Here is a 281342-nt window from a genome sequence, read left to right as displayed (position 1 = left end):
TTTTGACTTTGTCAAATTATATACAAATTGTAATAGCCCTCGTGAAAATTTCATTTAATAAAAGTAAGAAATAATAACCACGGATGAATGGGACACTTATTCCACACTGAATGTTGGGCAAGACATTCTACGGGGTGTTCATTTGGTTGTTAACAGCTAAGGAAATTGGCAAAGGCAACGGCTAAAGCTTTGGAAAGGCAAAATGGCATTTTTGGCACATTTATTTATGAAAATAATGGAAATTAGGAGAAAAGGGTGGTGAAATCTCACAGGTTGCATGTGAGGAGGAAAACGAAGGAAAATAATGGAAAATGAAGAAAATAGAGGCCTCATTCAAGGCTTTTGAGGAATAGTTGGTAACCTTTTTGTCACTTTAGATTTGGAGCTCTTTCATTATTCTCTCTCTCTCTCTCTCATACTCTTTTACACTTAGAGTTTTCTTGGAGCACTTTGGCATTAGAGAAAGAAAGGCAAAGAAGGCAAGAGGAAGCAAAGATCAAGCAAGGAAAGGCAGGATCAAACAACTACAGTAGGCTTCATTATAGGTATCGACTTACATGTGTATTTTCCTTGCTAGATTTGGCATGCCTGGGATTGCATGTGTTTCTTTTCTACCATGGCATGGATTTTGCTAGGTGTGACAGTATTTTCAGCCCATCCTTGCCATTTCTTGATAGCTTTGATGAGATGGGTTCTCTCATTTGGTTTATGTGGGATGGTCGGATTGGATTCGAAACTGAGTGCGGTGGATCTCTGAATTGACAAACACATGGTGTAGTGGTCCCTGAACCGAACTGAGGATGCACGAAACCACTGGCCTAGTAACCTCTAAACCAGACTATGAGTTGCAGTAAAGCCAAACTATGTGCCTCGATGGGCCTAGGAATCCTTATCGGTGAATGGTGGGATATACGGTAAAGCCAAGAGGTGGATTTCTCTTCGTTGGGCCTAGTGATTCCAGGATGGAATGCACGGTAAATCCTAGAGAGAATGTCTCGGTGTAGGACCTAGTGATCCCTGCATCGTATTGCAAATGCACGATAAATCTTGAGAGACTATGAGGCACTCAAATTCCTCACGGCGTAGGCGGGGAACTCCGGTGGCATCCACATTGATTGACGTTTTTATTATGTTCTATGAGTCCCACATTCATGCTTGGAATATGGCACGGGGGTGATTCGCTGAAGAGAGACTTGGCTCATCGAATCTATGGTTGGGTGGAACGTGGTAGTCCCATCTCCAGTTGGTTCATTGTATTCATTAATGAGAAATCCATTTCCTTGATTTTCATGTGTAAATGTATTGTTGTATATATGGATTTCGATGGCTAATTTGTTTATTGTATTTTTGTTCCTATTATGCTAGTTATATGCACATTTTATGACAACGATTATGTATGACTCTTAGCATATTTTTACTTGTATATGAATGGATAATGTGTTTATGACCTAATAGATGAATATGCAGCAAATGACATGAGGGAACAATGGTTTATAGTGATTCTCAGATAAGTATGAGATCCCTACACTTAATTATGTTGTTTACACTTGTAGGTTACATGTTGATGATATGTTTGACGAAATGCATGTCATGGTTAGTAGGGGTCTGGTTAAGGTCTTGTTGAGCTTAATGCTTTTCCATCGTTGTTTCCTTGTGCTTTTATTGATTTCAAGATTTCATTCCATTCTAGGCAGTGGCCTGGGCTCTAGGCCTGAAAAAAGTGGCTTAAATCCCAGAGTCATTGGCACAGAACTAGCAAATTTGGTCCATAGTCGTTGGCATGCATGCCTATGAGAGTGACTTTAGGTCTTTGGTCACTCCCTTGCCTATAACATAAGAGCAATTATGGCCTTAGAGGTCCATAACAGTGATGGGACTCGGGGACAGACTGTCTGAGTGGTTGATTTGTCTCCTGAGGGTTATGTTGATGATGTTGGATGAGTGTGTGTGGTGTTCGATCGATTCCACTTCCTTAAGGTCACATAGGAGGTCAAATGTGATCATAGTAGCCTCACGTCTCATGTTTACCCCCATTGGCATAGTTACTTGGGTGGATGTGGGAGGAGGGTGTTACACAAATAAGATTAAATTTAAAATTAAACTTAAAAATAAAATAAAAAATCGAAGTAATAATTAAAATAAAATTTGAGCTAAAATAGTCGCTTTAGTGTTGCCAATTTTTTGGCTCCAAGTTTTGATAACCCATGGTTTTTCCCACAGTATCCTTATCTAAGAATATGTGTGTGTGTTCGACCAACCTAGATCCATCTTAATTCTAGATCTACCAAGCGTCGAGGGAGATCAAATCTATTGAAGTACAAACTTTCACTATAAGAAAAGTTTTCACCTCAATAGATTTGATCCCTCTCAGTCCTTGGTAGATCCAAAAATAAGATGGATTTAAGTTGATAATACAGAATACAAAAATTATAAACCGATTTGATCTCTCTGCACTTGATAGATCCAAAATCAAGATGGACCTAAGTTGATAATAAAGAAAACAAAAATTATAAACCCAAATTGTCTTAAACGACAAAATATTGATTTTATAATTGAAATATAAATATATGCAACTTAGGAAACATAAACTAGTCTTTTTTAAATGGCATTATGCAAGAACCTTTACACACTCATACAAAAAATATTATTTTTTAATTTGTTTATGGATGTGTTATTCATTATTTGCATTCATTTTTATTTATACTTTCATACATATAATTTTATCAAGGAAATATCTTTAAATTGTTCTCAATTTTGCATCCTTGAATCATAATTGTTAAGGTGTATGTCACATAAATTATGTTCCGAAGTATTTTTTTTTCTATGTGGTTTACAGACCCTGGAGATTAGTGATCGCTACGTTCACGAAATAATTGTACCAGGCAGATTCACCCAAAGGGATCACTCCCTGTAAGCTCAACCACAAAGCTTGACCCCAAGGGTGTCAAGAAAATTGAACTTGTGACCTCTCAATAGTAAATATGTTTTGACGATAGGGACTCGACCAATTGAGCTAACCCTCAAGGCTACAAATTTTTTTGGTTTAGAAATATTATATGTTCAAATGATGATTTCGAGACCTAGGAAATTTTTGTAAATTCGTTTATTTAATTTTAGATTAACTTATAATTGTATTATGAAATGCACATTTATTTTATTTACATATCTTAATTATATTAATAAATAAACACTAATAAACATTTGAAATGTTTTATTTTAAAAATCTAAAAATATTTAATTTACAATAAAATAAAAGTTTCAAATGTTTTAAATTTAAAAGTATGGACAAACCTTGTGAAACTCTCGAGCAAATAGATTACAATATTAAAAAAAATAATATCAATCACAAAATTATATTAAAGAAATTCAATCAAAGCCTTCACAATTGATTTCGAGTGTTTTCCAACTATAGCTTCTCTCAAACTAAGTGTCATCCTAAAAACAAATTGGAACATGCAAGTGGATGATCAATTGAGAAGTCTTGGTTCAATTAGTGACTTATTTTAATGGAAAAGTTATTCATAACGTAAAGTTCAGTTAGAAGTCCTAAACCTTATTTTTTGGAAAATTAAAATTGCAAAGTTAAAAATTGCTTCCTAGAAATCAGTTTCCAACACATTCACATAGAGCTAAACACAATAGCAGATCTTTTATCGAAAATAGTTATTTTGATGGACGCATGCTTCATCAATTATGAAGAATTGGTTGGCAGCTCAATTCAAAGCACACATTTTGTGCATATATATTAGACATAACTTTGCACGCGAGTGCACGATGTGACGGTCGGGGCGGTTGGTTTGCACACCCCCCGGCCTGTTTCAGTTTCTCAAAGTTGGAGACTCACCCCTCAACACGTTTTTGTTAGTATCCCTCTGATCTCTTCTTAAACAGTTGTATGTTTAGGATAAAATCTGAATTCTCTTGTTCTCATTAGTTTTTTACCTTCTTTTTTTTTGGAGAATGTTGTCATTTTGTTTTCGGACAACCAAATGTATAAAACTCTAATACAAATTTAACTGTATATGCCTGTGCTTTTTTTAATTCGAGAGGAATAACAAAAAAATATTATTTTCATGTTAAAAAAATATATCTAAGTTGTACTTAATTGGTTGTTTGTATATATCCCTTTGATCCCTTCTTAGACATTTTTATGTTCAGGACAAAATCTGAATTCTCTAGTTCTCATCAACCTTTTACCTTTTTTGGAAAATGTTGTCAATTTGTTTTGTGACAGCAAATGTACAAAACTGTACTACAAATTTAATTGTATATGATTGTATATGTCTGTACTTTTTTTTATTCCAAAGGAATAAGCAAAAAGTTTATTTTTTCTGTTAAAAAATATATATCTAAGTTGTACTTAATTGGTTGTTTGTATATTGTATATTTGATTTTGAAAGGCATGGTGTCTACTAATAATAGTAAATAGTTCTACATGTTAATAAGGAACTTAACCAAAGCATTCAATTTTGTTGTTTGGAAAGATGTGTTACTAGAAGTTCAATGTTTTTTTTCTTCTATAAATGGAAATTTAATGTTGTAACAATAATATTAGCGAATATATATGGATAAGTGAATAAATGTGTGAAAATAATAATTGTTGAGTAGTTACTTATCTTTTCTTTATTCTCGAGAATGTTGATTGAAAATGTTGTTCCAATTGGTATTTGGTAGGTTGTGGTCTAGCGAAAAGTTGGGTCATGCAAAGATGACCCAATATCAAAAGTTCATAAGCACACTCCTAGTTGACCAACCACTTTTAAGTGTAGGTCCTAGTGTGACAACACTAGTGTCATTATAGAGCACAGGAACATTTAAAAATAACCCTTCTGTTAATGTAATGTTTTATGTGTATGAACTTGAATTCAAGTCTTAGGTGATTTTGATAAAATATATGCCCCGCGATAACAATGCTTAGCTGATAATAACTCCATTATAAAGACTTGTAGGGATTTTTGCACCCTCGTCATTCAAAACGAGATTCACTGTAGTAAAAACATTATTATTGTAAGCTCCATAAGTTACTCACGAAGCTATAAAACCCTTGGGATTTTGTCACTACATATATTATACAATCACTAAACAAAATCCATGGTCTAAACATGCTATGAATTAGCCCCTTTTCAATTGCTAATAAGAATAAGAAGGGAAACCAGTATGTTTGGCCTAAAATATAGTAAAGTTCACTTTGGAATTAATTAAACCATAGATATCAAATTTTAACAATGTGCAATTTGGTTGCCATATGGATCTTCGAGGGTGTTAAATCTAGTTCTATATTGAAAACAAGTTTCATCAAATCCAAACTTTCAATTTTAGCAAAGACTGCCTCACGAGTGTTTATTTATACTTGCAAGTCAAGTTGTTGTTAGGAAAATTTATAGTTGATAGGAGATGGTCCCAAGTTATGTGAACTCAAATACCTCATGCTTGGCATGGAAGGTCGATTAGCCAGGTTAGAGATAGGTTCTCCACCTAGCTCTCCAATTCCTCCACCATGCAAGGTTCGGGAACAATTTATCAACCTAGATACTTCATTGGCATCCTGATGCTTTAGTTCCTTGCAATCTCATATAAGTTGGCCATTGGGGCTATAGTCATGTTTCTCTTTTAACTCTTAGTTTAATTTAATTTTCAAGTTGGCTCAGACTTTGCAGTTCAATCAGGTTGCTCTTCTTGTATCTTGTTGTCGGTTTTCCGCTGGGTGGGGCAACAATTGTTTTGGGTCCCTGGTAATCTCGAACATTCAATTAATTTTGTTAGTTATTTACTCTTTTATTTATTGTCTCTAATATGGTTTCCAAAGAAGGTAAGCCAAAGACAATAATTATGCAATGCAAATATAGCTTACCAAAACAACAACAACAAAAGTCTCGCGAGATTCCAATGATAGCAAAAGTCAAATTCGTAGAAAATTTAACCTTCCTCCTAAATGAAAATTTGTAAATATATGACGACGAAGCATTGTAAGGTTTTCAAAGGCAATATATTCTTTGGTTATTGTAACTATTTCAAATTCAAGGCAAGTAGTTGATAAGTTGGTTATTGCTTTTATGAAAGTTATATCCTTGCTTACAACAATTTCAATAACTCTCTCTAATAATGGGACTTAAGAAAAGTAAAGCAATATTTTGAGGTCAATCAATTGAACCATCCATTTTATAGTTCAAATGTTAATTCAATCTTTCAAATCATCAACGTATGTTGTCGATCAAAGACCTTACATCATAAGTTCAAAGACAATAGAATCCTTTGGGGTTACTAACTCTTATTGTGAATGGTAATTGAGCCACCCTCTATATGAATATTTCAAAGAAGAGGAGGATACCACAATGTTTTCCTTTAAAAAGCCCATTTCCTCCATATCTTACCATCATATTAGAAGCTAGATGCATGGAGTAATATAAACGTTGTTTTGAGTATAAAATATATAGTGGGCAAATGCAAGGAGTTTATTATAAGCTTTATGCATGTGTTTTACTCTTTGATTGTTTTGTTTGAGGCTTGTGGTATACTCCATTCCTAGGTGTTTCAATGCGAAGAACCCTGATTTGGATCACATAAATAGCCAGGAAGTTGATTACGTTGGTCCTTCCTTAATCTTCAAGTTACATGAGGAGTTATTAGAATTATGGAGAAGTTTTAGGTCAAACAATTTAGATGTGCCAAAAATTTTAAAATATCAGAATCCTAAGTATCAACTACTAAATGGAGCTCACAAAGTGGATAAAGGGTTGAAATCAAGTTGGGCTGTATTGGATGTTAGTGATAGCTCCCATAAAGAGCACTTATCTGGTCAAGCAAGGATGGAGGTGCCAATCCTCGAATGGGGCGCTTGATGGAAGACAGGTGGAGGAGCGCATGTCACCATCCCACGATGCATTCATGGGTAGGATTATGGCAATGCATCCCCCCCCCCCACAAAAAAAAAAGAATTCAATGAACCACATTCACACCTATTGCATGACAAACCATGTCAATTTACGATGATTTGATGGCGATTGCTTCGAGTTTTGGTACAAAGTTAATGGATCATCTCAGTTGGTTATTTGGCATATCTATAGAACAAAATCCTGAAGATTCATGACCACTAGATGCCCTAGTATTAGTTGGCCTTCCCATTATTCTTTGTCATTTCACATGACAGTTGGATCTCAAATGGCGAAGTGGTTTCATTTTGCACAAGGGAAGCTTATATATGCACATTCAAAGCATGTTGTGCAAAGAATTATTGCATTTCATTCCACTAATTAGTGTCATATGACTTGCTCTCCAATAATGTTCTCTTTGGACTTATATTTATTCTTTGTCATTTTCGACTTTTTCCTCCCTAACTCAGTTGATTCCCAAGCGTTGTTTAGGATTTTTATCGTTTTTATTGACCCTCTCTTATTAGAAAATCAAAGATATTATATTAGGGTTTCATTCTCCTTTCCTGGTAATAACTTGTGAGTGTGTTGGCTTCTTTAATTTCTTTATTATCTTATCTTTCATTAAGAAATTACCATAGTATGTGTGTATAAAGATCACAAAATAAGAGACACAAGATATAGGCACATAACAGTGTAGAATTTTCTCTACAAATCAGCTAGCTTACTGATATCATGTAGAAATTTCACCTGCAGATCCAACTGATATATGCAATGTACTAAAGCATAATACTAGATCTACATCTACCATAAACTTAGCGGAAGCTTAATAGAACATGAGCAACATCAAGCATGAACACATATAACTGATAAGAAGGGATCAATCACACATAACACATAAGAATTTATCCGGGAAAAGCACCAGCCTAAAACCCCATCTCTGTATTATCAATCAAGTGGAAATCCTCAACAACGTACAAAAAGAATCAACTCAAAAGCTATCTTGCTCTCTCTGTACTTTGATGATGTAGCTCATGGACTACCTAGGCATATATATATAAGCTCCATAAGTCCTCCAAGCCCCTATTTCCTTGCGCAGTTTTGATTGGGTCCCAATTACATAACATGTGTGAACTGACCAAATCATACCTGCTGTCACCTTAGGTCCCACTACGCAGTACTAGAAAGAATAATATTCCTTCCTCATGCAAGGAATATTCACCAAGAATATCCTAGCAACTGATAGTACATTGTCCCTCATCTGATCTCAACTGGGTCTCTGTCTGAACTGCCATGCATCAGTTATCCATGAGTGAATACTCAGTTATCTGAAAATACCAGTTGTCACATGCATGCAAGCATCAACAAACTGAATCTCATTAATTTAACAACTTGTTAAATTAATCTAACTGGACTTGACTAAGTTAAACTAAGTCAATTGATCCTCTCAATATAGAACTCATCCTTAATTCCTCAATCAATGGAGCAAATCAAGGACACATTCCCCAATCAGTGGAGAAATTATTGCATGTTCTCACAAAGACTTCAAGTTTGATTTTCCTTAACTAATTAACTCAAACTGAATTAATTAATTAATATTCAAACTGTTGGTAAGACCAAATTCGAATTTTACTTCCTATTTTAGACCAGGGACTGCCTAAAAATAGGAATCCACAGTGCATTGCTAAAAATAGAACTTCTACTTTTAGCACTTCCATTTTTAATTCCTTGTTGCCCAATCCAGCACTAATGCCCAAACTGCTATTTTAGCAGTGCTATTTTTAGCACTTCTATTTTTAGCAATTTCTTGTTGCCAATTTTCAACAAACAGGGCAACCCCCCCGAGGGGAAAACCCAAGATAATTATTCCTTTCAATAGTATTCTTTGAGACTCTTTACCCTATACCAAGACCATACTTTCCCTCCACACCATGTCAGCCTCCCAGATCTTCAACCTCTTCCAGCAACTTTGACTAGGTAGCAGTTTTCGACAACAACGAAATCTAAGGAGACTTTGATCTCCCAACCCAAACCTTTAAACAGAGGGAGAGGGGCACCAAAAGCTTGATTTTATTCCTCTTTATAGACTTCCCCAAACTCACACTTCTTTCGACCTCTCGACAATAGACTTCGCACTTCTCCAGCTCTTCTTGAGATATCGAACATGCTTAAGAGTGAATGCTCCAAATGACTTCGACCTCCTTGTATATATAGGCTTCTTGTGGGTTGAATGAGGGTCCTTAGGCCGACATGATGTGGAGGGTATATAATTCATATTTGATTTGATACGAAACCTTTTTACATGATTCAAAAGCCCAAGAAGGGTCTCTTTGAATGTACGATGACTCTATAAACTCATTATTAATCATAGGAGTCTACAATGGGGACTTTGACTAATATAATGATCACCCAAGCATGAAACCCATGCTTTAATAAAAATTCTTTTCTTTATTCTTTTGACAAGTGCATTTCATAATGACTCAAGTACATTATTGAAGACCGAATATAATTACATTTTCTAACACTCCCTCTTAACTAGGGAGGTATTCATAATGTACATACAATGGAAGATCTCAAACTATATGAAAACATGAAGAACTTTTAGGCACCACAATGCCATGGACTAGATTCCTTACCAGGGCAATCTATCCAACTAGTCACTTAATGATTTAGGCACCACAATGCCATCGACTAAATTCCTAACCAGGGAAATCTATCCAAGTGGGACTAAGGTGGACTCAAGCTTTCAACCCCTCTAGGTACCACCAAGCTTACTTGCTAACCACCAACCTAAACATACACGTGTGTATCCAAAACAGAGCTCAATAACCAACACTGCCTTTTCAACTTCGAGATCCAGACATCAACAAAGAGTGTCGCCCTGATGTTTCCCAAGTAATGCTTCACTCGCGAAGCCTCAACAAATGTCTTCCATTTCCTTATCATCAATACAATCACCAATATCTACCAAACCCAGCAGGTTCCTTAGATATCCAAACTTCTTATTCAGAAGAGCCTTTGTTAGTGTGTACGCTACATGTTCATCTATCGGGACATACTATAACTTCACGATCCCATCCTACACCAAGTTCCTAATAAAGTGGAACTTATTATTGATATGTTTCGTCCTCGAATGAAACACAGGATCTCCAAACATCTTGATACAACTTTGATTGTCACAATTAATCACAGTAGAACCCAGAGACTTCTCAAACAACTTTGTCAGAAGCTTCCTTAACCAAACAACCTCTTTTCCTACTTCACATGCAACCACATATTCTGCCTCGACACTACTCAATGCAACAGGATATTGCTTCCTACTCATCCATGAGATCATATAAGCTCCCAGACTAAAGCATCCTGCAGTAGTGCTCCTTCCATCGGTCTCACTGCCACCCCAATCAAAGTTTTTGAAGCCAATTAGCTTGACTTCCTTACTATCATGCTTTAGGAAGTGATGATAGTGCCATGAAGATACCTCAATATATGTTTGGAAACTATCTAGTGATCTTGACAAGCCTCCAACTGAAACTAACTAAGAATGTTCACTGCAAAACATATATTTGGCCTAATATTTACCAGATACATTAGGGAAGCCACCAACTGACGATATGAGGTAGGATCCATGATACTAGAGTTGGAGCTCCTCAAATTCTCGAGGTTGGTGATCACAGGAGTAGTCATCATCTTAGAATCCATCATCCCAAATTTTTGCAATAACTTGATGATGTACTTTCCTTGCCCCAAATATATCTCCCCAAGTCTCTTCCATACTTCTAGACCTAGGTAATAGTGTATCATTCCTAGATCTTTCATTTCAAATTCAACTACCAACATCTTCTTGAATTCTTGAATTCTTCACTCTACACATGTGATGAATAGATCATCCACATATAGTAGAATAATGACAAGCTCATTATTCACAACCTTGATGTATAGATTCAGATCATCAAAACTCTTTACGAACCCAATTCTAAGTAGATATGCATCCATTCTTGCACACCATTCCCTCGGTGATTGCTTCAAACCATATAGGGCCTTCTTGAGTGTTCAAACATGAGAATCCCTGCTACTCACTTCAAATCCTTCGGGTTGTTTGATGTACACTTCCTCATCAATGGTCCCATTTAGAAATGAAGTCTTAACATCCATTTGATGGATATTCCAACCCATTGTAGCAACTAATGAAACCAATGATCCAACGGTAGTGTACGTTATTTTAGGTGCAAAGGTTTATTCATAGTCAATACCTTCTTTTTGAGAGAAACCCCTTGTGACGAACCTTGCTTTGTACTTGTAAATACTTCCATCAACAACATGTTTGATCTTATAGATCCACTTCGATGTGACAACCGATTTGTTACTAGGTTTAGGAATGATCTCCTAAACCCCATTCTTCATGATGGATTGATATTATTCTTGCATAGCTTTCTTCCAAACCTCTTCATGCTCAGCTTCCTTGAATGTAGATGGTTCGACTTCAATTAACTTTGTCATGTATGTAACATAGCTATAATATCTCTTTGGTTTCTTACTTTCCCTGGAGGACTCTTTTGCAGCTTCATGTCCTTCAGCATATTCTAATGTAGCTTTCAAGCAATTTTGCCTCTTCCTTATGGTTGGGACAATCACCGATTGAATAGGCTCACTTGGTCCTTCTTCTTCAACATTTGTAGTAGAGTTCTCATGATGAACTTCTTCTTCTTCAAATACAGAAACTTCTTCATCATCAAAATCAATAAGAATATCCTTCGATTTCTTATCAGCTTGATTTTCATTGAATTTGACATCCCTGCTTACTTCAATGTGTCTTCCTTCATTTATGTAAATTCTCTATGCTTTTGAGGAAAGACTATAACCAATGAATATTCCCTTGATACTTGTCAAGTCCAACTTCTTTCACTTGTCTTTCGAAACATGAATATATGCTGGACTTCCAAAGATTCAAAGATGATCCACACTCAACTTCTTCTCTATGAATACTTCTTCAGGTGTAGTATTATCAAGACTCTTATGAGGACTTCTATTTTGAATGTACACAGTAGTCATCATTTTTTCACCCCATAAGAACTTCAATAGATCTTGATCAAGGATCATTGTTCGAATGCCTTCTTCAATTGACCTATTCTTCCTTTCGACCAATCCATTTTGTTCGAGATCTTAGGGAACATTGAGCTCCCTCTTAATACTAGCATCCTTACAATATGCAATCAACTCTTTAGAAGTGTATTCCTCGCTATTTTCAGACCTTAGAGTCTTTATCTTTATTTTGGTTAGAGTTTCCACTTCAGCCCTGAACTCTTTGAACTTATCGAATACTTCATCTTTAGTTTTGATTAGGTAGAGCCATGTCTTCCTATAATGGTCATTAATGAACGTTACATAGTAAAGATGACCTCCAATTGATTTGTTAGACATGGGCTCACACACATCACAATGGATGAGGTCTAATATTTCTTTAGACCTAGTTTCACTATTATGAAATGGATTTCTAGTATGTTTCCCCAAAGAGCATCCCTTGCACACACCTTCATGATCTAACTTCATATTAGGAATACCATGAACCAGTTGATTGAGAGTAGGGATGACTTGTAATGAAGATGGGCATAGCTCTGATGCCATGGCTCAATGGGACTTATTTCCATATGAACCAGGGCTTGAGGAGATGGTGCAATGACTTGGTAAATACTTCCTTCACGAACTCCAACAACCCTATCTTTATCAATGCTAGAGTCTTTTCCCCAAACCAATACTTTTCCATGAACATAAGCAATCATTTCCCCTTTATCTTCTAAACAAGAAATAGAAAGAAAATTATTTTTCAAACATGGAACATAGAGAATGTCGTTGAGATGCATCTTCGATCCATTATCCAGCTTCAATGATGTTGATCCTAGGTCTCTAACAACATAGCTTTTGTTGTCACCCAATTCCACTACACGAGGGGATTACTCCTTTGATAGTGTGTGAAGTTGCTTGCTTTCACTTGTCATGTGTCTTGATGCTCCACTATCAATGATCCATGCATTGTCATTAGTAAGAGAACTTGTAAGGGCATCCAAGAATCCTTGACTTTTGACATTGTTGAAAAAGTAGAGGATGACCTATTGATCCACCTTCTAGCAGTGTTGTAACCCATTCTTATGTAGTTCACCATAGAGGGAGAATCCATTCCAATAAAGTGATATTCGGCTTCTCTTGACCTTAGATATAATACCATGTTGGAAAATCAAAGATATTATATTAGGGTTTGATTCTCCTTTCATGATAATTACTTATGAGTGTGTTGGCTTCTTTTACTTCTTTATATATTATTTTTCATCAAGCAATTACCATATTATGTGTGTATAAATATCACAAAACAATTGACTCAAGATATAGGCACATGTCAAGGCAAAACCCCCCTCGAGGGGAAAACCCAGTCAAGATAATTCTTCCTTTCAATATTATTCTTTGATACTCTTTACACTAGACCAAGACCATACTTTCCCTCCACACCATGTCAGCCTCCCAGATCTTCAACCTCTTCCAGCAACTTCGATTAGGCAGCAGTTTCCGACAACAATGAAATCTTAGGAGACTTCGATCTCCCAACCCAAACCAAGCGAGAGAGAGAGAGAGAGAGAGAGAGGCACCAAAAGTTTGATTTTATTCTTCTATAGACTTCCCCAAACCCACTCTTCTTTCGGCCTCTCGGCAACAGACTTCGCACTTCTCCAACTCTTCTTGAGATATCGAACTTGATTGAGAGTGATTTCTCCAAAGGACTTCGACCTCCTTGTATATATAGACTTCTTGTGGGTCGAACGAGAGTCCTTAGTCCGACATGATGTGGAGGGTTGTTTAAAGAACATACGTATGAGTTTATATGTGTTACCGTGGGCGAGCCTTCCAAAGAACAAGTTGTTAGCTTGTCGGTTAGCCCACACTATATTAAGGTTTCTGTTGGGGGAGGTCATGAGGTTAAACATGTGGGCCTCCCCACTTGCATTTTGTTGTAATGAACGTCGTTGCATGCTGCGTTGTTAGCCAATAGTCAACTGGTGGCACGTAATATTTGTTTTAACCGTTGGCAACAAGTGGTTACAATTTTGGCATTTGCGTGTGATTTATGTTGATTGGTCGTTGGAGCTTTATGGTATTGGGTATGGTATGGGGCGCCTGGGTGGTGGGCTAGCCAGTTGGTTGGGTGGGTTCAAACCCCATCGACCCCAGTTTAATATGCAGTCATATGTGCCGTTTGGTCGGGCGAGTCCTCCATTGGGTGGCCCACCACCCCTTTATATATATATATAATAAAATGACTTAGTTAAAAAAAAAAAAAAAAAAAAAAAAAGGATCAGATTTTGGGGTTTACTGCCAAAATTAAAGAGGTGACAAATTCGCCCATTCTGGAGGTCAAATTCTGTGCTCAGGTACTTTGCCAAATTGTTTCCTCGTTAGTCACTACCACTTTGCCTAGTTTGACTATAAATTTGACTGCGAATATCTCGAGCATAAGAACTTAGATTTGAGTTTTGTTCATGTCGTTGGAATTAGGATGATGAGCACAATAATCTGGTCCTGGTTTCACTTCAATATGATGACTTTTATTTTTGAGTTATTATTTGCCACTTCTGAATTCTGAGCATTTATGGAGCTACCTGGATCATTCCTCCCCACTAAGGAGCTTTTGGTCCTCCAAAATCATGAACATAATTTGCAGCTGATGTGTTACATTATATGCACGACAAGTGTCCTGACATGTCACACTTCCTTCTCCTTCACCCTTGTTCTTCGAAGCCTAAGTGATGAACTGACACCTGCATCCTCTGCAAACCTATAGTACAATATTTTCAAACCACATGACCAATCATGACCCAAGCATCTCCATACTTGCCAAGAGTTTATAACAAACACTTTGTGGTCAAGTTTACATCATAACAGAAACAAATACCCCAGCTATCAATAAAAGGCAAAAACATCATCGTTGCTTTAATAAGCGATGGAAAACACATCATCACTTTTACAATTATTCGCAATACATGATTTACAAAATGCAACCATGACAAGCTACAAAATCTAGTAAAACCATCTCTTACTCAATAAAGTGAACCAACAAGAATGTCACAAATTCGCTTGTTGAACATCTTCGCCATCAAGTTTATGCACAACTACTTTGTCCTTAAGACGATGCTTTGCTTGAAGCCTTCAACATGTGGCTCTTTGATGTCCACCTCTCTTGAAATGATTGCAAAAAGTATTCTTCCTCGAGACTTACTTAACCTTCTTCCTTCCCTAATGTGGAGAAGGTCTTTCACGCCTCCTCTTTCTTGCTTCCATTCTCTTCCAGCACTCGAAAACCACATGGTTATGCAAACCAAAAAAACTACATGGTTTTTTATGCCATAATTTTTGTTCATCATTAACATGCTTGTAATCAAAATGAACTTTAGAATACTGAGACTTTTTATACCTCTCTTGATTGTATATGGTGCAATTATGGAGATGAGAGATTTCCTTAGCTCTTCCTTTGTTGTGTGCATTGTCATGGGAGGATTGTGATGTGTTAGAATCATCCTCTTTCCCTGATGGCTTCGACAGTTCCTTGGAAGCTTCTGATACACTTACTCTTCTTCAATTTATTTCAAACTTTCAAATCGAGGTCTTTGTACAACCTCTAATGGATGAGTCATTCCTTGGCCATTAACACCAAGTCCTCCTCCTTTATACCCCATCTTGGTAAGGAGTCTCATGCCAGTTCCTAAAATGGGCACCTCCATGTTTTCAACATAAATAACGTCATGTGAAAATGAAACTAAAGAAAGATCAACATTGTTTACCTCAGTTGTCAATTCTGAAACAAGTGATGATGGCTTCGCTAAGCTTTCGTTGCACTTCAACTTTTCCAAGGCCTCTTCTGTGGCTCATACTGAAGCTACAATCTCTGCTTCTCCCTTTTTTCTTCTCGTATAAGTCCCCTCAATTTAGCATTCTCTACTTGAAGGCTATGATTGATCTCCTCATCTGAATGATTAGAAGATGAAGATGAAGAAGAATGTTCACTCGAGGGGGGTAGATGTAGCATCATCCTCTACTCTTTCTTTCTCCCATTCCTCTCTTGCCATCTTATCCTCATAATATGCATACATTAAATCTACCATGCGTTCCATATTGAGGAGGTCCTCGTAGAGATCTATGTTGTTCTCTATTTTCCTTCTTGTCGCACGTTCAATCATTCACTCTCGCAATTCACATCAGCGAGAAGACCACTCTGATACCAAACTTGATATGGATCTCTTCAACTACCAGAATTAACCAATATCTTTTACTTCTGTGATGTTAGCAAAATTGCATGTGAAAGAGTATGAAAAATCACATGTGCATAGTTTAAAGAAGATGAAACATAACGACAACCATCGAATAAAAGGACACACACATTGATAACGGAGTTCACCCAATGTGGGTTATGTCTTCGGGCCCGGTGTTAAAAGTGGGGAGGACGCTTCATTAAATGTTGCAAGATGATGATGATTACATGGTCTATTCTTTATCATTACAAGGATAAACTTCCCTCAACAAGAGTGGCATGTCTCTCCACAAGACGTTTTCCTATAGGAAATCTCACTCATATGGGCCCTGCTTCAGCATGACAAGATAATACATACTTGACCAAGATAATAAATAATAACAACTATTATGCACCAGCAACAACACCAACAACAGTTTTGTAAACACCACTCAATTTGAAGCGACAACACACTACACAGTTGCACCTTAGCTCGTTGTACACAAGATTCATGCTCAATGCAGGCCTCATGACCCTCACTCACGAGTCGATGTCCAGGTCGCAAACTCCCCATGCCAACGGACATTTCTCCTCGCTCCACGCTTGTGGCACCACACAATTTGGCGTATCCTTAATTGTTGACTTTGATTAAACAAGCACAATCCACACTTTGGTCCGTGGCTCACACCATCGATGCTACTCATCCCCACAACATACAATATTGACAATAAATCAACACAAAACATTTCTCACCGCACCATGCTTTCGTTGTATGGAGCATCTCTCATGCTCACCCCACGTTCCATCCTTCTTAACACACGGAGACCACTCTTCATTTCATAGTTCAACTACATGATAGCCACAGGCTTGCAACTCCACACACTCTTTCATCGTTCACACCTAACTTGGTCGTCTTCCCTTCATGTCGAGTTCACTACTAAACATAACATGGGCACCAATCTCAGTATCCTCCACCAGGTTCCAACGCCACAACGCCTCTGAAACTGCGCTCTCCAAGATTACACTCTCCATCGTAGGAGCTGCTCTAGATACACAATGCTCCTCAAGCCTGATGCTATAAGGATTTCTCTCTCACAAACAAAACTCACTATGGATAAAAGAACTCTACCTCACAACTCAACCGCTACGCTAGCAAGCCCTCATGACCCTCTCTCAACACAAACACTCGACTATAGACACTCCTTAGTGTGCTTCTTCTAATGTAGTTCTAGGCAACTCCACAGGCAGATCTAGGCACCTCAACGCTCATTGCACTCAAACACTCAAAGGAGAACACTCAAACACTTAGCACCACAATACTTAGCACCACAATCAACCTCATGCAACTATTTACCACTCGGCCTATCCTCACAGCTCACTTGAGCTCTAATACCATATTAGAAATGAAGACTCCTCACAAGAGCTTGCAAACTTCATTTATTTTCCTAATTGTTAATTATTTTAACAATTTATCTGTTATGACAAATATCAAATAAATCACACTACCACCTTCACAAATAAAATACTGTGGAAATAATAGCGTTGTAATATGAGAAAATACTAGCACACACACACAATAAAAATTACACCGTTATTTTTCGAAACAAATCTCTCTAGAAAAACCCATTGTAGGAAAATTGGTGCAGCAAATGAGGGTTTTATTATTATGCAGTAGTGAAATCTGAATACAATAATTTGGGTGCCAGATTTGGCAATCCTACAGAGAAAAATATTGGCAAAAATTTAGTGAGGAATTTCCCTCACCCCACAGGCAAATCCGACTCTGAAGACTAACCTCTGAAACCCTCCACGAATTGCCTTGTGTCACCCTCTACGTGGGGCACTGCACAAGCTCTAATTCATATGACCTAAATCTCGATCTGAACTGCATCTTCAGCTTGCCACTAACTTGGAAAATGCTTCTCCCAGCCTCTGCAATATTTTCTTGCCACTAGAACACTAGAACGACTTCCTGAATATGCAAATCGAACTACCTCTAGAGGCTACTGCGCAGTCCCTGCATCAACCTCACTATGGCTCTTCTGCTTCTCTGCAAATGCACTAGCTCGATCTGGAAATATTCCTCCAACCTCACTATCTTTGTCCCTCACTCACTAATTAGATCTTTGGCTCTCCAGTAGCTGACTGCTGCTACTCTAGAAATCGATCTGCCACGAAAATCGAACTATTGGTGTTCTCTGGTGTGTTTTCTCCAAGTGCCTATTGACTTCCTCTTATAATCCACTGTTGGAGCACTAATGGCCAAGATTAAATATTAATAAATGGTCAGGATCGTCTTGGAATCGATCCATGTGAGTTTTTAGACGATTCTCACCTTATCTTAATTAATACTAATTAATTAACCATATTCCCCATGTTTAGACTTAGGAAATATTTAAAAGAAATGTTAATAATCTAGTTGCGACACTTCTAGGTGGAATTTCCGGAAATGGTTTTTGGGTTTTGGAGATCTCATGTATTCTATCCTCTCCACCAAATTTATTGACTAGAACACATCCAATGCTACATAAACTAACACTCCCTCTTAGCGAGGATTGTGTTCTCTCTCTAGTGCTGCACATACTGCGACAACACCCTATCTCTGTATCAGCTCCTGTCACACTGCTGATGTTTGGATGTTGTTTCCCACCAACTACTATGCAGATCTGATGATGCATAAGTATTGTTACTCACACTATTGTATTGTTGTCAACTCTGCATCTACACCACAATTCCCTCTCATCTCTTGTTGTTGCAACTGCAACCACTGCAACTAAGAGGCATCCTAAATATTGAATCAATTGTGTTCAGTATGATGCATATGTCTCCTGAGTCACTAATTCCTACTAGCATCTGCACTGTCACTGAAGCACCTGTGCTACTGCCAACTTTTCATTGAGCCACCTGCTCTACTGTCAACACTACACTGCGCTCCTCAACATCTGATTGCTACTAGTTTGCAACTGTCACTCTAGTACTGATTGCATCAACTGCCACTAATCCATCTTGCTACTGAATATGGTAGGCCCCCATAGCCAAGTAATGATACATGACGTGGACTCCTTAAGGACCCTACCCAATCTTTGTAGCTCTTTGGGGCTATAACTCCAAGTCACCCCACCTTACTCATGGAGGTAAGGTTTCCATCATCATGAAGTCTTCCTCCAACTTGAAGGAAAGCATGTTGATCTCAGACGACACAACTTGTTGATCCTGCTTCTCCAACTTCTCCCTCTTCCTAAGAGGACATTGTGTGTTATAGTGACCGAGCTCACCACAAAGCACTTGACCTTCGACAAGTCCTTCTTCTTCTTCTTCTTCTTCCCCCCTTGCCCCTGACTAGGACCCTTTGTTTCAAGGGCCACATTATCCTCCTCTTTCTCACTCTTCATGGCCTTGTTTCTGTTACCATTAACGGTTCTCTTTACTATAGCTCACCTCAACTCCTCATATTGTAGATTGTCCCACATCTTGTTCCAACTAGGTAAAGTTTTTTTGCCCAATATGCTTTGGACAAACACTTGCCAGTCATCTGAGACACTATTTAGTGTCATTCACACAAGCTCTGTGGCTTGGGGCACCTTCCCAATGACTGCTAGTTGATCTCTGACCCCCTGAATCTCAGTGAGGAAGGGATCTATGCCTCCACCCTTCTGCATTTGGATGGTTCTCAACTTCTTCTAGAGAAACATCTTTCGTTGTTCGGAATAACTCTATGATAGCGTAGAAAGAGCTACCCACATTTCTCTGGAGTAATTTTTTTAGAAATATGCGAGACTATGTGATCTTGGACTCCATCCAAAATCATCCTCTTCACCTTTGCCATTTCCTTTCTGTACTCCTTTAGCTGATGTACATCCTGGGGAACTGCTACTACATTGTCCACGTAGGCTTTCAGGCCATATCCATTTGAAGAAAGGACATCTTAGCCTTCCAGATGACATAGTTGGAGGCTCCCTCCAACCTATCCTAATCTCTAAGTCCTACCATCTCTGAAACTGTCAGAAACTCCCTCTTTCCCTCTACTTGGTTGCAACTCTGCTACTCGCACTCCCTCCTGGAATGCATGGATTTGCTAACTGCTACTGCCAATCTACTTTGGAAAATCGAACTTATGAGACTCAAAGTTCCCTAAGAGAAATTTTCCTTCTGTTGTGGTGTTTTTCTCTTCCACCTGGCGTTGGTTCTACTACTGCAAAACACTTTGCGTCCAACCAAGGAATTTTCTTAGTGAAAATCTTAGCTATAGCTGCTCCCTTTGACTGTTGGAATCACCAACCTAGGCAACTCAAATTTTCTACCAACCTGCAACTGAAAATTGAACTGTTACCCCCAACAACTCAACTTATCACTCAAGGATCTGCGTTGCCTTAAGAATTTCGTCCTGCTACTCGCTCTGAGCAACGAAATTCTCTCTCCACTTCTAAGCTTCCTGCCTGATCACATACACTTTGATACCATCTGAAAATTACACTATTGGAATCTTATTACAACAAGTGGAATTTATTTTCCTAATTGTTAATTATTTTAACGATTTATTTGCTACGACAAATATCAAATAAATCACATTGCAACTTTCACAAATAAAATACTGCGGAAATAATAGCACTGGAATCTGAGAAAATACTAGCACACACATAAAATAAAGATGCCACTTTTTTTTTTCAAACAAATGTCTCCGAAAAAACCCAATGCGGGAAAACCGATGCAATAGATGAGGGTTTTATTATTATGCAACAATGAAATCTGAGTACAATAACCTAGATTTTGAATTTGGCAATCCTACAGAGAAAAATACTAGCAAAACGCTAGTGAGGAATTTTCCTCACCCCGCGGGAAAATCTGGCTCTGAAGACTGGCCTCTAAAACCCTCCACAAAATACCCTAAATCACCCTCTGTGTGGGCACTGTGCATGATCTAATTCATACTTTTATTTGAGCTGCTTCTTCAACTTGCCACTGACTTAGAAAATGCTTCTCTTGGGATCTACAAAATTCTTCTACCACCGAAACACTAAAACGACTTCCCAAATTTGCAAATCGAATTGCCTCTAGAGGTCACTGCGCAGTCCATGCGTCAACCACTCTCTGGCTCCTTCCTCTCTGCAAATGCACTTACTAGATCTAGAAATCTTCCTCCAACCTCATTATCTCTACACGTCACTCACTGCTTCGATCTCTGGCTCTCCGACAACTGACTGCTGCTACTTTGGAAATCGATCTGCCAAGAAAATCGAATTAGGTGTTCTCTAGTCATTTTTCTCTAAGTTCCCATCGACTTCCTCTTATAATCCATTATTGGAACACTAGTGACGAAGATTAGATCTTAATCAATGGATAGGATCATCTTGGAATTGATCTGTGTGAGTTTCTAGATAATTCTCACCTTATCTCAATTAATATTGATTAATTAACCATATTCCCTAAGTTTAGACTTAGGAAATCTTAAAAAAACAGTTAATAATCTAATTGAGACACTTCTAGGCAGAATTTCCATAAACGATTTATGGATTTTGGAGATCTTATGTATTATAGCCTCTCCACCAAATTTAGTGACTAGAACATATATGATGCTACAGAAACTAACACCACTATCAACCAACCAACTATCCACGAATCCGGAGGAGATGAACTAGTGAGGGAAGAAATAAGAATATATTTAGATCGATTTGCAACATTACTTTCATACATGGAGAATCTTGACTTCTTTTGGGGACGATGATCTTCTTCATGATCACTTGGAGCATGTCTTCAATTGCGATCATTCCTTCAGTCATCTCTTCTTATTCGATCATCAAATATGTTGTTGCTGCTTCTACAATTGTGGCATGGTCCATTGTTCTTCTCGAGGCAATATTAAGCATAGTGGCCTCTCTTATGACAATTGAAGCATTCAATGTGCAATGATTCCTTCCTTCTACTTGAATTTTGAGGAGGAGGTTTTCTTGAATTTGATGGACCTCCTTTTCCTTTTTTCTTCTTCTTGTCATGAGTGATGAATGCAATGGTATCTCCCTCTTCATGCTTTTGAATCCTTCCTCTTGATATCATCCTTGATTCTTCTTGACTAAGCATTCCGACAATCTAATCAAATGATGAGAAAACATTGTTGTTGCTTATAGTATTAACACACGTTTCCCAAATAGGAGGGAGACATCTAAGATTCACATCACCAATTCCCTGCCAAGCACAAATTCCCCAACTCTTTGCAATTGATCTCTAAGACGAGATATCCTAATGTAGGATTGAATAGACTCCCCTTTGTTCATATTTGTATCTTTGAGTTGATCTTTCAAGAAGAGGATTTCATTCAAATTGTTGACTTCATACATGCCAGCTATCTTATCGTACATGTCCTTAGACTTCCTCAAGTTTCCAACATATGCGAGTTAATTATCTTGTATACCATCAACTATAATTTGTTTTTCTTTTAACTCACCTTTCTTGTGCTTGTTTCTGGCAACAACAGAAGCATTCTCTGGAGGCCCGGGTACTTTTCCTTGAATTTAATCGAAAACATCATTGTTGTCAGCTATGATCTCCAACCTAAATTTCCATGCAACAAAGTTAGATGAGTCACCCAACTTCTCATGTTCCTTGAAGAGAGAGGAATACATATTGACTTGACTAGATAGGCTCCTTCAAACTTCCACAGATGATTTCAATGCTTTTCTCCTTTTCGGCTTGTCCTTCACCTTAGCTCCTGAACCATGTTAATTTTTCAGATTTTCTTATGTTGTTTCAATTACTTTAGCCGTATTCAATTATTCAATTAGCAATCTTTCCAATAACAATGAACCTTTGAAATCATCAATAGTAATTGTAGATAGAAAAATAAATACAATGACAAGGAGACAATCAACACATCAACAAGAGGCACCAGGTTTGGTCAAAGACCAGGGAAAAACAATCCATTTGAAATTATTCTTCTATTAGATTGTCATAAAATGTTCAACTGAGAGTACAAAGAGCCCAATACAATATCATCCAACAAAATTATCCCAACAATATTTAGAAATATGTTTATGACATCAATATAGATCAGACATAACTTTTCCTGTATGCGGTCAACTGCGGTTAGCTTCGGTCAAATGTCAAAATTTAGCCCTACTTTTGAGTTGCAGGGAAGAGGAGGTATGCAAGCGACTGAGAGCTTCCAATCGCTCCCTTGAGCCTGCAAGCTAGTGACTACAACCGAAGATTTTCTTTGTCAAGCTAGCAACTGTAACCCAAAACCCTAGAAACACATGTAAGCTTCGAACCCTGTAATTTCAGACCTTTGTGAACCTCTTTCATCAACCTAACCTCATACATGTACGAACCAATAAATGAAGAATAGAAGAGGAAGATGCTTTATGATTTCAAAATGAGCTTGAGGTTACTTATATTTATAGGCTTCCAAGGGTGACCAATTTCCTATTAGGGCCGACCTATCCAAATGTGCATATGTGGGCTTTTCTTCGTAAGTTCACTTTCCGTTATCTGATTTGAGTGCTTCAGTAGTCAAAATTGGTCCTCTCGAAAAGAGGAATCTAGTCCCATGGTTGGAATTTGTAACTAATCTTCCAAAATTAACATTATATTCATTCCATTTGTCTTGATCTTGATTCATCTTTGAGCATTATGAGCTTGTTGGTGTTGGTCAATAGTTGAAAGATTTGTGTATTAAGCTCCAAGGATTTTGGGCTTTCCAAAATAATTCAACAATAGTTGATGTTCCATTTTACTTGAATTGGATATTTGGATTTCATACTCTTCTGCGTAAATTTTGAAAATTACTTGTTCATATATTTAACCCCTTAGATCTTTTTGGAACTTGTAAAAACTTAGTATGTTTGTAGTAAAACATGAGATCTTGGAAGATGAGAGGCTTACGAGATTTCTACTTCAAATAGTTATGAAAATTAATTACAAAAATGCATAAGAAACAAATTGAAGGAAAAATAAACAAGGACAAATATGTTTTGTTACATGTTGAGGAGTGTTGCCCAACTATACTACGTGACAGTGTTTTGTTGATAAGTTCTCTGTTCCAAGTTTGATTTGAGTGGTTATAAACAATATTAAAGTGGATTGATAGTGCTATATCTAGTAGAAACAACTTCAAAAAAATTCTTAATATGATATGCCAAACCTTTCTAGGTAACAACTTGTATGCTAGTATAGTTTTTGAATTCTCGTCTAGACCAACAATCACTAATTTAATCATAACTTTTTCGTTGAAGGACATATCAATGTAATTCGAATTGGAGATGAAAGTAGATTAAAATATATATCACAAATAGAAACAAATTTTGAATACAAGAACAATTGATGGGTCAAACATGTCATTGAACAATTTGAAAAAGTGACTTTTAAGAGTGTAGATATAGATAGGTAGTTAGTGCTTCGGTCATATGTTTCTCATTTGATATCAAAATAAAGTGATTCAAATTGCATTGGAAACTATATTCATAGGAGAATATACATATGAACATAATTAAAAAATTAATCTATTAGCTCTCCTAAACTCTAACTGTCCCAAATCCGTTCCAAAATTTTATGTTTGACACTTAATAAGTATTTTGGCCATATCTTTTTCGTTTGATATTCAAACTGAAAAATTCAAGATGGGTTAGAAACTATATTTCAAAGGATACTTTATATAGAAATGCTCTTTTTTTTCTTTCTTTAAATTAGCCCATATTGTCCCAAAATATAGTTGTCCCATCTACGTTTTAAATTAGTTTAATGATCCATTTGCTATAAAAATCCACCCAAATTACCATTGAACAATAGTTTTCATACTTGGACTTTTTTCTTTACTATTTTATTCATTCATTTATTCCTCTATACTATTCTACCATATTTGGGAAAAAAAAAACCAATTCTTTGAAGTGTATGAGAACTCCTAATGCATTCATCTATGTAATAGGATCATAAGTAGACTTACATAGAAATTTGATAAATATATCTCAATGAATATTTGGACATGAAAAATCAACTCTTCATATGGATTTGATGCTAAGAAATGTTGAAAAATGGAGTGGTAATATGGTTGATGACTATTTGGCACCAAGTTTTGATTTAGTCATTGTTTCCTTATCTCTCTTTGATTGTCATATCGTAAAGTTCTTCTGAATCTTGTTCATCATGTTCTTGAATGCACAAGAGATTTTGTGATAAACATACAAGAAATTCTTCAATATCTAGCTCTAGTGTTTGCTCTTCGTTGGATTTGATGCTAAGAAATGTTGAAAAATGGAGTGGTAATATGGTTGATGACTATTTGGCACCAAGTTTTGATGTAGTCATTGTTTCCTTATCTCTCTTTGATTGTCATATCATAAAGTTCTTCTGAATCTTGTTCATCACATTCTTGAATGCACAAGAGATTTTGTGTAAACATACAAGAAATTCTTCGATATCTAGCTCTAGTGTTTGCTCTTCGTTGGATGTTCCCCATGACATAATATCCTTTATATATTGACAACGATAACTTGAAGAAACTTCTAGATCCTTCTCTTATGGATTCTCTTCATGGATCCCTTGCTTCTCTTTTATCTTTTGAAATGAAGTTCATCTTGGGAAAGATTTTAAATTGTGGACAAGGATTTGATAAGACCCTTATTGCAAGGCCTTCAGCCGCGGTGAGACGGGCGCCGGGCGAGGTCGTGCACGCGAGCGCGGGCGGGCGCGCGGGCGCGCCGAACGACGGAAGTGCGATGGAGTGCGGACGATAATGCGACATAAAGTGCGACGATAGTATGAAGGCTTATGCGGCTAAGTATGGAACACACCACTTATATGCGATGTAAAGGTTGCATGAAAGCCGACTTGTAAAATGTGGACATGTGGGCATATGTGCCAACTTGTGGGGTCGGCCATGGGGATGCACACCCCTTAAAAACATATGCATGGATTGGTATAAGTAAAGGAGCATGAGGCTCATTTTAACACCAACGAATTCGAACATCACTTCTACGCATAGAGCAGAGGTAAATCTGCGCAAGAGGGGTAAAGGACTGCGCATATCTCATGCGTAGGTTATCTAAGTGCAGATTTGGATTTTCTTATGTCGGTTGAAGTGTAGGCAAGCGTGCCGAGGTTCGGGTTGTATGTGCAAGACTTGGTAGAGAGGATAAGTGGCTCGGGTGAGCGCTTCTCTTTGTGCAAGGGTGCACATGATTGTAAAAGGATGTTCTATGTCTTGGTTGTAAAATATTCTAAGTATAGACTTAGAGTTTTGCCAAGTATACTTGATGATGTATTATTGAAAAGACTGATATAATATATTGTTGGGCAGACTGTTCGAGAGTTGCCCCTCCCCTTTATACTTGTTTGCAATTGTTGTTGTTCTTGGTTAATTGCATGATGATAATGAATGAGTATGGACTTCATTAAGTATAAAGGATAATTACATTTTACTTAGTTGCGAAACACAAGCTAAGTATGTTAATGTGAAAGTAGTCGTAGTCCACGAATGCTAGTATTGGTGAAAAGAACGCGTTCGGTGGTGCCGCACCTTGCTACAAGCGGTTGGAAGACTACCGCAGGTGTAGGGGCATGACAGTTGGTATCAGAGCAGGTCTGAAGACTTGGAGAAGTCTTGCAAGAAGCTGAAGCAAGTGTGCGTACACTTGGAAGTTGGTGATAGGTACTTGCAGGTGAAGGAAACCGTTTCACACGAAGTGGAACAAGGGTCGGTTCAGGTTGCAGGTGACTTGGTAAAGATGTCTATCTGGCAGAGATTGGGTTTTGCAACCTTCGAAGAGTTTGAAGGAAGTCTACTTGAAGAGTCAGAGGAAGTAAGACAAGGATTTGCGGAATATGGCAAGAGGTTGTTTGAAACAAGGAGTGCTCTTCATGCCTTGGCCAAGGAAGGGGTTTCTGACCAGAATGAGGAGGAAGCCTCTCAACTTGCAAAGGAAATGGACTTGCTTGAAGCAGAATTCAAGGAACTAGAGATAAGACATGAATTGAATCAGAAGAAGTGGGATTGCCTAGCCCTTGAGGTAAGGCATCTCAAGGCCTTGAAGAGGAAGGCTGAGTCTGATGGAAAGAACGAAGATGCTTATGTGGGAGTGATGCAGATACTTGGTGCTTCTGCTACTACGAAAGTGGCCTCTGGAAGGGATCCTGAAAGGAACAAGTTGGAGTATGTTCGAATGAAGGTTGGAGGTGCTGATGTGCTTACTATGGTGGATAGTGGGGCTTCTCACAGCTTCATGGGTGAAGATACTGCGAGAAGAATTGGGCTGAAATTTGTACCGGCAAAGGCACAAATGAAGACAGTGAATTCTCCTCCTATTGAGATTCTTGGTATAGCTGAGAGGGTGGACACTACACTTGGTGAATGGATCGGGAAGGTGGATTTCACTATAGTGCGGATTGATGACTATGAAGCTGTATTAGGGATGGAGTTCATGAAACAATTTGATTCTATGATCGTTCCACATTTGAAGAAGCTCTACATTTATGATGGAAGGGAAGATGTACCCATTGGTGTGACTAGGCCTGATTGTAAATTGGGAGTGATGCAAATGGAGGATAAGGAGAAGGTGAACAAGCGGTTGTCTAGCGTTGAGACAAAGCTTGTGGAGCAGTCATTGGTCATTAGATCACTTTCAGATAGCATCTTGGATTTAACAAGAAGGCTAGAGTTGGTGGAGGATGATGATGATGATGAGGAGGTATATGTGAGGCCGGATGTCCAGAAGGAAGACCGAGTTACTTATCTACAAAGGATGGAGATTGAGGATCCTGATAGGTGGATCGAGTTGATTAGTGAGGGAGAGCCTTCAGGCTCTACTCCCTCTACATCTTCTTAGATGGATGAAGAAGATGGGACTCATTGTTAGTTGCTCATGGCAGTGAGTCCTTAAACATGTTTGAGCAGGTATCATTGATGATGCAGGGATGGCTTGGCATCAAGCATCATGACATGTTGCAGATGAGATGGAAGGAGTTTCCATGGACCTGAGCATGGATTATGGAGATGGATTCTTGAGGAGTCAAGGATGTGGCAGATGTTTGAGGAACAACTGATGATGGCATGAGGATGTTCACTCTCATGGATTGAGCGTGATGGTTGGATTAGCTACCCAACTAGTTCACACATGAGGTTCGGAAGTGTGCAGAGATATGTTGGCATCGTGTTGGAGTATCATGGCAAAGGTTCACATGGAGACACATGATGAGGTCGACACGAGATGTTGCAGTGGAGATTGTGGCAGAGGGGTCGATGATCATGGGTCGAGATGATATCTGATGGAGTGCATACCTTGGTGAGCTTGGTGGAAGTTGGTCATTAAGCCGGGACATAGTGGAGAAGAGTCTCTACATATGTTGCAAAGATGTTTGCCTTGCGAAGAGGAGTTCACATCATAGTTGAGTGATGATCTTGGTGGGTGCCTACCGGGATGATATGTTGTCGAGGACGACAACGATTTCAGGTGGAGGAGGATGTAAGGCCTTCGAGCCGCGGTGCGACGGGCGCCGAGCGAGGTCGTGCACGCGGGCGCGGGCGGGCGCGCCGAACGACGGAAGTGCGACGGAGTGCGGACGATAATGCGACATAAAGTGCGACGATAGTATGAAGGCTTATGCGGCTAAGTATGGAATGCACCACTTATATGCGATGTAAAGGTTACATGAAAGCCGACTTGTAAAACATGGACATGTGGGCATATGTGCCAACTTGTGGGGTCGGCCATGGGGCTGCACACCCCTTAAAAACATACGCATGGATTGGTATAAGTAAAGGAGCATGAGGCTCATTTTAACACCAACGAATTCGAACATCACTTCTACGCATAGAGCAGAGGTAAATCTGTGCAAGAGGGGTAAAGGACTGCGCATATCTCATGCGTAGGTTATCTAAGTGCAGATTTGGATTTTCTTATGCCGGTTGAAGTGTAGGCAAGCGTGCCGAGGTTCGGGTTGTATGTGCAGGACTTGGTAGAGAGGATAAGTGGCTCGGGTGAGCACTTCTCTTTGTGCAAGGGTGCACATGATTGTAAAAGGTTGTTCTATGCCTTGGTTGTAAAATATTCTAAGTATAGACTTGGAGTTTTGCCAAGTATACTTGATGATGTATTATTGAAAAGACTGATATAATATATTGTTGGGCAGACTGTTCGGGAGTTGCCCCTCCCCTTTATACTTGTTTGCAATTGTTGTTGTTCTTGGTTAATTGCATGATGATAATGAATGAGTATGGGCTTCATTAAGTATAAAGGATAATTGCATTTTACTTAGTTGCGAAACACAAGCTAAGTATGTTAATGTGAAAGTAGGCGTAGTCCACGAATGCTAGTATTGGTGAAAAGAACGCGTTCGGTGGTGCCGCACCTTGCTACAAGCGGTTGGAAGACTACCGCAGGTGTAGGGGCGTGACACTTATGGTGGCATGCCTTCCTTTAATGAGTAAATTCTTTAATGCCTTCATATTTTTCTTTTCTGTTGGACACTTAATCCTCTATGGGTTGGTGTGGAATGTGAACAAGCACCAAAGTCCAAGATACCACTTGGAATATGAATCCAAAGGGCACACCATGTACTATAAATGTATATCATGTCAATATTATATGCAATATAATGCTTATCATTCACATATGTTGTTTACATTCCATGTGAGTTTAACATGGTATCAGAGTGGGCAAATTCCTGCCCTGCTTAAGTGTGAGCCACTATGTGTGTGGCCTTTCTCTGCGTGTCAGTCTGGCCTCTGCTCATCAAAATCGTTGCCATAAATTCTCTTGTTTTGTGGTCTTGAATGTACCAAGAATTTTATTATTATGCTCGTTACCTTTATGACCTGACCATTTCTTCACAAATTCCTTAAGCGTGGTGTATTTCAAACATAACGCTCTCTGCGCACTTGACGCACCACCCAGTCCTGCCATCCCTATCAAGTAAAAACGTCTAACCCTGAGAAGTTGCATGCAGCCACATTTAACAGCAATATTAGTTGAATTGTATTTGCATAACAAAGCCTTTTACAATTGGTTTGTCAGTTGCTAAACCCTATCCCTGGCTATCGCTATCTGTGTAACACTCCAGTTATTTGTTGTTTATCTGTGCATGTCAGAACTGACATTGTCTGTGGAAACAAGACTGTTCTAAATAGAAATGAACGGTTGTGAGATAGAGGGATATGTAAAATCGGAGGTCATTTGGCACACAACCACCTGAAAATATTTCCTCTGCCCATCGGTTCTGTTGGTGTTACAGCTCTGTCCCCTTACGCCAATCAAGAAATACAAAACGTCTTTGTGACAGTGTATGGTGTATATTGAAGTGAGCAGTCTATGTTGGCATTGCTTATTGGAGCCGATGTATTGGTTTTAAATCAAATGACAAAATGTTGATAATGCCTCGACGTCCCCGACTTGTGTAACTATCAGTGTATGCATTGGAATATGTTGTTCTGTGCGATGTATGGAGAAGTCAGACAACAATTAATTGTGTATGCACTAGTCTTGGAAAACAAACGTTTCATTTATGTGTGTTTTGAAGTCCATCCGTTCATTAGACAACTGGATGATTGTATGTTGACTTCTCTTTGTGTTGGTCGTTCTTGTAATGTTCGTTGAAGACTCTAGTATATGGTGTGGACTGACTATGCACCTTAATGGTGGAAACCGACACCATTAGTGTTCGAGACAGTCACGGGTTCGAATGCACTTAAGAAACCAAGAAATTTGATGTAGATCAACGAAAAACTGTGAAAGATGGGCTCAGATGAGGGCTCGTAGTGAGTTGAAAGTCTGCTCTGTTTGATGAGAGAAAGTCAGCACTTATAAATCGTTTCAACCTGCGGCCTCCTTTCGGCGTCACCCTCGACACTTGCCACCAATCGAAAAGCACCATTCACACGCAGGAGGGAGCACACAATCTGTTGGTATCCTTATATTGGTGCCCGATATTGCGTGAAAGGATTGTGTGTTGCATGGTCCACAGTCCACCACGATCGGCTCCATACCATTGTTGGCTCCATAGTCAATTTGTCCCACACACAGTCAGCCTCACTCACTCACAATCGGCCTCACCACTGTGCAACAAAGTGTTCCCTCGAAGTCCTCCTTCAGAAAGCTGGTGTATAACAGTTTAGACTCTTGCATTTGGTGCATTCCATGCTGCTCTAATTTTAATATTGTGTGTTGAATAGTTTTTTATGACCGTGTAATGGTGAAGAAGGTGTATTAAACAATTCATGACAGAACATTAAAGGTATGTCCCACCTCTAAAGAATGCAACTCGACCATATATGCGAGTTAGTTTTTCGCGTAGGTGTGTTGAATGGTTTATGGTGTTGCGCATTGATTAATCTCCAATTCGTGCCTTATATATGTGTTGGAGTTGTTTCATGTCGGTTATAATGTTGGTCCAACTGTTCACAACCCAATAGCTACCATTAAATTGTGGCTTCTCCTATAACATCCAAATTGGTTTCCAAATTATTGATAATGCCAATAGTTATTGAATTGTAAAACCAATACCTTATTCATCACATAAGGTGATGTAATTACAAGCAAAACAATTATTTGGTTGCAACACGTTGATACTGGTGGTGGTCTCCACAATCGTGATAAGAGGGACGCTCGAACAATTAATGGTATAAATGCAGCTGCTAGATTTTTGGGAAGACTTGTAGAAGCACATATTCGAGCTAGTATATTTGAATTTCTTGTGCATACAACTCTAACAAAGGTTCGACATTATACAATTTAAGGAAGCTCGGATCCAGAAATTTATTTGCGCATAGTGGAAGCACTTCCTCTCATTGTGATTTTGATCTAGAATGAAATTTCTTACTTTCCTTTCTTTGCTTCCATATTAAAATTGTTGTGGAAAGCTTTTGCTCACATAAAAGCCTGATAGTAGTGCATTCTCAGTGGCTTAGAGTACCTTTTATTTACTTGATCTGGAGAAAATGGCCAAAATTATTGAGGTATTAAAGTTCTTAAAAACTTTGATACACTCCATTGATCATGATACAATAAAAATCAACGAAACCACTCTTGTTGATGTACAAATTTGTCTACAAGATGCACATGACAAAATTGAGTTTTTGCAGCTTGAGACAAAGCTGCAGCAAGAAGAATTACAATAGTGGAGTCATCATTTTGAACCTGTTTCTGTTTAGAACATTGAAACAGACTCCCATAAGCAGCAAGTTGATTCATGTCCAGTACCCAATGAAGCAGCATAATTGCATGCAGAAGTAGAAATTCAGCCTGCAACCCAAGCAAATCATCAGACTTTGGGAAGAGCTTGTCCATAACAAGAACATAGCTGGTCTTGGATATGATAAGGAGGTTTCCTTTCACATTCCAGATTACTTAAAGCCCATTCAGTTTCAGAGTGCTGGATTCCTTCATGACAGTTCACCTTCAGTTGTTCCAGATTCTACTCCTCTTTCACAACAACGACAACAGATTGTGAAATGCCAACATTGTGAAAGAGTTGGCCATATGAAAGATCATTGTTTTGATCTTCATCCATGTAAGCATTGTCATAAAACCACTCATTGTTCATGTTAGTGTCAGTCTTTCCAGCCTTCCTCCAGTGATCAAATATGCTCTTACAAAGTGGTCTCAGAGTTTCCAAGTCAAATTTTGTCATTTCAAAGAGTTTTCAAGCAAAATTTGGTCACTAGGCATTAGGTCTAGGGTTTGCTTTCACTCCTTCTAAAGTTGTCCAAATGTCAGTCCATGTCATCATTCAGCTGATTATATCATCATTCATAGGGTTGTCATTATCATCTCAGTGTCTAATGAGTCATTGTACACCTTGTTCATGCTTCAGTTGCACCTAGGTAAGGTCATTTTCCTCTCCTAGGGTTTTGAAGCCAATTTCTCTTGGACGGTCAAATCATCGCCAAAACTTGTTTCCTGATGTTCATACACCTTCCTCTATCCTTAAAGTACCTTATCAAACACTTCCCATCCCTTAGATCCGCCAAATTCCTCATTTTTGCACAAACCCTAGTTTCTAGCTACAACCTGGAAATTTTCTAGGTTTGGCCTGTGTTTTGCCCTTTTGGACCCCTTCCCCTCACTCAATCTCTAAGATTCCACTTTCCCCTGCTTCCTAACATCCCTCCCCACTCCCAAAAATTTCCCCAAGAATTTAGAAGCCTCTTATCCCCTTCATTTCGCTCCATTTCCACAAAATTCCTTGTTTCACACATCGGGACAAGTCGCACTCAAATGATGTTCCAGAGCAATCAAAGATGAATTTTGCAAAACTAAGAGAGGTTTTTGTCCACAACATGCCAAAGAAGAAAAACCTCTTTCACTTTTTTCACAGGTGTCATGGTTTTAGAGAAATGTCAAAATTACAATCGTCGGATCCAAGGAGGTTAGCCAAGGCACTAAAACGACGGAAAAGGCCCGATCCACTCCAAATTTTGGCCAAAGCCTCTTTAACTGAGCATGGTACTTTATTGGGGACTCTCAGCCCAAATTTCAAGAAATTTGGAGAAAATTTTGTCAATTGTGAATTTTTTGTGCAATTTACAGGTTTTCTCCATTAACGGGTCTCACCCCCCGCGCGACCCTCCATCATGGCAACTCCATTTTGCAAAAACTCAGCATTTCCAGATTTTTCATGAAAACTTACATATGCTCATCAATGGACTTGAGATTTTATGAAGTTTTGGGCCTCCAGAAAGTCAAAAAACAAGCAAAAATTGACTTTCTGCCACATTTTTGAGTTGCAGAAAGCAGTCTTGGGAGATTGCAATTTTGGAGGGGCAAATGACCACCAAATTAAGAAATTCTAGTTGGGTTGGAAAGTAGACTCATAGACCTTTCCAACAAGCCTACTCTTGCTCAATTTGGCCACCTGGAAGTGCCCCAAATGTGGTCCCAAAGGTGCGCGACCCATCAAGCAGAGGCGCGCGACCCGTCAGGCAAACTTCTCCAGATTTCAGTGTACAGCTCAGAAAAACGCAGTTTGACCCTGTTTGACTTTTTGGGGTGGATTATTATGCTTTTTGATGTAATTAATGTACTTTTATGACACTTTTACACTTATGTACCTCTTCTAGAAGATTCATTCATGAAAAAGGTGAAAATTAAATGAATGAATTGGTTTCCTAGCTTATAGAGGCAAGTTGTTTTGACTGCCTAGTTTGTAGTGCTTAGTTTAGAAGTGGTTGAAACAACTCATAGGATAGTGAGATCGACCCATGGAGGCAGGGAAAGAGGTTAGATGATCTATATTATGTACTTTCTTGCTCATTTTCATGGTTGGACTCTTGAGGAAAAAGCTATCATTGTATTTTTTTTTTTTCCGAAGAAAGAGAGCGCGTAATTTTCATTAATTCAGAGTTGCAGAAAATTACATGTTGTAGATGCAGTAGCATATGCTGTAGTGTGGGTATACTACTTACAAAAACCAATACTTCAGGGAAGTATGCAGATAGGCCCTCAAACAGGGCAACCAGAAAGAGGGTATGTAAACCCCAACAGGAGTGAACCCCTACCCTTACAAGCTAATAAAAACAGAAAATAAAAACAGTAAATATGATAGCTCCTTCGAATGTCAATACAGGAGTAAACCCCTGCCCAACGAAGCTAAAATAAACAGATATATAATGGCTCGTATGGAGAGCGCAGTAGTTCGAAAAGCCGCCAAGAAGAGGCACGAAATGGAAAGGAGCAGCCAAGGTAGCCACACCCCCCACCCCCTCAACTCTCCATCTGTGACTGAGGAAGGTACCGCCCAAATATCCAAAGAAACCATAAGAAAAAACCCACCAGAAACAACCATTGAAGAGACGGCACGAATCGGTGCAGAGATAGACTCCACACCACAGATCCCTCAACGCAACCAATGACTGCCGAGGTAAGCCAGCAAAAAACCAAAAAAAGAAACCCACACCTCAGCAAGGGAACCCATCAGGGCTCAACCAGAGCAGAGGCGATTCGGGTCTGGGGGCAGAGGCGGCTTGGGCAGCCACCTCGCCCCCACGAGGCCTAACTAAGCCCCCGCCTCCTCACCACGGCTCAGTACAAACTGGGACGGACCACCAAAACAGAGCCGGAGTTGAGCCGAAATCCGCCGGAAACCAGAAGAGGTAGGTCGCACTCCGCTGCCTCCCCAAACAGAGCACAAGGCGGCGAAACTCTGTCTATGAAAAAAGCTGAGCAGGCACGCCAAAACTGGGACGGCAGACGAAGATAATATATCAGAGCCTCGCAGAGGAAAGCACGCCGCAAGGGAAGAGGGCCGCCGGTGAGAAGGGAAACAGAGGCCGAAGACGAAACCGCACCACCGGCTACCGGATCCGATGAACAGCAAACCCCACCCGACGAAGCAACCCCCGGCACAGAATTAGTCGCACGACGGGATGGAGCACCAAGGAAAGGTGGAAGGGTGGTCTGAAAGCCTCACCAGAGGCAGGCCCTGCCACCGCAGGTGTGAAAACAGCAGCTCAGAGCCGAGTAAACCCTAGCAGCAGCCGCCTTCCAAGTCGAAAACTCCCGCCGCTATCATTGTATTATTCACTGTATCTCTGCAATTTTTGGCAAAGGAAGACCAGGGTTTTGCAGTCCTTTTTGGGATTCTTGTGGTTACATGTATTGATGGTGTGTTTCTCTATGCACCTGTAAGTGTGTTATGTGAATCATTTCCTTTCTTTTCCTTCTGCACATTAAACAAACAAAGTGTTAAAGTAAGAATTCATGACTGTCATGCTCTGCTTTTAAGTTTGTTTAATTTCAATGTTTTCTACTGTTTAAGGAGAATTCAAAGTTATTGTTTGCTCTCCTTAGCTCCTCACCTGTCATTCCAGACCATCCACCTCGATCAAAAGCATCAATACTGTCTCCTACCTCGCCCCAAAGAACCCCCTGCAGAAACTGTGTCCAATCCCCGCACCCAAAATTGCCATCCCCTCAATTTGCCACCAAAAACCCTAAAAACCCTAAATCAACCTTTTTGATCAGTTTACTAGCCTAAAATCGTGTTACCCTATTGGTCATCTCAATCATTGAAGATCTCACCGAGATAGACCGGAGAGAGCCCTCTCCAGCCCCGTAGGGCTAGCTACGAGGCTAAGTGGTTTGATGTTGCCTTGAGGTTTACCTTTCTCAGCCTGAGGTGAAATTTCAAGCGCTAAAGAAGAAAAACCTCTTTCACTTTTTGCACAGGTGTCATGGTTTTAGAGAAATGTCAAAATTACAATCGCCGAATCCAAGGAGGTTGGCCAAGGCACTAAAACGACGGAAAAGGCCCGATCCACTCCAAATTTTGGCCAAAGCCTATTTGACTAAGCATGGTACTTTATTGGGGAATCTCAGCCCAAATTTCAAGAAATTTGGAGAAAATTTTGTCAATTGTGAATTTTTTGTGCAATTTACAGGTTTTCTCCATTAACGGGTCTCACCCCCCGCGCGACCCTCCATCATGGCAACTCCATTTTGCAAAAACTCAGCATTTCCAGATTTTTCATGAAAAGTTACATATGCTCATCAATGGAATTGAGATTTTATGAAGTTTTGGGCCTCCACAAAGTCAAAAAACAAGCAAAAATTGACTTTCTGCCACATTTTTGAGTTGCAAAAAGCAGTCTTGGGAGATTGCAATTTTGGAGGGGAAAATGACCACCAAATTCAGAAATTCCAGTTGGGTTGGAAAGTAGTCTCATAGACCTTTCCAACAAGCCTACTCTTGCTCAATTTGGCCACCTGGAAGTGCCCCAAATGTGGTCCCAAAGGCGCGCGACCCGTTAGACAAACTTCTCCAGATTTCAGTGTACAGCTCAGAAAAATGCAGTTTGACCCTGTTTGACTTTTTGGGGTGGATTATTATGCTCTTTGATGTAATTAATGTACTTTTATGACACTTTTACACTTATGTACCTCTTCTAGAAGATTCATTCATGAAAAAGGTGAAAATTAAATGAATGAATTGGTTTCCTAGCTTATAGAGGCAAGTTGTTTTGACTGCCTAGTTTGTAGTGCTTAGTTTAGAAGTGGTTGAAACAACTCCTAGGATAGTGAGCTCGACCCATGGAGGCAGGGAAAGAGGTTAGATGATCTATATTATGTACTTTCTTGCTCATTTTCATGGTTGGACTCTTGAGGGAAAAGCTATCATTGTATTATTCACTGTATCTCTGCAATTTTTGGCAAAGGAAGACCAGGGTTTTGCAGTCCTTTTTGGGATTCTTGTGGTTACATCTATTGATGGTGTGTTTCTCTATGTACCTGTAAGTGTGTTATGTGAATCATTTCCTTTCTTTTCCTTCTGCACATTAAACAAACGAAGTGTTAAAGTAAGAATTCATGACTGTCATGCTCTGCTTTTAAGTTTGTTTAATTTCAATGTTTTCTACTGTTTAAGGAGAATTCAAAGTTATTGTTTGCTCTCCTTAGCTCCTCACCTGTCATTCCGGACCATCCACCTCGATCAAAAGCATCAATACTGTCTCCTACCTCGCCCCGAAGAACCCCCTGCAGAAACTGTGTCCAATCCCCGCACCCAAAATTACCATCCCCTCAATTTGCCACCAAAAACCCTAAAAACCACAAATCAACCTTTTTTTATCAGTTTACTAGCCTAAAATCAGTGTTACCCTATTGGTCATCTCAATCATTGAAGATCTCACCGAGATAGACCGGAGAGAGCCCTCTCCAGCCCCCTAGGGCTAGCTACGAGGCTAAGTGGTTTGATGTTGCCTTGAGGTTTACCTTTCTTAGCCTGAGGTGAAATTTCAAGCGCTAACAGTTCACACAGATGCTTAAAAAACAAGCCTCCTACAAGAACAAAGATTCGTCTTAGATGGATCACTTCTTGGCAATGGGCATCAACAGCCAAGAAGATATTTCAGTCATATGTCAGAACTTGTTCTAGAGTACTGAAAAATCTTGCAGTTGAGTTTTCTCCATCATCTCACCTTGTATCTGATAGGCAGGGAAGTGATGGTCATCTACAAGCTTCAAAGCCACATCAAGTGAGCCTGAGCCACAACATGCCATACCAGATTCAAAGTTGTAGCCAGAGAAAAATATGCCCCTAAGCATTCCTTCGGTTGATGGTTAGCCTTAAACCATCTATGCGGGGTTGAGACATCTCTTCAAAGAATTGGGAACACTTCCTCTAGCAAAAGACTTCAGCTTCTTGCCAGTTTTGGAAGAGTTCTAGGAATTGCATTAAGCATTCCAGAGTTGGTGGTTATCCTTAAACCACTGTAGGTTGTAGACCTCCCATTTTCAGGTTGAAGGTCTCCCTTTCCAAAGCATTAGGGACACTTCCTCTAGTAGAAAAATTGAGCTTCTTTCCATACTTGGAAGAGTTTCGGGAACTGCACAAATCGTTCCAGTGTTGGTGGTCATCCTTAAACTACCTGGTTGAAGGGAAAGTACCCCTAGGGTCCTTTGGGCTAAGACTCTACCAGACTGAAAATTGCTTATTCAAAGAAACACACACACACAGCCATCATTTTACTTTTAAGCAAATGCTAACGTTAAGGGTACGTACCTAAGGTCCTACGTTCGAGAAGACCTTAAGGGTCCAAACCCTTCTTGGAGTTCCCTTCTTCTTTCTTTGACCTGCAAGACAAACAAATCAAAGAACACAACAGTACATGTACAGATACTTATGTATAAATCATCTTTATGCTATAAAGTTAGTTATAAAAAATCTTTAAGTAACCACTTTCATAAGAATTCGACACAAGAATCTCATAAGCATAAAGAAAGATTATTCGGGAACAAAGACGTGTTTCTTTATATATAAAGGCAAATAAAGTACATATATCGGAAAGATATCACCTGAACACCTTCAGCAGGCTCCAAGCAAGCCTCCTCCCGGATTCGTTCCAGCCTCAAGCCTCCAACAAGAGCTCCTTCCAAGTCTTACTCAATGATGATATCAAGGATGAATGATCACCAATACACATGGAAACAAGGGTTTCCTATGCAAAAGGGGGAAAGTGCAGAATGCACCAAGGACTTCAGACCTGGTCTAAGGGAAAAATCTCAGCATAATAATCTTGCTCTCCTTTTTCTCTCTCCCCTTGGCCTTCCCTTTGATGTCTTTTTATACCCTCTCCAAAGTAGTTTTTTAGTTAGGAGTTGGTTGGGAACAGTTGGGCCACGGGCACTAACAGGTGATCCAGCAGGTAAACCCGCGATCTCCGCCCGAAAAAGAGGAAATTATTATTTTTTTAAGTGTTTTAATAGATACACGCGGGTTGGGTATAACAGACCCGCGCGTACACGCGTTTAACACAGGGCAAAGTCGCGTATAGGGAATAAAACACTGTTTTTTAAATTTTTGGACCAGGTCTGGAAGGAGGGGTTGCCCTAGGCCATAAGTGCAGCATCACAAACCATAAGAGTGAGATTTGGAGCTATAACACCACCTGCCTCATACCAACATTTCAGAAAGTACATTTAGCCTAGTGTTGTCATCCCTATTTTTTGCACATTTTGTATTACAACTCTCTTCTTGGACTCATACATACCCCTTCAGATTGGGGGGAGGGGGGATGTTGGATACCTAATCCTCTATGGGTTGGTGTGGAATGTGAACAACCACTAGAGTCCAAGAGACCACTTGGAATATGAATCCAAGGGTCACACCATGTACTATAAATGTATATCATGTTGACAATATATGCAATCTAATGCTTATCATTCACATATGTTGTTTACATTCCATGTGAGTTTAACATTTTTAATCAATAATACTTGCTTCTAAATGGATTAGTGATTGGAGGGTTCTTACAACACCCGTGATTGAATTAGTTGGAGCAGTTGAAACTAATCTTCTATCCTTTTAAGAAACCTGCTCTTACTATCTAATCAATCTATGTAGATAATACAAACACAACAAAGGCTTGTGAAGACTCATTAAAGTTAATGCGCAAGTTATTACCACTTGTCTTGTGGCCTTCACTCCGTATTGTCTTAAATGCAATCATTTAAAACCTAATGCATGAAGTAATATTATACCCTTAATATCTCTCGGGAAATGGCACCAAAATGTTGGTTTATTTTTTTCATAAATTAGGACATTAAATTATCAATTTGGGAGTTCGTAAACTTGTGAATGTGATGCATTGTATGCACACTCTAACAATTTCATATCTTGTAAAATGTTATATATCCTTAATCTGTTGTAATGTAAATCAAAAGGTTTGAATTACAAAAGTAACTTCAAGATAGAAAGGAACTAATCTACTTTGATCTAGACTACCAAAATTACACCGATAGAACAATATGATATGGGTATCTAAGCCTTGGGAAAGGACCCCACAACAATGCACCTTTCACTTATGTAGTTTATTGAGAAAAATAATAAATTATAAGTACGCATGCTTGAAATGAAAAATTAAATCTAAGCGAGAAAAACATAATTGAATCAAGTTTAACTCATTGATTAAGCATGCATTAGCGTCCCTACTAGTAGAAACTCCTGTTGTAGTGCCTTTGCTCACTCCCTCAGGTGGCTCAGGGACTTGCAAGAATACTTCATTAGACTCCTCAATATTTTACTTAATCAAGTAACATTACTCTTGAGTTTTGAAAGCAATAACATTTAGATTTAAAGAAAACTAAGATTGTCCATGAACACTACAACAATTAATATACCATGAAAGAACACTAAAGTTGCAAAAAAACAACGAATATATTAACAAAAAGAAATAATAGTTGCTAGCATATAAACAAGGAAACTAACAATGAATATAAACAATGATCATTTTACAAGTGTAACTCAAAAAATGAAAGAGAAATCACATAGACATTTACTAGCAAAAAATGTTACAACGATCCACAATATGCATAGGGAAAAGAATGGTACAAAAGTCACAAAATGGGGACCCTCCAATGTTCAACTTGTACACTCGAGAACTATATCAATTGAAGGAACTCAAGATTGTTGCATATATTAATGAAAGGGAACCTACTACAAATCTTCAATTCAAAAGTCTTATGAGTTTGAGGAACATAATAAAAATGAAAATGCATTCTTGTTGATTCCCTCAAACTTCACTTGTTTGTGTATTTATACAACACAAAATAACACTAACCAGCTAAATTCCATTTTAATCGTCCATCTAGATGAGATTTGACCTGAGTGGCCAAAATCATGCAAAATCACAAGATCACGAATTCTCGGTAGATTTCCTTACTTAAAAATGTATTTTTATGTTGATTGGTTGAGTTGACTACATGTTGACCAAGCTTGTGCAAGAGCTTTTTCACCAATCCAGTAAATCATGATCCATATAGGGAAAACAAAGAAAAAAACCCCCATGTTTTCATTTTTCTTCTTCTTCTTCTTCTAAGCTCGCTTGAATGACCGTTTTCTTATAAAATATGGTAAAAACAAATTGACAATGCATACAATTGTTGAAATTCAAAAAAATAAAGGAGAATGACAAAACTACCTATTGTCTAGTTATATTAGTCAAAATGGAGACAAAACATGGTAAAAGTAGTGGGTGATAGGTTTATTTTGGTCATAATGAGATTTGTTACGATAACTGTTTTTCACCAACATTAAGGACCAACAAGCGGTATATGAACGTACACATTCTTGAGCTTTCTTAAGAAGTCAAACTCAGGTTTAGTTGTAGGTTTTGCTTGATAAAGTCTCTTAGGGTAACGAGGAATTCATGGTTCCAGGCTAGTTTTATTAGTTCTTAAGACTTTAGGAGATTGAACTAGTTTTGGTTCTCCATTCTAAACTTCCTCATTAAGATCCTCAATTTGTAGAGGAGCTCTTCTAGCAAAAGTATTCCTTGACATGAGGTGAATATCATGATAATCCATGGAAGAGATAGCGTAAGTGGAGTAAGTAGCAATCCCAACAACTTGAGCTGGTTGAGATGCCTTACCATTATTTTGGTTAGAGATTAGCTGTGCGGGAATTTGAGATCGAGGAGGGGTTGATCTGGATGGTTTCATTGGTGGAGAAGGAAGAAGTGGCATAAGTGGTTGAAGTAAGGCCTGTTGAGGGTCTGCAAAGGATGGATTCATCCACCCTTGCTACCAAACCTGGTTTGGTGGGTGAGCCATCCATGGTTAAGTAGGTAAGAAACACAACAATTAATAGTATTGCATTTAAGGGTTAGGCCAACATAAGTTATAATATTGTGATTGATCTAGAACCATACCTTGAGGTTTAGGATGCTGTTGGGCAATTTATTTGCTTAAATTGCTTCATTAAATTATCGACCAGGGAAACTCGTAAGCTTATGATGGTGCCAGCAAAATATATGCAGGAGTAGGCAACTAACTCTATGTCTAACTAACTTATTTACGATTCAATATAATATGCAAGGGAAGAGGCTCCTAATTAAGGAGGTCCTGGTTGTCCTTCCCTACAATATCATAGAGAAATCATTCATTACATAAAACCAGAAACTTGAAATGAAGATAAGAGAATGAACTTTAATTGTTGTTCAGATTCAAAGAGAGAGAAAGACTAACTTAGTCTCTTGATTGTCCCCTCATATACTAATCCAAACTAAACTAAGATTCATTCATAAGCATAAGAAATGAAATACTTGAAACATAAAAGCAAAAAGAATGAGTTTCAATTATCATACAAATCAAATGGAGAGAGAGCCTAACTTAGACCCTTGGTTATCCCCTCATATGATACTTGAAACATAAAAGCAAAAGAATGAATTTCAATTATCATGCAAATCAAATGGAGAGAGAGCCTAACTTAGACCCTTGGTTATCCCCTCATATGCTGATAAGATTTAAAACTCATTCATCAATCACAAACAAATCCTCAAACATCTAAGCAATGAAATGAGACAAGATCTAATATGAAATAAAATGTTTCTCTCATCCTTTTAGAGTGAGCTCAATTCTCTTAAGAACAAAGTGACAAATTATTCCATATACTACATTAAGGCAACTTATATCTAAAACTATAAAATGGAAATTTATGTAAAATAAAGCTTTATTCTATTCCATCATAAATTGGATACATGCTCCAAGAGTCCTCTCCTTGGAATGGAGGAGGTACTCCTATTTATACAATGGGATGAGATAACAAACTCATAATGATGATCCACTAATCTCTCTTTAGTTCCATACATTTCTCAACCATCTAGACACATAACCCTATCCTCCATGATCTCCTCCATGAGGTCCATGATCTTCTCCATGAGATCATGATCTTTTCCATGAGGCTTATCTTATCAAATTCGAATTTGATCATTCAAGGCCACATAAAGATGCCCTGGAAGCTTCCTTTGTACCTACACGTGTCAACAAACTCATTCTAATTGTTAGGTATAAGTATAAGCATATTATTTTCTAAAGTTTAGCCATAAATCCACTTAAAAATGTTAAGAATTAATAAACTTTGGAAAAGCATAGTTATAACCCAATAATGAGGTAAATGTAATGATGTGGAGGTGGAATGGAGGTGACATGAAGGTAAAATGTGAAGGTATTGGTGAATAATGGAGTGAAAATAAGGACTATTTTGAGGCCCAACAGATGCCATGTACATTTATGAGAGACAAAACACAATTACTCTGGTTCCTCAACCTCCTGGTATACAACTTTCAATCTAGGTAGATATGCACATTGCTTGTGGCATGGTCCTCCTTGCATGTTGCACAAGCCTCATTGTGGTCCAACAAGCACCCATTCAATGGATGCTTTCTCCTACACTTTGGACAAAAGGTTGCCAAAGATAATTCTACCCCCTCCTTCTTCTTGTTTATTTTCAAGGTGTCTAATTGAGAACCCAACGAGCTAATAATATTACTTTTAAAGTCTTCGATCATGTTCCCAATTTCTAATTTAGTGACTACATTGCCTACAATCTTGCTAACTTTTTCCAATAGGTCTCTCTATCCTTTTCAAGTCTTTGATGCTTCTTGGGAATACCTTCTATATAAATTAATAATTTCATCATAAGATTGTTGGGAGACATCTCCTCCACCCATCAGATTTAAGAGTTCAATGCAATCATCACGAATTCCATGTAACAACAAGAAACATAGTGTGTCTGTAGTTAAATCTCCTTGTATTTCCCATTATAGATTGTAGTTGAATAATTCCAAATAGTATTCTAGGATTTCATCCTCATTCTGAGTCGTTTAGAATACCTCCTCCCTTCGTTCATTGTCCTTGCAATATTATTGATACTTCTAAAGGAACTTTTCCTTCATTTGTGCCCATGTTCTCATGCCATCTTTGCCAAGGCTCATGAACTAGTGTAATGTAGCTTTATTAAGTGTGGTAGGAAACAATTTTAATTTTAGGGCATCTGATACATAGTCATAACTTCTGCAAAGGAAATTAAACTTGAAGAGGAAGGTGTCTGAATCTTTTGTGGATAAGCCATGAAAGTTGGGCAAGGATGAGTGCAAAATGTTCCTCATTTCAGATTCCTCATCTGACTCTTGAATGGGGAAATCGAAGGTAAATGTCCTTTCGTTAATAAGGATTTCATGTGCATCTTCTCATAAAACGTGTCCTTATCCTTTAAAGGTGCTTGGGAGAATCATGAAAGAATAATTCTTCGAAATGAAGCTACCCTTTTGGCTAGCCTTCTGGCAACAATAGATCTATTGAGGTAAGGGATGAGGTTGTCATGGACTCAAGCTCTAGAGTAGAATATTTGTGCTTCCTTTTGGTAAGAGAGCTGGTTGTAGGAGTCAAGAAATGAGGCTGAGTGAGCCCTTTCTCCTCTTAACATTGCCTTGCATTGTTAGCCTTGTGGCGATTTTTAGTGGAGCTAGCAAATCTACCTTGTTGATCTCTAATCATGTGCATGGGAAATTAAAGAGACATACTGTATAAAAAAAATGGTTTAAAGAAAATTTTGAAAAAAACATTTCACACCAATCTTCTTAATAAAAATATACTATTTGAATAAAATTAAGCAACAAACAACTATTGTATTATTGATAGTTCCCTAGCAACGAGACCTAAAGTGATGGACCTTTCAATTACCTCCAAATTACTTAGTGGATAACTGAGAAGTTGTACATTTAATTATCAATCTTGTGTTTGCATGGTATTTTTGAACTGTCATACACCGTATATGCTAATATAATCTATTAAGTGCTAATGAGGTTGTGGTACTAATTAAATATGACAAAGTTGAGTGTTAATGTCCTTGACCAAGTAACCAAACCACACTTTGTAGGAATTGAAAAGCTCACATTGGTAGTAATTGAAATATCACACTTCGCACTTACATAAATTGAATGACTAACTACAACTCTCTTGCAAAAAGGTAAATCTCTCTTTACCGAAAAGTAAACATACATGCATAAAATAAATCACTCAGCTGCAAAGTAGACACATGGATAGGAAATAAATAACTCTGCTAGAAAGTAAACATATCAGAAGGAAAATAAAGAGGTGACTTGATCAAGCTAATTGATAATTTGTAAACTCTACAAATGAAATGCTCATAAATTGATAAAACACTACAATTCAAGAGACCTACTCAAGAAGATGAACCAAGAATCTGGAAAACTAAATGAAACCTTGCTTAAATTGATCAACACACACAATGTTAGGCAAAAAAGTAAATAGTGTAATGAGTTGTAGTAAATACGTTAATTGGAGAAATAAAGTAAATGTTAGTGACTTGCAACAAAACAAAGCAAATACTCAAATGAGTTGCAATAGCATGAATAATAGGAAACGAGGCAAATAACCGAAATAACTAAACTATAATTGAAATTATAAACTATCCTAGCCAGAATATAAGCAATACCTAACTAAGGAAGGGACCCTACCTCCTTAGGTGAGGCACTAATTAATGTTGCAGTAACATGATTATATTATCAACACATCACACACATAGAACATGAATGAAATAAGAACATCAAACTTTATGTATTAACAACAGTCAAAGTACAATATTATTAGTATCCTCTCTTCCCTTGGCTCGAGTAAAGAAAGGGAGTTTATACAATATCTTGATTTCTTAGTTTAATCAAGGAACCAGGGGACAACCATGAGAATATTAGATTCTCAGGTTGTCCCTTCTTTGGTACAACCATATTGCCAAAAGATGGAACCTCTAACTCACTCAACTAACACAATAGGAGGGAAATTGAGTCGAAAATAGGTACAGTCAATTCTTCCCTATTGGATAGACCAAATTCCTTTGTCCATTCCTTCACTAGGAAGAAAGTGGTTGATTCTTTCACTGGAAACCATGAGTGACATCAGTGTATTCAGTGCTTGACCTGTGTTGAGCTATTACAATTGTTGGCAAAGTTACAATGTCATGGATATGAAGTTGCAATAGTTGCTTCTAACAGTTGTTGCGCCAAGTTAATGCAACATTTCTACTCAGTATGTGTTGCAACATTGGTGTTCTAGCCTTGTTGCAAAATCGATAACAATGTTGCAACATCAATGCTCTAGTCTTCTTACAACATCAGTAATGGTGTTGCAACAACATGAAGGTGTTGTAGCATTGTAAAGGTGTTGCAGCATTGATGTGTTGGAGGTGAATTGATGGTGTAGCAACAATGCAGAGGTAATGCAACAACATAAAAGAGTTGCAACATTAAACTTTTGAATCCTTCACCAACGCCTCCAAGGGTACCTATTATGAGTAGTCAGAAGGATTTATGTCAAATCCCACACCACCAGAATGATCCTTCATCGAATTATCTCTTATTTCTACGGTTTCCTCCTCCAACGATTTACATCTTGAGAGTATATTATGAGAGGAGATTTTCTTATATGCCATAGGCTTTGCCACATGAATGAACTAGATTTATTAGCCTTCAAGTGGGTCCTTCATGAAATCCACTACCTCTTCCTCCATTGAAACTATATATTTGTCCCAAAGGAAACTCACTAACTCTGTAATCAACACAAAATCATTGTCTCGAAACTATTGTACTCATAAAAGTATCATACCAACCAATCATACTAAGTAATGACAATTTTTGTAGCATGGAAACATAAAAGGGTTTTTTCCTTCTTTTTTTTAGTCAATGGCACTTTAGGGTACCCTAAGAATAACCTCTTACATGATAACTTTACTCATCCATTCTGTTCTGGATGCACCCCACTCTTTTTATTACTTTCATTGTCCTCTATAGGGCATGTGGTGCCCCGTGGATGCATATATATGTTTATTTAATACAACCCTAACCTCTGATATGAAAGCAAGGATGTATCTCATTTGTTCAACAAAACACCCAATCTAAGATGCATGCCAAATATTTAACAAAATTCCAAAACGACATTTTCCTTTGTCCAACAAGACAATTGGGGGCCTTATATGCAAACTTTCTTTGTTCATAGGTGCCTACTTGAAGAAGCATAAAATTTGAGGTTGGTTAGAAGTTTTTCGTTTATGTTAAGTAGAAGTAGGCCATAAAACCCAAATGATTTTCTTCATGTGAGAATGTGTAATCTTTAAAATTTTAGGTGTCAGGGACTTCATGGTATACTCCTTGCCATGGTGTTTAAAAGGAGAGAAGCTTCTCCTACCGATTATTGGAATATGCGGCCAAAGAATATAACCATTGAATACCAAGAATCACATCCATTCCTTTAGTGTAGTTGACATAAAAGTACACATGCTATATTTGTATAAGTATCATTAATGTTGCCAACACTATTTCCCAGTCATATTAATTACATGAAATGATGAATTCATGACACAATGTTGGATTTATCAGACACTCATTGCAAAGAAGATTGAAGGAGCATGGAGCTGACATTAAGAATGAAAGATTGCACTCTTCAACTCTTGTTGAACATTCCTCGAAGACTAAGCATCAAGTTTGCTTAGAGAATGTCAGGATTATCGCTAGAGAGGATCACTATTAGAAGAGGAAGATTAGGGAAGCTTTGGAGATTATGAAGAATCCACATAATCTCAACAGAGATAGTGGCATTGAGATCAATGAGAGTTGGTTTCCTCTAATGAGTCAAATTAAGTCTACCACTATGTCTCAGGTATAACCCTTCAGATTTATTTCCTTAACCTTACTCTTTAATTCATTAATTTCCTTAGTTTAAGCTTTAGGATTATTTTTCATTATTAAATTTAACTTTATAAGAATAAATATAAATAGATTATTATTATTATTATTTTATAAAAGAATTATAATTATTATAAATTAATAATTATTATTAATAATAGTTTATTTATAAATAAATTATAAAAAATATTATAAATTAATAATTAAATTATTATTAATAATAATTAATTATTTATAAAAATTATTACTTAATTTACTAATTATTTTGTTAGAATGATATATTTTTTTTTTTTTTTTCAGACAGAAAATCAGGATATATTATATTAAGGAAATATAATGAGCAGGTACATTTAAAGCCAAAAACATTCGGCCAGCTGATACATAGGCCCTGAAAATGAGCTGTTACCTGTTCCATATGAGGAATCCAGAGAAAACAAAACATAACCTTGACAAACATCCAAAAAGGATAAAAAGATCCGGAGGAAGAAGTTCCGCATAATGCGCATAAAACTTATATGAGAAGAAAAGATAGACCCTGATAAATAAAACCATGGAGAGAGGATCCAAAATTATTCAGGCCTGTTGAAGCAGAGCAGATATATCAACCAGAGTAGAGGCGATAGGGGACTTGGAATCCTGGAAGATGCAGGCGTTCCTCCACTTCCAGAGACACCAACACGAGATGATGAACAGAGATCTCCATTCTGGACGCTGGGCACTCCACCACATGAATCCCTCCTGTACAGAAGTGAAAATCTGGAAAGGAAAACCATGAGTAGCGGAAAGATCATACCATATTTGCGCCGATACAGGACAGAGAAAGAACATATGAATATTAGTTTCCGAAGCCTGGCAACACATGGCACATCTGCCTGGACCAGACCACCCTTTTCGTTGAAGAACCTCCCATGTGAGGTTGCGATTGTAAAACATCAGCCACGAAAATAATATTGCCTTTAGCGGGCCGGTGGCTTTCCATAATTTCGTTGGAAAGATAGGAGAGGGACATGGCTGAAGGTTTTCCAAAGCGGCTTCATATAATTCCTTTACCCGTACTGGCTGTGATGAATTCAACGCTGACCAAACCAATTCATCTCTGGACCCTGTCTGTTTTATACCCCTGTCAGTGTAATGCTTGACCGCTGCCTCCCAAATCTGTCGCAGAGGGAGAGGCAAACGAAGTTCCTCTGCATCCTTCCATATTGGCGATGTTGAGGACCATGACCGAATCAGTGAACTCCATGTGAAATGACCCCTTGTTTGCAGAAGAGAGATGAGATCGGGGGTGAGCTTTGTTTCCAAACCACAAACCGTGGCATCGAAGCCAATAAGGATGCTGGAGCCAGAAGAGAAGCGCCATCGAAGAAATTCGAAAAAGAGATCCTGGACCTTCCTAAATCCGCGCCAAATAGATGACCCCCTTTCCAAACCGAGAGATTTCTTCCTGTACCAATATACTATAGGCTTGCCTTTTAAGTATTTCTGATTAATAATTGAGCTCCATTTGCCTTCTCCGCAGATGCCTCTATGGAGAGAATTACAGAGGAGGGCCTTACCGAAATAGCGCATGTGTAAGAGACCCCATCCACCAGATTTCTTCGGCCGAGAGATTGATTCCATTTTAACTAAGTGGATCTTGGAACTGTGAGAACGACCACCCCATAGAAACTTTGCAGATATTGAGGTCATTTTTCTAACAGTGGAAGCAGGCAAAAAATATAGATGAGCCCAGTACACCGCTAGCTGAGAAAGAACAGATTGAACCAGTATAAGTCTGCCTCCCAAGGATAAAAATCGCATCTCCCATCTGGAAATTTTTTTATAGTACCGATCCAGCAGCCAAGACCAATCTTGTCTACGATTCCCTTTAGGCTTGAGGAAAAAGCCCAAGTATTTAAAACCGGCTGTAATTGAAGCCAAATTAATACCGAATAATGCTGCTATCCATAGCGCTAAATCCATATTTGATTCGTTGTGATACAAAAAAGATTTGGCCTTATTGATGACGAGGCCTGTAGCAGATTGGAACTTTTGAAAGATACCATGGAGGCATGACCAGCTTGATTTAGAGAGCATGGCAAATGTCAGAATGTCATCGACAAACAGATTGTGAGAGAGAGAGATATTTTTGCATATCTTGATCGGAGTACATCGATGGTCATCAACTGCTTTGTTGATCTGTGTGCTGAGGGAATTCATGACCAGGATGAATAGAAGTGGGGAGAGAGGACAGCCTTGGCGCAGTCCTCTCTCAGCCTGAAAAAAAGATGAGGGGGATCCATTTATAATGACTGAGTATTGAACGTTCTCGACGCAGGCCATCACCCAATTAATTGCTTGAGACCTCAGACCTATCTTTGCCAGGAGGATACGAAGGAACCCCCAATCCACACAATCATACGCCTTCTCCAAATCGACTTTTAAAATAGCAGCATCAATGTTTTTTGTTAAGACAGTGTATAAGCATTCCTGAGTCGAGGCAACTGCATCTAGAATGTTCCTGTGTTTTAAAAAGGCATGTTGATCCCTGGAGATGAAGGAGTTGAGGACCGGCTTCATTCTTTCTGCTATAATCTTTGAGATGATTTTAAAGAGAATATTACATAGTGCTATTGGCCTGTAATCAGCAAACGACTCAGACCGCTCCTTTTTAGGGATAAGCGCAATGAAAGTAGCTGTAAGGGCGCTGTTTATATTCCCCGACATGCGGGAGGCATCCACCATCCCCAGCAGATCGCTTTTGAATATGTCATAGAAATGTCTGAAGAATTCGATCGGCCAACCATCCGGCCCAGGACTTTTGTCCTTTTGAAACTTTTTTATAACTCCATGAAGCTCCTCGTCCGTGATAGGCTTTAAAAATTCTTCATTGGCGGCTTCATCAAACATAACAGGGACCTGATCTATCATCCCGAAAACATCATTTATGTCATTTGGCCGCCTCTTGTACTGCTTGTGGAAAAACCTTGTAGCCTCCATCGAGATATCCTGTTGTGAATATAAGAAGCCTCCATTTCCATCTTCGATCTTCCAGATCGAGTTCCTGTGCCTCCTTGCATTTGCAAAGTTATGGAAAAACTTCGTGTTGCGATCGCCCTCCTTAAGCCAAGTCGCCCTGCTTTTAAGCCTCCAGGAAAACTCTTCTTTTAGCAGCAAATCTTGTTTCATTTTCTCACAGATTCTGATATGATTTTTCTGTTCGAAAGACATTTGATCAAAGGGAGCCGAAGCAGCTGATATCCTTAATTCTGTTTTAATATCTTCAAGCGCCTGTTTATCCTTCGCCCTCTTTTTAATTATCCAATCCTTGGCCGCTCCCCTGAGCGTTTGAATCTTTTCACGGAAGGTAGAGAAAGAAGTCCTCTCCTCCTGTTTTAATTCCGACCATTTTTTGGTTATCAGATCATTGAAAGACTCATCGGTGAGAAAGATTCTGTTAAATTTGAATGAATAGCCCAATTTGAATTCCGAGTCCCTCCATTCAAGGAAGATGGGGCGATGATCAGATGTATAATCGATACCTGTGCTGGCGACTGGCATACCCCATTGGTCGATAACACTAACCTTAATGATGAACCGGTCAAGACGCTTAGCAATGAACGCCCGACCAACTCTGTTGTTATTCCACGTTGGAACCATCTTAGAAGGAATTACGTCGACGAGATTCCTGTTTAGGAGTTCCAGCCGTAGACTATCAGCAACAGGGTCGGTCTTATATGTTTTTTTTTTTTTAACATTATGGTTCATAATTATTATAAATAAATTATTATTATTTATAATAATTATTTCATTATTTAGTATTATTTATTTATAATAACTATTTCATTATTTAATATTATAGAAAATAATTTATCATTTAATTTAATTTATTAATTTTAATTATTCTAATTTAGGGTTTTAGTGATCACTGACTTTTTAGTTTTATTTTCTATTTATTCACTCTCCACTGGACTCTTCTTTCCTCACTTACTGTCCTGATGATGGATACTCTTTGGGATTCAAAACATTGACACATTTCACATACCACTGTGGGAAATCTGAAATCTTTCTCTACAATGGAACGCTACAGAAGTTTAAAATCTAACAATGTTGGATTTTATAATAACACTCATTAACATGGAATTAAGTACACTTGTGTTGATTTACAATTATGATCGCCTAAAACTGAAACAAATAACAATGTCTAAATAAAGTAACTACTAGTAAATGTGAACCATGTCCATTGATTAACATCAACCAAAAAAATGAAACATCAATTTGCACACTTACCTTTGGAATGATTTTTGGGGATTGATTGTCATAAATATCTTTCCCTTACAGCACAATCGAATTGATTAATGACAACTGTTGGTTCGTAATCGATAATGCCAACAGAAAGAACAAAAAAATTAACAAATAAAATATTTATAGGCATAAAATTCCTCATAGGGACTATAGGACGAGAGAAATTTCCATTGTATAGGATGCTTTCACAGTTAGGCTATGTGAGGACGAACATAGGTAGCTTACAATTATGTTGCCACAAATAAGGCTTACCAACAAACTCTTTATGTGTCCAATTAAAAGATTTTCCAAATAATCCCTACCAATATAGATAATATATAACATTGAAAATCCATTTAAACAAGAGTAACATGTTTGGAAACATTGCTTACCAAATTAAAAGCAATGAATTTTATGGACAAATGCTAACAAAAGGATGACCTTTATCCTCAATGATGTTGCTATAATGGCCTTTATTCTCAATGCTACTAAGCATGTTGGTAGTCCTATTTCTTTTTTAATTTTTTTTCAATGTTGTCTTTGCTCCACCTTCTTGAGCATCAATGTCCACACAACCCTCCACAATCAACAATAAGTGCTTTAATTCCCATTCATCCATCAACTTGTTAACTTTTACACTATTCTTATATTTCAATCTAACAAAGTTACAGGGTGGTTCACCAATGGGTCAAATACAAAAATTATATGCATGAGGTGAAAGTGCTATTGTCAACATGCAATTGGAATTTTCCTTCTTTGTTTCAAGTGCATAAATAAGGTTTGGGAGGGTTCTTTGGAATTTGGTCAAGGTTCCATGCTTCCTTTCCCTCCAATTTATTTGGGAGAGGCTAAAAAACTTAGTGTATTCTAAAATGTTGATTTGTGAAGATGGCTTGATGATTAGCGTGATAAATCCCATTGCAAGTAGCATTGAAGAGCTTTTAGTGATGCTCTATGCAACAAATAATAGTTATAATTAGTTTAAGACATTGTGCTTAAGATTCTCTTTGCCATGGTCAAGCAAAATACTAGAAAACAAGAGGGAGCAACAAACAAAGAGACCAAAAGCCTTAGGACACATTTCCACCGACTTATTGAATGCAACAAAGAGTGTGAAAAAACAAATACATTAATCCATTCAAAAATCACAACAATAGAGAGTGAAATAAATGTTGGGACACTATTATATGTACCAATTAATTGACACAATTCAAGAGAGAGCACAAATAAAATGGAGAGTGTGAAAAAACATGGATGTTTAAGACTTAGAAAATTTGTTGCAAACATAGAGTAAAAAAACATAGATACACAAGTGCATTGACCAACTAACCACTTCAATGTAATAGAGAGCACAATAAAACCATAGATACATGTCAATACATGAAAAAATCAAACAAGATATGATGTAACAAGACTTAATTATGGAACATGGTCATGCTTGCAGTGTGTCACTCCTGTAATATGCCACAACATGTAGTTCTAACTCTAGCCTCTCCCTCATCCTACATGAGAACAACTACTTTCTCCCATTTTACACAATAAGACTCGTTTCTTCCCCACAATTTGCATGTTTTTGATGCACCATTCTCATTCCTCTATTGATACCAATAAAACATAAGGGGGCAACACAAGGGAGACAACTTTGACTCTTCCCTTGCAAAATTGAAAATAATAGCTCAATGAGTGACATGATAAATTGACCTCTACGACGATACACCAAAATCTCCTCAAGTACTCTTAAACCAACAAGGCCTTGAGGTGCAATCTACATGTAGTGATTGGAGCAACGATCTTGATGTCTAATAATGTAAGTAGTTTATCTAATGATGGAGGGGTATTTGATGATGGGCACCCTAGATATTGCCAAGGATTTTCCATGCACTATCTATGGTCACATTCTGTTATGTAATCACTTGATTCTTGTATAATTGAAATCCTCGATTGAAGTCAATCTCACCCTTTGACATCCCATTAAGGACCTATGTTCTTCGAAGTCGATGCTTGGATATGCATGGAAAATGGCATACCTAATCAATACTCACGTTGTTCACCATTTATATCACACATGTGTTACTAATTTCCTTAGTAATGTCTTCTTTTTTTGTTTTACCCAAGGCAAAACTTATTAAGAAATATAAAGGATACTTCCCCTATTCATGGTTAACTTTCTTATAAATTCATTGACATACAATAATACACCTAACTTAGGTGATTAAATTAAAATATTTGAAAACATTTGCTCCACCCTCACACACCTGAGCGAAAGTGAGATGCAACTACAATGTTTCTAACCGTAATGAACATATCAAGATTCATTAACAAGATTAATTATGTCATTTCTAATTTTATCTTGGTAGGTTCAAAGGGTCCTTCAAAATTTCATCTTATTCGATGCGAAAGCATCACTAAAATGAAGGAAGATGGAGGATGGGGTGTTTTAAATATTGAATATTTTGGTTGGGCTCTGTTGATGAAGAGCCTATGGTGTGCTCTAAATGGCACTGGTATTTGGCAAAGTATTATTACTGCAAAATATTTGAAAAAATTGCCTTTGCAGGCATGGATTCAAATTGTGGTTGTGGTTACAAAAAGGCCCTCATACATTTGGTCTAGCATGATGAAAATCAAACACTGGATGATTGGAAATCTTAGGTGGTAGGTTGGGGCTAAAAATAAGGTGGAAATTGGATAGGATCCCATCTGGGGATTTAAGGAGAACCACAATCTATCGGTACAAGTCATTCGACATATTCATAATATGGGAATATATTATTTAAATAATATTTATCTGAATCTTGGTACACATTGTTCATATCCATCATGATGCTCCTTTAGACAACTTGGTCTATTTGGTACGTTGGTTATATAATGGGATTCCTACATACAAAACTTACACATGGCTGGCTTATCTTTAAAAGACAAAGAAAACTCTATGCAATGGGATGGTTGTACTAAAAATGGGAAAATTATTGTATAGGAGGCCTATGATCACACCATATTGGTTCTACACATGAGTGATTCCCCGAGGTTTATTAAAAAATATGGAAATGGAGTTGTCCATTTAAAATTAAATGTTTTGGTCGGACTTTATGGTGGAATATGATTTTGACGTGGGATAATTTATGTAGACATGACTTTTGTGGACTTGGAAGATGTGTCTTGTGTGCCACTGCTAATGAAATGTGGTTCATGTTTTTTTATAATGCCCTCTTGCACAGCCCATCTCGTTGGGTGTACGAGATATTCTAAGGATGCAAGAAACTTGGGATATTGTCTCCATTGAAGTTTGTATGCAAAATTGGTTCATTGAACACAAAGAGTGGTGTTCCCTTCCTTTATTCATTTTTTGGGGAATCTAGTGGTTCTAGAATGCTTGTATTTTCGAGGGATCAAGTTGGGATCTTCGACAATGTTGTTATTCCATTGCAGCTTTCTTCAATGATTATGGACCTATGACAAATCATAAGCATGAGAGTCACATTCAACTCGTCAACATATGGGACAGATTCCCTGTCGACTTTTTTTATGGGGCGTCCAATAGTGGGAGCTATGGGTGTGTTGTATATATTGTCATCCATTCTGAATTTTATTATCATTTTATGTGGAATTTTGGTCAAGATACTAACATTTGTGCAAAGGTCATTTCTTTTGGGGGAGTTCTATTATGTGTAAGATTGCTCTCCATTGACAAATTTGTAACATCCTCCTCACACATCCACCCAAGTAACCATGCAACCCAGGTAAACATGCGACGAGAAGCTACTATGATTGGATTCAACCTCCTATGTGACCTTAAGGAAGTGGAATCAACAGAAACATCACACACAATCACCCAACATCAGCTTCAGAATCCTCAGGAGACATGTCAACCACTTAGACAACTTGTCCCTGGGTCCCATTGATGTTCTTGACATCTTTGGCCTTAGTCGTTCTCATGCTATGGGAAAAGGAGCGACTAGAAACCCAAATTCGCTCTCACAGGCTTGCCTGCCAGCAACCAGAGAATAAAATTGCCAATTTTGTGCCGGTGACCTCGAGATTTAAGCCACTTTTTCAGGCCCAGAGCCTAGGTCACCACCCATAATGGAGTGATAGCTCAAAATCAGTAAAAGTACATGGAAACAATGATGCAGAAGCAATAAGTTGAACAAGACCTTATCCAGACCCCTACTAGCCATTCCAGCCATTTTGTCAAACATATCATCAACATGTAACCTACAAGTGTAAACAACATAATTTAGTGTAGAGATCTCATAGTCATGTGAGAACCACTATGAACCATTGTTACCTCATGTCATTTGTTGCATTATCATCTATTAGGCCATAGAAACGTTATCCATTCATTTACAAGTAAAAACATGCTAAGAGCCATGCATAGTTGCTGTCATAAAACATACATTTAACCAACATAATAGGGACAGAAATATCATAAGCCTATCAACCATGAAATCCACATATACATCAGTACATTTACACATTAAAATCAAGGGAATGAATTTCTCATTAATGAATGCAATAAACCAACTGGAGATGGGACTACCACGTTCCACATTACCATAGAATGGTTGAGTGAAATCTCTCTTTACTCATTCACCCCCATGCCATATTCCAAGCATGAATGTGGGACTCAAACCAAAAGAACCAACCAGGGTATACCGAGGCTAAACTACCTCACCCTCATCAATAGAAACTAGGATTTACCGTAATCCATCCCAGATCACTAGGCCAACACAATGAACACATCATAACAGGATTTACCATGATCTCCACCCGATCACTAGGCCAAACAAGCATGGATGCCACCAAATTTCTCCACCTACACCGTGAGGAATTTTCCTGTCTCCTAGTCTCTCAGGATTTACCGCAATCCAAACCCAGATCACTAGGCCCTAAACCAAGACCCACTCTCCAGGCTTTACCACATGCCCCAAACCCCAGATTACTAGGCCCAACGGAAAGCAAAACACCTCTTGGTTTTACCGCATATCCTGCCATTCACCTGCAAGGATTCCTAGGCCATCCGAGGCAACACAAAATTTCGGCTTTACCGCAACCCATGGTCTAGTTCGGGGGTTATTAGGCCATGTGTTCTATCATTTCGGAGATCCACCTCACTCAACTTCAAATCCATCCGACAATCCAGCTCAACCAAAACACGAGAACCCCATCACACCATGGCTATCCGGAAATGGTAAGGCTAGGCTAAAATTGTTGTTACACCTGGCAAAACCCATGCCACACCAATAAAAGGACCACATGCAATACCATGCATGCCACATCTAGCAAGGAAGACACACATGCAATTCGATACCTGCAATGAAGCTTGTTGTAGCTGCTTGTTCCTGCCTTTCCCTACTTGATCCTTACTTCCTCTTTCCTTCTTTGCCTTTCTTGATCCAATGCCAAAATTGCTCCAAGAAAACTCTAAGTGTCTAAGAGTAAGAGAGAGAGAGAGAATAATGAGAGAGCTCCAAAACTCAACTAACAAAAGGTTACCAACTGATCCTCATAAGCCTTTTTATGAATGAGGCCTCTATTTTCTTTATTTTCCTCCTCACATGTAACATGTGACCTTTCACCTCCATTTTCTCTTAATTTCCATTATTTTCATAAATAAATGTGCCAAAAATGTCATTTTGCCTTTCCAAATCCTTAGCCATTGCCTTTGCCAATTTCCTTAGCCATAAACAACCAAATGAGCACACCTTAGGATGTCTTGCCCAACAATCAACTTGGAATAAGTGTCCCATCAACCATGGTTATTATTTTTGCCTTTATTAACTTTTATTACATGGAATTTTCACCAGGGTTGTTACAAAACCCCCCCCTTGGGGAACACCGTCCTTAGTGTTAGACCACCCCAAGACCTCAACAAAACCGCTGAAAAGCAAACATACTGCCCATGGAGCTTTATATCATAGCTCGATGCAGTATTTACAATGATCACCTTGCTGAAAGCAAACCATCATGACAACATAATAACATGACACCCATACCGCTTATTGGAGCTTTATAACTTAGCTCAATGCAGTATTTACACCCATATACATATGTGCATATAGAAAAATCATCATAACATATACCAAAGCATATACCAAAAGCACCCCAAAACATCAAGCCAAAACTGCTTTGCCTCAACCAGCAAACAAGGAAGGATACATAGCCCACATCTGATCTTCCATCTCCCATGTAACTTCATCAGGCCCAAAGTGCTTCCATTGCACTTTAACTTGCTCGATTGCTCGGTTCTGGAGCATGAGAACCTTTTTTCTGCAGTATACACTGAGGCTTCGGTTGCAATTCTCCATCTGGTTGCACCTGCAATACAGACCAATCAATCACATAGTCAACATCCTTAACATACTTCTTAAGCAAAGATACATGGAAAACATCATGGACTTTCACTGTCACAGGTAATGCAAGCCGATAGGCTACTTGCCCAATCCTCTTAATGATACTGAAGGGTCCATAAAACCGTGGTGCCAACTTGGCACAGGATCCAATCCGCAAGGAGCTCTTCTTCAGTTTGATGCGCAAGTACACCTATTCCCCAACTTGGAACTCCTTGAACAACCTGTCCCTATCTGCATAACTATTCTGCCTATCGTGTGCTGCCTTTAAATTCTTCTTGATCACCTGCATTTCTTGTTCCATGTCTGGCAACATATATGGTCCAATCAATACCCTGCTAACTGGATTACTCCAATTGATGCTAGTGTTACAACTATGCCCATACAATGCCTCAAAAGGACTCATCCTCAATGACTCCTGATAATTGTTGTTGTATGAAAACTCTACCAAAGGGAGATACTCTTCCCACTTCCATTGTTGATGCATCACATATATCCTCAACATGTCCTCCAATATCTTATTGACACTTTCTGCTTGTCCATCTGTCTGTGGATGATAAGTTGTACGGAAGGCCAACTCTGTGCCCAAACCTGCAAACAATTCCTTCAAAAACTTGGAAGTGAACTTCGCATCCCTTTCTGATACAATCTTCTTCGGAACACCATGCAACTTGACCACATCTTTGATGAATACTTGTGCTACATCGCTAGCTGAGAATGTACACTTAACCGGAATGAAGTGTGCAACCTTTGTTAACCTGTGCACAATGACCATGATGGAATCATGATGTCTCATTGTCTTAGGTAACCCGATGATGAAATCCATGGAAATAACTTCCCATTTCCACTCTGGAATCACGATCGACTGTAGCAGTCCACCTGGATGTTTACACTCTGTCTTTACCCGCTGACAATCAAAACATCTAGCCACAAACTCTGCTACATCCCTCTTTAGATTCAACCAGTAATATAATTTCTTCATTGCAGTCAATGTCTTCTAATAACCTGGGTGACCTGAATAAGGATTCGCATGAAACTCCCTCAAGATCACCTTCTTGAGCTCACTGTTATCCGATAAATATATCCTATCTCTGAATATGACTAATCCATCTGCTGCAAGACAATAATCCATGCCGTGTGCACCTGTACTTGTACTTGAAATATCACATGTACTTGTACCTATACCCTCTTGCAACCTATGCACAATCTCCATATACCTAACATCTAGATGAGCTGCCTGCAAGATCCTATCGCTGCCAGGTGATTTACCTATACCCACCCACTAAGAGCATTTTCCACCATGTTCTCTTTACCTTTGATGTACTTGATCTCGAAATCAAACTCGCTAATCATGGCCAACCATCTAGCTTGCCTGGTGTTCAAGTTTGGTTGATCAAACAAATACTTCAACACAATATGATCGCTCATTAGTACTAACATCCTGCCAAGAATATAGTGTCTCCACATCTTCAATGCATGTATGATCGCTGCCAACTCAAGATCACGTGTCAGGTAGTTCTGTTTGTGCTCGTTTAGTTTTCGGGACTCATAGCATACCACTTGTCCATCCTGCATAAGGACTCTACCAAATCCTCTCTTGGAAGCATTTTTACATACTACAAACTCCTTGTCTGGATCTGCAATTTGTAGCACTGGTGCATGTGTCAACAACTACTTAAGATGCTGAAAGCTAGCCTCACACTCCTCTATCCATTCAAACTTCTTTCCTTTATTTTGCAATGATGTGATAGGATAAGCAATATGTTAAAAGTTTTTGATGAATCTCCTATAGTATCCTGGGAACCCCATGAAAGATTTCACCTCATCCACACTCTTAGGAGCTATCCACTCCATGATGGCTCTTATCTTCTCTGGATCTACTGCAATGCCCTCCTTGGAGACAACATACCCCAAGTAGTGTACCTCAGTCTAAAAGAAACTACACTTGTTGATCTTAGGATACAACTGATGCTCTCTCAACAACCTCAACACTGCTACTAAATGTTCGATGTGCTCTTCCTCATTTTTAGAATATACCTATATATCATCAATGAACACATTAACAAACTTATCCAAATATGGACGCAACACATTATTCATCAAGAACATGAATGTAGCTGAAGCATTAGTTAAGTCAAATGGAACAACAACAAACTCATAATGCCCATACCTGGTCCAGAACGTAGTGTTGTAAATGTCCTCCTCTCTGATGCGTACTTGATGGTATCCCGATCTCAAGTCGATCTTGGAGAACACCACTTCTCCCTTCAACTGATCAAACAAATGATCAATCCTCAACAAAGGGTACATGTTCTTGATCGTTACCTTGTTCAATTGCCTGTAGTCAACACACAGTCTAAGAGTACCATCTTTCTTCTTTACGAACAACACTGGTGCGCCCCAAGGCGATACACTAGGTCTAATGTATCAGTTTTCCAACATTTCCTTCAACTATAGTTTTAACTCAACTAACTCAGGTGCGCTCATCCTATAAGGTGCTTTTGATGGTGGAGTTGCCCTTGACACTAACTCAATAGAAAAGTATACCTCCCTATGAAGTGGCAACTCTCTAATGTCCTCAGGAAATACATCCTGAAACTGCTATAAAATTGGGTACCTGCTCAACACATCTGCATCCTCAACCTCCTTACCCTTATCATTAGAAATGTGTACTACAAATAACATACACCCTTTCCTGCGGCTACGCTTTGTTTGCATAATTGTCACCATCCTAACTGACATGGCTTTCTTCTTACCCTGCAAGACTCTTGGTTCTCCATTGTCATCAACACACTCAATAGCTTTGTCATAACAATTTACCTTGGTTCTATGAAGATGCAACCAATCCATGCCCAACAACATACTATATGACCCCAGTGGTAGTACATTTAGATGTGCTGTAGTAGACATACCATTAAAATCAAATGCACAATCTCTTACCCAATGATGCACTCGCTTCTTGGTACCTGTAGCCAACTGCACTAACCAAGACTTTGCATGAAGTTCCTTACTCAAACCACACTTATCCACCAAATCAAGACTAACATAGCTATAATTAGATCCAGGGTCAATCAAAATAGAAATAACTTGATCACAAATCTCACTGTCCATCTCAATGATAGATGCTTGGTGTTTTGTGTGTATGTTGTCCAATGTTGCATAGATACGGGGAATGCTCTGCCCAACATCCCAAACAGTCTGCGCCTCTTGCGCACTGTATATCTGAGGCCTACCACCCTGATTATGTGGAAAATCTCTCTTAAGGTGTTCCTTAAGGTCATCCGTTGCAAATGTTGGTGTTAAGATTGAAGGAAGAGATAATTCTCATATCGTTAGACGTAAATGCCTGTACTAGCCGTAACTTAATGGAATATGTGCTTGTCCAACACTCCAACCGACCAATACCCACACCTCTATGTTGCTACTACGACTCATGTCCCTGTCTAGCTACATTAAACTTCTTTTGTAGTGCCACATTCTCTTTTTCATCAGCACGCTGAGGCCTTGTCCTCTTAGGCTGCCATTTACCTTTATCTTTGTCTTTTCCCTTCCATCCTTGTTGAGATTCATTCTCACGCTTTGATTGTTCATAGCAATGCTTAAATTTCCCAATAAATTCCCCAAGTGACTGAGGCTCTGTTAGGCTAGACAGTAACTCCTCAAAGAAAAATTGATTCGTATATCATATTCCTTCAGGTGGTCTTTATTATATACATGAGGGAGAGACTGTTCACTTCATCTCCCGATGACTGTTCATATTACTTATTATTTATTTACATTATATTCACCCAATCCTGATGATTAGGTGTCAACATTCCCCCTTAATCTGAAGAGATGTTGGTGAGTCCAAGCATCATTCTGAATCATTCAAGCTTTTCTCTTCCAAGTGCTTTGGTGAAGATGTCGACAATTTGCTCATTAGTGGAACAATGACGGAGATGGACTGTTTTGGCCTCAACATGATGTCAAATTAGATGATATTTGGTATTGATGTGCTTTGCTCGATCATGGAACTTTGGGTTCTTGGCCAACTTTATTGTAGAGGTATTGTCAATCATGAATGGAGTTGATTGTACTTGTTTTACCTGCAAATCTTCAAGAATTTTCCTGAGCCACACAATTTCTTTTGTTGCTTCAGCTGCTGCCACGTATTCTGCTTCTGTTGTGGAATCTACTGGAACTGATTGTTTGCGTGATCTCAAGGGGACAGCTCCTGATCCAAGACTCATAACATATCCTGAAGTAGATACCCCAGTTTCTTTGTCTCCATCGAAGTCTGAATCAGAGTATCCAATCAAGCTGAAGTCGTCCACCTGTGTATACTTGATTCCAAAGTCTTGAGTTCCCTTCAAGTACCTTAGAACTCTTTTTTGCAGCAGACCAATGTCCCTCACAAGGCTGTTGCATAAACCTGGAGAGGATTCCAACAGTAAACGAAATGTCTGGTCTAGTAGTAGTTAGGTAGTTGAGACTTCCTACAAGTTGTCTATTCTTTGTTGCATCCTCAAATTATTTTCCTTCAATAGATGTGTGCTTTAAATTTCATTCCATTGGAGTAATAAGAGGATTGCATTCTGTCATGCCAAACCTGTTCAATAGATCTCCAATGTATTTCTTTTGAGAAAGAAATATGGACTTCGGATGTTGGGTTACTTCAATACCAAGATAGTAATGAACATAGCCCAAATCAGTCATTTCAAAACTTTTCCCCAATTCCTTCTTTATGGATGCAATGTAGCTTTCATTGTTCCCTATCATCAAAAGATCATCTACATATACCACAAGATATACAACTGTTTTGCCAACTTTCTTGACAAATAAAGTTGCATCATTAAGATCATAATGTTTGAAATTGAGTTTCAGAAGATGCTCAGTTAGTTTTTCATACCAGGCTCGCGGTGCTTGTTTGAGGCCATACAAGGACTTCACAAGTTTGCATACTTTATGTTCATGTCCTTTCACAACAAATCTTTCAGGCTGGGACATAAAAACATTCTCTTTTAGATCTCCATTCAAGAAAGCAGTTTTTACATCCATTTTATGGATCTTCCAACCGTTCTAAGCTGCTAGGGCAAAGAGTGTCCGGATGGTAGCCCATTTTGCTGTGGGGGCAAAAGTCCCCTCATAATCGACCCCTTCCTTTTGTGCAAAACCTTTTGCCACAAGCCTAGCTTTGTGCTTGTCAAGTGAGCCATCAAATTTATACTTGTTCTTGTAGATCCACTTGCAACCAATTGGTTTGGTTCCTAATGGAAGATCAACCAGCTTCCAAGTGCCATTCTTTATGAGGGCATCATACTCCTTTTGCATCGCTTCTTTCCATTCATCATGAGAAGCATCTTCTTTGAAGGAAGTTGGTTCAAAATCTGTAGACAAGTTCAATTCACAATCATAAGAAACATCCATATCAACCGGTGAACTAGAGTCATCTACATCACCTCCATTTTACTGGTTTGAATTTCTAGTTCCTGTCTTTCCAACCTCATCAGGATTAACACTTTCAAGTGTCTTTGTTAGCCACTTTGGGGGACCTTTCTTAGATGGTCCAGGCTGCTCCACTGATTGAGTTGGGACTGAATCAAGGTTGAGTCTCCCAATTATATCAATCACATCACTTAAAGCATCATCTGTTGTTGGAGTTTCATGTAGGGGAGAGTATTATTCAGAAGAAGATTCCACATGTTGATCTAGTATAGGAATCCCCCCTTCAAGATGTGGAATCTGATTATCAAATTCTTGAAATGATTTTGCATTTGCGAATCTATCCAAGCGATCAAGTTGCCGCTCAACAACATTGTCAGTTTTGGATGATTCAAGAAAAATTACATCTCTAGATACAACAAACTTTTTATTGACTTCATCATAGAGACAGTATGCTTTGGAGGTGTTTGAATACCCCAAGAAGATACATTTACAGCTTCTAGCACCAAGTTTGTTTCTATGTACCTTTGGTATCAAGGCATAATAGGTGGAGCCAAAGACCCTGAGATGCTTTACCGAAGGAACATGTCCATACCACATTTCATATGGAGTCTTGTTTCTATAGCATTAGATGGACATATATTCTTTATATATGCAGCACATAGAACAACATCAACCCAAAACATTATCTTTACATTTTTGAAGAAGAGCATGGATCGTGCCATATTTAAGATTGTCCTATTCATTCTTTCAGCTACACCATTCTGTTGGGGATTATAAGGCACAGTTGTTTGATGTTTGATCCCATGTTGGCGAAGATAGTTTTCAAATTCATTTGATGTGTATTATTTTCCATTATCAGTGCGAATAGACCCAATATGAGATTGTGCATCATTTTCAATCCAATTATGAAAATTCTTGAATGTTTGAAAAGAATCAGATTTGTTCTTCAATAAATATACCCAACACATTCTGGTGTAGTCATCAATAAATGTCATCATATATTTATTTCCATTTGTAGAAGGAACAGGCATTGGACCACATAAATCTGAATAAATGAGTTCAAGTTTTCTATGTGCTCTTGAATGTGAATCATGAAAAGATTGTTTGCTATGCTTTCCTAGAATGCAAGCATCACATTGCTTAAGTTTCCTAGGAATTGTAGGCAAACCAGCAATACCATTTTTCTTCAACAAGCGGAGGTTGTCATAGTTCAAATGTCCAAGTCTAGCATGCCATAATAAACTTGATGGAAGTGTACCTTCTTCATGATGAGAATTGTATGAGAAATGTTGTGCACGAGTAGAGGTTCCTTGCAGCTTGAGAAGCCTTTCTTCTTCTATTCCCCTCATGACAAGTGAGTGGTCAGATGCTTTTCTTACCTCAAGCTTGCCATCAAACATATGAATGGAGTGACCTTGCTGGTAGATGTGGACCAAAGATAGCAAGTTTCTCTTGAGCTGTGGGAGAAATAATTTTTCCAAAGCCGTTTAAATAAAACATTTTAGATAACCCAATTGCCAACCATGAATCACCTCACCTCGTCAATGTGATGTAACATTGGTATTGGTGCCCACAGAATCTGATACCATGGGATTTTTATGGTCACAAATTGCAGATATATTAATAGTGTGGGATGTGGAGACCACAATAGCTTTAGCATTCACAGAAATGTTCTAGAAGCTAACATTAATGTGAGACAGAGAGCTTTGGTTAAGACCTCTAGGATCTAAACCATTAGAGAATCAATTGGAATCCATCATGCTCATATCGGAATCATCAAAGTCATCTTCAAAGGAATTGAAGAAATCAACATCGGAAGGCAGCGTACCAAGTGCAGTGTCATTCAACGCTTCCACCACTTGTTACTTTAGACTGAATCTCAGCGTAAATACCAGCATTATATGCCAAAAAACTTCAACGTAAATGCCAAAAACTTCAACATATATACTAGCGCTTCCGCATCACTCTCTCGTGCAGATAGAGGCTTTGATTCACGCACCATTCACACATCAACAACATTTCACGCACCATTCACGCAGTGAACTTGGTCATGGAGACGATTCACGCACCAACAGCATTTCACTGCTCCTCCGCATAGCTACTCGGACCATTCAACGCAGCAGCACAGCCTCAAGGGCATTCAACTCAGCGATTCAGAAGATTTTTAGGTCTGAGGCATGGCAGAAATGGCGCAGAATTAATTATGGCAGATAGAGCTCAGAATCACTTATGGCAGACAGAGCGCACAGGGGCAGTGGATAGAGAGCTCAGTAGGCAGAAGGGAGTTACAACTAATTTTGGGAGCTGGCTCTGATACCATGTCAGGCCAGGCAGTAACTCCTCAAAGAAAAATTGATTCGTATATCATATTCCTTCAGGTGGTCTTTATTATATACATGAGGGAGAGACTGTTCACTTCATCTCCCAATGACTGTTCATATTACTTATTATTTATTTACATTATATTCACCCAATCCTGATGATTAGGTGTCAATAGGCTCATCATACTGAATCCGATCTCTAAATGCTAATGGCAAACCACTGACAAATCATTGAACTTTAGCCTTCTCATTAGTAAGATATGGTGCATACCTCAGTATCTCCAGAAACTTGGTCATTTACTCTTCATCTATCATCGCTCCCATCTTTAGCTCATATAACTCTTTATCCTTACTGTTGTAGTACCTTTCTAGCAATTACTTCTTCTTGAAAATCCTCTTGAACTCCCGCCAACTCAAATCATTCGTCCTAATGTCTCTGACTTGTTTCACATCTTCCCTCCAAATGTCTGCTTTACCCTTCAAACTGGAGATCGCTACTCTAGCCTTCATGTTTTATGTGTAATCATGCAACTCAAAGAATTTGTTCATCCCAAGTATCCAAGCCTCAACATCTTCTGGATTGATGGATTGTAGATTTCTGTGGTTAGGTTTTTTAGTATTTTCACTCGGATATTCCACAGTTTTCATTTTTGTTTTGTCAACCAAAAGTAGGTGGTTTTGCTTTCATGAATTCATCCTACAAGTATCCCCTATCATTCATCTTGTAAGGATGATAATGATGACGATCGTGATGTCTATCATAACCAAAACTAGAATTGTACATGTATCCATCACCTCTCCTATCTGGAGTATCCATCAACAGACCATCTCTCATCATTTTAGATCTACCCGACCTGTGTCTACTAGGAGACCTATTGCCATATGCCCCCTTAGTTCTATCATCATGTCCATTGCTGATCCGAAGTGCCCCTTATCGCTATAAGTCTGAAAAACTCTGAATGAGTATAACATTAACCTCTGCTTGTTTCTCTTGTGCCTGTATGATCCGATCATTATCTGCCTTACAACTCCTTATCTGTTCCCTTAAGCTTCTTAGTGTATCTACCAATTCAGAAGTGTGCCCCACACCACATTGTTCATCTGATGCATAGGGAGATTCTATGTAGTCTACCACCTTGCTAGCCATTTGATCTCTTTCCTGCAATGCATAATATGTCAGATAAACCAAATCACAATAAATCAACATACCTTAGCATAATTCAGGGAGGATACCTTGTCTGCAAGATCATAAAATCAACATGATACATGTATAACATAATCATAATCACATATAGACATATAACAAGAAAATTAATTAATAAACATCATTCTAGCTAGGGTCCAGTGATCAATGCAAGGCCATATAAATAATGCATGCTATGACCTCATGCATGACAACAACCATTAATCCATTGTACACATTTCCACATACAACCATCAACATGCATACGAAATGACAAATCAACTACACATATGCATAAACACATGTAGTCGAGCATAAGTGATCAATTCTCGTAACCAACCTACAAGACTAATACATGTAATCAAGATATTCAAGAATGCACTTGATATACAAGGATGTAGTCAAGTGACATATAAATTTATGCAACCAGCCATATACTCATGACGATGCATTCCACAAAATCAATCATCAAGTTCCTCATGACAACCTTACTATCATCATGATCAACATCAAGCAAATGCAACAAGCACATGGAATGCAAGTGTAAGAGACACACATGCAACTGACATGCATGCATAACCAACGCACACTGCCCATCTAGTCTAAGGGGTGAACCATGCTCTGATACAACTCTGTAACACCCTCCTCACACATTCACCCAAGTAACCATGTCAACCTGGTAAACATGTGACGAGAGGCTACTATGATTGGATTCAACCTCCTATGTGACCTTAAGGAAGTGGAATCAATGGAAACATCACACACAGTCATCCAACATCAACTTCACAATCCTCAGGAGACATGTCAACCACTCAGACAACCTATCCCTGGGTCCCACTAATGTTTTGGACATCTTAGGCCTTATTCGCTCTCATGTTATGGGCAAGGGAGTGACCAAAAATCCAAAGTCGCTCTCACAGGCTTGCTTGCCAGTGACCAGAGGCTAAAATTGCTAGTTCTATGCCACCTGCCTTGGGATTTAAGATACTTTTTCAGGCCCAGGGCCTAGGTCACTACCAGAATGGAGTGATAGCTCAAAATCAGTAAAAGTACAGGGAAACAATGTTGCATAAGCAATAAGTTGAACAAGACATTATCCAGACCCCTACTAGCCATGCCAGGCATTTTGTCAAACATATCATCAACATGTAACCTACATGTGTAAACAACATAATTTAGTGTAGGGATCTCTTATTTATCTAAGAATCGCTATGAAACAGTGTTTCCTCTTTTCATTCGCTGCATTATCGTCTATTAGGCCATAGACACATTATCTATTCATTTACAAGTAAAAACATATTGAGAGCCATGCATAATGTTTGTCAATTTAATTGTCTTAAATTGTTATATAAATTATCGACCGGAGTTGGTAAACTTGTGAAGTGCAAGTGCACTATATATGCTAGAAGCCTTCAGATTATTAATGTGTATGATTGATTTATTGAAAATTTATTTATAAGCATGTTTTGTGTTCCTATTTGACTCTTTAAAGAAAATAAAATTAACATATTCAATCTCAATTACATTCCTACTCACTCCTTTCTAATGGAATAAAAAATTCTCTTCACACTTGCAAAATGAAACTAAAGCAAACTCGTACTAGCTCCTTAAATTAAGAGAACTTAACGAATCTATTGCAACACAAATTTAATCTCTAAAAGCAGAATTATTCGTCTAATATTCTAGCAATCTTTTGCATAAAAACCAAAATGATTTTGACTTCTAGTTAAAATGAAAACTACACATTTTCTCATTATCAATCACTCATACTTTGAAATGAAAACTATAAAGAAATCACTCATGCTCTGAAATGAAATACTGTAAAGAAATCACTCATGCTCTAAAATGAAACTATAACAAAATCTATGAAAATTGATTACACTATAACTAACATTAGTATAAATCAACTTGAAAAGAATGATTAGTGAAATCTTTCTATTGCTATTTAATCAAAATCAACACTGCAAAACAATTCTAAAACATGTAAATAATTGCAACAAATAAAAAGAAAAGATATGAAAATGCATAACCTTCACTCTTTGCAGGGGTCCTCCACAAACAGGTGGTCACAAAACTTTTAATCGAATAGTCAGCTATGCATCAAAAATTCATTCTTCATTAACAGGTAAAAACAAAGTTTAAAACAATACTGTCACATATATAAAGTAACCTCCTGTTCATGTTTGTTGCAAGGTATTTATAAAAGGTCGTGTCAATAACTATTCGAGGCTTTTACACCTACCCTAGCTAACAAAGTTCTAATTTTAGCTTCTAACAGATATCAAAATATCGTTTGCTCACGATTTTCTATTTGGCAAAGCAAATCATGAAGCGCAAGGATTTCGGACTCTCGCTCGCCTGTTCAACAACATGTCGACTTTTACCCTTTGACCACGCAATCGAACAATCCTTTGATGATCTGGTTCAAATGAATAGGAGGAAATCATTAAAGGGATCAATCTCCACTTGTTCATATCTTTCTCCTCTTAGCTGGCACCTCAGATCTTGATAAACCTTGGAATCGACTACAAAAACATAGATTAGCTGCAGAATTGCATGAATTCGGTAGCTAATACAAACATTAATTCAATAATAAGGAACATTATTAAATATGAAATATAAGACAATTAAATACCTTACCATGCCAAAAACCTTGTAGTTTGATGCCTTTTAAGTTGATGATGATGGTCAAAGAGAGGAAAAATTGGTAAGGGAGAGTGTCAAAATGAAGCATTCATGAGGCTCTACATTCCCCCACACGGAGGCCATTGCATGTCCTCATGCAAAAATTCAAAACTGGAAGTCTTTCTCTGTCACTGCTCTCTCTCAGAAACTTGGGCCAGAACATCCAAGTTTGTCCTTCTTACCTTTTTTCTTGCAACTGTCATTCTGGGTTTCTTCATCAAAATCCTGCATTTTAGACTCATGACCTTCCTTTTTAGAGATTCATTCTTTTTCTTTAACTTCTTATTCTTTTCATACCATAAACCCATATGTAAAAGAATGTAATCATTCTCAGTCCTTTGTATCTCATTCTGCATCTTTAATGTCTCATGTTCTTTCTTCAGATGTCTATTCAATGTCTCCAACTCAAAGACTTCTTGTTTTAGAGTTTTCACGAGTGGAGGTTCTTGTGGACTGTTAGACTGGATTTCTTTTTCATGGATTGTAGAACAAGATTCCTTTTCTGTAGCTCTCTTCTCCAAAGATTCAATGTAGTCATAGATTTCTTGTTGTACTGGATCTATTTCTAGTGTTTTTCGGCCTGGGCTATGAATAGGTGAGATGACAGTAGGTGATGGAACTTTCATTTTCTCTTCTTCCTCCAAATTAACAACATCTGTAGACTGTTGAGATGGTTTTTGATTAAGCCTTATGCTTCTTCTTACATTTGATGGAAGAGGGTTTTTAATTTTAGCTCTTTTCTTCTTTATTTTAGCTTCCTTTGTTTTCTTGGATGTGCTTTCTTCCTTTTTGTTGGATTTCTTTCTTCTAACAAATTGCCTTTTAATGCTTCCTAAAATTTTTACAATAGGAGTCTCATCTTCTGACTGTTCTTGTAGTTGTTTTTGAGGTAAGTTTTTAATAGGATTTTCAGATATTCTCTTCCTTCCTCTTTTTGCTTTGCTGCTGCGAGGTGGCTCTTGATCTTCCTCCTTAAAATGATTTCTAACTAGCAAGCTATACCAATTATCTCCTAATATTTCAAGATGAAATTCAATGAGTATTTTTATAAGGTCGTGGTGATACATGGTGTTTTCTATGAATTGGATCCTTTTTCTGAACATTCCTAGACATTTTCCTTAAGCTATTTAACATAAAATAAGGAAGATTGATTTCATTATCTTCGAGAAAATGCATCATCAAACGAATGTGGTAAAAGAACATACAACCAAATCTTCCTTCACAAGTGACAAATTTCTGAATTACTAGCAACAAATTTCTCCATTTACCCTTAAGTGTTGTACTAGGAATTCCTTTCTTAAAAATAGTGATATCCATACCTGGGTTTTTCAAGAAAGTCTTCCATTCTTCTCCTTCAATGCCCTTGTTCTTAAACCATCTCTCTCTGATTCTTGATAGTCTAGTAGCTTCAACAATAAGAGATTATGTCACTGCAAACTTGATGTCTCCAATTTCAACCTCTACGCCATCAAAAGCTCTGGCAAATGATTTGGTTACTTCCTTGTTAAAACCATCAAACTTTTCCACAAACTCTAGCCACTGTGCTTTCTGCAACATTTCCTTCACCTACGGATATCCTTCCATGAATTTTCTTCCATTTGGTTTTGTTCTCACTATGACACCCATGGTTGAGAAGTTTTACCTCAGAATTCGCTTCTTGATAGGGTATGAGTCAAGGTTTCAGGATAATGGCTTAGGTGATAGTATGAATGAGAGCGAGAGGAAAAACAAGTGAAGTGACCATTAGGGTATGAATGAATGTGGGTTGGGCGATTTCAACAATGAATTCAGAATTTGAGATGAGTGTTGTGTAATGATGAGGGATGAATGGGTGGTTTACAACTTTTTATTTGATATGACAAGATATTTTCATCTCACTTTCGGCAATGATGGTTTTTGAACTGACGGTATATCATCCATATAATTCATATACTAATGTTTTGACCCTTATTATTAAATTAAATATTTGCATACCTTTTGAATTGATGATTCTAACATTTGATTGCTCCTTTTTGCATTATCTTCAGGTGCTTCCAAGGGTGGATTTGATCGTTTCTTCGATTGCTCCAATTAATGGTTCCTGTCAAACAAAGAGTTGCAAAATTTTGTCAAAGCTATAGAATCTCAGTAATTTTGTAGCTAATTATTCTAAAAAGAAGAAGAGGGATGAAAAGAAAATAGGAATGGGAAAGAAAATTTAGGATGCCAAAATTACTTGGTTTTCACCCCGAATGTTGGTTTTCATGTTTATACAAATTTTATTTATTATATATATATTTTAGAAAAGAAAAAGGCTTGCGGGTCAAGTTGGAGGAGAAGGAAAATCCTTCTTAACCAACTGGAAATCAGTGTTGTCTTGCAAATGTTTGATAAACTCTTCCTTTGTCAATGGCTTATGATAGATTCGCAATCGATGACCATTCACAAGAAAGGTGATCCTTTCTTCATCAATAGTTGTGATCCTCATTGCACCATTATCAAAGACTGTTTCAATCTCATAGGGCTGAAGCGAATGAGTTTGAAATTTCCCTTGAAATTTTTTGAATTTTGAATCAAAATGTAATGCCCAATCTCCTGGATGGAACTTTCTTTCTTTGATATATTTGTCATGCCATCTGGATCTTTGTTGTTGAAATAGATTGGTTCTTTGGATTGCATCTTGTCTTATTTCATCAAGTTCATTTAGCTGTTCCATTCTTTGTTTTTGTGCTTCTGAAAGATTAAGGCCCAATTTAACTGCTGCCTTGAAAGGTTTTACACTTGAAACTAAATAGGAAAAAATACTTTCTTCCCATAAACAAGTTCATAGGGAGTATGTCCTGTAGTGTTTCTCCATGTGGTACGATATGCCCATAGAGCTTTTGGAAGCTTTTATGCCCAATCTCTTCTATGCAAATGCTCATTTTTTGTGAGAATTGCTTCAATTACTTTATTGGTGGATTCCACTTGTCCATTTGCTTATGGATGGTATGGAGTGGATTTCCGATGTCTGATTTTGTACTCCTCCATTATCTTATGTACCAACTTGGATGTGAATTGAGAACCTTGATCTGTTACAATTTCCCTTGGGACACCAAAATGAGTAAAATATCCTCGAAAAGAAATGAAACTACAACATTTTCAGTAGAAAAAGGAAGTGCTTTAGCTTCTACCCATTTTGTAACATAATTAGTGCAAACAAGAATGTACCTTTTCTGTCTCGATGGTGGATTGATTGGACCAACAAAATCCAAAGCCCATTTTTCAAAAGGCTCAATAAGTACTTGAGGCTATAGAGGCATTTCATCAGAGGGAACAAGTTTCCCCATCCTTTGACAACTATCACATCTCTTAACATACTCCTTGGCATCCTTAAAAAGGGAAGGCCAATAATATCCTAAGAGAAGGACTTTGTAGGAAGTTCTTTTGTCAATGAAGTGTCCTCCACATGGCTCATAATGACAATCTTTCAATATCTCTGGTACTTCATCTTCTCTAACACACCTTCGAATGATCAGATATGGACTTGTTTTATACAATTCTTCATTTATCCATGAATAAGATGCACTAATTTGAATTACCTTCTTTTTTTCTCGAGGAGATAAATATGATGGTAACTTCCTTGTAACCAAATAATTAGCAATATCTACAAACCAAGGTGATTTAGTAGATACTGCAAAAAGATATTCATTAGGGAAATTGTCTTCTACAGGTACATCATTATTATCATTTTGAATCCTAAACAAAAAGTCAACAACTATATTTTGTTTCCCAGGTCGATCCAAAATAGTGATGTTAAACTCTTGCAACAACAACAACCATCTTGTAATTTTGCCATTAGTGACAGGTTTATTCATTAAGTACCTAATTGCAGAATGATCTGTATGTACAAAAGTTTTGTAGCGAGTAATGTAATGTCTAAATTTATTGATGGCATGGACAACAACTAAAAACTCCTTTTCTATTATAGTGCAATTTAACTATGCATGAGTCAAATTTTTATTGGTGCAAATGGCATAAGGAGTTAAATCTTGTTGTTAAATCTTTTTGTCCTAGTACAATTCCTAAAGTTTTGTCTGAAGCATCAGTTGAAATGTGAAAAGGTAGTTTCCAGTTTGGTCCTCTAAGAATGGGTGCTTCAGATATTTTCTCCTTTAATGTTTCAAAGGTCTTTTGGCAATCAGAATTCCATTTGAATTCACAATGTTTTGTGAGAAGTTTGAAAAGTGGGGATGCATTTTTTGTAAAGTTTTCTATGAATCTTCTATAGTAACCAGTGAAACGAAGAAAACTTCTAACATCTCATTGACAAGTTGGAATTGATAATGTAGAAATAACTTATACTTTAAATATGTCCACTTTAATTCCATTTCCTAAAATATGGTGTCCTAAAAAAATTCCCTTAGTAAACATCATTAAACATTTTTCATGGCTTAATGAGAGATTTGCCTCTTTACATCTAATGCGAACTTTTTCCAAAATTTTAAGAGCTTCTTCAAAAGAATTTCCATAAAATGTAAAATCGTCCATATACACTTCCACACAATCATGAATTAGATTAGAAAAAATGCCTAATACTGCTCTTTGGAATGTTGCAGGTGCATTACATAATCCAAAAGGAAGTACTCGGTAAGCATAAGTTCCCCATGGGTAGGTAAAGATAGTTTTATCTTGGTCTTCTGGGACTACTTGGATTTGATTATACCCGCTAAAACCATCCAAGAATGAAAAATATTTATTTCATGCCAATGTATCTAAAACTTGATCTATAAAAGGAAGTGGAAAATGATAGTTTAAAGTGGCTTTATTCAATTCCCTATAGTCAATGCATACTCTCCATTTTCCATTCTTCTTAGGAACAATTACTAAAGGTGAAACCCACTGACTGTCTGATATTGGATAAATTAAATTTACATTCAACAGTTTTTGTAGTTCCTCTTTAACAATTTCCCTTATATTTGGATTCATTCTCCTTTGAGTTTGTCGAATTGGTCTCACATTTTCTTCAGTGTATATATGATATACAAGTACCAGGATCAATTCCTTCATGCCAGTATATTCCCATGCATAAGTAGAGGAATGTTCTTGTAACATCTTTATTAATTCTTTCTTTTGAAATTATTCCAAATTATGATTGATATTCAAAGTTTTTTCGTGGAAAGATTTCAATTGTGGAATTGCCAAATTTTTCCATAGAATGCAATGATAGTTGATGAGATGATAAATATTCAATATTGTATTGTTCTTGAAAACTCTTACTAGATTCACAATATGATGAAGATTCATTATTTTCCATTAAATTCAAAATTTGATCTTCCTCAACTATTTGTGAAGTAGCAAAGATTGATCTTATATCAATCTTTCAACTTCTATCGTTGTTCTTGCAGGTGGATACAGTGTGAATTTTTTGTTGAATTTCTATCAGAGATAAACATGTCACTAGATCTACAACCTATGAAAGCATTGGCTGTAGCTAGCCATGGTCTTTCTAAAATCAATGGATGTCCTCCTAAGTTATTCTTGGGTATTAAAATCATGAAATCAATAGGATATTTCCAAGAATCTAAGGATACATATATATCTTCTAATACACTATCAGGTTTGATTACAGATCTGTCTTCTAATTGTAACAATGTAGGTGTATATTGAAGATTAGGAAGTTTTAGTTGATTCATAGTTTGTTTACTCATGATGTTTATAACTGCTCCTAGATCAATCAATGCATTTGGGATCTCTACACCATTGATGTGTGTCTTCACAATGGGACTTCCTGGATCAAGATATTTCTAAATTGTTGTTTTACCCGTCATGATATCCGCAATTTTCTCGACTAATTGGATTCTTTTTCTTCTTGGTCTTTTTATGCTCAATTCCGTAATTGTATTCGCAAAAATTGATATTTCCTTAATGGCTTGTAGAAAAGGGTTTTTTATGCAAACATTATTCAGTTAATCTAGCATGTCATAACTAGGCAATAAAATCTGTTTTTCTACCCCTTCATCTATTTTTAATCTCTCAGGAAAAGGTGGTTTTGAAACATATACTGAAGGTTGTTCCATAAGAGGAGTTGAGTTATTTGAATGTGTTTGAGTAACTTGATTTTGAGTTTTTTTGTTTGTTTGTTTGTTTTTTTTTTTTTTCATTAAGAGACTTCTCTTCTTCACAGATCTTTTCTTTTTCACTTTCCCAAATAAAAACTAATGGGGACTTTTTCTCTAATATTCTATCAGATCTAAGTTGAACATTGTTTAGATCCAATGGAGTTATCATGTAAGTTTGGAAATTTTGTCCTTCCATATTGTAAGCAGGTTGTGAATTTTTAGTATTATTTGGATTTGAAAGTGGTTGGGCAGGCAATTGGTTTGGTCTTTGGGGAAATGGTAATGAAAGTTGTGGATTCAAATTGTGAGGTTGAGTTTGTTGAATAGGCTGAGGATAATATTGTGGAGGAAAAGTAGGATATGATTGTTGAAATTGTGGAAATTGAGGATAATGAGGCTACTTTCCATAAGGATTTTGCCATCCTTGTGACCAAGGTTGTGGCCAAGATTTCCAAGTTGTTAGGGCAGTCCAATTACTTTGTGATGATTGTGCAAATCGTTGAGTGTTAAAACCTTGAGTTGTATTTGGTTGTGGATTCTGGCATGGTCTTTTGGCAATAAAACAAAGATGGTCTACCTAATTTGGTACTCCTTCTTCTTGATAGAAAACTTTAAGACCTAGTATTGAGGGTCATTCTTTGGTATCATGATTTTCCGCACATATAACACAAGTTTCTACACTCTTTAAATCAAGAGGACATTCTCTCGACGCGTGTTTGTTTCTGCACTTAGGGCAAAAATTGGACAATGCAACATTTTCAACTTTTGCTTGTTTTGTATTTTAAGGTGTCAATTTGTTCACTAAGACTCCCTAAAATATCCGTTTTAAAACTATCAATAAAATTACCTAATTCTGCTCTACTTTTTTTTTTTTTTCTAAGTAAAGGCTACTGCTATATTAAAGAAAAGAAAAATATGTACAGAGTTTAGATCTCGCGAGGAGGCCGAGGCCAGTCCTCAAACTGAAGAGTCTGGACTATACTATCTGTCTGCTTTAACCGAGTTACAAAACATAATCCATAATTATGGTTTTTGGACATCAAGTAACCTGGACTCAAACTAACAAAGACACCATAACTCAAACTAACAAAGACACCATAGCTACTGGCAGAACAGAGCCATTTTACATCATTGACATTGAAACAAAAAGAGCATGCTGCTGAAGCCTGAGACTTGCAGCAATAGCTATACTGAGACCTTGGACTGAAATAGACACAGGAAAACAGCACGATTTGTATAGACATGACTACAAAAAAGATAAAACAGAGCACTCGATAATAACTAGGCTGTCTGGCTGGTTGAGGCCTTCTGCGTGCCATTGTCCTGGCTGGGCGAGTCGAGCCAGATGACCATCCCATCCTCGTCCCGAATCAACTCTCCCGGACTTGGCTGAGCCTGAGCGCTTGGGACCTCCATTTCCAAATTCAAATTGGGCAGCTGCAGTATCTCTTGCACAGAGACGTCATTACCCGAGACCTCCTGAAACGGAGCTTGCTGGACTAGGACATTTTGGGCTGGAACAGCCTCGAAACGGTGGGATCTGTAAACCAAACCGGTCGTGTCGCTCAGCAAGATGTCGCTGTCGTGGACACTTGCAGGGGAACTAGAATTGTGCATACCCGGTTCCTCCTCAGTAATGAAAACCGTAAAATTAACCACGACTTCTGGCCTGACTAGGCGGCTAGGGAACCTGAAGCGGAATGTCTGGTAGGTGCCTTGTGGAAGAAGGCATTCCTGCTCCGAGTCTTCCATCTCTGAGGATGGTGGCTCCGCGGTTATGGGCGAAATTGGCTGCACGTCTTCCATCTCTGGACCAACCCGGATACCATATCTTCCCCCTCGCCTGGGAATTCCTCTGCTACGCGGCATGGCCCTTAAAACCATAGACTCCAGGCACTTGTCTAGCCCTCGAAGACTGGAAGTAGGGGTAACCTCTCTCCGAATGCGCAGAGCAACAATATACCGGTTCTGTGCGAGAATTGAGATGTGAGTTTCAATATAAAACATGGCGTCCATCCTCCTGTTCTGCCTTGAGCGCTGAGCAGACATGCTCGGTATGAATGCGGCGTCCCGTCTCCACTGCATCGAACTGAAGGCGGCGTCCCGTCTCCACTGCAACAAACTAAATGCACTGACCTTGTGCATTAACTCCTCATGCCTTATGCCCTCCTCCGCGTACCAGAGCTGGAGGTCCGTCCTGCTCCCATGTGGCATGGCGTGTGCCATCTTAATGACTGGTGGAAGCACCCGCATCTGGGTCTAATTCTGCTCTACTTACTGTCCCAACTGCAGATTTATTAATCCTTGATAAAAGAGGATCTCTTGGATTTTTCGAAGTTCTTGCTTTGCCTCTTGAAATGTGTATGCATAACTCACAAATTTATCCAAGTGACAATTGAGAAATGTCTCCCTTACCCATTAGATTGAGAAGATCAATCCACTCATCTCTAATGGATTTCAATAAGAGAGCTTTCAAAGTTTCCTCATCTAGATTATTCATTTTTGCCCTTTTAACATTATAAGCAAATCTTTCAACGAAGTCTTCAAGATTTTCATCTTCTTTCTGTACCATTTTAAAGACTTCATCCTTAATATTATGGGGCATACAATAGTCCTTATATTTCTCTAAGAATGTAGTTTTCATTTGTTCCCATGTTCTTATGGAATTTATTCCTAAACCCATAAACCATTTTAATGTTGCATCTTTAAGGGTTGCAGGGAATAATTTCAACTTTTGAGCATCATGCAGATAATCATATGATCTACACAAGACTTCAAATTCAAAGAGAAATGTTTCAGGATCTTCACTCCTTAGTCCATGAAAGTTTGGAAGGATAGAGGGTGAGATATTTTTCATTGTCACAGTTGTATCTTCATCGAGGATAGGAAATCCAAAGGGTTCTGGATTTATATCTTCTCCTCTCCCTCTTCCTCTTCCTCCACCTCTTCCACCTCCCCTATTTCCTCCTCTTCCTCCTCCAATCCTAGGTTGTTCACCATTCACATTATGTACCTCTCCTTCCCCTTCTCCAGCCATTGTAGATTCTTCAGAACTAATATAGGGTTATGGTTCCAAAATTGGGTTTTTAGCTTCCTCTAGTTCCTCTGGTTCTTCTATCAATGGTTTGTTAAAATAGGTTTCTTCTTCAACATGAACTTCCAGCGCTTGAGCTAGAAGTTGTTCTCCAATTGAAGATAGGAAAATTACTCATGTTGTTGGAGATATGGGATCTTCTTCTTCTATTATGGCTTCTATTGATGAAATTGGTGAATCTCTAGGTTGGATTTCGGATCTTAATACCTTAGGGAGTTTGTGTTTGCCTGCTATGGATGGAATTCAAGTTTGTGTGGGTGGTGTGGCACTATGAGGTTGTGGTGGGGTGAGTGATGTTGTTGGAATTAAACTCTTACCTCTACCTACAAATCTACCTCTAGAGTCTCTTTCCCTATGCATATCATGTTTTGTTTTGTTTGTTTGTTTGCTTGTTTTTGTTTGTTGGTTTGTTTGTTTGTCTGTTGTTGTTGTTGTTTTTTTATCAAGATGAAAAAGATAAAGACTTCTATTTACATTTCCCCGGCAATGACGCCAAAATGTTTGCCAATTTAGTGGTCTTAAATTGCTACATAAATTATCAACCATAGTTGGTAAACTTGTGAAGTGAAAGTGCACTATATGTGCTAGAAGCCTTCAGATTATTAATGTGTATGATTGAGTTATTGAAAAATTATTTCTAAGGATGTTTTGTGTTCCTAATTTACTCTTTAAAGAAAATAAAATTAACATATTCAATCTCAATTACATTCTGCTCATTCCTTTCTAATGAAATAAAAAATGCTCTTCACACTTGCAAAATGAAACTAAAGCAAACTCATACTATCTCCTTAAATTAAGAGAACTTAACCAATCTATTGTAACACAAATTTAATCTCTAACAACAGAATTGTTCATCTAATATTCTAACAATCTTTTGCATAAAAACCAAATTGAATTTGACTTTTAGTTAAAATGAAAACTACATATTTTCTCATTATCAATCACTCATACTTTGAAATGAAAACTGTAAAGAAATCTCACGGTCTAAAATAAGAAATCACTCATGCTCTAAAATGAAACTAACAAAATCTATGAAAAGCGATTACACTGTAATTAACATCATTATAAATCAACTTTAAAATAACGATTAGTGAAATCTTGCTATTGCTATCTAATCGAAATCAACATTGCAAAACGATTCTAAAACATGTAAATAACTGCAACAAATGATAAAGAAAAGATATGAAAATGCAGAACCTTCACTGTTTGTAGGGGCCCTCCACAAACAGGTGGTCACAACACTTTTAGTCGAACAGTCAGCTACGCATCAAAACTTCATTCTTCATTAACAGGTAAAAACAAAGTTTAAAACAATACTGTCACATATATAAATTAACCTCCTCTTCATGTTTGCTGCACGATATTTATAAAGTTTGTGTTAATAACTGTTCGAGGCTTTTACGTCTACCCTAGCTAACAAAGTTCTAATTTTAGCTTCTAACAGATATCAAAATATCGTTTGCTCACGATTTGCTATTTGACAAAGGAAATCGTGAAGTGCAAGGATTTTAGACTCTCGCTTGCCTGCTCGGCAACATGTCGACTTTTACCCTTTGACCACGCAATCGAACAATCCTTTGATGATCTCGTTTGGATGAATAGGAGGAAATCGTTAAAGGGATCAATATCCACCTGTTCATATCTTTCTCCTCTTAGCTGGCACCTCATATCCTGATAATCCTTGGAATCAACTACAAAAACATAGATTAGCTATAAAATTGCATGAATTCGGTAGGTAATACAAACATTAATTCAATAATAAGGAACATTATTAAATATGAAAGATAAGACAATTAAATACCTTACCATGCCAAAAACCATCTAGTTTGATGCCTTTTAAGTTGATGATGATGGTCAATGAGAGGAAAAATTGGTAAGGGAGAATGTCAAAATGAAGCATGCATGAGGCTCTCCACATAGTTGCTGTCATAAAACATACATATAACAAGCATAATAGGGACAAAAATATCATAAGCACATCAGCCATGAAATCCACATATACATCAATACATTTACACATGAAAACCAAGGGAATGAATTTCTCATTAATGAATGCAACAAACCAACCGTACATGGGACTACCATGTTCCACCCGACTATAGAATGGTTGAGCCAAATCTCTCTTCAGCCATTCACCCTCATGCCATATTCCAAGCATGAATGTGGGACTCAAACCAAAAGAACCAACTAGGGCATACTGAGGCTAAACCACCTCACCCTCATCAATAGAAACCAGGCTTTACCGTAATCCATCCCGGACCACTAGGCCAACACAATGAACATACAATAATAGGCTTTACGTGATCTCCACCCGATCACTAGGCCAAACAAGCATGGATTCCGTTGGATTTCTCCACCTACACCTTGAGGAATTTTCCTGTCTCCTAGTCTCTCAGGCTTTACCGCAATCCAAACCTGGATCACTAGGCCCTAAATCGAAACCCACTCTCCAGGCTTTACTGCATATCCCAAACCCGGGATTACTAGGTCCAACGAAGAGCAAACTACCTCTTGGCTTTATCGTATATCTTGTGTTTCACCGATAAGGATTCCTAGGCCATCCGAGGCAACACAAAAATCTGGCTTTATCGCAACCCACAGTCTGGTTTAGGGGTTACTAGGCCATGTGTTCTATCATTTCGGAGATCCACCTCACTCAGCTTCGAATCTGTTTGACAATCCAGTTCAACCAAAATATGAGAACTCGATCACACCACGACTATCCGGAAATGGAAAGGCTAGGCTGAAAACAATGTTACACTTCGCAAAACCCATGCCACAACAACAAAAGAACCAAATGTAATACCATGCATGCTGCATCTAGCAAGGAAGATACACATGCAAGTCGATACCTGCACTGAAGCCTCTTGTAGCTGCTTGATCCCGCCTTTCCCTGCTTGATCTTTGCTTCCTCTTGCCTTCTTTGTCTTTCTTGCTCCAATGACAAAATTGCTCCAAGAAAACTCGAAGTGTCCAAGAGTGTGAGAGAGAGAGAATAATGAGAGAGCTCCAAAACTCAACTGACTAAAAGTTACCAACTGATCCTCATAAGCCTTTTTATGAATGAGGCCTCTATTTTCTTCATTTTCCATTATTTTCCTTCAATTTCCTCCTCACATGCAACCTGTGACCTTTCACCTCCATTTTCTCCTAATTTCCATTATTTTCATAAATAAATGTGCCAAAAATTCCATTTTGTCTTTCCAAAGCCTTAGCGATTGCCTTTGCCAATTTCCTTAGCCATAAACAACCAAATGAACACCCCTTGGGATGTCTTGCCCAACATTGAGCGTGGAATAAGTGTCCTATCAACCGTGGTTATTATTTTTGCTTTTATTAACTTTTATTACATGGAATTTTCACCAAGGTTGTTACAAATTGGTGGTATTCAAAGATTGAAAAGTGGCCATAGATTGGATTTTGGGTTGTACTACTTTCAAAGCCAACAAGCTCATAACTAGATGTAGCGTATCAAAGAGCTTCAGGTGGAATTTCTAGATTTGACTTTTTCCTACATATATAGTGAATATAACACTCTTGCTATCCAAAAAAGGGCTACTCCAACAACAAGGAAGCATATTTTACTCTACTTTTTTCAAGGACAAGAAGAGGGACTTTGGGTATATATACATTATATAATATGTGTCACATGATATCGAAGTATCTATTTGCCCATTTTATCTTCCATGTTATTTTCTTTTTTGTTTTTGTTTTTTCAGTGAATCAAATATAACTGGTAAATATGTGGTACCATGCAAAAATTTAAAATATGTAGCGGGGCTATTGATATTATGATCTACAACTATAAGTAGAGGACTAGTTATATTATGTTATACTTTTCGATTTCTAGTATAGGATGATACACATACATAAACATACTATTCTCAGATTTGAGCTGGACCTTTTCGCTGGATTCCGGTGATGGAGAGCATGGATGTAAACAAAGTCTGTGGAATATGGATGTAAACAAAGTCTCGGCAATATTTTTGATTACATGTAAACTTTTATTTTTTCTATTAAAATTGAAAACAGTTGATTTCTTCTCTCCTCAAAACAACTCGAAGATATCAAGGTGCAAACATATCGCAAGGGGGACAGAGACTAAGGGATATAACGTCTCCTCTTCTCAACAGCCTAACCTAAACCCACCCAATTGACTCATCATGAAAATACAACATTCATATAAATATTAAATGCAGTGTAAAATAAAACAAAAATCTGTTTGAATATGGGGGTTCACATATATCTAAATTTTCTACAGATATTGGACGTCTCCAACATGGGCTCATCACTTTGAGAAATGTGTGGGGTGTTTAACATTATCCAGACAATGCTAAGCTCAGCCTCTGTATTATTATTCACTTCATCGTGCCACTCTGCATCTACACTCACTTGTTCAAATGCATACACGAGAACTCCATTGTTATTGGCTTCTCAGCTATGGGCATCTTCAAGGCTGGAGAACTGGGTGTCTCAGAGGCATTCAAGATCCAGCCATGTCAGACACAGTATGAGTTTCACCCTTTGCTCAACAAGAAAATTGGGTATTAAAGCAGCCATGAGTACTGTTACGCAGGATGACTATAAATCTAACAGAAAGGGTGGAGGAGCAATGGAGATTGAAGGGCAGTTGATAGAGGGAATATCTATTGCAGGGCACGAGACATGTATCATACTGCCAGGCCTCAAGGTGGCCTTCGACATTGGGCGGTGTCCTTCCAGAGTTGTTGCCCAAGACATCCTCTTCATCTCCCATGCTCATATGGATCACATTGTAAGTGTTTTCATTGTTAATTGGTATTTTTTTTAAGGGGTTGTTAAATTTCTGATTGCACAAGCAACTATACCAAAATCTTTCCGAATGTGTAGAAAGCTCCATGGTAATTAAAATTGCAGTTTGAATGCTATTTACTTGAAATATGGTAGCTGGCTGGTCCTAGATATTGACATGTTTACGTGTAGAGCTTGACATATGCCTTTTGAGGTCAGTTCATATTTCTGTTTGTGCTTTGCTTTTAGACAATTTGGCAATTTGTCATAGTGCATATTTCTCCATGGCCTCAATGTTATTATGAGAATATTTCTCTGGATAATCAGTCTAATTTTATGGTAGTCGTTATGTCTTATTAAAACCCTTGGAGCTAGTGCCGGTGATGGCTGCCCTAACAACGCTTGTTTTGGAATGCTGTTTTGTACATATTATGATATAATTGAAGGAAGAAGTTATAGAAAAAGGAAACACAAAGTTGTTTAACGAGGTTTCATTTTCATTGTGGTCTGCTCTACGTATATAGTATGAGTTCTAAAGGGATTAATCAGACTTTTTTCACCAAGTCACTTGCCATAAAGTGACTTTAATACACGTTGGACTCTTAGTACTGGAGTGTTAATACTCCATTGATAGCATTATGATTTGGCTAGGCTATCCCAACGCTATTAAAATTTCCACAATGGCAAGGTGTATCGGGAAAATTAAACCCCTTTTTTTGCCAACATGTCCATAAAAATATATATATTTCAATATGTGTTAAGGTGAAATTGCCAAATATTTGAATTTTCTACTTAATCTATTCACGAAGCCTACAATTGTCAATACTCTTGAGGCATAAGAACTATTCATAGCTTCTATGGTTTACATAGAATCACCATAGCACTATAAACTTCCAATAATGTTTGCAAGTGCTAGTTCCAGGGCTTTATCCAATGCTTGCATTTTTGCTAAAATATTTGAGTTACGACCTGTTACCCACCACTTGTCGGTGATATCCATCGGGGGAAGATTTTTTTCCTAGATGGTCCTTAGCCGACAGCCAGCAGCGCCTTGCAACCCAGATAGTTCGATGTGCCACTATCTCTGTTGTCTAAGCCAACCATATGCTCCTTGCCCATATGTTATGATCGTATGTTTGAAGGTGGGGCTTCCAACCCTGAAGGTATGGCTTTTCATTGTGTAGTTGGGTATTTTTGTTTACTTATCATAAACTCTTTTGGGCATGGATTAGTGGGGGGGTTCAGCGGAAATAGTGGGCTTGGTTTGTACTCTTGTCTCCTCTGTCCAATTTGATGGTTAATCTTGTATCCTAGTCCCGTGGGATCTCCTTTATTGGCTACTAGCTTTAGGGGTGACACTGCATGGGAAACCCCGATTTTGGTTGCGTGATCCCACTTCTCGACACCATATACATCGCTCTCCTCCGCTCATTATAACTCCATTCACCATATTTCCCATGCGGGTCCACAATTGTCCATTGGGCCCTGTTACTACTCAAAATAGCAGGGGACCTAAGGGGAATCCCTAAAGGGCAAATGATAGGCCAAGGGCAACAAATGGAGTCTTAGCCCACTATTACATCAGCTAAGGCTCCTTTTTATTTACGAACTTTCACCGATGGGAGGAAACCTGGTATGAATAAAGTCATTAATGAAGGATAAATCAATGGGTATAAGTGACCCAAATGAATCCCTTTACCAAAAGAGGTGGAAGGATTGGACTTGCTTGCTTTCTAAGCAAGGTACTATGTGTTATAGGGAAAGGAAGAGAGAATTTGGGGGTTAGGTTTATGGAATAAGACTTGTGAAAGAGTTTCCCAATCCGTAAAATCCTTGTTAGAACTGGTAACCCGGATGGTTCTTGAAGCATGGTCTTTCAATAGAGTGGACCACACGAGGCCGTTAGTGTTTGTAGCATCGGATGTGTTTTAGCCACAAAATTTTGTGGAGAGGCTAGAATACATGAGATCTCCAAAACTCATAAATTGTTTCTGGAAATTCCACCTAGAGATGATTTAATTAGATTATTAGTCGTTTTTTAAAATATTTCCTAAGTCTAAATTTAGGGAATATGACTAATTAATCAGAATTAATTAAGTCATGGTGTGAATGTTCTAGAAACTTAAACGGATCGACAAGGAAATAATATGGGCCATTGATTATATTTTAATCTTGGCCATTGGTGTTCCAACAGAAGATTATAAGAAGAAGCCGATGGGTAGATGGAGAACACACCGATGCAGTTACTCAATTGCCCAGGCAGATTGATTTTCTTAGTGGCTGTGATTTAGCTGACGAGATAGAGCCAAAGGGTGAGTAGCAGGTGAGAGAGAGAGGGTAGTAGCAGAAGTCCGGAAGGTAGTTTTCCGAATTCAGGAAGAGGGAGTGTGAGGGAGAGTGTATTCCACGAGAGTACTGCGCAGTCATTGCACAAAGAGTGACGCAGAGGCACTAATGTATGGGCAGAGGGTCCATCTCGGGGTCAGGAAGTTGCTGTGGAGAGTGAGAAATTTCTTATAAAATTTCTCTCAATATTTTTTCTCTGTCTAGATTGCCAGAATTCTTGTACTCAGATTTGCTACTGAAAATTAATAAGAAAACCCTCATCTGCTGCACCGGTTTTCCCACATTGGGTTTTTCTGGGGACAATTGTCCAAAAATAACTGTGTTAATATTTTCTATGTGTGTGCTAGAATTTCTCTATTTCCAACATTTTATTTTCCGCAGTAATTTATTGTGAAAATTGCAGTAGTAAACTTATTCGATATTTGCCGTAGCAAATAAACTACATAATTTATTTGACAGTTAGAAGAATATTTTTTAGTTATTGCAATAGATGAAATTTTCACATGGTATCAGAGCAGATATGATTAACCAGAGAGCTCAGTAGCAGAGAAAGGAAGAGGTTCACTGCTCAGCGTGAGTAGCAATTCAAATCCCCAGAGGGCAACATAGTCTCTTGGCCAGGAAGCCGTAATTCTTGAGGAAAATCAACTTTTCTGAGAGAGCGACAAAAAAACTTGATTTCTCTAGATCAAGAAAGTCCAGAGGCAGAGGGAGCAACCCCACACTTTTTGCAAAGCAAATCTTTAGCCAAACACAATAATTTTTGCAACCGTTTGCTGAGCAGATTAGTGCGAGAGGAAAGAGAAATAACACAAAAAAATATGGACATAATTAACAGTCAAGATGATTTAGATTTATCTTTCAGGTTGGAGGATGAATTTGCTTGCCTATTAGGATCAACTTCACCTGGTGTCTAGTATATAGATAGTGGAGCTTCAGCTCATATGATAGGAGTTAGGGAATATTTCTCTAGCTATCAAGAAGAGCAGATGGACTTCCAGATCACTATGGGCAACATAACTAAATGTACTCCTGTAAGGAGAGGCACCATAGAGTTTCAAAGGGAGTTAGGAGCTAGCACCAACGCTACTATTGTATTGCATGTGCCTGGATTGGATATGAACCTTATTTTAGTGTCCCAGTTGTAGGACAAGGGGTGTGATGTACACTTCGTAGGGAAGAAAGTGTATGTCAAACACTCAAGCTGGAAGAAGGTGAAACAAATTGGAGCTCGAAGCAATAGGCTATACAGGTTGTAACTTGATTCTCCAATGGCACTAATAGGCAGTGACAGTAGCAGTGGAAAGGAGTTGAACGAATTGTGGGGACATTTACACCATGCAACACTCAAAATGCTCAGAGAAACTATAACAGGAGTTCCAGTTCTCAGTATGGAGTACAATGACGTATGCAGAGGATGTGTGCTTGGAAAGTACACGAAGACAACATTCCCGAGAAGTGACAGCAAAGCAAATGGCGTGTTAGGACTGATACAATCAGATAATTGTGGCCCTATGTCCACTAGAGCTCTTAGCAGTGGCGAATACTTTGTCACTTTTGTTGATGACCATTCCTGAAAGATTTGGATCTATTTCTTAAAGACAAAAGATGAGGTCTTTGATCGGTTCAAAGAGTTTAAGGCACTCGTAGAGAACGCGATAGGGAAGAAGATCAAGGTGCTTCGCTCAGATAATGGTGGAGAATACATTGATAAAGATTTCACAGATTTCTGCGCGAAGGAAGGCATCAAAAGAGAATGGACAACTCCATATAACCCTCAGCAAAATGGAGTAGCGGAGCGGAAAAACAGAACAATAATTGGGGCTACAAAGGCTATGTTATATGATCAGGAACTGCCCAAATTTCTATGGGCAGAGGCATGTAACACAATAGTGTACATTCAGAACATAACTCCTCATAGAGCATTGGGGAAGAAAACGCCAGAGGGAGTCTTCACAAGAAAGAAGCTTGAAGTAAGTCACTTGAGGATTTTTGGGAGTGCAACTCACTGCTACGTGCGAGATGAAAAATGCAGTAAGTTGGATCAGACTGCAGAGAAGGGGTTCCTTGTCGGGCATAGTGAGACCTCAAAGGCATATATGATCTACTTTCCTAGCAGTAGGAAGATTGTAGTGAGACGAGATGTAAATTTCATGGAGGACAAAGCTTTTAGGAGATCTCGAAAGATGCCTGTAGGTGACCAGAATCAATCAGTACTAGTAGAAGTTCCGTTAGTCCAGCAGCAGGGACAGCTAGTGGGACCAACAGGAGGACAGTCACAGGGATCAAGTACATTGACTAGTACCAGTATTTCCTCAGGGGTAGGAGATTCGGGGAGTTCTCAGCAAACATAGCAGCAAGAATAGGAGGAGGAAATGGTTGAACCTCCCACCACCAGTGGTAGAGCTAACAGGGAAGTTCGTCAGACATTGAGAGATGCAGAGGAGTTTATTGAAACTTCTAGGACAGACAAGAGACAACGCAGGCAGCTTGATAGATATCAAGCCTTGGTAGCTGAGGTTGCAGAACCCTCTAGCTTTCAGGAAGCCGCACAACATCAGGTGTGGGTGGATGCCATGGTAGAAGAGTATAGTTCTATCATGACAAATGATGTTTGGGAGGTAGTGCCGAGGCCAGAAAACAGATCAATTGTAGGTTCCAGATGGATCTACAAGATCAAGTACGCTGCAGATGGCAGTGTAGAGAAGTACAAGGCTAGGTTCATGGAAAAGGGGTATGCACAGAAAGAAGGAATAGACTACGAGGAGACCTTTGCCCCAGTTGCCAAATATAGCTCTATCAGATTTGTTATATCCCTAGCAGCTTAGATGGGATGGGATATTCACCAGATGGACATCAAGACAACATTCTTGAACGTGGTGATAGAAGAAGAGGTGTATATAGAATAGCCTGAAGGCTTCGAAACTCATGAGAAGCGCACTCATGTGTGCAGGTTGAAGAAAGCCCTATATGGGCTCAAGCAGGCACCCAGGGCGTGGTATGGTCGGATTGACAGTTACTTGCAGCAGTTGGGATTCGTCAAGAGTGATGCAAATCCCAAGGTCTAGTATTTGATGTAGAGGACGAGCCACTCATTCTAGTTTTGTATGTGAATGATCTCTTTTTGACAAGATCATCAGGGCTCATAAAAGACTGAAAGAGGAACCTTGTAGCAGAATTCGACATGAAGGATATGGGGTTGATGCACTATTTTCTAGGATTGGAAGGTGGATAGAAGAATGGGAAGATCTTCCTTGGGCAAGGCAGATATACTACAGATATTCTGAAGAGGTTCATAATGCAAGATTGCCAGCTTATGACTACGCCCATGATCATCAATTGGAAGAAGATAGATGCATCAGGGGACAAGGAAGTTGACCCCACCTTGTATAGATAGCTCATTGGGTCTCTCATGTATTTGGTCAACACTAGACCAAACATTTGTTTTGCTGTCAATACCCTTAGTTAGTTCATGGTTGAACCGAAAAGGGTACATTGGGCAGCAACAGGATACATTTTGAGGTATGTATGCGACACAGTTGGGTATGGGTTGAAATATACTCGAGGAGATGATGTCAGATTATGTGGATTCACAGATGCAGATTGGGTAGGCAGTTCAGTGGACAAGAAAGTACCTTTGGGTACTCCTTCAACATTGGATCAAGGATGGTTTCTTCGTGTAGCAGGACGCAGAAGTCATTAGCACTGAGCTCAACAGAAGTAGAATATATGGCAGCCAACGCAGCTACGTGCGAAGCTATTTGGCTTAGGAAGCTGCTCGTGATACTGTTCACACGGAGGATGGGAGCAACCAGTGTCTACTGTGATAATCAGAGCTGCATAAAACTATCTGAGAATCTAGTGTTTCATGACAGGTCAAAGCAAATAGATATTAGATGTCATTTCATCAGAGACTGTGTATAGCGTGGGGCAGTCCAGCTGCAGTATGTTCCCACAGGAGATCAAGTAGCAGATATACTCATGAAGGCTCTAGGGAGAGCTAAGTTCATCCAGTTCAGGGAACATATGGGTATGGTGGAGAACCCGTTTCAGTAGCAGATACCGGGTATCTCAGATGGTTCTCAGTTGCAGATGTTGCAGTTGTAGCAACAACAGCAAATGAGAGGGAGTTGCAATGCAGATGCAGTGTTGGCAACAATTTAGCAGGGTCAGTAGCAACACAGATGCAGTGTATATCAGAGTTGTGCAGTAGTTGGTGGGCAACAGCAACCAGACATCAGCAGCGTGACAGGAGATGATGCAAAGACAAGGTGGTGCTACAAGGGGCAACAACACTAGAACACATTCCTTGCTAAGAGGGAGTGTTAGTTTTTGTAGCATCGGATGTGTTCTAGCGACAAAATTTTGTGGAGAGGCTAGAATACATGAGATCTCCAAAACCCAAAAATTGTTTTTGGAAATTCCACCTAGAGATGACTTAATAATTAGATTATTAGTCGTTTTTTAAATATTTCTAAGTCTAAACTTAGGGAATATGACTAATTAATTAGAAATAATTAAGTCATGGTGTGAATGTTCTAGAAACACACATGGATTGACAGGGAAATAATATGGGCGATCGATTATGTTTTAATTTTGGTTGTTGGTGCTCCAACAAAAGATTATAAGAAGTCGATGGGTAGATGGAGAACACATTAGTGCAGTTACTCAGTTGCCCAGGCATATCGATTTTTTCAGTGGCTGTGATTCAACTGAGGACATAGAGCCAAAGGGTGAGTAGCAGGTGAGAGAGAGGGTAGTAGCAGGAGTTCGGAAGGCAGATTTCTGAATTCAGGAAGAGGCAGCGTGAGGGAGAGCGTATTCCATGAGAGCACTGCGTAGAGAGTGACACAGAGGCACCAGTGTATGGGCAGAGGGTCCATCTCGGAGTTAAGAAGTTGCTGTGGAGAGAGAAATTTCTTATAAAATTTCTCTCAGTATTTTTTCTCTGTCTAGATTGCCAAAATTCTTGTACTCAGATTTGCTGCTGAAAATTAATAAGAAAACCCTCATCTGCTGCATCGGTTTTCCCACATTGGGTTTTTCTGGGGACAATTGTCCAAAAATAACCGTGTTAATATGTGTGCTAGAATTTTTCTATTTCCAGCATTTTATTTTCCGTAGTAATTTATTGTGAAAATTGCAGTAGTAAACTTATTCGATATTTGCCTAGCAAATAAACTACATAATTTATTTGACAATTAAAAGAATATTTTTCAGTTATTGCGATAGATGAAATTTTCACAGGGGCAAAGTGGACCTAGTCTAGGGTATGAGGAAGGAATGTAGCTTCCAATGATATCCTTACCTCAGACAAGGTGGGGAGAGGATCAAAGAAAATATAATTACTCAAAGATGTTGTTTTGACCCCGGGAAGTGCTAGCCTTGGGGATGGTAGGGAAAGTTTTGGTCCCGGAGCTAGGGCTTGGCTTTTCTTCCAACTCCACCGTCGGAATGTCTTCAAATTTGGAGGAGGGCTAGAGGAAAAGCCACCACAGGAGACCCTAGGAGATCAATTTTTTTTGTGGCTAACTTGTCAGGAAATTGATGCCCTTGGCACCGCAATGTGGCTAGACTTGGGAGAAGGTGAAAGAATAGGAGTTTTGGTGACCACCCTTGGTAGATCAATGCCTTAATCCTTGGGAGAATGGAGTCTATGTTGATTTGTAAGATTTCTTGGGTCCCAATCAAGGAGGCCTCAAAATCACTTCACAAACCCTCTAGGTCAAGTGAAAGAAATCTTGCAGCTTTCATACTTCAGATGCACAAGAGGAATGGCTTATCAAGGTCAAATTTTACCCCTAGGAGATTTCGCTCACACTACATGGCCCATACATGGAGATGATGGTATAATAGAGACAATTCCACAATATTAGGCAATAACTACATGCAACAATTAGCCCTAAAACAACGAAAATCTCAATCTAGCATATATGACAAAAGTAACAAGAATAACATCAAAATTTCATACTTACATGCAGGAGAGTATATCCAACGATTCACAAATGAAAATAGAGAAGCTTGAAGAGAAGATAAACCAATAACCATACATCAAAATTCATCCATGAAAGCTCCAATTCATCTTCCAGAAAAAAGCGCGAAATTCTTTGAAGAGAGAGAGATCCGATCCAAAGTGATGATGAGAAATGATCTTACCTCACTTGTATTTATACACATCTTAGGTGTTCGAATTAGCCTCCTTGGCTAATGTGCTAATAATACAATTTTTGGTGACAAGCCAAACAAACTAGTTCATAAATGAAAAAGTAAGCCTTTCAAGAGGTGGAATAATAAACTATGCATGTCGTAGGGCCCTCTAAGAGGCCTAATGAGGTCCATGGGTGCCATAATGAAGAGAAGGACCCTCAAAAGCAGTGGGCAAGGGGGTGGCCCCTTGTAATAACTTGTGGTGCTCCAAATGACATCTGGGGGCACACAAGTTTCCTCATGGGTCTCCAAACAAATTGAAGATGCCTGTAGACTACCCTAAAAGGCTAGGATGATGGTGTAGGTGATGCCACATCATCGTGGAAGTCCTGGATCATCTGCCCAATGTATGGTGTAGATTTGGGGCCGATTGGGCATGATGGATCAAGTGCATCCTCCTCGTCCAACAAGTGAACCACGAACAATATCTGAATGGCTTTGGGGATCCATGGAATGCAATTTGATTTTGTGGAGGTCCATGGCTCGCAATGCTCACCCTCCATGTGCCAATGTAGCCCTCTTGAGGATTAGGACCCCGTATAGGGAGACCAAACCTCAAATGGAAACCATCTGCAATCCTGCATAAGATCCAATGCGTCCCCTAGCTTTCCATTACAACAAGTCAGTAGAGAAATCGAGAAAATGAGCTTACCTAATCATGGACCACAGGTGGGGACTTCATAATGGCCTGCCCTAAGCTTCAGGATGTGCCAATGTCTCCTAAAATCCAAATGGGTTAACCAAGCACCTTGTTGTCGCACAGATTGTCACGACAACGCTCAGATTAAGGGCTGTCACCCTGATCCCTGATCTCTCTGTTTAAGCCGTCTCCCGAGGCTAAGGGGGGTAGACCCTATGGGATGAAGGAAACCCAATTGTGGACCAGTTGGGTTGGGAGACAAAGCAAGGCAAATTAGCACCTGATTGATTTTGGAAATTAATGGACCATTGCCTTATGGAGTTAATGATTAAATGATTATTTATTAGATGTTGCAGAAATATAAACCATGTAAAACAATCATTTATCATCAAATAACCCAAGCGATACAAGTTATTCAATAAACTCAATGCTTTAATAGAGATTCAACAATTAAACTTCAAGAAAAATTAAATGCTTTAAATGATCATAAAATTTAAACGCTGACCAGTTACCACTTTCACATAGCTAATTTCAATATAAACATTAAGTGCGTTTAACTATAGAGAAATGGAACATAGAGACACCAAATATGAAATTTTCAATTTTTTGTTAAGCTTTTTCAAAATATTTTTTATTTTTTATATATTTTATTATTATTTTTTCTTATATCAAAATAGACCAAAATATCTACATTTAAACTAAATGAAAATGAAATTTAAATATATACAAATGAAATGGAATTTAAAACTAAATAAAATAAAGTCTAAAACTAGAAAAAATATTTTGAAAAAGTTGAACAAAAAATTGAAAATTTCATATTTGGTGTCTCTATGTTCCATTTCTCTATAGTTAAACGTACTTAATGTTTATTTTGAAATTAGCTATGTGAAAGTGGTAACTGGTTAGCGTTTAAATTTTATGATAATTTAAAGCATTTAATTTTTCTTGAAGTTTAATTGCTGAATCTCTATTAAAGCGTTGAGTTTATTGTATAACTTGTATCGCTTGGGTTATTTGATGATAAATGATTGTTTACATGGTTTATATATCTGCGACATCTAATAAATAATCATTTAATCATTAACTCCATAAGGCACTGGTCCATTAACTTCCAAAATCAATCAGGTGCTAATTTACCTTGCTTTGTCTCCCAACCCAACTGGTCCAAGTTGGGTTTCCTTCATCCCATAGGGTCTACCTCCCTTAGCCTCGGGAGACGGCTTAAACGGAGAGATCGGGGATCAAGGTGACAGCCCCCGGTCTGAGCGTTGTCGTGACAATCTGCGCGACAACACACCCTATTAGGTGGTTTCTACCTCTAAAGGGGATAAAATAGTCTAGGTACATCCGTCAAAAGGTGGTGGCGTGTGATAGATAAGTGAATGAAATAGGGGATGAGAAGGGGCAGCCCTGGGTCACATGCTGGGGTACAAGGGTAGCTAATAAGAGGGAAGCCCACACTTTGGGTTTATAATGTGTAGGAGGGAGCAATCGTGGTACATGAGGTGCCCCGACCTTGGTTTTTCCACCCTTCTTTATATGCCTTTTGCCTTTTATGATTTTCTTTGATTAACTGCTCGGGGCTCAAGGGGTTAGAGCATGATGTGTAAGATATAGTAGTGGAATCCCCCTTTTAAGGTGGGGCGGTTCATCGCCCACCAGGGGTTGGGACAATCATGGGTTCCTATATGATGAAGAAGGCTCATAGAACCTATAGGAACCAAGGTGATGGCCATGATAATGGGGTAGAGCTCATGTATTGGCTTTTGCCCATGTGCTAAAATGTTTTTGTCCCGGCCATCTTTTGCATTTTGTGGTACTTTTCCTGTTGAATGTGGCCATATATGCTTTTAACTTTCTTTTCAGCTGCATCAACCTCTACGCTTCATTCTAGGCCATGACCCAAGGTGGGGGTAAGGGGAAGGGGCAAGCTAACCCTCTATGGACCCAGTGGAGGAACGTGGACCCAGGTGGGAAAAATGATGGATGGGGTAATAATGAATGGAAAGAGGGTAACATAAGCGAATAAGGAAGCGGGACCACACGACCAAAATCGGGGTTTCCCGTGAAATACCATCCCTGAAACCAAATGGTCTATAAAAGAGATCCCACGTGACTAGAATCAAAGGTTAATTCCTAAAAGGGGTCTAGGGGACAGAAGCGCAGACATAGCTCATTCTTTCTGCGGAATCTCCCCATTAATCCATGCCCAAAATTGTCCATGATAAGCAAACTGTTGAATTTCCACGACCTTGGGTCTAGGTTAGAGGCTTAAAATCACTACCGCTACCAAACCAAGAATCTCAACCATAAACTACTTTGCACAATGGAAATATAAAGCAGTGAGTCACATATGCACAATATACATAGTTTTAAACAAAATTGTACAATAATGTACAATCACCAATCTTCGTTATATTAAACCAAATTCTGAATAATACAATAGTCTATGGTATACAAGATACAATGACAAACTTCGCTGCAACTTCTATGTCGTATCTCATCTTGCCGGTCCTTCGCTTCCGTACTGCTCACTAGTAGTGCCTTAGTCCATTAAGACCACTACACTTTGAGACTCCAAGAGGGTTGCTTCCTATCACTGCTACAAGTTACGCCTGCTACAGTGAACACAGGCTCATCAAACTGCTCTCTACGCTGGCCAATACCCGAGGTCCAATCTGCCACGTTAGCAACAACTTTCATCCATCAAAGTGTTGCATTTTAGCATCAATCTTCACCCAACCTTCAACTGCTCTTCTTCCTTCAAGATAACTCATCTAGGGCTACTTTGGGTAGCCAACACGCTACTCTCCAATCAGCTCTAAGGCACTCATCAGCTCTCAAGGCACCCAATCAATCATTGATGAATCTGCTCCTAATATGACACTTCACCACCTCAGAATGTCATATACATGGCATCAACAGGCTGCACACAAACTGATCCAATTTGGTCACTCCTTGACCCAATACACCTCCACAAATATTGTTGTTTCACCTTGTTGCACTGCTGCACCATGTTGAAGTTTCTAAGTCTACTTAGTTAGAAACCCTCCATGCACTTTATCTGATTTATTCCTACCTACTTCTTATTTTATTTAACAAGTTATTTACAATGTAAATACTGAAAATAAACACTAGTGCATGCTCAACATATTACAGATCAACAACTAAAGGAAACAAAAACAATCACACCATATGACACCATTATTTTTGGACCAATGTCCCCGAAAAAACACAATGTGGGAAAACCGGTGCAGCTATCTGAGGGTTTTCTTATTAAGCAATATCAGAGTACAATCTGGGTGCCGAAATTGGCCTACCCAACAGAGAATTTCCTTGGCAGTAATACCTCTCAGTTTGAGACAAATCTCCTGGCTGAAACCCTAGATAATCCTTCCAGCAGCTCCTTAGCTCCAATCTGCCCCAGAAACCCCAGCGTCAGCCTCTCTCTGGACCGTGTCAGCCCCTCTTTGCCTAGCGTTGGCCCTGCGTCACCCTGGATGGGTTTGCGTCAGCCCCTCTTTGCCTAGCGTTGGCCCTGCGTCACCCCGGATGGGTTTGCGACAGCCTTAGGAGGCCTTGCGTTAGCCCTCTGGCCCTCTACGTCAGCAACGCTGGCCTCTCTGAGGCTCTGTGTAGCTCCCGACTGCCTCTGTGTGGCCCTGTGTGAGCCCTGGCTAGCTCTGTGTCACTCTCCCCGGCTACTGCACTGATCTCCTGGCACTATCTCTGCCTCTCTGTCTCTCTGTACTCAATGCCCCTTAGCTGCAACTCCCAATCGCTAATTCTATCTCTCTTGGCAAACCTCGCTCTAGAGAATAGAATGACTGATCACTTTGGTGTGTTCTCCAAGTGACCCTCAAGCCTCCTCTTATACTTTTCTCGTTGACATATCAACGACCGAGATTAAGTCCCTAATCAACAACTAAGATTAGATCTGTCTTGATCCATGTCTTTTGGACCATTCTAACACAGTTTTATATTAGTCCACATTAATATTTTAATTTCCCTAAGTTTAGACTTAGGGACTCCATTAAAAATATTAATTATTTTAATATCTTCCTAACTGTTTAGAATCTGCCCAAACCCTTTTTGGGTATTGGAGATCTCATGTGCCCTAACCTCTCCACCAAATTTCGTGGTTAGAGCACATCCGATGCTACCCCAAATCAACACACCACTGGATAGGGCATCATCTACAACCCTTCTCCTCCATGCAGTCAACAACGTAGCCCTCTAAAGACTGTGGTTCTCCAAGGGAATAACCATCCACACCTACGCTGCTCCTTTTGGCCTTGTTTAACCCCAAACATAGCACCAAGAAGTAGCCTTGCTTCTGGCTATGGCCTGCGGCCTAGCACAATAGCTGCTGTAGCCTTCGACCCCCTCCAAAGCTCCACCAAACAACCTTCAAATAGCTCCGTTTTGTCCTCCAAATATGCGGCCTTCTCTGCCCTGCAAACGACACCCAAGACAACCCTTAGACAACCCTCAAACAACCCTTAGACTTCCACGCTGTCACCTACAACAAATTGAAACCCTTATGCTGTCCTTGGCTCCTCCACGTTGTCCCTTCTAGCTCCTTTGCTGCGGCTAAGCCTCACGAAAATTTCAGAGCTCCTCTTGGTGATGTATTGTCACACTTGGATGCTCTAAAACACTCCAATACACCTTGTATTTATACACATACAAGGGCTCAATGAATTGATGAGGAGACCCATCTATTGGACTGCTTTTACACCAAGCCTACATGACTTGATAACCAATAATTACCTTGTCAAATTCAAAAATTCATTTCTCTCTAACAACAACTCGGATTTGGACGATTCTCAATGCGTTGGAATCGTATCGTTGAGCACTATCATCCTCATCTATCACATGTCGTACCTCTATCATGGTTTTGGCCCAAATCACGATGGGTGCAAAACCCCACACTTGGGTTCCATGCTCGCAAGCTGCCCTTGTGGTGCTTTGCTCTCCAAACCCTGAACCCTAGGGCTTGGAGTACCTCCTCGATCATCGAGACGAAAATCACACTATATAGGAGTCTTGGTATGAACAATACATCTCGGACCCTCATCACACGTCCTGTCTCCATCCTGAATGGCACAACACTTGATCCTCGGATCTCCCATTGACTCTTGTTGCCCAACACCATATGCAACTTCGATTCCCATCTAGCTAGAGCCTGAAAAAGCTCTTGTGACCCTGTCATATGCTTCATCGCACCACTTTCCACGTACTATCCATGCTCAGTGATAGTACTCTGTGAGAAATGAGAAATCTTCGCAAAGTCCTCCTCTTCCAATCTGTACTGAAGTGGCAACACCGACGGCCTGCTTTCCTTTCTTCTTCTCATCATTTCCCTTCTTCTTCATCGAACATCTCGACGAAAAATGACCCATCTTGCCATAGTTGAAACACTTGACTTTACTCAAGTCCTTCTTTTGCTTACCCTTCATTCATGATGCAAGTGCAATGTCATCGTCTGAAGCCTTCTGCTTTGGATGAAGATCCTCGTCTTGCAATTCTTCCTGAATGAAGTCATTCCACAACCTATCCCAGTCTGGCAACTTCTCCCTGGCAACGATCCTTTGATGAAGGGCTTCCATTCCTTGGTGAACCTTTTCAAGGCAATCCTTACCATATCTCCATCTGAGGTAGACACACCGATGGTAACAAGCTCATCTTTGACCTGAGACAATCTCGTCAGATACGAGGTCACGCTTTCACCCTTTATCATCTTGGTGAATTTCAACTTATCCTCCAATACCAATACCTGGTTCTCGTTCTTATTCTAGAACAATTATGAAGAGCCATCCACATCTCATGTGCATTGTTCTTCCCGGACAAATGAGGTATTAGGGCATCCCTCACACCATCTAGAATGATCAATCTTGTCCTCGCATCCAAATCTTCATATATTTCCAGCTCCTTAGGGTTGGTTGGCTTCTTGATCTCTTTCTTGGCGAACTCCCAGAGCCTGTTGACCTGTAAGACCAACTTGATCCTTTGCTTCCAAGGACTATAGTTGGACAACCCCTCCAACCTATCCTCATACTAGAGACCTGCTTGCAACTTCGACATTGTAGTGAACCCTTCACTCACAATGTGACCAACTCCCTTTCACGCTATACTTCGCTGCGCACAACTCTGATTTACTTACTTCCAAAGTAGCTCAGACACGCTCTCATACCATGTTGAATTTCCACGACCTTGGGTCTAGCTTAGAGTTTTAAAATCACTGATGCTACCAAACCAAGTATCTCAACCATAAACTACTTTGCACAGTGGAAATATAAAGCAATAAATCACATATGCACAATATACACAGTGTTAAACAAAATTGTACAATAATGTACAATCACCAATCTTCGTTATATTAAACCAAATTCTGAATAATACAACAGCCTATGGTATACATGATACAATGACAAACTTCGCTACAACTTCTATGTCGTATCTTGTCCTGCCGGTCCTTCGCTTCTGTATTGCTCACTAGTAGTGCCTTAGTCCATCAAGGCCACTACACTTCGAGACTCCAAGAGGGCTGCCTCCTATCATTGCTGCAAGTCACGTCTGCTACAATGAACACGGGCTCATCAAACTGCTCTCTAGGCTGGCCAATATCCAAGCTCCAATCTGCCATGCTAGCAACAACTTTTGTCCATCAAAGTGCTGCACTTCAGCACCGATCTTCACCCAACTTTCAACTGCTCTTCTTCCTTCAAGATAGCTCGTCTAAGGCTAATTTGGGTAGCTAACTCGTTGCCCTCCAATCAACTCTAAGGCACCCAATCAATCATTGATGAATCTGCTCCTAATATGACACTTCACCACCTCGGAATGTCATATACATGGCATCAACAGGGTGCACACAAACTGATCCAATTGGTCGCTCCTTGACCCAATGCACCTCCACAAATATTGTTGTTTCACCTTGCTGCACTGCTGCACCACTAGTTAGGGCATCACCTACAACCCTTCTCCTCCACGCAGTCAACAACACAACCCTCTAAAGATTGTGGTTCTCCAAGGGAATAACCCTCCACACCTATGCTGCTCCTTTTGGCCTTGTTTAACCCCAAACCCAGTGCCAAGTAGCCTTGCTGCTGGCTATAGCTCGCGGCCTAGCACAACAACTACTATAGCCTTCGACCCCCTTTAAATCTCCACCAAACAATCTCCAAACAACCTCCAAACAACTCTGTTTTGTCCTCCAAATATGTGGCCTTCTCTGCCTTGGAAACAACACCCAAGACAACCCTTAAACAACCCTTATATTTCCATGCTGTCACCTACAACAAACTGAAACCCTTACCCTGTCCTTGGCTCCTCCATGTTGTCCCTTCTAGCTCCTTTGCTGCGGCTAAGGCTCATGAAAATTTTAGAGCTCCTCTTGTGATGTATTGTCACACTTGGATGCACTAAAAAACTCCAATACACCTTGTATTTATACACATACAAGGGCTCAATGAATTGATGAGGAGACCCATCTATTGAACTGCTTTTCCACCAAGCCTACATGACTTGGTAACCAATAATTACCTTGTCAACTTAAAAATTCATTTCTCTCTAACGACAACTCAGATTTGGATGGTTCTTGACGTGTTGGAATCGTATCGTTGAGCACTATCATCCTCATCCATCACATGTCATACCTCTATCACAGTTTTGGCCCAAATCATGATGGGTACAAAACCCCACACTTGGGTTCCAAGCCCACCACAAGCTGCCCTTTTGGTGTTTTGCTCTGCAAACCTTGAACTCTAGGGCTTGGAGTACCTCCCAACCTACGCAATCAACACAAACTACAATACTCAATTTCAAAATGACAAGGCATACCTTTAGATTCAGGAGGCCCACCTTCAAACATTGTTGAAGAGGTAGGAAAAAGAAGGGAGAACTTGAAAAGATGGTTTCAAGAAGATCTTGCTGAAAAGCAAGAAGAACTTGATGCAACGCTTAATGAGATCAAGAAGCTCAAAGAAAAAGGCCATTTACAAGTTATGGACAGGACAAATAAAGAATTGGCAAAAAGAACAGGTAAGGCTCCAATTGATGAAGGTACAAGCTCCACATCTTCACATAGTGAGATTGAGAAGAAGACTGAACCAAAGAAGAACATTGTAACTCTGAAGAATGATGCCAAAGAAGTTAATGACAAAGGTCAAAAGACTACACCTCTGAAGAGGAATAGCTCATCCAGGTACCTTGGTTCATTTAATGGTTATTGTTTTTCGTGTGCTAATTTTGGAAATATGGCTAGGGATTGTAAAATTGTTGACAGGTACAATTATCAAGGACCACTGCCTCCGAATGAATTATCCAGGTACGCACATTTATTTAATGGTTATTGCTTTTTATGCACTAATTATGGACATATGGCTAGGGATTGTGAAGATTTTGGCAGGTACAATTATCAGTTGCAAAATCCTAGAAGCAAATTTGCAGGATCAGGAGACAGGTTCCGCAATGGTTTTGTGAGTAGAGAATATGTACTAGATGGGCCAAACATTGAACGTTTCAAATGCCATAATTATGGACATATAGTTCGCAATTGCAGATATCCATCTAATCTCCTATGGACAACATTGAATGCTTCAAATGTCATAATTACAAACACATAGCTCGAGAGTGCACGTACAATCCTGATAAGGAATGTTATAAAATGTCATAACTATGGACACATAGCTCGTCACTGCAGGTATGAGATGGAATCAACCATGAATGAAAAGTTTGACGACAAGAATAAGTTTTGGAAAAGAAAACAGGTACAAGATGAGCAAGAAGAGTAAGAAGGAAAGAAGGTCTAAATAGTTATGCTTTCAAGGTTCGTAAAAGGTTGTGAGGAATTAGCAGTTGCTTCAGACAATGACTCGAGTCAAGATGGTCTGTTGGGTGACTCACTATTTTGAACGATTTGGCTTGTCGTCTCCTTGAATTTTGAAGAGGGGGAATCTATGCAGCAGTTTATGGCACATGTCTACAATTGACAGTGAGGTAGCATGAACAAAATAATAACTTCAAGTCAGATACGTCAGATCCATAACAGGTTCAAGGGGAGATGAACAGTTATAAGATACAGGTCCGTAGTGATCGATCATCAGAATATCAACATTAATAACGGGTTATCATACAACACCAAAGGCAATCCATATGATGCACAACATGATAGGGGGAGCTCATGTAGGTTACAGGTTTGCATGGATCGTCATTGACAGATTATTATAAGAAGGCTTCTTGTTAGGGGAAGTCACCCTTTGCCATTGATGTCAAAGGGGGAGAGAAAAACCTGAGAAGGAGATTGAAATCTCAATGAGATGAAACATGATGTCAGGGGGAGTTGTACTCACATAAGGAGTGTGTGTGTTGCCATCAATGAGAAAGGGGGAGATTGTTGGATGGTGTTTTCATTGATGTCAACCTATGGAGTTGACTGGGTTTGACTTTGACTAAAAGCACCAGTCATTGATGTCAAACGGTTAATGAACGGTTCCTAGTAATTGTCGGATTACATCAAGTTGGCAGCTCCACTTTGGATGGTTGAAAACCCAAGTCCTATGTTTGGGTTCCCTGGACTGAGGATGTACCTTGACTTTGTCATGGGTTTTTGAAGGGTCAAATCTTTGAGTTTGAGTTGGAGATCCATGTTATTGGATTCTCCTTTGTTGAAGTTTCTAAGTTTACTTAGTTAGAAACCCTCCATGCACTTTATCTGATTTATTCCTACCTACTTGTTATTTTACTTAACAAGTTATTTACAATGTAAATACTGAAAATAAACACTAGTGCATGCTCAACATATTACAAATCAACAACTAAAGGAAACATAAACAATCACACCATATGACACCATTATTTTTTGACCAATGTCCCCGGAAAAACCCAATGTGGGAAAATCGGTGCAGCTATCTGAGGGTTTTCTTATTAAGCAATATCAGAGTACAATCTGGGTGCCGAAACTGGCCTACCCAATAGAGAATTTCCTTGGTAGTAATACCTCTCAGTTTGAGACAAATCTCTTGGTTGAAACCTCGGATAATCCTTCCAGTAGCTCCTCAACACCAATCTGCCTCAGAAAACCCAGTGTCAGCCTCTCTCTGCCCAGCACTGGCCCTGCGTCACCCCGAATGGGTCTGCATCAGCCTTAGGAGGCCCTGCGTCAGCCCTCTGGCCCTCTGCGTTGCAACACTGGTCTCTTCGAGGCTCTGTGTAGCTCCCGACTACCTCTGTGTGGCCCTGCGTGAGCCCTGGCTGGCTTTGCGTCACTCTCCCCGGCTACTGCGCTGCTCTCCCGACACTATCTCTGCCTCTCTGTTTCTCTGTACTCAATGCCGCTCAGCTGCAACTCCCAATCACTAATTCTATCTCTCTTAGCAAACCCCGCTCTAGAGAATAGAATGACTGATCACTCTGGTGTTTTCTCCAAGTGACCCTCAAGCCTCCTCTTATACTTTTTTTGTTGACATATCAACGGCCGAGATTAAGTTCCTAATCAATGGCTAAGATTAGATCTGGCTTGATCCATGTCTTTTGGACCATTCTAACACAGTTTCATATTAATACACATTAATATTTTATTTTCCTTAAGTTTAGACTTAGGGACTCCATTAAAACCATTAATTATTTTAATATCTCTTGAACTGTTTAGAATCTGCCCAAACCCTTTTTGGGTATTGGAGATGTTATGTGCCCCAACCTCTCCACCAAATTTCATGGCTAGAGCACATCCAATGCTACCCCAAATCAACACTCCCTCTTAGCGAGGACTGTGCTCTAGCACTACTCCTCATTGAGTATTACTCTGATCATTGGCATCAGTACCTGTGCTAATGCTAGGTTTGCTGCTCACCATCCTCTGCATTGTTGTATCCTGTACTGCTGCCCGTGGTTTTGCCACTGCCACTGCTGCATCTGCACGACAGCTTCCTTTGCATTCGTGCTACTGCTGGTCCTTTCTCCCAGCACTGCATCCGCACTGCACCTCCTCTCATCATGTTGCATCGTGCTGCCCACTTGTTAATTTTAGGTGTGTTCTATGCTAGACAAGAGGACACAGGATGTGGTGCTAGCCAGGGACAAACCCCACAATGTGGGGAAACCCTTGATCAATTCTTCTTTTATGTTCTTCAAAGTTCAGCAGAGAGAGAGAGATAGTACATTTACAATAGAAGTCAACATTTTGACTTATCTAGATCTGAGCATAGATCATCTCCTATAACGATGAGATCAGTTGAAGACATTTTGCTTCAACTGATTCTCCAAGGTGACGACTTCACCTATTGTAGTGTTGCATTTCGTCCATTTGCTGCACATTACCGTGTAGCACCATGCTATACCATCACAGTGTTGGACCATGATGACTGAGCTACTCTCTGCTCTCATCATCATGCTGCATCTTCCATCATCATGCAGCCCTATGACTGAGCTGCTCTCATCTGCTCTTATCATCATGCAAACCTTTACTGACATGCCCTACATTCATCATTATGCTGTCTTATTCATCATTTTGCTGCCCATGCCCATCATGATCTGAGACTGATCATCCTTATCATTCTCATTATGTTGAGACTGTAACCATCATTACTGCTAATGATCCTTGTCATTGTGACTGCATATTTAATACTTCACGTCATTGCTATCCAAGGTGTATATAACGAGATCTTCTTCATCCAATTGTTATGATCATACATCAAGACAACTGCAAGTATACCTAGGGTTTATCATATCATGTAGACTTACTTAGCATACATAGGTATGCGGAGCTTCATGTATGATCTACAGCTACAACAATTATGACTGTGGCTTCTTCCAATACTTGACTGTGTTTTTCATGCCTTAGTCCAATGCATGACTGCGGCTTCATGCCTTGACTATGGTTCCTCTTTATTCCTGTGGCTTCTTCCAATACTTGACTGCGTTTTTCATGCCTTAGTCCAATGCATGACTGCGGCTTCATGAACAGTGACTTCATGCCTTGACTATGGTTCCTCTTTATACCTGCGGCTTCTTCCAATACTTGACTGCGTTTTTCATGCCTTCATGACTGCGTGAATGGTGACCGCGTATAGGCTGTTATATCATGACAACGTATTCATTGCTGTGCGTATAGATGATAGCATATCTCTTCATTGTTGTGCGTATAGTGGTTGCGTATATGCATGACAACGTATAGAGTTCATTGCTGTGCGTATAGTTGCTCCATTGCCGACGGATTAGCATTGCTGTGCGTATAGATGACAACGTATTTATATTTTGCGTATATGACTGTGTGGCCATGCTGTGCATGATAGCGTATTATATTGCTGCGTATATACTAGTATTTCCATCCATGCTGTGTTCCTTCCCTTATATCGTATGAATGTTTGTCGTATATTGCTAGGGCATCATCCACGTATAAGCTAGGGCATCATCTAATGTATATTCTTGTGTATCTCTCCTTCACCAAAAACCCAAGACGTGGTGAGGAGGAGATCACATGAAGAGTGTGTCTTTAAATGACTTCAAGTCCACACTTATTTATACTAAAAACATAGATGATGAATAGACACGTCTATTGGGCTTCTGAGCCTACGTAAGATGCTGGCCGACTTAACAATTTGTCCATAACATAAATAAATTCATAACTTCATAAATACTTATCGGAATCGAATGATTTTTAGATCAATCCTACACCTCTCGATGAGAGGGATCCAATAAAAATATCAGCTGCCATAAAGAAGATGACCCACATGGAGTTTGGCCCTAGTTGCCAATTTAACACCACTGCTGCATTGCAACTCAGTTATTGAGAAGTAAGTAACTGAACTCCCAATCTGACCTCTCTGTTGGGCTAGAGACACCCATTGATGTTGAAGCTCCCTCTGCCGCTGACAAGTGCTTGCCCTCTGACCTCTGCGTTGCTGCAACAACTCCCTGCATCTCGCACTGTTGCACACCTCTTTGTGCCATCCTCCACTGGTGCAACACTCCTGTGCCTCTCGCACTGCTGCATCTTGCTAGCCTCGCACTGTCTTGGGACTCCTGCACTGTAGCTCTCTTTGTCGCTCCATCCACATCCATCTCTACTCGACTCAGCCAATCCTGCTACTCCTCTTCGGGGCTCCCGTAGCAAGGTCTAATCCAAGAGCCTGGGTACCTCAAGGATCCTGCCCTTCATTGCCTGTAGTCCGCCTATAGCTCAATGTCTACGTGGTGCGTGTGCACTCATGGCACAGTCATCGTCTATCCTTCCTTCTCTGCCCGTGCTGGCGCTGCCTTAGTCTCTCCCTTACTCTTCTTCCTCGGACACTGGGTCGCATAATGACCCAGCTCCCCATAGTGGAAGCACTTGATCTTGGAGAGATCTTTCTTCTTCCGCTTTTCCTGCTTTCCCTCAGATGCAAGGGCAACATCTTCTTCCTCTTGCTTGACTTTGATCCCCTTGCTGTTGCTACCCGTCTTTGACTGCCGTCTGATCTCTTCCTAGCAAAGAGCTGTCCACATCTTGTCCCAAGGTGGGAGAGTCCCTTTGCCTAGTATACTCTGGACAAATACCTCCCAGTCTTCTGAGATGGCATTCAGGGTTTTCCTCACCATCAACTCCTGATCTGGTGTCGCTTCTATAGCAGTCAACTGATCTTAGATCTCATTCAGTCCTCTGAGGAAGGTGTCAATCGACTCTTCCTTCTTCATTTGATACGATCTCAACTGATTCTCAAGTAGCATTCTTCTCTGCACAGAAGTATGCTGGTACAATTTCTTGAGAGCCTCCCACATCTCAAATGCCGTTTCCTTCTCGGCTATGTGTGGTACTACATGATCCTTGACCTCGTCAAGGATGATGCTCTTGGCCCTCGCCATTGCCTCCTCGTACTTGTCGTTATCATTGGGGTCGACTGGGATAGCTATTACCTTTAAGGTGAAGTTCTTGACACGATTTCTGTCAAGCAAGGATAAGATTCTGGCCTTTCAGATTGCGAAGTTCGATGCTCCGTCCAGTCTATCCTGGTCTCTTACTCCGTGTAGTGCCATAATGCTCCTGTACTTCCCTCTTGGAATTTCTCTGTTCGACTCCTCCGAGTCTCTATTTCCTGTCTGGAAGTTTTCTTTTGGACTCCCTCTGAGTCTTGATTTCCCTCTTGGAAATCCTTCTGCTGCTATCGAGATGCCCCCTACTCTGATCGTCTTGTGAAACTGCACCACTGATCCGGGTTCCTCGGCTAGAAACCCTCGGTAGCAACTCCTCTTGGCCTTGCTCTGTCAGGTACTGTTCTGACTACAGTACCTCACCAGCTCCACTCTGCAATATTCCCGCAGCCTTCTAAACCCTAGCAACCTGAAGGTGAGAGCTCCTAGGCTCTGCACAATCCTGGCACCAGCAATCCGACCTCCTCAGCCAACTGCGTCAGCCCTCCCAGCTACTGCGTGGCTCTGCGTGAGGCTCCTTTTGCCTTCCTTAGCCTCTGCGCCGCCTCTTCTCGGCTCACCCTTGATGGCGCAGGCACTACGTCACCCTTCCTTGTTGCTGCTATGCTAGAAACAACTTCTGTCACCTCGGAACAACGGTTTTCTGCTGCTATTGCTCCGCTCGGCTGATGTCTATAGTCCTCCTGTGATCTGCAATCACGCTCTGTTACCATGTTGAAGTTTCTAAGTTTACTCGGTTAGAAACCCTCCATGCACTTTATCTGATTTATTCCTACCTACTTGTTATTTTACTTAACAAGTTATTTACAATGTAGACACTGAAAATAAACACTAGTGCATGCTCAACATATTACAGATCAACAACTAAAGGAAACAAAAACAATCACACCATATGACACCATTATTTTTGGACCAATGTCCCCGGGAAAACCCAATATGGGAAAAGTGGTGCAGCTATCTGAGGGTTTGCTTATTAAGCAATATCAGAGTACAATTTGGGTGCCAAAACTAGCCTACCCAACAGAGAATTTCCTTGGCAGTAATACCTCTCAGTTTGAGACAAATCTCCTGGCTGAAACCCCGGATAATCCTTTCGGCAGCTCCTCAGCACCAATCTGCCCCAAAAACCCCAGCGTCAGCCTCTCTCTGGATTGCGTCAGCCCCTCTCTACCCAACGCTGGCCCTGCGTCACCCCGAATGGGTCTGCATCAGCCTTAGGAGGCCCTACGTCAGCAACACTGGCCTCTTTGAGGCTTCGCGCAGCTCTCGGCTGCCTTTGCATGAGCCCTGGCTGGCTCTGCGTTACTCTCCCAGGCTACTACGCTGCTCTCTCGGCACTATATTTGCCTCTTTGTCTCTTTGTACTCAATGCCCCTCAGCTGCAACTCCCGATCACTAATTCTCTCTCTCTTAGCAAACCCGCTCTAGAGAATAGAATGACTGATCACTCTGGTGTGTTCTCAAAGTGACCTTCAAGCCTCCTCTTATACTTTTCCTATTGACATATCAACGGCCGAGATTAAGTCCCTAATCAACGGCTAAGATTAGATTTGGCTTGATCCATGTCTTTTGGACCATTCTAACACAGTTTCATATTAATACACATTAATATTTTATTTTCCTTAAGTTTAGACTTAGGGACTCCATTAAAAATATTAATTATTTTAATATCTCCTGAACTGTTTAGAATTTGCCCAAACCCTTTCTGGGTATTGGAGATCCCATGTGCCCCAACCTCTCCACCAAATTTCGTGGCTAGAGCACATTCGATGCTACCCCAAATCAACATCCTCGTTGAGATCTTTCCGGTGGTATGTGGTACGCCACATAAGTCCTCCTGGTTTGGGAGAAAATTGAGTTTGAAGTTGGAGAACCTCGTTTCTGGGCTAAAACCCCAAGGGGCAATGACATGACACCTTATCACTAATTCACCTACGGTTGTCAATATATGACAGTAATTCTCGCCGCAATCTTATTGTGTATAATTTGAATAACTTCAAGAACCAAAGGCAATAACCCGATCATTGTCTTCACAATCTTGGTAGGACCATATGCACTGAGCCAATCATTGATTTCAAATTCTAGTGGTACTGAAAATATTTCTAGGCAAGTAAGCTTTTCTTAGGGCATAAACAAACAAATTTTCAATACTTATAAAATAAATTAACCATATCTTAAGGGATTAAGACTACTCCAACATCTATTTACATGAAGCCCCTCTCAAGCCTAACATTTGCCTATAAAAGACATCTATTGCACTTTCAAAACCATAACAATTCAACAAATGATTTAGTGAGATGAACTCTGAAATTTTCGTCTAACTAAGAGAAGGAATTTTCGGCCTCCTGAAATAAGACAACGAAGGATCTCCTTAAGGCAGCTAGGGCAGCGGATTACTTGTTGATTGGCTCAAAATTTTTCTTCCTCCACTCGGCCTTCAAGGTCAGTATTTGTGTTGATTGCTTGCTGATTTGTTGGGCAGTTCGGACTACAAATTAGAGGAGTTCTGAAACAGTTATAGCATGATTTTGGTGGCTTGATATCATTTTTTTTTGTGCAAAAACTTGTGAACAGTGCGGCCTTACTATTTGCGTTCATGAACATTCTTTGGAGGCCTTCTATCTGAAACATTTTTGGCATTATAACAAATTCACAAAATCCTGAAATTGATCCATGAAATTTCGACCTAGGGAAACATCTACAATAGTGAGGGTTTGTTTATTAAGACTTTGTGAACACCCAAATACTTCTAGGTTTGTCGTACTTTTTGAAGCCCAAAGTTCTGAGCGTAAGAATCTTATTATTTCATTCACTTCTGCGATTTGAGTGGCCTCAATGATCACCGAAGAAGGAAAGTTGTTGTGGACTATGGGTTGTTGAAGTTCAAGGTATATTTCTCCAAGGCAAGCAAGGGTGAACCGAATCAATTGAAGTACAAACAGTGCCATCTCTTGGCTGCAGACTAAGGCTCATCATCAACATAGTTTTACATACAAGGGATCAGTCATATACAAAGGAACAGTCACATTCCTGTACAGAAGTTTAGGTGAAGTATATGCCACAATTATTTGTGATGAAAAAGTAACATAATGACACATTCCTTTGTCCTTTAGACTTCACAAGTGTTGATCATTCATATATTGACCCCTGGTTAGTAGCAACATTAGTGCAAGGATCTCCTAGACTGTAACAACCAGACAAAGTTGTTGACAAATAATGAAACCTAGACATTTGATAAGCGACCATGCTAAGGAAAACAAGTGACAACTAGAGTGTACAGTGATTTGAATGTTGACTGAAATAGTGTGTGAAACAACAACACCTTTGGACTATGATGTAGTACAGGATATTGAGCTATGCAAATATGAATTGATAAACCTAACATTGATGCCTTACTGTGACAAGTACTATGATGAGTTGCTTGCTTTGACTGAACCTTGAAAGTAACAACAATATGTAATGGACAACAAAGTAGTTGTGAACAGTTCTTATGACTGTCTAAACAATGAGATCTCATGATGATGCAACACTTGTCTTAATATAACCTTCAGATGCTAGAGTTTGTATTCTCTATTCCTTTTGATGACAGTAATGAGATTGTAATCTCCTATACAGTGAGAAGGTGTCTACAACAAGTGACACATTGACATTGATACAATATCTTGACTTTGGCTTAAAGCAATTACATGACCTTGACATTTGCTTGATACATTAACATGAAGTGAAACATTGATTGACTTAGTGAGCATTATATGATGTTTGACTTTGACTTTATTGTGACATGATAGTAATACCTAGACATGACTTTGACTTGACACCTTAATCTTGACATAATTCTTTTGAATAAGACTTAACTATGACACATGGCTTGGAACAATGAGTTAACATGACAGTTGACAAATGTCTTGACTTTGACTTTACTTGACCATGACTTGACCTATAGATTGAGGTGATAACCTAAGAATCTGTACTAGTGATGATCTAGGGTCTTGTAGTGATGACCTAGAGTGTGTACAATGACACAACTGTAACCTTGCAGGGCAACACGATTTTGAGGGAAAGATCACCTTGTTGTACAACTTGTTGATGTAAGGATGGATAGCAGGGTTTGACCAATTGAGCAACAATGTTTACATGTATGCTAGTAGCTCTTCGAGGGCAGAGTTTGATAGCATTGGTAATAGGTCATAGGGATGACTTGAGGCACCTTTGTTTGTGCCATGATTTGATAGCAATGCCAGATGGTTGCAACATGAGCAGTTTGGTACAGTGCGACAGTATGATATGTTGAGTGTCTCATGAGCATATGATGATTAGCCTTACATGAGCAGTGCGGTATAGTGACCATTGCAGGTTGATTTGTTTGGTACATCTTGGATAGTGATAAGTTGGATAGCATTGTGCAGTGATCAAATTAAGCAAGGTTGTGCAATTTGAGCATTGTGATCAGTGTTGTGCATTATCAACAGTGCAACTATCGGGAGCTATCGGAGCAAAATATGTCAAAGAATGCACTATCAGGAGCAATGGAACCCAAAGAAGGACTATCAGAAGAATTATAGGAGGCGGAAGAGTTAAAAGAGGCGGAAATCATGTATATAGGCTATATACACTATCGGAGGCCAAAACATATATATATATATAGGTCATATACACTATCGAAGGCAAAAACATGTACATATAGAGGAATACACTATCGGAGCGGAGAAATATGTATAGATCGGTGATATTGTAATCGGCGGGTTCGGTTATATGCCATCACCCCAAAACCCTCGATAGTGATATATATGTGCGGACCCAACGAAACATATATGTTTGGGTGTATATTATATCGCATCCGCCCTATCGGTACTCGCATATCACAATACCCAAAGGGCTGTCCTCTTGCAAGCGCCGAATGCGACGAATGTTGCGGACCCGATGCAACATTGCAGTTTGGTCTATTGTTATGTTGCATCCGACATATCACAAGTGCTGAAGGCCTTGCTGCCTTGAAAGCGCCGATTGCGATTTACACTACGGACCCGATGGAGGTATAGATGCGGGTGTAATAAATTTGAAGTCCGCCCTTTAACATTTCGGCCAGTTGTTTTCATATATTCCCGTGTATTTGAATATTTGTATTGTGCGGGGTTTGAAGGCCAAAAAGCATAAGAAACGCTCTCGATAGTTTAGGAGCCCTGAACGAAAACCGATTGCGATTGTGATGGTGCCGTGGCAGGCAGGGGCCATCCTGATTGGTACAGTCTCTCCGTTAAACAATAAAGTCCTGTGTATGCCATTTTCATTGAAAAGGGGCTCTGTTACAGTTTTAATATGTAACAGTTTTTCTGTGTATTTGGTCCTCGCCGTTGAATCAACGTGTCCCAGGAGTGTTGGTGAGCACGAAGAGACAGAGGAAGCCATAGCGACCAAGGAGGGAAGCTGAAGAATCAAGCGAGGCAGAGGAAACCACAGAGACCGAGGAGGAAGCCAAAGAGCCAGTGGAAAGAGGAAACCAACAGTCAGAGGGCATCAAGAATGTATAAAACAGGAAAAACATAGAACAAGTAGGGTTGAACGCTGTTGTAAAAGTTGGAGGAAACAGAGGCAGCTAGTAGGGTCCAACAGAACAAAAAAAGGGCCGAAGGACCAATAGGACAGGAGGCATTCGAAGGGTGAGCTTCTCAGCTAATCGTGTTACCCTGTGAAAGAATTAATTAGGTACACAATGCAGTCTGAAGAATAATTCTGTGATGTAATGAATAAAGTTTTATCTAACACTGTTTGAAGGGAGAAGTAGCTAGCAGAGAAGCAGTCATGCTGAAGCATTTACTGTGACACTAAGAACAGATGCTTGAACAGAAAGTTGGTTCTTATGCAGAGCTTAGTGCAGCTAATAGTAGACTCACTAAAGCTGTGTGGAGACATTATTAGAGGTCATCTATTGGAGACTCTGTGTGGACAGTATGAAGAGTTGTAAAGACTCCTTCATAAGAAGATTGGTTGTCATTGATGCTGTAGCATGGAGACTACAGTGAAGCTGTAAACAGACAGAACACAGTAAAGAAGAGTTCTGAGAGCAGAACATTACTATCAAACATGCCTTGACAAGATTGGGTCGGAACCCTTGGGGTTGGTGCCTCAGAAGTAAGAAGGATTGGAGTCCTTGGGGTTGATGCCTCAGAAGTAAGAAGGATTGGAGTCCTTGGGATTGGTGCCTCAGAAGTAGGAAGGATAGGAGTCCTTGGGACTGGTGTCTCAGGAACTGGAAGGATTGAAGTCCTTGGGAGTTGGTGCTCCTAAGTCCAAGATTGTTACCTTGGCGAAACAGAGTTGGAGCTCTGGAGGTTGGAGCCTCACAAAAGTCCAAGTTGGTGCTTGGCAACTGATTGCAACCACTTATATATTGTATCTATTTTATTGCAAATATTATATTAATAAAAGCATTGATACTTGTTGTTCATCTTGTGTTCTGAATATAAATGTTTTAACTTGTAAAATAATAGTTGAAAATGAAATACTGATTCACCCCCCCTCAGTATTTCCAACATCAACTACAGGGCTTGAAAGGATATTCATCTTGAGCAGAGCAACATTCTCTTATCGACTATCTTCTTATATTGATTCAAAGCACAAGGAGATCCTATCTGAGAATTGTAAAACGTGGTCCGCCAACTCTTCTGGGTGGTAGGGTGGTGCAAGGCAGGTGATTGGAGTCACCTTCAGGTTGTGGCCTAAGAACACATCAAGGCGACTGGGTGATGCAAGGGCAGTTCATAGCCTACACGGCATTGGGGCATCCTTTCATTTGGGGCTGATAAACTATAGGGCGACGAAGTATCCTTTCCAACAATAGCTGGTAAACAAAGTGTTGGGGCACTCATTAGGTTGTGGACCTGTTACCTAACATTTTGTGGGTAATATCCCTAGGAGAATTTTTTTCTCCAAGATGGTCCTCAGCTGGCAACCAACAACCCGTTGTAGCCATCAGCTAGCTCATTGTGTCATTTCTTCGCCACTTGAGGCAGCCATGTGGTCCCTCGCCCATCTGCCATGATCGTATGTTTGAAGGTGGGCCTCCCGAATCTAAAGGTATGCCTTGTCATTTTGAAATTGAGTATTGTAGTTTGTGTTGATTTTTGTGTAGCTTGGGAGGTAATCCAAGCCCTAGTGTTCGAGGGTTGGAGGTCAAAGCGCCACAAGTAGGCTTGTGGGCTTAGAACCCAAGCCTAGGGTTTTGCACCCAATCGTGTTTGGGGCAATTCCGGAAGCACATTTCTACATTTGATGGCATGAGACGATAGGGGGCGAAAGGAGAATCCAACGCTTCGAGAATCGTCGAATTCCGAGTTGTAGAAGTGGAGAAATGAATTTTTGAAGTTGACAAGTAATTATTGGTTTTCAAGTCATGTAGGCTTGAAGTAAAATTTGGCCAATAGATGTGTCTCTTCACTAATTCGTGGAGCCCTTTCTATTATGCATAAATATAAGGTGGAGGAGAGTCATTTAAAACATCCAAGAAGCATCTTTCATAGTCTACATATAAAAAAGCCAGCTCAAGTGCAGGAACGTGAGTGCTAGAACACATGAGTGCAGGAACGCGAGTGCAAGAACGCACGAGTGCAGGAACGCAAGTGCAGGAACACATGAGTACAAGAACGCACGAGTGCAGGAATGCGTGAGTGCAGGAATGCGCGAAGTGCATGAACACACGAGTGCAGGAATGCGAGTACAGGAATTTGAGTGTAGGAATGTGAGTGCAGGAATGCGTAAGTGCAGGAATGCGTAAGTACAAGAACACATGAGTGTAGGAACGCGAGTACAGGAACGCACAAGTGTAGGAACGTGAGTACAGGAACGCGCAAGTGCAGGAACGAGCTAAGTATGTATTGTATTGATGTGTTAAGGTTGAATTGATGCTAGTGGATGATGTCCTAGGAGAGGACAATTTGGAAGTCTGTTAGCAGCCATGTGGAAGGGTTTCCTAGGTGTTGGATGCCCTAACTAGGAGCAAATGCTACAGCAAGGATTGGTCACTCGTGGACTGTTGGAGGGCAACATGAGAGTGGACCAAGTGTGGACGTGATTGGGCACTTATGGTTTGCTGGAGGACAACGAGATAGTGTCCAAGTTGGAGCCCGGTGAGCAACACCTTGATGGACAAAGGTGGTTGCAAGAGAGGTAGTTGATGAGCTCAAGGGTTTGATCAACCAAGAGCAGTTTGTGGAGCCCGAGACTTGTGTGTGGAGGACTTCTACAACAGATGATGGGTAGTCCTCCTAGCCTGTGTTCATTGTGGGAGATGGACATCTTGCAGTGATAGGTGGCAGCCCTCCATGCCCTATTTTGATCTTCATCGGAGCAACGCAGGAAGACATAGTGGGCTGAAGTCCTTGAGTAGCTGAGGAGCAACAATGGGCAGATTGAGAGTTGTTCACAAACGGAGTTGTGAACAAATCGACAGGAGTCTCGATGTGTTGTGGCCTTGATGGACTAAGGCACAACAAGTGAGCAGATTGGATAGTCGAGATTCAGTGGCTAGATGGACTTGGAGCATTAATAGAGGTAGGAGCTGTAGATTGGGACCCAAAGTACCGGGCAGTTACAGGGTACAATTGAGAGGAGCTGAGAGAGCATGCGACAGCGAGATGGTCAGAGTATCTTGTTGAGGGCAGATTGGTCGTCGATGTACTGACACCAAGCCCCAGTTTTGTATCTTGTACTAGTGGATGTATGAGGGCCATTATCCTAGTACGAGAGCCCTAGACTATTGTATTATATGTTGTTTAATATAATGAAGTTGGGTTGAAAATTGTAAAAAGTTGTCCATATTCTGTGCATGTGTGATTTACTACTATTTATATTCTACTATGCAAAGTAGAATTGTTGAGATTTTTGGTTTGGTAGCGTCAGAGATTTTAAGATTCTGTCCTAGACCCAAGATCTTGGAAATTCAACAGTTTGCTTATCATGGACACTTCTAGGCATGGATTGATGGTGGGATTTGGCAAAAAGAATGGGCTAGGTCTGTGTTCTTGTCCCCTAGACCCCTTTTAGGTATTAACCTTGGATTCTAGTCTCGTGGGATCTCTTTTACTGACCATTTGGCTCTATGGATGGTATATCATGGGAAACCCCAATTTTGGTTGCGTGGTCCTGCTCCCTTATCCGCTTATATTACCCCCTTTCCATTCATTATTACCCTTTTCATCATTTTTCTCACCTGGGTCCACATTTCTCCATCGAGTCCACATGGGGTCAGCTCACCCCTTCCCCTTGCCCACGCCTTGGGTCATGGCTTGGAATGAAGCCTAGAGGTTGATGCAGCTAAAAAGAAAGTCAAAAGCATACATGGCCACATTCAACAGGAAAAGTACCACAAAATGCAAAAGATGGTTGGGACAAAAACATTTAGCATGTGGGCAAAAGCCATACATGAAGCTCTACTCTATCATCATGGTCATCACCCTAGTTCCAACAACTTCTATGAACATTCCTCATCATATAGGAACCCATGATTGTCCCAATCCCTTGTGGGCAATGAACCGCCCCACCTTAAAGGGGGAAATTCACTGCTATATCTTATACATCATGCTCTAACCCCTTGAGCCTTGAGAAAATAATCAAAGAAAATCATAAAAAGGCGAAAGGCATATAAAGAAGGGTGGAAAAACCAAGGTTGGGGCACCTCATGAACCATGATTGCTCTCTCCTACACCTTATAAACCCAAGTGTGGGCTTCCCTCTTATTAGCTACCCTTGTGCCCCAACATGTGACCCAAGGCTGCCACCTCTCATTCCCTACCTCATTCACATATCTGCCACATGCTACCACCTTTGATAGATGTACCTTGACTACATTATCCCCTTTTGAAGCAGAAACCACCTAATAGGGCACTTGGTTAACCCCATTGGGAGTTTAGGAGACATTAGCACATCTTGAAGCCCATTATGAAGTCCCCACCTGTGGTCCATGACTAGGTAAGCTCTTTTGCTCGATTTCTCTAATGACTTGTTGCACTGGAAGCCTAGGGACGCATTGGATCTTATGCAGGATTGCAGATGGTTTCCATTTGGGGTTTGGTCTCTCTATACGAGGTCCTAATCCTCCAGAGGGCTACATTGGCACATATAGGGTGAGCGTTGAGAGCCATTGGAGCCCACAACAGATTGCACTTCATGGATCCCCACAACGATTCAGAGATTGTTCGTGGTTCACTCATTGGACGAGGAGGATGCACTTGATCCATCATGCTCAGCTGGCCCTAGATCTACACCATACACTTGTCAAATGATCTAGGACTTCTACGATGATGTGGCATCTCCTACATTATCATCCTAGCCCTTGAGGGCAACTTACAGGCATCTTCGATTTGTTTGGAGACCCATGAGGACACTTGTGTGCCCCCACAGTCATTTGGAGCACCACAGGTTATTACAAGGGGCAAACCCCTTGTCCACTGCTTTTCAGGGTCCTATTCTTCATTGTGGCACCCATGGACCTCATTAGGCCTCTTAAAGGGCCCTATGACATGCATAGATTATTATTTGTCCTCTTGAGAGGCTTACCTTTTCATTTGTGAGCTAGTTTGGTGGGCTTGTCACCAAAGTTAGGTCATTTGCACATTATTTTATTTTAGGGGCTAATGTAGGCTCATTAGCTAAATCGAACTCCTAATTAGTGTATAAATAGGAGTTAGTTGGATTCATTTGTATCATCACTTGACTTGGGATCTCTCTATCTTTAGAGAACTTCACACTTTTTCCTTGGAGGATTATTTTGGATGATGGATGAATTTTGATGTATGGATTTGGGCTATTTCTATCTTGGAGCTTCTTATTTGCAAATGTGATGCTGGTTGGATATACTCTCTAACATTGTAAGTGCAAATTTAACGCTATTTTTCTTGTTGTTGCATACATTTGAATTTCGCTATGATTAGGGCTAATTGCTGCATGTACGAAATGTGGAATTATGTGTCTATTTAGCTTATTCTTTGTATGGGCCATTGTTAGATGAATGAAATGTCCTAGAGATCATGTTATCTTGATAAGCTTGCACCATTTGTATGAAGTATAAATGCTTGAAAGTCACTTTTCTTCTCTTTCCTCTAACATTGGATGAAGTTGACTTTTGGAGCCTCCTTGAACAAGAAACTAAATCCTTCTTCATTATTATCCTTGACTCCATATCCCCAAGTGAATTAGGCACTGGTCCCTCAAAAAGGGTGATCATTTTAACCCTCTTTTTCCCCTTTTCCCTTTTTTTCTAGGTCTAGCCCCATTAGGTCACCTAGGGCATCAATTTCCTAGGAAACTAGCCACAAGAAAACTTCGATCTCCTAGATACAATTGCGCTGGTGGGTCCCCTCGCTCTCCTCCAAATTTGAAGCAATTCTGACGGTGGAATCTCCGAATACCCCAAGCCCTAGCTCTAGGATCAAGTTTTGCCTAGGTGTTCCCAAGGCTAGAACCTAGTAGGATCAATTTGACATCTTTGGGAGAAAATTCTTGTTTGATCCTTTCCCCTCACCTTGGCCAGGTTAAGAGCATCATTGGTTGCCAAAATCCATCCCCTAACCTGGGCTAGGTCCACTTGGCCTCGTGTGGTCCCATTCTTCACCAAAGCCTATTTATCAAGGACTACTCGAGAAATCAAGTTCTCAAAAAGGATTTTAGGGATTGAGAACATCTTTTATAGGTCTTATCCTTCTCCCTCAACCCTCCAATCCTCATCCCCTCTCCCTAGAAGATCAAGTCCCTTGCTTAAAGAGCAAGCAAGCCCTATCCTTCAAACTCTTTTGGAAAGGGAATCATTTGGGTCACTCCACCTCTTTATTGATCTACACTTTATAAGTGACTTCCTAACTATCGGGTATCCTCCCATCGGTGAAAGTCTGTAAAGAGTAGGGAGTCTTAGCTTTGGTGACAATGGGCTAAGTCTCCATAGTTCCCCTTGACCTAGCAGTTTCCCTCATAGAAAACCCTTTTAGCTCCCTTGTTTTGGGCAAGTTTAGTGTTTCTTCAAATGCCTAACCCTCTAGACCTAGTAGCTAGTCTAGAAACAACAGACAAAGTAATTCGTCGCTTTTCCTATAGTTAACAGATAAGAGAAAAAAGAAACAAAGGTACCAACCTGTAACTTTCGCTCGATCCCTCTCTCCTTTGACCAATTTCGCCACTCCTTTCCGTACTTAACTCGCTTGGAAAGTACCTGCACACAAGCTGAGACAGAAACCCATCAAAGCATACAATAATGATGATCTGTTAACTAAACATATCATAGAATCAAGAATACGATATACATCATATAAACACATGAATGGAAAAAGCTTAGAATTCTTTATTAATAGAAGGAAAGATTACAACCCATGTAGATGCATGCTCGATTCAGTGTCATCCTTCCAGCTTCAAACCCTTCTCTCCTCATGAAGCAACATTTCAACATCATTACAATACTCTTACTAATCTCATTCAAACAGCATCTCTTTAGCTCAAGAAAGTCCAACCTAGACTAGCCTTTGAATGCTTGGTCAATTTATAGCTGAATGGAGGAGGTTAAGCCATTAATGGCCCTCATGAATGCTTTGCCAAAATTGGGAAGTGGTTCCATGGAGGAAGGGATAATGGATTAAGGTTCATTCATCCTCTTCCTCATCCAAATGCGAGCTCCATCCATCTAGAAACTTCCAGAAGCATCCATTGGATGAGGAATCCAATGGATTCATTTCAAAAATTCGATGAATCTCGCTCAGCGCAGGTGAAACAAAGGCTAGGTGCGATGCATAGCACCCAGACAGTGTAGTTCCTGCAATGCATTGCAGCCTGATAGAAGGTTCCCTGCGCTGATCTCCTTAGGGACACTTTTTGGATGAATGGTGACATGAAACTCTTGGGAGGCAAGCATGATGTAGGTTAACTTCATTAGGGAACGAAAACAACTTGATGGACCCTAATAGTATGGATCTGGAAGTTGGGGTTGATGTGCCCAAATTGACCTGTAACACCCCTGTTAGTTTGAGCGGTAACAGGCCCGACTTACAAGGCGTTGGGGCGTCCTTTCGGTTGCAGCAGGATTTTAGGGTTTAGTAGCATCCTACAGGTTGTTGCCTCCTTCAGTTGTGGTTGGAAACTTAATATAATTACTTTTCTTTTAAAGTGGATGAGAAGATAATTACTAACAAGCGTTCAGTGGTTTTTGACTCAGATGGGGTTTTCCACCTAAAAATCTTGTGTCTACTGTCTTTATCATTCTACATTGTTGTATGGTGTGTTCTACTGTTGATTGAAAAAGAACAATAATAATAACTAACATTCTGAAAAAGATTAATAAAGTGCTAATTACTAAGAAACACTGGTTCACCCCCCCTCTTAGTATTTCCAACAAATTGCTGCTCACCCTTTCCTTATGGGCTCCACCAATTGATGCCCCCTTTCTCATCCCCTTTTCCTTGTGGTTCAATTTTCCTAAGGGAGTTCGATTTCCCTTATTGAGTGGTCCCCACAACCCATTACCACTTTAATTTTTCTTTTTTCCTAAATTTAGCCTTCCCTTTTTCTCCAAAAATTAAATTGAGCCTCCACAACCCACTTTCCTGATTTTATTCGCCAGAATTATTTATTAATCGCCAAAATTGCAAAATTGAGAATTTCCTTAGCAAAATTTTTAATTAGGGACGTGACAGAGCGGATGCCTGTGGATGAAATTCCAAGGTTTGCCTCAAAAAACCTTTTAAATGCAAAAATAGCATTGATTGTGGTGAAACCTCTTTAAGTAGGGCTGATGTCATCCTTTCCAAACTCCTTTGTGCCATTAAAACGCTAATCCCTAGCCAAGCTTCAACTTGAAGCCTATTTGAGGGTTTCCCTATTACTTTGTTGTTTTTTAATAATTAATGAAACCATTCTTTGACTTATACATGTCTAGATTCTCCTTATCATTGCATATCAATAAACCCTAACTTGCAGTAGTCCTTAGTCTATGGTTAAAATACTTGTTCCTTTATAAGGAAGATTTGTGCTTATTTCAGCTTTAAGGTATCTGTCCCTAGACCAATCATATCACTTAGAGCCTTCTGATTAGAATACCCTTGTAAGTGAATATATGGAAGCCTCTCTTGTGATGAAATTCCACTAAACAGCAAGAGGAAGATTTCCGAGGTGATAGTGGCAAGCCTTCCTCATTGTTGCCATAGGGTTTGGCCTCGCCTCGTGAGTCCTCTTACAAGCCGTGCTTGATTTTGCTGCAAGAGGGCTTAGTCACAAATGATGCTATATGTCTGGATGACGGGTTTCAACCAAATGATCTCATGAAGCTGCCTAGAATTACAAACCTGGCAGATGAGCCACAACTGAGAGCAAGGAGTCCTTGCAAAGCATCTTGACAAGATATAGAGGATCCAGAATGTGAACAATACTCGATGGCTTTACTGATTAGTGACCAGTCACTAATGATTATCTCTTGTGAGTAAATTCTAGTGAGCATGCTTTTCAGTTACTTATGACTTTAAAATCATGACTAGAGTCTTGAAGTTGCATCATTATATTTTAAAATTTTGAAAATAAAATCATGAATGTGAAACTGGAATCATGATTATGGCATGGTCATTATCATATTTGATGTTATTTTACATCTTAATATTAAAATTTACATCTCTAAGTTCTTGGTTCTAAATTTTATTACTTTCCAAAATACTATTTTATTACTTTCTAAAGTTTACCCCATCCCCCCACGTACACCCTGCAGCCATATTTCAATTTTCAAGAAATGCTCACAGGCACCTGAAATTGCACCCTCACTTGCAGTGGATGCATGCACCTGGAATTGCACCCTTACTCGTACTGCACCCATGCACTCTGGCTATGTAAATAATATCGTTCTAAACAACTCCATTTACCACTTTCATCTATGTAGATGATGCAATTTTTCTCTTTATTTCTTTCTTAGTCCCAATCAAAAGTTTTAAAACTCAGTACTTTATGGAAGTATTCTGAAGAATGTTATGCTCCACTTCATTTACTTTTAGCTCAATATCTCTAATGTTTGAAAGGGCCTGCAAGGACTAATATAAACTAGGTATCAAAGTATCCGACAGAATCATAAAAAAATGTTTTAAGGTGAAATCCCATTTTAATTACCATTAATGCATTCTAATGCGGATGGTTTGCAAACTATTGGCTAGGCACTGAACTTCTGATATACTTCGGGAGTAAAGTTTCAGATTCCAAGCTTGCAATCTGTCCTTGTGTCCTCTTCAAATTACTAAATTTGACATGCCATTTCAATGATCATTTCAATCTGGGAAGTTTCTTTAAAGTACTCAATACAACATGGCATTTCTGTGATCATTTTAATGGGTAAAGGATTGAGTTTGACCCAGAGTTCATTTTAACTGGGTTTTGTTATTTATGTTATCTAAGGGAGGACTTCCAATGTATGTAGCAACGCGAAATCTCTACAGCATGAAGCCTCCAACAATTGTTGTGCCTGTGGCCATTAAAGAAGATGTACAGAAGTTATTTGCAGTTCACAGGGCGATGGATCACTCCGAGCTAAAACATAATCTAATTGCGTTGAACTTGGGTATGCTCTATGGGCTATATTTTTATTCCATGCTTGGTGATTCAGAAAATGGTCTGCATTTACAGTAGATATTCCCTAAAGCAGCAAGTTTGCCTCCAGGAGAGGAATATGAAATAAGGAAGGACTTGGTAGTGAGACCATTTAAGACTTATCATGTAATACCAAGCCAGGTAAGATATCGGAATTCAAAATGTTCAATTTTCTTTGCTGGGTTAGTTGTTTGATATTTCTTACCATTTTCCTCTTCTAATGATGAACTTATAAATGAATTTCCTAAGTTTTTCCCTGCATGAATATAGGGTTATATAATCTATTCTGTAAGACAAAAGCTTAAGAAAGAATATCTTCATCTATGTGGAAGTGAGATTAAGAACTTGAAATTCTCAGGTGTGCAGGTATGTCTTTAATCTGGCTTTTGAATAGATCTATTGAGGTGGAACTTGAAACTCAGAATTGATGTTCCCATCAACTTCAGAAATAACATGGAATGTTGGTGATTTTTTGTTATTTCTCTCTTGGCATTGTAATCACCTCTCAGCATTTAATGGCAGATCACAGACACCATAATGTCTCCAGAGGTTGCATTCACAGGAGATACAATGTCTGATTTTATAGTGGATCCAAGCAATATAGATGCACTCAAAGCAAAGATTCTTATCATGGAGGTGTGCATTTTCTTTTTATATTTTATATTTGCTTCTGTTATAGCTTTAATATATATGTGCTCAGAGGCAGAGAAAGGATTCCATTGAAGTTTCTCTGGAGGTTGTTCATAAAAGCTAATTTTACCTGATCCAGCCAAAGAGAGGATTGAAGCTAAGACATTTTCATTCAATTTTAGAGCTTGGACACTAATCTGTAAGACATACAAGAAACTATTTAAGCAATAGAATGGGTGAAAGCTGAATGTTGCATGCAAGCAGACATTGACACTGGAATAGAAAGGAAATCTTAAGCTAAAGGTTGATTCATCACCTACCTGTTAGGTGGGGTCAAGCCGATTTTAACAAGTTAGACAGCAAGTTGTTGATAAACAAATGGGTGCTTTTAACTAGTTACTGCTTAGCTGACCATGGAACATACTTGAGGTGGGAAAGTCCTGTTCGGAAAAATAAAAATGATTAATTTCCAACTCTACATGTGATCCAAAATGATAAATGAATCAGAGCTTGTCAATGAAATGGAAAACTATATCATGCCAGTTTGGTCAATTAGGAAAGGGTCACAAAAGCACGAGATACAAAAAAAAGGCATATAGTACAACCTTGTGGTAGAAAATGTATTCCAACTTTGTTCAAGCAGATGGATCATGTACTCTTCATTTGAGCAAACTGGATCATGTACATGGGATTTTCATGCACTCTTCGTTCAAGCACATGGATCATGTGCTGTATGGTGAGCAAATGCCCCTGAGTTGGAGCCATTAGAAGAAAAAATTTCTCCCATTCTAATCAACTTGCCAGGCAGCGGCCCTATGATGATCGACAGATAGCTAGCCTCAAAGGCCCTCTAGCCACGCTCCGGCCAATACTTAAGACATCTATCTTACTTATCAAAGGAAGGTGGGTCATCCATTGTAAGGTATATTAACCATTTTTTAATCAAGTGATTTCATTTATTGTTTAAAAGCATTCTAATGTGGATCATGGGTTGAATTGGATGATAGACTACTTTTGGTTGTAATCTTGTTCCCATGGTTCACCTTGGTGGTTATCCCTTGCACCTAGTCTAGTGTGACCCTCCTTGAAGCCTTTCTTTCCACTATCTAGTAGGGGCACAAATAAAAGGCACTGTTGATGTTGTGTGTCAATGGTAATCTATACTATCACCTTCCATCTATCCCCTTGTATCCACATCCCATCTTCGGGTTGATTGCTTTCTGTCACCAGTATTGGTTCCTTCTTTTCCTCATTCTTGAGTAGGACCTATTCAGTGTTGACCACTACGTGTCAACGAACCATAGCAGTACACCCCATTTTTCGCAAAAGGGATAGCACCTGATTGATGTGTCTGCGTCGTCCACCTATTATCATCAGCCTGATTGTCATGTTATAATGTAAATCCATTTTGCATGTATATGATGTAAATAATCTTAGCAGATTAGTGTCATGTAATTGCCTAGGTAAACCTATTCTTCTGGTAACGATCTACATTCCGAGAGGTTTTTTGTCTCACTGATCCATTCTTGGATGGTCGACAGAGTTTTCCTTCAACCTTACCCCAAAGCCGGAATGAAATTTGTCACTAGGGTCTTAGGTGAGTCCTAGTGTTATAGATCGAGTCTGTGTAAAAGTGATCTGGGAATAACCTTAACTATTTGGTTAGGTTATTTTATTACAAATTGCTTGATTTGCTAGATTATATTTTGGTGTCGCAGAACTGGGTAGTCTATGAGGGTCTTTTGCAAATGGGTTTTCCCCTTGAGATGTAAAAAATGTAAAAATCATGATGTAAAGTGTTTTGAGGGTTAGAAAAATAATTTATCCCCTCATAGGTTAATTAATTAAATTTTCTGGCCAAAATTAATTAAAATCTTAAGCCAGAAATTTAATTAATTATAGGTCCTAGGTAAATTTAAATTTTCCAAAGGCAAAATTCGTGGGTCCTTTAAAAATTAAATTTTAAGAGGTCCAGGGACTAAGGTTAATTGATTATTTTGCTAAATTTTAAGCCTTTGGTCCCTGGGGTTAAGTCAAAGTCAAAATTTTGAGGAAATTAATTCAAAAATTTAATTTTTGAATTAATTAAAATGCATTTAATTGAAAAATTCAAAATTTCTTCAATATTAAAATTTTGACGGATGAGATTAAAAGAAATTTTGATCCTCATCAACGGTTGAGATTACTTTGACAAAGATCATTCGAACTAGCTGTTGGAAGATTTATCTTTAAATAGGAGATCAGTTGTCAGTTGAGATAATCCGATCTCTGGATTGTGTACTAAGCTGTCAAGCTCTCTTGTATACTTTTTTGAATTAATGCAAAAGTCTTTGGGGTTCGAACGTGTTGTAGTGTTCCTCTTCATGAATTTATGGTAACATTGTTTTAATTTTTGCTTAATATTATGTGAAAACTATCAATCAATAGCTCTCTTAGAATAATCTGAATACAGGTATCTTATTCAGTTTGTTGGATCTAGGGTAACATTTTTAATTTTGATTGAAGTAGGAGGTATCTATAATTTTTTCAGAATTTTATTGTTGTTCTATTTCTCTACTTGATTTGATGGTTGATCTAGTGTTTGTAGAGGATCTCTCAGGTTCTCATTGAGCGTTTGGGGATAGTCTTCGGTTGGACCAACCAACTCTCAACATATATTTTCTGAAGAGCCTACTTCATATAAGCCTCAGGATTTATCTAGCGATAATTTTTTATTTTTTGTTTATTTATTTCTATTTATTTTTTGTTTTTTTTTTTTTTCTTCTGCAAGGTGTTTTTGGGCTAGTACCTCTCTAAAATTTTAAATCTTTTAAATATTTTGTGGAAATTTTGATAGATCTGGCTATTAAGAGCCTTAGATTATCAGATCTGGGAGCGGAGTTGGACTCATACTCCTCAGATCTGATAGATCTGTAAATTATTTGTATAGATCTGTTATTTACTTGTGTAGATCTGAAATTTTGTAACATAATTTTGAATTTTAACACTTGGGTTTTTGGGATTTTCTCTATTTTTGTACATATTGGGTATTGAGTTTTTCTCTTTTCACTTGTGCAGAAATAGATCTGAGAAATCAGCCAAGAAAATTTTCAGATCTGAGCTAGATCTAGACCCTGGAGGGCAAAATCTGGGCTCAAAGATTGTTTGCAAGAATAGATCTGAGAAATCAGCCAAGTAAATCTTCAGATCTAAGCTAGATCTAGACCCTGGAGGGCAAGATCTGGGCTCAAAGATTGTTTGGAGGAATAGATCTGAGAAATCAGCGAAGAAAATCTTCAGATCTGAGTTAGATATAGACCCTATAGGGCAAGATCTGGGCTCAAAGATTGTGTGCAGGAATAGATCTGAGAAATCAACCAAGAAAATCTTCAGATCTAAGCTAGATCTAGACCCTGGAGGGCAAGATCTGGGCTCAAAGATTGTTTGCAAGAATAGATCTGGGAAATCAACCAAGTAAATCTTCAGATTTGAGATTTTTTCAAGCAGATCTGGGGGTTTTGAGACAGATCTAGGCCCTGGAGGGCAATATCTTGTCCCAAATTTGTTTGCAGGGCTAGCCATTAAAGATTTTGCAATAAATCTGAAGATCTGAAGCAAAATATTTTTTATTTTATTTTATATTTATATTTTATTTTATTATTTTTATTTATTTATTATTTTTATTTTTTTTTTTTTAATTTTTTTTTTTTTTTTGATTTTTTTGTTTTTTGTTATTTTTTTTTTTTTTTCAGAACAAGAGTTTCAAGTTTTGGGGCTCCTAAGCTCAGATCTACCTTCTCCTAGCCCAACGCTAGTTCTATTGGGCCTAGTGCTAGCTTTCATTGGCCTTAGATTCCCTTGCTCCATTTTTGATTTGAATATTTGATTTTTTGAAGCTAATCATTGGTGGTTTTTGTAGAAAATTTGGTAAAAATTTGTGTTTTAGATATTGATTTTTTTTTGGCAACTTGGGCAAGTGATCTTCAAGGCCTAGGGCTTAAGAGTTTGATTTTTAAACCATCTTTTTCCTCACTGTTTGCTACAACAGTCATATACCTTTCTAATAGTGGTGAAAAACACATCTAAGTGGTTTGAAATTAACTAAAAAATTGTTAAATACATTAATAAGTCATTTATGTTTGATGTGTATCAAGAATTTGGCCTAGATCTACATTTTGGGTCACTGTTATTTCTGAATAATTCTGTTTTTGAAGTTTGAAATATAAGAGTGGAAAAATTTCATGTGGGTTAGCCTAAAATCAATTCTTAAGTTGTCTAATACATTAAGGAATTAATTTCTTGAGTTGGGCATTAATCATTAGGCTTATTTCATGTTTTAGTTGCTAGCTGTAATAAGTATATTAGATCTGATATAATTCTGGAAATCACATCACAACACGCTGAAATTTTTTGATAATTCATGTGGGCAAGTTTGGAAAAATTTCGGTAAATTTTTGACATAAAGATATCATTGATAGCTTATTGTTTTCATTGTCATATTGCTGCTGTCATAAAGTTTTTCTTACTATTGTCCTAAAAATTAATTTCTGAAAATTAAGTATTTTGTCATGGAATTGTGATAAAATGCATATCCTTTGTTTCATAAACTAAGTATTTTTTTTGAGCATCTGTTGACATTGATATCGAATTGCAAAGTTGTTTTTGTTCTCTTTGAGCTAAATTGTATCAAGAAGATTTGAAATAAGCTGGTGTTTTAACTATAGTATCTTCAAGAGTTTATTTTCTAAGTCTTCATCTAAAAAAATGTGAGCATTTCATTTGGGTAATTGAGGGCTTTTGCGGCATAAGTGTTTTCCCATTCTCAAGTCTAACTTCATCTCATCTTCCGGTGCATTTGCATATAATTTAACTTTGCATAGATAAAATTTATTTTCAAGCATAAGCTTGGTCAATAGATAGATAGATCTCCATCCGTCTTTTTTTGAGAAGCCCGTTTTAATAGTACTTAAAACGGTGACCTTGCAGTCGTCAGAGCCACAGTTCTCTGCAGCGCAGGAGGCATCGGGTTTGTTAGAATTTCAGGAGAGGTATCGTTAATCACACCTTAGTGTGCTTCTCTTGATCTTCTCTCTGCCAATTACTGCGAAATCAGACTCAACACAGAAAGGATTGAAGGGTTCACATTTAAATAGGCATTTAAACTAAAATTAACCAAGATTTTTGCTTCTCACATTAGTTTTAGGATCTGCGTTTCATATAAGATAGTCATTCATCTAAACAGCAGTTGCTAATCGATTACTTGGTCTTAATTTCCCTAGCAAGATTGTTGACTCCATAAGGCATTGGTATCAATCGTTTAAAATCTAATCAGATCCTATAAGTCTTGCTAAATCTTAATCAAGTACTTGATCGCTTCACTGTGTCTCCCGAACTGGTTGGTTCCTAACTAGTTCTTATTCATTCCACTTTTCCATAGGGTCTACCCCCTTAGCCTGCTGTAGGGAGATAGCTTAAACGGAGAGATAGGGGATCAGGGTGACAGCCTTTGATCTGAGCCCTTGTCGCGGTGCCTAGACATTCTGTGCGACAACAGGGCCCAAAAGCATTGCCCTAAGTGGTTGATGCAATGGAAGAAAAGAAAGAGCATGATTCATTATGATAAAATCCAAAAAATTGGCTGGGATATAATAAAGTACGTGGACAAAAACCTAGCCTAAGCTCTACCCCTCTCATTAGTCCTCACTCAATACCTGGCTAATGCATGAACAAATAAAAATGAAAGGAACTTTGAATATCACAATCTCAATGAATGACAAATTGCTTCATCTTTAAAAGGGTAAAAGATGCATAAATGAAATCTTGATGCAATCTATGCAAGAAAAAGAAGATCATTAAAGAAAAGACGCACAAGAGGGCTGGAAAACATAGACCGAGGAAAGGCGTAACTCAGGTCGCACGATTGCTCCCTCTTCACATTATAACAATCAAGAATGATGGTTGTTCTCGCCCAAATTGTATACTTTAAATGCGGATACGACTCAGAGCGGGGGTTGTCACTCTGATCCCCGCTAACTCTGTTTTAGCTACCTCCTAGGCAAGCTAAGGGGGTTAGTCCCTGTTGTTGCTCAAATTGTACAGGCACTGTGACAACCGCTCAGGGCGGGGCTATCACTCTGATCCCTGCCCACTCCGTTCTAGCTGTCTACCAACAACAGGCTATGGGGGCAGTATGTGAAAATTTGGAAGCCCCAAATTTCTATTGTAGCAACTGATTAAGTTCCTTCTATTTGTTAATAACTGAACAAATTATTTACTGCTTCCTACAACAAATATCAAAACTAATACACTATAGCCTTCACCAATTAAAATTATATGCGGAGACAAGTAACTGAGCAAGAAAGAAAGACACAACACATTACACAATTATTTTTGGACAAATGTCCCTGGAAAAACCCAATGTGCGAAAACCGATGCAACAACTGAGGGTTTGTATTATTAAGCAGTAGTTTTATGAATACAATCTCTTAATGCCTTGCTGGCTATCCAATACAGAGAATATGATTGATAGAAGATTAGTGAGAAATACCTCACACTATCACTGGTGATCCCGACTAATCCAGCCACATAATGGCTTGCCCCTCACTGCCTCTGCGCAGTCACTGCGTAGGCCCAACATCACAGCGTCTATGGACAACGTCACCCCTTCTGTTGATCGATTTGCCTCTGAGACTTTGATTCTGTCCTCCCGGTTTCATTCCTCGGCTTCCGGCTTCATAAATCGACCTCTCCAGCAAAAATACGGATATTCTCAAGGCTCTGCGCTGCTTCTGCATCAGCCTATGCTGCCCAGCGTAGCCTCTGCATTGCCTATTCGTCAGCCTACGTTGCCCAACGCAGCCTCTGCGCTACCTCTCATGGATCTCTCTCTGCCTCCTCTACTGAGGATTCTCGGATCCGGAAAAATATCCAACCGGAACTATCCCTGCCCCTCACTGCAAGAAATCACTTTGAATCTCTCTCTGGCAACTGCTGTGCTACTCTCTTCAGAAATTCTATCTCTAATCTCTTACTCGATGTGTTTTCCAAATGCCCATCAAGCGTCCTCTTATAATCCCTCTATTGAGAACCAACGACCCATATTAGATTCTAATCAATGGCTCAAATCATTTTCGCTTGATCCTCGTCTTCTTCTAGAAGTTTCACCCACAATTAGATTAATACCCTTTAATTATTTTAATTTCCTAAGTTTAGACTTAGGCATCCATTAAAAATAATTAATTATTTTAATAAAACTGAATCCATGTGGAATTTCCCAAAACGATTTCTGGGTATTGTGGAATACATGTGTCCAAGTCTCCTTGCAAATTTTGAGGATTAGAGCACATCTGATGCTACCATAAATCAACACTCCCTCTTAGCGAGGAATGTGCTCTAGTAATGCAAACTGTTGAAGCACCACCCTGAATCTGTAACATCTCCCTCTGCGCTGCTGATGTCTGATCTCTCTGCCCATCAACTATTGCGCAAATGCTGCATCTGTACTGTTGTTGACCCTGCCACTACGAACACTGCATCTGTATTGCAACTCCCTCTCAAATTCTGCATCTGTGCTGCTGCTGGCACTGCCACTGCCAACACTGCATCTGCATTGCAACCTTCTCCAACTGTTGCTGCTACTGCATCAACAACGGAAAAGCATCCAAAATTACTACACAGGTGTTCAATATGATGCATCTATTGCTGAAGTTCTGACCGTTGCTAGTTTTTGCGCTGACCCTTTGAAGCCTTTGCGCTGCTGCTGACTTTGCTCTATGCCAACTGCATTGCTACCAGCTCTAGCTCTGCGCTGCTTAGTCTCTGGTGCTCCTAGCTACTGCTACTGTCACTTCGGCACTCCTCTGCACCAACTGACACTGGTCCATCCTGCTACTTCTGATCTGGGCTCCTGTAGCAAGGTATTAATCCAAGAGGTGGACTCCTCTAGGATCTCGCCCAATTGCTAATCTTTCAAACTACAGTTCGAGATCACCCCACCTCTGGGCAATCATGACAAACTCCTCCTCCTCGATCTGTGCAGATGTAGCCTTCGGATCATGCTTCTCATCCTTGTCGTTCTTGAGAGGACACTGTGTAGCGTAGTGACCAAGTTCGCCACACCGGAAGCACTTGATCTTTGAAACATCTTTCTTCTTCTTCCGCTGCTCCTTCTGCCCTTTAGATGTGAGGGTTGCATTCTCATCCTTCTCCTTTGGCTTTGTCCCACTGCTGCTACTGCTACTATCAATTTTGCACTTGACTAAGTCTCTCCTCATCTCTTCTTGTTGAAGAGTGGCCTACATCCCTTCCCAATCTGGCAATCTCTCTTTGCCCAGGAGACTCTGGACAAACACTTGCCATTCTTCTGAGACTGAGTTCAAGGCCAGCGTCACCATCTCGGTAGGCTGAGGTGTTGACCCCACAGCTGCCAACGAGTCTCAGATCTCCTGAAGCTTCGTAAGGAACGGATCAATGCGTTCCCCCTTCTACATCTGCGTGGATCTCATCTTCTGCTCCAAGTACATCTTCTGCTGCTTGGAAGATCCTTCGTATAGCGTGGCCAAAGCTTTCCACACCTGGCTAGCAGTATCCTTGCCAGTGTTGATTTGGGGTAGCATCGGATGCGCTCTAAGCCTTAAATTTCGTAGGGAGGCTTGGTCACATGCATTCCAAAGAACCCAGAAATTGTTTTGGGAAATTCCACCTAGAGACAATTATATTAAAATAATTAATATTTTTAATGGAGTTCTTAAGTTTAAACTTAGGAAAATTAAAATATTAATGGGTGTTAATTTAATTGTGGGTGAATCTTCTAGATAAAGACACAGATTGTTGATTTGGGGAGCATCAGATGTGCTCTAGCCTCCAAAATTGGTGGAGAGGCTAAAGCACATGAGATCTCCAATACCCAGAAATGGTTTGGGCAGATTCTAAACAGTTTGGGAGATATTAAAATAATTAATATTTTAATGGAGTCCCTAAGTCTAAACTTAGAGAAAATAAAATATTAATGTGAATTAATATAAAACTGAGTTAGAATGGTCCAAAAGTTATGGATCAATTCAGATCTAATCTTAGCCGTTGATTACGGATTTAATCTCGACCGTTGAATTGTCAACGTGAAAAGTATAAGAGGAGGCTTGAGGTCACTTGGAGAACACATCGAGTTGATCAAGAATTCGATTTTCTGGGGCAAGGCTTGCTGAGGAAATCGAAGGAGTGATCAGACTTGCAGCTGAGAGGCAGTGAACACAGAAGAAGAGAGGCAGAGAGGGTACTGGGAGCATCAGCGCAGAAGCCGGGAGAGAGGGACGTAGAGCCAGCTAGAGGCCACGGAGAGCCAGTCAGGGCCCACGCAGAGGCAGCCAGGAGCTGCGCAGTGCCAGAGAGATTCATTGCGGGTGGTGTAGAGGTTCTAGAGGTTGACGCAATGCCTCCAGAGGCTGATGTAGGGCGAGTTGGGGTGACGCTGGGCCAGAGAGGCTGACGCAGTCCCTAGAGGTAGACGCTGGAGATTTCCTGGGGTAGATTGGAGCTGAGAGCTGTGGGATTATTCATTTGGGGTTTTAGCTGGAATATTTGTCTTCGACTCAGAGGTACTACTGCCAAGATCATTCTCTATTTGAGCCGGTTTGGCACCCATATTGTATTATGAAACTGCTTAATAATAAAACCCTCAGATAGCTGCACCGGTTTTCCCGCATTGGGTTTTTCCGGGGACATTGGTCCAAAAACAACAGTGTCACTTGTGTTCTTATTTTTTTCTTCAGTTGATGATGTGTAATGTGTTGAGCATGTACTTGTATTTATTTTCAATATTTATATCGTAAATAACTTGTTAATTAAACAGAACAAATAGCCAGAAATAAATCAGAAAGTACATGAAAGGTTTCTAACATTTAGACTTAGAAATTCCAACATGGTATCAGAGCGTGGTTGCAGATCACAGGAGAACTGAGGGCATCAACCGAGCAGAGCAGCAGCAACAAAAACAGCAGTCTCGAGTGACAAAAGCTGTTCCTAGCGAAGAACTAGCAAGGAAGGGGTGATTGCAGTGCTTGCGTCATCAAGGTTGAGCCGAGAGGAGGATCAGCGCAATGGCAGAAGGGAGCAGACCTAACCTATGCAGTGCTCAGTCATCTTTCTCAGTCAGGAAAGATTGACGCTCGTGGCCAGGAGGTGTAGATTTTGCTAGTGCCGGGATTGCACAGAGCCCAGAAGCTCTAACCTTCAGTTCGCTGAGGCATAGGATGCTGTGGGTAAGTTGCGGAGTGAAGCTGGAGGGGTACTGTGGTCAGAACAGTACGTAATAGGGCAAGACCAAGGAGGAGGGAGTTGCTGCCGAGGATTTCTATCCAAGAAATCCGGATCAGTGGTGCAGCTGCACTAACAATCGGAGTGGGGACATCTCGACATTGGCAGAGGGGTTTCCAGGAGGGAAAACGAGGCTTAGAGGGAGTCACACTGAGAACTTCCAGAAGGGAAGTAGAGGAGCAACAAAATGACAGTGAACAGGGTAAGAGACCAGGACAGACTGGACTGAGCCTCAAACTTCGTAGTTTGGAAGGCCAGAATCTTGTCTGTTCTAGACAGGAATTGTCTCAAGCACTTTGCCTTGAAGACGATAGCGATCCTAGTTGACCTGGTTGAGAACGACAAGTACGAGGAGGCAATGGTGAGGGCCAAGAGAATTATCCTTGACGGGGCCATGTAGTACCACATATTGCCGAAAAGGAAACGACAAATGCGATGTGGGAGGCCCTGACGAAATTGTATCAGCATACTTCCGTGCAGAGGAAGATGCTACTAGAAAATCAGCTGTGGTCATACCAGATGCAGAAGGGAGAACAGATCGAGACCTTTCTCAGGTGATTGAAGGAGATCCGGGATCAGCTGACTTCCATAGGGGCCACGCTGGATCAAGAATTGATGGTGAGGACAGCCCTGAACACAGTCTCAGAAGACTGGGAGGTGTTTGTCCAGAGCATACTGGGCAGGTCGACCCTTCCAGATTGGGAGGAACTGTGGGCGGCTCTTCGCCAAGAAGAGATCAGAACGCTGACCAAGGCAGGAAGCAGCGGCAAGGGGGTCAGAATCAAGAAGGAGGAAGAGGAGGATGCTACCCTAGCATCTGAGGGAAAGCAGGAGAAACGGAAGAAGAAGGACCTCTCCAAGGTCAAATGCTTCCACTGTGGGGAATTGGGTCACTATGCGAGCCAGTGTTCGAGGAAGAAAAGCAAGGGAGAGGCTTCCGAGACCAAGGTTGCACCAACAAGGGTGGAGAAGGAAGTGGAGACAGATGATCACTGTGCCATGAGTGCTCACACGCCACTTGAGAGGAAGTGGGGAGACATCAAGCTGTAGTCAGACGGACTACAGGCAATGAGGGGCAGGATCCTCAAGGTACCCAGCGTCTTGGATTATACCTTGCTACGGGAGCCCCAAAGAGGAGTAGCAGTACTAGAGGATGTCAGTAGAGACGGATGCAGATGGAGCGACAGGGGGAGCTACAGTGCAGGATTCCCAGGACAATGTGAGGCAGCAGTGCGAGATGCATGGAGTTGTTGTAGCAGAGAAGGGGCACTTGTCAGCGACAAAGGGAATTTCAGCATCATGGGTGTCTCTAGCCCGACAGAGATGTCAGAGTTGGGAGATGAGTTACTTACTTCTCAGTAATTGAGTTGCAGTGCAACAGTTAATAATGGGAGTGCTTTGGGCAGCGTGATGCAGCATGAAGAGAGGGGCTGTCGTATGGATCAAGCAGTGGCAGTGACAGGGCCATGGGCAGCAGGCCTAGCATTAGCACAAGGACTGATGCCGGATGATCAGGATGATGCTTAGTGAGGAGTATTACTAGAGCATAGTGCTCGCCAAGAGGGAGTGTTGATTTGGAGTAGCATCGAATGTGTACTAGCCTCGAAAATTGGTGGAGAGGCTAAAGCACATGAGATATCCAATACCCAAAAATGGTTTGGGCAGATTCTAAACAGTTGGGAGATATTAAAATAATTAATATTTTTAATGGAGTCCCTAAGTCTAAACTTAGGGAAAATAAAATATTAATGTGAATTAATATAAAACTGAGTTAGAATGGTCCAAAAGTCATGGATCAAGTCAGATCTAATCTTAGTCGTTGATTAGGGACTTAATCTCGACTGTTGAATTGTCAACGAGAAAAGTATAAGAGGAGGCTTGAGGGTCACTTGGAGAACACACCGAGTTGATCAAGAATTCGATTTTCTGGGGCAGGGCTTGCTGAGGAAATCGAAGGAGTGATCAGAGTTGCAGCTGAGGGGCAGTGAATACAGAAGTAGAGAGGTAGAGAGGGTACTGGGAGCATCAACGCAGAAGCCGGGAGAGAGGGACGCAAAGCCAGCTAGAGGCCATACAGAGGCAGCCAGGAGCTGCGTAGTGCCAGAGAGAGCCAGCGTGGGTGACATAGAGGCTCTAGAGGCTGACGTAGCGCGAGTTGGGGTGACGTTGGGCCAGAGAGGATGACGCAGTCCCTAGAGGCAGACGTTGGAGATTTCATGGGGCAGATTGGAGCTGAAAGCTGTGGGATTATTCATCCGGGGTTTTAGGCGGAATATTTGTCTCTGACTGAGAGGTACTACGGCCGAGATCATTCTCTATTGGGTGAGCCGGTTTGGCACCCAGATTGTATTCTAAAACTGCTTAATAATAAAACCCTCAGATCGCTGCACCCGTTTTCCCGCATTGGGTTTTTCCTAGGACATTGGTCCAAAAACAACGGTGTCACTTGTGTTCTTGTTTTTTTCTTCAGTTGATGATCTGTAATGTGTTGAGCATGTACTTGTATTTATTTTCAGTATTTACATGGTAAATAACTTGTTAATTAAATAGAACAAGTAGGCAGAAATAATCATAAAGTACATGAAGGATTTCTAATAGTTAGACAGAGAAATTCCAACATGGTATCAAAGCATGGTTGCAAATCACAGGAGAACTGAGGGCATCAGCCGAGCATAGCAGTGACAACAGAAACAACTGTCCCGAGTGACAAAAGCTGTTACTAGTGGAGAAGCAGCAAGGAAGGGGTGACGCAGTGCCTACATCATTAAGGTTGAGTCGGGAGGAGGATCAGCGCAGTGGCAGAAGGGAGTAGACGTAACCTACGCAGTGCCTGGTCATCTTTCTCAATCAGGAAGGATTGATGCTTGTGGTCAGGAGGTGCGGATTTTGCTAGTGTCGGGATTGCGCAGAGCCTAGAAGCTCTAACCTTCAGTTTGCTGAGGCATAAGAGGCTGTGGGTAAGTTGCGGAGTGAAGCTGGTGGGGTACTGTGGTCAGAACAATACCTAACAGGGCAAGACCAAGGAGGAGGGAGTTGCTACCGAGGATTTCTAGCCAAGAAATCCGGATCAGTGGTGCAGCTGCACTAACGATCGGAGTGGGGGCATCTCGACATTGGCAGAGGGGTTTCCAGGAGGGAAATCGAGGCTCAGAGGGAGTCACACCGAGAACTTCCAGAAGGGAAGTAGAGGAGCAACGAAATGGCAGTGAATGGGGTAAGAGACCAGGACAGACTAGATGGAGCCTCAAACTTCGTAGTCTGGAAGGCTAGAATCTTGTCTGTTCTAGATAGGAATCGTCTCAAGCACTTTGCCTTGAAGACGATAGCGATCCCAGTTGACCTAGTTGAGAACGACAAGTATGAGGAGGCAATGGCGAGGGCCAAGAGCATCATCCTTGACGGGGTCAAGGACCATGTAGTACCACATATTGCTGAAAAGGAAACGACAAATGCGATGTGGGAGACCTTGATGGAATTGTATCAGCATACTTCCGTGCAAAGGAAGATGCTACTAGAAAATCAGCTGCGGTCATACCAGATGCAGAAGGGAGAACAGATCGAGACCTTCCTCGGGCGATTAAACGAGATTTGGGATCAATTGACTTCCATAGGGGCCACGCCGAATCAAGAATTGATGGTGAGGACAGCCCTGAATGCAGTCTCGGAAGACTGGGAGGTGTTTGTCCACAACATACTGGGTAGGTCGACCCTTCCAGATTGAGGGGAACTGTGGGCGGCTCTTCGCCAAGAAGAGATCAGAAGGCTGACCAAGGCGTGAAGCAGCGGCAAGGGGGTCAAAATCAAGGAGGAGGAAGAGGAGGATGCTACCCTAGCATCTGAGGGAAAGCAGGAGAAACGGAAGAAGAAGGACCTCTCCAAGGTCAAATGCTTCCACTGTGGGGAACTAGGTCACTATGCGAGCCAATGTCCAAGGAAGAAAAGCAAGGGAGAGTCTTCCGAGACCAACACTGCGCCAGCAAGGGCGGAGAAGGAAGTGGAGACAGATGATGACTGTGCCATGAGTGCTCACACGACACTTGAGAGGAAGTGGGGAGACATCGAGCTGTAGTCAGACAGACTACAAGCAATGAGGGGTAGGATCCTTGAGGTACCCAGCCTCTTGGATTATACCTTGCTACGGGAGCCTCGAAGAGGAGTAGCAGTACTGGCGGATGTCAGTAGAGACAGATGCGGATGGAGCGATAGAGGGAGCTACAATGCAGGATTCCCAGGACAACGTGAGGCAGCAGTGCAAGATGCATGGAGTTGTTGTAGCAGTGCAGAGGTCAGAGAAGGGGCACTTGTCAACGACAAAGGGAGTTTCAGCATCATGGGTGTCTCTAGCCTGACAGAGATGTCAGAGTTGGGAGATCAGTTACTTACTTCTCAGTCACTGAGTTGCAGTGCAACAGTTAGCAGTGGCAGTGCTACGGGCAGCATGATGCAACATGAAGAGAGGGGTTGCCGTACGGATGCAGCAGTGGCAGTGGCAGGGCCATGGGCAACAGTACATGCAGGAGTGCAGAGGATGTTGGGCAGTAGGTCTAGCATCAGCACAAGGACAGATGTCGGATGATCAGGGCGATGCTTAGTGAGGAGTATTACTAGAGCAAAGTCCTCGCTAAGAGAGAGTGTTGATTTGGGTTAGCATCGAATGTGCTCTAGCCTCGAAAATTGGTGGAGAGGCTAAAGCACACGAGATCTCCAATACCCTGAAATGGTTTGGGCAGATTCTAAGCAGTGTGGGGGATATTAGAATAATTAATATTTTTAATGGAGTCCCTAAGTCTAAACTTAAGGAAAATAAAATATTACTGTGAATTAATATAAAACCGAGTTAGAATGGTCCAAAAGTCATGGATCAAGTCTTAGCCGTTGATTAGGGACTTAATCTTGACCGCTGAATTGTCAATGAGAAAAATATAAGAGGAGGCTTGAGGGTCACTTGGAGAACACACCGAGTTGATCAAGAATTCGATTTTCTGGGGCAGGGCTTGCTGAGGAAATCGAAGGAGTGATCAGAGTTGCATCTGAGGGGTAGTGAATACAGAAGCAGAGAGGTAGAGAGGGTACCGGGAGCATCAGCGCAGAAGCTGGGAGAGAGGGACGTAGAGCCAGCTAGAGGCCACGCAGAGCCAGTCAGGGCCCACGTAGAGGCAGTCAGGAGTTGCGCAGTGCCAGAGAGAGACATCGTGGGTGACGTAGAGGCTCTAGAGACTGACACAAGGCGAGTTGGGGTGACGTTGGGCTGACGTTGGGCCAGAGAGGCTGACGCAGTCCCTATAGGCAGACGCTGGAGATTTCATGGGGCAGATTGGAGTTGAGAGCTGTGGGATTATTCATCCGTGGTTTTAGCCAGAATATCTGTCTCCGACTGAGAGGTACTACTGCCAGGATCATTCTCTGTTGGGTGAGCCGGTTTGGCACCTAGATCGTATTCTGAAACTGCTTAATAATAAAACCCTCTGATAGCTGCACCAGTTTTCCGCATTGGGTTTTTCCAGGGACATTGGTCCAAAAACAATGGTGTCACTTGTGTTCTTGTTTTTTTTCTTCAGTTGATGGTCTATAATGTGTTGAGCATGTACTTGTATTTAGTTTCAATATTTACATCATGTAAATAACTTGTTAATTAAACAAAACAAGTAGGCAAAAATAAATCAGAAAGGACATGAAGGATTTCTAACAGTTAGACTTAGAAATTCCAACAAAGATCAAGTCAAAATGATCTGAGCCTTTGATTAGGAGTTAATCTACGTTGTTGGTTGTCCAACAGAAAGATATAAGAAGGGGCTTGAGGTTCATTTGGAAAATACACTAAGAGATCAAGAGAACGAATTTTTGAAGTGAGAAATTCTCAGGAGGAAATTTTGATCGAAGAGATCTTTTGCATTAGAGGGGCAGGGACAATGATCTGGAGGAAGATTTCCAGATCCGGAGAGGTAGTAGCAAGAGGTTGAGTTATTCCCAGTGCAGGAACTCGCGAGTGCAGGAACGCGGGTGCAAGAACGCGTGAATGCAGGAACGCGAGTGCAGGAACTCGCAAGTGCAAGAACGTGTGAGTGCTGGAATGCGTGAGTGCAAGAACGCATGAGTGCATGAACGCGAGCGCAAGAACGCGCGAGTGTAGGAACGTGCAAATGCAGGAACGCACAAGTGCAAGAACGCGAGTGCAGGCAACACAAGTGTTGGGGTTGCTTAGGGAATATCTATGCCAAATTTTCTTGTTGTTTGGATTGCTAGTTGGGCATCCATAGATGTACTCAGATTTCATTGTTGCTTAATAATACTAAACCCTCAGAACTACTGCACCAGTTTTCCCTATTGGGTTTTTCCAAGGACATTTGTCTAAAAATAATGGTGTCCTATGTGTTTGTATTTCCTTGCTCAGTTTCTATGTTTCAGAATCATATTTAATTTGGTATAGGTTGCTTCAGTAATTTACTTCAATGTTTCAAGAAGAAATCTGAAATAAATTTGTAATGTAATTTACGATCTAGGTGAAGTAGATTTAATTGGTTGCAGTAGGATTCCCGAGGTTGTTAGATCTCGGAATTTTCACCGCTGGCAATGTGACATACTACATGATCCCTCACTCCGTCGAGGATCAACCTCTTTTCGGCCTTGTACTTCTTGAGCGAATATGGATCCGCGGTTACAACTACCACACTGTCGACGTAGGTTTGGAGATCATGCTCATCCAGAAGGCATGAGATCCTTGCCTTCCAGATAACATAGTTGGATGCACCCCCCAACCGATCCTGATCTCGTAACCATTAGCTGCCATCTCTACCAATGAAATGTCGAACTGCCTCCTCTCTCCTTTGCGCTACTGTTAGGCTAGCCTATGCACTCCTTGCTGGAGTTAGTAGATTTGCTGCTCCCTATTGTTGCTCAGCGAATGAGAATTCAGACTTCTTGGCTGGAAGTCCTTTAAGGAAGAATTCCCTCAACAGTGTCTCTCTTCTTCCTTCTTACGTTTTTCTACCCTAACAACTGTTGCAGAAAACTGCGTCACACTAGAAACCTCCTCTTCGCTGAAGCTTTTGTGCTGCTCCCTCTGGCACTGGCAAACTTCGATCTAGAAGTCTTACCTCTCAGTCGACTCAATCAGAGAGAACCTTCCTAAAAAATTTTGCCCTCTTGGCCTGGATTGCGCAATCCCTCTAGGGATTCGATTTGTTGCCTACACAACACTTCAACCCTCCTTCTCTTCAGCGTTGGGTTCTTCCGGCTCTGCTCTCTTGCTTCACCTGTAATTCTGATACCATGTGAAAATTTGGAAGGCCCAAAGTTCTATTGCAACAACTGATTCGGTTCCTTCTATTGTTAATTACTGAACAAATTATTTACTGCTTCCTACAACAAATATCAAAACTAATACACTGCAGCCTTCACCAATTAAAATTATATGCGGAAACAAGTAACTGAGCAAGAAAGAAATACACAACACATTACACAATTATTTTTGGACAAATGTCCCTAGAAAAAGCCAATGCGGAAAAACTGGTGCAGCAGCTGAGGGTTTGTATTATTAAGTAGTAGTTTTCTAAATACAATCTTTGGATGCCTTGCAGGCTATCCAGTACAGAGAATATGACTGACATAAGATTAGTGAGAAATACCTCACACTATCACTAGCGATTCCGGGTGATCCAACCACAAAATGGCTTGTCCCTTCTGCCTCTACGCAGTCGCTGCGTAGGCCCAGCGTCACCCCTTCTGCTGATCGATTTGCCTCTAAGACTTCGATTCTATCCTCCCGGTCTCACACCCTGGCTTCCAGCTTCAGAAATCGACCTCTCCAGCAAAAATACAGATCTCCTCAAGGATCTGCGCTGCCTCTGTGTTAGCCTATGCTGCCCAGCGTAGCCTTTGCAATGCCTCTCCCGGATCTCTCTCTGCCTCCTCTACTGAGTATTCCCGAATCAGGAAAAATATCCAACCAGAACTATCCTTGCCTCTCACTGCAAGAAATCACTTCGAATCTCTCTCTGGCAACTGTTGCGTTGCTCTCTTCAGAAATACAATCTCTGATCTCTTACTCTATGTGTTTTCCAAATGCCCATTAAACCTCCTTTTATAATCCTTCTGTTGAGAACTGACAACCCAAATTAGATTCTAATCAATGGCTCAGATCATTTTGGCTTGATCCTCGTCTTCTTCTAGAAGTTTCATTCACAGTTAGATTAATACCCTTTAAATATTCTAATTTTCTAAGTTTAGACTTAGGCCTCCATTAAAAATAATTAATTATTTTAATAAAACTGAATCAGGGTGGAATTTCCCAAAACGATTTCTGGGTATTGTGGAATACATGTGTCCAACTCTCCCTGCAAATTTTAAGGCTTAGAGCACATCCAATGCTACCAGAGATCAACAGGGTAGTCCCTATGGAATGAGGTGAAGGAAAACAAGTTGGGAACCAACTTGTTTGGGAGACATAAATGAGTGGCCTAGCTACTTGGTTAAATTTAGTAAGTTTAATGATTAGATTAGATTTTAAATATGAGACCAGTGCCTTATGGAGTCACGATTCTTTCTTAATGTAAATTAATGCCAAGTAACCGGATGGACACCTACTGCTTAGGTGGTTTGCTAACCTATATGATGTGCAAGCCCTAGGATCTATGTGTGATGCAATGATCTTGGTTGTTTTTAATTATGTGCCTAGTCTAAGTATGCTATTCCCTTAACTATTTTGAAGTTGGGCTCCAAGGTAGGTTGTGGGAAGATTGTTTATGTTATTCAAGTACTTAGTGTGAATTATCTTATAGCAAGAGAACTTAACAATGATAAGATAATAATCTTAAACAAGATGAGTGATTAAAGATACAAGTGCAAGCTTCAAAACTATTCCACAAGGTGTTTAACCAATAAGATGCCAATCACAATTACCAAAGATGTTTCCATACAAGATTATATGTGATCTTATTACTCAATGCCAATTCTTAAGAGATTCAACCGGATTCACAAGGTACCAATATGCTCGAGAGACTTATCACCAAGATGATTTATGATTTAAGTACTTTAGGTGAGTGAGCCTATTTAGATGTGAAATATGAATAAACTGACTAGAAGAACACAATGTTAGCCACTTCCACAATGTAAATGTTAGGAACAAGTAACAACAAAATATAGAACTATGAAAACACTTATGTATTTTATGTTCCAATGATCCTTTTATGAGCAATAAGTGACTATTATGACAGCAGTAAGATACTTATGACAACAAGAAGTAAATATCAATTCCAAAGTGCCTATGCTTTCCCAATGACGCAAGAAGTAACCCGACTACCAAATAAACTTAGCCAATTCAAGAAGCAGATGTGTTAGCCCTCTTAAGATGTATTATTCAGAAAAATTTCAGATTTGATCTATTTATTGCAACAATAAATAAACTAACGGATCAACAAGCTAATAATGCTACAATCAATGCCCAATATGCTCAAAAATAGGGAAAATTCGCTGAAACTGAAAAATCAAAATTTTGACCCTCTTTAAGTGTGTGATATAGAAATTGTAGATATGATATTTTCAGTTATGCAGTAAATTCCAGCAAACAACAAATTAGATCTAGGTTAGATCTAAGATGCCAAAGTGGCCAAAATTTAGGAAAATCAAAATTTTGCAATTGTGAACAATTTCGACCGATTTGTATGTGATTTTAGGGCCTAATTATCATTGCTTTGACTGTTGTAATAAAACATAAGTAAAATAAGGGTTTAAAGATCAAACCTTAGGCACAAGGCCTTGTAGATGCACTTGCCCAAGTTGCCCAAGAATTTGGGATGAAAAAATCACCTAAAAATCAAACTTTTGGAGCCAAAAACCCTGCAAAACCACTAAGGAATCAAGCTTGAAAAATTTTGGAGGAGGGACTAGTGCGAAGAGGCCAAGGATGGCCAACACTAGGCTTAATATAAGTAGCTTTGAGGCTCAAGGAGGCTAAGAGGGCAGATTTGGGATCAAAGAGGCAAGAGGAGGCCCAAAAGGTGCAACGTTTGGGGAGAAAACCCCTTGAAGGCTGGACGTTGGCCAAAAAAGAGGGAATGGCTAGGGTTTTGGGGCTGAAAAAGCCCATGGCCTACGCTAAGGCAACCATTTAGGGTCTCAAAGGGAGGTAGAGGCTTCTCAAGCCCATGACCAGGTCACTTAAGGCCTTAAACCCTCTGCGTAGGGGCTAGGAGGGGAGGCCGAGGCCTCTAAGGCTTATGGCCTGCCCTAAAAGGGTCAATAGGGATGACGTAGGGGCCAAAAGGGTCAAAAGGGATGACACAGGGGCCAAAAGGGGTGACGCTGGCCAAGAGAAGGTTGACGCAGGGATAGTGGAGGCCGGATCCGGGCCCGAGAAGCCTGAAAAATGAAAACCCTTGTCTCGAATTTTTTTTTCTCTTCCGGATTTGAATTTTGTTGCAAATCTTTAGAGGGTAGCCCTAAATTTTTTTCTAGAGACTAGATATTACCTCGAAGGGCCTAGATCTAGCTCTACTTCAACTTGATCTTTTGATTCAACCTGCAAAAAAAGAAAATAAAACACCCAAACCCCAAATATATACAAAATACTTAAAACCCCAAAACCCAAGTTAGCAAAAATAATTTACAAATTAGATTTACAAAATTATTTACAAGATTTACAAATATACAAGGGTTTTGAAAATTTAAAATTTTGAGAAAATATTTTATGGAGTTTTTTCCTTGATGAATGACTAAAAATACTTTAGAAACCTTAATGTACATTAAAGCCTTAGCAAAGATTTAATACACCATACAAATATTTGGGATCCAAGCAACAATGATTCATGCCCATGTTTGTGAACTTGGAGGCCAAGGATTAAAGTACCTGCAAACACTATGTATTTATCTCCAAAATAATCTGTTAATCACATGGGGAATCAAACCACCTAAGATTAGCCCAAAACTATCAATAGTATGATTTTATCTCCATCTAATGAAAAAACAGATCTTACCAATATTCAACACAACATAGGAATGTCGATAGTCAGTACATACCACAAATCAATAAGCATGAACACTTTGAATTTGCACCCCAAAGTCTTTATTATGATAGAAAAAATAGTTCCCAACGGGACAATAGTGTTACAAAGATGCTTCAACAACAATTTTCTAGCTAGAGATCATCATGCTAGAGACTCAAATGACTCTCTAATTTATAGCTAAATCCTCCAAGTGGAAAAATAATGGCTAGTTTCTTTGATCCTCGTCAAAATACACTCGGCCGCCGAAAGATATTTGATCATCTTTTAATCTCAGCCATTGAATTTTTATTCATTAGGAATTTTCAAATTTCTCATTTAACTCCATTTTTATTAGCTCAAAATTAATTATTTTGAGTTAATTTCCTTAAAAATTTGACTTCGACTTAACGACCAAGGTCCAACAGTCTAAATTGCCTTGAAATATACAATATGCCCTTGGTGGAAGACCTTTAAAAATTGATTTTTTTAGGACCCACGACTTTTTCCACTTGGAAAATTAATTTTCCTAAGACAACTTAATTTGACTTTAATTAATTAATTTCTGGCTTAGGATTTAATTTTATTTGGCCAAAAAAATTAACTAATTTACACATGAGGGGATTTCATATTTTTCCACCCTCTAATACATAATACTTTTACATTTACAACCCTCAAAGGGGGAATACACATTTGGCTTAGACCCTTAAGACACATACTCAATTCTGCGACACAACATGATCTAGTAGACCAAGTGATCTGCAGTAAATAATTTAGCCAAGTAGCTTAAATTATTTCCAAATCATTTTTACATCAAACTCGACTAGAACACTAGGACTCACCTAAGACTTTGACGAAGAATTCCACTCTAACTTTGGGGTGAGGTTGGAGGGAAAAACTCCGTTGACCATCTGTGTTTAGAAACACACGAGTTAGTGAGACGAAAAACCTCCTAGGATGAAACCTTCCGCCAAAATAATAGGTTTACCTAGGTTGTTACATACATTCACGGTTTTACTAGCATCATTTACATTACAAAACTTGCAAAATGGGTTTACAATGACACATGTAACTGCTGAAAGATGATCCGATCCTATGGAAAAAATTGTACTTCTGCTTCTTTGGAACCTTGACAAACACTGTGCAACATCTAGCTTCATATGGGGACACGTTGCTTTCATGAAGTAACGTGAGAGCCCTAGAATCCTGCATCCAAGAAAACAAAAGTCCATCAAATAGATATCCATTCAAAATCAAAATCATCACATACATATAATAAATATCGTTGGAATGGAGAAATCTACTCAAACAAACTTAAATGTGAAAGCATAATATCAATGCATGAAATAAAACTACCCAATGACAAGAAAAAAAAGGGAGTATTAGAGATACTATACAAAACGATGCCCTATGGCATTAGATGTCATCGACGAGGCACAATATCGGGCGTCTGTCTGCTCACTGGTAGATCATTGGGCTGCTTTTCAGATGTCCCTTATTGAAACTTCATCCTCTTTGGCCGGTGTAACTACTCATCACTGTGCTGTATATCTATGTCAAACTGAACTCTGTTTCTCTTTTTGCTCGGAGGAGGGGATGGGCGGTGGAATGAAAAGTGACACACTGGCTAAACAATTTTTGACTCAAAATACGAAGGATGACCTTGTGGCACAACCTCTTCACCATTTTCCAACTTCTTTGGAACTTCCTCGTGATACCTTCTTTCTACTTCTCTGTATAATCTGACCATTCCACCCGCTGTTGTGGGAATAGTGGCGTAAGATAGATCCATCTGAATGTACCCACCTAAATCTGTTGCAAACTTCCTGGAAAGAAGCATTCCCCATACATCTGGCGCATCAATGACTGTTATATCCATGGTAATGATTCTGTACGGATAATCAGCTAAGGAAACCTGTAAATCTTTAACCACACCAAGGACTTCAACCTTTCTAGAGTCCATTGAACAAATGTTATGGTATGGTCTAGAAATCCTTAAGTTTAATTGCTCCATGACGTTCTTGGTCATAACATTCGTAGATGCACCGGAATCTAGCATACAATTGTGAAGTAATTGGTCATTTATGTCCAAAGGAAGAAAGAATGGCTGAGGGTCTTCATTAGTCATGTAGCAGTTAATATCTTTTAACTTAATTTCTTCATCCTTATGATTATTTCTGTCCTTGTTTTGCTGAAGCATACCCAAAGCCCCGAAGAAAGATGCCCTTTGAGAAGGAATTTTTAACAATTAAAGCACTAGAACAAACATCTTGATGTTATTTATCCATGCTTCCCAATCCACCTTAAAAGCAGATTTATACCTTTCAGAAGGAACTTGCTCATTTTGACTCTGATCCTTACCTTTTCTTTGATAAGTGTAACCCTTACTTTTGGCAAGTTCTAAAATTTGCTCCTGCGATGGTTTCTCACCATATGCTTGAGTGATGGGGTCTTTTTTGTCATTGAAAGTATTGATGGCGAAAGCTAAAGAAATCATGTCGGTACATCGACTTTCATTGGAAGTATCTTGACTTGTATTATTACTCTATTGATTTCTACTTTCTTCCAAAATTCTTTTAGCTAAGGCGCATGTGCTCTCTTCATGAAAACTATCACAAGGTCTGCAGAAAGGAATGGGTTCATCAATCATATTAATAGACTCAAGTGGTGTAGGAGGCCTTTGGTCATTTGGAGGATTTCTTCTTAGCCATGGATTATGATTGTTACCCATGTTATTATTATTACTATTCCTAGGTGGAATACTCTACATTTGCGTTCTTTCCATCTGGATTAATTGATTTTGCATATCACTTATTTCCCTGGCATGCTCAATTTTTATTTCTCTAACCAATTGGGTTAATTCCTTTAATGTTTCTGACTCTTATTCTTTAACTTCCTTCCCCTTAGACTTGACTTGAACTCTCTCAAAACCTGGAATTTTTGACTTACCTGAGGTTTTCTTGTCCTTTTCCATTTCCTCAGTTGTGCTTTGGGCAACAATTAGAGAAATAGGATGAGCACGTCTTATTTCATATTGAACCTCTACATGGTAAGCCTCAAGATATTGTTCCAAGACTGTCTTATCAGGAGGCTTGTAATCCTAAGTCATATCCCTTAGAAGTTTGTTGAATCTTTGGTTAAACTTTTCCACTGTTTCATTCTTTCTTTTCTTAATAGTATTAAACTCTTCAACCAAATATTTTCCCTCTCTTTTGTCCCCATATTTATCTTTTGAAAGCATCAAGGAGGGCTATGAGAGAATTAAAGGCGTTATCGGCTTTATCCTGAAACCAATCGAGATCATCATCTTCTAAAGAAAGGACAAACAACTTCATTCTAACATCTTCATGATTGTAATCTGTAGTATGAGCAAATCTTTGGATGAAGTAGTTGAATTTCTTTATATGTGCTTCAACGTTGATGGCATTATTCCCTTGGAAGAGTGGCAACTTGCTCGTGGTGGATTCATTAGGTAAGTCATGTGGATACCCCTAGATGTTGGTGAAGTTGCAAGGCTTGTAAAAGCCACCCATGATGTCTTGATTTGGAGGATTAACAAAAAACAAATGGAGATCAAAGAGAGCTTCCTGTCTGAGAAAGTTTAAACGATCTCTAGAATGTAACTTGTTTAATGGGGCTCTTGGAACTTTTTCAGGATCAGGAGTGGGGTTAACTAGGATACCAAGATTCTTTCTAGAGTACGTTCTTTTGAATGGATGAATAAGTGGAGTTGCCACCCAAACATGAAACCAACCTAAATGTCCAGGTGTTAATGGTGTGAATGAACAAGATGAGGAGATTAGTGAGAGAAGAAAGGATAAGGTGATGAGAAGATGAAGAATGATGAGAGATGGAAGGTGATTAGAAGATTATGAGAAATTGTCGTAAAGCCAAGGTCCAACAAATTGGTCCCTGACAACGGTGCCAAAAAATGTTGTCGCTCAAATTGTACAGGCACCGCGACAACTGCTCAGAGTGGAGGTTGTCACTTTGATCCCCACTCACTCCATTCTAGTTGTCTCCCAACAACAGGCTATGGGGGGTAGTCCCTATGGAATGAGGTGAATGAAAACAAGTTGGGAACAACTTGTTTGGGAGACACGGATGAGTGGCCTAGCTACTTGGTTAAATTTAACAAGTTTAATGATTAGATTAGATTTTAAATATGAGACTAGTGCCTTATGGAGTCACGATTCTTGCTGAATGTAAATTAATGCCAAGTAACCGGATGGACACCCACTACTTAGATGATTTACTAACCTATATGATGTGCAAGCCCTAGGAACTATGTGTGATGCAATGATCCTGGTTGTTTTTAATTATATGCCTAGTCTAAGTATGACCTTCCCTTAACTATTTTGAAGTTGGGCTCCAAGGTAGGATTTGGGAAGGAGGCCAATAAAAAGCAGGTTAGGGCCCGATTAATGATACCTTTTGTTAGGCTCCTATCATTTGGTGCCTCCCGCGCTGCAGAGATTGTGGCTCTGATGTTTGCAAGGTCACCATGTTAACCACCGAAGAGTTGTCGAGACCCCTCAAGCTAGGTGAGAAGGGTTGCTCTAAATCTCTATCAACCTAGCTTACACTAGGAGGTAAGTTTTAATGCAAGCTAGATCCTATAATGCTTGTGCAATGATGATGAGTGAAATTGTCTTGAGTTAAGATTGTTTATGTTATTCAAGGACTTAGTGTGAATTATTATATAGCAAGAGTACTTAACAATGATGATATAATAATCGTAAAAAAGATGGGTGCTTAAAGATACAAGTGCAAGTTTCAAAAATATTCCACAAGGTGTTTAACCAATTAGATCAACTTATCCACTTATCAATTAGCCACAAAGTTATAAGATGCCAATCACAATTACCAAAGATTTTTCCTGACAAGATTATGTGTAATCTTATTACTCAATGTCAATTCTTAAGAGAAATTCAACTAGATTCACAAGATACCAATATACCCAAGAGACTTATCACCAAGATGATTTATGATTTAATTGCTTTAGGTGAGTGATCCTATTTAGATGTGAAATAGAATAAACTGACAAGAAGAACACAATGTTAGCCACTTCCACAATGTAAATGTTAGGAACAAGTAACAACAAAATATAGAACTATGAAAACACTTATGTACTTTATGTTCCAATGATCTTTTTATGAGCAATAAGTGACTATTACGACAATAGTAAGATACTTATGACAACAAGAAGTAAATATCAATTCCAAAGTGTCTATGATTGCCCAATGCCACAACAAGTAACCCAACTACCAAATAAACTTAGCCAATCCAAGAATCAGATGTGTTAGCCCTCTTAAGATGTATTATTCAGAAAAAATTCAGATTTTATCTATTTATTACGACAGTAAATAAACTAATAGATCAACGAGCTAATGATGCTACATTCAATGCACAATATGCTCAAAAATAGGAAAAATTCACTGAAATTGAAAAAATCAAAATTTTAACCCTCTTTAAGTGTGATTCAGAAATTGCAGATATGATATTTTCAGTTATGCAGTAAATTCTAGTGAGCAGAAAATTAGATCTAGGCTAGATCTAAGATGTCCAAGTGGCCGAAATTTAGGAATATCAAAATTTTGCAATTGTGAGCAATTTTGACCAATTTGTATGTGATTTTAGGGCCTAATTATCAATGTTTTGACTGCTGTAATAAAACAGAGGTAAAATAAGGGTTTAGAGATTAAACTTTAGGCCCAAGGCCTTGTAGATGCAATTGCCTAAGTTACCCAAAAATTTAGGATGAAGAAATCACGTGAAAATCAAACTTTTGGAGCCCAAAAACCTGCAAAACCACCAAGGAATTAGTCTTGAAATTTTTTAGAGGAGGGACTAGGGCAAAGAGGCCAAGGATGGTCAAAGCTTAAGCCTAATAGGGCTGGCGTTGAGGCGTAAGGAGGCTAAGAGGGAAGATATGGGGTGAAAGAGGCAAGGGGAGGCCCAAAAGGTGCAACGCTGGGGGAGAAAAGCCCTTGAAGGCTGAACAATGGCCAAAAAAGAGGGAAAAAAATAGGGTTTAGGGGCTGAAAAAGCCCACGACCTGCCCTAAGGCAATTGTATAGGGTCTCTGAGGGAGGCCAAATGACTTAAACCCTTTGCGTAGTGTCTAGGAAGGGAGGCCAAGGCCTCTAAAGCTTACGACCTGCCCTAAAAGGGCCAACAGGCATGACACATGGGCTAAAAGGGGTGACGCTGGCTAAGAGAAGGTCGACGTAGGGCTAGAGGAGGCCGGATCTAGGTCTGGGAAGCCTGAAAAATGAAATCCCTTGTCTCAATTTGTTTCTCTTCCGGATCTGAATTTTGCTGCAAATCTTCAATGGGTAGCCTTGCAAAATTTTCTAGAGACTAGATCTTACCCTCAAGGGCCCAAATCTAGCTCTACTTCAACTTGATCTCCTGATCCAACCTGCAAAAAAAATAAAATAAAAAATAAAACATCCAAACCCCAAATATATATACAAAATACTTAAAAACCCAGAACTCAAGTTAGCAAAAATAATTTGCAAGATCTACAAATATACAAGGGTTTTGAAAATTTAAAATTTTGAGAAAATATTTTATGTATTTTTTTCCTTGATGAATGGCGAAAAATACTTTAAAAACCCCAATGTACACTATAGGCTTAAGGAAGATATAATCCACCATTCAAATATTTGGGATCCAAACAACAATGATTCGTGCCCATGTTTGTGAACTTGGAGGCCATGGACTGAAGTACCTGCAAACACTATGTATTTATCTAAAAAATAATCCGTTAATCACATGGGAAATCAAACCACCTAAGATTAGCCCAAAACTATCAATAGTATGATTTTATCTCCATCTAATGAAAGAACAAATCTTACCAATACTCAGCACAACATAGGAATGCTCGTAGTCAATACATACCACATATCAATAAGCATGAACACCTTGAATTTTCACCCTAAAGTCTTTATTATGATAGAAAAAAATGTTCCCAGCGGAACAATAGTGTTACAAAGATGCATCAGCAGCAATTTTCTAGCGAAAGATCATCATACTAGAGACTCAAATGACTCTCTAATTTAGAGCTAAATCCTTTAAGTGGAAAAGTAACGGTAGTTTTTTTGATCCTTGTCAAAATAATCTCGGTTGTGGAAAAATACTTGATCATCTTTTAATCTTAGCTATTGAATTTTTATTTTTGAGGAATTTTCGAATTTCTCATTTAACTCCATTTTTTATTAATCTTGAGCTAATTTTCTCAAAATTTTGATTTTGACTTAACCACCAAGGTCCAAAGATCCAAATTTTCTTGAAATATACAATATTCCCTTGGTGAAGGACCTTTAAAAATTGATTCTTGTAGGACCCACGAATTTTTCTACTTGGAGAATTAATTTTCCTAAGAAAACTTAATTTGACTATAGTTAATAATTTTTTGGCTTAGGATTTAATTTAATTTTGCTAGAAAAATTAATTAATTTACACATGAGGGGATTTAATATTTTTCCACGCTCTAATACATAATTTTTTTACATTTGCAATCCTCAAAGGGGGAATACACATTTGGCTTAGACCCTCAAGACACATACCCAATTCTGTGACACAACCAGATTTTGTAGACCAAGTGATTTGTAATAAAATAATTTAGTCAACTAGCTTAAATTATTCCCAAAACACTTTTACATCAGACTTGACTAGAACACTAGGATTTACCTAAGACTTTGATGAAGAATTCCACCCTAGCTTTGGGGTGAGGTTGAAGGGAAAAACTCTGCCAACCATTCGTGTTTAGAAACACACGAGTCAGTGAGACGAAAAACCTCCTAGGATGAAACCTTCCGCCAAAATAATAGGCTTACCTAGGTTGTTACATACATTCATGGTCTTAATAGCATCATTTACATTACAAAACTTGCAGAATGGGTTTACAATGACACGACAGAGGTTAGCCCTAGCAATTTAACCAAACCTGATAGGATGCAAGATCCGTCCACTGTCCATAACACCGCTGAACTTCAATCCACTATTAGGCTCTGCGTTAAAATGCTTCAGGTCTGACAGTTTTGACAGTGAACAAATGTGTCACAGTGAAGGGACTCTTTAGGTCTCCTAGGGTACTGTATCAAATGCAGTAAGAGGATATACCACAAGCAAATTTCGTGAGCCCTCCAAGGATCCACACTACCTGCAATAGAAGCAGTAGCCTTGAAATCATATACAAAAGAGTTAGAAAATTGTAATTCTTCAATAAAAGAATTTAATAATGTCCCCTTCAAAATAGGCCTGCAGAACCAAACCACTGTCAAACCCTCAAAATTTGCCTACAACAAAATCACATTAGTGTGGAAATGGAATGCAGAAACTGAGAAATCTGTAACCCTAACAAAGGCCTGCGGCTAGGGTATTCCTGCCCTCTTAGGTCAGTGGCTGAATAAGATGGCCCCTTAGGCCTTGCATTATGGCTAATTTGGCAGAATAGGGCCTGCAGCCAAAGCTTTACCAGCCTTTGGAATCCTTGCGGTTGCCCTAAACAAGGCTAGAAACCAATTTAAAACTTTCTTTGCCAACAACTAATTTTCTCCTTCCATTAAAAGATTTTTTTTTTTTTTTCTCAGTAAAAACTAATTCTATTAAGAGAACGTATGGTACAATGCGAGGTTACAAACAAAAGAAGCAAGAGCAAAGGCAGCCGGAAAGGATTGGTAGTCCACCTCGGCTCCTAAGAGAGAAAGAGTAGAGCTCATTGCTGAGCAAGAAGAAACAAGATGAACAAAAGAGCAGGATCTGAACAGAGGATTCTACCCAACATGTGCAGAGTCCACTATTCTGCATTTTTTCCCTTTCTTTTTACCAACTTTGACCCACTCAGGAGGACTTTGTTGAGCTGGCATGATTTGCAAACTGAGATGAGCCGACGGAGAGGTCTCCTTGTCTGAGTCCGAGGAGGAGGATTCATGGATCCTTTTCTATGAGGCTGGTATGACGGACGAATCCACTGGACCTGCCGGGGACGGATCCGGTTCCGACGCTGCTGCCACACCTTCCTTATTCTCTTCCTCTTCATCGGAGCTGAAGTCAAAATCGTCCATGGGAGGAGGATCATGAGGCTTCCAGCTTTTGGATTTCTGCTTAGTATTGGCTTTCTTCTTTTGGGCTGGCATCGTGGGACAAGAGCTCTGAAGGTGACCTGTATGATGGCAGTTGCGGCAACGAAAGGCTGTATTCTCGTAATCCAAAGTTTGGGTCCAATGAAAATCTCCAATTTTGAGATTGATCTGGTCCGGGAGACCTTTGCTTATGTCTATTTCTGCACAAATCCTGGCAAAAGTGTATAAGCCCTTTTCCCCTCTAGAGATGTCTGTGTCTAAAAGGCGGCCTAGAGAGTTGCCAATCCCTTGGAATACCGCAAAGTGCCATAGATTCGCTGGGAGGTTTGGAAGTCTGACCCAGATGGGGAGTTTGGTGATAACTGCTGTAGAGGGATCGAAATCTGGGAACCAAGGAGTGAGGAATAAACTAGCTGCTCCCCAGAACCATGGGCCACCAGTTAAGGCTTTTTGATAGTCCTCATCGAAGACAAATACTATGATGAAAAATCCCTTTGAGCATAGCAGAACCTTGCAGTTGTTGGTCCAGTTAGATTGGATCCATTGGTAGAGGTCTGCTGTGCGTGGCCATAGCCCATTAAACCTGCAGATAATGCCATGTTCCGCAAAATGCTAGGTTTGCTCATCCAGCGAAGGATGCATTATTTCTATGGAGGGGGTTTCCTCTAGTTTATCCACCAGAAAAGGCTTGGGAGCTTGAGCAGGTGGAGCTGATCTCTTAGGCAGCTTCGCATGGACAGCGTCCTTGTAAGAAAACGCCTCAGCTGAGGATGACTGTCCTGCAGCGCCCCCTCTTAGACGAAGGGTAAGAGCAATGGAGGTATTTCTCTTAATGCTGTAAAAAGACAGGGGGTAAAGATCCTCGAGTTGTTTACCTTCGTGGAGAAGTCGCTGTGCTGCAGAGGGAATCCCCAGCTTGATTTCCAGAGCCTGCTTGAGGTCTTGCACTTGATCCGACGCTCTCACCCATTGTAGCAGGGTTTTACCAGATATAAGCTTGATCAGGATCTGGAATGAGGCAGAGAGACCCTGCTTGCCTCTGCAGATCTGAGACAACAGGCGGCTAGAGCTTTGCAGGGCCTTCTTTTCCTGCGTTTGCCGCAAGGGATAGAGAGGAGAGGAGGCGGGAGTCCTAGGGACGCCAGATCTGACTTTGCGTTCCGCCCACAAGAGCGTCCAGACGCAGTTTGGGGGGGATAAAGAAGAAGTAAACAAAAGAGAGCAGCCTTCCAGGGTGAAGAAATTATTTCCAAGAGCTACCGCTTGGAGAAAACTGAATGTGTGTTCTGCAGGTTCGCGCTTGATGAGGGCGTCTCCAATCCGATGGGGGTAGCTGTGGCCGGATGCAGTGATAGATCGCTGAGAGCCGGCGTCCCCAAAGTCCTGAGCGGAGAGGCACAGGGGGCAGGGAGCTATCGAAAGAACCTTGAAGACAGTCGGAGCCGCGGAGAGGTTGTAGATCTGCAATTTTTGCCTGAAACTCGCTACGCCATCATCGATGGGGCCGAGCCGTGTCCAGACGGCGGCCAGAGGAGAGGAGGGAGCGTCTGAACATCTAGGGTTCATTTTCGTTCTGCCGCAGAGCCTCCCTCTAGACAACCACTACTTCCATTAAAAGATTATTATTTAACTTGTCTCTAGCTTTTTATTGCCTTGCTGATTTGGTCAAGCATTCCACTTGATTTAGGTACTATTTACTTAATAATCACCTGTCATAAACCCTGTTGGCTCCAAAATTCCATTGTGTTCAAAAATGTAACAAGGTTCGGTCTTCATAAAATGTATTTGTCAAAATAATTTATATTATTGTTACAGTGACTTATTAAAGCATCGGTTTCATGCTCGTGTCATCATTTTATTAGTCAAAGTCCCCATTGTGGACTCCTAGGATTAATAAAGAGTTATCAGAGTCATTGTATATTTTATGAGACCTTTCTTAGGCTTCTGAACGGTGTAAAAAGAATTATTTTTGAGTCAAAAATGAATTATGTAACCTCCACACCAAGTCGGCCTCAAGGAAGGCAATTTGACCTCATTGGAAGGCCATATATACAAGGTAGTTCGACTTCATTTGTAGCATCTTACTCTCACAAGTGTAGTTCGATATTGGAAGTTGGAAGTTGGAAGCTGGGAAGAAGTGCGAAGTTGAAGGAAGCAGCTAAAAGGAGTGTGAGTTTGGTCAAGGAGGAAGGTAAGAAGAAAATCAAAATTTTGGTATCTCTTGTTGGAATCTCTAAGCCTATCCGTTGGAAATTCTTCCTATACTATCTGATTTATTTCTTCCTACTTGTTTAGTTACTTAATAAATTATTTAACATGTAAATACTGAAAATAAATACAAGTACAATATCAACACATTACAGATCATCAACTGAAGAAAAAAAAAACAAGAACACAAGTGACATCGTTGTTTTTGGACCAATGTCCTCGGAAAAACCCAATGCGGGAAAACCAGTGTAGCTATCTGAGGGTTTTATTATTAAGTAGTTTCAGAGTACAATCTGGGTACCAGAAATGGCTCACCCAACAGAGAATGCCCTTGGCAGTAGTACCTCTCAGTCGGAGATAGATATTCCAGCTAAATCACTGGAGGAACGATGCCACAACACTGTAGCACTTCTGTTGCTCTCTGTCACCCTGATAGGGACTGTGTCACCCTATCCAGATCTCTAGCTCCAATCTGTCCCACGAAATCTCCCTGCGTCAGCCTCTAGGGTCTGCGTTAGCCTCTCTGGCCCAGTGTCAGCCTATTTGGCCCAGCATCAGCCTCTCGGGGCTCTGCGTAAGCCTCTAGAGCTTTTGCGTCTCCCACGCTGGTCCTCCTCAGGCTCTGCACAGCTCGTGGCTGCCTCTGCGTGATCTCTGGCGGCCTCAGCGTGGCCTCTAACTGGCTCTGTGTCAACCCTCTCCTGGCTTCTGTGCTGATGCTCCCGGTACTATCTCTGCCTCTCTGCTACTGTATTCACTACCTCTCAATTGCAACTCTGATCACTCCAATTTCCTCAGCAAGCCCTGCCCCAAAAAATCGAATTCTTGATCAACTCGGTGTGTTCTCCAATTAATCCTTAAGCCTCTTCTTATACTTTTCTCGTTGACAATTCAACGACCGAGATTAAGTCCCTAATCAATCGCTAAGATTAGATCTGGCTTGATCCATGACTTTTGGACCATTCTAACTCAGTTTTACATTAATTCACATTAATTCACATTAATATTTTATTTTTCCTAAGTTTAGACTTAGGAACTCCATTAAAAATATTAATTATTTTAATATCTCCCAAATTGGTTAGACTCTACCCAACCCATTTCTGGGTCTTGGAGATCTCATGTGTTTTGGCCTCTCCACCAATTTTCGTGGCTAGAGCACATCCGATGCTACCCCAAATCAACACTCCCTCTTAGCGAGGATTGTGCTCTAGCAATACTCCTTATTGAGTATCACCCTAATCATCCAACAGTAGTCCCTGTGCTGATGCTAGGCCTCCCCGCCCAACATCCTCTGGATTGCTGCATCATGTACTGCTACCCATGGCCCTGCCACTGCCACTACTGCATCTGTACGACAACTCCGTCTGCATCCGTGCTACTGCCTATGGCGCTGCCACTGCCACTGCTGCATCTGCACTGCATCCCCTCTCATCATACTGCATCGCGCTGCCCATAGCACTGCCACTGCTAACTACTACACTGCAACTCAGTTACTGAGAAGTAAGTAACTGATCCTCCCAATTCTGACATCTCTATTAGGCTAGAAACACTCCCGATGCTGAAGCTCCCTCTGTCGCTGACAAGTGCTCCCTCTACTGACCTCTGTGCTGCTGCAACAACTCCATGCATCTCGCACTGCTGCCTCACGCTGTCCCGGGACTCCTGCACTGTAGCACCCTCTGTTGCTCCATCCGCATCCGTCTCTACCAACATCTGCCAGTCCTGCTACTCCTCTTCGGGGCTCCCGTAGCAAGGTATAATCCAAGAGGTTGGGTACCTCGAGGATCCTGCCCCTCATTGCCTGTAGTCTGTCTGACTACAACTCGATGTCTCCCCACCTCTTCTCTCGAGGTGCATGAGCACTCATGGCACAGTCGTCATCAGTCTCCACTTCCTTCTCCGCCTTAGCCGGCGCAACCTTGGTCTCAGAAGCCTCTCCCTTGCTCTTCTTCCTAGGACATTGGTTCGCATAGTGACCTAGTTCTTTCTTCTTTCTTTTCTCTTGCTTTCCCACAGATGCGAGAGCCGCATCTTCTTCTTCCTCCTTTTTGATTCTGACCCCTTTTCCGCTACTCCCCGCCTTGGACACTCGTCTGATCTCTTCTTGACGAAGAGCCGCCCACAGTTCCTCCCAATCTGGAAGGCTCGTCCTACCCAGTATGCTCTGGACAAATACCTCCCAATCCTCTGAGACTGCGTTCAATGCGGTCCTCACCATCAGTTCTTGATCCTGTGTGGCCCCTATGGAAGTTAGCTGATCACAGATCTCCTTCAATCCATTGAGGAAGACATCTATTTGCTCTCCCTTCTGCATTTGATATGACCACAATTGGTTTTCAAGTAACATCCTCCTCTGCACAGAAGTATGCTGGTACAATTTCTTCAGGGCCTCCCACATCTCATTTGCCGTCTCCTTCTCGGCAATGTGTGGCACCACATGATCCTTGACACCATCAAGGATGATGCACTTTGCCCTGGCCATTGCCTCCTCGTACTTGTCATTTTCAGTTGGGTCAACTAGGATCACTATCGTTTTCAACGCGAAGTGTTTGATGCGATACCTGTCTAGACTGGACAAGATCCTGGCCTTCCAGACTACGAAGTTTGAAGTTCTGTTCAGTCTATCCTGATCACTTAGCCCATTCACTGCCATTTCGTTGCTCCTCTTTCGACTCTTTCAAGTCTCTCTACTTCCCGTCTGGAAGTTCTCGGTTTGACTCCCTCTGAGCCTCAATTTCCCTTTTGGAAATCCCTCTACCAATCCTTGGCAACAACTCCCTTCTCCTTGGTATTGCCTCGTTAGGTACTGTTCTAACCACAGTACCCCACCAGCTTCGCTCCGCAACTTACCCACAACCTCCTATGCCCCAACAGTCTGAAGGTTAGAGCCTCTAGGCTCTGCGCAATCCCGACACCAGCACAATCTGCACCTCCTGGCCACAACATCGATCCTTCCTAGCTAAGAAAGATGATCGGGCACTGCATAGGTCAGGTCTGCTCCTCTTTGCCTCAGCGCTGATCCTCCTCTTGGCTCGATGACGCAGGCTCTCTGCGTCACCCCTTTCTTGTTTCTTTCTGCTAGGAACAACTTCTGTCCCTCGGGATCGCTGTTTCCGTTGGTGCTGCTCTGCTCGGCTGATGCTTTCAATTATCCTGTGATCCGCAACCATGCTCTGATACTAGATTTGGCTTGATCCATGACTTTTGGACCATTTTAACTCAGTTTTATATTAATTCACATTAATATTTTATTTTTCCTAAGTTTAGACTTAGGAACTCCATTAAAAATATTAATTATTTTAATATCTCCCAAACTGGTTAGATTCTGCCCAAACCATTTTTGGGTCTTAGAGATCTCATGTGCTTTAGTCTCTCCACCAATTTTTGTGGCTAGAGCACATCCGATGCTACCCCAAATCAACATCTCTCTTTCTCTCTTTGTCGTGTGGGTTAGTTTAGGAGATCGAAGTATCTCAGTCAAGGTCGAAGCTGCTGTTGATGCTGGAAGCTGCGAAGTCGAAGTTGCTAGGGTAAAGTGTTGCTGCTGCTAGGTCGAAGGTTGGATCGAAGAAGAATTGGCTGGCTTTAGGGAAAATTTTAAGAACCTCCTCTAAATTTACATGTATAATAAATGGGCGAATCTCCATGGTATATAGGAAAAATGGAAGGCGATTATATCAATAATATGATATGTATATATAATTTTTTGGCGAATCTCTCACCAAGCATGACGAATATTTTACTCAATTATAAAATCTTGTGTTTATTGAATACACAAATGAAATCATTGCATTTCTTTAAAATATCTTTTGAAATCAAAATTACCGAAATTACATATCGATAACCTAGTGGGTGTAGGATAAAATTCACCCGTGCCATTCACAGAAAGCATGAGAAAAAACCTAATACTATATATAAAACCAAGAAAAATTCAAATTCATCACTTCTAGGGACCTCGTAACCACCCTGCCAATACACAAGTATGTTCCTGTTTGTAATTAGAAAAATTACCCAAATTACAATCTCTTTACTCCAGCGTATGTTGGAAAGTTATAGAAGGATGACTAGTGAAATCAATCCATTCCTTTTAGCCCTGGATTTGTTTCCATTTAAAATAGAAGTATACAAATATACTTGTCCACTGTCTATGCTTTAGCCTTTAACCATTCACCTTAAGATGTTTTTACAATATAATTTCCTAAGTATATTTAATATCTTCATTATCATAAAAACCAACCTATATCCATCTTAACTCCACATCTACCACTCTTAGGGGGATGAAATCTATTTATCCCTCTGAGCACTTGGTAGACCCAGAATTAAGATGGATGATAGAATTTCCCCTTTAAATAGTCTATGCTCACATGAATACCATGGTATTACCACGGGTCAATACCATGGGTTATCATAAACCTGGAGCTTAAACATTACTATTAGTAATTTATAAAAATTAATAAAATTAATAGTTGATTTTTATTTTAACCAAGCTAAAATGTTTAACATACATTAAATTACAACATCCATTTTTACTCTTGATCGGATCAAATATTTTTTCACTCTATGCTAGTTTGCATATCACGATATTTGATACCTCTCGGGGGTTAGTAGATCTATAGTAAAGATGGATCTATGCCGGTTTAATTCCCCCATTTAAATAGGCTACATTCCAGGTGAATACCATGGGTCAATACCATGTGCTATTTTGGTGAATACTATGGGTCAATACCATGTGCCATTTTTATTTTTATTAATACTAATATTAGGGTTAATAATGTTTTTTGCATGGTATTAATAACAATCTAGTCCATGGTATTTGTCCCATAGTATTTTGCCCATAGGTTTCACCTAAATATAATGCATTTTTTGAGTGTTTGTAAATATAAGGTGACTTATGGAGTGAATATAAAAAAATGTTTTATTTGTTTACCATACCTCTCGTTTATTTATATTTTTATTAATTTACCATACCTCTTTTACAAATATGGTATTTGGCCCATAGGATTCACTTAAATAAAACTTCTTTCTTGAGCCTTCATAAATAGAACGAGGGTTATGGACTGAATATAAAAAGAGGTTTTATTTATTTACCATGCATCTAGTTTATTTATATTTTTATTTATTTACCATACCTCTCATTAGTTATATTTTTATTAATTTACCATACTTCTTTTATAAATGAGGGTTATGGACTAAATATAAAAAGAGGTTTTATTTATTTACCATGCATCTAGTTTATTTATAGTTTTATTTATTTACCATACCTCTCATTTATTTATATTTTTATTAATTTACCGTACTTCTTTTATAAATATGGTATTTGAGCCTTTGGCCCATAGGATTCACTTAAATAAAACCTATTCTTGAAAATAAGCGAATGGATTCACTTAAATAAAACTTATTCTTGAAAATGGGCGAATGGAAGGTTGTAACTCCTAATTTCAAGGGCTAAATTTACCTTTTTTACCCTCTCCCTTAAAATAAGGTGGGCTATTTGAGGTGATCTGTAAAAATGTACTATGATACAAAATATTCGCCCACTAAAAATTTAAAACCCCTTAATTTCGCCAAAGGGCGAACATTCGCCCCTAAAATTTTCTATGGCTGGCTTGGTGTGGAGGAGGTCTTTGTCTAGGTTGAAGAGTCTCAACTTTCAAGGGAAACTATTGAAGGAAGGGATTTTGACTGGGTTTTCCCCTAGATAGGGGTTTTGCCCTGGTAGAGTGCCTACATCTTGTGTCTTGTGTGTTTGTGATCTTCATGCACATATAATCTGGTAATTGCTTCATGAAAGATAATATAACAAATAAGTAAAAGAAACCAACATAATTCACAAGTAATTATCATGAAAGAGAAATCTAACTCTAATCCTACTAGCATTGATTTCTCAACATGGTATTAGAGCTAAGGTCAAAGAAAATTGAAGATCACTTTGTTGGCTTGAAGGAAAATGGTTACTCCTTGTATGATTTGATTCAATACTATAGGAAGCTGTATCAAGAAGATCGTCTACTACTTATTCAACAAAGTCAAAAGTCAAGGGTTCTTGGCTGCACTTACATGTTCACTTAATGATGATAATGCATGGATTATTGACAGTGAAGCATCTAGGCATATAATAGGGAAGAGTAAGCAACTTCACACTCTATCAAAGGAATCATCTTCCCATACAGTGGAATGGGGAGACAACAAAAGTTGTGTTGTTAGAGGCCTGGGATCAACATCATTGAAGTTGGAGAATGGAGCTAAGATGGAGGAAAAATAAAATTTAAGAATCTATTGAAAGGAATGTAAGGAACCTCTAGAAGTTGATTGAAGGATCATATAAAGAGACCTTATAAGAAAAGAATCTTACTATCTTGAAGGAAAATGTATAAACACAATAAAGGGAGAGAACAAATTAGAAGGAGCATCCAATTACAATGCTTGGAAGAAGAGGATAGATCTTATCCTCAAAAAGAATAAAGTCTTGGATTTGGTAAAAGGAAAATGTGAAGAAGTCTACAAAATCAAGAAGTCTAAAGGACGTATTTGCTAGGAACTCTATCCCTTGCATGACCTTCGACTCTAAGTATCCCTCAAGCTTGGAGGGAGCCCTTATCAAACTTCCAAAAGATAAGTATCTTATTACCTTTTCATTTTTAGTTTTCCTTACTTATCTAAGTTTGTTTGCATTAAATACTAATCATATTTATATTCATATTTTCCTTGTTTAGGAAAGACTTGTTGAATACTCAAGGAACATGAAAGAAGGTTTCACAAGACAAAGCATTGGAATTACAAGGTTTGTTAAGAAACAAAGGTATGTCTTAAACTATAAGTTTTTGCTCTCTTCATGATATTCATTCTTGATAAACTATTACTAACATCATTGTGTCTAGCTCTCCTGAATCATAAAGATTCTTGATTGGGTGATTCATCATTAGATAAATCTACCCTCCTCATATCTTTTATTACTCTCGTGGAACCCTAGAAAGGTTCGTTGTGAAAACCCTAACTTAAAGGTACGTTGATGATTATGTGTGGAACCCGAACCTGTAATATCCCAAACGGGATATTTTGCAGATTTTGCAGAAAACTAATTCAACCAAAATTTCTCCATAAAATTACCATTCAATTTACAGAAGATTGCCATGTAAAATAGAACAAGAGAATGCATGCAATTCAATCATACAATGAGCAGAAATAATCTCAACTTTTATTATAATATATAACTGGGGTTTTACATGCTGAAATAACAAAATAGTTGATATAGCTGAGATAGAACTGGCCTCAAGGATCTGCTCCAATGCTGCACGGGCCCTCCACCAAAACTGAACTGAACTGCCACTGCTAAGCTCTCCTGTGAATTCTGGATGAATTCACCAAGGGGAGATGGGTACTTGCCCAATCTCACTAAATCACCCGAGGGTTTCCGTCTTGGGGCTACCAAGGAAGTAGAGAACCAGGTTCCCAACCTCTCATACAAGAAGAAATATCAAATCCAAGTTGTACTCTAATGGTCTCCTCCTCCTCTTTTTATAGATCTGATGGACCCCTCTAGAAGCTCCTATTTTATTATTATTTTAATCATTGAGCACATTTCCCTTAATTAAAATATTCTTTTTAATGTGGGAAAATGGTAAATTGGCCACCATGCCTCCTCAGGCCACTGAAATCACTTCTAACTATCTCATCCTGTAGATCTTCTAGTTCCGGTTCCAATGAGCTATTGCACAAAGGTGTTTCGCCAAGTATTCCTCCCGAAATGCCACCTTAAGCCTAACTAATTAAGTCAGGTCCATTAATAACTCTGTTTTTTGAAAGTTGTCGGAATGCAACGGAACGAAAGAAAAACCATGCGGAGGGTGGAATATGCCACGCAAATGCCATCATACCTCATAAAAACTCCTCAAAACCCCTCCAAAGGCCCCTGGGCCCACTGATGACACCAACCTGCACCCGTGACCTGTCTGCCCCCAACTCTGAAAGTCCATCCTAACCATGCCATAACGAACACCAGAAAAAGGAACATCACAAATCCTCCGCCCCAAGATTGCTTTCCCTCAAGCAATCCATATCTGTCAACAAATTTGGCAGTCCTGTGCAACTGAGAATCAATACCTGGATCCCATACAAATCACTTGGTGATGCCATACTTCTGTGCCACCTGTTGTCGCCCAAAGTGTACACCTAAGACGCAACGCTCAGAGTAGGGGCTGTCACCTTGATCCCTACTCACTCGATTTAGACTCTCTCCTAGCTAAGTCAAGGGGGGTAGTCCCTAAAGGTAATAATGAAGGGAAAACTTGTTGGAACAACAAGTTCTAGGAGATCTGAGGCAAGGCAATTACTTCTTTAGGTAGCTTGAATTAAGATTAAAGGGTAAGTTATTAAATTGAGCAATGTGAGACAGATAACTTCAGTTAGGATAATATGACACTTAAGATGAAACCATAAAATACCAGTGCCTAGATACAATGCTCAAATAAATTAGAGAACTTTTTCAATGATGCAATATACCTCAAGCCACAAGATAAGTAATGTTGCAAGGAAATGATAGTGATGTAAGACTGATATATGAGCAAGAGATGACTCGCGAGAATGATAAAGCAATGTACTTCCACAATATAGCAATATCATATGATAAAAATGAGTGGCAAGTACAAAAGAAATGTAACTTTGCAAGTTAAGGGTGCTCATGCATCAATGATATGCTAATGAGATGCCAAGACTGCAAGATTCCAATAGTAAATAATGAAGCACTGAAAATAATGACAGTAATATCAAATGCCTCTAAAAATATGTTGAGGAATGCTTCAATGTAAGAATTGTTAAATCATTTGCAACCAAGCTTATAAAATATGACATGAAACACAATACTTCTTACAATGATATGCCGATGAAGCATGACAATACCATATACCTTTTACTTGTTTAGGGTGTTCTTTACTTAAAGGAATGGCAATTAGGAACACATGAAATAATCACAATTAACCATAGGTATATGAGATTGCTAACAGAGAAATCTAACTATTGTATCAATGCAGTCCTATCTAACAGAAAAAGTAATCAGGAGAGAAAGAAGGAGAGGCTCCTCTTAACACCTTGGGAGATCACAAAGAAGACAAGCAATTCTGTCATTGGCTACTCATCAAGCTTACCAATTTACAGAGGCAATAGCAAATAAATAATCAAATGAATGATTGCACCAGCTGTTATGAGGAGCCCACTGCCTAGCAAGATCAGTCAACCAATACCCATGTCCAGGAAGAATGGAGGCTAGAAATTTTATTTAAAATGTTATGAACTTTATATAAACAATTTCAAGCCTTTAATTATTTAAATAGTAGTGTGATAACCTTCCAGGTATTACTTTTCAGATCTGAGTTAATTTTTAAGGGAGCTTTTATGATATTTCAGGGCTTGAAGCCTTACAGATGTAAATTCAATTAAGTGTGGGTAATTTCAATTACTTGCAAGAGTTTAATCTTCTTCCAAAGAGGCTTGCTTGGAATTTTTTTAGGAAATAAGACTTCAGCATTAAGTTTGGAGGCTGTAAGATTTGCTCTCGGTCTTCAGGAAAAGAGGCCTTGAAAGGTTTTGATTTGATGCCCAATTTCTTCCTGATCCAAACCAAAAAATTTAGTGATAAAGAAATCTTTCAAACACCTACAAAGCCAATGTCATATGAGGCACAAATAAAATAAAATTTAAAACCCCTGCAACTTACTAAACTTCTATGGCAAGCATAATGATAGAACCTTCTTCAAAAATTTCAGTATCACTGCCAAATTTTGAAAACCCTTAAAAATAATGCTTCAGATCTGAAGGTTTTCAGCCTTTCAAGAAGGCTGACAGCTAAGAGGAAGGAGACCTCCCAGGGCTGCAGTTTCCTTTCAGACAAGTGATATGTCAAAACAAATGTTCAAAGGGAAGAGCTCTATTGCCAGATTGATGAAATAACCCTTCAAAATGATGGAATATAATTCCTGCAAAATAAAGAGTTAGTCCTTTAAACAAAGAGCAGTCCCTTATGTGTTGAAGAATCTGGGGCAAATAAGTGTAGTGTGATTCTTCGTTACTCGATAACAATTTTTGGAGTCTTTTTACTTTTTCTTGTTAGCTTAATCTTCTTCTTCTTCTTATTAATGCATGTGTGTGTACTTCATCAAACTGCTACCAAAACATACGAACAAAAACACAGGATGTTGGCTCTTTGCCAGGGCCAAAACCTCTCTTCTCTTGAGAGGAAAACCATTTAGTAAGTTTCTCTTATTGAAGCTTCTTATTGATCAATGCCAAACCCTAGACCCCTGACTTGAATATCCTCCAAGCACAAGTCAAGTCCTTCTGACACTTTGTTTCCTCGGCACTTCCTCCTTCCGGCACTTCGACCTCCTTCTTCCGGCACTTCGTTCTTCTCTCAATTGTTGATAGACCTTGTTGCACTTGCTCTAGAAGAGACACCTTTTGATAAGTCCCTTTTCTTGTGATGATCCCTTCCTTCTACTTGACCAAATGAGCTCTTTCTTCAAGGTGTAGGTGCAGACTTGATATGACTGTCCTGCAGCCCTAGATTTCCGCATGTGTGGTGACTTCCTTTATATGGTAAGCTCTTTTCTTCCTTCGCTTGATTGGGAGACCTTATAGGTCTAGTTTCCTAGTCCAATTAGATATATATATATATATATATATATATATATACCAACAATGAGTTTCTGCTGCTATGCCCATAGGCAGACCCTTCCCCTTTCGCACGTGTGGCTGTGTTCACCCTAGAGACAATCCTTAATCTTTGGCTTCTTTCTCTCTTCCTTCGCTGCCCTAGAAGACCTCCTTTTCGTCCTTTTTCTTAGCCTCTTCTTCCCTCGGATTTCAGAGCTCTTGATTGCGTTGTAATGGAGTGGACAACCTCTATTTATAGAGGACTGTCCCTCCTATTAGGCCGACTAGAAGGCCGACATGTTTAACTGTTTGTAGGCTGACTTGTTGAGCAAACTTTGGATGGTTTCTATGGTGGTGTAACATGCTTGAAGGAACTTCTTTAATGGTGCCTTTGCATAGGAGGAGACTTGACTTTGCTTGGAGGTATTCTCTTGACTTTAATACATAATCATACATGGTGTAACATGCCCTTAAGGCCCTCAACATTTCCTTTTGACTATTTGATTCACCTATAGCACTTAAAATGTGCTAGACCCATTTCAATGAGCGAGAAACTCATTGTCATATATTATAAAAATAATATCTCTTTTCTTGAATAAGCACAAATATCAAAAGTACATTTATGAAGACCGAACCTAGTTACATTTCCTTCAACATTATGCAACAGATGAAACAACCCTCTTTAGGGCAGACCTCTGCACAGGTACCCAGAAATAATTCACAGATTTATATGCAATAAGTATGAGGCTCTTATATCTCCGCGGCTAGGACTAATAGGCCTAAACAGGCCTGCAAAACAATCCAAGAGTGGTAGGAGTTTTTGGCAGCTAACCCAAAATGAGCCTTGCACTTCAATCCTGCAATGGAAACAAGTCAAAATTGATGTCCAAAACAAAAATGATTTATAATCACAGAAATTTTTTTTTCTGAGAGATAAACCCTTGGCAATAAGACGAGTTTGCAGTAAAACTAGCCCTCTAGGGCTTGCGGCCTTCAGAAATAATTGAGTGTTGGAAGAATGAGGCTTGATAATGATAGATCTAAGCTTAAAAAGGATAGATCTAGGGCTTGCACCCTTGCGACCTTCTCAATATGAATATAAGCCCAGAAAATTAATTTATGCAGTGAAAACAATGGCCTCAAACCCTTGCTAAGCCCAAAAAATAAGCCTTTTAGCTCTGCGGCCTTGCAAGGGAAAGCTTAATGAGCTGTTAGGTAGTGAAATCCGAGTCAAAGCACCGAATAAAATTTAAAATATGAACCCTTGGTAAGAGGCTAGAGTAGCCCTGTGATGCCTGCGGCTCTCAAAGGAGAAGAGTGGTGCCCAAACGACTCTCAAAGATGCCAAAACCAGCCTCAAATCCTGGTTGTGAATCTTCAGGAGAGCTGAGCCTTATTTCTATATTCGGCTTCTTCAGATTTCCATTAGAAACACCTGCAAACAATATGACTTTAAAACCCTTCATGCCTCTGGTGTAAACCTGCGGTGATCATACAAAATGGCCACACAAATATATAAAGAGAGAATGATCCAAAAATAAAAATAAAAAATATGATGAACATTAGTCACACACTTTAAAACAATTCATTAATATATTTACAAAATAAAAGTATTTCAAATAAAATATTTACAAATATAAAAAATGAAATGTTTACAAGTTTAAAATAAAATAAAAATAAAATGAAAAAAATCCAAGAAAATAAAATGAAAAAACCCAAGAAATTATATATATACAAAAAGGAATGGGTTAGTATGTATAGATACAAATTACAATTTTTTTTTTTAAGTTTTGAATGTCGGACCAAAAAAAAAGGAACTTCAAAAATTTAAAGTTAAAGTTAATTAAAAGAAATTTAAACTATAAAGTCAAAACTTAAATAATTTTGAAATCCTAAAGTTATTTACAAAATAAATAAATAAAAAAATATTTACGAACTATTAGATCATTACAAAGGATAGTGAAAATTAACTACATACAAATAAACTACAATATTCACAATGGAATAGATCAGGGGGAATATGAGTCCAACTCCGTTCTCTTAATCTAGTGTTTAATAGCTCTAATTAGCAGATCTATCATATAAGCACAATGATTAAAAAATTTTAAATTTTGAAAGGAGGTGCTAGCTTGAAACCCCCATGCATCACAAAAGGAAAATCTTATGATAAGCCCGAAGCTTATTTAGCTGGGTTTTTCAAAAAACATAGATTGGGAGTTGGCTGGTCCAACTGAAAACTTCCCCTAACGCTTGATGATTTAACTCAAGGTTTCCTTGCAAAATTCGATCCAACCATTAAAAATAGAACGAGAAAATAATAATAAAACTTAGACAAATAAAGATCCTGCTATTAAGTTCAAAATTTAAATTATTATTCAAACCCCAGCAACTGATCAAGATACCTGTACTCAAATCACTCTTCAGAAGCTATCATCAATGGCCTTAGAAAAAATTATGCATGAAATAAAAAACATCTTACAACATTCCCATGAAGAGTAACACCAACATAAATTAAACCCAAAGTCTTTCTTTATTATCCAAAAAAAGATTACACCAGAGCTTTTCGCTAAGCAAACAACTCAAAGGTCGGATGGATCGACTGACAAATGACTTTCTATTTAAAGTTAAATCCTCTAACGGCTAGTTCGAGTGATCCTTGTCAAAGTAATCTTGACCGTTGATGAAGATCAAAATTTCTTTTAATCTCATTTGTCGAAATATTTAATTTTTGAGAAAATTCGAATTTTCTTTAAAATGTATTTTTATTAACTCAAAAATAGAAATTATGAGTTAATTTCCCCAAAAAATTGACTTTGACTTAACCCCCAGGGATCAAAGGTTTAAAATTTATCAAAATAATTAATTTACCTTAGTCCCGGGACCTTTTAAAATTTAATTTTTTAGGACCAACGAATTTTGCCTTTGGAGAATTTAAATTTACTTAGGACTTAGAATTAATTAAATTTCTGGCGTAAGATTTTAATTAATTTTGGGCCACAAAATTTAATAAATTAACCTATGAGGAGATAAATTTTTTTTTCCAACCCTCAAAACACTCTACATCATGATTTACATATTCTTTAGGAAAACCCATTTGTAATAGACCCTCATAGACTACCCATTTATGCGACAAAAGTATAATCTAGTAGACCAAATAATTTGTAATAAAATAATCTAACCAAATAGTTAGGATTATTTCCAAATTACTTTTATATAGACTCGATCTAGAACACTAGGACTCACCTAAGATCCTAGCGACAAAAACCATTCCAGCGTTGGGGTAAGACTGGAGGGAAAAACTTTGCTGATCATCCAAAAATGAATCGGTAAGACAAAAAACCTCATAGAATGGAGATCGTTACTAGAAAGGTAGGTTTACCTAGGTTGATACAAACATGATATGGGTTTGTTGAAATTATTTACATTATACACATGCAGAATGGGTTTACATAACATCTTGGAAGTCAGGCTGATGATGATAGCTTGGACGACACGGACACATCGATCAGGCGCTATCCCTTTTGCGAAAAAAAGAGGGTGTAATGCTTGTTGAAGAATCTAGGGCATGTAGTAGTTAATGAGATTCTTCTTTGCATGATAGCTATTTGTGAGGCATTTTATCTTTAGATTATTAGCACAATCTTTTCTTGATATCATTAGTGTGTGTATTTCTTATTTCATCAAATAGCTATCAAAACGAAGAGACAAGAACTCAAGAAATTGGCGTTCTGCCAGGGCCAAAACCTCTCCCTCTTGGAGAGGAAAACCCGCACAAAATTCTTCTTATAGAGATTCTTATTGACGAACACCAAGACCACTACCCTTGACTTACTATGTCACTCCAAGACCAAGACACTAATCCTCTGCTTTGTCACTGTAGAGATCATTATTGTTGCTATACTACTGTTCCTTCAATAAGATCTTCATAATGTCAACTAGTTCACTGTTGCTGCTCCATTGCCGAGATTCTCCTTATCTTCTTCAAAATCATGAAAATCATAATTGTAACTGCGACATAGATTTATTATAACAGCGTTCAATGTGATTGTGTTCAGTGTATTACATAGCAACACTGAGACTTGTGACTGAGATGTCATGTGACTACGTTCAGTACAAGACTGCATTTTGTATGCCAAGGATATACCTCACACGACTATGTTTGTATTCACAAGACCGTGTTTTGTATGTTATACCAGTGTTGATAATATCGCCGATATTTCGGCGATATTCGTAAATATCGCGCGATTTTGGTGAAAACGAAATTTCGGCAGGAAAATAGCGCGATATTTTCATGTTTTTAAATTCTCGCGAGATTTCCGAAATTTCGGCGATATTTCCATAAATATCGCGCTACGACTGCAAATATCGCGGGTTAGGTTTAAATCTTCAAAATGATGCAGTTCGATTTACATGAATGATAAGGGTTTGATGATTTACATGAATCTTGGGCACCTATGATAAGGGTTTGATGATTTACATGAATGATTTAACTTTCAGTCTTGTTTCATTCATTTTGGAAACGTTCTGGCATATTTAACATCTGAAATTACCTGTCTAACCAAATCGATGTAAGAAATAGTACAACAACCTAGTTGATGGTGCTAATGTCACACTGTTTTGAGGTTTCTAATAATAGTTTACTGCAGAGTTTACTGTCTCTTCCCAAATCTGAATGGAAAACGTTCTGAAACTCATGAACTAGGCACTTAAATGGTTAAACATTCCTCTGCTTATGCAAAGTCACAGAGTGTATATATCATGGTCATTGCTGCTTCCTGCCAACACTTGTGGTACCATTTTCACTGCTTAGAATAATATTCATGGCGGTTTTTATCTCTGGACTTTAAATGATGGTTGATTTGCTTTGAGCACTGTGGGTATTTACTATCTACTTGGCATAACCTTATTTGCTTGTCACCTTTGAATGCTAAATTTAAATGATGATAAATCTGCTCTAAGAAGCCCGGGGTATCATGTGGATCGTTGTCCCTTTGATTATAATATGCTTTCAGTATATGATGGCAATCGTATCTCGAATGGTGGCCTTTTTCATGGTATTTCTGGATATTGTTGACAGCTGAATTTCACACTTTAAACATTCATTCTCATGGTTAAGATAACACACTAGTAATCTCTTTTAAATGACATAATTTGGCTCACATTGGATGATAATACTGTGCTGATGTCTTCTATAATGTTGATACCTGGGAGTTGAGCAACACTAAGTGGCATAATTTCATCATTGTTTGGGTGCCTCTTACACCGTCTTTCATTTTAGAAAACACATGGTAAAATGCTCTGAAAATTGTTAAAGGATCACTGTTCCGATGGTTATAATCCGATCTAAACATACAGTGGCATATTCACTATTTTTCTTTCTTACATTTGGAATGGTCACTGTTTACATTATGCAATCTCACACCCTAAGCACACAACCGATCTCTTTACTCATGTTTAATAATACACATTGAAGATCACTGTTGAATGGTATAAATTGGGCTTACATTGAATAGGTATCACTGTTCAATCATATGCTTTGGATGTTCACTGTCCTCAGTAGTTATATTCTACTCTTGAATAATGTGGTAAAGGCTGCCTAAATGCTAGTGTCTCTTACGTTTTCCGAGTATTGTTGACATCTAAATCAAATCTGGGCCCACGCAGAGCTAGAAGGGTCAGCACAGACTTTTAAATCTTCAAATGATGCAGTTCGATTTGAGTCCTTGATTGGACAATTATCAATTTATCACTATCAGGGATCAGCAGGATTTGGTATCGCCTTTGAAGTTTGATGTATCATTTCTATTTGACATCATATATATCAGTGTTTTCTTCATATTTATGTGCCAATGTGTTTAGTTCATGTTGTTATTACTTTGTATGTTTAGAAATCTGAAACAAAATGAATATATTATGCATTTTTTATGCTTGCCGATATTTGCCGATATTTTGCCGATATTTTCGCCGATATTTCCGATAAGATATTTTCCGGACCCTCGCCGATATTTTCCCGATACCGATATTATCAACACTGTGTTATACAACTACCCGAGACTATATTACGTGATCCTTCTTCGTCATAGGTGTGTCGAGAGTATGGTACTTAGATTGTTACCATCGAGACAGAGTATCCATCGAAACAGAGCATCCACCGAGATAGTGATAGCATTGAGACAAGAGTGCCGAGGTATCTTTTGCGTGGAGATCGTATAGGGATGCTGAGACAGGAGTGTCCTCCACTGTCACCCAAATAGAGTACCCTCTGAGATCATATACCAAAATTCTGTCACTGTTTTGTATCATTGAGATCATATGTTGAGTATGTCACTGTTTTGTATCACCAAGATACTATCCCGAAGTTTCAGAGTGATCCAAGGTTCTGTGTCTTCGTTGATCACTCTTAGCTGCGTATATATATAGTTATTTGACCATGTATGCAAGCTGACATGAGCCAGTGAACTGTTGCGTCCTTTTGTTGAGCTGACATGTCATCTATATATACTTTGAAGTCGACTTGACTGTCTTTCTCATTGTTTTCGCTGGCAGACTTCTTCTTTGGAGGATGGTGCTTGTCTTGGAGGGCTGCTTGACACTAGGTTGACCCATGTACATTACATAAATGCTCAAGAAGAGCTCTTTAACATGATTTTGACTCTTTGACTTTCCTAGACCTATGGAATGAGCAAGAAACTCATTCATATAATTTACAAAGATAATATTTCTTTTTCTTGACAAGTACAAAGATCAAAATTACATTTTACAAATACTGAACCTAGTTACACTTTTCTCAACACTCCCTCTTAACTAGGGAGGTATTTACAATGGTACTTGGTTATTCTCAATTTGAAGAATTTCTCATAAGAAGAATCGGATTGATAATCCCATCTGTATAGCATCATATCAACCAACATTGTCACAATGCAAGGCCTTGACTAACAACTCCATCTCTCCACGAGACCATGAGCTACAATGCTGGCAAGACCAATGATTTATAGACACCTTCATCATTGTCTCTCAAGGTATATACCCACTCGGGTGTTCACTGAGTATGACTTTCTAGGACTATTTTTATCTTGGGTTTCCAGCGCTCAAAGAATATCGGTCCTCTTGCCTACTCTTATCTTGGATGCCCTACACATCCTCAAAGAGTATCGAATGCCAGATGATTACCCAACCTTCCATTCTTTCTTCCCAGATGAAGACAATAATGTTGTGTCTATCATGTGTCTACATTTCCATTCATGGCCTTCACCTAGACTTACAGCTGTTAGTCATGGTCTAGTGCGTGACACATGAAATAGAAAAACGCAACTGTCACTCCTTTTTAATCAGGGGTGATTTAATCCATGCTCCCTCTTGATTAGAGACCTGTCAGAGCCCCTTCTTAGCTAGGGACTTTTCTATACATTATCAACTTCTTCTTCGTGGGTCCTTTAGTTGCTTGATCAACTTCTCTTCTTGATGTCATGAAAGTTAGTTGAGCTTCTTTCTTATAGGGCAACAATCATCGACTTTCCTCCTTAGTTCGTCATGACATTCCTTTCTTCATGGAAAGTGGCCTTCTTCATATCTAGAACCTTCGTCATATGACTACTTCTTTCTCATCATGCTTCTTTCATTCATCACATGAATGCTAGTTGTACTTGTAAGTAGCCCTGCATGAACTTATCCAGATATTATTCAAGAAATCAAATATATCATTAAATCAAATCGTACCTTACTAGGTGGCTCTTCATCATGACATCTTTCTGTAGGTATCAACATCCTGCATTCATGTTGACACATCTCCCAAAGATATCCATTGTCAAGGGTCTACATCTTTTCCATCAGAGTCTTCATATCTTTTCCGGGAGATTTTCTAGTCAAGTCTTTTTGATCTTCATCATGGTTGCATAGCTCACGATCTCTTCCTTCCTCACTCATTCCATTCTCAGGGGTTACTAATCAGAGTTCTTGTAATCATAGTCAACCACCTCATACTTTATATGAGAACATATTATGTTGATTTCATCTAGAGTGACTTATGCTTTTCTGCATCTTTTTAGAGGAGGAGATCCTTTTTCTGTTGGTCATGCTTTTTAAGATAGAAGTTGTGATCCATGTTACCTGCAACCATACAACATTATAAAATACAAGCATATATACCTCATTTTAGCTTTAGGTCATATAGGCTTCTTCTAGCAACTTCCTTGATCTCATGTTGATTATGTCAACTTCTTTTACTAGCTTCTTTACCAATATGATGTACCTGTGCCACTTAGACAACAAGTACAAACCAATTCTGTAGAAGCACGAATTGGTCATAACAAAAACTTTATAGTAGTGAAAGCATTTATAATTTTCATAATCAGCAAGAGATTACACTCTTAATTACTTCATCTAGACCAGGTTTGATACAAACCCTAAGTCATATCAGTAATTCAATCATGATTAGATAACTTGAGAGACCATATGATAGACTGTTTATTAGAGTTTTTTGGTAAACCCTAAATTTTATCAACATTAATTACTTCTACTAGGGTTTGATGTAAACCCTAGATTTTCAATTAATTATTAGCAAATAAGGAGTTTCTTACTAGGGTTTGAGGTAAACCCTAGATTTTCCATCTATAAATTCTCAACACACAATTTATAGGTTCAGATGAATACACATACTAGAGAATTTAATCATTACTAGGATCTAGTTACAAATCCCAGATTTCACTCATCGTCCTGGAACTTTCAAACTTTGACTAGGGCTTGACTATCGAAGCCTAGATCCCATAATCTTTAGAAAATTTGATCAACACATATTTCTAGGAGATAGCCATCATGTATAGACACACTATATAGTTAGACAATACTTTGACCAAGACTAAGCTAGGAAAAGAAACATGTTCCTAGGGTTTCATTCCTAGGACTTTTCATGGCACGGATCTTGCTTGTGGATCTAACCAAAACTTAGGGTTTTGATTCATTGTCAAAGCAAATCCTTATTCCATCAGAACTTCATTGGTTCAAGATTTCAACCTTAATAGGTTAGAGCTTCCACGATCATATCAAAAACTCGAATATGACATTATCAATAAATCAACCAATATAGGAATTTCTTTATTGATATCCCTAATTAGATTTAGGGTTTCACACATCATCAAGTTATGTCAATCAGTGTAGCAATTTTTATCATTAATATTCTTAAGAAGGTTTAGGGATTGACATCCTATCAATATGTCCTTAGGTTAGGGTTTCCAAAGAACCTTTCAAGGTTCTTTTCATTCAAACAATTTAGAGATGAATAGGGTGGTAGATTCATTGAATGATGAATTACCTCAAACAAGAATCTTTTATGATTCAAGAGATCTAAACAAGATGAGCGTTAGTAGTGTAGATAGGATTTGACAAAGAGAATAAAAACTTTATAATAGACATACCTGTGACTTTTGACAAACTTTTGTGATGCCTTCCTTCATACTCCTTGATCTTTTAGCAAGTCCTTAATAGTGGCCTGCAATATATGCTTTCAAGCAAAACTGTGGTACCAAGAATATGCCTTCATTTTTCAAGTTAGATTTCTTCTAGAATATATAGGATCAATTTAATTTATTTCATATCTAAACTTTTTAAGAATCACATGGACTATCTAAAGGTTATAAATTAAACTAGCTAATCTTAGAGATTCATATGTACCTTTGACTTGTTTACTTTAATACTTGGTTACTTCAGATCTTTAGAGGATCATTTCATCTAACTGTGATGACATTGAATCAATGAGACCTTTCTTACTATGGTAGGTTAGGCAGAGACTGTAGCATCACCATAGGTTGAGACTGGAGCATTATCAAAATTGTGGTATATTAGAGAAGGAGAGTTCTAAGATTGCTGTCGTGTTATGACTTAAGTCAAGGTGATGTCTTTGAAGTGAAATCTTTCTCATTTCTGAATTTTGCAGTGGCATTCTTTTATTGACACCACATCCTCATGACTGCCTTGAGACTGGACTAGCATTGTGTTTCTTTAATGTAGATCTTGATGTCCTTAAGATTGCTTTGATGCCCTGCTATAAACTTGATCCTTGAATGTCTCTTTTCCGCCCTTCCTTCGACTGTAACCATAGCTCTGATACCATGTTGAAGAATCTAGGGCATGGAGTAGTTAATGAGATTCTTCTTGCATGATAACTATTTGTGAGTCATTTTATCTTTAGATTCTTAGCACAATCTTTTCTTGGTATCATTAGTGTGTGTATTTGTTATTTCATCAAATAGCTATCAGAATGAAGAGACAAGAACTCAAGAAATTGGTGTTTTGCCAGGGCCAAAACCTGCCCCTCTTGGAGAGGAAAGCCTGCACAAAATTCTTCTTATAGAGATTCTTATTGACGAACACCAAGACCACTACCCTTGACTTACCATGTCACTCCAAGACCAAGACACCAATCCTCTGCTTTGTCACTGTAGAGATCATCACTGCTGCTATACTGCTATTCCTTCAATGAGATCTTCATAATGTCAACTAGTTCACTGTTGCTGCTCCATTGCCGAGATTCTCCTTATCTTCTTCAGAATCATGAAAATCATAATTGTAACTACGATAGAGATTTATTATAATTGTGTTCAATGTGATTGCCTTCAATATATTACACAACAACACTGAGACTTGTGACTGAGATGTCACGTGACTGCGTTTTGTATGCCAAGGATATATCTCACATGACTGTGTTTGTATTCACAAGACTGTGTTTTGTATGTTATACAACTACTCGAGACTATATTATGTGATCCTTCTTCGTCATAGGTGTGCCGAGAGTATGGTACTTAGATTGTTACCATCGAGACAGAGTATCCACCGAAACAAAGCATCCATCGAGATAGTGATAGCATTGGGAGTGCTGAGGTAGTTTTTGCGTGGAGATCGTATAGGGATGCCGAGACAGAGTGTCCTTCTCTGTCACCGAAACAGAGTACCCTCCGAGATCATATACCGAAATTCTGTCACTGTTTTGTATCACCGAGATCATATGTCGAGTATGTCACTGTTTTTTATCACCGAGATACTATCTCGAAGTTTCAGAGTGATCCAAGGTTCTGTGTCTTCGTTGATCACTCTTAGCTGCGTATATATATATATATATATATATATATATATATATAGTTATTTGACCATGTATGCAAGCCGACATGAGCCAATGAACTGTTGCGTCCTTTTGTTGAGCCGACATGTCATCTATATATACTTTGAAGCTGACTTGACTGTCTTTCTCATTGTTTTTGCTGGCAGACTTCTTCTTTGGAGGATGGTGCTTGTCTTGGAGGGCTGCTTGACGCTAGGTTGACCCATGTACATTACATAAATGCTCAAGAAGAGCTCTTTAACATTATTTTGACTCTTTGAATTTCCTAGACCTATGGAATGAGCAAGAAACTCATTCGTGTAATTTACAAAGATAATATTTCCTTTTCTTGACAAGTACAAAGATCAAAATTACATTTTACAAATACTGAACCTAGTTACACTTTTCTTCGACACTGCTATGGGTCGTTGACATGTAGTGGTCAACATCTGGATGTACATGGGGACAAATTACTGCATCGGAGGAACGTGAGAATCCAGAATCTGCATCCACGCAACACACAATATAACATAATAGCATCCATCCAAAAATCATCATACAACATTAAGCATAGGAAGGATATAAGCTCTTCATTTATTAACTATCCTAATAACATGAAAAACACAAATATAACTACAAAATGAAACACTGAAATAACAGGGTATAAGGTTAGAAATACAATACAAAGATGCCCCATGGCATTAGATGGTTCAATATAGTGCATACTAAGCATTTGCCTACTTTTAGGCAAATCTGTTGGTTGTTTCTGGGATGTGGCATGTCCAATCCTGCACACGGTAGGACTTTTTCCTATCTGAAAATCAAGCTGCTCGCGACCATCAGATGGATCAAACCTCTTTCTCATTCTCTTTCTCTTGCACTTTTTCTTTGTGGCAGGCTGTATCACTGATGATGTGGACCATTCTGCTTGAAAACTCTTAGATGAAGTATGTAAGATATGCATGACATGTCTTTCTTCATTCTGCATCTGCTCTGTCAAGAATGATGGATCAGTCTCATAGGTGTTATGAGTTATAACTTGATCCTTTTCAATTTCTTTTCTGATCATGTCATCCTCAGCTAAATCTTTGTTAATGGGGTCAACCACTTTCTTAGGATATTCACAACAAGATGGGACCTGCTTTAATGGATCGAGAGTTATGATCTGTTGAAAGCTCCTTGATTTTCTGACATCTATCATCTGGATTAGATTGAAACTTCTGTACCTGTGATTTCCTTTCTTCCAACCTCTTATGTATGGAACTCATTTCTCTGGCATGCCTTACTATTAATTTCGCTTGATTGAGCTCAATTTTCACGAATTTGTCTTGCAGAGTGATATGATTGGCCTCCATAGTTTTCATTTCCCGAGTGTGCTTTGCTTCCATTGCAATCATATGATTCTGAATAATGGACATCTGATTAGAATGATTAACTTCCATTATCTTTAATATGTTCTAAAGAGATATTTGACTAACTTCCATGTCCTTTATAATTTTATCATTCTTCGCTTTCATGCCCATGAAGCAATTTTGCATATAGTTTATCTCTTTCTCATGATGATTCTGCATATCGGTCCTCATAGCCTCCATCTTCTGAACACACTTTTCTACCACGGTGGCTATGTGATCAGATTGATTAATTTCCATGATCTTCATTTCCTTAATGTGTTTTTCTTCTATAGCCAACAACTTATTTTGCATAGAACTCATTTCCTTGGCGTGATCTTCTATTAATCTAGCTTGGTTAAGTTCCATGTTCTTAATGAGTTGAGCTTGGTTGTCTTCCATATTCTTGATTACCTGCGCTTGATTTAGTTGCATATCCTTCCCATGGTCAAATTTATTTGTACTATTGGAAGATGTAAAAGGTCTAATTTCTTGACTATGCTCTTTAATTTCTGCCCAATTTTCCTAAGACAAATGATATTCTTTACCAACAACATTGACTTGATTTCTTGTCCCTGCAATTCTACTATCTATGATTCTTTTGACGACATGGCAAGTAGCCTCTTCATGAAAAGCATCGAATGCCCTGCAATAAGGCGGAGCCTGATTCACTCGATTTGCAGATTCAAGTGGATTGGGAAGCCTCTTCTCATTAGATTGGCCTCTTGTCTGCCAAGTATTATTGCTTTGATTATTATTGTTAATCCTAGGTTGAAATTTTGTGCTTGAGCTTTTCCATTTGGATCAACCTAGACTGCAAAGTACTTATTTCCTTAGCATGGTTAGATATTAGTTTCGCTTGGTTAAGCTCCATGCTTTCAAGTTTTTGCAGTAGTTTTTGGATAGGGTCGTGATTCTTTAACCTCTTTTCTTTAGGTTCTTTCAATTTGGTCGAATTCCTATCAAAACCTGGGATTTTAGACTTCCCAGATGCCTTCTTATATTTTTCATGCTCTATGGCTAAAGTTTGAGCAACTTTATAATCACGATTCTTAGCTCGTCTCAATTCATAAGATGTATTAGGATTAAAAGCATCGATATAAAAATCTAGAATAGATTTATTAGGAGGCTTATAATCTGTAGATATTTCTTTAATAGTACCATTAAATCTCTTGTTGAACTCTTCAACCGTCTCGTTTTCTCTCTTTTTTATGACAATGATAGCTTTTACGAGATGTCTCTCTTCTCTCTTATCTCCATGCTTTTCCTTAAAGACATCAATAATCGATTGCAAAGAATCAAATGAATTATCAGGCTTTTCCATAAACCAATCCAAAGCATCCTTCTCCAAGGTAATAACAAAGAGGCTCATTTTAACATCTTAATGATTAGAATCAACAACCCTTGCATACTTACCTACCCAAGAACCAAAAGCTTTCAGATGAGCATCAACACTAATTGCATTATTGCCTTGAAAAGAAGGCAACTTATCAATCCCATTCTCTGGAAGATCATTAGGATAACCTTGATTATTAGCAAAGTTACAAGGGGCGAACACATCCATGATGACATGTCAAAAGGGAAAAGGAGGTGCCAAATGGATGCTAGAGAGAGATCCTTGCTCAAGAAAAATAAGAGATCCACAAGAAGCGAGCTTCTAGCAAAAATTCTTGTAAGAAATGATAGAAGTGGCGTCGCCACTTGAACATGAATCTATCTCCAAGATCCAAAAAACCGAAAGGTGAGTCAAGAGAAGCAGATGGATATCAGGGAGGGTTTCTTGTCTGGGAGTAAATGGATGAATAAGTGGAGTCGCCACCCAAACAGGGAATCAACCGAAATGTCCAGGTGCTAAAGGTGCAGATGAGAGGATTAGTGAGATGACGAAAGATGAAGAGATGAAATGGCGCTAGAAAATGTGGCATTGATGGGACAAAAATGATAAGGATTGAAAAAAAATGAATGTCGTAAAGCCAAGGTCCAATAAATTGGTCCCCGACAACGACGCCAAAAATGTTGTCACCCAAGATGTAGACTTTTGGCGACAACACCACTCAACCAAGAACAGATCCCTCAATGCCTGGATCCCAGACTAAACTCTGACTTGACCTGCCATCAACAGATCCTCCTGAGCCCCAATGCCCCCATGGCCACTCATTAGCACCCCTATGCGATGACTCTAGTTTTGTTATGACTTATAACTTGATCCTTTTCAATTTCTTTCCTGATCATGTCATCCTCAGCTAAATCTTCGTTAATGGGGTCAGCCACTTTCTTATGATATTCACAACAAGGTGGGACCTGCTTTAATGGATCTGGAGACTTATGATCTGTTGAAAGCTCCTTGATTTTCTGACATATATCATCTGGATCAGACTGAAACTTCTATACTTGTGATTTCCTTTCTTCCAACCTCTTATGTATGGAACTCATTTCTTTGGCATGCCTTACTATTAATTTCATTTGATTGAGCTCAATTTTCACGAATTTGTCTTGCAGAGTGATATGATTGGCCTCCATAGTTTTCGTTTCCCGAGTGTGCTTTGCTTCCATTGCAATCATATGATTCTAAATAATGGATATCTGATTAGAATGATTAACTTCCATCATATTTAATCTGCTTTGAAGAGATATTTGACTAACTTCCACGTCCTTTATAATTTTATCATTCTTCGCTTTCATGCCCATGAAGCAATTTTGCATATAGTTTATCTCTTTCTCACGATGATTTTGCATATCGCTCTGCATAGCCTCCATCTTCTGAACACACTTTTCTACCATGGTGGCTATGTGATTGGATTGATTAATTTCTATGATCCTCATTTCCTTAATGTGTTTTTTTTCTATAGCCAACAATTTATTTTGCATAGAGGTCATTTCCTTGGCGTGATCTTCTATTAATCTAGCTTGGTTAAGTTCCATGTTCTTAATGAGTTGAGCTTGGTTGTCTTCCATATTCTTGATTACCTGCGCTTGATTTAGTTGCATATCCTTCTCATGGTCAAAATTATTGATACTATAGGAAGATGTAAAAGGTCTAATTTCTTGACTATGCTCTTTAATTTCTGCCCAATTTTCCTAAGACAAATGATATTCTTTACTGACAACATTGACTTGATTTCTTGTCCCTTCCATTCTACTATCTATGATTCTTTTGACAACATGGAAAGTAGCCTCTTCATGAAAAGCATCGCATGCCCTGCAATAAGGCGGAGCCTGATTCACTCGATTTGCAGATTCAAGCGGATTGGGAGGCCTCTGCTCACTAGATTGGCCTCTTGTTTGCCAAGTATTATTGCTTTGATTATTATTGTTAATCCTAGGTTGAAAATTCTGTGCTTGAGCTCTTTCCATTTGGATCAACCTAGACTGCAAAGTACTTATTTCCTTAGATTGGTTAGAGATTAATTTCGCTTGGTTAAGCTCCATGCTTTCAAGTTTTTGTAGTAATTTTTGCATAGGGTTGTCATCCGATTCTTTAACCTCTTTTTCTTTAGGTTCTTTCAATTTGATTGAATTCCTACCATAAGAACCAAAAGCTTTCAGATGAGCATCAACACTAATTGCATTATTGCCTTGAAAAGAAGGCAATTTATCAATCCCATTCTCTGGAAGATCATTAGGATAACCTTGAATATTAGCCAAGTTACAAGGGGAAAACACATCCATGATGACTTGTCCAAAGGGAAAAGGAGGGGCCAAATGGATGCTAGAGAGAGAGATCCTTGCTCAAGAAAAACAAGAGACCCACAAGAAGCGAGCTTCTAGTAGATATTCTTGTAAGAAATGAAAGAAGTGGAGTCGCCACTTGAACATGAATCTATCTCCAAGATCCAAAAAGCCGAAAGGTTAGTCAAGAGAAGCAGATGGATATCAGGGAGGGTTTGTTGTCTATGAATAAATGGATGAATAAGTGGAGTCGCCACCCAAACAGGAAATTAGCCGAAATGTCTAGGTGCTAAAGGGTGAGATGACGAAAGAAATGATGATGAAAAGATGAAATGGCACCAGAAAATGTGGCGTTGATGGGACAAAAATGATAAGAGATTGAAAAAATTGAATGGGATTGTTGATTTGGGGTAGCATTCGATGTGCTCTAGCCGTGCAAATTGGTGGAGAGGTTAAAGCACATGAGGTCTCCAAGACCCAGAAATGGTTTGGGCAGATTCTAACTGGTTTGGGAGATATTAAAATAATTAATATTTTTAATGGAGTTCCTAAGTCTAAACTTAGGAAAAATAAAATATTAGTGGGTATTAATATAAAATTGGGTTAGAAGGTTCCAAAAGTCATGGATCAAGCCAAGTCTAATCTTAGCCTTTGATTAGAGATTTAATCCTGGCCGTTGAAGGACCAACAGGAAAATTATAAGAGGACGCTTGAGGGTCAGTTGGAAGACACATCAGAGTGATCAGTCATTCGATTTATTAGAGTGGGGTTGCTAAGCCAAGTCGAGTCAGTGATCAACAGCGAGGGGCAGTGAGTACTGGACAAAGAGGCAGAGATAGTGCTGAGAGACCAGCGCAGAGGCAGAGAGCGAGAGAAGAAACCAGAGCAAGCCACACAAAGCCTAACAGAGACAACGCAGAGGCTAGAGGGCTTGCATCATCCCTACAGAGGGTAACAAGAGTGATGCAGAGGGTCCCATAGGCTGCGCAGTGCCTCAAAGGGCTGACGAAGAGGGGTTTGGGGCTAATGCAGAGGCCAGAAGGGCCAACACAGTGCTTCAGAGTTGCTGGAGAGGGTTTCGTGGGACATGTTTTCTAAATACCTATTTCCGAATAGCTGCACCGGTTTTTTCGCATTGGGTTTTTCCAGGGACATTTGTCCAAAAATAACGTTGTCACTTGTGTGTTTGTTTTCTTTTAGTTGATGATCTGTAGATGTTGAGACTGTATTGTGTTTATTTCGTTATTTATATGTTTTAAATAACTTGTTCGAATTTAACAAGTAGAAGAAATAAACCAGAAGAATACAGATTAAATTTCTAACAGATAGACTTAGAAATTTCAACATGGTATCAGAGGGTGGTTGCAGATCACAGGAGAGTTGAAGGCATTAGCTAAGCAGAGCATTTGCAGCATAATCAATTGTCCCGAGTGACAGAAGCTAATCCTTGCAGAAGTGACAAAAGAAGGGTTGACGCAGAGGGACTGCGTCATCAGTCCGAGCTAGAGAGAGGCCAGCGCAGAGGTTGAGGAGGGCAGAAAGAGGCTCACGTAGAACCATGCAGAGACTAGGAGGGTTGACGCAGTTGGCTGAGGGAGCTGTTTTTCCAGTGCTGGGATTGCGCGGAACCCAGAGGCTCATTCCTTTAGTTGTTGGGGCACAGGAAGTTGTGGAAAGTTTACGGGAGTGAAGCTGGTGGGGTACTGTGGGCAGTACAGTACCTAACAGGGCAAAACCAAGGTAGAGGGAGTTGCTATTGAGGTGGATTTCTAGCCAAGGAATCCGGATAAGTGTTGCGGGTACACAAAAGATTGGAGAGGTGCAACTTGACGATTGGCAAGAGGGATTCCAGAAGGGAAATGGGGACTCAGAGGGAGTCTAGTGGAGAACTTCCAGGTGGGAAGTAGAGAGACTCAAGGTGAGTCGAAAGGAGAACTTCCAGAGGGAAGTAGAGAGACTCGAAGGAGTTGACAGAAGAGCAGAGAGATGGCCGTGAATGGACTGAGGGATCAGGATAGGCTAGACAAGGCATCCAACTTTGTGGTTTGGAAGGCTAGGATCTTGTCCATTCTAGATAGACATCGCATCAAGGGCTTCACCTTGAGAACAATGGCTATCCCAGTTGACCCGACAGCTAATGGGAAGTCGAGGAGGATGACGATTGTGCCATGAGTGCTCATGTACCTCTAGAGAAGAGGTGGGGAGACATTGAGCTATAGTCAGGAGGATTACAGGCGATGAGGGACAGGATCCTTGAGGTACCCAACCTCTTGGATTATACCTTGCTACGGGAGCCCCGAAGAAAGAGTAGCAGGACAAGCTGATGTCGGTAGAGACAGATGTAGATGAAGTGGAAGAGAGTGCTATAGTGCAGGAGTCCTCGTGCAGCGCGAGGCTAGTAGGCTGCAACAATGCGAGAGGTACAAGAGTGTTGCAACGGTGCAAGATGGCATAGAGAGGTGTGCAACGGTGCGAAATGCAGGGAGTTGTTGCAACAACGCAAAGGCCATAGAGGGAACACTTGTTAGCGACAAAGGGAGCTTCAACATCAGGAGTGTTTCTAGCCTGACATGGATGTCGGAAGTTGGGTGATCAGTTAATTACTTCTCAGTAACTGAGTTGCAGTGTAGTAGCAGTTAGCAGTAGCACGATGCAGCGTGATGAGAGGGCATTGCAGTGCAGATGCAGTGTTGGGAGAAAGGACCAACAACAACATGGATGCAGAGGGAGTTGTTGTACGGATGCACCTGTGGCAGTGGCAGGGCCATGTGTAGCAGTACAGGATGCAATAATGTAGAGGATGTTGGGCGGGGAGGCCTAGCATCAGCGCAGGTACCGGTGCCGTATAATCAAAGTGATGCTCAGTGTGGAGTATTACTAGAGCACAGTCCTCGCTAAGAGGGAGTGCTGATTTGGAGTAGCATCAGATGCAATGTTGCAGGAAGCACCCCCCCGGTTTCAAGCCCGAAAGCGCGTCCCGTGTGGATGCGTCTAGGAAGTTTCCCTGGAAGTGCGCTTCCGCCTGATTTTGCCGCTCCCTGGAATTTTTCGAAGAGTGGCTCTAAAGCGCGATTCCGGACCTCCGAAGCGCACTTCGTATGGCGCTTCGGGCGTACGAAGCATGGCACTTCGGAGGGAGAAGCGAACGCTTCCTGTACGCTTCCAGAAAAGCGTCGCGCGGATGATGAAATTCGATTTTTTTTTTTTAATTTTTTTTAATTTTCGTTGACTTGGCATAAAGGAGGTGGGTTAGGGTGAAGTTAGGGTGAGGAATGAAGGGAATAAAGCCCCCATTCAGTCCTCATTTGCTTACTTTGAGTTTATGAGAGTTGGAGAAGAGAAGAGAGGAGAGGAGAAGAGAAGAGAGGAAAGGAGAAGAGAAGAGAGGAGAGCTTGGAGGAGTGAAGGAGGAGGAGCTTGGAGAAGGAGGAGGAGCTTGGAGCAAGAGCTTGGAGGACTTCATCTACAAGAGCTAAAGAGGTAAGTTCAAACCCCAAACTCCCTTATTTTTTTGACATTTTTTTGTATTTTTCCCCTCCCTCTCCTACTCTTTCCCATTGTTTCTACTTGCTCCTTTACTTGCAGGTTGTCCACCACCTATATCCATATTCCAAGATGGTGTTCTTTTGGCTTCTATGTATCATTCCACCCTTGGTTTTAATGGTGGCAAGGGGGAGTAGGAATAGAAGGGAAGAAACACAAGAGGACAGTGGTCCCAATATGAGTGACCCAATGTATGATGAGGAGGAAGGGTTTGAAGAGGAAGGGGATGAACCTGAAGGGGAAACTGAAACACTAGATGGGAAAGCTGCATTAACACCCTTGTGGAACTATGTGACCAAACTTGATGGGGGAAAGGGTGGTGGAACTTACAAATTTGTGTGCCCTCATGGTTGTCATGGAGGAAAACCATATTGTGGTTCATATACCTGTGTGAGGAGGCATCTTTGTGGGGTGCTAGACAATGATGAAAAAAAGGGTCTTGTGGGGGTACAAATTTGCCCAAACATTTCATCTAAAGAAAGAAGAAAATACATCCAAATAGATGAGGCTACACAACAAAAAAACAAGAAACAAAAAACTCATTCTGAATCAAGTGCAACCTCTAAATTTGGTAGCTCATCTCCTCATGGTACTTTTGCAAGCTCTGGAGGTAGAAGAACAATAGGGGATTTCCTTAATGTTGCTGGGAGGGATGATGTGGATGGAAAGATAGTCTGTTTTCTTTGTGCTTGCGGTGTACCATTCAATGTGCTTTGCTCTCCCTATTGGCATGAAATGGTAAAGGCCATCAATGAAGCCCCAAAAGGATACAAGGCCCCCAACTATGAGAAACCTAGAACAATGTTATTAGAAAGAGAAAAAGCTAAGGTTCAAAGAGCTTTGACACGTTTTACAAATGAGTGGGTAGATTTTGGGGTATCCATTGTATCAGATGGGTGGACAAATATTAGAAACCAACATTTGATAAATGTTCTTGGTGTTTCTTCTAGTGGTGCAGTGTTTATTACATGTCATGACTCCTCCTCCATCAGCGCATTTGCACAAAACATTGCAGATCTCCTATTGAAATCAATCAAAGATGTTGGACCGAATAATGTGGTTCAAGTGATCACAGATAATGCAGCAAATTGTAAGGCAACAGGAAAAATTATTGAGCGTACTTATCCACACATCTTTTGGTCTGGGTACCTGGTTCACACATTAAACCTTTTGATGCATGATATTGTGAAGCACAAAGAATGTGGGTGGATTACTGAGCTTTACAGGAGAGGGAAGCAACTCATTAAATTCATCACAGGGCATACAAGGGTAAACTACGTCTATGGCACTTACTCCAAGTTGCAGTTGCTTAAACTTGCAAAGACAAGATTTGCTAGTTATTACCTCACCTTTAGGCGGCTAGTGAAGGTGAGACAAGCTTTAACTAATCTGGTGTGTGCTGAATCATGGGATGAAATTAACACTGACATAGATGGTGCTAATGTAGTCAAGGACATTGTTCTTGACAGTTACTTTTGGTCACAAGTTAAATATGTTTTGCAATTCACCAAACCAATTTATTACATGGTCAAGTTTGGAGATTCAGATCGACCAGTAATTGGGGAGGTGTATGAGCAAATGGATAGCATGTTGGGGCAGATTAAAGACATTGTTGAGCCTAGAGATACCACCTTGTACAATTATATTCGTGCAGAGGTGGAAAACCGATGGGAAATGCTAAATGTTCCATTGCATGCATTAGCATATGTTTTGACACCTAAATACTATCATCCATCATGGCTTTCAACACCAGCACCTGGGGGGGGGGAAGCAGGAGAAAACCACACCAAGATCAAGAGGTTCAAAAAAAATATATGGTTGCACTGAGTAAATTAATCCCTGATGAGGAGGGGGCTGCATTGGTACGGAGACAGTTGAGCAACTATACGCTTAACACTGGTCCATTTGGGAGCATGCATGCAATTAGAGATCGAGAGACTTTTTCTTCTCTTGAGTGGTGGAACATGCATGGAGGGGGTACTCCACTTCTACAGACTTTGGCATTGCGGGTGCTATCACAGGTGGTAAACACTTCTTCTGCAGAGAGGTGTTGGAGCTCTTATTCCTTCATCCACAGTGTTAAAAGGAACAAGTTGAGTTTAGACCGGGCAGAGAGCTTGGTTTATGTTCATTACAACTTGCGATTGTTGTCCCATTACTATGAAGATGCAAAGTCTAATAAAGACCTGTTGATTTGGGACAAGAATCCAGAGGAGCCCAATTTGGAGGATGGAGTTTTGCGATTAGAGCAATTAGAGGATGTTCTTATCCAGGTATGTCCATTGTGGTATGAATTTTCCAATTTTTCCTTCTAAAGCATTTCTTTAATTCATGTTTTTATTTTTTTTGTTAACTAGTGCTTTTTTTTGCATGAATTTTTTGAGCGATTCCAGGATGATGATGATCGTGTTGATATGCCACCCCCACTCCCATCTGGTCCCTTGGTTCCTAGGTTCCATGGTTCAACACCAACAACAGGGGGTTCTTCTTCATTAGTTTCAGTGCCACTGCCACAACTTCCACAGGCACCATCTTCTTCATTGCCACCATGTGGAGGCCCGCCACCACGTGGAGGCCCGCCGCCACGTTCTCTTCATGGTGGAAGGAGGAGAGATTAGTAGATATATTCACAATCTTCTACTTTTGTCATAGATTACTCATTAGACTTGTAGGCTTGTGAATTTGAATTTTGAACCTTTTTTGTCTTGGCGGTGACCAAGTGACATATTTTGTTAACATTATTATTTGAATTTTGGATATGACAAATGTTGACAGTTGCTCACTTGCTAGATAAATCATAATATTCTCTATGTTTTATGTTTTATAATATGCTTAAATGTTTTTTGTTTTATAATATGCTTAAAAATTTGATGTATGTTTGTAATCGCTAGAATATAGATGGTTGTTGTACATACTGGTAACTACAATGGAATCATGGATGCCATATCTATCTTGATTTATGCAAAAATATGCATGTTTTCATGTCTTCTACAATTAATTTGGTATTTGGGATGTTTGTTTTGAGTATAAATGCAATATATATATATATATATATATATAGCAGATGCTTCCGCAGACGCTTCGCTTCCTAGATTTTTGGAAAATGACGCTTCCACGTCCCCGCTTCGTCCCTGCTTCGTGCAACATTGATCGGATGTACTCTAGCCATGAAAATTGGCGAAGAGGCTAAAGCACATGAGATCTCCAAGACCCATAAATGGTTTGGGCAGATTCTAACCGGTTTGGGAGATATTAAAATAATTAATATTTTTAATGAAGTTCCTAAGTCTAAACATAGGAAAAATAAAATATTAATGGGTATTAATATAAAACTGGGTTAAAAGGTTCCAAAAGTCATGTATCAAGCCAAACCTAATCTTAACCGTTGATTAGAGATTTAATCTCGGCCGTTGAAGGACCAACAGGAAAAGTATAAGAGGAGGCTTGAGGGTCAGTTGGAAGACACACCAGAGTGATAAGTCATTCGATTTTCTAGAGCGGGGCTGCTAAGCAAAGTCAAATCAGTTATCAGTAGCGAGGGGCAGTGAATACTGGACAGAGAGGCTGAGATAGTGCCGAGAGACCAGCACAGAGGCAGAGATCGAGAGCAGTAGCCAGAGCAGGCTACACAGAGCCCAACAGAGATAGCGCAGAGGCCAGAGGGCTTGCGTCATCCATGCACAGGGCAGCAGGAGTGACGCAGAGGGTCCCAGAGGCTGTGCAGTGCCTCAGAGGGCTGACACAGAGGCCAGAAGGGCTAGCGCAGTGCTTCAGAGTTGTTGGAGAGGGTTTCGTGGGACCAGTTTTCTGAATACCTGTTTCCGAATAGAGAGGTATTACTGCTAGTTGTTTTTCTTTGTCGGGTGAGCCAGTTTGGCACCTAGTTATACTCAAGGCAATACTGCATAATAATGAACCCTTAGAATAGCTGCACCAGTTTTCCCGCATTGGGTTTTTCTGGGGACATTTGTCCAAAAATAACGATGTCACTTGTGTGTTTGTTTTCTTTTAGGTGATGAACTGTAGATGTTGAGACCATATTGTGTTTATTTTGTTATTTATATGTTTTAAATAACTTGTTCGAATTTAACAAGTAGAAGAAATAAACTAGAAGAATACAGATTAAATTTCTAACGGGTAGGCTTAGAAATTTCAACAAAGATGAATGTCGTAAAGCCAAGGTCCAATAAATTGGTCCCCGACAACGGCGCCAAAAATGTTGTCGCCCAAGGTGTACACTTTGGGCGACAACACCACGCAACCAAGAATAGATCCCTCAATTCCTAGATCCTAGACTAAACTCTGACTTGACCTGCCATCAATAGATCCTCCCGAATTCCAATGCCCCCATGGCCACTCATTAGCACCCCTATCCCATGGCTCTAGTTGTGTTATGAGTTATAACTTGATCCTTCTCAATTTCTTTTTTGATCATGTCATCCTCAGCGAAATCTTCGTTAATGGGGTCAGCCACTTTCTCCGGATATTAACAACAAGACGGGACCTGCTTTAATGGATCGAGAGAGTTATGATCTGTTGAAAGCTCCTTCGTTTTCTAACATCTATCACCTGGATCAGACTAAAACTTCTGTACCTGTGATTTCCTTTCTTCCAACCTCTTATGTATGGAACTCATTTCTCTGGCATGCCTTACTATTAATTTTGCTTGGTTGAGCTCAATTTTCACGAATCTGCTTCCATTGCAATCATATGATTCTGAATAATGGATATCTGATTAGAATGATTAACTTCCATTATCTTTAATATGTTCTGAAGAGATATTTGACTAACTTCCATGTCCTTTATAATTTTATCATTCTTCGCTTTCATGCCCATGAAACAATTTTGCATATAGTTTATCTCTTTCTCATGATGATTCTGCATATCGGATTGCATAGCCTCCATCTTCTGAACACATTTTTCTACCACGGTGGCTATGTGATCGGATTGATTAATTTCCATGATCTTCATTTCCTTAATGTGTTTTTCTTCTATAGCCAACAATTTATTTTGCATAGAGCTCATTTCCTTGGCATGATCTTCTATTAATCTAGCTTGATTAAGTTCCATGTTCTTATTGAGTTGAGCTTGGTTGTCTTCCATATTCTTGATTACCTGCCCTTGATTTAGTTGCATATCCTTCTCATGGTCAAAGTTATTGATACTATAGGAAGATGTAAAAGGTCTAATTTCTTGACTATGCTCTTTAATTTCTGCCCAATTTTCTTGAGAGATGATATTCTTTACCAACATCATTGACTTGATTTCTTGCTTCTGCCATTCTACTATCTATGATTCTTTTGAAGACATGGCATGTAGCCTCTTCATGAAAAGCATCGCATGCCTTGCAATAAGGCAGAGCCTCATTCATTCGATTTGTAGATTCAAGCGGATTGGGAGGCCTCTGCTCATGAGATTGGCCTCTTGTTTGCCAAGTATTATTGCTTTGATTATTATTGTTAATCCTAAGTTGAAATTCTGTGCTTGAGCTCTTTCCATTTGGATCAACCTAGACTGCAAAGTGTTTATTTCCTTAGCATGGTTAGAGATTAATTTTGCTTGGTTAAGCTCCATGCTTTCAAGTTTTTGTAGTAATTTTTGCATAGGGTTGTCATCCGATTCTTTAACCTCTTTTTCTTTAGGTTCTTTCAATTTGATTGAATTCCTACCAAAACCTGGGATTTCAGACTTCCCAGATGCCTTCTTATCTTTTTCAAGCTCTATGGCTAAAGTTTGAGCAACTTTATAATCACGATTCTTAGCTCGTCTCAATTCATAAGATGTATCAGGATTAAAGGCATCGATATAAAAACCTAGAAGAGATTTATTAGGAGGCTTATAATCTGTAGATATTTCTTTATTAATACCATTAAATCTCTTGTTGAACTCTTCAATCGTCTCGTTTTCTCTCTTTTTTATGACACTGATAGCTTTGACGAGATGTCTCTCTTCTCTCTTATCTCCATACTTTTCCTTAAAGGCATTACTAATCGATTGCAAAGAATCAAATGAATTGTCAGGCTTTTCCATAAACCAATCCAAAGCATCCTTCTCCAAGGTAAGAACAAAGAGGCTCATTTTAACATCTTCATGATTATAATAAAAAACCCTCGCATACTTACCTACCAAAGAACCAAAAGCTTTCAAATGAGCATCAACACTAATTGCTTTATTGCCCTGAAAAGAAGGCAATTTATCAATCCCATTCTCTGGAAGATCATTAGGATAACCTTGAATATTAGTAAAGTTACGAAGGGCAAACATATCCATGATGACTTGTCCAAAGGGAAAAGGAGGGGCCAAATTGATGCTAGAGAGAGAGATCCTTGCTCAAGAAAAACAAGAGATCCACAAGAAGCGAGCTTCTAGCAGAAATTCTTGTAAGAAATGAAAGAAGTGGATTACCACTTGAACATGAATCTATCTCCAAGATCCAAAAAACCGAAATTGATATATTTGGGGTTTGGGGTTTATTTTTGAATTTTGTATATATGGGGGTTTTGGGAAATTTTATTTTATTTGTGCAGGCGAGCTTCAAAGGGATCAAGAAATTTTTGTTGGGGTTTGGAACTAGATCTAGGCCCTTGAGGGTAAGATCTAGTCTCCATTTAATTTGATGGGCCAACATCCAAGAATTTTGTAGTGAATTTGGGCATCTTGAGCAAGTTGTAGGCTTTAGAATTTTTTTGTGGCTCTTTGGCCTAGCCGTCTCCCCTCCTAGAGCCTTCTACTCCCCTCGGCCTCCCTCCAAATTGATGGCCTTTCTAGGGCCTCGACCCTCTTCTTTGACCTAGCTGCAGGCCTCTAAGGGCCTCGACCACCCTTGTTAAAATTGGCAACCAGGGCAAAACTTCATGTGGGTCATCTTATTCATGGCTAATAATATTTTTATTAGATTCCTCTCGTCGAGAGGTGTAGGATTGATATAAAGATCATCCAATTCCGATAAGTATTCATGGAGATATGAATTTATTTTGATTATGGAATTATTATCAAGCCGACCTACAACTCATGTAGGCTCAGAAGCCTAACAGTCGCATCTATTCACCCACCAACGTTGTGTATAAATATAAGAGGACTTTTTTTCATTTAGACTCACTCATTTCATCACATCTCTCTCTCTCTACTGCGCAGATATGAGTCTCTTCTCTACTGCACTGAAATGGGTCTCTCTCTCTCGCACATGTGAAGCCGGACTGTTGAATCTGAAGCTGCAACTGCAGAAGTAAAGATTGACTTGCGTGGCCTAGAAGATCTCCTCTTTGGAACTGCGCTGTAGGTTCATCTGAACTTCCTTTGAAAGCCGCAACTTTTGGTGGTGGAATGAAGTCAATCTGACGAACGGTTTGCAAGATATCGACTGCCCTAGTTTGAAGCCGGAAACTGCTGAAACTGAAGCTGCAATTGCAGAAGTAAAGATTGACTTGCGTGGCCTAGAAGATCTCCTCATCTGAACTGCGTTGTAGGTTCATTTGAACCTCCTTTGGAAGCCGAAACTTTTGGTGGTGGAATGAAGTCAATCCGACTGTCGGTTTGTGAGATATGGTCTGCCCTAGTTTGATAATGAAGCCGCTAATGCTGATGCTACTGATCTAGGGTTTGCTACTGCTGATATGAATCAGATTTATTGTACTATTTCTCTCTGTTGAATTATTGAAGATAAAAGAAGATTTGATCAAAGGGTTTCCCCACACATTGTGGGGTTTGTCCCTGGCTAACCGCCACATCTTGTGTCTCTTGTCTTGGCTTGTTTTCTGTCGATCGTTTAATGTTCTATCTGCACTTTACTTTATGTACATGTGATTGCTAATCGGTGGAATATAATAAGAAAAAGAAGTAAACTATTACAAGCATAGAACATACCATAACTTAACTTGGTATCAGAGCTGAGGTGAAGACAAAGCCCGAGCAAGAGCAAGAGCAATCATTGAAGAGAAGATTGGCAAGGCTATCCTAAAAGAACTATGGGGTCCTCAACACTCTTTCCTGCCGAAGACAAGCTCCGTGAGAAAGCTGACTATCACGGATGAAAGATGTCTATCGATCTAACCCTTGAAGATCAAGGAGTGTAGGACCATGTAAGAGGCAATATTGTTGAGCCTTCATCAAATGCATCTGCTGCTGCCTGGAACAAATGGAAAAATGGAGAAGTCAAAACAAAGAAGATCATCCAGGACTCTATCGACAAGCTCTTGGTGACCTACATCTCTGATCTAGACACCTCCAAGGAAATCTACGACAAACTGGTGAGTTTATTTAAAGTTAATGATGCAAATCAAGTTTTGTTTCTTAGAAATAAGCTGAGGGAAATCAAGAAGGGTAAAGATGAAAGTATGCAAGCATACTTCTTAAGAATCACCGAGATCAAGAACGATCTCCTATCTATTGGGGAAACTATTACTGACAGAGAAATGGCACTCACAACTCTTGAAGGATTACCATCTGAATGGTATGTGTTCAGGACTACTCTTCTGAACTATAATGTAATTCATGGTTTTGAGGAATTAATGGCTAGATGCATTCAAGAAGAAACAAGGGAAGAAGTGTAAGAAATGCCCATGCCTAAAGGTCCTCCTGCTGCCTTTTCTTTTCATGCAAAGAAAATAAATAATTCCGTGACTAAATCAAAAGGAAAGGCTGGACCTAAGACTAGAAGAAAATGACGATATTACATTTGCGATAAAGCAAGTCACTATGTATGAGATCATGAGCATCATGATGAATGAGATCATGGACATAAAGGGCAACATGAGATCATGGACATATAGGATAGCATGATGATGATGCACACTAGTTTGAGCAGCATTATGATGGATAAAATCATGGACATGGGCAGCATGATGATAATCATGATTAGAGAAGCATGGTACAGTATGCACCGGTGCAACTCGAAATCGCTCTGATGGCAATCAAAGGAATGACAAATTCAACAGCGAAGGTAAGAGGAGAGCTGGGAATCAAGGAAGAGGACAAGCATTCAAGAAGGCTAGAAATTCTAGGATGTATTAAATGCACCTGACCTCAAAAGGAACCTAGTGTCCATCTTGGCAATGGAAGACAGAGGCTACAAGGTAACCTTCAGCAATGGCAAGGTATGTATATGGAAAAATAATGTTAAAGATGCCTTTACTCTTGGGTTTAGTGTTGATTCATTATATCAGGTCGATGGAAGTCTGCTAGGTGTCATGTCTTGTGACACAACTCTTTAGTCCGAACTTTGGCATCGGAGGTTTGCCCACCTTCATTACAAAGCTCTACCTGATGTAAGACAGATGGTAACAGGGATGCCCGAATTCCAAGTAGAGAAAGAAGGTGTATGTCCAGGATGTGCCAAAGGAAAGCTCAAAAGGGGACCGTTCCCCTCAAGCCAAAGCAAGACCTCCGATATATTACAATTGGTTCACTCAGGCATACCTGAGGTTGGCATTAAGAGGGAGACTACTACATCACATACTCCTGAGCAGAATGGTGTGGTGGGAAGGAAGAACCGCACGATGATGGAAGCTGTCTGGGCCATGCTACATGATCAAAGACTTCTGAAGTTTCTATGGGCTGAAACTACAATCACCAAAATCGATGCCCTCATCAAGCATTGGGTTCCAAGACTTCTGAAGAAAAGTTCACTGGTAAGAAACCTAATGTTTCTCATTTCAAAATTTTTGGAAGCCCTGTATATTTTCATGTGCCGAAAGAGAAATAAAAATAAATTGGGTGCATCTGGAAAGAAGGGAATTTTCGTGGGCTATGGTAAAAATACTAAAGGCTATAGAATCTATGTAGCCGGTCAAAGGGAAGTCGTAATTACTCATGATGTCACCTTTGACGAAGATATGGCTCTCAGCAAGGTGGACAATCTGCTGACTTTGAGTAGCTCTCAAGAAGCCGACACCAGGGAACCGAAAGAAAAGGATGATGAATCAATGCCTGGTGTAGAAGAACCCATGGATCCGATTGATCCTCATCCACATGAGCCTTCCTCTTCTAGGAAGAGGCCTTCATGGCTTAGGGGGATACTTGATGATGCTGAAGGACATGCTGCACCCTGAGGAACCTTCCATCAAAGTAAGAAACTTAACAGGTATCAGGGATACCTGACCATCATGAGCTCGATCATACAAAAAGAACTTTCATCATTCTCAAATGTCATCAAGCATTAACTGTGGAAGGATGCTATGACCATAGAATATGAGTCTATTATGGAGAATGATGTCTGGGAAGTAGTTCCCAGACCCTGGACAAGACAATTGTTACTTCAAAATGGCTTTACAAGATAAAGCATGCAGCAAATGGAAGTATGGAAAAGTATAAGGTTTATTTTGTTGCTCGTGGTTTATCCCAGAAGGGAGGTATAGACTATGATATTTGCACCTGTTGCCAGATATACGACCATCCGCTCGATCATAGCCCTTGCCGCTTCACAAGGATGGAACCTACATTAGATGGATGTCAAGATTGCGTTCTTGCATGGCTCAATCAAAGAAGAGGTCTACGTGGAGCAACCCGAAGGATTTGAGATTTATGATCGAAAATCTCATGTATGCAGGTTGAAGAAAGCTCTCTATGGGCTGAAGCAAGCACCCCGAGCATGGTATGAGAGGATCGATAGCTACTTGATGAAGCTGGGATTCACTAGGAGTGAAGCAGATCCTAACCTTTACTTTAAGGTTGAAGATGACAAGCCTCTCATACTGGTATTGTATGTGGATGACCTCTTTCTAACAGGTGCAAACCCTCTCATTCACAAATGTAAGAGGGAGTTGGCCTCTGAATTTGAAATGAAAGACATAGGATTGATGCACTACTTCCTAGGACTTGAAGTATGGCAGAAGCCAAGGGAAATTTTCCTATCTCAAGGGAAATATGTGGTAAAGATATTGGAAAGATTTGGTATGATGGACTGCAAGCCTGTGACTACCTCGAGGATCTTAACTTTTAGAAGTTATATGGTAGTGATGTCAGACTAGATTTGGGAAATGCCTCTGAGTTTCATAAACTCATTCGCATTGATGTTCTTGGTGAACCTCCGTCCGAACATATTTTTTGCAGTTAGCATTGTGAGCTCATATTTGGTTGAGCCTCACTGGATTGATGCCAGGAATCTTCTGAGATGTCTTCAGGACACAATCTCTCATGGATTAAGATACACTGCCGGAGATGTGAGACTACTTGGATATACTGATGTTGATTGGGCAGGCAGTGTGGTGGACCGTAAGAGCACTTCCGGGTGCTGTTTCACCTTGGGATCTGCTTCGATATCCTGGATGAGCAGGAAGCAAAAGTCGGTGGCTTTGAGCATCGCCGAAGCAGGATATATTGTTGCTAGCATAACCTCGTGTGAGGTAGTCTGGTTGCGAAAGCTCTTCAGTGAGTTGTTTGGATTTACATTGGATACCATTGTGATTCTCTATAACAACTAGAGGTGGGATTCGATTATTGAGGAATCCCGTATTCGTCGATTGCTCTAGCAGATAGACATCATCTTGGATATGGTAAGTTGATGAGCAAGGAGGCTCCATCGCATTAAGATGATGTACAGGTTGATACACCTTGTCAAAGCCCCGAGGAAAGATCTAATCTGTGATTTTCCCAAACGACTTGGAGTCGGTAAGAAACCCTTGTACAAGGGTCCTGCATGTTGCATACATTGAGCTCTGGGAGCTCTGAGGGCTTGCGGTTATTACTGGAGCAACATATGACCACAGGGTGACTCACTCTCCCCTGGTGGTGCACACTGGAACAAGATGATTCGCTCTCTTGTGGGACAAGATGATTCACTCTCTTGTGGAACAGGATGATTCGCTCTCCTGTGTAGCAGGATGATTAGTTCTCCTGTGAGGCCTGGATTGATGTGTTCTCCATGGCGATTGTAGCAGGATTGATGTGTTCTCCATGGCGATTGTAGCAGGATTGATGTGTTCTCCTGTGAGGCCTGGATTGATGTGTTCTCCATGGCAATTGTAGCAGGATTGATGTGTTCTCCTGTGAGGCCTGGATTGATGTGTTCTCCGTGGCAATTGTAGCAGGATTGATGTGTTCTCCTGTGAGGACAGGATTGATTAGTTCTCCTGTCGAGGCATCCTACCCATGCAGTCTGGGACTCATGGGAAGTACCTCTCATCTGATCAATGAGCAGGGAAATGAAGTTAGGGACCATAGTAGTACCGATGGACGCATCGTTGTAACTACCGTACTCCCTACGCTAGGATGACCTCCATTGATCTGGGATCAATGATACTGGTCTGGGACCAGTGGTAGGAGTTGTACCATACTATGACGCCGACTTCGGGTTGGTTGAGACTGGTCTGGGATCAGTGGTACATACTCTGAGACTGACTTTGAGTTAGTGGAGGATGATATTGGTCTGGGACCATTTTAGTTGTACTCACTATGACACTGACTTTGGGTTGGTTGAGACTGGTCTGGGACCAGTGGTACATACTCTGAGACTGACTTTGAGTCAGTATGATACATCCTCGATCATTTCTTCTTCTTCATAATTCGGACAAAAGCAGAGTAGAACAGAACAATGCAAGAGCAGAGCAGAACAGAACAAAACAGTACAGATCAGTGCAGGGCAGAACAAGACAAAGCAGAATAGGCAAAATAGAGCAGAGCAGGGCAAGGGTCAGGCTGTACAAGGCAGTGCATTTGATGGATGAATAGTAACGACTGATAGACAGATTGCAGATGAAGTTCTCCATGGTTGAGAGGGAGTGTTAAAATTGGCAACCAGGACAAAACTTCATGTGGGTCATCTTATTCATGGCTAATAATATTGTTATTAGATTCCTCTCGTTGAGAAGTGTAGGATTGATATAAAGATCATCCAATTCCGATAAGTATTCATGGAGATATGAATTTATTTTGATTATGGAATTATTATCAAGCCGACCTACAACTCATGTAGGCTCAGAAGCCCAACAGTCGCATCTATTCACCCACCAACGTTGTGTATAAATATAAGAGGACTTTTTCTCATTTAGACTCACTCATCTCATCACATCTCTCTCTCTCTACTGCGCAGATATGAGTCTCTTCTCTACTGCGTTGAAATGGGTCTCTCTCTCACACATGTGAAGCCGGAAACTGTTGAATCTGAAGCTGCAACTGCAGAAGTAAAGATTGACTTGCGTGGCCTAGAAGATCTCCTCTTTGGAACTGCGTTGTAAGTTCATCTGAACCTCCTTTGAAAACTGCAACTTTTGGTGGTGGAATGAAGTCAATCCGACGAACGGTTTGCAAGATATCGACTGCCCTAGTTTGAAGCCGGAAACTGCTGAAACTGAAGCTGCAACTGCAGAAGTAAAGATTGACTTGCGTGGCCTAGAAGATCTCCTCATCTGAACTGCGCTGTAGGTTCATCTGAACCTCCTCTGGAAGCCGAAACTTTTGGTGGTGGAATGAAGTCAATCCGACTGTCGGTTTGTGAGATATGGTCTGCCCTAGTTTGATAATGAAGCCGCTAATGCTAATGCTATTGATCTAGGGTTTGCTACTGCTAATATGAATCAGATTTATTGTACTATTTCTCTCTGCTGAATTATTGAAGATAAAAGAAGATTTGATCAAAGGGTTTTCCCACACATTGTGGGGTTTGTCCCTGGCTAGCCGCCACATCTTATGTCTCTTGTCTTGGCTTGTTTTCTGTCGATCGTTTAATGTTCTATCTGCACTTTACTTTATGTACATGTGATTGCTAATCGGTGGAATATAATAAGAAAAAGAAGTAAACTGTTACAAGCATAGAACATACCATAACTTAACAACCCTCTATCCCCTTGTCATGGGTTTAGGGAGCCCATTTGGGCGTTTGACCCCATTCTAACCCTTGCCGCAGGCTTCCTTAAGGCCTTGGGCTTCTTCCGCAAGCCCTTTAGGGTTGTCTCTCCCATGCCATAGGCCTAATTCAACCTTCCTCCTCCTCTACTCCCCTTTCTTCCTCCTCTGTTAGCCTCCTCCTCCCATGTCGTGGCTCCTTTTCCTTTCGGTAGCCTCCTTTCCTTAATGGCAGGCCTACTAGGCCAACTCCCCTAGCTGTTGCCTTCTCTTAGCCTTGCATTGGCCTCTTACCTTCATTTCAACCCTCTTCTAGCCCTTGGCCTAGCCCTCTTGGCCTTGTTTCAGTATTTGCTGGGTTATCATTGATTTTTTTTTACGCTAACACATTGTTGTTTCTTGTGAGTTTCATACTCTTCAAAGTTACAATTTCGCACTTAATAAGCTCACTCACAAAACACCTAATCCTAAGATTTAATATCTCTTTGAATTGTTTTTTTTTTGTAAATAAGATAGTATATTACTTGATGAACTGACAGATTACAAAAAAGGGTTGTGTGGGAAGGAACCCGACATAGGACCCTGCCAAAAAGCTAATGCTGTCCATAGCACAGGCTGTTTTTCTAGTGCAGACCAGACAAAGGAGGGAACATAGTACAAAAAAGGAGCCGAGAGGTGCTCTCATTACTACATTGCAAAATTGAGAAATTAGATGTTGAGAAGGGAGAGGAGTGCCTTGTCCGCGACAGACAGAAGGAGTGAACCTCCCTTACAGACCGACAGATAGACAACAAACATGAAGAAAATCTGGAAGAAAACCGACTGCATCACTCCTGGTTGGTGGTGACACGGTCCTCATCCAGGCGAATGGGAGTCTCCTGTGAGCTTCCCTCCTGCTACGTGGTGATGGCCCGATGACTCGTGGAGGCCCCTGGGTCCTCTTTCTTTATGCTCGGGGTGCCATCAGCGGTTGAGTGAGCCTTCACAGTAGACTTCTTCTTAATGACAGTGTAATTTGGAGCATCCCGAGTGATAAATATGTAGTGATGGATAACTTCAACATACACTACAAATTTTTCTGTAAGCTTGTCAATCTTGGTTTCCAGAATCTTGGAACGCTCCTCTTGTTCCTGCATAGCAAGCCCCATGATGGTCTTCATTTGCCACCAAGTTTCTATGGTGCGCGCGTAAAGGTTTTCCCGCACCCGGGTGAGAGCAGGGTCAGGAATCCAAGCAAATTCTACATCAACCTCCTCCGTGGTAACCTCTCTATGGAGAGTATTGGCTTGGTCTTCTAAAGATGATATTCACTGCCTAGTTTCTGGATTAACCACCACCGAGTAGCCCAGGGCAGTGTGCCTAGCAGCGGTCCCCGCATGAGTTGTGGGGGTAGGTCCCAGGGACTCCCAGCGAGAGGCAATGCGGCCGCGTGCACCTCCCCTACTAGGACCAGAGGTAGAGCCAATCCTCAGAGCCATGAGAAAAACAGAGGGGCTGGAATGCAGGGGAAACCAGAGAATGAGGGGCAAACAGAGGGGGAGAAAAGCCGTGAGGAGAATGAGGGGGAGAAGGGAGGAGGGTGAATTTATAGAAGTCGGGAGGAGGAGAGAGACTTGGATTGGGGAAGGGGAGGCGGGTAGGGGATGCATGTAGAGAACTGAGGAGGGGTGGGAGAGTAGTGGCAGAGCAAGGAGGATGAGACTGGTAGACGACGGTTGCACAAGGGGAAGGGGAGTTGACGTTGCAGGCTCTGGAGACAGGCGAGGCAAGGAAGGGGTCGTACCCAGACGCCCGCTATCTGTCCTTCTCATTGAGCAGAGAATCCATCTTATAATGATGAAAAGTACTCGAACAATTATTGTTCGTTAAATTTGTTGTCTTCTTCATTGATAGAAGCGCATTGCTGACGAAGTTCCCCGTCCTCCAAATCCTGCCATGCTTGGGACTTCAGGCGTAGGGTACCAGCCGTACCCTCATTTGCCAGTCTATCTGCAAGTTTATTTCCTTTCCTTCTGATTGCTTGAAAGTGAAGGCCTGCCATGCTGTCAATTCCCTACTTGATGCGTTGTATGATTTTGTTTAGGTGCCAATTTTCCGAGATCTTATCCACCTCGATGCCTTGTTGGAGTTTTTTACCAATTTGAGTAGCCAACGTGGAATCTCCTTCAACAATCAGAGGATTGAGGTTGAGGTAGTGCGCAATGGCTATGCCATGTTCCAAGGCATGAAGTTCCGCAGCGTTGGTAGCTGAGCCGATATTTCCCTCATAAATCCAAATTATCTCACCTTTTGAGTTTATGAAAACCCCTCCAAAACCTGCTAGGCCTGGATTTCCTTTAGCTGCGCCATCGTAGTTGAGCTTGAAGGTCCCCTGCTCTGGTGGCTGCCACGTGTTTTCATTATTAACATGCCTGGGGAGGGGAGTGACTGCACGAACCTTGATATGAAGGAGATCCAACATTGAGAGGATTCTCACTTCACGAAGAGTAGGAGGGGTTTTGACAGTTTGAGTAGGTAGAGATGTTATTGTTTCGTGGAGCGCGTTTTTGATCTTTGCGATGATGAGTTCCTCCTAGATGTAGAGGTCGCGAAAGATTCTCGCGTTGCGCTCCTTCTAGAGAGCCCAACATATCAAACCAGGAATTAAATTCCAAGTGCGGTTAACTAGAGGATTGGGGGAAAAGACCGATCTCCAGTTCGTGATTGTAGCTTGAATGGAGGAGGGGTCTCGATCAGAGCTTTGAAAGACCAAGGAAAGCCAATTCCAAACATTGAATGCGAAAGGGCAGACATTTAATAGATGATTGGGGGTTTCTTCATCTTGCTGGCAGAGGGGGCATCTCGAGGGGCCGGTAAAGCCTTTTCTTCTTAGATTGTCCCATGTTAGGACTTTTTTGTGCATGACTAACCAAAGGAAGATGGATATTTTTGGCCAGTGCTTTCTGTCCCATATTGCATTCCATTTCGGATCTGGATGGAGTTGGTCATGCTTAGCTATGTATCTGTAGGCTTCGCTTAAGATGAAGTGTCCTGCTGAGTTTTTCCCCCATCTGAGCTTATCCTCAGCAAGGTCATGGAGGATTTTTCTATTTTGTAACTCTGAGGAGAGGTCCGACCAGGTTTGGAGGTTCATTTGGGGAGTCCAATCCTCTTGATTGATCCAATTTCTCCATCTGTCATTTTCTTCACTTTTCCTCCAGTACTGGTTGACTTTGATCTTGCCTCTGTTTTGCATATCAACCTTGATATATTGGAAGTGATCTTGGTCTAGTTCCTGCCTTTGTTGCCGACATCCTCCCAGAAAAGAGCCTTGTTGCTGCTGCCAATTTCCCAGAAGCTATGTTTTTGGATGATGTCCCTGTTTTCCCAGGCTTGATTCCAGATAACAGAACCTTTGATGTTGCCATTAAGCCTGATGATTTTCTCTTGCGTTAAGGAGGGAGTATACTTTGCTTTCCAGAGGGCACCCCAAGGGGAGTTGGGGTTAGCAATCCATCTCCAAAGGTTTTTGGCTCCCAGGGCCTTTCCCAGGAGGTCTATATCTCTGAGACTGAGGCCACCATCTTTTTTAGGTTTACAGATTTTATCCCATGCTACAAGAGCCCATTTCTGTTTGTCTTCAGCCCCTCTCCAAAGGAAGTTTCTCTGAAGGTTCCTGATTTTATTTGAAATCAATTTTGGGGCTGCCAGAGCCGTATACATGTAAAGCGGGATAGCCTGTAGCACCGATTTGACCAGGATAAGACAACCAACCAAATTAAGAGATCTGAAGGTCCAATTGGCCAATATTTTCTCCAATTTGTTTAGCAGGTTCTCCCAAGTGGCCCGGGAGAGAGGCCTATCCGTAAGGGGAACACCAAGGTAGGTGGAGGGGAGAGAGCTAATAGGGATGGCCAGGAATTTGGCGATATTCCTGCAGATAGGCAACAGAGTGTTAAAGAAAAACAACTTGGATTTGAGGGGGTTGATGGAGGTGCCCGAAGCAGCAGAGAAGTCCGATAGGATGGATAGGAAAGAAGCAGCCTCTTTGATGGAGGGGAGGCCCATGAGAAGAGTGTCGTCCACAAATTGCTGGTGAGTTGTAGAGGGGCGGAGACATGGGGTTGGAGACTAGCGAGCTTATTTTCATGCAGGGCAGCAGTGATGGAGCGGCTTAAACCTTCTGCCATTATAACAACGAGGAAGGAGGATATAGGATCCCCTTGCCTGATACCCCTTGAAGGATGGAAGGGTTGTGAAGGTGAGCCATTCACAAGGATGGAGAAGAAAGCTCCTGACACCATAGCCATGATCCACTTGATACTTTCCTTGTGGAAACCGAATGCATCCAAGATTTGTCTCATATAATTCTAGCTTATTTTGTCAAAAGCCTTGGACATATCTAGCTGAATCATCATCCCGGGTTTCTTTTGGGATTTGAGAGAATGAATAAGCTCATGAGAGAGGATGATGCTATCCATGATTTGTCTTCCTTCCACATAACCAGATTGTTGGTGGGAGATGAGGAGGGAGGAGGACTTTAATGCGATTGGCCAGAATTTTGGAGATGATTTTGTATATGACATTGCAAAGGGCTATGGGTCTAAATTTATCTGGGGAATCCGCAGAGATTCCTTTGGGTATCAGAGTCAGAAAGGTGGAGTTAAGGGCTTGAAGGACAAACTTCTGGATACGAGATTCCTCCAACAGGTTATGGACATCCAACTTTATGATAGACCAGCAGGCTTTGTGGAAATCAATGGTAAACCCATCAGGCCCTGGAGCTTTTCCATTGGGCATTCCCATGACAACATCCTCCACTTCCTGGAGGGAGACTTTCCTTAGGAGCAATTTATTGTGTTCCTCCGTGAGGATTTTGGGAATGTTCTTGGTAATCTTTTTGATGTCCTGATCCTGATCATTCCTTCTTTTTAGCTTTTCAAATGCTTCTGACTTTTGCTTCAACAAATAAACCCAAGTCATTCTACTGAAATCATCAATGAATAGTAAGAAATATTTGCAACCACCGAATGAAGTTTGTAGTTGTCTACAAACTTCATTGTAAACTAGTTGTAGCAGCCTATTTGCGCGCCATGAACTTGTTGGAAAACTTTCTCGACTTTGTTTTCCATAAATGCAAGCTTCACAATTTGCATTTTCCTTTTTGAAAGTTGGAAGTCCCTTAACCATCCCTTGTTTTTGCAATTGAGAAAGACTATCAAAATTTAAATGTCCATATCTTACATGCCATAATCTTATAGGTGAAATTCCTGTAGTCATTTCCCTTGCAAAGTCAGAATGCCTTGGAATAACTATCCCTTTCATCCTTAACAATTTTCTAGCTTCATACCCTGTCATCACAGTTTGCAAGCTCTGTTTGACTGCATTAATCTTAACTAAGCCATCTTCCATAATTAGCTGATGTCCTTGTCAAATCGTGACTAAAGATAACAAATTTTTCTTAAAGGTTGGTACATACCATACATTTGAAATCATTTTTTCTCCAATGCCAAGGAGAGAAACTTTAACTGCACCTTTTCCATAAGGAGTATGTTTTGTATCATTTGCAAGAAGGAATTAAGTTGGCAATCTTGAAAATTCCAAAAGAAGTCACGTTGACAAGTCATGTGCTGAGTTGCCCCTGAATCCAAGATCCAAGCATCTTCATAGTCACTTTTAAGATGGGAGGAAAGTTGTAATGCTGATGAAGAAGTAAAGACATATTCTAAACTATCATCATCTTGATCATTTGCAAATTGCACTGAGTGCTGATGAAACTTGGGGATTTTGTCAATAGAAGTTCAACAATCTTCAGCATAATGTCCAACTTTGTTACATCTTCGACACACAATTTGACTTAAGTCTCTTCCTCTTCCTGGAGACTGTCCTCTGCCTCTGCTTTGACTTCTGTTTTGAGGTTGTCCTCTACCTTGATTATTATTTCCTCTTCCTTGAAAATAGCCTCTTCCTTGAAAAAAACCTCTTCCTTGACTGTTTCCTCTGCCTTGAAAATTACTCCTGCCTGAACTGTTGCCACTATTAAAGTTGTTTCCTCTGCTTTGGCTTCAACCACGACTTTGTACATTATGTGCTGCTTGATTCTGATTGAAATTCCCTCTACCTCTACTTCTAGAACTGTCAGTTGATGACTTACTAGTGCTGGCCTCTGTGAAAAAAACATCTTCACCAACTTTCTTCTTCTTCCCAAAGGTTTTATCATGTTGGGTCAACATTTCGCAGAGCTCATCAAACTTTAGCTTCTCTAACTTTTCAATTAATTGTAGAGTTTCCAAAAAATGCGTGTAGGAAGAAGGAAGTCCAACAATTAAAATTGTGACCATAAAACTATCATCTATTGCTTGAAAACCAACATTAATGATTTCTTGCTTAATATTCTTAAGTCTGGAGATGTATTCAAGGACATCACCTCCTTTTGTCAATTTTTGTTGCAACAATTTTAATTGTAGATCAACTTTCTTTGATTCAAGCTGAGTATCAAAGAAGTCTTTAAAAATTCACAAAGCAGACCATGCATCCGTAGCATTTGCTATATGGACATACATTTAATCATTAACAAAAGATTTAATGAGAGCTAATGCTTTGGCATTCTTAACTTCCCATTTTGCTAGTGCAGCTGCATCTATGGGTTTATTTGGCTTAATATCACCATCACATATATCATGCCAAAGTTCATTATAAATGAGAGTGCTTTCGATGAGGCGTTGCCATGTTTTGTAAGATTTTGTGCCTTCAAGTTTGTCGGAATCAGAAAACAAATTAATCAACTTTGACATTGTAGTGTTGAAGCTTCACACCAAGAATCAGGGTCAGAAAAAAATATCAAGATGGGCAACACAACATGCAACACGCTACGCAAAAACGATCTATCGAGGCTTGGCCTTGACCCTCGTATAGTCGTTGAAACAGGAGAAAAATGACTGAGCTTTGCACTTGGCTCTAATCAATTTCTCAAGTAACTTTCGAAATTTGACTTTTACAATGCTCTTGCAAATCTTGGTAAAAAAAAATGTCATCCCCCCTCAAAGTAAAATTACTTTGAGTTACAATGTGATGAACCCAAATTTACAGATTTTAAATAAAAAATCCCAACTCACCTTATTTCTCCATTACAAAAAAAAAACTTTACTTTACCAACTTTTTAAGTAAAAACATTTTACTTTCCCAACGTTGTAAACATGAGGTTGTATGCAAGAAGGCCGTTGGTGGCGAGGTAGCGGTTCGAATCCTAGACCTCTTCTACTTTGTATAGGGCCTTTGGTCCTTATTCTTCACGCACTCTCTCCCGAGATGAAGCCGCCAGTTTTGGAAGATTCGAACTCCAAATCCCCAAATTATTTTCAGTATATTTGTGTTGCATTTGATTGCAATTGGTATCTGTAGGAGCAGGGGGCAGCGACCATGGCAACTGTTGGAGGATTATGCGATGTGAAAGATTTTCAGAACTCAATAGAGACGCTCGAGCTTGCGTGCTTTGCTGGCTTCACGCTGGCTACTTGCTGGCTGGCTCACGTTGCTTCATGGCCATCCTTCTCAGATCTTCTGTGCCAAATTTGTTGTCAAATCCATGCTTCTACGACATGTTTCCTAGATCTTTTAGCAGACAGAAGGCCGGAAAGCAGTGGAGCTTGCTGGTGTCGCAGACCTCTGAGGGAAAGGGACGATGAGAATCGAAACGCAGACCTCTGGCGAGGGAGATCCAGCAGATTCGCAGAGGCGTTGTCGAGGCGGGGATGCACGAAGAATGGTTAAGGTGAGAGAGATATTCACTAGTCTGCCAGGAAGGGGCTTGCAGGGACGGCAAATAAATTTGCGATAACCAAACGGAGGTTTGGATTTGGATGGTTAATTGATTATATAGAACATTGGATCGGTCTCCTATGTGTATGGCAATACTCCATTCCCTTCATCGTTAATTTGTCGGCTTCAGTTGGGTTTTTTTTCATGTTGGGGGACACCCCAATCTCCCTTGCAGTGCCTATCACCAATGCGATTACTTTTGCAGCAACAACAATTGTGGGCTCAGTTCTGTTGGGTGAGGATATTCTTATCATGGCCAAAAAGCGTGTTAAAGCGGAGCAGATAACATAAATTCAAGACACAGGAGCAAATTTGGATAATAATAAAAAATTGATTTTCAGATTTAAAAATCTAAAATCAATAAAATAATAATTTCTTTTCCTTTTGAACAAAAACTGGACAATTATCATACCAATCATTTGCTGGTCAATTCAATGGAGTTTTCCAAAAACTTGTAGAGATGGAATCTCCTCCTCACATCAGTTGCATTATTGGAGCTTTGATACCACAATAATGGTAGAAGTGTCCTCAAACACACAATTTTATTAATCAAAAAAGAAATTACATAATAATTTTGCAAGAGTTTACACCCGAACAACCAAACACTCTTGCAATGAGCTATTTATAAGCTCAATGTCCTAAATACCTCTAATTATGGATCACTTATAAAATAACAAGTGTCCATTTACAATAAAAGCTATTCAAACAATTTACTAACAATTCTCCTAAATTAGAGCCTAAGATACGACACATTTGTAGAGTCATATCTTTTACAACAATATTCTAATTCTAAATGTCTACATTTAATAATTATTAATTTAATACCTTAAATTATTAATTATTTTATTCTAACTTTATAACCTATGATAATATTTTATTTTGGATCATCTAACAATTTACTGTATTCTATGGTAAATTTCGAAGCAAATACATCTGCAACCTTCACTTAATTTACATATATGCGGAAACAAAATACTGAGCAAGAAAGAAAAATACAACACATAGGACACAATTATTTTTGGACAAATAGTCCTCGGAAAAACCCAATGCGGGAAAATCGATGCAACAACTCTGAGGTTTTATTATTATGCAGGAGAAATTCTGAGTACAATTCTAGGATGCTCAACTAGCAATCCGATATAGAGAGAATACTGAACAAAAGATTGGTGAAATGATCTCACCCTGTCACTCGGGAATGAGTGACTGATCCTGTTGCTCTGGAGGCTCTACATCACTCTTTGCATGACCTCTGCGCAAAACTGCGTCACCCTAGGTAGTTTCTGCGTCACCCCTCCTGGGTATTACGCTGCCTTTCCTCTGGATCCTCTACTGGTTGAGAAATCGACCTTCTGCCTCCCAAACTCACACCTTGGCTTCCGGCAACTGAGTTTCGATTTCCCTCGATTTCCCTCAGCAGGAACTTGACTTACCCTCAATGACTGCGCTGCCTCTACGTCAGCACCGCGTAGGCCATCATCAACCTTCCTTTGGACGTCTTTTTGTCCTCTCTCAGCCTCGTACTCTCTGGAAATTCCTCTCCCGGATTCTCACTGCCCCTCTGCTGCAAAATCTCCTCAATCGATTTTCCTCCTGAGAACTTCTCACGTTAGAAAATCAATTTTCTCAATCTCTCACTGTGTGTTTTCCAAATGACCCTCAAGTCCCTTCTTATATCTTCCTGTTGGACAACCAATGGCCTAGATTACATCTTAATCAAAGGCTCAGATCGTTTTGACTTGATCCATGGCTTTTTCTTGAAGTTTCACCCCTGATTAGATTAATACCCATTAATATTTTAATTTTCCTAAGTTTAGACTTAGAAACCCCATTAAAAATATTAATTATTTTAATAAAATCACTTCTGGTTGGAATTTCCCAAAACACTTTCTGGGTTCTTTGGAATACCTATTCCCAAACCTCCCTGCAAAATTCGAGGCTTAGAGCACATCCGATGCTACCCCAAATCAACACCCTGGGCTGAAAGAGCACCTTGTTTCCCTTAGTGCAAATATGTACCACATAACCAACACTGAAAATGCTTCCATTTTGTTGATTTAACAGAAAATAATATAACCAACAAACAAGACAACAATAAACCTGAAAGTAAACAGTGAAATTAAGAACGATCGGAAGATTATAGATTGAAAAAACTATCTTCAAACAATACATAAGACAAGAGGGGGATTTCTTGAGAACGAGTAGACATTAATATCACGCTTGAAATTCTCCAAGAGTGGCATGTATATCTCCAATTAAATCATGGATTACAGGGATTTGTTCGGTATCCAAGTTGCTTTAGGACAAGAGAGGGCTAATTTAGCAAGTGGGCATAACCAATAAGAAAAAAAAAGGCTTGTGGACAGTTTGTTTTTCATTATAATTATTTATCTTTATTGATGCTTAGTCAGGAGGAATATTGAAGCTCTTACATGCTTGCTAGTTATCCGTTTTTGTGTTGTTGTAGGTGATTATATCCTATAATGGCCTGCTTACTGCATGATATCTTGTTTGTAGACAACCTTCGTGGATGATTCAGTAGGCATTGAACATGCCCGTGAATATGGCCACATCCATCTATCTGAGGTGAGTTTCTATTTCCATTCTTTGTATCATGAGAGGACAGGGTGTTTAGTTCTTCTGACATCATAAAGAGGGGTGTGTGGCAATTAACTGGAAATGACCTGTGGTTCAACTTGTGCGTTTAGTTTCCTGTTAAAATATACGACATGTAAATTTCCTTTGCATCCTGCATGGCCTACTTGTTCTCTATCTGTTTGTTTTCTTGCACATCCCTTTCTGGTAAAAAGGTTAGGAGAGAGATAAGAGGGGAGATAGGAAAGCATAGAAAACAAGAATTGTCCTCTGCTTCCTTTGTAGCTTCAGTAAGGCTATAGGAACATTGTCTCCAAGCAGATTATTCGGCAGGTTTTGATCCACGTTTTGGTTAAAAATTTTCATGAAAATGAGTGGCTGACTACTACATTTGTGCACGTAGGTTGCTTCTTTTGCAAACCGTTTTGAGAACAAAGCCATTCTCCTTATTCACTTTTCAGCTCGTTACAAAGTTGAGGTGAACTGGTTTCCTTCTTTCTTTTACCTCTTTCATGTTTTTGCTGTATATCCCCTGGATTGTGTTTCAACTTTCAACCCAATTTGGGATATTGCAGGAAATTCAAGGAGCAGTGTCAAGCTTACCGAGGCCTTTAGCTGACAAGGTTTTCACACTCACAGAGGGATTTAGATCTGATCATCTGTAAAATACCTTTCCATGTGATTTTATGTTATAATTTTCAATATGGGTTCTTTACGTACCTCCAGAAGATCCACAGAGTTGGGTACTTGATGTCTGTACTTTTCTGAATATTTTTCGCCTTTTACTTTCTTGCTTTGTTAGAGATATTCGATATCATGGATCTTTGGACAAGACCTTTGATTGGAGCACACGTGTATTCATAGAACAAATATTCTGCTTTTTCTATTTCTTAGAATTAATCTCTTTGTTACTTTTTTTTCTTATTTGGTTATACTTGAGAAACTTTAAATCGTACACATTGCCCGGAATCTGATGCTATTATAGGAAATGAATTTACAAGTAGTTGTCTGGCTGTTGAAGCCTTAGACAAGAGATTCCACATAAGCCTTCATTAAAGTTATTGGAAGTTTTTTTGGATAGCGAGCATGGAGTTATTTTTTTCCCAGGAAACAAACGTAATTTTCATTAAATAAATTAAGAAAATTACATGTTGAATCTCCAGCATGTATGAGATGCATTCACTAAACTTAACAGAACATCCCATGTTCATATACACTATTTACAGATATCAGCCTGATAATACAAAAAACTTAAACTGTAAAAACCATATAGACCATTAAGAGTCCAGATCATAAACTAAAAACTGCAAAAAGCAAAAAAGAATGATCCTCAAGATCATTCTGAGAGGTTTTCCTCCCCATCAATGAAAGGGCGATGAAAGAAACTGGAAGAAAGCCCCATCCCTGAATTCCTGAATCAACCAATGACCTCTGTTCAACTGTGCGGCCTCTTTGGATAGAAAATCAGCGACTTCATTCCTCTCCCTGTATGGCGAGCATGGAGTTGTGTTTGAGCATGGAAATCTATTATTTAGTATAAACCAAAAACGAGTTTCCCAACAAATAAACAAAAGACGTTTGTCATAAAGCTACATGGTCATCCAAAATCAGAGTTGAACTTAGAGGCTGTGCAAGAGGATGTAGCCTAGATGCACAAGTACACCCTTGTTGGAAAGTTTAATAATCCTGAGGGCTGACCTAATACTATCAAAGCCTGGGTTAAAAAAAAATTGGAATCGAAGTTGGGACTCTTGAAGTATCTTGTTGTAGCAGGGGTTTTATTACTTTCCTTTCTAATAGTTTAGGAAGGCAAAAAAATGCTTGAAGAAGCCAGGGCTATGGGGAATGATCGATCCTTTTTGTAAATAGAGTTTTGGTCTTTAAATTGTGAATCAACATAAGATATTTGTCGAATTTTCAGTTTGCGTTAAATTGCCCTTACCCTTTTGTAAATGTGGAATGGAAGAACCCTAAAGAAAATATGGGAAATGTTAGGATCAATTTTAATGATTTGTGTAATGTCCCATCTCAATAAATTTTGCTAAGGAAGAATTACAATATTGCGATTTTGAAGCCAGCCCAATTTTTGAACACCAACTTAGGAAAATTGGGTCAAGCATTTCAGTTGGTGGAATGTGGGGGTCACCCCCACATGAAATACGCACCCCTTGAAGGAAAAAGTCGATTTGGCTAAGGGAGGTCGAAATATTTGGTGGAGGGGCCCACAAAGGGAAGGAAGGCAACAAATATAAATAGGAGGGGGGCAGCTATTGGGACCTTTTGATAATTTGATATTTCCATTGTTGCTCACGCTGTTCAGCTGAGTCATAAGTGTTGTTAGCACCAGAGTTTTCCAAGGTGAAAACTCACCCTTTCTTCTGTGGACCTTGAGTGTCACCCTAGGAAGGTATTACCAAATTCAGTGGAGGGAGAATTGTGGGAGATTGCAGTGCCATTTCAGCCATTTTCCTCAACCAAAGCAATTTTGCAGGGGTATTTTGACTGGAGAATTTTGGAGGAATTTCTCTAGGGGTGGACCAACACTTGTGGATATTTTTAGAGCTAGAGGTTGCTGCTCTTGAGAGGGCCGAATTTGTCATTTCTGAGCCTGCATAGAGGGGGTCACTGGGCAGAAATTCGTGGAGCTGGGGTCAACCCTCTTGAGCGGGATTTGGGTTAGAGACTTTCTCACTCTTCCGGGAGAAATTTCTGGAGCATTCCTATAGCAGATTGAGGAGGGATAAGGGCCACTCACAACATTTGATGATTTGGGGGATGCAGTTTCTGGCCAGGAGGGCATAGCACAAAAATTGGGTAATTCCGGGAGTTCGGAATTAGCCCAATTCCTTTCTGGGTTTTGCTGAAATAGCCTCAAGGAGCACACACCTAATTTGGCAAAATTTTTGGAGGTGTTTTGAGCCCTCAAACTCCAGTTTGCCTACAACAACAGTGCGTAAAATTCTTGGTGCAGCGTATAGCTTATTGGAGCCAATTGCGTGGGAATTTTTAGCGATCATCCACTTGGGTATTTGCTTGCTTTCATAGCAAGCCCAGGTGCACACTTTCCACCACCTATTGTAATCAAATTCCAGCACATTATCAATAAAATGGCTCAGAATTCTTGTTGCTGCCTTATGGGTTTTAACTTGTGGATGCTTGTCATAATTTCCAGAAATTTGTACTTGTTTATATGTTGTAGCTAGTGCATGTCTTTGGTATTCTGCTGAATATTTCCATTAAGAATATTACAGTGGTATAAGAGCATGTTCCTAACCAGAGGGGTTGTGGAAGAGGAAGAGGTAGAGGTCGTGGTACAGGAAGAGGTAGAGGTCGTGGTAGAGAGGGAGCACGAGACCCACTTTCAGATACCGAGCTAGAGAACTTCAAAGAAGGCATGGAGAACCAAGAGAACTTAGAGGGAAATGAACAACCTAGACAGGGCAGACAAAGCCAAGTTATGGAGGAGCTACTGAGGACGAACCAACAAATGTTCAGGCTGGGCCAGTTGATGATGGACATGATGTAGTAGATGACGGGCTTGTAGATGAATGGGAGGCCAGAGGCAGAACCCCAAGGTGATGGAGGTTCCAGAGTAAGGGAGGAATTCGTACATATCAACCCATTCACACTACTCTACGTGGCCAAATAGACGTCCTACTATACCCCATTTCGTGGATGAGCCTGTTAAGGTTAGGTATGTTCTATGCTAGAGCAATTTATTTTAAATTTTCACAGTTAGCAATCACATCAGCATTACGATAAACTGCAGATAGAACATAAATATAAAACGCAGAAGACAAGCCAAGACAAGAGGACACAAGATGTGGCGCGAGCCAGTGACAAACCCCACAATGTGTGGGGAAACCCTTTGATCAAATCTTCTTTTATCTTTAAAGTTCAGCAGAGAGAGAGAGAGAGAGAGAGAGAGAGAGAGAGAGAGTACAATTACAACAGAAGTCAACACTTTGACTTGCCTAGATCTAAGCATAGATCATCTTCTATAACAATGAGATCAGTTGAAGACATTCTGCTTCAACTGATTCTCTAAGGTGACTCCTTCACCTATCATCGTGCTGCATCTCGTCCGTTTGCTGCACCTGACCGTGTAGCACCATCATGTTGTATCATCGAGCTGCTCATGATCATTGTGTTGCCCACACATCATGTTGTCCATGACCTCATACATCATGCTACCCATGTGTTGTGCTGCTTCTTGATGCTGCCTATTCATTATGTAGTGCTGCATCCAAGTATCACTGAGTTGTCCTCAACATCAAGCTGTCCATGATTATGCTGCCCATGCTCATGATCCTATCCATCATCATGCTGCTATAAATATATATGATTAACATGATCCTTGTCACTGTTCTTTGAAACATGATGAGATTGCCATATGCCAAGGATCTCTGACTGTCATTGAAATCTATTTCATTATCAGAGTTATGCCACTTCTAACATAGTCTTCATTGAGCTGAGAGAATAGATCTATCATGCTGTTCATTGTGCTGCCACATGTGTGCCACCTTGTGTAACAGTGACACCTTCATATTGCGTAAGATATTCCTTTTGGCAGCTACAGGCCTCCCTTCTAACTGCGGCCAGATCTCTGACTTGCTGCGTATTTACCCTCATATATAAGGGCAATCTTAAACATGGACTACATTATGCGTATAAGCGTCCCTCATACCAGCATATTGGAGTTTCTATGACCAGCGTATAATAGGTATCCTTGCATGAACTAGACTGCGTGTATCTCTAGCATGAAGTGGACTACAAGTATATATGAACGAGTTCTTGTATGACTGGGTATACATGTATGAATTCCAGTGAATGCGATGACATGATAGCATATGACTGTATTGTCATTTTCCGCGTTCAGATGATATCTCTATGACGGCGTATGACTGTATTGCTGTTTGCCGCATTTAGATGCTATGCGTATGACTATATTGTCGTTGGCTTCATATACATATTCATTTCCAACGTATATATGAACTCTTACAAAGCATATTGAACAACGTACATATAATGCCCAACGTATATGCAATCATGACTACGTTTACCTTGACAACGTATAACTCTCCAGCGTGTGAATGATTTCATGAACAGCGTGCTACTGTTTCCTTAATCTGCGTGAATGAATATTGACTGCGTTGACAACGTTCCATTTAATAGCATCATGACTGCGTTCCATTATATATATCTTTATTTCCATATTTCGTATCGTTCCATACCCATACATATGACAGTGTTCTATTTCTGGACAATGTATATATATGTGTGTTTCCCATATTGCGTATCAGCGTGTATATGTATATGTGTCCACGTATCTCAAGCTGCCAGATCTAGGGTATGACAGTGTTTCATACAACCACGCTGCCAGATCTAGGAACATCACTGCAGAGACGGCTCCCTTAACTGCGGCCCTTTTCATACTTGTGACTGCGGCTAGGTTTCCATGAACAGCGTATTACTCCATGACCAGCGTATTACTGTTTCCATAATCTGCGTGTGAATACCTGACTGCCCAACGTATGACTGTCCAACGTATAACCAAGACTGCGTTGCCTCTTCATCACTGTGGCTCAGCTTTATGGACTTGTGGTGTGTATTACCGGCGTATTATATCATTGCCTGCGTCCTGATCATGAACAGCGTGTAGATTTTACCACTGCATATATTATTGCCTTCTCTTGGTGTCTCACTCTTTCTCCAAAAACCCAAGACGTGGAGGGGAGGAGATCGCTCAAGGGTTGTGTTTTCAAATGACTTCAAATCCTCCTTTATTTATACTAAAAATGTAGAGGTTGAATAGACACGTCGGCTGGGCTTCTAGAGCCTACATAAGAGCTGGTCGGCTTGATAATAATTACATAAACAAAATAAATTCATATCTCCATAAATACTTATCAGAATCAGATGATCTTTGGATCAATCCTACACCTCTCGACGAGAGGGATCCAATAAAAATATCAGCTGCCATAAATAAACTGACCCACATGGAGTTTGTCCCTAGTTGCCAATTTAACACTCCCTCTCAACTAGGGGGAACTCCATCTGTTGATCCATATGTCCTACTGTACTATCTCTGCCATCAGTGCCCTGCACTGCTCTGCCCATCTTTGCTCAACTCTGTTGGCTCAGCTCAGCTCTGCTAGCTCTACTCTGCTGGCTCTGCTCAGCTCAATTCTGCTAGCTCTGCTCTGCTCAACTCAGCTCTGCTAGCTCTTCTCTGCTCTACTCAGCTCAGCTCAACTCTGCTCTGTTGGCTCTGCTGAACTATGAAGAAGAAGAATTGATCGAGAATGTCTCATACCATTGTCCACTGACCCGAAGTCAGATTCAGAGTGCATACCACTAGTCCAAGACTAGTCTCAACCAACTCGAAGTCAGCGTCATAGTATGTACGACTCTCATTGGTCCCAGACCAGTACTGCACTAACACGAAGTTAGTCTCGGAGTATGTACCACTGGTCCCAGACCAGTCTCAGCCGACCCGAAGTCAGCGTCATAGTATGTACAACTCCTACCATTGGTCCCAGACCAGTATCATTGATCCCAGATCAATGGAGTACATCCTAGCGTAGGGAGTACGGTAGATACAACGATGCATCCATCGGTACTACTATGGTCCCTAACTTCATTTCCCTGCTTATTGATCAGATGAGAGGTACTTCCCATGAGTCCCAGACTGCATGGGTAGGATGCCTCGACAGGAGAACTTAATCAATCCTGTCCTCACAGGAGAACACATCAATCCTGCTACAATCGCCATGGAGAACACATCAATCCAGGCTGCCATGGAGAACACATCAATCCAGGCCTCACAGGAGAACACATCAATCTTGCTACAATCGCCATGGAGAACACATCAATCCAGGCCTCACAGGAGAACACATCAATCCTGCTACAATCGCCATGGAGAACACATCAATCCAGGCCTCACAGGAGAACTAATCATCCTGCTACACAAGAGAGCGAATCATCTTGTCCCACAAGAGAGCGAATCATCTTGTTCCAGCGCGCACCACCAGGGGAGGGTGAGTCACCTTGTGGTCGTATGTTGCTCCAATAGAACTGCAAGCCCCCCAAAGCTCCCAGAGCTCAATGTATGCAGGACCCTTTTACAAAGGTCTCTCGATGACTCCAAGTCATTCGGGAAAATCACAAATTTGGTCTTTCCACGGGGCTCTAACCTGTACATCATCTTAATGCGATGGAGCCTCCTTGATCATCGACTTACCATATCCCAGATAAGGCAGTATTTGATGTCTATCTGCTGGAGCAATTGTCAAATACGGGATTCCTCAATAATCGAATCCCATCTCTGGTTGTCACAGAGAATCACAATGGTATTCATCATGTGTACAAACAGCTCACTGAAGAGCTTCAGCAACCAGACCGCCTCACAGAAGGCCATACTATCAGCAATGAATTCTGCCTTGGTGGTGCTCAGAGTCACCGACTTCTACTTCTTGCTCATCCAAGATATCGAGGCAGATTCCACAGAGAAACAGCACTGAGAAGTGCTCTAGTGATCCTCCACACTGCCTGCCCACTCATCATAATCATGAGGTTTCATATTTCCGGCAGTGTATCTCAATCCATGACAGATTGTGCCCTGAAGGTATCTCAGAAGATTCTTGGCACCAATCCAGTGAGGCTCAACCAAATATGAGCTCACCATGCTAACTGCAACACATATGTCCAAACGAAGGTTCTCCAAGAACATCAACGCGATTGAGTTTATGAAACTCAAAGGCATTTCCCAAATCAAGTCCGACATCACTACCATATAACTTCTTGAAAGTTAAAATCCTCGAGGTAGTCACAGGCTTGCAGCTTATCTTCCCACATTCAGAATCCAACTCCCTCTGTCTCCTATAAATGAGAGGGTTTGCACCTGTTAGACATAGGTGCCGGTAGGAGAGGTTTATCATCCACAACCTTTGAGTAATGGTTTGGATCGATGTCACTCCTAGTGAATCTCAGCTGCATTAGATAGCTATCAATCCTCTCATATTACGCTCGAGGTGTTTTGCTTCAAGCCATAGAGGGCTTTCTTCCACCTGTATATATGAGATTCCCTGATCATGATTCTCAAACTCCTCGGGTTGTTCCAAACCTGTGGACCTGCAGCATGAGGGGAATGGTCCCCTTATAATATTTTCCTTCGGTACATTTCAGACATGTACCTTCATGCTTCCTTTTGAATTCAGGCATCCTAGTCACGATTTGACTCATAGACCTCCGGAGCTGAGTCAATGGACATGGTCCCTAGTGGACTTCCTGCAACTTGATACAACCCTGAACTCAAAAACATCTTTAAAAGATCTATTTTCAAACACGTACCTTTCCATCGATAAGTGCCACCCTGTAACCTTTGAATTCCATTTCCGAGATGGACATCAGGTTCGATCAGGTACATAAAAGAGATTTTGGGGTTCCTTGCTTTCGTGGAAGAGTCGACCATTTCCTTGATGACCTGCATTACCAGTCATTCCTTTGATCATTGAAGATGTCCCAAGAATGATTGTTATCTTCATCAAGATATGTACCTCTGCCATTTGGATGCTCCTTTGCATAACGACCGAACTTATTTCAATAAGGCATCCACCTTTCCTTCCACCCTTAGATCCGAACTTCCCAATGAAGTGATCTTTAGATGGGCCGTCAGAAACTTCCGCTGTGCCATTCTGATAACATTCTGTGCTTCGACTTCACCCTAGGTGAATTATGAGGAGCTCATTGATCCTTCTGTCTTGTCCCAACTGTCTTCGGTGATTGCTCTTTCACTCTTGCTTGGGCATTTTCTTCACCTCAGCTCCGATACCATGTTAAGATTAGGTATGTTCTATGCTAGAGCAATTTATTTTAAATTTTCACAGTTAGCAATCACATCAGCATTACGATAAACTGCAGATAGAACATAAATATAAAACGCAGAAGACAAGCCAAGACAAGAGGACACAAGATGTGGCGCGAGCCAGGGACAAACCCCACAATGTGTGGGGAAACCCTTTGATCAAATCTTCTTTTATCTTCAAAGTTCAGCAGAGAAAGAGAGAGAGAGAGAGAGAGAGTACAATTACAACAGAAGTCAACACTTTGACTTGCCTAGATCTAAGCATAGATCATCTTCTATAACAATGAGATCAGTTGAAGACATTTTGCTTCAACTGATTCTCTAAGGTGACTCCTTCACCTATCATCGTGCTGCATCTCATCCGTTTGCTGCACCTGACCGTGTAGCACCATCATGTTGTATCATCAAGCTGCTCATGATCATTGTGCTGCCCACACATCATGTTGTCCATGACCTCATACATCATGCTACCCATGTGTTGTGCTGCTTCTTGATGCTACCTATTCATTATGTAGTGCTGCATCCAAGTATCACTGAGTTGTCCTCAACATCAAGCTGTCCATGATTATGTTGCCCATGCTCATGATCCTATCCATCATCATGCTGCTATACATATATATGATTAACATGATCCTTGTCACTATTCTTTGAAACATGATGAGATTTCCATATGCCAAGGATCTCTGACTGTCATTGAAATCTATTTCATTATCAGAGTTATGCCACTTCTAACATAGTCTTCATTGAGCTGAGAGAATAGATCTATCATGCTGTTCATTGTGCTGCCACATGTGTGCCACCTTGTGTAACAGTGACACCTTCATATTGCGTAAGATATTCCTTTTGGCAGCTACAGGCCTCCCTTCTAACTGCGGCCAGATCTCTGACTTGCTGCGTATTTACCCTCATATATAAGGGCAATCTTAAACATGGACTACATTATGCGTATAAGCGTCCCTCATACCAGCGTATTGGAGTTTCTATGACCAGCGTATAATAGGTATCCTTGCATGAACTAGACTGCGTGTTTCTCTAGCATGAAGTGGACTACAAGTATATATGAACGAGTTCTTGTATGACTGGGTATACATGTATGAGTTCCAGTGAATGCGATGACATGATAGCATATGACTGTATTGTCATTTTCCGCGTTCAGATGATATCTCTATGACAGCGTATGACTGTATTGTTGTTTGCCGCATTCAGATGCTATGCGTATGACTATATTGTTGTTGGCTTCATATACATATTCATTTCCAACGTATATATGAACTCTTACAAAGCATATTGAACAGCGTACATATAATGCCCAACGTATATGCAATCATGACTACGTTTAACTTAACAACGTATAACTCTCCAGCGTGTGAATGATTTCATGAACATCGTGCTACTGTTTCCTTAATCTGCGTGAATGAATATTGACTGCGTTGACAGCGTTCCATTTAATAGCATCATAACTGCGTTCCATTATATATATCTTTATTTCCATATTTCGTATCGTTCCATACCCATACATATGACAGTGTTCTATTTCTGGACAGTGTATATATATGTGTGTTTCCCATATTGCATATCAGCGTGTATATGTATATGTGTGCATGTATCTCACGCTGCCAGATGTAGGGTATGACAGCGTTTCATACAACCACGTTGCCAGATCTAGGAACATCACTGCAGAGACGGCTCCCTTAACTGCGGCCCTTTTCATACTTGTGACTGCAGCTAGGTTTCCATGAACAACGTATTACTCCATGACCAGCGTATCACTGTTTCCATAATCTGCGTGTGAATACCTGACTGCTCAACGTATGACTGTCCAACGTATAACCAAGACTGCGTTGCCTCTTCATCACTGCGGCTCAGCTTTATGGACTTGCGGTGTGTATTACCGGCATATTATATCATTGCCTGCGTCCTGATCATGAACAGCGTGTAGATATTACCACTGCATATATTATTGCCTTCTCTTGGTGTCTCACTCTTTCTCCAAAAACCCAAGACGTGGAGAGGAGGAGATCACTCAAGGGTTGTGTTGCCAAATGACTTCAAATCCTCCTTTATTTATACTAAAAACGTAGAGGTTGAATAGACACGTCGGCTGGGCTTCTAGAGCCTACATAAGAGCTGGTCGGCTTGATAATAATTACATAAACAAAATAAATTCATATCTCCATAAATACTTATCAGAATCGGATGATATTTGGATCAATCCTACACCTCTCGACGAGAGGGATCCAATAAAAATATCAGCTGCCATAAATAAACTGACCCACATGGAGTTTGGCCCTAGTTGCCAATTTAACACTCCCTCTCAACTAGGGGGAACTCCATCTATTGATCCATATGTCCGACTGTACTATCTCTGCCATCAGTGCCCTGCACTGCTCTGCCCATCTTTGCTTAGCTCTGCTGGCTCTGCTCTACTCTGCTCAGCCCAGCTCTGCTAGCTCTACTCTTTTGGCTCTGCTCAGCTCAGTTCTGCTAGCTCTGCTCTGCTCAACTCAGCTTTGCTAGCTCTGGTCTGCTCTGCTCAGCTCAGCTCAGCTCTGCTCTGTTGGCTCTGCTGAACTGTGAAGAAGAAGAATTGATCGAGAATGTCTCATACCATTCTCCACTGACCCGAAGTCAGATTCAGAGTGCATACCACTAGTCCAAGACTAGTCTCAACCAACCCGAAGTCAACGTCATAGTATGTACGACTCTCACTGGTCCTAGACCAGTACTGCACTGACACGAAGTCAGTCTCGGAGTATGTACCACTGGTCCCAGACCAGTCTCAGCCGACCCGAAGTCAGCGTCATAGTATGTACAACTCCTACCATTGGTCCCAGACCAGTATCATTGATCCCAGACCAATGGAGTACATCCTAGCGTAGGGAGTACGGTAGATACAACGATGCATCCATCGGTACTACTATGGTCCCTAACTTCATTTCCCTGCTCATTGATCAGATGAGAGGTACTTCCCATGAGTCCCAGACTGCATGGGTAGGATGCCTCGACAGGAGAACTTAATCAATCCTGTCCTCACAGGAGAACACATCAATCCTGCTATAATCGCCATGGAGAACACATCAATCCAGGCTGCCATGGAGAACACATCAATCCAGGCCTCACAGGAGAACACATCAATCCTGCTACAATCGCCATGGAGAACACATCAATCCAGGCCTCACAGGAGAACACATCAATCCTGCTACAATCGCCATGGAGAACACATCAATCCAGGCCTCACAGGAGAACTAATCATCCTGCTACACAAGAGAGTGAATCATCTTGTCCCACAAGAGAGCGAATCATCTTGTTCCAGCGCACACCACCAGGGGAGGGTGAGTCACCCTGTGGTCGTATGTTGCTCCAATAGAACTGCAAGCCCCCCAAAGCTCCTAGAGCTCAATGTATGCAGGACCCTTTTACAAAGGTCTCTCGACGACTCCAAGTCATTCGGGAAAATCACAAATTTGGTCTTTCCACGGGGCTCTAACCTGTACATCATCTTAATGCGATGGAGCCTCCTTGATCATCGACTTACCATATCCCAGATAAGGCAGTATTTGATGTCTATCTGCTGGAGCAATTGTCAAATACGGGATTCCTCAATAATCGAATCCCATCTCTGGTTGTCACAGAGAATCACAGTGGTATTCATCATGTGTACAAACAACTCACTGAAGAGCTTCAACAACCAGACCGCCTCACAGAAGGCCATACTATCAGCAATGAATTCTGCCTTGGTGGTGCTCAGAGTCACCGACTTCTACTTCCTGCTCATCCAGGATATCGAGGCAGATTCCAAAGAGAAACAACACTGAGAAGTGCTCTAGTGATCCTCCACACTGCCTGCCCACTCATCATAATCATGTGGTTTCATATTTCCGGCAGTGTATCTCAATCCATGACAGATTGTGCCCTGAAGATATCTCAGAAGATTCTTGGCACCAATCCAGTGAGGCTCAACCAAATATGAGCTCACCATGCTAACTGCAACACATATGTCCAGACGGAGGTTCTCCAAGAACATCAACGCGATTGAGTTTATGAAACTCAGAGGCATTTCCCAAATCAAGTCCGACATCACTACCATATAACTTCTTGAAAGTTAAAATCCTCGAGGTAGTCACAGGCTTGCAGCTTATCTTCCCACATTCAGAATCCAACTCCCTCTGTCTCCTATAAATGAGAGGGTTTGCACCTGTTAGACATAGGTGCCGGTAAGAGAGGTTTATCATCCACAACCTTTGAGTAATGGTTTGGATCGGTGTCACTCCTAGTGAATCTCAGCTGCATTAGATAGCTATCAATCCTCTCATATTACGCTCGAGGTGTTTTGCTTCAAGCCATAGAGGGCTTTCTTCCACCTGTATATATGAGATTCCCTGATCATGATTCTCAAACTCCTCGGGTTGTTCCAAACCTGTGGACCTGCAGCATGAGGGGAATGGTCCCCTTATAATATTTTCCTTCGGTACATTTCAGACATGTACCTTCATGCTTCCTTTTGAATTCAGGCATCCTAGTCACCATCTGACTCACAGACCTTCGGAGCTGAGTCAATGGACATGGTCCCTAGTGGACTTCCTGCAACTTGATACAACCCTGAACTCAAAAACATCTTTAAAAGATCTATTTTCAAACACGTACCTTTCCATTGATAAGTGCCACCCTGTAACCTTTGACTTCCATTTCCGAGATGGACATCAGGTTCGATCAGGTACATAAAAGAGATTTTGGGGTTCCTTGCTTTTGTGGAAGAGTCGACCATTTCCTTGATGACCTGCATTGCCAGTCATTCCTTTGATCATTGAAGATGTCCCAAGAATGATTGTTATCTTCATCAAGATATGTGCCTCTGCCATTTGGATGCTCCTTTGCATAACGACCGAACTTATTTCAATAAGGCATCCACCTTTCCTTCCACCCTTAGATCCAAACTTCCCAATGAAGTGATCTTTAGATGGGCCATCAAAAACTTCCGCTGTGCCATTTTGATAACATTCTCTGCTTCGACTTCACCCTAGGTGAATTATGAGGAGCTCATTGATCCTTCTGTCTTGTCCCAACTGTCTTCGGTGATTTCTCTTTCACTCTTGCTTGGGCATTGTCTTGACCTCAGCTCCGACACCATGTTAAGATTAGGTATGTTCTATGCTAGAGCAATTTATTTAAATTTTCACAGTTAGCAATCACATCAGCATTACGATAAACTGCAGATAGAACATAAATATAAAACGCAGAAGACAAGCCAAGACAAGAGGACACAAGATGTGGCGCGAGCCAGGGACAAACCCCACAATGTGTGGGGAAACCCTTTGATCAAATCTTCTTTTATCTTCAAAGTTCAGCAGAGAAAGAGAGAGAGAGAGAGAGAGTACAATTACAACAGAAGTCAACACTTTGACTTGTCTAGATCTAAGCATAGATCATCTTCTATAACAATGAGATCAGTTGAAGACATTCTGCTTCAACTGATTCTCTAAGGTGACTCCTTCACCTATCATCGTGCTGCATCTCGTCCGTTTGCTGCACCTGACCGTGTAGCACCATCATGTTGTATCATCGAGCTGCTCATGATCATTGTGCTGCCCACACATCATGTTGTCCATGACCTCATACATCATGCTACCCATGTGTTGTGCTGCTTCTTGATGCTGCCTATTCATTATGTAGTGCTGCATCCAAGTATCACTGAGTTGTCCTCAACATCAAGCTGTCCATGATTATGCTGCCCATGCTCATGATCCTATCCATCATCATGCTGCTATACATATATATGATTAACATGATCCTTGTCACTGTTCTTTGAAACATGATGAGATTGCCATATGCCAAGGATCTCTGACTGTCATTGAAATCTATTTCATTATCAGAGTTATGCCACTTCTAACATAGTCTTCATTGAGCTGAGAGAATAGATCTATCATGCTGTTCATTGTGCTGCCACATGTGTGCCACCTTGTGTAACAGTGACACCTTCATATTGCGTAAGATATTCCTTTTGGCAGCTACAGGCCTCCCTTCTAACTGCGGCCAGATCTCTGACTTGCTGCGTATTTACCCTCATATATAAGGGCAATCTTAAACATGGACTACATTATGCGTATAAGCGTCCCTCATACCAGCGTATTGGAGTTTCTATGACCAGCGTATAATAGGTATCCTTGCATGAACTAGACTGCGTGTATCTCTAGCATGAACTGGACTACAAGTATATATGAACGAGTTCTTGTATGACTGCGTATACATGTATGAGTTCCAGTGAATGCGATGACATGATAGCATATGACTGATATCTCTATGACAACGTATGACTGTATTGCTGTTTGCCGCATTGTTGTTGGCTTCATATTTCCAACGTATATATGAACTCTTACAAAGCATATTGAACAACGTACAAATAATGCCCAACGTATATGCAATCATGACTACGCTTACCTTAACAACGTGTAACTCTCCAGCGTGTGAATGATTTCATGAACAACGTGCTACTGTTTCCTTAATCTGCGTGAATGAATATTGACTGCGTTGACAGCGTTCCATTTAATAGCATCATGAAAGCGTTCCATTATATATATCTTTATTTCCATATTTCGTATCGTTCCATACCCATACCCATATTGCGTATCAGCGTGTATATGTATATGTGTCCACGTATCTCACGCTGCCAGATCTAGGGTATGACAGCGTTTCATACAACCACGCTGCCAGATCTAGGAACATCACTGCAGAGACGGCTCCCTTAACTGCGGCTCTTTTCATACTTGTGACTGCGGCTAGGTTTCCATGAACAACGTATTACTCCATGACCAGCGTATTACTGTTTCCATAATCTGCGTGTGAATACCTGACTGCCCAACGTATGACTGTCCAACGTATAACCAAGACTGCGTTGCCTCTTCATCACTGCGGCTCAGCTTTATGGACTTGCGGTGTGTATTACCAGCGTATTATATCATTGCCTGCGTCCTGATCATGAACAACGTGTAGATATTACCACTGCATATATTATTGCCTTCTCTTGGTGTCTCACTCTTTCTCCAAAAACCCAAGACGTGGAGAGGAGGAGATCACTCAAGGGTTGTGTTTTCAAATGACTTCAAATCCTCCTTTATTTATACTAAAAACGTAGAGGTTGAATAGACACGTCGGCTGGGCTTCTAAGCCTACATAAGAGCTGGTCGGCTTGATAATAATTACATAAACAAAATAAATTCATATCTCGATAAATACTTATCAGAATCGGATGATCTTTGGATCAATCCTATACCTCTCGACGAGAGGGATCCAATAAAAATATCAGCTGCCATAAATAAACTGACCCACATGGAGTTTGGCCCTAGTTGCCAATTTAACAGAGCCAGAACTAGAGAGAGAACCTGACCGAGTTGCAGATTTGGTTAACTCGTTTGCATCGCCCATTGATGAGTATGAGGGGTTAGACCCTAGGATTAGAAGAGTTATGCCCTTTGGGGAATACATCCACCTCAAAGAAAGACACACTACTGGAGCTAGAACGCACTATAGAGGGGGACCGTCGAACCAGGAGGTGCAAAATATAGCGGGGAAGGTCACACTCCCTAACTTTGATGGGTCGACCAAGAGTTCGACTAGTGCATGGGTTCAAAAGTTAGACACCTACTTCACCTGAACCCCATGTGGCAGACTGATGCCATTTGGTTTGCTACGCTACATCTAGAGGGGGATGCATTGGAGTGGTGTTACCAAGAGCTGATTACATTGGGGCACATTCACATCACCTCTTACACCGATTTCACTCGGAGACTGATTGACAAGTTCAAGAGGAAGGACCTTGAGTTACATTTCAGGGAGTTGGCCCACATGAGACAGACAACTAGCGCAGAGGTCTACATTTTAGAGTTTCAGAGGTTGGCCATGATGGTGTCTGATGTTTCGAAGGCCAGGATGATTATGTTTTTTGTGGAGGGGCTTGTTGAGCCACTGTGTGGATGGGTGAGGGCCTATAAGCCCACGTCCTTATTAAACGCTATTTCTAGGACTCGAGACATGATTGACGCAATGCCCAAGACTAGGGCCTTTGTACCCACCAAGACCATTACTCCTTAGGGAGGCCAAGACACTCGCCCACCTTAGAGAGAGACACAACTAGTTGAATGATGAGACTAGGAGGGACCTCAGGAGGAGGAAGTTGTGCTTCACGTGCCAGGATCCTTGGGCACCAGAGCACAAGTGTACCAAGGGTAAGGCCCATTACATTGAGGTATACTTAGATAGCGAGTCGGAGGAGGAGACTGAGTTAGGGGCAATGCACGAGGATGGAGGGCCACATACTGCAGGAGGAGCACGAGCACCATCTGGGGGTGTACTAGCGCTTCACTTTAGGGAGTTTTGAAGTACTTGACCCTCTAGATTGGAGGCACAATGCAGGGGCAGTGTGTCTCAGTGTTGGTGGACAATGAGGCTACCCACAATTTTATTAATGCTCAGATGGTAGAGTGGAGGGGCATACATACAGAGACATTTGAGGGGTTTTCAGTGTTGGTGCCTAGAGACCGGACGATGCAGTGCACAAAGTATGTTCCCAACTTGACTGTGACTATGGGAAACTTTTGCGTTACTGACCATTTCTTTGTAGTAGATGTTTCAGACACCAATGTGATGATGGGTGTCCAATGGTTGTACTCATTGGGGCGGGTCACCACTGAATAGAAAAAGCTTGAGATGGAGTTTATGGTCCTAGATGGGAAGTTGGTAATGCTAAGGGGTATGCACTCCTACCCCCCCCAGATCGTACCTGCTCACAAGATGGAGGCAAAGTTACGACATGGGGACATAGAGTGGGCAATGGAGTTCAGGATTTCAGAGACAGGGACTCAGACACAACCTAAAAGGCATAACCACCCATTCGAAAAGGCCCTCCTTAGATTTGAAGGCAGTGTTCCACACATCGGAGGGTTCGATTGGTACCTGGTGATATATAGACTTAAAGTCAATCTTGCTGAAATATTTTGCTCCCTTGAGTTGGTCCAAAAAGTCATCAATCTGTGGGATCGGGTACCTATTCCGGATAGTGATCTTGTTCAACGCCCGATAGTCAATACAAAGTCTCCAAGTCTCATCCTTCTTCTGCACCAACACGATCGGGCTCCCACAGGGCGATGAACTCGGCCGTATATGACCTTGTTGCAGTAGCTCCTAAATCTGCCTCTTGATTTCGTTGTTCTCCAGAATGGAGCCTCGATAGATTAGTCCATTGGGCAACGACGCACCTAGGGTCAGATCGATGGAGTGCTTGACCTGACGGTGTAGAGGCACCCCTATGGGGGAGGTGAAGATGTCCTCGTACTCCTCCACGACCTTTTCCATCTGTAATTGTCGTGCAGAGGGGCCCTGTTTGGATGTCGTGGCAACCATCTTCTTCTTTCCCTGAGGGCGTATCATCAGGAAAAAATTTCCAGTTTTGGAAATGAGCATACTGCATTGTTTCGCAGTAACCAAAGAGATGGCGGTAGGCGGTGCTACCTTTGGTATCCTGTACAACTTATTTTCCAAGGTAACAATAATAGCTTGAGGCCTTGACTCATACATAGCATGTCGCTTCCACAAGTATGGTTGGCCTAATAATACATCACAAACATCAAGGGGAGCAATGTCACATAATACCTCTATCCGTGAAGGGCTTGACGCTGTATGGAAGGCGACACTGCTGGCTCACACGAAGATCCCGTCTTTGGTGAAGCCACCTAATGGTGTACAGTTGTGGGTGTGCTATGGTCGGTAAGCCCAACCGCTTCACGACCTTTGCTGAAATGAGGTTTTTTTGGCTCCCGCTATTGACAATGAACTATAGCGGGGAACCCTTTACCCACATTTGGGAGTGGAAGAGGTGCTCCTCCTCCTTTGGATATTCGGGTTCCTCCTTCTGGATCTTTGTGGTGGTAACGATGGTGTTGGGCTCTGCATCGATAATTTGCTTCCCTTTGTCATTCCCCTTGTCGGGTTTTGACTTAGAGTCGGAACATGCATCTAATTCCGAAGCCTTCAACTCGGCCACCAGTGACTACTTGGCCCGACACTCAGTTGTGTTGTGAGTGGAGCTCTTATGGAACTCACACCACTTTCTCGTGTCCTTCTTCGGCTTCGTGGTGTTGTTCTCTGCTTATGACTTTGGCGGGTTGTCCTGGGTCGCCCGCCTTGGCTTTGTCCTTTGTTCTGCGGTTTGGGGGCACCCTTCCCTTGCTTCGGATTCACAAATCCAAAGTCTCGCTTCTTCTGTTTAAACTTCTGCTCGATCTTGATGGCGAATTGTTACGTTGTGCCGAGAGAGGAGATGTTCAGGAACTCCATCTTGTCCTGGATGTTCCTGTGTAGGCAATCGCGGTACTTGAGTACCAAATGTTTCTCAGAATCCTTGATACCCAACTTCATACGAAAGGGTATGGAAAACATTGGTAAACTTCGACACATCTTGGTCCCTTCCCTGTCACAGTGTGGTCCACTTTATGTATTTATCCTCATAGCTCTTGATAAGGTAGTACTGCTCCTTGATGGCATCCTGATACGAATTCCAAGTGGGTGTGACTGAAAACAATGAGGTTGTACTTTCATCCTTCTGCTCACAGTAGGTTTCCTACCAGTCCTTGACATGGGGGGCAACTTTAAGAAGAGAAAAAGTGATGTTTTCCCAGTTGGAAAAATCATGAACAGAAAAATATCCTTCTAACAAATTTAACCATTTATCTACGGCGTCTACATCTATTTGACCTTCAAATATGGGAATGTCAAAGTTTACTTGTACCTTAAAAGGAGTGGAGCCTCCAGAGTGGTTGCTAGATGTGGATGCGTCGTCGATGGGCAACTGTTGAAGGATCTGGTCAAAGTTATCCATCATCGCATTCCTTTGTTTCTCGAGGGCCTCCACGAGCAATATTTTGATAGGATCTCTTGCCCCCTCGTCTTTCTTTTCTTCCCCCATGGGCGGGTGTCGGGTTTTGCGAGGCTGATCTGGCAAAGGTTCAACCAGATCGAGCCTTAACTCCTTATACCCCGACATCGTTGGGGACATGCAAAGAAAAATAGAGAAAGAGCGGACCACTCTGATATCACTGATCCAGATTTAAACATGAATGCAACAAATTACAGAGATAACCATAAATACAAATATGCAGCAGAAATAACACTTCATTTCATTAATATAAAACACTGAAATATGGTTAGAAACATAATGGAAATAAGACTAGTTCGGACGATGGTAGCTTATCTCTGAGAAGAGATGTGGCAGCTACATGCCTCTGAGCTGTGTTACAATGAGGCTCAAAGGCCTATTTATTATTGAGAAACAATGGAAAACCCTAAACATCCAAAAACCTAACCCTAGGAGATGAAGCGCCAAACTATGGGCCCTGTTTGGGTAAATTGGTAAATCAACTTCTTGGGGTAGTAACTTTGAAATACGATCTCTGTTTGACCCGCATAATGCCTCGTTAGAAAGATCTATCCGAGGACTACAACTTTTTAATGGCCAACTTGGTCTAAAACCTACATTGGCCCCGGTTTTCCCAAAAAACATTTTGTAGGGCCTCAAAATTGCTTCGGAAGTTCAGGACCCGAAAAACTGCCAAAAATAGTAAATTGTGCTACAAATAAGGAAACTGAAAAACTGAAAGAAACAATGGTGGGGGTCCAAGTGGAATAGGCAGGTGGCCACCAATATCCACCTGAATCATTCATCCCCCCTTAGGAAGCAATGGTCCCCATTGCATTGAGTTCCTTCATGAGATGAGGAAACTTCTGCTGAACTTGGTCCCTGGTGAGCCATTTGCCCTGGTGAAGGAGTTGGCCTGCTTTGACAACTCAATATAGTTGGATCCTTTGCTGTCGGGTGTTCTTGATCTACGTGTCCATGATCCGATCAGTTGTGGCTTGTTCCATGTAGTTTGGATTTAATTATGTAGGTGTGATTTGTTATGCAATGTCTGATGTGTCGAATAATGGTGGGAAGTATGGTTGAAGGTGGTCCACATTGAACACTGGGTGCAAGCCTAGGAATGGGGGAATGCTGAGCTCAAATGCATTGTCTCCCATAGAGTTGGTAATGGTGTAAGGACCATATCAGAGTGGTCTGAGTTTTCGATAGGCTCCAGTAAGGCATTCCTTCTGTAAATGCAACCAGACTTTTTCGCCCACCTGAAACTTGTGTGGCACCCGGTCTTGATCAGGACGCTGCTTATACTTGGCGTTTGATTTCTATAGAATGTCGTGGACCAGTTGGCGGGTGTGTTGGATATGCTCAACGAAGTTGTTTGCCTTATCAGCGTCAGACTAGACATGAACCAAATCTGTCTGAGTAGCTGCAAATGGTATGGTCACATCAATGGGACATAGTGGTTGGAATCCCAAGCCCACCTGAAAAGGATTGTGGCCAGTCGAGCTGTGGAGAGCCCAATTATAGCTATGTTGGACAGACGGGAGGCTCTCATCCCATGTGCGTGGATTCTTTGAGTTGTACATGTGCAAAATTCGTACGATCATCTTGTTGACAACCTTTGTCTGGCCATCAGTTTGGGGATGGAAAGTTGTGGAGTTAGTGAGCTTGGTGTCCAACATTGACCAGAGACTGGACCAAAATGTATTGAGGAACATGTCCCGATCTGAGATGATAGACTGTGGGATCCCAAAGTGTACCCACACTCATTCAAAGAAGAGTTTAGTGGTGGCTTCTGTTATGATATTCTTCTTGCAGGCCGCCATAATGGCCATCTTCGAGAATCTGTCGACGACCACAAAAACACAGTCGTCGCCATGCTTAGTAGAAGGAAGGCCCGACATGTAATCCATGGAGATTGATTCCCAAGTTTGACTAGTTGTAGGTAGCGGAGTATAGAGGCCTTGCTTCTTGATGGTCGGTTTGGTAATGGTGTAGGTAGTGCAATATCTGATGTACTTCCTGACATCCTGTTGAAGATTCGGCCAATATAAATACTTTTGCAGTACTGCCATAGTTTTCTCAACCCCGAAATGCCCAATAGCCCGACTGTAGTGCGCTTCCCAAATCCTCTTGGCACCCTTGCTTGAAGGAATACAAAGGTGTCCAAGGTGGCATAACAGTGCATCCTGGAAGTGAAAATATGGAACTTGTTGACCCTCCAAGAGCGTCTGTTATGTGTGGCCGAATTCTGGGTCGCTTTTGTAGAGAAGTGGCCAATCAAAAGTCTCGTGCACACAAGAGTTGAGCATGGTAGCAAATCCAAGGAGGGCATTTTCAAATGGTTGGTTATGCCTTTTGGGTTGACAAATGCTCTTGCAACCTTCATGAGGCTGATGGATGACATCTTGTGACCATTCACCAACTCATTTGTAGTGGTATACTTGGATGACATCCTGATCTTCAGCCAGAGTTGGGAAGAGCACCTCCACCGCATCAGACAGGTTCTCCAAACAGTTCAACAACACAAGTTGTGTGCCAATTTGGAGAAATGCACTTTTGGCATGACTCAGGTTTAGTATCTGGGATACATTATTGATGAACGAGGGGCGCATGTGGATCCAACCAAGATCCAAGTCATTCGGGATTGGCCAGCCCTAACCACTCTGATAGAGCTCCACAACTTTTTGGGTCTTGCCAATTTCTACTGCAGGTTTGTGTTGGGGTTCTCTCATATCACTTGGCTCTTGAGTCAAGTCACCAAGGGAGGAGCGAAAGAAAAATTATTTAGGTTTGAATCTCAAGAGAAGACATTCACAGAGTTGAAACATCGCCTCTGCTCTGCTCCAGTGCTCACATTACCAGACTTGCAACAACCATTTGAGATCGAGATAGATGCCTCTGACTATGTTATTGGGACAATACTTACTCAACAAGGGCATCCAATGGCATACCACAATGAGACACTTTCAAACATAGTCCGGAAGTATCACACTTATGACAAAGAGGTGTATTCCATTGTGCAGGCCTGCCGACAATGGAAGCATTACATTTTGGGGAAGGAAACGATGATCCACACAGACCACTGACCCCTGCAGTTCATACAAATGCAAGGAAAATTGCAGAATGATCGCTATCAAAAGTGGTCCACATACCTGCAACAGTTCCATTTGAATATCAAGTACAAGAAGGGCAGCACCAATAATGTTGCAGACTGCCTCGGTCGACCATTGATTATGGCATTAACCACCGTGCTCAACTCTTGTGGGCACGAGACTTCTGATTGGCCACTTCTCTACAAAAGCGACCTAGAATTCAACCACACATACCAGAGGCTCTTGGAGGGTCAACAAGTTCCATATTTTCACCTCCAAGATGCCCTGTTATGCCATTTGGGACACCTTTGTGTTCCTTCAAGCGAGCGTGCCAAGATGATTTGGGAAGCACACTACAGTCGGGCCGCTAGGCATTTCGGGGTCGAAAAAACGGTGGGAGTACTGCAGAAGTATTTATATTAGTCGAATCTTATGTTGGAAATACTGAGAGGGGGTGAATCAATATTTCTTTTCAATTGTTATTTTACCAATTAGATTCTTCACAATTTGAATCAAATCAAAGTATAATAATTGTATTATTAATCAAGAAGGAATTGTATACGATATAAATATGTTCCCAAGCTCCAACTTGGTTTTGATGAGGCTTCGATCTCTAGGGCTTCGACCCTATCTATCCAAGGCACCAACCTTGAGTTTAGGAGCACCAATCCTATGAGGTCTTTGTATTAGCGAATATGTAATGAGAATCTTCACGTATCATTTCACTTCATTAGTTTGTCTAGTCTATCACTATTGCCAACTCAACCACCTTGTATCATCCTTATAAGTTGTCCAGTGATAGAGATGCCATGTCTTCAACCTTCGTCCCACAGGAAAACTCAAATACTTGCTGGTCACACAAGTCTCCTTTTAGATTAGTCTTGTATCTTAGTTACACCACTGTCCTGAACAATTGCTGCTCATAATCCTCAAAGTAAATTGATCTGAACTGTCCATAGTTTTCTACAAAAGAAATAACCCTGTAATTGTTAATGAATTCTGAAGAGGACACCTAGTCACTGTCTAATTTAAGCCAAGAGAGCATTATCCGCAGTAGCACTATCAGTAGTTTTAGAGGACTATCATCAGACTAGCTCACAATGTTGTTGTTGTAGTAGCCTCCAAACAACATCGTGGTAGCCACAATAGATGTCCTTATTGCAACAGAGGGAAATGTCCTTATAACCCAAAGCACAGACCTTATGTCAGTCCCTAATCCGCAGTTATATCAGTCCAAACACAGACCTTAATCTGCAGTCACAACGATCTGCAACCCTGAACCATAGTCCTCAATTCAGAGCAAGGTCTTATACCCCAACCACAGACCTTACTCTGCCCTAATCCGTAGTTAAAAAAAATAGTCCGCAATTCTGGGTAATAGTCCACAGTTCTGAGCAAGGTTATAACCCTAAAAAGAGACCTTACTCCGCCTTAATCCACAGTCAAGGTAATCCACAATTCTGGGCTTGTGTAGTTCACAAGATGTGAACTTGCAGCATCCTTTTCTTGATGAATCTGAGTTGTCTATCCTCCAAAAGTGTGGAGTTCCCTATATATATATACTCTTTTGTGCAAAAACAAAGGGACGTGTCTCCTAGCTAAGCCAACATGAGTTTGACAAGTTCAGGTCGACTTATTGACCACAATTATATCCTTATCTTTAAAAATTCATATCTCTTAAAATATTTAGAGTTTCGGGGCATGTGATAGCTCATTAGAAAGCTAAAAATATGCTCTAAAATATGATATGGGTCTCATGATGATATTCTTCCTCTAAGATGGAGAAAAATATTATTTAATGTGACTGATCATCATTAGTGCAGAAATGGAGGTAGAGCAAAGTGTCTTTGAGTGTTGGGCTTCTTCATTGTTTGGTTTCTTCATTGATTGCCATCATGTCCCTGCCTTCTTCAATATATTGACATCAATGACAACTAGATTAACAATCTCCCCCTTTGTCATTGGATGGAAATATTTTTCTTCTCTCCCCCTTTGACATCAATGGCAAAGGAGTGCACAAGGACTCCCCCTGTTGAATTGCTCACCCTGTCATGTGGCATCTTAAGAATCAACTTAGTGTGATGCTAGAGCAATAACCCCCATCTTTTGGCGAAGATGTTCAAATGCTTCTCGAGGAAGGGGTTTGGTGAAAATATCTGCATGGGTGATATCCAAAGGTTTTTATGTTGAGAACTCCTTAGTCTTGTGGCTAGTTCTAGTTTGCTTGCCATGTTGACATGGGCCACACACAACTTGAGTTGGTTTGAACATCTTTGGAATGTCCCTTACTGCATTAATTTTGCTAATATTTATCAAGTTATCAAAACTTGTATGCCGCAGTCGCTTGTGCCACAACCAACTTTCATCTGTTTGACTTAGATAACATTTATCTTCTTGAATTTTGTTCAGAATGTAGATTTTATCTGATGTTCTAACTCCTTTCACTACAAGTTCTCCTGAGGAAGGGTTCCTTATTTCACAATTTTTAGTGCTAAAGACAACACTATGTCCTTGACCACAGATTTGGCTAACACTCAAGAGATTGTGTTTGACCTCGTCTACCAGCAAAGCATTTTGAGCCATTCCTTTTCCATTAATAAGGGTAACGATTCATTTTCCAACAATTTTGGCAGATCCACTTCCAAAGGATACATTTCCTTCTTTTTTGTTCAATGAGACAAAATTCCTTTTGTCACCTGTCATATGTTTGGAGCACCCACTATCCACAAACCAATGATTTTCATCACTGTGAGCACATAGAGCTAGGCCACATTTATCCGTATTGGGATTTTCATCTTTTGCTTCTCTTCTTTTGAGGGGGCAATTTTGTTCATTATGTCCATTATCATTACATAATGAACAAATTGGATCAAATTTGGCCAAAGGATCAAAAGAGTTGTAGGTCTTGATTTGTCCTTGCCCTTTGAGACCACATGGTTTGTTTGTTTGATCCTTCAATCTTGGTGCTTCATTCTTACGAGCCATGCAATGTTTAGCTTGATGACCAAAATTTTTACAATAATAACAATGCCCAAAAAAGATAGTTTGGTACCTATTGTAATAGCCATGATTTGAATCAACATTCTTCCTTGGAGTTACTCTTTCTTCATTTTTTGGATTTGAGATGGGCCTTTGATGAGATGATTTTTCTTCTTTTGGATTGTTGGAAAGTATGTTGGCATAGCTTCTTGCATTATCCTTAGTACTTGATGATTCTCCTTTAAAACCAATCCTAGATTTGTCATTTTGAGGTTTTTGAGCATTAAGGATATTTTCATGTGTTTGAGAGCTTTCCCTACTCTTTTTGACTTGCTCCAATTCCTTCCTCAGAGATACTATTTCAGCTTCACGATTTTCACGGATTTTTCTTTTTATTTTAGCTTATTTTTCAAGAGGTCTTCCCTTCTTTTTGCTTCCTTGTTTTCTACCTTGAGAGAAATGATTTTATTTCGTAGTTTCTCATTTTCTTCAATGACACTTATTAACAATTCATCTACATTTTCTTCTAGTCCTAAATCATCATCATTTGTAAATTCCATAAATAATACTTCTTGGCTTCTAGCATAGTCATTTTCTTCATCTAATTCATCATTTCCTCTTTTGCGACGAGGGAAATGATTAATTGACTTCTTTTTGATGACTAAAAATTCATCTTCATCAGACTCATCTTGCTTACTTAGAGAAGAAATTCTTCTTATTAAACCCTTTCTTTTTGTATACCATCCTTTTAGGATCCTCCTCATCATCACTACCATACTTATGAGGACATTTTGTAGCATAATGATCTATTCTTTCACATTTGAAACAAATAAGAGGGTACTTACCTTTTAGCTTGGATCCTTTCTTTAGTCTTTGTATAAATTGCGCCAATTCGGATTCAACATCAGAGCCATCACTACTAGTATTCCATCCTTTCTTTTTTGATTTTGAGACCTTGAATGCTACATCTTTGGAACTTGGGATTCCTTTTCTCATCTCATAGGCAATGAGGATTCCATGAAGTTCATCCATCTTGAGAGTATCTATGTCCTCCATTTCTTCTATAGCACTTACTTTGGAGTCAAATCTGTCTAGGAGAGATCTTAATACCTTTTCAACAACAATGCTTTCTTCAATCTTTTCTTCCAATCCTTTAAGAGAGTTGAATACTTCAGCTACTCGAAGGAAGTATGATGCAATATCTTCTTCATCATCCATTTTCAGACTTTCGAATTGCCTTCTATGAGTTTGAAGCTTTTCCTTCTTCACTTTGGAGTCCCCATCGTATAAGCTAACCAACTTATCCCATACTTCTTTGGCCGAGTCACAATTCATGACTTTTGTGAATTCAGATGATTCCACTAGTGATGGAATTTAAGGCTTTGGCATTTGCAATGTAAGCTTTCCTTTCATCTTGGTCAGTTGGAAGAGTGGAAGGAGCAGTGTACCCATTCAAAACTGAATGCTAAACTTCAGGTCCAAGGGACATTAAGTAGTAGGACATTCTTTTTTTCCAAAAACCAAAATTTGTGCCATCGAACAAAGGAACCCTTCCTAATACTTCTTGATTTTTCATTGTGACTAAGAATCCTTCTTCCAACTGTTAGGCTGATTATGAAGACGTTGGCTTTGATACCAATTGTTGGAAATACTGAGAGGTGAATCGATATTTCTTTTCAATTGTTATTTTACCAGTTAGATTCTTCACAATTTAAATCAAATCAAAGTATAATAATTGTATTATTAATCAAAAAGGAATTGTATACAATATAAATATGTTCCCAAGCTCCAACTTGGTTTTGATGAGGCTTCGACCTCTAGGGCTTCAACCCTATCTATCCAAGGCACCAACCTTGAGTTTAGGAGCACCAACTCCAAGGACACCAATCCTATGAATGCTTTGTATTAGCGAATATGTAATGAGAATCTTCACGTATCACTTCACTTCATTAGTTTGTCAAGTCTATCACTGTTGCCAACTCAACCACCTTGTATCATCCTTATAAGTTGTCCAGTCATAGAGATGCCATGTCTTCAACCTCTGTCCCACAGGAAAACTCAAATACTTGTTGGTCCACACAAGTCTCTTTTTAGATTAGTCCTGTATCTCAGTTACACCACTGTCCTGAACAATTGCTGCTCATAATCCTCAAAGTAAATTGATCTGAACTGTCCACAATTTTCTACAAAAGAAATAACCCTGCAATTGTTAATGAATACTAAAGAGCACACCTAGTCATTGTCCAATTTAAGCCAAGAGAGCACTATCCACAATAGCACTATCAACAATTTTAGAGGATGACTGTCATCAAACTAGCTCGCAATGTTGTTGCTATAGTAGCCTTCAAACATCATTGTGGTAGCCACAATAGATGTCCTTATTGCAGCAGAGGGAAGGTTTTTTATAACCCAAAGGAAAAACCTTATTTCAGTCCCTAGTCCGCAATTATACCAGTCCAAACACAAAACTTAATCCGCAGTCACAACAATCTGCAATACTGAACCATAGTCCACAGTTCAGAGCAAGGTCTTATACCCCAACCACAGACCTTACTCTTCCCTAATCCATAGTAAAAAAAAATAGTCCGCAATTCTGGGTAATAGTTCGCAACTCTGAGCAATGTTATAACCCTAAACATAGACCATACTCTGCCTTAATCCACAGTCAAGGTAATCTGCAATTCTAGGCTTGTGTAGTTCATGAGATGTGAACTTGCAACGTCCTTCTTTTCTTGATGAATCCGAGATGTATGTCCTCCAAAAGTACGATTTCCCTCTCTATATATACTCTTTTGCGCAAAAACAAAGGGATGTGTCTCCTAGCTAAGCCGACATGAGTTTGACAAGTTCAAGTCTGCTTACTGACCATAATTATACCCTTATCTTTAAAAATTCATATCTCTTGAAATATTTGGAGTTTTGGGGCTCGTGATAGCTCATTAGAAAGCTAAAAATATGCTCTAAAATATGGTCTGGGTCTCATGATGATATTCTTCCTCTAAGATGGAGAAAAATATTATTTAATGTGACTGATCATCATTAGTGCAGAAATGGAGGCAAGGCAGAGTGTCTTTGAGTGTTGGGCTTCTTCATCGTTTGGTTCCTTCATTGATTGCCATCATGTCCCTGCCTTCTTCAATATATTGACATCAATGAAAACTCGATTAACATCTTCGACAAGATGTCGGGAAGTACATCAAATCCTGCACTACCTGCATCATTGCCAAACTGACCATTAAGAAGCAAGGCCTCTATACTCTGTTACCTACCCCTAGTCGACCTTGGGAATCCATCTCCATGGATTACATGTCGGGCCTTCCTTCTACTAAGCATGGCAACGACTGTGTTTTTGTGGTCATCGACATATTCTTGAAGATGGCCATTATGCCAGTGTGCAAGAAGAATATCACAACAGAAGCCACTGCTAAACTCTTCTTTGAACGAGTGTGGGTACACTTTGGGATCCCACAATTTATCATCTTAGATCGAGACAACAGGTTCCTCAGTACATTTTGGTCCAGTCTCTGGTCGATGCTGGACACCAAGCTCACTAACTCCATAGCTTTCCATCCCCAAACTGATGGCCAGACAGAGGTCGTCAACAGGATGATTGTACACATTCTGCGCATGTACAACTCAAAGCATCCACGCACATGGGATGAGAGCCTCCCCTATGTCCAACACAGCTATAACCGGGCTTTCCATAGCTTGACTGGCGACAGTCCTTTTCAGGTGGGCTTGGGATTCTAGCCACTATGCCCCATTGATGTGGCCATACCATTTGCAGCTACTCAGGCAGATTCGACTCATGTCCAGTCTGAAGCTGATAAGGCAAACAACTTCATTGAGCACATCCAACACATCTTCTAGTAGGTCCACGACATTCTGGAGAAATCAAATTCCAAGTACAAGCAGTGACATGATCAACATTGGGTGCCACACAAGTTTCATGTGGGCGACAAAGTCTGGTTGCATTTGTAGAAGGAACGCCTTACTGCAGCCTATCAGAAACTCATACCACTGTGATGTGGTCCTTACACCATTACCAAGGTTGTGGGAGACAGTGCATTTGAGCTCAACACTCCCCCTTTCTTAGGCCTGCACCCAGTGTTCAATGTGGACCGCCTTCGACCATACTTCCCACCATTGTTGGACACATTAGACATTGCAGAACAACTCACACCTACAAAGTTAAATCCAGACTGCATGGAACAAGCCAAAACTGATCGGCTCATGGACAAGCAGATCAAGAACACCCGACAACAAAGGATGCAACTATATCGAGTTGTTAAAGCAGGCAACTCCTTCACTAGGGCAAGTGGCTCACCAGGGACTAAGTTCAGCAAAAGTTTCCTCATCTCATGGAAGAACTCAACGCAATGGGGACCATTGCTTCCTAAGGGGGGGGGGGAATGATTCAGGTGGATATTGGTGGCCACCCGCCTATTCCACTTGGACCTCCACCATTGTTTCTTTCAATTTTTCAGTTTTCTTATTTGTAGCACAATTTACTATTTTTGGCAGTTTTTCGGGTTCTGAACTTCCGAAGCCGTTTTGAGGTCCTAAACAAAGTTTTTTTTGGGAAAAAGGCCATATTGGCCATTCAAAAGTTGTAGTCCTCGGATAGATCTTTTTAATGAGGTATTGTGCGCGTCAAACGGAGATCGTATGCTAAAGTTATGACCCGGGGAAGTTGATGTACCAATTTACCCAAACGGGGCCCATAGTTTGGCGCTTCATCTCTTAGGGTTAGTGATCCAGGTCTGGGTGTGACAAATGACCCTTCCAAGACCTTTTACTTTCGTGATGTGTTAAATTGCATTTTTAAAAGAACATGAATGAATACATTTGCATGTTGTAAAGAAGAGGAACATGACAATCATCAGCAACATAAAACTCAAGACGTTGATAACGGAGTTCGTCCAGGAGGGACTACGTCTTCGGGCCCCAATGTCAAGATGGTGTAGGTCGCTGCATTAAGTGCTGTCAATAGTGATGATGTACATAAGAGGTGACGTCGCTATCATACAAGGAAAATGCCCTCACGCAAGAGTGGCTCCAAGAGATGTTCCACTACAAGAACTCTCAGTAAAAAATGACTCCTATCAGTATGACACAAACTCATGCATGATGATAATGAACATCTCGCCAACATGGCATAAAAGGGATTTCAATGCAATCATACATGGCGACACATGAGTATCCCATCAACATGATGACAAAGGGATCTCAAATAAAACATGATGAATCATGACAACAAGTACATCACACAGATGATTCCACATCACATCAAGCAGGAATCATGAGACAAGTAAGAGACAAGATCTCACATCAAACATCAAACAGGGATCTGTGCAGCACAATGCATGGCAAAAGAAGTACATGAACACATTGCATATACGTTACATCCAGGGGCCATCTAAGGAAAAGGATGTCAAGCTGTTGAGGCTGTTCGTTCCATCGATCTCACGACGTCGAATCGCATGGAAATGACTGCTCGCACATGAATGCTAACACTTGCACTCCACTTAGAAAAGTGGCCAAAAAATGGAATGAGAAAATGGAGAATCTGAACACACCATCAGATTTGTGGTGTCGAATAGTGCAAAATCGACTGTCAAATTTCTGAATTCTGAGAAAATGAAAATATGGAGCTCAAGGAATCTTTTAGATTCCCCCTAAATTCCTCAAAGATTCCCTCCTCCGGGTCCTCTGCAAATCTGCTGCTCAGATCAAGAAACTATCTGTGCCATCGAGTTCGTGTCGCTGAGAGGTGTAAGATCGACATAAGGTTTGTCCAATATGGACACTACAAAAATTTCACCCTCCTAGAAATTTCACTCAATCATGGTTCCACCTGCAATTAATTAAAAAAAATGTCATCTCGATTTCCATGCCTGCTCCTCGTTCCTCCATGCTGCCTGAGCGCACTGGTGAAATGAAAGTTTATATAAGTTTGGAGGGCAGATAAACCAAAGAAGCTGTTTGGCACATTGGTTAAGATTTCTGAATTTGGTGGAGGAGGTTGGGTGGTCAAACCCCGCCGCCTCCATGTTTTAACAAACCACAACATTAATTTTGGAGGGGGGGTCGGGTCTGCATTAGGCGGTCGGCCCCATAACTCCTGTACTCCATGAATGGGCATTGTTTGTTTTGGTTGGGCGCATTTATTTGGGGGTGCATTGGTTATGTTTGGAGGAGCATTGGTGTGTGTGAGGGTGCCCGGGAAGCGGGGCAGGTTCGAGCCCCGCCACCCTCGGCTTATGGTTGTGTATTGGTGGTGTTTTGGAGGGATGTGGGCCGGTTCCATAGGAGGTGGCCCGCGCCCACCCCAAATTAATATTAATATGATTACTGCGTGGTTGGAGTTTGGAGGGTCGGCGGGGGTCATGGCCCGTCGAACCACTTATTTTTTTAATTAATTTGTTATATGTTGGTTGGGCGGGGTGGTGGGTTGGTGGCCCGTCACCCAAAAATATATATATTTTTATGATTTTTAAAACATAGGGGTGATTTTCAAAGTTTTAGAAAATAAGGCATATTGGGCAAATTATCGAGGCCACAATTTCGACCGCTTTTGGGAGCTAGGTTTCATGCCCCAGGGTCGGTCAAATTGTAGGACACTTAAACCTAGCCCACAGCCCAACTTTGACCAGAACTTTCACTGGCTTGTTCTCCCTCATACGAGCTTGGATTAACGAACCGTTCGCATTGCCGCGATTAGGACAACAAGATCTATGCTCTAGTCTTGGTTCGAAAGCCTTCTGACCACTTTGATTTTCGAGCTTCCATAAGCCCTCTGTCTTGTGTGTGTCTCTAGAGCCACCTGGATCAGTTAGGTTTTTGGATGTTTAGGGTTTTCCATTGTTTCTCAATAATGAATAGGCCTTTGAGCCTCATTGTAACACAATTCAGAGATAGGTAGTCACCACATCTCTTCTCAGAGATAAGCTACCATTGCCCGAGCTACTCTTATTTCCATTATGTTTGTAAGCATATTTCAGTATTTGATATTAATGAAATGAAATGTTATTTCTGTTGAATCTCTGTATTAATGGTTATATTTGTAATTTGTTGCAATCCTATTTAAATACAGATCAGTGGTATCAGAGTGGTCTGCTCTCTCTCTGTTTTTCTTTGCATGTCCCCAACGAGGTCGGGGTATAAGGAGTTAGGGCTCGATCTGGTTGAACCTTTGCAAGATCAACCTCACAAACCCCAAAAGGCATAACCAACCATTTGAAAATACCCTCGGATTTGAAGACAATCTTCCACACATTGGAGGGTTCGATCGGTACCTGGTGATATCCAGACTTCAAGTTGATCTTGCTGAAATATTTTGCCCCCTTGAGTTGGTCTAGAAGGTTATCCATCCGTGGGATTGGGTACCTATTCTGGATAGTGATCTTGTTCAGCGCCCGATAGTCAATACAGAGTCTCCAAGTCCCATCCTGCTTTTGCACCAACACAAACGGGCTCCCACAAGGTGATAAACTCGGTCGAATGTGACCTTTTTGCAATAGCTTCTGAATCTGCCTCTTGATTTCGTCGTTTTTCAAAACGGAGCGCCAATACACTAGTCCATTTGGCAACGACGCCCCTGGGGTTAGATCGATGGAGTGCTTGACCTGACGGTGTAGAGGCACCCCTATGTGGGAGGTGAAGATGTCCTCGTACTCCTCCACGACCTTGTCCATCTGTAATTGTCGTGCAGAGGGGCCCTGTTTGGATGTCGTGGCCACCATCTTCTTCTTTTGCTGAGGGCTTATCATTAGGAAAAGAAAATTTCTGGTTTTGGAAATGAGCTTACTGCATTATTTTGCAGTAACCAAAGAGATAGCGGTAGGCGGTACTACCTCTGGTATCTTGTACAACTTATTTTCCAAGGTAACAGTAACAGTGTGAGGCCTTGACTCATACACAACATGTCGCTTCCACAAGTATGGTTGGCCTACTAATACATCGCAAACATCAAGGGCAACGTCAGATAATAACTCATCCATAAAGGGCTTGATGCTGTATGGAAGGCGGCACTGCTGGCTCACACGAAGATCACATCCTTGGTGAAGCCACCCGATGGTGTACTATTGTGGGTGTGTTGTGGTCGGTAAGCCTAGCCGCTTCACGACCTCTGTTGAAATGAGGTTCTTTTGGCTCCCGCTGTCAACAATGAACTGTAGCGGGAAACCCTTTACCCACATTTGGGAGTGGAAGAGGTGCTCCTCCTCCTCTGGATCTTCAGGTTCCTCCTTCTAGATCTTTGTGGTGGCAACGGTGGCGTTGGGCTCTGCATCAATAATCTGCTTCTCTTTGTCATTCCCCTAGTCGGGTTCTGACTCAAAGTTGGAACATGCATCTGATTCTGAAGCCTTCAGCGCAATCACCAGTGACTGCTTGGCCCGACACTTAGTTGTGTTGTGAGTGGAGCTCTTATGGAACTCACACCACTTTCTCGTGTCCTTCTTCGGCTTTGCAGTGTTGTTCTTTGCTTATGGATTTGGTGGGTTGTCCTAGGTCGTCCCGTCTGTGGCATGATTCATTTATAACCCAGTCTGGCCCTTCATTCATATCCTTCATCGAGACTTTTTCAATCCTCATAAACCTTCATGGTGCTTTATGCCCACACATATAACCAAACCCCACTCTTTACTATGGGTGTATATGCACTCAACTCTCAAAACCTTCTATCACGTCCTTATTTCTATATCAATGCTTTGATAATAGAAATACTATACAAATATGCATAACTTACCCTTTTCGCACTTCCTCGGTCTTTACACATCTCTCGATCCATGCCTCCATCGCATATCACTTTTTGCATTGGTAAAGGCTAAAGGTCCGTCTCCCATGAATAGCCGCGATGCGATCATTTCTCCAATCGCATCACATCTCGCAATCGGCGCTCTCAACCAGTGTATAGGTCAAGTTTCAAACATTTCGCGATATGGCGGACCCACCGGGATTATTAACCGCAACATATATATTTTTGGGTTCGGCCTATCGCATATCGCAAGCGGCGGAACCCAAGGTTTGTACATAAGGCGCTCTGCGACATTGGCGGACCCGCCGGGGTTATTAAACATAACACATATTTTTTGGGTCCGCTTCCCCAATCACAAATCGCAATCAGCAGACTTTAGGCCCATAAATAACGTGTGGTGCGATATGGCGGACCCCCCGGGATTATTAACCGCAACATATATATATTTCGGGTCCAGCCTATCGCAAATCGCAATCGACGGAGCCCAAGGCTTATACATAAGGCACGGTGCGATGAGTGGACCCGGCGATAACTATAGACCTGGGTGCATAGTATTTGAAGTCCGGCCTTATGGTTCGGCTGCGGGTTTTCCCGTGTATTCTCATGTGTCCAGATATAGTGTTGTGGTTCGAGTTTTTTAAAGGAAAATTTGATAAAATGAATGGTCCCAGTTCAGCAGCTTAGTAATTACGGTTGCTCTGCATTGTGAGATTAAATGGAAACTGTGACTGAAGGCAAAGTTTGTTTGTGAGCTTGTCTGTCATATTTCTCATAATCATAGTTAATATGAACTATTTCAACAGGTGAGGACCAAGAGAAGAAAGGCGAGTTCAAGTGGACTCGATAACGGATAAATGCGATTTATACCGAGACGACACCTTTGCACCACCAATGCCGATATTGCAAAGACATACTCTACAAGAAAGAGATATGAACCACCATAGTGCATAATGGAGGCACGCTCTATGTTCAATGGAAGCACTCATGACAACGCTGATCCATCAAGATCTTATTACCTCCAGAAACACCTTAAATCATGTCAGATGTGGGATGATGAGCGCAGTGTCTTCACTTTTCTTCAGGGAATAATAGGAATAACGTCCGCTCCATACAGATGCAAAGAGATGACACGTAGTCACGCTCTTTTAATCGACATCCTTTCATTTCCCCAGAAAATAAAAATGCCCTAGCAAATGTAGCCTCAATGTGTCGGCAGTTTGACGGACCGTTCTACATTCGTATATTTTAATTTGTATATTGAATAAGCCAGGAAGATGGAGGGTCAAGGGGATATAGAGGGTCAGTTTCTTCCTGCATAAGTATTACCCCCGGAGATGGAGGGGGGACTTTTTTTGGGCAGAACAACTTTTGATTTATTGTGCTAATAAAGAACACTGTTTGGGTCAAGAAGCAGCCTTTTTCAGATTTATTTTCCTCTTCTTTCATGTGTTTGGAATCAGGGTGTTGTTGCTGGCATAAATGTAAATATGTTTTGTTTTTATGCATATTGATAACAGACAGTTCATGACTAGTCTTGGTTATTCAAATATAATTTGTTACCATGGTTAATTCATGAAAGGTTGTTGATTCGAAACCTGTTAAACATTAGTTGCAAGTTTTATTTGTATTGAAAGGAACGTGAATTCTTGTATGAGTAATTAGATTGCAATTAAGATTTAATACAACCTCGTTCATCTGTGAACCAGTAATTGATTCATTTGGACTTGAAATCTATATATGATGTTTAACCTCTTTTGTTATGCTCCTGCAGGATAGATTAGAATAGTTAGGACTAGCATAAGTAGTTAGAATTAGTGTAGATAAGATTTGATACATATAGGTTAGTTGTTTCTTTTGTTGATTTAATTGAAGTCTTCCTCCAAGAAGCAATCTTTCAACACCTATAACAGTTTACGGGATCCTTTAAAACCCATTGGAACTAGCCGCTCCAAATGAGAGCGGATCTAATTGGGATTTGCAATCGGATTGGTTCCCTTTGTTGGTACAATGAACATTTGCCATGTCAACAAATTGGCGCTATAAGGAGGGCCTGAACCGTCATCCATAGCTTTTTATGATTTCATCTATAAATGTCACGCATGGATTCGAAAAGATTAATGCATGGATCGTAAAGGTCAAAAAGATCCTTCTTCCCATTTGGAAAAGCCTCATTTCGAAGAAACAGAGATCCCTCTAAGTCCCGTGTTTGGGTCTCCCAAGGAAGAGAGATTGTGGGAGTACCCTGTTACTCAGGAACAACCAGTCAGAGTACTTACTCATGCTTACGCTCGTTCCCTATCACAACTCCCCATCTTTCAGTCTTTACCTCCGACAGCTAAAAGAAAGCCAAGGATCTATCACATAAACGAAGAGACATCTGCAGCCCCTTCTCTTGAAGATATTGTGCTAGAGTCTTTGCAAAGTATCGACACTCCTTGGGAAGAAATTCCTGAGGATCCCCCTTCTAAAGGTAATCCCTGGCCTGATTTGGAAAATCCTAACGAAGAACACCTGGGGGAAACCTTCAACCAGAACCTCCATATCCATAATATGGCTAACATTCCCCCTCCAGGTGGGAATCCACCTCTACCGCCTCCTCTGGGTGGGAATCAACCTCCACCTCCTCCGGGAGCACTCCCTCCCTGGCTTGCATAGGATGCCGTAGCGGTACCTGGGCAGCAACATGCCTTACCCAAGAACGCAGAAAGAGTATTGCCTAAATTCGACCCTGAGCGGGGAGACACTGCTGATAACCATATTCACTCTTTCTTCCTAGTCGTGCACATGTTGGGGGTAGCCGATGAGGATGTGGTATGTCGCTTGTTCCCTTTTACTCTGATTGGTACGACTTCCACATGGTACTTTAGCTTGAGAATAAGATCGATCACCTCATGGGGTGCCTTTCAGCAGGCCTTCTTAGACAATTTTGGCAATGACAAAACACCCGCGACCTTAATTTTAGAACTATCGCGTTTAAAAATGAAAGCCAAAGAAAAGGTCAAGGATTTTAACATCCAGTTCAACACTTTGTTCAATAGAATCTCGGCTAACGCTAGACCTACTGATGAGGTGCTCATGGAATTCTACATCACTGCTCTCCTTGTCCCTACTGCGATGTGGGTCAAGAGAAGTAATGCACAAACCTTACAAGGTGCTATCGATGAAGCAATAAAAGTCGAGAATGAAATGATCAGTCTCACAACATGTCATCATATGACCGAAGGAAAGAAAGCCTCTCAGTCATCCAAGAAGAATAATGGGAGTGATAACAAAGTGGCTGAGGTCAAAGAAAGGGACACCATAGATGTGGAAGGTTTGCATCGGATCATTAAGAAATTGACAAACACAGTCATCAATATGAAAAGGAATTCTGGAGAGAGTACAAATGGGAATGGAGGAGATTATAACAACAGAAAATCCTTCAAACCTTTCTATCGTAAGAAGACAGAAGGTGGTCATGGTCAACTTGCGTTGCCTGCTCCACCCAATGAAGGGAATTTAAATATGGAAGAGCTGGCTCTTATCGGATCGCTCCTTAACAAAGAAGAACCTATAGTGGAGCTAGAGCCAGAATAAGAAAATGAGGAAGAATACCAAGTAGAAGAGCCCTTGGACGAAGAATCTCAAATCAATGTATTGTGGGATTTCTATACAAATGAGAACGATGACGACGAAGGAGATAGTACGACAGAAATCCACACTAATGAAATCCACACACAAAGTAAAGGGCCACTTGCGGGCGTGATGAAGCCTGTAGACCAGACAAAGAAAGATGTTCGCCCTTTGAAGGCATCCGCTCCTAAAGCTCCTGTTGAGAAGGGTAGACCTAGTGGTGATTCCAAGAGTACTCTAGTTGTGAACTATCCAGAGAAAGATAATACATCTCCGACTGCAATGAAGGCGACTCAAAATGGTAAACTCCCACCTAAGAGCGGCAAAACCGGTATGTTTACTCTACCCTACCTTGTTTATAACATTGATTACAACATTGTGGATGATCTTAAGAAATCTCGAGCTAATATCACATACTTCGATTTGCTAAAATTAACGCAACAAAGAGATTTGCTCTTGAAAGCTATGAATGAACGGAATTGCAAATCTCCCACCATTCCGAGTAGCCAAACCAAGAAGTCGGCGTCCAAACCTATTAGTACCCCCAATACAGCCCAAACACCATCAGCTATGGAAGCCACTTTGTCAAAAATGAATCGAACCCCCCAAGATGTCAGTGCGGCCATGATAGGAAGGAAATCAAAATCCATGACTCCACCTTTCCTTATCACATTTGAAATCTTCAACATGAACGTACACAATTGCTTGGTAGATTCTGGTGCCTCGTCCACTGTTATGCCTTATGCTGTTGCTAAAAGACTTCATGCGATACCTGAGAAAACTGGAACTCGAATTATGCAATTGGATAGAACGAATGTGAAAGTAATTGGGGAATTGAAAGATGTGTTGGTTCGGATGGCTACCAAACCACAATACACACAAGTCATTCACATAGTGGTAGTCGATATACTCGAGGCTTATGGAATGCTGCTTAGTAGGGATTGGTCAGCAAAACTGAATGGATATTTCTCAACTGATTGGTCCCATCTCTTGCTGCCTCAGAAGGGAAAAGGTGATATGTTGAGAGTTGATCGAGAAAGATACATGAAGTATGTGGTGACGGAATTAAACGGCCCCAATGAACCTGTAATGTTTACCAACTCTATTCTCGGGAATTATAGTTTCGATGTTTGTGCCACAGAAACCTGTTTTGGAGAATTCCATGCAGAGACAATTGAAGAAATTGCAATAAACACATAGTTGGAAGCTCTCCCCTGCAATCCAACTGGTGAATTATCCTGTATTGTAGTAGATGATAGGACTAATTTCGTAGAAAGCAGTTCAATTGATGTAACATTAGATTCTATATTTTGGACACTCTATTTTGATGGCTTTAACTGCCTTGAAGGTGCAGGTGCTAGGAGCATTCTCATTGACCTGCAAGGGAACCAACATCTGATGGCCAGCCGGTTGGAGTTCGCGTGCACCAACAACACGGCAGAATACGAAGGCTTGTTGCAGGGCCTGAAAAAGGCCATTGATATGAAAGTAAAAAATCTTAAAGTTTTTGGTGACTCACAGACAATTGTGGACCAGGTAAGGAAAAGGATACTCTGCAATTTGCCACACCTGGTAAGATACCAATATGAGGTATGGAGCTTAATTGACAATTTTGATTCTTTTAATATCACGTACATAGCTCGAGGGAAAAACCAAGATGCCAATCTGATGGCTAGTATGGGTTCAAAACTTTTGCTTGACCTTAGATTAAACAAGAATAAATATTATGTTGAATTAATTTTTAGACCATCCGTACCTGATAACATCTCAAATTGGCAGGTATTCGAAGGTGACGAGCAAATCCTTGAGTTCCTGCATTGCGAGAAGACATTCAAAAATGCACTCATTGATGAAAAAGAGCATGACAGGCTTATGAATGAGAGTGAAGATGAGGAAAAAGATCAGTCCAATATAATTCCCAAGTCAGTTGTCAAGATGGAGCACTTGTATGACCTGCATGATAAATTTAAGAAGCCGACTAATTGCAAAACGCATAGCTCATCCATGAAGTATGAATCGGTCAACCTTGGAACCAAAGAAGACCCAAAAATTGTTAATTCGGGCTTGGGATGCTCTCCACGACAAAAGGTTGCATTTGTTAAGCGGTTTAAAGAGTACAAGGACGTCTTTGCATGGACATATGGTGACTTAAAAACCTTCGATACCAGCGTTATGCAACATGTGATTCCGTTGGAGAAGGATGTTAGGCCATATCAACAAAAGCTTCGCAAGATGCATCCAAGCCTAGAACCGTTGGTGAAGAAAGAATTAAACAAAATGCTGGACGCCAAAATCATTTTTCCTGTCAAGCACACCCGCTGGGTAGCCAATCTCGTGCTAGTAAGAAAGAAAAATGGAGACATCAGGTTATGTATCGATTTCAGAAACCTGAACAAAGCATCGCAGAAAGACAACTATCCTGTCCCTTCTATGGAACACATTCTTCAGTGCGTTTCTGGGTCTGAAATGTTGTCCCTATTGGATGGTTTTTCGAGATATAATCAAGTGTTGGTATCGAATGAAGATTAGCTTAAGACAACCTTCAACACTAAATGGGGCACTTATGCATACCGTAAAATGCTGTTTGGACTTATTAATGTAGGCGCCACATTTTAGAGAGCTATGGACATAGCTTTCCGAGGATTGATTAACAGATCAATAGTAGTGTACATGGATGACATTACTGTGTATTCGTATCGCAAAAGGGATCATATTTATCACCTGCAACAGATTTTCGAAAGATGCCGAAGATACGGAATATCGTTGAATCCCAAGAAGAGCGTCTTTGCAGTTACAGAAGGGAAACTACTGGGTCATATCCTCTCTAAAGAAGGGATTGTTATTGATCCTGAAAGAATAGAGACCATCATGAGAATACAACCCCCTGCAAATAAAAAGGCAATGCAATCTTTCTTCGGGAAAATTAATTTCGTTAGGAAATTCGTTTCAGGTTTCACAGAAATAGTGCATCCCATGCAACTAATGATGAAGAAAGACGTTGTGTATAGGTGGAGCGATGAAGCTAAGAAATCGTTTCAACGAATTAAGAAGGCCATCGTAGAAGCTCTTGTGTTGGTCAGCGCGATTTCGACAAGGGATTCCTCTTGTACACTTTTGCTTCTGATGTTTCATATGCCGCAATCCTCACCCAAAAAAATGATGATGGCAACGAAGTCCCTATTTCTTATATGAGCTCTAATCTCCAGGGAGCAGAACTGAACTACCCAGATGTGGAGAAACAAGGTTTTGCGGTTTTTAAAGCCGTAAAACATTTCTACCCTTATTTATTAAAGGCCAGGACTAAAGTAATCGTTCCCCACCCTGCTGTAAGAGCCCTCTTCGTGCAGAAAGAAATGGGTGAACGAAGAGGGAATTGGATAACCGCCCTTCAAGAATACGACCTCGAGATTAAGCCGGCGAAGATAGTTCGAGGGCAGGGATTGTGTGAGCTTGCGGCAGAAGCCTTGGCGGATAAAGAAGGGGCGTCCGAAGAACCAGAAGCGCAGAGCATACAGAAATGCACAAGTAGAATTCAGGGAGGAGCCCCTATGGATTAATGAGACGCTGATGTGTGAGTGCGAAATGTCGGAAGTCCCTTTGGACCCTGAGTCATGGTATTACGACATACGCTTTTATTTAACACGGGGATCATGTCTTGAGCACATGGATGCATCACGAAGGAGAGCGCTCAGATTGAAATCTAATCAGTATCACTTGGCCAATGACACATTATATAGAAAAAATTATGATGGAGTCTGGCTGAGGTGTTTGGAAAAGGATGATGCCGATCATGTCTTGAAAGAAATGCACGACGGCCCAGTAGGTGGTCACTATGGAGGAGAGACCACTGCTCACAAAATATTAAGAGCTGGATATTATTGGCCCACAGTGTTCAGAGACTCGCATGCCTACGCTCGGAAATGCAAGGTATGTCAAACTGCCGTAGGACGAGAAAGAAAGCTAGTCGTTCCCCTCAGGCCTGTTATGATTTATCGCCCGTTCCAACAATGGGGCCTCGATGTCATAGGTGAGATCACTTCGAACTCTTCACAGCAGCATAAGTATATACTCACGACAACCGACTACTTCACTAGATGGACCAAAGCCATCCCGCTTCAGAAGGTTAATGAAGGTAACATCTTTTATTGAGAAATTTATTATCAACAGGTTTGGCATCCCTGACACTCTCATATTTGATAATGATTCTTACTTTTCATCACTAAAATTGACTGAATTTGTTATCGATAATCAATTCGCATATGGTATGCATCAAATTATAACCCCCAGGGAAATGGAGTGGCAGAGTCCTCAAATAAAAACCTCATCCGCATAATCCATAAATTTGTCGCCGACAACTAGAGGAATTGGCACAACGGTCTAACAAATGCCCTTTGGGCCGATATGGTCACCCCAAAAGTAGCATTAGAAAACTCCCCATAGTTCCTCGTCTACGGACAGGAAGCCATTTTGTCTCCTAACGTTACCCTTCCCTCTTTATAGCTCTCCCAAGCTTCGAGAGGAACCCCTTCAGCCTTACTTCAAAAAAGGATCAACCAACTGGTGAGGTTGGAGGAATTGAGAGATAAACTAGAAATAAATTTAGAAATCACCAAATGATTATGAAGAGATGGTTCGATTGTCATCTGGCAGGAGATGAAGATTACCAAGTAGGAGAGCTAGTCTTGAATGGGACAAGTTGAGTGGGCCAAAAGGTAAGCACACGAAATTCCAACACTTATGGCTGGGCCCGTTCCAAGTTGAGGAAAAAATTGGTCAGGGAACTTACAGATTGAAAACTTTACAGGGAAGAAACTAAAAAACTTCTTGTTAATGGCCAATATCTTAAGAGATACTTCTAGTAGCCACCACATGGTGGTTACCACCTGAGTAGGTTAGGATTCATTTTATTTTTGCTGTTAGCTTAAGTTATATTTTGTCTCGTTCGTTCTCTTTTCTTTTTCGCAAAGTTTATTTTCCTTCTATTTTGAATTTCAGTCCTTTTCAGCCAATTGATTTCGGTCCTTCAGTCTCGCTTTACCTTTATAACTCTCTTCAGATTGCCCTCATTCCCTACCTTCAGCTTTTTGCCTCCCTTAGTAACCTGTTGATGAGTCTGCCAATCCTAAATTCATCGTTACCTTGCAAATCAAGCAAACTTTCAATGAGCCTATGAGAACTGGAAAATCAGCGGTGAAATTCAAATCAGAGCCACTCATTGGCATTTGTTGGGAACTAGGTAGGATCTATTGATAACCTGGATACCTGAAGCATGTAGGGGCATCTTTGTAAAACGAAAAATGTGTAACCACAGTTGGACTGGCATGGCGGAACGCTGCATTTTTAAAATCCCATCCAGACCTAGCCTATACTTGTCTACAAGGTTTACAGTCATTCTCCATTGGTTCCATCCACCACACTAAAATTTCCAATATCTGTCATCTACAAGTAAACCTCCTTTCATGGGCTAAGCTCACTGTCACTTATCCTGTGGCAAATCCAATTGTGCTCGAGTCCTTGTGCCAATCTGGAAGGACAGGCTGTTTGGGAAGCCAGTTGGAGTAGGGACTGTTGCTAGGCTCAAAGTACCGGTTGACACAACAAGTCCAACCTTGCTTAAGCGATTTAAAAATATGGCATGATCCATGACTGTGCCCCATTCGGTCATATGAAAGTATAGCACTAAAAAAAAAAAAATCTTACATAAAGTGCAAATAAACATATCTACATCAAGTTTGATGAGCGATAAAGCATTGAAGTACACACCTAAACAAGTATTGATAGACTGGTGATGGCCCCGAAAGGATTTTGAAAGTAGAAAACATGTAAAGGAAGGTCAATAAATCCCATAATACTACCATTGGAGAATCCCTGTCAAAACCCTATCAGCAAGTAGAAGCTATTTGTCTTTATCCCGCCTCCAGTGATTAATGCTGAAGTGGAACCCATGCCTGTTCGTCTATACAGTTTGCATTTCAAGTTTATCTTAACACCTTGATGTTCTATTGATCCAAGGTTTATTTAGTAACAGAGATAACTAGTTCGCCTAGCGGTTCGCCATTTGTTGTGGCCACAACCATCACCCTATTAAAACTTGCTCTGGTAGCAAAGTTGAATGGGTCCCCTAGAAGTTTGATCTTTCATTTCTTCGAATGATAACTCTCTGAATGATCTGTTTTTATCCCAGGGATTTTAACTCTTTGTCGAGTCAAATCTTCAATTCTTAATGGTTAAGACCCCCTAAATAAATCTCTGCGCATGATTCATTTATAACCCAGTCTAGCCCTTCATTCATATCCTTCATTAGGACTTTTTCAATCCTCATAAATCTTCATGGTGCTCTATGCCCACACATATAACCAACCCCCACTGTTTACTATGGGTGTATATGGACTCAACCCTCAAAACCTTCTATCTTGTCCTTATTTCTATATCAATGCTTTGATAATAGAAATACTATACAAATATGCATAACTTACCTTTTTCGCACTTCCTCGGTCTTTACACATCTCTTGATCCATGCCTCCATCGCATATCGCTTTTCGCATTGGCAAAGGCTAAAGGTCCATCTCCCATGAATAACTGCGATGTGATCATGTCACCGATTGCATCACATCTCGCAATCGGTGCTCTCAACTAGTATATAAGCCCAAGCTTCAAACGTTTCGCGATATGGTGGACCCGCCGAGATCATTAACCGCAACATATATATTTTCGGGTCCAGCCTATCACATATCGCAATCGGTGGAACCCAAGGTTTGTACATAAGGCGCTCTGCCACATTGGCGGACTCGCCGGGTTTAATAAACATAACACATATTTTTCGGGTTCGCTTCCCCAATCGCAAATCGCAATCGGTAGAGTTCAGGCCCATACATAAGGCGCGGTGCGATATGGCGGATCTGCCAGCATTATTAACCGCAGCATATATATATTTCGGGTCCAGCCTATTGCAAATCGCAATTGGCAGATCCCAAGGCTTATACATAAGGCGCGATGCGATGAGCGGACCCGACGATAACTATAGACCTAGGTGCATAGTATTTGAAGTTCGGCCTTATGGTTCGGCTGCGGGTTTTCCCGTGTATTCCCATGTGTCCCGATATAGTGTTGTGGTCCGGGTTAAAGGAAATCTGATAAAATGAATGGTCCGGGTTCAACAACTTAGTAATTACGGTTGCTCTGCATTGTGAGATTAAATGGAAACTATGACTGAAGCAAAGTTTGTTCTGCAGGTGAGGACCAAGAGAAGAAAGGCGAGTTCGAGTGGACCCGATAATGGATAAATACGATCTATATCAAGACGAAACCTCTACACCACAGATGTCGATATTGCAAAGACATACTCTGCAAGAAAGAGATACGAACCGCCATAGTGCATAATGGAGGCACGCTCTATGTTCAATGGAAGCACTCATGACAGCGCTAATCCATCAAGATGTTATTACCTCCAGAAACACCTTAAATCATGTCATATGTGGGATGATGAGCACAGTGCCTTTAGTTTCCTTTCGGAAATAATAGGGAATAACGTTCGCTCCGTACAGGTGCAAAGAGATGAAACGCAGTCACGCTCTTTTAATCGACATCCTTTCATTTCCCCAGAAAATAAAAATGCCCCAGCAAATAGAGCCTCATTGTGTCGGCAGTTTGACGGATCGTTCTACATCGGTATATTTTAATTTGTATATTGAATAAGCCAGGGAGATGGAGGGTCAGGGGGATATAGAGGGTTAGTTTCTTCCTACATATGTATTACCCCCGGAGATGGAGGGGGGACTTTTTTTTGGGCACAACAACTTTTGATTTATTGTGCTAATAAAGAACACTGTTTGGGTCAAGAAGGAGCATTTTTCAGATTTATTTTCCTCTTCTTTCATGTGTTTGGAATCAGGGTGTTGTTGCTGGCATAAATATAAATATGTTTTGTTTTTATGCATATTGATAACAGACAATTCGTGACTAGTCTTGGTTATTCAAATATAATTTGTTACCATGGTTAATTCATGAAAGGTTGTTGATTCGAAACCTGTTAAACATCATTTGCAAATTTTATTTGTATGGAAAGGAATGTGAATTCATGTATGAGTAATTAGATTGCAATTAAGATTTAATACAGCCTCGTTCATCTGTGAACCAGTGATTGATTCATTTGGACTTGAAATCTATATATGATGATTAACCTCTTTTGTTATGCTCCTGCAGGATAGATCAGAATAGTTAGGACTAGAATAAGTAGTTAGAATTAGTGTAGATAAGATTTGATACATATAGGTTAGCTGTTTCTTTTGTTGATTTAATTGAAGTCTTCCTCCCAGAAGCAATCTTTCAACACTTATAACAATTTACGGGATCCTTTAAAACCCGTTGGAACTAGCCACTCCAAAAGAGAGCGGATCTAATTGGGGTCTGCGATCGGGTTGGTTCCCTTTGTTGGCACAACGAACATTCGCCATGTCAACAGGTAGCAGATGCACTTTCCCGGGGGCCAACAACTTTATCATTGATGGGTATCACCTAGGACTGGAAGGCTCAACTCTTGGTTCAATATTCCAAGGATAGGCATGCTTGTGAGATATTAGATGGTACACTTGGGGATGACAGGTTTAGGTTGATGGATGACGTGATATATTACAAGGATAAGATCTACCTGGTACCAGGGTCTTAGCTCGAAGAGAAGATTTTACAGGCAGTCCATGACTCACCTTTAGTAGGACACCTCAAATTCCTCAAGGCGTACATTGCCATCAGGGAGCGTTTTTCATGGAGGGGTCTCAAGGGAGACGTATTGAGGCATGTGCAGGAGTGTGTAGTCTGTCAGAGGAATAAGGGGGAGCTATCACACCCAGCAGGGCTACTTTAGTCACTCCCTATCCTAGAGAGGAAATGGGAGAGTGTGTCCATGGACTTTATCACGGGGCTTCCAGTTGCACAGGGATGGGATTGCATTTATGTTGTGGTGGACAGATTGACCAAGTTTGCCCATTTCTTCACCATCCCCTCGAGGTCTTCTACCTCTCAGGTAGCAGAGTTGTTCTTTAGAGAGGTATTCCGGCTACATGGTCTTCCAAAGACCATAGTCAGTGATCGAGACAACAGGTTTATGGGGGATTTTTGGCAAGAGTTGTTCAGATTGGTGGGGACAAAGCTTACTCCCAACACTAGTTATCACCCTCAGACAGACGACTAGACTGAGATTGTGAACAAGTTGCTAGAAGGGTACCTGCATAACTATGTGACTCGGCAGCAAAGAGCGTGGGTGAAGTGGCTTCACTTGGGAGAATTTTGCTACAACACCACCTACCATATGTCAATTGGTATGTTTCCTTTTCGAGCTCTTTATGGATATGATGCACTTTCTTTCTCTGACATGAGTTTTGGAGATAACATGTTCCCAGGGGCGAAGGAACGGGTCCAAGAGAGCCAAGAGATCGGCAGGGATCTCAAGGACAATTTACAGGTAGCATAGAACCAACAGAAAATATATGCTGACAAGCGCAGAATGGAGAGGCAGTTTGAGGTGGGGGGCATGGTTTACTTGGTCAGATGGAAGGACTTGCCAGTTCAGGATGCCATGTGGGAGAGTGAATAGATCTTACAACATCTCGCATTGCAGTTGCTTGAGGACAAGCAACATTTGGGAGGGGAGGACTGTGATATCCCTTCTCAATAAATTTTGCTAAGGAAGAATTACAATTTTGTAATTTTGAAGCCAACCCAATTTTTGAACACCAACTTAGGAAAAGTGGGTCAAGCATTTGAATTGGTGGAATGTGGGGACCACCCCCACATGAAATACACACCCCTTGAAGGAAAAAGTCGATTTGGCTAAGGTAGGTCGAAATATTTGGTGGAGGTGCCCATAAAGGGAAGGAAGGCAACAAATATAAATAGAAGGGGGGAAACTATTGCGACTTTTTGATAATTTGATATATCCATTGTTGCTCAAGTTGTTCAGTTGAGTCACACGTGTTGTTTAGCACCAGAGTTTTCCAAGGAGAAAACTCATCCTTTCTTCGGTGGACCTTGAGTGCCACCCTAGGGAGATATTACCAAATTCAGTGGAGGGAGAATTGTGGGAGATTGCAGTACCATTTCAACGATTTTCCTCAACTGGTTCGTACTCCAGGGAGGACGCATGAGCCAAGTCGTACCACTCAACAGAGTGAGTTTCAAAGGGTATTTTGGCCGGAGAATCTTAGAGGAATTTCTCTAGGGGTGGACCAACACTTGTGGAGATTTTTAGAGCTGGAGGTTGCTGCTCTTGAGAGTGTTGAATTTTTCATTTTTGGGCCTGCACAGAGGGGGTCACTGGGTAAAAATTCATGGAGCTGGGGTCAACCCTCTTGAGCAGGATATGGGGTAGAAACTTTCTCACTCTTCTGGGTGAAATTTCTGGAACATTCCTACAGCAGATTGAGGAGGGATAACGTCCACTCATATAAGTTGATGATTTGGGGGATGCAGTTTTTGGCCAGGAGGGCGTAGCACAAAATTTGGGTAATTCTAGGAGGTTGGAATAGCCCAATTACCTTTTGGGTTTTGTTGAAATAGCCTCAAGGAGCACACACCTAATTTGGCACAATGTTTGGAGGTGTTTTGAGCCCTCATACTCCAGTTTTCCTACAACATCATTGCAGAAAATTTTGGGTGCAACGTACAGCGTGTTGGAGCCAATTGCATGGGAATTTTCAGTGATCATCCACCTGAGTATTTGCTTGCTTTCATAGCAAGGCCAGGTGCACACTTTCCACCACCTATTGTAATCAAATTCCCGCACATTATCAATAAAATGGCTCATAATTCTTGTTGCTACCTTATAGGTTTTGTGCATGCTTGTGGTAATATCCATAATTTTGTACTTGTTTATATGTTGTAGATAGTGTGTGTCTTTGGTATTTTGCTGAATATTTCCATTAGGAATATTACAATTTGGGGGACGAAAAAGAGGGAACAATCAAGAACCTATGTAAAGATATAAGTCAGGATAAACATGGAAAATGGATTATCGAAGACATTAACCTAAATGTTTTGGAATGGAAAGTGACCCAACAATTGAATTATGGACAAGTTCCAGTAATGGGCATTTATTCTAATGGATATGGTCATTTTGCAGGGTATCAACAAAATTTGAAGCAATCTAACAAGGAAAAGAAGGTGATGAAGAAAAAAAAGAGAAAGTGGAAGATAAATCCATTAATTAACAACATTAGGGAAATAATTTTTAAAGTTTTGACAAAAAAGGATATAAAGCCTTTATTGAAAAGGATGTCCAATTCCTATTCAGTTAGAAACAATGATTATTAATGAAAGGAAAGCGAAAAACCTAACTAAGGATGGCCAATTTCCATTCAACTAGAAACCATGGCTATTGGTCAGAGGGAAGGGAAAAACCTAACTTTTAGAATTCTTCACCCCATACTAAGATAAAGAATCACATTGGAAATAAAGACGATGTGAAATCAAGCATAAGTCATTCCAAGTGGGAGGATTATAGGCTATCCTTAGGGGTAGAGAAGAAAGGGATTGAGAAATAATGATGATAGTGATTTGAAAGTGTTACCCCTTGAAAAGTGTTAAAAATGGCAACTAGAGCCAAACTCCACACGGGTCATATTATTTATGACCACTGATATTTTTCTTGGATTTCTCTCTTCGAGAGGTGTACGATTGATCTAAAGATCATCCGCTTATGACATGTACAAATAAAGTTATGAATTATTTTTTTTATTGTAGTCAAATTGTCAAGGTTGGCGAACAAACTTATGTAGGCTCAGAAGCCCAACAGTGACATCTATTCATCCTCAATGTTGCATATAAATAGAAGGTGACTTAGGCTCATTTGGACACACTCATCTTCACACTTCTCTCTCTCTCTACTCATTGATTGGGTAGGGATTTCTAGGCCTCTCTCTCTCCACATGTCTAAAATTTCAGGAGAGCGAAATTTCAGAAGGCCGAAATTTCAAGAGACCGAATTTCTGAACAGTTTGACCAAATGTTTGACTAGCATGAATTGACCTCCTTTGACTGCTTTTTTGTAAGGGCTATCTCTGTTTGGGCAAGCCACATTTCTGGGCATAAAAATCGAGGCTAAACGTTGACTTTTGACCAACGTTGACTATAGCTAGGGCTGACCGCAAGTGGGTTGTTTGACCAGATTTTGACTGCGTTGAATTTGACTATTTTGAGGGTTGTTTTATCTTGTTGTTTGGAGGTTGAAATTGACCGATTTGTTGAGGGTCAAATCTTCCCTGTTGACCAGCGTTGACTTTTCTAGTTAGGGCTCTTTCGCTGCTATTATAAATGATTAGATTTGTAAATTGTACTATCTCTCTTTGCTAAACTATTGAAGACTAAAAGAAGATTTGATCAACGGTTTCCCCACATTAGGGTTTGTCCCTGGCTGGTGACACATCTTGTGTCCTCTTGTCTTGGCTTGTCTTCTAGTGTTTATGTTTATGTTCTATCTACATTTTACTATCATGTTTATGTGATTTATAATTTGAATATTGATACTGGGCTAATAAAGAAATTGAAGTAAAATTGCTCTAAAGCATAGAACATACCATTGTTGCCTAAAATTAACATGGTATCAGAGTTGAGGTGAAGACAAAGCCCAAGCAAGAGTGAAAGAGCAGTTACCAAAGACAGTTGGACAAGGACAAAAGGTCCAATGGGTTCCTCATTATACTTCCTAGCTGAAGACAAGATCCATGATAAATCTGACTATCATGGATGGAAGATGTCTCTTGATTTGACCTTGGAAGAAAAATAAGTGATGGACTATGTGCAGGGTAAAATCCCTGAACCTTCTTCAAATGCATCGGTTGTTGCGAAGACCAAGTACAATAGGGCTGAAGTCAAAGAAAAGAAGATTATCATGGATTCCATTGACAAGCATATGGTGGCCTACATCTCCGAATTGAATACCTCCAAGGAGATCTATGACAGGTTGGTCGGCATGTTCAAGGTTAGTAATGCTAATCAAATTCTATTTCTCAAGAATAAGTTGAAGGATATTAAGAAGGGCAAGGAAGAGTATATTCAATCCTATTTCTTGAGGATTACTAAGATCAAGAATGATCTACTCTCAATTGGAGAAGTCATTCCTGACAGGGAACTTACTATCACCACCCTTAGAGGAATCCCACCTGAGTGGTATGTATTTAGAACCACCGTCCTCAGCAATGATAAAATTCCAAGGTTTGAAGAATTGATGTCGAGTTGCATTCAAGAAGAAACAAGAATGGTGGAGCAAGAAATTCCTTCTAATAGAATCAACCCCACTGCATTCTCCGCTCATGACAAAAGGAGAAATAATGTAGGATCTAAAGGTCATTTCCATGAAAATCCTAGATCTAAGGGAGGAAGGAAGGGCAGGTGCTTTGTTTGCAATAAGTTTGGCCACTATGCAAGGGAGTGTCCAAATAGAAGGGACACATCGCATGATGATGATCACAATCATTCTAGGGGCAACTTCAACAACAACGATTAAAGGAATGGCATGTCCAATGGCAAAGGAAAAAGGAATGCAGGACATCAAGGAAATGGTCGACCCTCCGAGAAATCAAGGAAATCCAGGTATGAAGAATCAAATTTTGTTAACAATAAGCAAAAATAGCTATCTTATATTAGCCCTCTCCCCTGCCTCTCCTCTGGACACTTTGGGAAATTGGCTGATTGATAGTGGTGCCTCAAGGCACTTCACCGGATACAAGGAAGTCCTCTCTAATCTGATAGAAACGAAGACAAACTTGGAGATCATCCTTGGAGACGATGCCACCTATCCCGTGAAGGGAGTAGGGAATGTTACACTTCAATTGAATCAAGGTAACGCTATTCATTTGCAAGATATACTATATGTACCTGATATCAAGAAGAACCTGGTGTCCATTTCAGCCATGGAGGACAAAGGATTCAAGGTGGCGTTCATCGATGGAAAGGTACGTGTTTGGAAAAGAAATTTTAAGATGCTTTTACTCTTGGGTTCATGGTTGACACTTTGTATCAAGTTGGAGGAGGTACATTAGGAGCCATGTCTTGTGACAGATCTTTACAATCTGAACTATGGCCCCAGAGGTTTTCCCATCTTCATTATAAGGCCCTACCCGATGTGAGATAGATGGTGACAGGTATGCCCGAGTTCAAAGTAGAGCATGAAGGTGTATGTCTGGGATGTGCCGAAGGAAAACTTAGAAGGGGACCACTCCCCTCAAGTAATAGCAAGACCACAGATATATTGCAATTGATCCACTCCGACATATCTGGTATGATGCCCGTAAACTCTTTGGGAGGATACTTATATTATCTAATCTTTACGGATGATTATTATCGTAAGACCCGGATCTACTTCTTGAAGAAGAAGGATGAAGTTTTCACCTGGTTTCGACACTTCAAAGCCTTGATTAAAAACCAATCCGAGAAGAAAATCAAGATATTGAGGATTGATAATGGGACCGAGTACGAATCCAATGAATTCCAAGATTATTGCAGAGAAGTTGGCATTAAGAGGGAGACTACAACACCATACACTCTTGAGCATAATGGTGTGGCTAAAAGGAAGAATCGCTCTATTGTAGAAGCAGTTCGTGCCATGCTTCATGATTTCGAAGTTCCTATGGGCTGAAGCTGCAAACACTGTCGTGTATGTTCAAAACTGATGCCCTCATCAAGCATTGGACTCCAAGACTCCTGAAGAAATGTTCACTGGTAATAAACCTGATGTCACCCATTTTAGAATTTTTGGAAGTCCCATATATTTTCATGTGCCGAAAGAGAAAAGAAGCAAATTAGGTACCTCTCGGAACAAAGGAATATTTGTGGGCTATAGTGAAAAATTTTAAGGGATATAGAATTTATATGGCTGGTCAAAAGGAAGTTGAGATAAGTCATGATGTCACCTTCGACGAAGATATGGCCCTCAAAAAGATCGACAACCTTCCTATCCTAAGGAAGGACAAAGACGCTGACACCATAAATCAAGGTGCAAAAGAATATGAAATGATGCTTGATGTTAATGAACCTATGGATCTTATTGATCCTCCTCCTCATGAGCCCTCCTCCTCCAAAAGGAGACCCTCATGGCTTAGGGAGACTCTCGAAGATGCCGAGAGACACATTGCACCAAGGGGGACTTTTCGTGAAAGCAAGAAGCCGAACAGGTATCAAAGATATTTGACTTCCATGAGCACTATCATTCAAAATGAGTCTTCATCATTTGAAGAATCCGTGAAGCATCAAGTATGGAAGGATGCTATGAATGAAGAATACAAGTCAGTTATGATGAATGATGTCTAGGATGTGGTCCCTAGACCCCAGGAAAAATCGGTTGTCACCTCTAAGTGGCTCTACAAAATCAAGCATGGAGTTAATGGAAGTGCAGAAAAGTTCAAGGCTCGCTTTGTTGCTCGAGGCTTCTCTCAAAAGGAAGGTGTAGATTACGATGAAATATTTGTACCTGTTGCCTGATACACCACCATCTGCTTGGTCATAATCCTTGCTGCCTCGCAAGGATGGAACCTACATCAGATGGATGTCAAGACCGCTTTCTTGCATGGTTCAATCGAAGAAGAAGTCTATGTGGAACATCCCCAGGGGTTTGAGGTTCATGATTGCGAATCTCATGTATGCAGGTTGAAGAAATCTCTCTATGGATTGAAGCAAGCACCTCGGGCTTGGTATGAGAGGATTGATAACTATCTGATGCAGCTGGGATTCACTAGAAGTGAAGTCGATCCGAACCTTTACTTTAAGGTTGAAAATGATAAACCTCTCATTTTGTTACTTTATGTGTACGACCTCTTTCTAACAGGTGTGGACCCTCATTCACAAATGTAAGAGGGAGTTGGCTTCTAAATTTGAGATGAAGGACCTAGGCCCGATGCACTATTTCCTAGGGTTGGAGGTCTGACAAAAGCCAGGTGAAATTTTCCTCTCTCAAGGAAAATATGTTGTGAAGATATTGGAAAGATTTGGGATGGTAGACTGCAAGCCTGTGACTACTCTGATGGAACTTACCTTTAAGAAGTTATGTGGTAGTGTTGTTGGCCCTGAATTGGGAAATGATTTTGACTATCGTCAACTCATAGGAGCATTGATGTTCTTGGTGAACTCCTGTCCGGACATATGTTTTTCAGTTAACACATTGAGCCAATAAATGGTTGAGTCTCATCATATACATTGGATTGGTGCCAAGAATCTTCTGAGATTTCAGGGCACAATCACTCATGGACTGAGATACATTGCCGGAGATGTGAGGCTACATGATTGTTCTGATGTTGATTGGGCTAGCAGTGTGGTGGATCGCAAGAGCACTTATGAATGTCGTTTTTCTTTGGGTTCTGCTTCGATATCCTAGATGAGCAGGAAGCAGAAATTGGTTGCCTTTGGCATCGCTGAGGTCGAATACATAGCTGCTAGTATGGCCTCCTGTGAAATTGTTTGGTTGAGGAAGCTCTTCAGTGAGTTGTTTGGACATGTGCTGGATACCACTGTGATCCTCTGCGACAACCAAAGTGGGATCCGATTATCAGAGAATCCCATGTTTCATGATCACTCCAAACATATAGATATCAGGTACCACTTTATCCGGGATATGGTACAATGAGGAGCAATAAGGCTCCATCACATTGGGACTAATGAGCAGGTCGTCGATATTCTGACAAAGCCCCTGGGGAAGGTCAAGTTATTGGCCTTCCGAGAACGACTTGGAGTCATGGAGAGACCCTCTTATGAGGGTCCTGTACGAGATGGACATTGAGCTCTAGGGGGCTTGGGGTACTTCTTGGAGTGATGAGCAACCATAGGGTGAGTGGTTTAACCTTCCCCTTGTGGTTTGCTATGTATAGGGTGAGTGGTTTAGCCTTCCCCTGCGATACCCCTTGGCGATATGTAGGCAGGATGAGTAGTTCATCCTTCTCTTGCTGAGACATCCTACCCATGCAGTCTAGGACTCATGGGAAGTACCTCTCATCTAGCCATTGAGTAGGGAAATGAGGATAGGGACTTAGTACTATTGATGGATGCATCATGTACTACCGTACTCCCTATGCTAGGATGATCGATATTGATCTGGGATCAATTCGAACTGACATCGGATCAGTGAGAATGGTATGAGACACTCCCTTTTGATTGGAACTGACTTTGGGGTCAGGAAGAGTGGTATGAGACACTCTCTTTTGATTGGAATTGACTTCGGGTCAGTAAGAGTGGTATGATACATTCTCGATCACTTCTTCTTCTTCATAGTTCAGCAGAGCAGAGTAGTGCATTGATGGCAGAGATAGTACAGATTGGCAGATGGATTAACAGATGGAGTTCTCCCTAGTTGAGAGGGAGTGTTAAAATTGGAAACTAGGGAAAGACTCCACCTGGGACATCTTGTTTATGACAACTGATATTTTTCTTGGATTCCTCTCTCCTAGAGGTGTAGGATTGATCTAAAGATCATCCAACTTTGACATGTACAAATGAAGTTATGAATTTATTTTGATTATGGTCAAATAGTAAAGGTCGACCAACAAACTTATGTAGGCTCAAAAGCTCAATAGTCACGTCTATTCATCCTAAACGTTGCATATAAATAGAAGGTGACATAGCCTCATTGGACACACTCATCTTCACACTTCTCTCTCTCTCTCCTCATTGATTGGGTATGAATTTCGGGGCCTCTCTCTCTCCACACGTCTGAAATTTTAGGAGAACGAAATTTCAGGAGACTGAATTTCTGGACAGTTTGACCAAGCGTTGACCAGCATGTGTTGACCTCCTTTGACTACGTTTTTGTGAGGGCTATCTCTGTTTGGGTAGGCCACATTTCTGGGCACATAAATCGAGGCTAAATATTGATTGTTGACCAGCGTTGACTGCAGCTAGGGCTAACCGCAGGTGGGTTGTTTGACCAGACTTTGACTGGGTTGAATTTAACTGTTTAGAGGGCTATTTTATCTTGATGTTTGGAGGCTGAAGTTGACCGATTTGCTGAGGGTAAATCTGCCATGTTGACCAACGTTGACTTTTCTGGTTAGGGCTCTTTTGCTGCTGTTATAAATTATCAGATTTGTAAAAATTGTACTATCTCTCTTTGTTGAACTATTGAAGACTAAAAGAAGATTTGATCAAGGGTTTCCTCACATTGGGGTTTGTCCCTGGTTGATGTCACATCTTGTGTCCTCTTGTCTTGGTTTGTCTTCCACTGTTTATGTTTATGTTCTATCTACATTTGACTATCATGTTGATGTGATTGCTAATATGAATATTGATATTGGGCTAATAAAGAAATTGAAGTAAAATTGCTCTAAAGCACAGAACATACCATTTTATGCCTAAAATTAACAAAAAGGCATGGTTCATTTCACATTTTCATGAACTTAATTTTATTTCTGGTAGTAGAGAATCCTTGGAATGTATTGGTAGTCACAAGTTGCAGGAGAGAGATTTGAAGGTCATGCACCTAGTTCTAGCTTGCTTGAGCATTTCTCTTTATTTAGTGGAAGGAAAAAGGTGTGGAAGATTATTGTTGGATTAATGAAGGCTTTCCTAGAGGCACATCTCATCATGATGTTTCATTTAGGCACACTATATGGGAGGCCCTGAGCATGACATGTGGCAAGAAAAGGGGATAATGAACATAAAAGGATGAACACCCTTCTTAGAAAGGTGCTAGATGGTACTAACTTGCACTTGATCTTGGCTAAAGGCCCACCTAAGGTTGAACACGCTGTCTAAGGATATGGTTATGGCATGTTGGAGTGATTTGGGTTGTACAACGAATAAAGTGAAGGCAGGAAAGGAAATGAAATACATATAGAGAAATATAATAGAAAGCACAATAGTATGGTGAAAACCCAACTTCTATTAATAAATGAAATAGCAAAATATTGTGGAACACAAACTGGCTAGAATGGTGGTAGCTATCTCTAAAGAGAGGGGTGGCGACAACATGTATTTGTAAAAGCTATTACCAGAGGCAGAAATAATTGTTTTTTAATATAAAGAAAGAGATCTAAAACCCTAATCCTAGGAGATGAAGCACCGAGAGGTTTGCAGACCCTAAGGTGGGTAGTTGGTACATCAACTTCTCGAGGGCACAACTTCTGCATACAATATCTATTTAGAGCATGCAATAGCTCATTGGAAAGAACTATCCAAGGACTACAACTTTCAATAGGGGCTAGAGAATGCCATTTGAGCCCTTGGCCTCTTGAATTACCAAAATCCATCATTTAGGGCCTCAAAATGGCACCGGAAGTTTGGGACCCAAAATATCATAGAAAAACTACCAAGAAGATATAAAACCATTAAGTTAGTGCAAGAGATGGGTGGCCACTGATATCCAACTAGATCATGGAGAGAGAAAGAAGTGAGAAATAACCCTAATGGAGGAGCTTCCACATATTTGGAGACATTTTCCCCCTTTGACAAGTACTTTTGTAGGTAAGGGAACACTATTTAATCCATTTCCAAATATTTGGTGGCATATTTCATATTTTTTAGATAATTGGGGGTAAAGACACATTGTTCAAGTCCTTTTCTACATATTTGGAGATGTGTTTCACCTTTGAAGAGGGCTCTGGGTTGAGAACACCTTGTTTGAAGCATTTTCAACATATTTGAAGGAAATATTTTTCCTAGAGAGATGTCATGTAGCATTGTTGACATTGGTCAAACCCTCAAATGAATAATAATTTCATGTTTTAAAAGGATCACATGAAACAGAAAGATGAAAAGTGACAATATGGACCTATTTTATTCACTTAAAAAACAAATTCAAGAGGATTCTAAGGTCTTTTAAAAGGTAAAACTATTTTCTGAATTAGGGTTTGATTTGAATCATATCAATAGAAGAGAAGTTTCTTTTGCTAAAGGCATGGTTGGAAGTGTTAGAATTCCCCTCTGAACTTAGTTGAAAATCTTTTGAGTGTGAAATTTTCACTCTATTGCAACAACTATAAATTAATTTTTTAACTAAATATTATTATGTGTAGTTTATTTGCTACAAAAAATAACGAATAAAATCACTACTACTATTTTCACCAAAAATAAAATACACCGTGGAAGCAAAATTGGAACTGAGAAAAATAAAGAACACACACAATAAAATTGACACCATTATTTTTGGACAAAAGTCCCCGGAAAAACCTAATGTGGGAAAATTGGTGCAATAGATGGGGGTTATTATTATGTTTAGTACAATAATATGGATGCCAAACTAGCAATCTTCTCCTGAGAAATCATTGGCAAAATATTTGAGATATTTTTCTCTCTCTTCACAAGCAATCTAGTCTCAACCTGGCCTCAGAATCTGGCCCTTGGAATACCCCTGCGCGGGCTCTACATGATTCTTGCACAGTCTCTCACATGCACTCTTTGGATCTGCCTCTGAATTAGATGTCCTATTTGTTGTTGCCTCTGGAAGTGATTCACTTGGCCTCCTGGAAATTTTCCCAACCTTTAGCACCTGAATCACGTTGCTCCTTAGTTGAATCGAACTACCTCCTCGAGGCTCTACGTAAGCCCCTACGCAACCTCTTGTGGAATAGCTTGACCTCTCTCAACTAACTCTTTTGACAATGAATTTTTTTTTTGGAATCACTCTGTTGTTGCTCCTCAATCTTTGCTACTCGATCTCTAGCTCAAATTCTTCCCTAGCTGAATCTTTGCTTGATGGGAAATTCGATCTGCCTAATCTCCCTCTCACTCGATGTAACTTCTCCATCCCCATTGACCTGCTCTTATAATCTCTCGTTGGTGAACCAATGACCATGATTATATCTCCATCAATAGCTAAGATCATCTCAAACTCAATCTGTGAGGGTTTTAAGAGCATTCTCGATCTTTCTCAATTAATTTATGTTAATTAATCAATTTTCCTAAGTTAAACTTAGGCAATTTTAATTATTGATCAATTAACTTAATTGAGTTGTCTCTAGGTGTTTTCTCTTGAAACCTTTTCTAGGTTTTGAAGATCTCGTGTTTTTTAGCCTCTTTGACACAAATCGAGACTAGAACACTTGTTTGATGCTACAAAAACTAACATTGAGAAGAAGTTTAGAGGCATCTCAATATGAGTTTTTTCATCTCTCTTTTGGTTACTTGGGTCAATTTGATGGCTAGAAATTATGAGTACAAATATGCTAGATTGATCTTTGTATAAGGGCATTTTTTCTTTGGTAAGAGGACTATATGGTTGATGTGAAACTTTCCTTTCATCTTGTTATAATCATTGTGTTTATTGAAGGATGTTTGTTACTATAATACTTTTGTTAAGGTTGTTCACTCTATATTGAGGGTTGCCCTAGTTAGGGTTGAATGTTCAGTGTGGCACATTCAAGGCGCTTTTGATCTTTGGGTGAAATAAAAAAGAATGATGTATTGTTCGTTGTTCATTTTATAAACAAGGCTTCCTACTCTTATCTACTCCATTTTTGGTTTCATATGTGTGGTTGTCCTTTAATTATTCATGGTTGCACACTATTGCTTTGTTGATTTTGTAACAGTTGTGGGGAGCATCTTTGGAAGAACCTTCCTTTAATTATTTGTATATTGAAGTAGATCCATGTGGTTAGTTAGAACATGTTTATAATGACCTAACTACACCTCCTTCATACTATCCGAACCTTATTGGTTGTTGATTGTTGATATTGGCTTCATTGCCCAATTAGATAGGCATTGATCTTAGCAATCCACCGTCTCATAAATTCTAAAAAATATCATAAAAACTATTTTTTCAATGGTTTCTCCTTTTGTGCAAGAGGAGAAAGAATCTAAAGTGAGAGGCAAAGTCGTTGTGGTGACAATGGGAAGCCTTTACAAGTGCCGCTAGGGTTGCACTTGGTTTTGATACTTTTAATGTCTTTGAGTGTATGTATGGGAGGTAACATGAAGCATTGTCAATGGACTTCATTTGAACTTTAGATTAAGTGTAGAGTTTCGTCCAAAAATAGAGAGGTTGGAAATATAATATGGAGTTAGAAAACAAAGGTAGAAGTCCTTAAGAAGGAAAGGCACTTTATAAATTTCCTATATAAATGAAAGGGAAATAATAAGAATAAAAATCCTCTCTTGAAATTTAAAGGGACTAGGTTTGTCCCTAAAATGAAGAGCTTGAAATGAAGAATTAAAGAATTAGAATTGTATTTAATCCTAGCACAAGAGTCAAAGTTATCATGACATGGAGGGGGAAGAGGCAGAGAAGATTTTGTAGTTGTAGAAGCAATCTCAAGATAATGGGTGTATTCCATTATTGTTTTCCATAAAAACGCATATATACAATATGTTCCATAAAGGAGGAGAAGGACTAGTAGGAAAGCACACTTGGAAACTAATCAACTTGATCTAACATAATTAATATTAATAATTTGATCTAATTTGAAATTAATGAAAAATCAATTAGTAATACACAATAAATTTAGTTAATTTATAAACATTAATAAATATTAAGTTTTAATCATTACTTATTATTATCAATCAAACATCATCTCAAATACTTTGAAATTAATAAGAAAAATAAAAATTAATTAGTAATGCTTATAAGATTAGGTTAGTGTAAGATCATTATTTAATGTCATGTTATCAATTAATTTTATTTAATTTTTAAAAATACAAAATAAATTAATTAATTGTGCAAAAAAGAATTAGTTAATCATTAATAATATCAAATCAATATTGTGTTTGATTTAGATAGTGTAAAGTTGAAAATTGGAGGTTTTTTGGAGCTCTGCAATCCTAATGGTCATGCGGCCATGAGGTAGGCGGTGCGGAAAACCACGATTGTAGTAAGAAAACGGCACTAAAACCAAGTGATTACAACAATGATAGAGGAAGATAAGAGGGGAGAGATCCCCTCCTATAGAGATGCAACGACAGGAGAAGGACCGAGCAACAGCAAATCAGACGAGGAAACGAAGACATAGGGACCTGTCCTCAGAGCAAGATGGCAGGCAGGAAGTAGAGGCAAGTGCTTATCGTGTGTAGTGGAAAAACTGAGATTCATTATTCCCATGAATAAACTGGAGCGTTATAGAAGCTACATGAAGGACCATGCATTAATATGCAAGTTTATTGGTGTATGGCCGTTAGAGAAGGACCTCACCAGATGGATCCAGCAAAAATGGCAACCCCGAGGCCACATAGAGCTAAAGCTGGGAGCAAGAGGCTTCTTTACGGTAATTTTCTCAAACCTGCAAGACAAAGAAAGAGTGTTTGAAAATGGTCCATATTTTCATAATAATGCAGGATTGTTCATGAGGTACTGGGAGGAATGTTATAACCCTGATAAAGAAAAATTCCTAGCAGCCCTAGTTTGGGTAAGACTGTTCAGATTACCAATGGACTTCTGGGATCCAGAGATCCTGGAGGGAATAGGGAATACCATAGGAAGCTTTGTTAAAATAGTTGAATCAACAAAGAAAGGAAGATACACTTCATATGCAAGAATCTGTGTCTATATGAACATAGCTGACCCGATCCCGGGGTCAGTTGAGCTAGAATACCATGAGGAGGTATGGCAACAAGAGCTGGATTACGAGCATATCCCTTTCAGATGCAGAAGGTGTCATGAATATGGACATCTTTTCAAGGAATGCCCTCTCAACATAGAAGAGGAAAAATGGAGCAACAAGCAACAGAGGAAATATCAAGAAGATAAAGAAGGGTTTCAGGAGATAAAAAACAAAAAAAGACCTACAAAGGAAAACCCCAAGGAAGGCAAAAAGGAACAACAATCCAAAACAAATAAGTCAAACAGATTTGAAGTTATACAGGTAGAAGAAGAAGATAAGAAAATTCGAATAATGGACTATCAGGAGGAGAAAGAACAGGAGGGCAGCACAAGCCAAGGCACAAAAAATACTAAGAGAAAAACCCAAAGTGAAACAACGGAAAAGGAAGGAAAGGAAAAGGGAGAGAATTGGGAAAGTGAAGTAATGGAAATCGAAATCAGTAGAGAGGAAGATCCAATTTCAGAAGAAGAAATTTTGAGGAAACTTCTAGACGAATGGAGACACTTGGACGAAGGTTCATCCCAGAAGAGGAAAAAAAATATACAGGGAAACCTTTCAAAAATACAAGGAAAAAAATATCAAGGAAAGACAGAAATGGTTGAACAACTAGGCATCCAACCAGAAAATAATCAAGATCAACAAAGTAAAGCGAAAGGAGGGAAAAAAAGAGGCAGGAGGAGTATTCAGGAATCACTATAGATCATGGGGGAAATGTTAGTAAACACTAGAAGAGTAGTTTTTCTTTCAACGATATTCCACTAAAAAAACCCAACCAACCAATGATAATTACATCCTAGAATATACGGGGACTTAACAACAAAGGTAAACAGAGATACCTAGCAGAAAGGATAAAAAGAGAAAGACCCCAAATAATGTTGTTACATGAAATAAAAATAACAGGGGGGAAATGGAGGAGATCTTAACCAAAATCAAACCTACATATGAATGCATGACAATTGATGCAAAAGGTAGTGCGGAGGAAATTGCAATTTTATGGAACCCCGCGGAAGTCACAGTAGATTATTGGATAGGAATGAAAAGGATTCTCATCGGGAGGTTTCGACTTATAGGCCACAGAGAATGGTTCTTGGTCTCGGCAGTTTATGGACCTCATATATCAGTGGAAAGAGGAAGTTTCCTCCTCCAACTGCAACAGTTAGGAAACTTGCACAAAGAAAAGTTGTGGCTGATAACCAACGACTTTAATATGACAACCTCAAAAGGTGAAAAGAAAGGCAGATTGCAAGGAGAAGAACTAGACATGGAAAGATTCAGGGACATACAATCAAAACTGAAAATGATAGACATCCATACCATTAATGACAAATACATTTGGAACAACCGTGGAGGAGGAAGCAAAAAAATAGCTTCCATACTTGATAGGTTCCTTGCAACAAAACATTTCATAGGGAAGGACATTTTCTATGAAGCAACAATCCTACCCTGCCAAGGGTCTGACCACTGGCCCATAAAATTAGAAATCGCCATGAACCAACAAAATCAGAATAGACCTTTTAGGTTCGAGGCATTCTGGTTGAGAGATCCAACCTTCATAGAAAAAATGGAACAATGGTGGAAGGAGAATGAGACTGGAATAAATGGAAGAAACAAAATGCACACTCTACAGCTAAGATTAAAGGATCTCAAAGGTAAAATAAAGAAGTGGAATAGAGAGGAATTTGGACATATTCAAAAATACCAAGAAAAGCTTCAGACAGAAATGAAAAGAATACAACAGAAAATTATAGAAGATGAGAGAACATAGGAATTAGCAGAGGAAGAAGGAATGGTACTAAATAGGCTGGAGGAAAGAAGAAAACGAGAGGAAATCTTATGGAGACAAAAATTGTTAATACAATGGCTGAAAGAGGGGGAGAGAAACACGAAATTCTTCCACAAGGCTATGCAACAGCACAAACAACAAAACAGAATATTCTCTCTAAAAGATAACCAAGGCAACAGATTAACTCAGAAAGAGGGGATGGAGAATCTGTTGGTACAACACTTCAAAGGAATCTTAACCAAGACGTAAAGCGATAGAGAGGAAGATATAGCAAAAATAAGCCAATATATACCCAAAAGGGTGAATAGAGAATAGAACATGGCACTCCTAAGGGTTATAATAGAGAAAGAAGTAGAAGAGACAGTGAAGACGATGGCAAAGAATAAAGCATTAGGATCGAATGGATACACCTCGGAATTCTTCCAAGCCACATGGAGCTTCATGGAGCTTCATGAGTCAAGACATAGTAAATGCAGTGGAAGAATCTAGATGCACGAAAAGAATGCACCGGGCTTTGAATGCTACCTTCCTTGCCCTGATTCCAAAGACAGAAAAAGCTGAGGAACCATAAGGATTTAGACCGATAGCACTATGTAATGTAATTTACAAAATCCTAGCCACTATAATAGTGAATAGAATAAAATCTATACTCCCAGAGCTGATTTCATAGGAACAGACGAGGTTCATTAAAGGGAGACAAATAGTGGACGACATCATAGTTGCTCAAGAAGCAATCCATTCACTGAAGAATTCAAAACACAAGGGGATGATGATCAAACTAGACTTAGCTAAAGCATATGACAGGCTAAGCTGGGAATATCTCCAGAAAATCCTCAAAGCTTATGGTTTTGATGACAGATGGATAGATTGGGTAATTTCTATGATAACTACGCCAGTTATGTCCATACTGCTAAACGGGACACCTAAAAAATCCTTTAACCCATCCAGAGGGCTCAGGCAGGGGGATCCACTATCTCTGTTTCTATTCATCCTAGCTGTTGATGGTCCAGGAAGAATGATAAAAGCAAGAGTGAATAGCGGATAGCTAAAAAGACTCAGACTGTGGGGAGAAGAACTACCCCTAACACATCAACAATTTGTGGATGACATCATGTTGTATGGACAAGCCAACCTCAAGGAACCAAAGCAATTAATGGAAATCCTCGACGAATTTACAAAAGCAACAGGTATTGAGATAAACAAAGACAAATCAGAAATCTACTTCTTCAACACTCAAATGACTTCCTAATCATTTATGGCAAGAACCATGGGTTTTCGAGCAGGGAAATTCCCCACTAAATATCTAGGCATTTAACTAAGTGACGAGCAAAATATAATTGTTCATTGGGGAGGTCTAATGGAAAAGATACAAAAACGAATGGATAACTAGACTTTCAGGGCTCTAAACACCCCGAGCCGTATCATCCTTCTCAAATCAGTCCTCCAATCAATTCCAATTTATCAAATGACTAGCCAAGCTATACCAAAAACAATATGTCAAAAAATGGTGGAAATCTTCAAAAAATTCCTATGGCAAGGGACAAACAAAGCTAAAAAGTGGGTATTACTATCATGGAAATGGCTAAGTAAAACATTAATAGAAGGAGGACTAGGGCTCTGCGATCCATATATCCTAAACCAAGTAATGGGGGCAAAAATTGTGGTGGAGATGGATACAAGGAGGAGAAGAATTGTGGAAAAAGCTGTGGGAGAAAAAATATGAGATGGCAAGATCCTCAGAAGGAAAACTGAGAAGCTAATCGAAAAAGAAAGGATCCGCAATATGGAACCTGGCAAGATCAAATAGGGACCTGATAAGAGAACATAGCTTCTGGGAAATAAGAGAGGGAGACAAAGCGAATTTCTGGAATGAGGCATGGCAACAAAGAGAAAAAAATTGTTAGCAACCTCAACTCCAGGAAATTCACCAGTTCACCACCCAAATGGAGGAAGACATAGTCTGGAACTACTGGCTCCCTGAAAGGGACAGATATTGGAGAAAATGGAAAAAAAAGAAGACTGGCAAGAAGCACCAGAAACAGAACAATGGGCAAACTACGAAAAGGAGATGGAGACAAGGAAAATAGCGGTCAAAGAAGGGACAAACATCATAAGATGGGGAAAAAGAATTAAAGGGATGTTTACGACAACAGAAGGATACTACATAAACGCTGGTAGCACTAGCAACCCTAAAACAAAAAAATGGGACAGAATTTGGAAAATGAAAACCTAGCTAAAGATAGCGTTGTTTACCTGGATTATGACCCACGGGCGAGCGTTAACCTGGGACTAGTTGCGAAGAAAGGGGATGCAAGGCCCATCGCACTGCGTACTATGCCAGGAACAAAAAAAACGATGGAACATCTAAATAACACCTACCGAGTCAGCAACATCCTATGGCGACACCACCATCAACTTTTCGAAATCAGCGATAGAGACACAAACAATATGAAATTAACAGTAGAAAACTGGAGGAGTAAACCATACCAAAATGCAATCCTGAATAGAGCTTGGAATCTCTCCATAGGGTTCATCCTATGGAACATATGGAAAGAAAGGAACTGGTTGATTTTTAAGGACGATGATAGAGTAACAAATGATATATGGAACCAAACAGTCTAGAACATAAGAGAAACCATAATCATAGAGAACTGGAACGACGAAGACTGGAAAACAGACCAAACAGAGACACGAATTCTGAATTGTCTGCAACTAAAAATAAGCATAACAAACATGGTTGAAAGGAAATATCAGGCCAAAGATGTAGAGGACAACGAATACTACAGGAATCCGCAGCAGGGATTCACAAAGTTGAATTTTGACAGAGCTGCAAAAGGAAACCCAGGGGAGGCAGGCATTGGAGGAATATTCAGGGATGATAGAGGAAGGACGCTAAGGGTATATGCGATGGACTGTGGAAATGCATCAAACAATGAAACAAAATTCCATGTGATGAAAAGGGGGATATAAATAGCCATACGAGAGGGGTATCAGAAACTCCTGGTAGAAGGAGATTTGAAGATAGCTATAGACATACTCAAACGATTACAGCATGGAACACCAACAGAAAAGCTGCGTCGCAGCTGGCGGACCACACGGATAGTCAAGGAGATAAGTAAACCACTAAGAAAGATAGCATACATACTACCATCCCATGTGAGACGAAGAGGTAATGAACCAACATATAGCCTAGCGAATTGGGGATGCAGGAAGGGAGACCAGCAGCTGGATGCAAGCGGGACAGAGCTAAACCAAAAGGAGGAAATGGCACAACTGATACAACTCATAGAAAAAGATAAGAATACGAGTGAACATCTAGAGAAATCGAAGAGAGAAGACCAGAGCGGAGAGGGAAAATGACAGACATAGGAAAGGACAGGGGTAGACAAGTGATCGGTAGGATGACGGAGCAGGACAGAGGAGAAACAACCCCCGAGATTACGGGGGATGACTTGGAAAGGAATGTCAGAGGAGAGGGCAGGGTAGAGAAAACAAAGGTGGGCAGAGGAATAAAGACAAGTGGCAGAGTAGAGTCAGAAATACTACGGCAAGAGCAGCCGGGAGAGGAAAGAAATTAATGCAAGACAACGACAGATAGGACAGGAGGGCAGCATCCCAAGACAGGAAGGAAGGGATCCGTGCCGGGAATAAAACAGGACAGTTGGCGGTAAAGACAAGAGCTGGGAACGAAAAAGAGATAAATCTCAAGGAAAATAGGAAAGAGGCATTATGCATGCAGACGAGGACGAGGAAAGGTGACGAGAAAGGAAGAGGAGGAAGCGAGAAGATGCAGAAGGCGGAAGAAAGGCGAAGTTTGGTAAGCGGATATGTAATACCTCTGGCTCTAACTCCTGAAAGCTTTAATTGTTTGAGAAATAGGTCTCTAGGAAATTGGTATTGTAATCAAATATGGCTTCGTCCTATCAATTTCTATAGAAACTTCAGTGGAATGGGGGAAAACAGGGCCGAAGAGATCTCGTCTACTCTAGAAAGAGAGAGCAAGAGGAGAGGCATAGAAACCTATGAGAATGAGGGCCACCCTGAGCAAAAATTCAACTGTTCCCCCCTTAGAATATGGGTCATAGCAAGACTCATTGGAGTGAAAGGCAGAATGCCTGTAGCTCTGAGAGAAGGAAGATTGGAAAGGAAAACCTCGATATCCAGTGTGACGGCACTGCAACCTAGGGGGAGGGGAGGGAGCGAAGCCAACAGAAACCTTGTTAAAAATCCTGAGAAAACCGGGCCTAGGGGATACCTCTTCCTCCTAATATTATCCAAGGGCGAGGCCCCGGGAGGGAGGAGGCAAAAAAGGTAGGAGTTGAACTCTTGCGTAGGATGGGAGAAGAAACGAACCCATCTACACCCCATGACCCTGAGAATTAAAAGAGATGGAGCCAAACCCAGATTGGTGGGAAACTAGCAGATAGAAAGCTCAACAAGGAGGAAGGAGGAAAAAACCAGGGAAAATGTTTTAAACCAAAATAATATGACTGACATATGCTTTGATTCTGTGATAGGTTCAATAACAGAACAGGGAAGGCACGTAGAATAGTTCAGAGAGCTCAAGATTACAGGCAACAACCGCTAAGCTGCAAGTAGAATGGCTCCCAGAAGAGGAAAGAGGGCATCTAAGAAGGATGAAGGAACAAGTGGCTAGGCAAAGAAAAGAGGTAGGAAGCAAGATGGAGACCAAATGAAGACAATTATTGACTCCTACATGGAAGGAAATCCGAAGGAAGTAAGGGACCAGATAGCAAGCTGGGAGCGAGACCTAAGAGATAATCTTAGATACAGAGATATACCTATGGATGAATGGGAAATAATGGTGCAAGACCCAAGGAATACTAATGGAAGACAATCCCTGTTCAAAAAAACCCTGCACCAGTACTAGGTTATGAAAAACGTGGTGGCATGGGCCATGACCCTCCACCGCGAGCACATGGTAGGGGAAGAATTCGGAAAACAAGAAGACAAAAAGGAGAAGGACCTAGTCCGAGCTGAACTTCTAAGGGAAATAGCGACCATACAGATTCAGACTTACTGGAACAATCTTGCATTAGGAAGGATTGAGCAGACCCTGAAAGAGATAAAGTGGAAAATGGAACAGAGAAGCGAGATGCCAGGATCCAGCACAAAGGCACCAGCTCCGGTAATATCCTCAGATGAGGAATGATCAAGCGAACCAGAAAGCTTTGATTTTTGAATATGATGAAGAAAACAAACATGTTTATGTTGATTGTAGAGATAGTAGTAGAGACAGTGAAAATAGAAATAGTGGATGGATTTTTATGAACTTATTTAAATTTTGGACAGGATTTAAAGTTGACCGGTGGTCTCCTGGTTTCCTTTGGGCAAGTGACTACCCAGAATATATGGATGTAAATGTTTTTGAAAAATAAATGATAAATAGAGATCTGCCAAGTTTACAAAAAAAAAAAAAAATATCAAATCAATATTTAGTTTTAATCATTCAACAAAAACTATAAATATAATTGTCAAAATAATTTAAATATTTTAAGACATCATTAACTAATATAAATCATATTAGTAGTAAACCTGTCGGCGTCTTTCACTCACTTTCCAAACCTCCCTATATTTATTGATCCCTTGAGGTTCTGACTTATTCACTCATCTGATCCTGATGATAAACTACAATGGTTGGTTTGAAATGTCGATTCCAAGAAAACATGAATGCGATGGCTCTAGAAGATATCACCATACAAAATGTTGATCGCAGAAGCCTCAAATCTATAACTAATCAACTGTTATGTTAGTAGGAAATACCTCTTCTTTGTGGCTGGCCTCATTGGCATGATGATAATGATATGTTAGGATAAGGAGGAATAGAGATGAAGAGAATCAAATAAGAAATCTATAGAGGTTACATTGTGAAGATAATTTGGAACAACACATCATATTAGATGCATAGCCACCTTATTGAATGGCTCTTTAGATTCTATAAGAAGACTCGATAAAGCTTCTTAAAATGAAGCTTGGGCACTAATAGTCTTTAAATAGGTCGAAGCTTCCATATACTCTATATTAGGTGTGTAGCACCTGACTTTACTTAATGACCCCTTTGTGGGAGCGTGCCAACTAATCCTTTGAGGAATCAATTTTTGCTGTGAACTATAATACCACATACATTTATCAACTCAATTGTTTTTTTATAATTTTTTTTAGATTGAGTAAACTATATTTTATTTGAATTTTCTCAAACATACAATTTTTTTTTACAATTAAATAACTATTTTCAATAGTATGAAATTTTTTTAAAATTAAATAACTATTATCAAACTTAATAATTAATAACTTAAGCTTCGTTGTTTAGATTATCTTCCGGATCCATCGCATAAGGATTCTTTTTGAAACACCTTTGATTTAGTATAATTAAAATTAATAACTTAAGCTTCATTCACAAGAAAGTACTTATTTGAAACACTAGAAACACATTTCAAAGAACTAGAGATTTAATATAATTAAAATTTGAATAACAAGTGGTGATTTAAATAACGTTTTTCCCCAAAGAAGAAAAGAAAGGAGCATGTACACTTTTAAAGACAATGGTGACATTCATGAAAATACAATAAAATTAGATATTAAACACATAATATTTACTTTAGTTAGAAAAGAGTATGTACTTTTTTAAAGACAATTAAACACATAACATTTACTTAGAGTAATAGTCGAAGTAATTTAGATTTAAATGAAAAGGATTTGAACTCTTTTGGTCATATATTAGACTATTAGTCAAATACATTAGATTAGTATAACCAATGTATATTGTCATTATTGAATTTTACTAAATTTTAATTTAGTATATAGAAAAGATATAACAAATTTAAATTTATATATTTTTTTTGAAAATATAAAATTTAGATAGGTTAAATAATTATTGTAAATGGTTTATGGTAATAGAATAAATGGTGACAAGGTGTTTTCTTAAGGCACTTTATGGTGAAAAGGTCATAGGTTTGAATCATGTGGGTAAAAATCCAATCATGCTAAGGGTTGGTGTGGCTTAGACCGGGTGCAATTCCTAGGTGATTTTGACGGCTTAAATGTCCCTGGGTCGCGACTGCTCAAACCACAAGTTACACGTGCCAATTATCTCAGGACTCACACTATTTAATAAAAAAAAACTATAATCATTAAATAATTATTTTTTTTCAAGTCGTCTTAGTTCTCACATCAT

General features: G+C 40.1%; 1 protein-coding gene across 3 annotated transcripts; it reads left to right on the top strand.

Annotated features, from left to right (window-relative positions):
• The first annotated feature begins 83657 nt into the window (after positions 1–83657).
• Positions 83658–211560, top strand: LOC149266375 (tRNase Z TRZ1-like). 3 transcript variants are annotated; one of them, XM_089430470.1, is made up of 8 exons: positions 83658–84259; positions 122762–122924; positions 123024–123094; positions 123224–123319; positions 123476–123589; positions 210570–210638; positions 211051–211125; positions 211223–211560. In XM_089430470.1, the coding sequence occupies exons 1-8, from the start codon at positions 83786–83788 to the stop codon at positions 211310–211312; spliced, it is 1152 nt and encodes a 383-aa protein (XP_089286596.1). In that variant the 5' UTR covers positions 83658–83785; the 3' UTR covers positions 211313–211560. The 3 variants fall into 3 exon arrangements, 2 of the variants coding, with proteins under 2 accessions (XP_089286596.1, XP_089286599.1); XR_016260149.1 differs by lacking the exon at positions 211223–211560 and having other exon boundaries at positions 210520–210638; positions 211051–211121; XM_089430473.1 differs by lacking the exon at positions 123224–123319.
• Positions 211561–281342: the final 69782 nt, after the last annotated feature.

Source organism: Pinus tabuliformis, chromosome 6 (genome assembly GCF_031772625.1).
Source record: "Pinus tabuliformis cultivar Carrire ecotype Pingquan chromosome 6, CPIR1, whole genome shotgun sequence".
Classification (NCBI taxonomy): Eukaryota; Viridiplantae; Streptophyta; class Pinopsida; order Pinales; family Pinaceae; genus Pinus; species Pinus tabuliformis.
This window is presented reverse-complemented; position numbering and strand designations above follow the sequence as displayed.

What these genes read in the sequence shown, in the direction of transcription:
- LOC149266375 (XM_089430470.1), top strand. Translation starts at nt 83,786, where the DNA reads ATGTGTGGGGTGTTTAACATTATCCAGACAATGCTAAGCTCAGCCTCT. An exon ending in ATCATGTAATACCAAGCCAG is followed by an intron (nt 123,095 to 123,223) that starts GTAAGATATCGG and finishes GCATGAATATAG; the next exon opens with GGTTATATAATCTATTCTGT. An exon ending in CAGCTCGTTACAAAGTTGAG is followed by an intron (nt 211,126 to 211,222) that starts GTGAACTGGTTT and finishes GGGATATTGCAG; the next exon opens with GAAATTCAAGGAGCAGTGTC.